General features: G+C 35.8%; 2 long non-coding RNA genes across 2 annotated transcripts; one reads left to right on the forward strand and one right to left on the reverse strand.

The window, feature by feature from the left end:
* Positions 1-243,351: 243,351 nt before the first annotated feature.
* On the reverse strand, positions 243,352-249,160 carry LOC127546701 (uncharacterized). Its single transcript, XR_007950041.1, has 3 exons — positions 249,070-249,160; positions 245,922-246,003; positions 243,352-244,092 (listed from the first exon to the last, which is right to left on the reverse strand). It is a non-coding gene; the product is annotated as an uncharacterized LOC127546701 (long non-coding RNA).
* A 35,133-nt stretch (positions 249,161-284,293) lies between these two features.
* Positions 284,294-286,119, forward strand: LOC127546704 (uncharacterized). Its single transcript, XR_007950042.1, has 2 exons — positions 284,294-284,393; positions 285,868-286,119. It is a non-coding gene; the product is annotated as an uncharacterized LOC127546704 (long non-coding RNA).
* Positions 286,120-288,358: the final 2,239 nt, after the last annotated feature.

The raw sequence follows: 288,358 nt of genomic DNA on the forward strand, positions 1-288,358 counted from the left end.
AGAATAACACTTTAACTGAATAGGTGGCTCAATTACTTTTGGAAGGACAAGGAATCTTCCTCTACCTTAAGCCTCAGGCAATAGCTGGAGTGGTATTGTGTTTTTATAGTTGGTATATTATTGTGCCCTTTCAAAAGAGAAAGGCCTTTAAAATAGGATTGACAAAAGTCTTTCTAAGTTATGCTAACCCAGGGCTTCCTGGGTTTACCACCTCCTAAGCAGAAATAGGGGTTGTATAGTTTCTCCAATTCAAAAATTTTTCCAGGTTCAGAAGTGGTTCAATCAGGGATCTCAGTCTAATTTATGATTACTATCCGGTACATTCACTAAATATCTGTAGGTCTATGCAAACAAATGACTAGAAAGGTAGTGATGCATTTGTGGCCTAGAGGCAAGTTCATTATTTCTGCAGACCTTTTTAATCTGCAATTGATCTATATATAGTCTCATCTCCCTAGCAATGTATGGAATGTTTCATTTACACCTGAAAAGAAGTTCTGGTTTTGTCCCTTGTGATCTTTAAATTGTGCTGAATTCTAAAGGAGGAATATTCATACATTGTGAATGATGTTGATCAAAGGTTATGTTATGATGAAAAAGTCTATATAGCTTCCAAATATTTGCAACTGGAGTACAAAGGATATGAAAAACTGAACGGGCAATGTATAAAATCACATGTAGGCATTGTAAGAGAACATGATAGGAAACCTATCTTTTCTCTCCCTGTTTGAGGGAAAAATATCTACTTCAGTCAGAGAAGACACTTGATCTCTTCTCATACACCAGAGGGATGATGTTATATGTCTCTTTAAATTCAAATCTCATTAGTAATATCAGGAATTTCTGTTGAGTTTGGAGAACAGCTAGCAGGCTAATTTGACTAGAATCTGAAGTGGATAAAGGGAAGTACAAAAAAAGAGAAGAAATGATCAGTAACAGAGCTTGAAGAAGAGGTAGTCAGTACCTGCTAGGTAGATCACATGGAAAGTGTGATTTGAGGGGCACTAGAACACATCCCCACATTTTTTTTCTCGTATATCTTGAAAATTATCTTATCACTTTGTCACATTGCAAGAAATTTCACTCATTAGTTTCAGATGAATTAACAATTGTTCTTTTAAAATGTAAGATGTATCTGAAGTAAGAGGGCACCAGTTATTCATACTACAGTGTGAATAAGTTTAATAAGCCTTCTTGTTTCCTAAGATTTAGCTGAGATCACTGAATTAAAGACATGGGGGTTTTGATGAAGATACAGAAGGAAAAAAAGTAACTTTGGAAAATGAGACATATCTGGGGAAGACAGGCCTGGATGGGGGTACTATATTTAGGAGATTTAACTAGTCAGTGAGAATCATGTGGGTGATATTTTCACACAGTTATAATAACAGAGATGGATGCCAGGCACTAGAAGAGGAGCACAATAAAAGAGTTGGACAATTACTAAAAACAAAACCTGCTTACCTTGGATTTTTTTTTTTTTGATAGCTAACGCTGAAATTAAGACAGGAAATAAGGCAATACCAGAAGCAGATGATTCTATTTTGCAAGATCTGTTATATAGTTAAGAGAATAGCTCTCACTTTTGAAATTTTTGACCCCTCCCAAATTACAACTTTCTGCTCCCACCTGCTATCTTAGCAGATATACCTTCTTTTGGTCTACATCTTTATCCCTTACTTTAAAGGCAGGAAGCTTCACTGAGGTCCCTGAATCTTCTTACCTAAATCTTGCTTATTCATAACTTAGTAGCTTATGGCCCTGAAGCACAACCTCCTCTTCTATTCTACAATCTGATGAGATTGTTGTGAATTAAAATAATTACAAGATTCTCTCATGATTATACCTAAGAACCCCCAAAGCCACATATTTTAGATAGGGATTCAAATCACTGTCCTGTTTAATTCTGTGTATTCCTAAGTATTCACTGTTTTCCTCCTTTGCAATTCATTTGTTCATCAAAGAAAGAGGAATTGTGACTGGTCATGGTTTTGTGTGAAACAAAGTCAGGAATTAGAAATAATGTAAAGCAATAGAAGAATTGGATAAGAAATATCTATTGAGTGAAAAAATAAGAAGAGAAAAAAGGAGAAATAAACCATCACTGTTTTCCCCTGCTATCAAGGAGTGATATAAATCAACAGCTTCTTTGCAAACCACATACTTCTGAGAAGTTAGAATACCTGGAATAGAGCAATAGAGAATTCTAGTTATATCAACACCCCTAGTCAAGTCAAAACAACAAGTATTTATTATTAAGCATTTACTATGTGCCAGGCTCTGTGCTAAGCACTGGGGATGCAAATAGACACAAAAAAGAAAGATAGACTCCCCCCTTGATGAATTTACTTTCTAGTGAGGGAATACAATACATATAAGGAAACTGAAAAGTGGGAGTGATGAGTGGGGAAATGGGAGAGAAAGAAATACAGAGAGTCAAGAATGAGGCCAGAGATGAATGAAAGATTGAGTATGGCTAACCTGGAAGCCTTTCCTTAAAAAGGAGTTTCAGGAGTAAACAATCAATCAAAGGAAAAGATTTGGAGGGTGGGGGATTTTATAGTATAAGGAGGCTGAAGGGGGGGACAGATCATCCAGGATGAGGGAGCCACTAAAGAATGGTGGTGACAGTAGCTGCCAGGATGAGGATGAGAAAGAAGTCCAGAGTTAGAATAGTGATGTAGAGAGGAATGAAATAATAAATAAAAATGTCAAATTTTGTCTCAATTTGAAGTCTCTGGAGTTTCTCTATCTTCCCAACATGATGTATTGGGAGGCCATGATCATGTTTCTGCTGCTGACTTTGCACCTTCCAACCCTGAACTCAACATTACTTACACTCAGCTACTTCAACTTTCTCTGGATACTGATGCTATCTATCTACTGGAATTACGATTTCCTGAAATTCATGCCACGAGATCTCAAAACTTTTCCATGCCCCAAAATAATATCTGAATACCCAGTTACAAATGGTGTGGAAGACAGTTTGGTAAACTTTAACAAACTCAACAACACTTATCCTAGACTAAAAACAATCATCATTCAATCCATTTGTTAAGCCAGATACTGCCAAATATATTTCAATTTCATTATACCCTTCACAAATCTCTCTCCTACTCAGGTCCCAGGGGTAGTCAAGAAATGACTTCAATTGAATTTTAAAAACAAACCAATTGCTTATTTTTTAGACATCTCTACTCTAGAACCTTGATCAATCTATCTATAACACCCAATTACACCACCTCAACATATATCTCATTGCTTTTGTCATATGTTAGTCTTCAGTTCCCTTACCATCTTGGCCATATTCTCCTATTCTTAACAGAAGTAATTTAGGTGTAGTTTTCTTCCTGTGGCAACAATTATCCCCTTCTCTCACCTTATGATTCCCCTGCTACCATGCTATAAAGTGCAACTGCTTCTGGGTAACATCTTTTCCCAGACAGAGTCCCACAACAATGATGCCTCTTTCTCAATTCCTTCCTTCTTCCTCAATCACTCTGAGGGGGAAAGTAGGACCTTGGTATCTTCCAGGGGGTGTATCCATGGTGAAACTGTTCTTTGGTAGCTACTGCCCATTGCCACTCTCTTCTACTAATTGCTCAACTGTTTTACTCCAAGTGAAAATATTCTTCCTCAGAAAAAGCAGACATAAGTGATAGCAGGAAGTGTTTTGGTTAGGTTTTAGGAAGAATTTTCTTATTCTTAAAAGTCTCCTGGGGTATGCTATCAAGAAATCTGTGGAGATGCCTTCCCTCTAGGGATTTTTGCTTTTGTGCTAGTGGCTAGTATGATAATAATGATAATAATACCTTGCATTTTATGTCATACTTTATATTTGTCAAAGCACTTTATATATATATATATATATATATATATATATATAAATATATATAAAACTTCTAATTTTATCCTTATGATCACCCTGTGAGGCAGGCAGAACAGATATATTAGATCTAATCAATTAATCAACAACTATTGATTAGTTAATTAACTATTATTAGTTAAATTAATTATTAAATAAATTAATTAAATATTAGTTAATTAAACAACAACTTGACTCTCTGTATAAGAGAGCACTTACTATGAGCTGGCCATATTGCTGGGTTCTAGGGACATAGAGATAGTCCTTACCTTCAACAGGCACATATTATATTAGGAATCATAGAAACATTATCATTTTGAACTCAAGGGGATCTTAGAGATCACATGATTTAACTCTCATTTCACAAATCTAAAAACAACCCTTTGAGAGATAAAGAGACTTCATCAAAATTAAACTATCAGTTTAATAATATATTGGGACAAAAATAAGGAATTATATAAGTAAGAAAATCAAAGAACAAGGTGGTGAAGTAACTTGCCAAATTGTTGAACTCATGAGACATATCTTTTTATTTCTTAGTATCTCTACGGTGTCTAGGATATTGTCATACATAGTAGATGTTCAAGTGTCTTCCATTCTCAAAGAGGAGTAATGGCATTCTGAGGGTGATTTCTTGACTTGCACATGCATTGAACATATGTAAGGCAGAGCTGTGCAATGCTCTCAGCCTCATTCTCTCCTCCAGAATCATCAAAGGCCAGTGGCAAGACAAAGATCAGGATGACCCGTGATGGCTTGGGATAAATAAAGGCCACACACCTAAATGTAAGCAAAATGTTAGATCTGGAATTTACAACCATTTCTTGAGTTGGTGAAGCAGAGTTTTAGATAGGAAATGTATTGTTTACTTTGTCTAGGCTGTTTCAGGGTAATATTATCATTATACATTCTCCTGGTATCAGAAGACCGATCTTTATCATTTGGGAAGTACCAAATGTGTCCATCCTACACACAGTATCAAGGGGGACAAAAACATGAACACAAACATCCTTCCTTCTCCTGGGGCTCCTTTTCCAAGTGTTGGGAGAGACAAAGAAATGTAATATACACACAACAGAGAAGGCTCTCAGGAATCAGCACTATAGAGATGTCCTTTATCTTGATGGGCACCTTGATTTGTCACCCTCTAAAAAAATCTGAAACTAAAATTTCATAATAGTGGCCTGTCCACGACTACTTTTATTTCTGCTACTCTTGTTGCACATCATCTGTACATTTCTAAAATAGGAGGGTTGGCAGCTCACTTGTGAACAGCTCAGCACTATTCCTTATAGAGTCCTGGATCAGTTGTTGCTCTCAGTTTCACCACTGTCTCTGACCAGGGTGCTGATACAGAGCTGGCTGTAGAAACAAGATCACCTGAGGCTGGTCTGGTGCCTTTCCTAGTGTTGCATCTTAAACCTATAAAGTAAGTACCTAAGCTTTTTTTTTTTTTAAATCCTGAGACATGTATTTTTGCAATCAAATTCAATAGAATATTCTGGAATTGAGAATATTTACCTATTATCTGAGATCCAGACTAGCTAAGCTTGGAAAGGATCATCATTAGAACGTTGGTCATCAGGTATCATTTCTTTCCTTAGCAACAGCAACTTATAGATCACTCAATAAAAATTGTGCTCTGCACAGATGGAGTGAGGACCTACCCTGAGAAAATCACAGATACCTGCAATATTGACATATTAACCAAGCAAACAACCATCAGTTATTAAGCACATACTGTGTTCTAGGCACTGTGGATATGAAGACATATAAAACAGTCTGCTCTCAAGGAGCTTATTGTTTATTGTGAGAAGTAACATGCACATGTATATTTAGAATAGATGTAAAATAAGGGCAAGATAGTTTAAAGAGGGAGGGTATTTGTGATTGCAGAGGATCAGAAAAAGCTTCTTGATAGTGTTTGAACTGATACTTGAAGGAAAAAAGGGATTATTTGAGATATAAGTGAAAAAAGAAAACATTTGAAGGTATAGTGAACAGCAAGTGCCAAGGCTGGGAGATGATGGAACAGAGATGAGAAATAGACTATGTGACATTATGAGTGCAGAACAGAAAGATCTGTTTGACTGGACCATAAAATGAAGAAAGGGAAGTAATTTAATAAAGGTAGAAAGATTAGTATGAATTAGAAGGAAGAAAAGACTGGCAGGCAGACATGTGGGAGCTAATATAGATGTTGGCTAGGGTAATGATAGCCATGAGACTTGTTATGAAGAAATGGCTCAGAGGGATACCTGAAAATATTTTACTTTTCTATAGAAATGAGAATAATTTTCTAAAATCATACTCTGATGAAAGTGTATGATGGTCTCAGCTTCATGGATTCTAACTTTCCCTCAGATTTTTGTGGTATTGAAGAAAGGATTGGGGAAGGTGGGCAGAGCTATTCTCTAGGGCCTCCATATTTTGATGTACTTTGCAGCAGTTTATTTCAAAATGCCTCTAGTTCTTTGGCACTATTTCAGCATTGGCTCACTGGTAGTTCAGCTTTCATCCTTTGACATGTTCAAAGTTTATTTTTGGAATGAAGGTTTGTTTTCTAGTGAAATCCTGAAGTGTGAGAGAGAAGCAATGAGCTAGGCTTTTAGGAATTGATTTTAGAACCTGGAGATAGTTTTAATATACTTGCCTTTCACCCAAGGTGATGGGTTCTATTAATATTCAAAAGCTGTCAATTTCTTATATCTTTGTTCTTTGGGAGATTAGGCTGTTGGCTGAGAGGAGCTAGTTTGTCTAGTTGGTTTATGTCACATTGTGCTTAAATATAGGGCAGAACAAAAAACATGGGGTAAATTGTTAGTCATCTTAATAGTCCAGAATTCCTGTGGGTTACTCTTAGAATCTAAATGTAATTGTGTTGACCCTTCCCTCTGCCCTTATAAGAAATCTTGTACTTACAGCAATAGTCATAGGCAGGAAGAAATGGAGATCTACAGGATGGCAGTGGGGAGCTAAAGCCGGTTCCAGATTTTAGTGAGAATAGATATTAGATAATGTTGAGAATAAGGGATACAAGGATGTTCGGAATCTGCTTGGGCATAGAGACTATCAGTAGCCTGGATACCAGTCATTTAGAATGAGGATCATCAAATGTCTTAATTTCAATTAAGGTTGAAGGACAATTTTTTTCTTCTCAATCTCCTCTTTTTTTTTCTTTTTATAGATTTCTTCCCCCTTTCTCCATAGCCTTTATTTTTTTTTCATTTACCATTCCTTTTTGTGTTTTCTTCCTATTTTCAGTCACAAAATCATGAAATCTAGAGCTAGAAAGTCCCTTATAGGTCATTTAGTCCAATCTCCTCTTTTTCCAGATGAGAAACTTGAGTCTAGGAAGGTTGAGTTGCCTTAGATCAGATAGCTAATAAATAGCATAGCTGGGGTTCAAATACAACTTCTCTGACTCCATATGCAACCTTCTTTTTTCTTCTTTACTTCATGATCTTTTCTTACCTTTCATTTCCTCACTCTGGACTTGACCATCTCATAGATGCTCTTAGAGTTATAGTCTGGGGTCATCAACTACCAAAAGTAGAAAGGATCACAGAATATAGATCATTAAATATCAAAGCTGTAAGGAACCATAGATTTGACATTTTCATCTCCCCTCTCCTCTTCTCATCTTTACCTCCATTCTGATCTTGAACTGATTGTTGTGAATTATCATCTATGGAGTACAGTTATCTTTTTAAAGATAATGTAAATCAAAAGGACTTCTCTCTAATGGTGAAGGGATGGAATAAATGGTCTTTCGGATCTAGAATTCTGTTTTCCATTTTGCTTCTGGACTTGTAGCTATCAGTTTCAGTAGCCAGGGTGGATGGAGTGGGAGATGCTAAAGTGTTACTATTGGCCTTAGAGGCAGGAGATAAGGTTTCTAATTGTGGCTTAGCTTCTACCTGGATAATTTTGGCAAGTCACTCCTCTATGTCTCATTTTGCCATCTATAAAATGAGGTTAGGCTAATTGGTGATCTCTAACATATTCTGTTCTATGTCCTAAGGTCCCTTCTCATTCTGACATTTAATTTCTATGGTTTCTTATAGATTTGTTATTTAATGATCTATATTATGGGGTCCTTTTCACTTCTAGTAGTTTATGGACCTAGATTGTAACTCTAAGTTATTCTATGTATTTTATGAGATGGTCAAATCCAGAGTGAGGAAATAGTGGTGAGATTAGCATTATATTTGCCCTTACTGCTGCCTCCTCCCCCATTGTACTCATACTAAGAATAGACAGAGACTAGCAAGTCTTCAGGGCTCTCCCTCTGGTACCTCTCATCAAAATTAAACTCACTTAATGTCTTAAAAGAAAAAAAAACTGAAAATATTCATACTCTTGATTCCAAAGCATCAGCCGTGTTTCATTTACATTTGTGTTTCATTTACATCCAGGCAGGTAGGCTAGAAACTGTCTCTATGAGCTGAGACAGACTCAACTATTAACATAATTTGGCTCTTTTTATTCTCCTTATTCGACAACCCCATTTTAATCTTCAATATTTGGTTTTCTTCCTTTCTTCTTTCAACCTTTTACATTCTTGCCTGAGTATGGGAGAGGGGGTAGAAACACAATAATCTTTGCCTTATCTCAAGTTGATATTCACCTGTTCTCCCCCCCCATCCTATCCTATCCTATCATCATCATCATCATAATCAGCATTATCATTTTTATTATTGTATTTACCACCATTTTGGCTGGTGGGCATAGGGTGGGTTTTTTTTTTTTTAACCTCTGAGAACATTGAATATCTTCAGACTTCGACATTAGACAGAAGACTGATAGGATAATGATGATGGTATGTTAAATGCTATCTATGTAAATCAACCCCATCAGTGGATACAAGATGCAGTTACATTAGACCTTTTTTTTTGACATACATTTTCATTTTTTAAGGAGAAGAATATTGGATTGTTATTAACCTACTTTAAGAGAATCTTTGCATTACCAGGCACATTAGTATTGTGCATAAAAACCATATTAAATTTTGGTATGATATACAACATCATTTTTCTCTTAAAGATTGCTTTTAACTGATGAGTACCTGTCTTGGTACTTTGGGGCAAGATGAGATTTCTGATAGCCCAGGTTGGAGATATTATGAGGGGGGAAATGAGGGAGGGGAATCCCTTAAAGCAGAGAATCCTGAAAGAGCTCCAAGATTTAAAAAAAGTCTTGTTGGCAAGGAAAAGAACTGGCACTTTTTTTTCCTCTTGGGGAGTAGAAAGTCAGCTTTGAGACGAGTGAGATGGATGGTGCTCATTTGGTGGGAATATCAGGGAAGATACCCAGGTTGGCCTCCAGGGGCAGAACTAGGCCTGTGAGAGCCAAGTCTAGAATAAGGCTTGATGAGTGAGACCTGGGATACGTGAATAGAAGTTATCCAGCCACCCTACTGTTCATTTCTGGATTGGAGCCATGTATGGGAGGGAGGCCACCTGCCTGAGCAAATTACTTTCTTCTGTGATTTTCTGGCCAGCAGATATAACCATCAATCACACAGTGGCTGTCTTACTTCTCAGGGTTTTGGACTCCCCACCCTAGAGTCACATGAGATGCATGGGCTATTATTCTAGTGCCATTTCCCCACCTTGTCACCAATACCCATAATCACCCATCTCAATGACTCTTCAGCAGTCTTGCTGACCCAAATAGAATGGATGTTAGGGATATCAATGGAGACTCTGCTTCTTTCATTGAAAGTCATCAAGTCAAGAAGCATTTATTAAATACCTACTACAGGCTAGATACTGTATTAAGCACCAGAACTCACATTCTAATGAGAGAACTCACAATTCTAATGCAATCAACTTTGTGTAAATGTAAGATACACACTCGCAGAGTAAAGGGGAAGTAATTTAAGAGGAAAGCTGTTAATATTGAAGTGGAAAAGCCTTTTGCAGAAGGTAGAATTTGAATTGAGACAGGAAGAAGAGTGAAGGAGGGACAACATCCCAGTTATGGGGACAGCCAGTGAAAAGGAATTGAAAAATCCTTTCCATTACCCCTTATACAACTGTCATGGAATCTGAATACCATCTCTTTGTGCTTTTCCTGATTTACCTGACAGGCTTAGCTTGCACCTGGAAAATTGGGGTCTCCTTTTTATAAATATCTCAGATGAGAAGGTCAGACTCAGAGCTTGGCATTTTTGATTTGATGTGCAGTTCTGTGGACCCCAACTATTGAAGAAATAGCTGAAACAGTAATTAGTGAGAGTCTGAGTTGACTGGGTTGACCGAAGACCAGAACTGATTCATGAATCTTACTATCACACCAGTGATACACATTTTGTGATAGACTGGGTTTGATTGATTCTTCTATCAGACCTCTTCTCAGCATTTATTTATTCAGTTTGATCTTGAACAATTGACATTTGAGTAGCATGTGGAAAGCAGGATGATCTAGCAGATAGTCTGCCTGGATTCAGCATCAGGCAGATGTCAATTCTAATCCCTCCTCTGACAATAGCTGTGTGACCCTGGCTGTGCAAGTGACAAGCCTAAAATGCAGATACAAATTAGTATGTAAAGAGTTTTTACAAACCTTAAAATATTTTATGAATGTCAGCTTATTATTCTACTTCAAGTCATCAATAAGCATTTATTAAATACCTGCTATATTGCTGTAATGTGGCTAAATTCTGGAGATACAAAGAAAGACAGAAAAATTCTTGCTTTCAAGGAGCTGTCTTATATGGGGATAACATACAAATCATCAGATACTAATAAGTATAGAAAGAATAAATTGGGAGATAATCTCAGAGGGAAGACACAAGCATTAAGGGGATAGGGAACAACTTCTTCTAGAAGATGAGGTTTTATCTGACACTTGAAGGGAGTCAGGGAAGCCAAGAGACAGAGGGCAGAGGGAGACTATTCAAACAGAAGGGACCATTAATGAATATGCCGAATGTCAGGAGATGGAATGCTTTGGCCAAAGCACAGCAATGAGGCCATGTGTAAGAAGACTGGAAAGGCAGGAAGGGCCAAAGTTGTGAAGAGAATTAGAAGCACAACAGAGAATTTTAAATTTGAGCCTGGAAGTAATTGGGAACTACTGAAGTTAGGGAAAGGCAAGCAGTGGTGAGAAGGTTTAACCTCCATTTTAGGAAGATAAATTTGACAGCTGGATTGGAGGATAAACTGGTGTGGTAAGAGACTTGAGTCTTGGAGATCAATCAATCAGCAAGTTATTAAAGTACTTTTGTCTGCAGTGGTCAGAGCCTGGGTCAGGGTGATGGCAGTGTCCAAGGAGAGATAGGAACATATGCATGGGATTTTGTAAAAGTAGAATTAACAAGTTAAGCATTGATTAGATATGGGAGGTTAGAGAAAGTGAGAAGTTGAGGGCAACAACTAAATTGGAAGCTTGGCTAACTGAAATTATGGTAGTTGCTTTGAAAGTGATAAGAATGTTAGAAGAGAAAGGGTTTTTTTTGGAGAAAGATAATGAGTTCAGTTTTGGACATGTTGAATTTTAGATGTGCATAAAAAGTCCTGGACAGCTAAGTGGTACAATACATAGAGTGCTGGGCCTGGAGTCAGGAAGATCTGAATTCATATTCAGCCTCAGATACTTTGTAACTGTGTAACCCTGGGCAAGTCATTTCCCAAGTAAATCCCAAGAGGTTTTCTCTGCCTACATTTATGACATCTGACTTTCTGAGGAGAAAGGGAGAGGAAATAGCTTAGGAATTGGGCTGATTGATATTTAGCTTTTAGAGCTTATCAAAACAAGTTTTCTAAAGTTCTGTGTTTACCTCAGTTTTTTCACCTGTAAAATGAACTACTAGAGAAGGAAATGGTAAACCACTTGAGTAATTTCCCAAGAAAGTCTCAAAAGGAGTTATGAAGTGCTGAATATTACCGAAGATGACCGAATAATTAACACTAAAGCTAAATGTCTACTGGATCACCTAGTTTGGGGGTATCCAACAGACAATTGAAGATTTGAGACTGTCAGTAAGGAGAAGAGGTAGGCCTGTGTATTAAATAATAATAATAAATAATGTGATAAGAAATGATATCTAAGAATAAATAAGGATATTATATATATAAAATAAATAATTTAATAATATATAAAAATATAGAATACAAAAATGAGATGTTACTATTACGCTCTAAATTTTATATTAACATTTAGGGATCCCAGACAAGTTTTAGAAGCCTTATTTTCATAAGATTCTAAGAGCTGAATACTAATCAACCCAATTCCTAGGTTATTCCCTTTCTCTGCCCTCTCAGAAAGTGAGATGTCACAAATGTAGGCAGGAGACTCTCTTGGGATTTACATGTAATGTGGGAATAAAAATGTCTCCTGTCCTTGCAGGAACTGGGAGTAAATCTTTGATTTTCCACTGCTATGTCTCAGAAGAAAGCAATAGATTTTTTTTCTTGGAATCATAGAATGGGAGAAAGGGGCACAGAAAAGGAAGTGGTACAATCCCCCAAGTCAAACTTGGCTCCTTTGCAATAGACACTTCATTATGCTTCTAATTTCCTCCTTTCAACCTGTTCCAAAATTTGAATTTAGGGGATTGTGAGAACACAACTGCAAATATATCTTTAAATGAAATGAAAGTACTTGCTTATATTTAGTTAAAAAGTAGGCACTTTGATTGAAGTAAATAAATCTCAAATAGAATCTGACCTTAATTCATTTCTCATTGACAAAAAAGAACTGGGTCAGTCATATTTGTCCATTTATCAGCAAAGATTACATTTAATAAAGTGCTTCTGAAGATGGGTCTCCTAGAACAAAAGCAGCTATTTGTTAGCACAGTGCCTTCAGCGTTTAGCATAATGTATGGCATATACTAGGTGCTTAATAAATGTTTATTGATTGATTGATGAGGGCAGTTCTATATTTCTATTCATGTAGCTAGCCACTAAGAGCATTTTTTGGTCAAAGCTTGTGGCTTGGGCTTTAGATTTTGGTTTGGCTGTCTACTTCTCCCGGTAGGTTTTGTGTCTTTACCTATTTTTGTTAAGAATATGACACATGGACTGAGCAACCAACCAGATGTCAACAGTGTAATGCGATGCTGTATGTTCAAGAGGGCAGACAAGAAAAACAGCCGATTCTTGTTTTGGGGGTGGGGGAAAGTTGAAAATGAAGGTGAATAATTGCATTCATCTATATTTTCAGTCCTCCAGGTCACAGATACTAAATTATTCTTGACATGTTTAGCTGGCCATTTATAACCAAAATTATTAAGTGTGAACTTCATTGTGTTAAGAAAGCTTATCCTTTGAATGAAAGCCAAGCCCAAGAGATGCACGCTTAATCAGCACTATTTTTTCCCCATTATTCTGTAAGAAATGACAGCATCAAAGTATTGCTTTAGTGGAAGGCTGGGCTAGCTTATCTCCTTTTCATTCTGCCCAGATGTTGTAGGTGTTTTCATGATGTCCATTCAGCCAATAGAAATTGACTCAACATCTATGCCAAACTCTGCCACTAGGGACCCAGCTACGTCACTCTCCTCAGCCGAGTCTGACTTTTAAGGCTGTCAATATGCCAAAAAACCAGTTTCCAGACTGGAAAAATGCAGTCTGGATAAATCAGTGTGCCCTGCTAACAGCATGGGCTGGCAAACTTTTAGAGACAGTTTGCCAATTATTTGATTGTTCTCTTCTTAAGAAGAGGTTGGGTTTTTTTTTTTTTTTTTTTTTTAAGTGAGAAGGTGAATTATAAACATCCTTAAACAGTACCACACCTTAGGAGTTACCAAATAATTCCTCAATTATTAGTTAAAATCTTAGCTTTATTCCCTATTAGGAATGATTTGGCAGCTAGATAAGAGCAAATTTAAAAAATTACATGGGCTAATGGCGAGGTATGTGTTAGTGTTCCAATTCAATAAAAAAAAAAAAAAACATTTATTAAGCATTTACTATTTACCAGGCACTATTTTAATTGTCAGAAGTAGAAAAGAATAAAAAGGAGTCCCTGCCTTCAAAGCACTTACAATCTATGAGAAGGAGAAAGTTGCTTCTAGGGAAAAGTTCCAGAGTTAATTTTGTCAAGTTTTAGTTTTGAGCCTCTCAAAATGGTCTCCTGTATTCCTTTTGGAAAACTGCTACCTGCTGGTCACTCATTAGGTAGGAACCTGATTTTGTGCTGGATGCAATAAATGAACCTATTCCCAGTTTCCAACCATAATTACTAATAACAGCTTGTGCTTTACATCATGTTATTTGATCTTTAAAACAACCTTGAGGAGTAGGTGTTATTATTGTCCTCCATTTTGATGTTGAGAGAAATTAATTGACTTGACTAGGGTCATGTAGCTGCTTAAGCATCAAAGATATAAGATTTGAATTCAGGTCTTCTTGACTTCAGGTCCAGTGATCACATCACCTATTCCTACAATCTATATGACCCCTATTAGGAGGTGGTAAGAAAGAGCAACATTCCTCTTGCAAAGACCCCCAGGATATTTGAATAAAAAGTGCTAGATTAGAGAAAAGAATTATGATTTCTATTTCCCCACTGCTTCTTTCACACTGTTACCTTGTTCAGAAGCTCTAGAAATTTCCCTCGCTTTCATTGGGGGCACAACAGTGAGTCAGAATGGCAAATGAAACATGCAGGAGATGTGAATTCCAGGCATAAAATATATATCAAATATACATGTATCAATTGGCTTTATGATATCTGAGCTCCCCCTAGGGTGTCAGTGTATCAGGTGAATGGATTTCTGCCACTGTGGGTAATTCCATAAGGTAATAGGATGGTGCCTAATGCAGTAGAGAGGTAATATTCTCCCAGTTATATATCATAGTTTAAGAGGGAAATTTGTATATTTTGATTTTGTGAGTCAATGAAGTTGGATCCCCAAGGCACTCTGTAGTCTTGGCCTTTCTGAGGCAGTGAGGGGAGAGCTGGCTCAGAGCCAGGAAAGCTGCCAGTGGAAATGAAGAAAGTGTTTGCCTTCACAAAGGCCATTTCTATGACCAGAAAGGGAGATGCAGGGGGAAAGGAAGATTGGGTTTAGAGGAGATAGGGGGAGATTCAGAGAGAATGTTCAGAACACACTGTGGAAAGCAAATACACAATGAAATGAAAAAAAAATCAGTCCAAATTAGTTGTCTAATTAGCAGTCCCTTTCCTTTCATAGAAATATAGCAAGGTAAAGAGTAAAAAAGAGAGAGAGGGAGAGAGGAAGGGAAAGAAGGGGAGAAGCAAAGAAGAAAGATGAGAATGAAAGAGAACAAATATAAAGTTCTTTCTAATGTGTTAAATAGTTTTTCTAGGTCCTGGAATGAAAATGATTACTTGGTTTCAGAGACATTTAACTACTGAAGGGAAAATTGGAGACAGTATTTAAAGATGAGCTGGGTAGATTCAGTATTCTGATACAGCTGGGAAATTGTTTCTCAGGACTGGAAGACTGAGGTAACCTGCTCAGGTCTAACTTTACATCCTATCATTACATTAGAAAGTCTTCATCTGGACCTGAGTTGGAGGAATTGCTAGAGGTTGCATAGGCTTAGGGGACTTTTCAATTTTGTGTTCATGCCTTTATAAAAGGTACATCAGAAAAGACTCTAAGCTTGAATCCATTAAACCTAAAGAAAACCATTGAGCTCTTTGTCTTCATGTGGAGTGGTTTTATATTAAAACTACAAGATGATTAAGCTGAAAGTTTCATTCTTGAGGAGGAAGATACCATTGGTTTCTCCAAAGGCAGAAGTTTATATCTGTACTAGCTTACATCTGTAAGTTAGTTTTTGATGTATGGAATTCTCTTTTAGGCATGCTGGGGAAACCCATGAATTTAGACTCCTTTAAATAGAACAGCCCAAAATTCAGGAAAAGCCACAGATATCATTGGTCTGACCAAACAAAAATACTACCCAGAGTTAATCTATGTGACCAATTTTTAGAAGTTGTGTCTTCAGTCACTGACAATTCATAGAGGCAACTGTGTTTTACAGCTATGATAGTATCATTCATCTGATTGGTTATTTCACTAATTGTTCCATCTCTAAACACAAAGGATAGCAAAAGGTTCATGGGATCTGTTTTCAGGAAATTAGAACTAGTGAGAAAATCACGGTGAAGTTTTAATTGTGCCATCTTGGATATGGGGTGAGGTGGCACATAGTCACATGATCTTCCTTCCTCCCTCCCTCCCTCCTCTCCCCCCCCCCTCTCTCGGAAATTCCTTCCCACTGTAATAGTTTTAATTGCAAACCAGCTTCTAAGCTGTCAGATTGGAATTCAATTAATTACCAAGAATGGTATGGAATGATGAATGATTTTGTTGCTCTTTTACTAGTATAAATCTTTGATTTAATGATTGCTTCTCTCTGATTCATACTATACTACACCCATAATCAATATGTGTGATGAATGTTTGGTTCTAAGAACCACCCACTTTACAATGCTAGTTTACATATATACTTTACATATCAGAGGCAGATTTCTTGCCTAACTTAGGAAGAGTAAGGGTGAGACCCTATTGGATCAATGAACCATAGAATTTTCCATTATACATAAAGACATAGATTTAGAGTTGGAAAGTACTTAAAAATTAATTTCAATCCTTTCATTTTACAGATGTGGAAATGGGTTTATAAAAGTCATATTGTTGGAAGAGATAGGATATAAACATGGAATCATACATAAAGGCTCTTTTGAGGAGAGTGGATGCTCACTTACAGACTTTTCATCCAGTACCCTGTTCTTGATTCTCTTCTTTATACTCTCTCTTGGAGAGCTTGTCATATAGATTAAGTATCATCTCTCAAAGATGACTCCCATATGTGCATTTCTAATCCCAGTCTTTCTGCCTTAATGTCAGGAATTCACTTACCTGCTGGATAGTTCCTCTTAGATATTCTATAGGTATCTCCAATTCAGCGTGTACAAAATGCAACTTGTTATTAACTCTATCCCAATCAGACTATTATTTCTCCAAATTTCCCTGCCTGGAAGATACTGCTGTCCTCCTAGCCACTCCCTTAACTTTTGGGTCATCTGAATCTTCTTCCTCTCTCACTCACCATAACCATTAGCTTCCTAACAGTGTAGTTTCTACCTGCACTGCTTCTCTTTCTTATATCTCTTCTTCACTCATATAACTGCCATTCTAGTTCAGCCCCTTAGCATTTCATACATGGAATATGGGGGAGCCTTCTAATTGGTCTTCCTGCTTCCAATCTGTGTCCTTTCTAATTCATCTTTCATAGAGCTGCCAAAATAATTTTTTTAAGGTTTCTCTGATCAAGTCATTCTCTTGCTCAAAAACCTTTACAGAATTATAAAACCACAGAATTTCAGAGTTGAAAAAGATCTCAATGGCTATGTAGTGCAAATCATCCCTGAGAAAGAATTCCCTTCACAACATACTTAAAAAGAGATCACCTAGACTTTGTTTGGAGACCTCTAATGAGAGAACACTCAATTCTTTTTAAGGGGAATTTTTGATCAGCTCTAATTTTAGATAAAATTTGCTCATTTGAAAAAAATTAAAAGAGAAATTTGCTTATTTGCCTTTTAAAATAATTTCATCTAGTTCTGTTCTCTCAAGTCATATGCAATAAAACTATAAATTAGTCTTTTAAGTGATAGCCCTTTAAATAATGGAAGCTAGGCATCTTTGCTTCTATAAGTCTTCTCTTCTACAGGGTGAAGACCTCTCAAGACCCTGCTTGATTTCTTTTGTACCCTCTCTATCTTACCAATGTATTTCCAAAAATATGACATGCAGAACAGAACACAGTACTCCAAATGTAATCCACTAAGGCAGATTATACTGGGACAAATAGTGACTTTACCCCTGAATTCTCTGCTTTTCAATGCATCCTCTGACTGTGTTCACGTTTTTGGCTGATATATCATTCAGTTGATTCATATTGAGCTTGCAGCCCACTCAAACCCCAAGATCTTTTTTCAGATAAACTGTTGTCTAGCCATATCTCCCCTATCTCATGCTTAATAATTTGATTTTTGAACCCAAGTGTTCAAACCCATTTATCTCCATTACATTTCATCTTATTCAATTTAGGCCAATGTTCTAGTCTCTCAATGTCATTTTGAATTCTGACTCTGTCACTCAGTATGCTGTTTCTCTCACAGGTGCATCATCAGCAAATTTGATAAGCATTCCATCTATGCTTCCAAGTAATTGATACAAATGTGAACAGTTACTCTCTAATGTTTAGGGATTTTCCATTGCTCATAGGATAGCATAGAGACTCTTTAGCCTATCATTTAAAACCCCTCACAATCTGACTCTCCAGTTATTTTTCTGATTTTATTTTAGTATACTGTATGAGAAAGAACATTGGCTTTGATATCAGAGGTGTTGGATTCAAATTCTGTCTCTGCTATTTTCTATCATTATTTTGGGTAAGACATTTAAATTACTTGAACTTATGTTACATCAGTTATAAAGTTATAAAGGAATTGGATTAGGATACTGAAATGTCCCTTTCATTTCTACTTGTATATCTTATACTCCTATTCATGAGCCCAATTTGATTGCTTGAACTCAACCTTCTATCTCTCTATTCTATCCCTTTGGAGATTTTCTTTCCTCTGTGAAATGCACTTTGTTTTGTTTTGTTTTATTTGAAATATTGTTTTTTCTTTTTTAAATTATATGCAAAGAATGCATCCTTTTTTGGGTCTTTTCTCATAATATATTTTCTTCAAGCTTTCTATTCAAAGCTTTCCCTGATCCACACCTTGCTTTTCCCCTAGGTATTAAAGGCTTTTTTTTTTTTTTGGTCTTTCTGTAAGTCTCTCCATCCTTCCTTCTCTCCAGTTTTCCTTCTTCCATACTTGTCTGTGTACAAATTGTATTTCTTCAGTAGCAAGTAAGCTTTTTGAGTACAATGCCTGCCTCATTTTGTATGTCTTTGAATTTTTCATTACTAGAGTAGTACACATATCATGCATTTCATAAATGTTTGATGAATTAAAGAGATAGAAAAGTTTTATGATAATATCAGTAGAGGAGAGTAAGTGTGGTCCAGTGGATACAGAAGACCTAGGTTCCTGCCCCTATGTTTACTGCCTGTGTGACCTTGCTGGAAACCATTTAATCTCCCTCAGCCTCAGTTAATCTAATTGTAAAATGAGGAAATTGTCCTAGGTAATCTCTAAGGTCTCTTCCAATTTTAGGTCCACGATCTCATGAATATTGTTGCTCTGTTGCATAGTTGCTTGTGCATATATCTTGTCCCCTTTAGTGATGGGACCTTTATTTCTTTCAGCTTTATAGTCCTAATGTCTACCACAGTGCCTTGGATGTAACAGTCACTTAATGAATATTTGTTGAGTTTAATTGAATTTTTTAAAAAAGCAATTCAAGTGTAAATATGACAATATATTGAAAAATATAAAGTACTATATGATTTTAAGGTTGTTAAGTATTAATCATTTCTTATTAATCATTAACATGCATTCCATGTGCTGAAGGGGTCTGGTAAAGACTCTCTTCTAGTATTTAACATTCTGAACATGTCTATGAATGAGCAAAAGACATTCTGAGCAGGGACCATGGTGGATTCCTTCAAGGCCTTAGAAGGCAAGAGCTCTGGAGAAATCTGAGAGATTCAGTTCCCTAGCACCAGGGAGCTGGTTTGCTTTGCCTCTTATGAAACCGAGGGAATCAAACATTTATTACCATCATGAGTTCCCCTCCTTCCTTCTACCCATCTCACTCAGGGCAAATTTCTTGTCTTATCTGGCACCACAGTGGAGCACAGCTGAGCTAAGGGCCTTTCTTCCCCACCTCTCCTCATCCTATTAATTGATAAAAAAAAATTCATTTTAGTGATGGGAATTGTATTCCATTTTTCAAGCTCCCTCTTCACCAGGTGTCCCCGAGATGCCTCATATAGATAAGCAGTTGAAGCAAAAGGAGGATACATTTAACAGCCGTCTTTTTAAAGGAGATTTTTTTTCTCCTTATGCATTTAACAGTAAAAGCAGATAAAAAGACTTAGAGACAACCAGAAGAAAAGACTCTTCTAAAAATCCAGAGGATTTGAAGGAGAAATGATATCTGTTTTCATAGGGCTTTTAGAATCAATGCAACCTTCTATCACTCACTCACATATCTGGGTTGTTCTGTTGCAACCCAAGTTTAATAAATGCGGTAAAAACAACACTAATTTTGACTCTACTGAAGTTTACTCTACTGATAGAAAACTAGATCTGAAGTCAGGAAGACTTATTTTTTTGACTTCAAATCTAGCCTCAGACAAATATTTACTGACTCTGTGACTCTGGACAAGTCACGTAAATCCCTTTGTCTCAGTTTCCATATCAGTAAAATGAGCAGGAGAAGGAAATAGCAAATCATTTCAGTATCTTTGCCAAGAAAACCCAAATGGGGTCGTGAATAGTCAGGACTGAAAACACCTCAACAGTAACAAAGAACAGAATAGTGTTATTTAAAAAAATAAATTAATGTCATTTTATGTAAAAAGGTTTGCTAATCAAATTAATGGTGTAAACAGGATTTCACTTGGGAATGGTCAAATGGCTTGTAACTATTTTCAAGTCCCCTTAGCTACTAGATGGACCCATTAAAATATACAAAACAACTGGCATGCTAATTATGAACTACTCCTTGCTATTCATCAATGTAAGACCTCAACTTGGCAAAACTCTATTAGCCATTTGTTTAAATTACTTTATATACTTGAAAATGAGGAAAATGCATTTGTTTAAAAATATTCTCTAATGTAGACTTTTCATTAAGTTGGATAACCTTTCTGGCTACTGAAAATTAATGAAGTACTATATAATTGAACTGGTATGATTGACAGTGTAGCCATTATTTAAATGACCTGGTTATTTGAACTGGAAGCAGCTAGTTTAATGTAGTGTAAATGCCTCTCTCCTTCCTTAAGGTGTGTGAACTTATATCCTTTTCCTCCTTTACGAAGCTGTAAGCTTTCTGAAAACAAAAGATCATATCTTATACATTTTCACATCACTGCTTCCACTATCTTTTCTTGCATTGAAGGCACTCTATTCTTAGGTAAAACTTCAGTAGCATCAAAATTAGTGCTGTTTTTACCACATTTTTGAAAATCATAGGACCATAGATTTAGAGATAGAGGAGAGATTAGTGATAACTTCATTTAATCTCTTTATTATCTAGGTGATAAAACTGAGGCCTTAGAGAAATTAAGGATTTTAGGTTCATAGATCTCATGTGGAAGGGACCATTTAATCCATCCTCCCATTTTATAGATGAAGAAACTGAGGCTCATGGACATTGAATGACTTGTCCTAAGTCATACATAACAAAAAGCAGAGTCAGAATCTGAACTCATGTCCACTGACTCTGGAGCTAGGCTCTTTCTATAGTATCTCAATAAAAACTTACAGAGATAGTCATTAGTGGAATTATAATTTGAACTCAATTCCTCTAACTGAAAATCCAACACTTTCTGAATCTATTATGAAAACACAGATGAAACATCAGAACTGATGACTGTTTACTGTTTTTTTTTTTGCTTTGTTTATCTTTATCCAAATAATTTAGCAATTGACATATCCTATTACATGCCCCAGTTATAATCATTTGTGATTCTATGAGATGTAACTTATCAGTTGGATTTTCTTCCAATGGATTAGTATCTATGAACCTGTTGTTCCAAGAAGCACTAGCAGACATATTGATCACACTTGGGGGAACCTATCTTGGTGGGTGAGACTAAATTTAGGTTTTTTTGGGGGGGCTAACTGAAAGGCTTCAGATCTGTTGGTCAGTTAGGAAGATATCTATCTGAAGCATGATGAAGGCTTCCCCGAGGGCATGGGTGGATAAAGAGCAATGAGTTCCAATGGCCAAGAAAGAGGCTGAAGCAGACATTGTGTAGTACTTAGAGCTTGGTCAGACATTGAAGATGGGGAGGTTATTCGTTGTATCCCAGGTCATCACCAGCCATCTTGATTTTTGTCCTGCCACTTCTCTCTGAAAAAGCGAGTGACGCTGATGATTTTGTCCAGCTTTATCTCACTCAAATCCATTTCATTGGAAAGTCAATACATCACCCTATGATGTCAGTGGTACTTTCAGAAACAAAAAGTGAACAACATCTATGAGCTAGTTTTCCTTGCTAAATGAACTAACTCCCAAATATTCAGCACTTCTGACCTTCTGTAGGTCTCTCAATTTGCCATGTGATCATAGATCACAGAAAAAGATTCTTTTTTTCTACTGTGTGATGAGTGACTGTGAACTCTGAAAATACTATAGGAGAAGGGAGAGATAATAAGAGGGAAGAGAAGGAGAGAGAAGGAGAGGAGGAGGGAAAAGAAATGTGAGTGACAGTGTTGGATGTGTTTTAAGTTAATGGCAAATTTGGTTTAATCAAGTGCATCAGGAGGGGAGAGTAGAGTGCACCATAAGCAGTTCTATAATTACCTAGGTACACACCTGAACTAAGAGTGGGACCTTTGTGTATCCTCTAAACTTCAAAATCATATATATTTTTAAAAAGACTGAAGGAGATGAAGAAAAAGCTTCATCTTAACGAGGAACTAATCTCAAGCCTCTTGATTCTTAATCCATTGATCTTTCCACTATGACACACTACCTCTTTATCTTCTAATAAATTTGGGTTCATTTACAGGAAAATTTATTAGGCAATTTACCCGCCTCCATCTGCAAGGAGGTGTACTAATCTCTCCAGTCCTTTACAAGGATGACTCTGCTCTGTTTAGGGTCTGCTGTAGATATGCTGTCATTTCAATTTTGCAGACAAAACTGCATCTTCACAGATCCTGCCCTGGGCTGAATGGAGCAAGCTTCACCAGCTTGTCGCACTCCTTTGACTAGTGGGCACAGCGTTATTCTAACAGCTGACAGCTCCCAGGCTGATGCTGAACATTATGATCCTTATATACTCAAGATATTCTACAAGCTCTTGCGCTAAGATTTCTTTGCCCACAAAGCAAAGCAAAACTCCTCTTTTTGATCTTCAGAGCTGGCACTTGTTATGGCAAATCCTGTTCATGATGGACACTTAATTTCCCCCCCTATCTTCCAGGGATGGGATGGCAACTCCTAAAGAGAACCCCTGAAAGATCTCAGCTGGGAGCCTGTAGCCAGTGGACTCTTTTCTGGTTGTGTATATGAGGGCAGATGATAAAAATGTTTGTGTGCTTGTGGTCTCCCCTCCAACCCCCACTCCCAAATGTTTTCTCTGTTCTATAATAGAAGCCAGACTTTTCTTGTCAGGGAAGTCCTTCCATTCATGAAAAGCAGCAGAGAGAATGAGCAGGGGAGGGGAGGGTATTTCAGAGGTCTAGCTTTTCATTTCTACACCTGGGCTAAGAGAAGAGAAGAGGCAGGTACTGTGCAGATTGTCTGAGCAGAGAAGAAGCTACTGAATTGGATTCCAGCAGCCCAGTGGAGCCTGTCTTATCTCCTGTACAAAGCATGTCAGCCATAGTAGCCGATGTTGACAACTGCAGAAGCAATGGCTGTATAAACTTTCAGGAGGGGTGAGGTGGGGGCGGGAAGGAAATGGAGTGAGAGAGAAGCTTTTGCAGTAAGAAAAACATAATAAATCCAAGAGCTACACATAGCCCAGGGGTTTTTATGACCAGAGCCAGGCATGAAGGAATGACTGAACTTAACTCAAGCCGTTAATTACCTGGGGGAGATCAAAAGTCTACGTAAGGGGCTATATTTATGATGCACCTTACAGGATATGCTTCAACTTTCTACATTTTTTTATTAATTGGTTTGATTAAATAGATTTAAAGAGCCTAGGCAGAGCCTTTTAAATCATATTCCATATTGATCTAATGAAATACTCAATAAATTTACTAATATGGCTCCTTTCCTTTGTAGGGTCTGGAGGGAAATGCTTCTCTAAATGGTTATAACTCAACTCTAAGCCCCACTGCTATTCCCAAAGTGACTCATGGAGCATGGTGGATGCTGGGAAAATCTCCTGGGCAATTTGTGGGAGTGATCAAATGGTTTAACACCTGTTTACAGACCATTGGCTACCCTCTTCCCTATGGGTTTTATGCCAAACTTTCATAACCACACTTAATCATACTGACCTATCTTGGGCAAGTTATGAACTAAATAGATTGTAGACCAGCTCACTAACATATGTGATCATCCATTATAGAACTACTTAAGGTATTTCAGATTCCAGAAATTCTTTCCTGGGTCTCCTATTCATTTATTTGTTCCATCATCTTTATAAATAATAAAACGACAGTTAACAATCAAATAAAGCTAGCCTAGGTAAATAATAAACCCCTAACCAGAATTCCTTGACCAAAGTTTATTTTCTCTTAGCACTCTCTCCCAAACAATCCCTTTAGATAAGTATACTTACTCTCATTTTACCGATAAGGAAACTGAGGTTTAGAAAGGAGCTCTTAGTTTCATGAATTAATTATAGAATATAGAATTGAACTCAAACTTCTTTATTAGTCTTTCAGTGCTTTTCCTACTCCACTAAGAGATCACTATCTTTTGATAAATCTTAGCTCATTCATAGGAAAGCCTCCTAGGAGATTTTCAATACTATCCTGCTTCACAACTGACTATAAGAATGGTAGCTACTTTTAGATCTGAGTTATAACCTCAGGATCAGCTCTTTCTTGACCTTGTTTTCTTACTCAAGGATCAATGAGGAAATAGGACAGTCTGTAAACTTGAGGAGGGCAGAGGCCATGGGATTGTTGTGAAGAAGGGGTAGATCATATTACCCTTCCTTAGCATTCCCATCACTTTTGTCTTATGAGTATAATTGCAGAAGCATGTAGACATTGAAAACCTCATTCCAAAAATAACCTTCAAACCAGGCTTGAGAAAAGATAGAATGAAATAACATGTAAAGTGCTTTGGAAACCACTAAGTGCTGTAGAAATGCTAGTTATTGTTGTTGTCATTGTTAATATGAAGGCCAGAGTAGTTTATGATAGTGTGACTAATTCGATCAGTTTGGACAAATAATAATGATACATAAGACCCCCTTCTCAATAAACTACTCTTCTTCCTTCTCTCACTCTATTTCTGGCTACCCTGCTGTACTTTTAATTATCTACAAGTTCAGTCCTTTAGGGCACAAATTCCTTTAAAACTCAAATACATTATCCAGAGAAGAGGAACCAGGAAATTGGACAAATTGAATCCCAGACATCAATGCTTTAAGGTTCTAAAGCAGATCTGGTCTTTCCCAACCCCAGTATGGTTCTCAATTTTAGACAGAAGTCCGAGTCTAGCTGTTTTCTCCCTTTTTCTTTGTTTCACTGAGAACTGTGTTCAGGAAACTTTCTCCCTAACAATTGTACGCTCTCCTAAAATCTGGGGCAGGAGATCATTTGCTTCCCTCCAGCAACCATCCCAATGTCTGCTTCACTTGGAAAGCTTAGAGAACTGCTTTCCAGACTATTGTCCATCATGAGAGCTAATGAATATGCCAACAAGAGATCTTGCTAGAGGGATTTGGGGCATATGGTTACTACTTCTCATCTTCAGGAACCAGAGACTGGGGCCACTGAGTATGTCTGAATAGCAGATCTTTTGGCAAAGGGCTGCTTTATAAGTTGCTGGTATGACAGATATCTCTTTTAGGAAGTTCATGAGCCATTTAAATTTTTGTTCACTAGGGAGTCTACTCATAGCTCCACTAATCTCGCTATGGATTTTTTTTTAGAACATTTCTATGGTGGTGTATATTTAAGATTCAAATCCAGTGGGGTATAGTGGAATAAACAAGAGAGTTTGTTCAATCAAAGCACTTAGAATTCTGGTTCTGTCACTATCTATATCAATTTGATCATTTAGCTTAACTTTGATGGGCCTCAGTTTACTTATCTGTAAAGGGAGAGCAAGAGCCTACATGGCTTTTAACTTTAGATCGAAGATCCTGTGCTCAATGCAACCTTGTGTTTAGCTTTCTAATTTAGCTGAAGTGTATGGACACCAATCTTCTCGAAATTGTCAGTTTGGTGGACTTTTTCAAGCCCAAGATATCCTCTGAAATTGCAAAACACACCCCAGAGTTGTTGGAAGGATCAAATGAAATAATATTTGTAAAATATTTAGCATAGTGCCTGATGCACCATAGATGCTTAATAAATTTTCTTTCCTCCCTCCTTCTCTTCCCTTTCTTTCTTCCCTACCTTCTTCCCTTCCTTCCCTTTTCTTCCATCTTTTCTCATTCTTCTCTTCTTTCCTTTCTTTTTTACTTTTCTCTTTCTCTTCTCTCCCTCCCTTTCTCCATTTCCTTTCTTTCTGTCTTTACTTTCTCCTACCCTTCCTTTTCTTCCCCTTTCTCTTCCCTTTATTCCCTCTCTTTCCTTTTGTTCTCTCTTCCTCCCTTATCTCCCTTCCCTTCTGTCTTCATATATCATAGAAATTTCAGATTAACTGGATGGTCAGTTAGCTGTATTGTGTTTGGCCCTGATGCATACAACTGGTACTGGATTGGAATTTCTCTTCAGCTAAATTAGATAAAGCATTTGCTAGCATTGGATTACAGCTTATCCAGGATCAAAAGTTGTCTGTATGGTGGGCTTGTTGCCATATAATAGTAAAACATATTCTTTCCATTTTTATAGTACTCTATTCATTTGAAATTGCTTTTATAACTAATTTTTCAATTGGGCTTCACAGTAAATCTACAAGGTGATCAGGATAGATTTTGTTAGTTCCATTTGGTAGGTAAGGAAACTGAGGTAAAGAGATGAGCCTAGGGTAAGACAACTAGAACGTTGTCTCTCTTCCTCAGTAGCTATACTTTCTATACTGCTCAACTCAAGTATTACTTCCTTCAAGAAGCCTTCCTTGATACCCTCTCCAACTCTTCCAACAAAAAGATATTCTTCTCTTCTTAAATTTTTGTAGTGTTTTGTTTGCACCTTTCTTTCCCTTTGTCATGATACTATTGTTACTCTTATAGCATAACCCCAAATATCATATTTGTTAATATGTATATATATCAAACTCCTCTTCTCCCCTTGACTAAATGATCTACTTTGGGTCATAGAAATATAGACTCATAACCACTAGGTAGCACAGTTGATAGTCTTTGACTTGAAGTCAGGAAAACCAAGGTTTAAATAAGACACTTGCTAGCTGTGTGACCATGGGTAAGTCACTTTACTTCTGTCTCCCTCAGTTTCCTCAGCTATAAAATGAAGATTATAATAACATCTACCTTCCAGGGTTGTTGTAAGGATTAAATGAAGCACTTTATAAACCATAAAGTTGAATATAAATGTTTGCCATTATAGTAGGGTAGAATAGAGTTAGAATGACTTCATTTTACTGATGAAAAAGCTGAGATATGAAGTGATTTGGCCATGGTCACAAAGGAAATAATATTTGAACCCAAACCTTCATGTGACCTAATTGATGTATTTTAGTTGTTTTGAATGAAATTTTGTCAATGAAAAAAAGTTTAAAATATATGTGTAATCAGTTAGCAATATCTATATCTATACTTAAGAATGTAGATATTACTAACTGATTATACATATATAGATATAGATATTACTAACAGAATCCAAAGGATTCTGATACAGCCAATGGGTATTTATTTCCCACATTAACCCATTTTAGTGAATGGAAGATCTACAATCAACATCTGCATTTTTTCTTTTTGAAAAAGAAACTTTTTCATTTCTGGCTCAGACTATAATTATCTGAAGATGTTCCTTTGCTAGCAATTTGAGACCTAATTTTTTACATCAGATAAAATAACATGCAAATTGAATGCAGATCAAAAGTAACGTACAATTTATTGTATTCCAGATGTATTCACATTTACTATTCTCAACTCCATTCCTTTCCAAAGCCACAAAGAATGATAAATTGAATGATTTTGCACTAAGGACTGGTAATGTTCTATGGAAACCTTTTCTTTTAAAAAGGTTTTTAAGCACTCTGGAAAGAGAACTTAACAAATTCATAAATTGTCAAAGTGGTGTTAGCAGAATGAAGATAAAAATACAAATATATCAATCTGTCAAGTTTTCTAAGTCACTGCAGTCATGGGGACAAGGCTATTTGAAATGTGGACTCTACAGCAACAGAAAATGAGCTTAGGGAATATGATTTTGGTAACAGGAAGGTGCTTTTTTTTTTTTTCCCATAAAATTTGTTTTGCCTCACCTCCACAGCTGGAAACATTCTTTCCCTCCTCAATTTTTCTTTGAATATTTTGTCTGGATCTTTTCTTTGCCCATATGACAAAGCCTTGATTTTACTATTATAGTTTTCTCCTATCACTGCTCCATTCTTATTAGACTTTTAAGAGTGTAATTTCTTTAAGAGTGTAGACTTCTTAAGAGTGTAAGAGTGTAATAAGAGTGTATTACAATAAGGGATAATATTGCTTTTCAGTTTTGTGCCCCAAGTATTTAGCATAGTACCTTGTATATAAAAGGCATTGTATTGGTATTTGTTGTATTGAAATGAATTCTTTCCTCAGAATTGAGTTAGCTCTTTGTTTATTTTCTTCTCAAAATCCCTGGATTAGCATTAATTGGATGTGGTTCTTTGATTTGTATGAGAACTGATAACTTCACAAGGGTGATGTTTGGACTTGAAAGTGAGTTGGATTTAAGGAAGGTAAGAAAAAAAGGCAAGATGACTGATGATAGCCTATGGATGACCTTAACCTTTCTAAATTAAAGTCCCATCAAGAAAGACAGATAAGAGGTAACTGTATTTGGGATTGGGGAGGGTAAGAAAGATTAAATAAGAAAGAGTAGTAGGTTGGTGATGTTGAGCAAAAAAATCAGAAGTAGCAATCTGGAATTATGCCCCAAAAGTTATCAAATTGTGCATACCCTTTGATCCAGCAGTGTTTCTATTGGGCTTATATCCCAAAGGAATACTAAAGAAGGGAAAGGGACCTATATGTGCCAAAATGTTTGTGGCAGCTCTGTTTGTAGTGGCTAGAAACTGGAAATTGAATGGATGCTCATCAATTGGAGAATGGCTGGGTAAATTGTGGTATATGAATGTTATGGAATATTATTGTTCTGTAAGAAATGACCAGCAGGATGAATACAGAGAGGTTTGGAGAGACTTACATGAACTGATGCTAAGTGAAATGAGCAGAACCAGGAGATCATTATACACTTCGACAACGATATTGTATGAGGATGTATTCTGATGGAAGTGGATTTCTTTGACAAAGAGACCTAACTGAGTTTCAATTGATAAATGATGGACAGAAGCAACTACACCCAAAGAAGGAACACTGGGAAACAAATGTGAACTATCTGCATTTTTGTTTTTCTTCCCGGGTTATTTTTACCTTCTGAATCCAATTCTCCTTGTGCAACAAGAGAACTGTTCAGTTCTGCAAAAATATGTTGTATCTAGGATATACTGCAACATATCTAACATATATAGAACTGCTTGCCATCTAGGGGAGGGGGTGGAGGGAGGGAGGGGAAAAATCGGAACAGAAACAAGTGCAAGGGATAATGTTGTAAAAAAATTACCCTGGCATGGATTCTGTCAATATAAAGTTATTATTAAATAAAATAAAATAAAATATTAAAAAAAATCAGAAGTAGAGAGAACCAAAATGTTACAGAGTCACCAGAACATGGGATTCATTTGTGGGAGCTGGAAAAGACATTACAGATCATCTATTCCAGAAGCTCTTAACCTTTTGAATATCATAGATTCCTTTGACACTCTTCTGAGAAAAAAAAATAGACCTCTTCTCAGAACAATAATTATAAATAATTGAAGGAAATACTAAATTTCAGTTAGACTAAATGAAAATAAAGATGTTCTTTTTATTTCTTGATCCTGTACAAGTTAGTGGATCCACTCTAGAATCTACTCAGGAGGTTGGAAGATGGATTCATGAACTCTAAGTTAAAAATGTCTGATCTAGCCCAACCCTTTTTATTTTGAAGAGGAAGAAATTAAAGTCCTGAGAGTTTTAGTTATGTAGATAATTAGTAGCAGAACTCAAGCTGGAATGTGGGAGAATACTGTCAATTGAAAGAGCAGATGTGCAAGCTGAGGTATAGATTCTTTAAATACTGCAAGAGCAGAGACCTGAGATAGGGCAAGAAATGGGAAAGAGACACTGTTATAAGACTACAAAGGCAAAAAATAAAAAGGGAGGTCCAGTATCCATCAAGATATTGATTGAAGCACTTTTTTGTTATTAAGAAAGAAGAAAAAACCAAGTAGCTTATTATTAGTTTAAGAATGACTAAGCAGTTATGATTCATGAATACAATGGGATACTCTGCTACAAGACTGATTATGAAGAATGCAGAGAAGCATGAAAAGACATGAGTTGACACAAAGTATAGTAACTAAGACTAGGAAAACAATATAGAGCACGATTTTAACAAATGCAGTGAGAAACAATAACAACAAAACAATAAAGATGAAATGCTATGAAATTAGAAAGGCCAAACTTGTTCCTGAAGAAGGCATCTTCCAACTTCTTCTGTTGGTGAGAGACTGTGGATATAGAACATTACATATGACAAGCATTCTTTTTTTTTTTCTTAGTTAAAATTTTTTATTTTTAAAAACATATACATGAGAATTCTTTAACATTAGTCCTTGCAAAACTGTGTGTTCCAAATTTTCCCCCTTCCCCCATGCTCTCCCCTAGATGGCAAATAGTCCAATGTATGTTAAACATGGTAGAAATATACATTAAATCCAATATATACATACATATTTTTACCATTTTTGTGCCGCACAAGAAAAATCAAATCAAACCAGTAAAAAAGAAAAAAAAGAAGCAAAATAAAATGTAAGCAATCAACAACAAAAAGAGTGAAAATGCTATTTTGTGAACCATATTCAGTTCCCACTGCCCTCTCTCTGAGTGTAAATGGCTTTCTTAATCACTGCACAACTGTAACTGGTTTGAATCATCTCATTGTAGAAGAGAACCACGTCCATAAGAATTGATTATCATATAGTTTTGTTGTTGCCATGTGTAATGATCTCCTGGTCCTGCTCATTTCACTCAACATCAGTTCATGTAACTCTCCAGATCTCTCTGAAATCATCCTGCTGGTCATTTCTTACAAAACAATGATATTCCATAACATTCATATACCACAATTTATTTTATTTTTTTATTATAGCTTTTTATTTACAAGATATATACATGGTTAATTTTTCAGCACTGACAATTGCAAAACCTTTTGTTCCAATTTTTCCACTCCTTCCCCCCACCTCCTCCCTCAGATGGCAGGTAGACCAATACATGTTAAATATGTTAAAGTATATTTTAATACTATATATATGTATACATGTCCATACAGTTATTTTGCTGCACAAGAGCCAGACTTTGAAATAGTGTACAATTAACCTGTGAAGGAGATAAAAAATGCAGACAGACAAAAATAGAGGAATTGGGAATTCTATGTAGTGGTTCACACTCACACTTCTCTGAGTGTAGCTGATCCTGTTCATCATTGACCAATTGGAACTGAATTGGATCTTCTCTTTGTCAAAGAAATGCTCGTCCATCAGAATTGATCTTCATGTAGTATTGTTGTTGAATTGTATAATGATCTCCTGGTTCTGCTCATTTCACTCAGCATCAGTTCCTGTAGGTCTCTCCAGGCCTTTCTGAAATCATCCTGCTGGTCATTTCTTACAGAACAATAATATTCCATAATATTCATATACCACAATTTATTCAGCCATTCTTTAATCGATGAGCATCCATATGACAGGCATTCTTAACCTAGAGTTCACAGATTTCCAAGTAGTCCATAAATAAATTTCAAGGAGTCTATGAATAGATTTCAAGGGGGTTGTGATATCTGATGGAAAAATTACATTTTACATTACCATTATATTATGTTACAATATTAGATTTATTTTCATTAGCATCTAACTGAAATTTACATTACCTTTGAGGGACCACAGTGGACAAAAGTATCGAACCTCCAAAATATATTAGGATTTCAGGACTCTCCTCATATGAGCCACTAAATGATGCAGTGTGGGGTTGAACTCCAAAAATATATTGAGGTTTGGGACTCATGTCATAAGGAGTCTGAAAAGTATTTGTAAGCTTGAACCATCTCCAAATCAAGAAACAAAGATTTTATTATGACTTGGCTAAATTCTCTAAATAGAACTGGTCATTAACAACAGGAAAGAAGAATAAAGCAGGCAAAGTTCCTAGAAAACTGGCTGCCATAAGGTAGGCAGTTCCTACTGAACCCACCATTGTGATGCTTAGTAAGAGATTTAAGTTCCTAAAAGAAGTTATTGAAAAAGTAGGGTACTAGTAGATTGTTTTATGGGAGAAAAATAACCTTGGGGGTTGACTTCTATAGCTTAGCTTTCTGCTTGAATACAGTAATTATGGGGCCTGAATAATTTTGTCTTTGTGAGTTCAACAAGGCCCATTGCAACTAAGGCCTATTTAAGGACAACAAAGGGGCCCACTTAAGGACAAGATAATTCTATCAATGTTAGTCCTGTTTGCCTCAGGGAATGAGTAGCTTTGGGAAGTGAACTAGGGCCCACTTCAACAAAGGCCCATATAAATTCCATTTAAATTCAACAAAAGCCTTCTCCTGTCAATTGCCCTTCCCTGTGACCCACTTACCTACCAAAGACCTGGGGTCTTGTTGCTGGGCTCTTCTTCACTCCATCACTTTCAGTTAAGAATTTTAAATGTACCATTATTCTGAGAAGATTTCACCAGAATGTCACATGGTTTCCCTGACACAAAGAATGATTAGCCTTTGGTATATGACATCAAACTTTTTGAACATCCTCTTATAATGATACTGGTAGATTGGGTCCCTAGAGAGGTATCTATTTCTATTTTTATTAGTCTAGGAATAAATATGTGGGTCACTATCTTCCTAATAATATTTTATAATCCCCAATTGCTATCCTTCCCCTTATTAATCAGTTATATACTCAATTCTTTAATAAAGATATTTACTCCAATAGCATAGCTTTAACAGTAATTACAAAGCATTTTCCTCAATACCAGGGGCATATTCTCCCACAAATGCATCCAGAAGCCAGTGATGGGCGAGAGTGGGTATAAACGTAGAGGATGAAGGAAATAAAGCACAAATATTACAAAGGTAACTCATGCTTTTGAATTCAAGGCCTTAAGAAATCTTTTTCATTCTGAAGCGCCCTTGAGATGCTGTGGAACAAAGTGTCAATAGTGGACAAGTAGCTCCAATGTTCAGCTGAGTTGGCTCTTCACAGGGAATGGCATCTTCATAGGATGGGTGATTCAACTGAGCTTATTGTAATAGGATATGATATTTCTGTTGGTCTGGGCCAAGTATGTCACCTTTTACTGTGTTGGTTTTTCACCAGGCTAGGCTGCTGGATGGGATGGTTGACTGGCCTCTTTAACCTTATTTCTCAATTGGCAACTATACTCTTTTTTATCTTCAGCAACTCTCTGGACTGGGTGATAGCACAGCTGCAGAGCTCTTTCACATAGGGCATTCCCTTAGCCTAGGATAGACAGAAACCTTTTCCCTTCGATTCCATCAAAGCTTGATTCTAAGGTTGTGTCACTTCTAGGCAGGAGAGGAAGAAGTCTGGCTTCTTCTATTAACAATTAATTCTTTCTCCATGTTGCCTTAGGGTGATCAATTTCAAATCAGTCAGTTCCACTTCCCAAATCCCTTTGGGAATCTTATGTAGATGAGTGGCTAGGGACAAAGGGATGAATAAAATTTGTACCCTGGGGGTAAGTTCATTGTCTTGTGGGCCTCTTCATATACAATTGAACTATTCAAGCCAAAATCCCTTTCCTTAATAGGAGAATGCCTATTTTTACATTTGAAGATCTTTTACTTTACATTTCAATATTTTTTACTTTCAGAACCTTCCAGACCTTCTGCTTTTTTTGGAAAGTTTCTCTTGAATCTTTTCCTCTTTCCTTTTTAAAAGCTTTTAAAAAAGCTTTTTTTTTTTAAAGTCATCAGGGATGACTCTCTGGGACAAGATAGGATTTTGTGGGAAATATAAGTGATATAAAAACAAAAACTATAAATTACTCCCCTTTGCCTCCCCCAAAAAAGGAAAATGAAGTTTTAAGACAAGGCCAAATAATGAGGAAAACTAGAAACATTAGATTAAAATAGGGTGGGGCTATTATTAATAACAGCTTGCTATTTCCAGTGGGTGATCTGATGAACCATTTTTGAAGGCAAATGGGCTTTTACTGCTCATATTCCTTTTTTTTTTTTTTCTGAAGGTGATGATAGTAATAAGTTTTGGGGCTTCATAGATCAGCTTACTTGTATGACAATATAGCTTTAGAATTGAAGTGTGTTCATTAAATAAAGTCTACTGAGTTACTAATTACTTGTATGACTAAACTCTCAGGACCTTAATTTCTTCCTTTTCAAAATAAAGGGGTTTGGGCTAGAACACTTTCTTAACTTGGAGTTCATGAATCTATCTTCCAAACTTCTGGGTAGATTCGAGAGGGCATCCATAAATTTATAAAGGACCAAGAAAAATTAAGAAATAATTTTCTTTTCAGGGAAATTAAGGAAATCATAATCTAAAGCTTCTGGATGTACAATGCCTTCTGGATAATCACATGAAATTGTGATTCAAAATGATGTAATATAGCAATGATTTTGAAGTTCCTTGATTTTAGGGGAGCTTCTTGTACTAATAAAAAAATAAATCAGTAATCCTAAGTCTAGTGGCTTTGGAATCTGCCTCAGAGATTTCCCATGCTCCCAATCTAAGAACAACAATCTGATTTTGAATAGACCACCCCTCAATTCATTGATGACTGATAATCTGGTTAGTGAAAATCAAAATTCAGAGATCACTTTCTGATCCTGGCCAGAATTATCTGGGCCATAGAATTAGCATGTTAATGATAAAAAAGCTGCATAAAGCTGTCTCTTCTTTCTTAGGACTTTGCTAAATTCTCTTGGAATTTAGTCTACTTGTAATGGTGTTATAATTACAAATTTGTTCCTTGACTAGGAAATGGGTTCAAGCCTGCACATTCTTTTGAGACACTTCAACACTGGTCTATATCCCCAAACTTTTGGGGTCCCTTTCCCAACCTCAACATTTGGTGGCCCATATGGGGAGAATCTAGCCTCCCCTGGCTTGATTTCCTCCTAGTCAAGGTAAGCCCCCATTATTTTTTTCTTCCACAATGCTATAGCGGGATACTCCAAGTCACTGAAAGAAGGCTTGTCTGTGTCATCATGAGCTCCATGCTCAGCAAGTTTTCCTTGATGGGGGATGCCCAGACTGGGAAATTCTTGCAATTTTTGGCAAAGTTGCCACTCTTTCTCCTTTTCTGGCAGATCAGAGAAGATGGAAGTGTTATAGGATAGCTTTTGGCAAAATTTTATGGCTTTTGGCAAAGATGGGATAGTCCTCTTTCATGTCATTTTGTCTGTGTCTGAATCTCTGTCATGTTTGTTCTGTGAGCTAGATTTTGTTACCTGGAAAGATTTAAAATGCAACAAAACAAAACAAAAACTTCTATGGTGTAGTTAGAATACTGGGAAAATTTCTTTAAAAGCCTAACTCTTTTCTGTAGACTTCAGCACTGGCCAAGCTGGAGGCTACATAAAAAGTTAGCAAATTAAAATTAAAATAACATCTTAGCAGATTCTTAAAATTTTGAAATTAGGAAGTTTGTAATTAGTCATTTAAAAATTGCAAGAAAAATTCCTGAAACATTGGGGATAATTCCAGGAATTTATGCCATTCTGGAAGAAAAGAAAAAGGAAAAACAAACTAGGCAATTAGCAACTTTTTGCTAACCCTTCCTTGACTCTTATCTTGTTCATAGTACCCGTTTACTCCTTTGGGAAAGCATCCCAGAAGGTATTAAGAGACCCTCTCCACTTCACTCCCTGCAGTGTATCTCAGTTGTGGGAATTACTAACAAGATCAATATAGCCCAAGTCCCTCTGTTTCCTAACCTCTCTCATCTCAGATCAGATTAAAACTCAAATTCTGCCTCACCTGTAGAATTATGGGAAGCAAAACCACAAGCACCCCCATAACCTTGCCCAAACATCTCCTCAACCTAGCTTGGGGAAATGGGGTGGAATGGGGATCAGGTTTCATGGTCAGCATTTCCTGAGCCCTGGCACCTGAAACTACCATCAAAGGGATATCCTGGCACCAGTTACCCCAGCTTTCAGCAAGTTCTGTCCAGGAAGTTCCTGGAAAGAATTCGAGTATCTGGCACTACCTAGCATGGCAATGTAAGGTGAGAAAACCACTCAATCTCTGCATTTGGTAAGATCACCATTCTCTGTTTCAATTATGTATATGTATTAGCTATATATATTTTATGCAACCAAATTGCAATTCAGTTTGTCAAGAGCATTTAAACAGAATTTAGGGAATTTCAACTAAAGTTAAGTCAATTTTAAATCTGCTCTATCTCAATTTTAAGGATTGTCTTGTTTTCTCCCTAAAACAAAAGGGAAATTTATTAAAGGATATAGAACTACAGGTAAGACTATTTGGCTATTAGGAAAATTCTAAAATCATTAACTAAGTTACTTGTAGTTATTGTCATTATGTTAAGCCTTATCAGTTTACCTCCCAATATGAGGTGTGTAACACCCTTTTCCCCTTTCACGGGGTAGGGTGGGGGTGGGGGGCGGGTATCAAACAACAGAGCTCCCAAAAATACTAAGAATAGTTTGGTGGGCAAGCTTAGCCCCTTCCCTAGGGTCTCTGTCAACTCCCCTTAACCATCAGGGTAAGCAAGGTCATCAGCCATGAGAACAGAGCCTATTTTGAATTTATATTTTCTAAACAAGGAATGTATTTACTAAGGAATGATTGATCCTTTGCACCAGAATAAGTTTAAACATATAAAACATATTAATCAAAATCTCTTATGAGTTTAAGTCTTGATAAACTTTTAAAATAATGTATCTAGCCCTAAGCTGCGATTAGTAGAATTTGCTATTAGAGATAAAATCTCTTAGTACTGAAACTGATAGATACTCTTTTGAGTTGTGAATTTGACTGCCTGATCATTAAGTCAGGAGCCCATTCTTCAAGAAAAGTGCTGTAAGTTTTTAGGTAGACAGCTTATCTGGGCAAGAGTTGGGAGGACAATGTTAGCCTCTGCTTAAGTTGGGATCCTTCTGACTTGGTTTCCCAGTTCTGTTTTTTTTTTTTTTTGGTTTCCCACCTGATTATTTCTGAGTCTAAGTAATTATTACTGCATGATCAGCTGTCAAATATATTTATCCTTGAAGGGGCAACCCCCGATCAGTGAACATGGAGAGTCATGTAACAGCCCCTACACATTTGGACAAATTCTTAACTTCCAGCTCCCTCCTCCCTCATCTAGAGCTATCAAGTTTCTTTGTCTAAAGGCCCACACAGTCTTATCAGTTTGTTAAGACCCTGAAAGCTAAACTAGTCTCTTGCCCCAGCCTTAGCCCTACCTAAGACCTTTTACCCTGTACATTGGTGGAGGGCAGGACCAAGTCCTAGGGATCACTAGAACCCTATCCCAGATCCTTTGCTTACTTCTCAAAAAATCTTAGTGCTTTTGGGTGACCCACCTGCCTCAGAGCTGGCTGCCACAACCCTTCTAATTGAAGAAGCCTCTGAGCTCACCATTGGGTTCAGAGCATTTTTGAAGCCAAAGGGCATCAGTGGCTTGCTAGGGGGAGGCTTACCAGATATCAGGGTCTCCTACTAGACACTCCCAAACTGACTCTCCTAGTGTCACACCCTTAACTGTGCCATTCTGATCCCTGACAATACTCATTTGGGTGACATTACAACCCAGATGGTGAATGGTTTACAGATGGGTCCAATTTTCTTGAAAATGGGAAAAGGAAGGCAGGTTATTCTGTGGTAACTCTCAATAGTACCTTGGAGGCTAAGCCATCCCACCCACCCAAGACTTCTGCCCAAAAAGCTGAACTCATTGCCTTACTACGGCTTTAGAACTGGGAAAGGGAATGAGAGTGAACATCTACAGAGACACCAAATATGCTTATCATATTTTGCAGACTCATAGAGCTATATGGAAAGAAAGGGGACTTTTGACAGCAAAATTAAATATGCAAAGGAAATTTTACAGTTATTGCAAGCTGTCCATGGACCTAAAGACATCAGTATAGGGCTTCACTTTAGGCCAAGGGAAACAACTGCCTGAGCTGCTACCTGTGTGCCCTTGAGCACAGCATCTTTAATTCCTCAGGTCCCTTATTAAGGCCTACACTTTTTCATAGCTCCCAGAACAAGCCTTTGCTAAAGAATGGGAACGCACCCTTTCTCTTTCTGGGTGGCCTCAAATACCCTCAGGCCAGCTTCTAATCCCAGAGACAAGTCAATGGGAACTTCTTTTGGCCTGCCTAGCTCTTTGCAGTGCAACAATGGCCCAGCCTTCACATCTCAAATAACTCAAAAGGTGGCTGAGGTACTAAGATTAGCTTTCTTTCTTGTTATTTTCCACTTTTTCCAGGTGTACTTTTAACAGTCCTCTGAGGATGAGAGCTTTGCTCCTAGTATTTTCTCTTCAGCCCTCTTGATGTTACTCTGTGCTCCCTGCCAGTGGGGAGATAATCCCTTAGTCTTTAGTCAGGCTAGGGAACTTCATGGATAATATCAGGATTGTTGGGTATGCTCTCAGCATCCTCAAGGCAGCCCACATATGTAACCTGATGCATTATTTGCAAAGGCCCATTCTCAAATATCATCATTCCCACGTTGGATGCACCCCATTTGTCCAAAGTACCCCCTCTCCAGGGGAATAACTGACTATCCTGTTTTCTTTCCAGAAAGGATCTCTTACCCACATAATAACTGTAGGATATCCATTCCGAAATTCTGGCAAACTCACTCATAAGGCTTCAACACCATCTTCCCTGAAGCTTCTTCATAACTTCTTGAGAACTAATATTCTGATTGTAGGTACCATTTGTGTACCTAAGGGATATGCTTTTCTTTGTTAAATGGATTTTCCATTCTACTTTGATATTTCTGAGGGACCTGTTATGGTGTTATGGTCATCTGAGTGTTCCTTTCACTGTATATAATGTCACTGCTTCAGACACTGTTCCCACCCTTCAAGGAGACAAAAGTAGGGATTTTGGGGAAAACATTCTTTGGTATTTATCTTAGGAAAAGCTGTTTGGATGAGAAACATTCGTGATAGCCTCATCATCCCCCCGAGTCTTCCTCTGGGTGGGGTTCCTGGCCATTATCTCTACTAACCCCTATTCTAACTCCATTTTAAATTACTTTTTTGGCTTATAGTTGGCCCCTGAATTTTTAACCTACTTGTGAGATTTGTTTCCTTCAGGAAGCTATGAACTTCCAATTATTTGTTCAACCTGAATACCATTGGCTAACTGTTTCTAATACCCAACACCTCTCTGAATTCTGCTGCCGCCATATTGCCTCCTCTCCTCATTCTGGACCCCCACCAGGCAGGAACAGCTCTACACTTTTTATCAGCATGAAGCAGCTTCAGAAGATGAGTTCTCTGTCCCTTTGTCCCAAATGAATTTGGGGTAAAAACTTCTTGAGAGGGGAAAATGATATAATATAGCAATGATTTTGAGATACCCTGATTTTAGGGGAGGGGGGATTCTGTTATAACAATGTCAGTAATCCTAAATCTTCTGGCTTTGGAGTCCATTTCAGGGACTTCCCACATTCCCGATCTAAGAACAACAATCTGTCTGATTCTGAACAGATCACTCCTCAATTCATTGCTGATTGATAATCTAGTCAGTGAGAACCAAAATCTAGAGACCACTCCCTGGCTCTGGACCTTCCTCTGGAATTAGCATATTAGTGATAGAAAGCTGGATAAAGCTATCTCCTCTCTCTTAGGACTTTGCTAAATTCTCTTGGAATTTAGACCAGTTGTAATGGTGTTATAATTATAATGAAACTTTGCTCCTTGACCAGAAAATGGGTTCAACCTTGCAAATTCTTTTGAGACACCTTGTGATACTTGGGATATGACCCCAAACTTTTGAGGTCCCTTTCCCAACTTCAACAAAAACACATCTTATAACAGTCTAACAAATCCTTGGGAATATCTCCTACAAATATCCTTTTAAATATACCAAACTGATCAAACCTATTTGGGTACTTTGACTTTGATGTATAAGGAACCATGGTAGGTGATGGTAAAAGTGTTTTGCAATGATGATCTACTCATTCTTGTTATTAAAGCAATCAGAATTCAAGGCTTTTGAATTAACAGGTCCTTTCATTCCTCCTGCGAAAAGGGGAATTCCTATCTTTAATGTGGCTGGTCTGAAATTTTAAAGTGGAAGAGTCAAGATATCTAAGGCCTGGAATTGAATAGTTCTATTTCCTTTCACACAATTTCAATTTGGGAAGGACATCTCTAAATCATTGCATTCAAATGCCTTTTTTGTTTTTTTACAGAAGAGAAAACCGAGGTCCAGACCAATTACACAGATAGTCTTTTACTTCTCTTTGTATCATCAGTATTTGTAATCCCATTGAGGTTTTCTTTTCTTTTCTTTTCTTTTTTTTTGCTGAGGCAATTGGGGTTAAGTGACTTTCCCAGGTCACACAGCTAGGAAGTGTTAAGTGTCTAAGATCAGATTTGAACTCAGGTTCTCCTGACTTCAGGACTGGTGCTCTATCCACGCACCATCTAGCTGTCCTGCATTTGAGGTTTTCTTGGCAAAGATACTTGAATGGTTTGCCATTTCCTTACTGAGGTAAACAGGATTTAGGTGATTTCCTCAGGGTCATATAGTTAGGAGGTGCCTGAGACCAAATTTGAATTCAGGAAGATGAGTCTTCCTTAACTTGAAACTACTGTTATCCACTGTAGCTGCTGTGTTGCTTAATAAATCTTTGTTAACTAACAATAAGAGGAGAACTGAGTTTTAAACCAAGGCTCATTACAAATCCAGTGCTCTTTCTATAATACCACTTATACCCTTGTACTTTGTATTTGTTGTTCATGGAATATTTTTATTTTCATTTCTGTGATTTTATCATCTCAAGTATATATTCCTTATGCTATTGGGGGAGAACAGTTGTAAGATATGGGATTAGTCAAGAGAGAAATATTTTTTGGGATAAGCCATTTATTATTTCATGAATGCTTGGTCAGTTGGAATGGTTGTTGATATTTGTCCTTCATTCAAAGAGCACCAATTACATCATGGAATCATGTTTTTTTTTTTTTTTTTTTTTTTTTTTTTTTTTTTTTAATTAATTTTTATTAAAGCTTTTTATTTTTAAAACATATGCATAGATAATGTTTAACATGTACCCTTGCAAAACTTTGTATTCCAATTTTTTTTCCTCCTTTCCCCACACTTTTCTCTATTTGGCAAGCAATCCAATATATGTTAACACATTCAATTCTTCCATATATATTTCCACAATTATTAGGCTGCACAAGAAAAATCTGATCAAAGGGAAAAAATGAGAAAGAAAATAAACTGCAAGCAAACATTAACCAAAAAAAAAGTGAAAATACTATGTTGTGATCCACAATCAATTCCCATAGTCCTCTCTCTGGATTTTTTTCATCCCAAGACAATTGGAACTGGCCTGAATTGCCTTGCTGTTGAAAAGATCCATGTCCATCAGAATTGATCATTCATATAATCTTGCTATTGCTTTGTACAGCATTCTCCTGCTTCTACTCACTTCACTCAGCATCAGTACATGTAAATCTCCCCAAGCCTCTCTGAAATCATCCTGCTGATTGTTTCTAATAGAACAATAATATTTCATAACATTCATGTAATATAACTTATTCAGCCATTCTCCAACTGATGGGCATCCACTCAGTTATGAAATTATATCTTGATGTGCTTATGAATTGGAGTTAGATTATACAAAGTTGTCAGCCTCACTCTTCTAGAGTCATCAAAATTCAGTGTCTGGACAAAGTGTTAATCTTTGAGTTTGGTCTAGGAAAGACAAGGCAGTATTAGATTGTATATATGCTTTAGTTGTCAAAACTGGCAAGATGAATGAGCTCCTTTGGAGTTTAGGGAGAAAGGATTATAAAGACAGAAATTGCAAGGCTGGGTGGGAATGACTGGGTTGTGGCTCAACCAAGTATTGCCTTGGTTCTTTAGGTTCAGTTTCTATTTATCAGAGAAGGAGGCCATTTTGGATATCATGAGATACTTTGGGGTATATGGAACAAGGAAATGACTCAGGATGGAAAAATCTCCAGGGAAAGTCATCTAGATCCAAGGTGTTTGTACGAGGATTTCTATCCATTCTATCCAATGTGAGCCAGTTCTGCAGAGGAAGTTCTGGCTTCATTTGATGGACATTCACCTGAAGAAATCCTTAATGTGTCTCCTGATTGGTGGATTCTGATTTCCAAGTCAGTTCAATCTTTTCTGGATAATAAAGGAGGTTAAAGAAATCAAGGTGGCTAGTAAAATCATTAACCATTCCATTTTCACAGAAGTCAAGATGGCTAGGGTTGACCTGGAATACAGTGGTTCTTCTGTGTATGACCTAGCTCTAAATATTATGGATAATGTCTGCTTCAGTTGCCTTCATGGGCACTGGAAAACTGTTCTCTTCTGCCCATTCCAATGGGAGAAGTCTTTAAACACTCCTACTTTGCTCTTCAACATTTTGTGTAAGTTTTTCCATGCCTTTCTAAGATCGAGCTCATTATTTTTTATAGCACAATAATATTCCATCACAACCATATACCACAACTTGTTCAGCCATTCCACAGTTGATGGGGATCCCTAAATTTCCAGTTCTTTGTCACCACAAAGAGAGCTGCTTTAAACATTCCATTCACATTCAAAGTTATAATTACTATTTGTGAATTTCTCTCTTCCTTATTTTTACAATTTTCTTTGTCAGCCTTTTTTTTAGTCTGAGGTCTATCAGTTGCTCTCACCTTGGTTTAGCCCTTCTGTCTAGACAGTTTTACCATGGCTATAATAGTTTCTTGGAAGTATAGATGAGAGTTGGGTGAAGATGGGATACCAGAAAATGGCTCAGCAAATCCTCACACCAGAGGTAATAGTCCTCTCTGAATACTTCACACATCCCAAAGTGGAATGTTTGGAGAGCTAGGGAATCACATATTTTCATTAATGGAGAATACCATATATTTACCACATATAAATTCCCAGTTGTGAAAAAAGTAGACTACAGCAAAATATATATCACACTAAAGCGATATTAAACAAATGTTAACCTTTCTCTGATGATTAAAAAGGTGCTTAAGATTTTCCAGAAAATAAACCTCCAGCAAAAAAATAAACTTCCTTCCAAACAGGAAAAGAATCAGCCAGCTGCATTTTGAGTTTTGTGAGGAATCAAACTTTTTAACTGAGGATATTAGTAGAAGGGAAATGCAAGGCTTTTCCTCTTGAGCTGTGATACCACTAAATGTCAGATCTTTCTGGCATATCACCAGGATCTCACTGGTGTGGTATATTAATTAAGTTTTCCCCACACTAAAACTCCTGCTTCTTCTCCAAGCAGATTGCCAATAGGGCTGGCCACTCCCCAGGGGTGTATATCTTACTTGATCCTCCCCTTCCTGTCACCCCTACCACACTTTCTATTTATCTCCAACAATTTTAAGTGATTTTATAAAGAGATACAGCTAGGTGATGTAGTGGTTAGAGTAATGGGCATGGAGTCAGGAAGATCTGAATTCAAATTTGATTTCAGATATTTGGTTCCTGGGCAAGTCACTTAATCCTGTCTTTCTCAGTTTCCTTATCTGTAAAATGAGTTGGAAAAGGAAATGACAAATCATTGCAGAATCTTTTGCCAAGAAAACCCCCCAAAGCATAATGAACATTCAGACATGACTGAAAAATAATTTAATAACAACAAGAAAGGGACTATATTTATTTTCAACTGCAGTTAAATGAAATCAGAATTAGAAATCAGTCTTTTTGTTGTTGCTGTATTATTATCTTTCTTCCCCTACTAGATATGTGTATTTACCAAAGTTTAGTTCTGGGTCTTCTTTTTTGTATCCTTCCTTTAGTGATCTCATTGGATTCCATGACTTCGATTGTCAACTGTATACAAATGAGTTCCAAGTGTATTCATTCCATCCTGTTGTCTCTTCTGATTGCTAGGCATGCATCATCAATTGTTTTTTTGGATCTGGATTATGGTTTCATCTACCTAGCATTGTATGGCATCTCAGAAGTTGTCTAAATTGAATAATGCTCTCATTTTACAGATAAGTAAACCATAGCTTTGGAGAATCTAGGTGGTGCAGTTGGTGAAATGCTGGGCTAGGAGTCAAGAACACTCATCTTCATGAGTTCAAATTTGGCCCCAGACTCTTAACACTTCCTGACTGTGTGACCCTGGGCAAGTCACTTAACTTCAATTTCCCAGGGGGGAAAAAAAAGAGTCCTTACCCTTTTAAATGTGGACTATCCAAACATGTTAAGTATCTAACAACTTGCTCTACTAAAATGAAAGTTACCCTTTTCAGTTTAATCTTCATTAACATTTTCTCTTTAACTTTCTTAAATTTAAGAATGAAATAAGCCTTGATGAATAGATTGTTGCTATCTGAGACAACATACTGACCCTGAAAATATGACACTCCACTCTTCAAAAGCTGGCTCTTGAGTCTACTCCAGTGACAGAATTAATACCAAGTCTTGACCCAAACTATTATCTTCTCAATTTTTCATGGTACATCTGCCAGGTCATCTTTCTCCCTGAGAACCCTATGGGAATTGGTGGGAAGGACTCTCCTTCACCTTCATCTAGGAATTTGAGATTTCTCCCAATTCATCTAAGGGGTCTCCTTTCTTGCAGATAGTTAAACATTCATAGTATTTGCATAAAGACTTCTCTGTGATATTCTGTTACCTGGGGCATGAGATCCTGGTGTATCATCTGGTAGACTAACTGACCACCCACTATCCATTGCAAGTGGTCCTCTAAGCAGGACTGGGTGATACTTGTTCCAAAGGCTTAATTTAAAACATAGTTATGAGGTGGGCCTTCTTCTCAAACCAATCTTGCCTTATCCTTAATAATCTTCTCCCTTTATTCTCATCTTCTCATTCTTCTCATCCCCATAAATCTTGCTTTCATCTTCTCCTCTGCTCCCCAAAGTGATCCAGTGATACTGACTTCTTTGCTCTTCATCAAACAGGCTTTTCATCTACCAACTGCAGGCATTTTCACTAGTCATTTCCAATGCCTGAAATGTTCTTCATCTCTGCCTCCCGTCTTTCCAGGGTTCCTTCAAGTCCTCGTTAAAAATCCCACCTCTTAACAAGAAGCCTTTTCCAGTTCCCCTTAATTCTGATCCCTTTCCTTTGTTCATCATTTTCAGTTTTTCCTTGTTTGTGCATAGTTATTTATATGTCTCTCTCCCCCACTCCTATTAGCACTGTCTTTTGCTTTCCTTTGTCCTAATCAGTGCTTAATAGATATTTCTAGACTAATTGATCAGTCAGTCTTTTGCCTCTGGGATGAAGTACAAAAATCCTTATTCTGGCATTTAAAGCTTTTCACAGTCAATCTACTTTTTAAATCCTATTTCATACTACTGTCCTTGATATGCTCACTATTCATTCAAAATGGTCAGCTTAGCTCATACTATTCCCCATCTTTATAACTATGGGCCTTCATTTCTAACACTTTCTTTTTTCTCTTGTGCCTGATTGCATCCCAAGATTATTTTCCCCCTTCCTACAGGAAATCATCCCTAATCTGCTCAGTTGTCAGTACTTTGCATTAGTTAACATATACTTTGGATTTATTTATTTGCCATATTTCATATCTGTCCTTTAAAAATTTTCCATTCTTTGAGGGTGATGGTTATTTTGTATTTATCTTGATATCATAAAATAATAGATTTGGAACTGGAAAAGACCATATTTCTTATGTGATGGAATTGAGGACCAAAGGGGCTAAGAAATTTATCCAGTATTATAATGATTATAACCCAGATCTTATGACATCAAATCCATCATGTTCTCTACTATGACATGCTGCCTTTTATTATATTGTATGACATCTCATCCTGCATATAGTAGGCATTTGATAAATGTTTAATTGAATTACTTTGGGGGACCATTGCTTACAAGTCTCTCTCTGCAACTTTACAGCTTTGGACTTGGTCAGAGGAATCTGTTCCATATTCTTAACATGGCTCCACTGAGCTCCATCCTCCATAAACCTTTCGGAGATTATAACTGGTTTTTATGGCAGTGCAATGAGGTTAGGGTTCTATCATATCTAAATATTCCATATTTAATAAACTTTATAGTTTACTTTTAAATTACCAGTCAGTGCTTTTTAGTCTTCCATATTTACAATGTTTTCTCATTTTTATTGTTATTTTCATATCTAATCAATATATTAGTTTGTTGTCTTTGTAAGCACATTTTAATAATTTCAGAAGAAATTTTTAAGGTTTGGGTCTTTCAAGAAAAGCAATTAATCAGTACACATTTTTACCATAGCTCCCTCTCCCCTTTTCTCTCTCATATACACACATACTCTTTCATACACACACACACACACACACACACACACACACACACACACACATATATTTTGTGCTTTTTTTTTTCAAGAAGGGATTTAACAGCCATAAGGCACTTTTTAGAATAACATTCACATCTGTGCCGACCACCTGTAAGCCAAAATTCAGCTTGATGTTAATTAAAACAGGCACGTTATAAACCTCAGGAAATGGCAGCTGACCCCTAACTATGAATGTAATGCTATAATAATACATAGTAAAAATAAGATATGGGGAGGCTGTTGCCCAAAGCACTCATGCATTGAAATTCTCACCACTGTACTCTCTCTCTAACTTTGGGTAGATTGACATGTAGAATTAACCTGACCAAAGGCCTTACTCACATTCTTATGACTTGTGAAGACTTCACTCTATAGGATTGGGGAGATTTCCAAGGCAGACCAAATCTGTTGTTTCTCTTGGTTGGCCTAATTTTCCCTTGGTCTATGTAGATCCAATCTTAGGAATTCTACACACTATTTAGTTGTTACCCTCATTCGAAACTGAATTTCGAATCATTTGTCTGATATTTCTAAGTTCTTCTATCCCTGATAATTGGTCTTCATGTACCCCATCAGCTTTCTCCTTTTTATTTTTTTTTTCCTTTCCTATCAATGGCCCTATGAAAGCATTCTTCTGTGATCTTGCTTGATACTCTAGTGGTTGAGAACTCTGCTGCTCTCAATTCTTTCTTTCTTTCTTTCTTTCTTTCTTTCTTTCTTTCTTTCTTTCTTTCTTTCTTTCTTTCTTTCTTTCTTTCTTTCTTTCTTTCTTTCTTTCTTTCTTTCTTTCTTTCTTTCTTTCTTTCTTTCTTTCTTTCTTTCTTTCTTTCTTTCCTTCCTTCCTTCTTTCTTCCTTTCTTTCTTTCCTTCCTTTCTACCTTCCTTCCTTCGTTCCCCCTTTCCTCCTTTCCTCCCTTCCTCCCTTCCTCCCTTCATTTCTTCCTTCCAATATGACTGTGGAGACCAACTCAAAGAAATGAAATGATTGATCCACAATTTGAAAGCTGGTGAGTGTCAAAATCTGTGATTCAACTTCATGTATTTTGACATCAAGTTTAAGCTTCTCTGGGCAGCTGAGTGGCTCAGGGGATAGAGCCTCAGATACTTATTTAGACACTTATATTATCCTAGGCAAAATCCCTTAACGCTGTTTACCTCAGTTTCCTCATTTGTAAAATGAGCTAGAGAAGGAAAAGGAAATGGCAAACAACTCCAGTAACTTTGCTAAGAAAACCTCAAAGAGAGTCACAAAGTGTCAGACATGACTGAAAACGACTGAACAAGTAGGGCTTTTTCTCCTCTATATCTCTGTCAAACCCTCTCATATGTAATATACAACATTTAAAAGGCCCATTTCAATTCCAGAAGCAGAAACAAGGAACATATACTAAATTATGTTTTTAATATGGATTTTCTGAATTTACACCCAAAGGTATATTTTCAAAATATACACTACTTTCTGAAATTTATTTTTTTGATTGTATCTCCAAAAAAGGCAACATAACTGTTGCACATAGATGCTCATTTCAAACAAGTTCTTTATTTCAGCTCTCTCTCCATTGCCACATGAGTTAACTAAAAGGCATTATAAAAAGAAATGCTTTGCTTAACAACCAATAACATAGGATAAAGGAAAAACGAGGTTGTGATTTGTGACAACTTTGATATTAAATGGTGAAAATGGAAGGTAAATAAAGCTGCCTGTAGGATGTTTAGTAAATAGAGCTCTGAAAAGGGACTTGTGAATCTTAAGTTATAAAGAAGCATGTTGGCAAGTGGGTGGAAGAGATCATTTAGCTGCTGTTTTCTGTTCTAACATCTCTGACTTCCCAATTTCTCAGACAGAAGGTTACACTGTATCCTGATGCATAGCGAAGGAGATAATTATATAGTAACTGCTTGCACTCAAAGTAAATTAATCAAATGTAAATTAAATAAACTGTAAATAGAACATGCTCCTGAGCTGATACTTGTAAGTGAATCACCTCCATTAAAGAGTCATTTTTGTAAAATTACATCTAATCACAGTGTTTTAAGGCTGTGTTTGGCAAAACATCTCTAAATCTGTCAACAAAGCCAGCTATTATTTCTTTGTTGTTGAAGAGCTTAGAGGATGAACTCCATTGCTGGGATGTTCTAGTTGCTGTCTCACCTGAAGGAAGGAAGAGCTAGCCAAACTCCTGTTTCCTTTAATCCTCTGATTCTGTGAGCCTATGAATATTGAGTCCAAAGATAAACTTTAATTTACTTCAATCAATAACTTTTTATGAACTGCCTACTATGTACCAGGCATGATGTTAAAAGAGAAAAGACAAAATCAAAATAATACTTTGCTGAAGGAGTTCATATTCTACTTGCAAAAACATGTAAACAGACAAATAGGTATACAAAATAAAAACAAAGTGAATTCTGGGAGAGATGTGTGTACTTTAACAAATAGGGTGATCAAAAGAGACTTGTCTAGGAAATGGCATATGAGCTGAACTTTGAAAGGGGCAAAGGGATTCCCAGAGGTAGAGGTGAGGGATGGGATATAGTTCAGGCAAAAGTATGGAGGGGTGGGAGGAGATAAAATGTGTATGGAAAGCAGTAGGTAATTTGGTTTATTTAGGATGTGGAGTATATAAGGAGAAGACACAATGAAATCACTCTAGAAAGAGAGATTGGAATCAGATGCCAAATGGCTTTAAATGCCAAATGGAAATTTTTCATCTGACATTCTACAATATCTTATCATGATATGGGAGGGAGGCCAGGATTCTAGAAGATTATGTCAAGCAAGATTATTAAACAAGAAAGATTTTGAGTTGGAAAAAAGTGATAAACTATGTGTCTTTTATCCCAAGAACCAGCCTAGCAAATGTTGGAGAGTCTGATCCATGGAAAATTAAGCACGTTAGGTAATAAAATTTTGAGTCACAGCCCTCATGAAAAAACTCTGTGTGAAGGAGGGTTATAATGAAGACCAATATAGTGAGTATCACTCTATAGCCCCTGCCATTGTGAAATCATGCATCTTTTCATGAACTGAAACAAAGCACTTTTTTAGCACGATATTCTTTATATAGAAAACTGTTCAGATAATCTCAAAAATAATAATTATAACTTGTTATTATGCCATTTTTATTGGCTATCATCATGAATCTTGTTCTTCTCACTTTTTCCCTGGACAAGGAGAAAGTGGAAAAAAATTAGATTTTTATTACAACAGTAATAGTGCTTTGCCTTTATAAAGTGTTTTTCTTTTCTTTTTTTAAAAGTGTTTTTCTTAACAATAAATTAAATTGCTTCACATATAATAGCTTATTTGATCTTCACATAAACTTGGGGTAGATAGGTGGGCATTACTACTTCCACCTTAGAGCTGAACAGAGTGAGGCTTCAGGGTGGTTAAAAGACATGTCAAAAGTTGTAAAACTGATTAATATCAGAGCCAGATCTAAAAAATAAGTCTTTAAACACCAAGTCTAAGACCTTTCTTATTTAAAGGAGCAGAAAGGAGTTTAATTTCTTTGGCTTCCACAAATTTTAAATCTAGAGGCAAAGATCTAAATTGATCTAACTGACACATTTGAATCACCTCATCATTTCAATTACAACATTTTTGTTGGGCTCTTTCCTACTTAGCAGTATTACATTTCTCAACCTAGTTCTCTTTTAGTTGTTTGGAATGGGTGAATAATTACTTGCCTCATCATTAGTGGTATCCTGCCAAAACAATAGTCCTCAGAAACTTTGTCTCCAAAAGTTATGTGACTCCATCAACGAAGAGGCAATTTTCTGTTCTTTGCAGGACAGGATCACTTTAATTTTAAACTAACTTTTCCCTTAAGAGACTTCTCCATGGAACTTCAAAACAAACGTTAGTAGCATCGAATGCAGGAGATACAACATTATCTACAATCATATTATTTGACCAGACTGGAAGTAATAAATGAGATTTTAAGACACAATTCCTATGAAGTGCCTTTTGTTTCCTTCTTCATGTTTTTCATTCCTCATGGACATTTCTTAGCTCTTTTGCTGTTCTCTAGGGGGAGCATGATAGGCTTTTCCTAGATATATACTTATGGATAATCCATTTCCATCCTCTTGGAAGATGTCTCATATTTTGCATATCTTATATATTTAGGGTTTTTGATAAGTATTATAGACTGAAATTAAAGTAGTCATTTTAATAGATTAATGTGTTTATACTAAGCAAAAAAAATTCCCTGAAAATCCATGTACTTTTTAGTAACTTTTAGATCTTTCTTTTAAACAAAATTGCTTGTTTATTTAAAAGGGTTCAACATTCCAAGTTGTTCATGGATGAAAAGTTTCCTAGGCCCTGGGCTTAAGAGGTTTGGGGTGCTTCAAGCTCATTAGCATATTGACTATGGGGGGAAATAGTAGTGTACCATGTCTCCTACTCTCTTTTTTACTCCTCCCTATTCCAGTAGGCTCTGATCCCAGCTTCTGCCTTTGGCCTACCATTTTTTTCTCAGCTATGGATCACATCTGCTTTGCTCCTAATATCTTCTTTTTCTTTAGGCATTCTTCCCAATTCCACTGCCAATATCCTTACCAGTTCCAATTTCCTTTTTTTTCCTGTGAGATATGAAACATTCAGCTCTCTGCCCCAACTGACATCAGATATTGTCTCCATTATTCCTTTATGATAACACCTTTCTGACTTTGCAATATACATATATTAATTGCATAAGAATTTCAAAAGCAATTCCTGTTTGTCTTGTGATAGATTCTTGAATATCTTGAAGGATCTGTGGTTTCCTTTGTTTCAGAGCACAAACTATCCATACTTTCTCATCTTGCATGACTCTTGTTTATGTCTTCTTATAATCCTTTATAAGAGAATATGTTGTGGAGGAATACAGACACAAAGAACTTAAGAACTGGAAGGGACTTTGAGGTGTAGTACCTTTTTCATATGGAAGAATCGAAGTCCAGTAGAAGGGAAGAGGTCAAATGATTGACTACTAAATGTTAGAGGAAGCATAGCAATTCAAATCTTCTGATTTTCAGTCCAGTGCTCTTTTCACTAAACATGCTGCTTCCTATTTACATGTATCATTCTTGCTCCTCATATTTAATTACTCCTGACATTTATCAGCATGTCAGCTAAGAATCCCTGAGGGTAATTTCCTCCACATGAGAACATTTTTGGGACTTAGGTTCTTGGAAAATGGCATGAATTTGAAACATAAACATAAAATGTGTTCAAAATTAGTATGTCTCTGTATACACTCTATAATTTACTTATTCATTGTTTTAAAATCCATTATAAATAATCCCACTTTACATTTGCATTACAATTTCAAAGCCCTTTTCATTATTTCATTTTCTCATTTGTTCTGCCTTGACTCATAGATCAATTAAATCTGGAAGGGACCTTCTAGAACATTTCATCTAACTCTCTCATTTTCAGATGAAACTGAGATTTAAAAAAAATAAATAGTATCTTTTGAGATTTTTACATGACAAAGTCAGTCATTTGTTCTTTGTACAGCATTAGGTACTTTCAGTTAGCAAGAAAATACACACACACACACACACACACACACACACACACACACACACACCACACTTACTTTGGAATGAGATAGAATGTAGCTTAGTAGTTAGTTAACTGAACTCAGAGCAGGGAAAGACTGACTTCAAGGCCTGCCTCTGTCTCCAATTGTGTGCAAGTTATTTCCCTTCCTGGTGCTTAAGGCAACTCTGATTATAAATTGCAGAGAAGATGCCCTCTACATTTGGGTGTTTTATATAACAGTGAAATAAGAGTCCACCTCCATCTTTTAATTTGAAACATTCTCTGCTAACGTAGTGCTTTGGCTAACATTGTGACATGGGCCAAACTGAGATTCAGACTCTAATGCCTTACATTATTCTACTCTTAATTCTTCTAATGTGAAAGATTATTATGAATGCATATTCACCTAGAAATTTTTTCCAAATTAATTGCTGATCATAGTCACAGATTCAGAGGATATATAATGTAATTGTCTCATTTTACAGATGAGGAAACGGAGGCCCGGGAATGTTAAGAGATTTGGCCAAGATCACACAAATGGTAAAAGTCTGAGATAAGATTTGAACAAAATTCAATTTGACTCCAAAGCCAGTAGTCTTCCCATTGTACCAAGTTACCATTCATACTAGCTATATTTTGGGGGGAGGGTTTGTGGAGTTAGTACAGCAATCTACCTCTTTTTCCTAAGAAGTAGTTAGGGTGGTATGTAGACAAGTAAATAATTTTGGATAGCTGAGAGATTATCTTATATTTAAACTGTTAACATTGGACTGAATGTTGGGTAGACTGAATCCAATCCAAGTTGAACATAGACTGAAAATTGGATAATCCTTTAGGAATCTTAGATCCTAATTTTTGTTCCTTATTCCATTGCCTCTTTATTAGGGGGTAAATCAAGCCAGAATGCTTTTGTTAGGGGGGTAGACAAGGAAGAAGGAGAGACAGGATGAAAAGGAAGGTGTGAAGCTTCATAAAGAGAAAGACATATTTTTTTTTCCTATTTCCCTTTTACTAATTAGTCCTCTACCCTTCATTCTGGAGGGAGCTCAGAGCATTTGGAATGAGAAATGCTCAATCAGCTGCTTTCACCTACAATCTTGCCTGTGTGAAGAATGGCCAGAAATCAAGAAAATGGCCCACAAAACCCAGCCATTATCTAATACTGAGAATCAAGTGTTTGAATCAGTGATGCTAATAAGTACCTGAAACCAATTCAACTCCTTGTTTCTTGGCTTGTAAGTCAATTGGCAATCCAGTGTTAAGGGTGGCTAATCTGATAAAAATTGACAGGATGACAATGCTTCACCATTAATCTCCAGGTCCCTTATATTAGTACAGATCGTCTGCCTTTTTCAGACTTCTAGGTGGGAAACTGTTGGTCCTGGCAGAACTCCTGAGAATGCAGAGGGAGAGAAACCTGCATTCGGGGAGAAAGGCCCAGCCTCTTGCCATGTTTACACCAAACAGTCAAGAATCCTCCCCTCCTAAATGGCAAAATTCATCACAACTAATTTCTATTTGCCATCTATTAGGCTACATTGTTTTGTCCTCAACGTCAGGTTAAATAATGAACCTCTCAGAATGGAGTAAATTAACCTCCACTTTATGTTCATGTCATTGTCAAATGGAAACATCACTTGTACAAATGAAAAAGATTCATTAGTAACACTAATGCATAAGCTCCTCTCTAGTAAGAGATAAGAGCGATTGAGGCCCTGTCATAATGCTGGTGTCGGCTTGTGGAAGAGCCAGCTTGTTATTTATGATCCCTGCCAACATCTTGGGGGATTATTTTCAGCAATGGTAATTAGCACACAATGCATCAAGAACAATTATGAGACAATGACTGCGACTGACAGGTGTGCCGCCCCTATAGGAAGAGCCTAGGAGCCCAGGGAGCTGCATTCAGCTTCTGCCTCTCAAGGGATGGGGATAGAAAAGGCAGCTAAGCTAGACCAGCCACACATAAAGGAACATGATCTGATGAGAATTTTTGTCCTCCATAATTGCTGCAAACTTGCTTGGGGTGTTAGGATTTTGAAGTCTGGATTTCATTCTGGGTTATCATTCATTTATTCATTCCAGAAATTCTACCTCTCAGATTTGCCAAGGTCAGATTGATTTAGTGATGGGTTGTCTGGGTTCTTTGCTTCTCCTTTCTGCTCACTCCAATTTGGAGACCATTTTCTTGATTCCCCACTGAACCCTGAATAATACTAATAAAGGCCAACAATTTAATAATCATGAGTGCATGTTTAGAGCAGGAGAGCATTCTAAGTGAGGAGGTTGGACTCAACAGACTCCCAAGGACCACGGGATCACGGATTTGGAACTAGAAGAGACCTCAGAGGCTAACTACTCCAGTCCCCTCAATTTAAAATAGAGAGATTTGAAGTCAAGAGGGATAGCATGGCTTATTCAAAGTGTTAGTTTCGTGACTAAGAACATAGGGGCCTGGGCATTTGGGATTTAGGAAAGCTGCTTGAAGAAGATATAGGGGTTTTGATGGATCATAAATTCAACACGAGTCAGTGTTGAACTCAGCACCCAAGAAAACTGCTTTGGCTTTGCTCTGCATTGAGAAGCATAACTTCCAAGAATAGAGAAGTGGGTCTCCCAGACCACTTCAGGTGTATTATGCTCACTTTCTAGTAACACTATTCAAGAAGTACATTAATAAGCTGGAAATTATCCAGAGGAAGGTCACCAGAATGACAAAGAGCCATGAGTCCCTATCATATAAGGATCTCTTAAAAGAAGTAAGAAAGTTTAGCTTAGAAAAGGCTCAGGTGGGATATAATAGTTGTCTTCAAGTATTTGAAGGCCTATCATATAAAGAGAGATTAGTCTTGTTCTATTTGGTCCCAGAGAACAGAGCAAGGAGAAAAGAGTAGGTATTACAGAATGGAAAAGGTAGGATTCATGTCAGAAAACAATTAGAGCTAGCTAAGAGTAGCTAGCCTTGGGAGGTAGTGGATTACCTTTGGATTCCTTGTTTGATAGTTTTTTTTAGCAGAGATTGGGTGGTCATTTACTTGGTATGTTATCAAGGAGTTATTGGTTGATCTAAATGGGTGCTCAGGTTCCATTTCTGAAAAGCTGTGATCCTGTGTTTCAGTCTTCCTTCAATGAATAATTAGCTGTCGAGCTTACATAAATCCATACTACATTGTACCTCAATTATCTTATCTGTAAAATTGTTTGGTAAGTTTGTATTAAACCATGAAGGGCTGGCCAGGAAATGGAATACATAAGCTAATTCTGCTACTTGCTAGCCTATGAGATAAAATGAGAGAAAAGGAGAAAAAGTAAAAATTCAATGTCTCTACAATTTTGAATTTTAATTATCCATTCTTTTTTTGGAACTTACTTCTCTTACTATGGAATAGCAGAGAAGTGATGATTTTAGTATCAGTCCTTTTCTTGCTTATACCTCAGTTTCTTAACAAATAAAATGAATTCATTTGTTCATACTGCTTACATTCATGAGGGGTGATATGAGGTTGAATAAGAAGGCAGCTAATTAAGTTCTTTGAGATCTTCGGCTGAAAACTATCTAGAGCTATAAAGTGCAATTATCACTTTACTTTTTTTTTTTTAAGTGACTTAAAAATCTTATCTTAAAGTGAATTTAAGGAGCATGAAAGTTAGAAGATTGACAGCTCTGGGAAGACAGTTGTCTCTTCTGTGAACATTTTATTGGCAGCAATGAGTTCAAATTGCCCATAGTACTTTAAATGTCCTCTCAATATGACATGCCCAGTACTAAGAGAAGGGAGAAGACTTTTTGGTGACTTTGATAATCCTAACTCTCTTGGCTATTGTTGTCAGAGGGTAACTGATGGTGTTGATTTCATGACTGAGAACATGGGGATCTGGGAGTTTAGGGCTTGTGGCATCTAGTTTGCTGAATCGAGGTAGACATGGACATTATTTTTAAAATGCAGTTTGTTTTTGATCTCTTCTGTAATAACACATACTCTATAAGCTGATTGTCTATTAATCAACAAATATTTGTTAATTGCCAATTGTTCATTACCTCTATGTTGGGGGATGGGGAACACACAAAGTTTAGATAATACATTTTCCCTTGTATGATGGATAAAAAACTGGCCATAGCACCAGCAAGACCTGTGTACAGGTTCTAGTAAGTGTCTGAGGCTGGATTAGAACTCAAGTCTTCCAGATTTAATGTCCAGTTCTCTATAAACTATGCTGCCTCTCTTCACACACACACACACACACACACACACACACACACACACACACACACACGGTATATATTTTGGGAATACAGTTAATTCCATTGAATTAGGACAATTTCATTCAATAACTGGACACATCAGTTCCTAAAATACCTATGCAAAGTCTCAGAGGAAAAAAATCACAGAACTTATGGGGAAAATGAAGTTAGGAACCAAACATTTAAAACCTTTTGTTCATTTGTTCACTCTTCTAACTCTTTGGTACCTCATAGACTAAAGTATATCAAGTCTTTCTATCCTCTACTATATCCTGAAGTCTGTCCAAGCTCAGTTTGCTGCTTTCATGATACTATCTATCCATCTCATCCCTTGCCATCTCCTTTTCTTTTGCCTTTAATCTTTCCTAACATCAGAGACTTTTCCATTGAAGTCTCATCATACATCCAAAGTATTTAAGCTTCAGCTTCATTTCTTGAATTTCAACAAATAGTCTAAGTTGATTTGTTTAAGTATTGACTTATTTAATCTTGCTGTCCAAGAAACTCTTAAAAGTCTTCTTCAACATCATAATTTAAAAGCAATGATTCTTTAATATTCAGCTTTCTTTATATTACAGCTCTTATAGCCATATATTATTACTGGAAAAACCACACTTTGACTACATGTACCTTTTTTCAGCAAAGTAATGTCTTTGCTTCTTAGTAGGCTGTTCAGATTTGCATAGTTTTCCTTCCAAGGAGCAAGCACCTTTTAATTTCATCATTATATTCACTGTCTGCAATGCTCTTTGAGCCTAAAACTTACTTAGTGACATATAAAAGAAAGGAGTCTAAAAACAGGGAAGGACTGTTTTATATATGCTAAATGGTCTAAGGCTTTGGTCTATTCAGCCTGCCTCTGCATTTCCTCTGGGCCTAGACTGGCAAAATAAAATGGCTACTTTTATTTAAAATAATAGGGTGGCCTTTGCGGGGAACAACTGCAGGATACAGGGGATAAGACTTCAGGTCAATGCCCTATCCTCTGCATCACCTAGTGAACTTAAATCAACACTAAGACTAGGGAAAACTTCCAAATCAATCTTTTTTTGTTGAAAATTTTAATTGTTTTATTGTGAAACTGATAATCACAACAAATATAACCATTTCATTAAAAAGAATAAGAAACAAGATAACATAAGAAATATTGAACTTTTGCTATATAATTTAAAAGTAGTCCTCAAAAGATAAAGATAACAGTCACAAAATTATTTTTCTACATTTTTGTTTTATTCTGTGCATTTTAAAATGTTTTGTTGATTCTCTTTCTTTTTTCTTGTTTATTATATTAAATTGTAATATTTTATCCTTCACAATTGCATGTAAACAGCTTTTAATATTCATTAAAATGTTTTTAGAGTTCTAATTCTCTTTCTCTATTCCTCTTCTCCCATATTGAGAAGGCAAATAGTTTGCTATAGATTCCACATGCACAGTCATGCAAAACATGTTTTCATGTTAGTCATGCTATGAAAGAACACACAGATAAAAAACACCAAGAAAAATAAAAAAGTAAAGGAAAAATATGTTTCAATCTACATTCAGATTCCGTCACTTCATTCTTTGAAGATGGATAGCATTTTTCATCATAAGCCTTTTCAGGATTGTTCTGGATCATTATGTCACTGAAAATACTTAAGATATTACCAGTTGATCATCACACAATATTGCTGTTACTGTATACAATGTTTTCCTGGTTCTGCTCACTTCACTTTGCATCAGTTCATGGAAGTCTTTCCAGGTTTTTCTGAAAGCATCCTGCTCATCATTTCCCATAGCACAATAGCATTCTGGATGAAAGGTATTTCCTTTAGATTGGACCACAATACTGTTTCAGTTTCCTCCCATGTTAGGGAATTTATTTTTCACTTTATTGCTTACTCCAAGCTCGCTTCTTGAAAATATATGACTGCCCCTTGATGAATTCTAGTCCTTTTTCATTTAGGCTTGGTGTAGTCACCCACACTAGTCCCTTGCAACAGTTCTCTGTATGTTTTAATTCTCTAGGTGGACTAAATCAATGTCTGTTCCTTTTTTGCTGGGTTAGAGGATGGTGGAGTGGATGTGCCAGTCAAGTTTTTGCTGCCTTAAGGTTCAATAACCTAGAGGTTGCCTTAGTCAGAAGGAAACACGTTTCCCTCCAAACCTCTTCTCTTCCTCCTCCTCCTCTGCCTCCACATCTTTGTGTGACAGAACAAAGTTAAAGTTCCCTCTTTGTTGCAAGAGGACAATGAGGGAAATGTGGGGATTGGCTATGCCAGCAAAATCTCTGTAGTAACAGAAATTTTTCAGTGCTTATGGGGAGAAGGATGCTAAAGACACCTTAAGGATTAGCATGGTCCATTATTAGCTGATAAAGCTGTTGTTACCTTACTGGATATCTTGTTTTCCTGTCCTGTAAATCCTGATGTTCTTAACTCTGGTACATAATTTGTCTTTGGGGAATTTTTTATTTTGTTTATTTATTTATTTTGTATGTTTGCGCATTTATTTATTCATTTGTTTTTGTGGAGACAACCAGAATCAAATGAGTTATCAAGGGTCACACAACTAAGTATCTGAAGTTGCATTTGAACTCAGATCCTCCTGACTCCATGCTTTTTCCATCTTGCTACCTATATATTCTGAGAGATTTTTCTAAAAAGAATTAGTGGGGACTACAGGAAATTTGTAGTACTCTATTGTGTTCATCATGTGACAGCTTTTGTTATTAGTTTATATAATAGTACCTCTATAACATTCCCTTTCTCAGAAAATGAGTGATGGGTACCACCAACCGAATATTTTCTAGTTAAAAAGTCACCATCCCTAAGAAATGCTGAGAACCTCAACTATTGTCAGGACCCAAACTTTCATGCTTTGAATTATGCATGCTGTTTCCATCTGTAGCCTCAATACAAATATCAGGGAGATTACCATGGTAGAAAACTAGGATAAACACTTCATGAACTCAAAGATGGGATTTTAGTATACTCTAGAAAAAAAAATTAAAATGCAATCTGAGTGTGCTATAATGTGCTAATAGTAAAGGCCCACTAATGCTGCTTCATTAATTAAATGTTCTAAAGCTACAGTTATGTTAACTATCCCAATAGGAATATCCAGGCACTCATGAGGCCCACATGATATCCTCTAAACATGTATCCTATAGCCTTGAACCTAAGCTCTGCATTGTTGTTTAAACTTCTTATGAAGCCTCCCAAGTTCTTTGGTGATGAAAGCTTGTTCACTCTCTGATCCATCTAGAGGAAGTCACCCTAGGGGAGTAGCAATGTGATAATTCCAAAGCTCTCTTACCAGCAGTTCCAAGGTCTCCTCTTCCCTCCTACTCCCATTCTCTTTCCTTATGGCATTGATCTCAGCAGGATTCAATATGTTTTTCACCTCAGAGTCAGAAGTGGTCCTTCCCATTCCTGCCTCCATCAACATTGCCCTTTTAACCTGTGCTTTATCAAGTTCAAAAGCTGTTCCTCTGTCTTCAAGGTATGAGCCTTAAACAATGAAAGCACATATGATAGTTATTATTAATTGCTACATTTATGTAAATAATTTATTTTTGTTTTCTTTATTCTGGGGATCTAGTTTTTCTTAAAACAATTAATTAGAGCCAGGAAATATTAGTTTTCACAATACTTTTACTGTTTCTATTAAGCTTTTTAAAGGATCCATCAGGCTAATTTTGTATAATCAGTGGGGTTTTCCTTGTCTTATTGAGAGGGGTTTTATATATTTATATATAAACTTGTAGTTTTGGTGATTGAAATGGAGGGGAGGATAATATGGAAAAAGGGGAGCTTTGAATGATTAGATGGACAGATAGATACATGATCACCAGAATCACAAGTTCATTCCTTATAATCCTGCTGGCTATCCCCTAAGGTTCTGGGAAAGCTCTAGCTTAGGATAGTCTAGTAATTCAGGCCCCAGCTAAAAATGTAGTGACATTTTTGTAGACAATAAAATTCAATAAGATATATTTATTCACAATATGGATAATTAATACAATTGACTAAAAAATAAATACTCCTCCCTTCTTTCTTCCCTTCACACTTACCAGGGCAGCAATGCTGGGTCAGAAAGATTTGTAGCAGGGAATTAGGAATTCCCTCAAACCCCAGGAACACCAACTCCACAGTTGGAAGTTTTATGATCCTGGTTTTCCAGGCTAATCAGATTCTAAAAAAGGCCTGCTTACCTTTTTAAGGAAAACTATCCTAGCCTATGGGACTGATACTATTCCTATAATAGCTCTTTCAGGTTCACGTTTGTCTTGGTGCTTTTAAAAATGTTATCTAAACCCAGTCACCATCATCATTGAAAACCTATCTCCAAAATCAACAATACCAAAACCAAACCAAACTGAATGAAAAAATAAAACCAATTTTAAGTTATGTCAACATGTAGGTAAAATAGAAATTAATTAAAAATCAACTGATTATTATAAAAAAACTCAAGCAATCCATCTTCCACTTGCTCCTCTGTCCTAGATCTAAAAGGGTTATAAACCAGGTTAGGTAGATATCTACTCCCTGAATCCTATACAAAATATCTGAAATCAATAGAAAAGAATAATGATGGTAAATGATGGATGGAATTCAGATATTGGTAGACAATATAAGAGTTCAATTTTATTCCTTTTGGGGGGAACAAAACCCACACTTTTCCTTCTGGTCATTATGAAGAATGAATAAACCCATTTTGAAATTTACCAGTATTTATTTCCATAAGCCTTGTATTTCTCATGCATTTAATGGGCAGATTTTTTTTTGTTCAGAGTAGGTGTCCCTGATAGGAGATTTATAGGGCAAAGATATTCACAGTGAGAGCCAACTGGTTGATTCACTCCTGGCAAAAGACTACCACCAACAGAGAAGTACAAGTGGAAAAGATGCCACTTTCCCAAACCTTCTCTTCTAGACTGTTGGACCTGCTTTCAGTGCAGCCCCTTTGGATGTCATCCTGGGAAGCAATTTCTGTTGAAAGGAGCTTGTTATCCCCACCAACTGCCAAACAACTGCCATTCACAATGCAGGCAAACCAGCCTAAGTAAAGCAATAGGGCATCCTCTTGGGGAAATAGGTGGCAATATGTGCCAGATTGGTCAAACTACTACCCTGACCACTATTTTCCTCAGACACTAATGGAGAAAGTCTAGGTGCTTGAACCTAAGAGCCTTGAGAATAGCAATGCTTCTAGTTTTTAATTCCCCCAGTTATTACCCTAGGATATATAGATTCAGCTTCGCAACTTCTGCTAAAAAGATCCAAGGTCCAAGAACATGAACCTTAGTCTCTTCATTTACAAAATGATGAAATTGGATTAGATGGTCTCTAAAGTTCCTTCTAGCTCCTTGTTCTGTGGGTCTATGAGCTATGTTTAGCTATGTCTAGCTGAATTGAAGAGTAAGATTTCTTATCCTCATCAGATCTATAGGAACCAAAAGAGTCATTAATTGATCCTTTCATTTTTAACTTTTTAACTTCTTTCAAGATATTTTCATTGTCATCACTGTTTCTCAATATCACGTCATAGACAACTGCTAAGCTTAAATAAATAACTACTGACCAAGACCTCCTATAAGCCTAATTTTAGCATTGCTCTGTAATGTTTCCAATGAGAATATTTAGTTAGACACCATTAAGAACCTGAGTGCTTGTGATCCTCCAATAAGGGTTTCCCTCTTCTATCATAGTGATTGCTCAAGTGAGAAAGGTTACTCCCTTTTTTGTTTTTCTTTTTGCTTATTCTGTTTCTTCAAATAAAGTAAATTTGGGAAAAAAGAAAGGTTACTCCCAATTTTACTATGAAAATGAATACCCATGCTTGTTTGTTAGGAAGGCATAAGAAAGACTGTCTTGAAAATAATTCATATTGAATCAGAAAGGCCAGTGTCTGTCTCCTCTTGTCTTTTGAATATGGCCAGTGTAATATGATAGCAAGCTTAGGCTTGTAGGGCGTCAGCTACCTATAGCTGAATGGCAGCCATGCTCTCATTGTGACATTTCCTAAGCAACGTGACCCTAAAACTTTAGCAACTGTTTCCCATGTTCATTCATTAAAAAATTCCAACTATCCTCAAAATTAATGAGGAAGAGTCTCAGAGATATAGTCGTAGGCTATCTTATGAGCATCTTTTCATTTTGAAGTGTCTACTGACAGAAGACTGACCTTCAGCAAATGAGGAGGTAATAAATGTGACTACAGCATACAATCAATTCCCATAGAGGAGGGAAAACATGAACACAATTTCCTTGGGGGAGGAGAAACACAAATATACATCTTCCTAGAAGTCAGTGTCCTGGGGTAGACATATGGTTATATGCTTTGGAGAAGTCTCCCAGTCCTGACAATATGGTAACACTCTTTCCAAACCTTGGAGGTCCTTTGAATCTAAATTGCTTTCTGAAGTACTCATAACTAACACAAAAATCCACAATTACATCCATTCTGTAGCAACTATTCTTTCTCCTCCTCATTACATTCCACAGTTTGCCCTAAAAAAAGATAACATAGTTCACCCTGTTAACAAAACTGATGTAATTTATAGCCACCCTAATGTTTTGTTTTCTCTGTCCAGGCTGCTCATACTATACTCTGAAATTGTAAGTCAATTGTCACCTTGTCCATGAAGTTTTTTTTTTTTTTTAATCTTTTAGTTCTCTTTTAGATCTCACATTGCATTCTATGTTGCACTAATTGCCGATGTATTCTGTAATGTTGAGTATTATAACTATTTGTTTTGATGTTATGTCCCTCTACTTAACTATATTCTCCTCCAGTGCAGGTGTCATATTCTGTATAAACTTTATATCTTCTCCAGTACTGAGCCCAGAGTATTGAATATAGTAGGATATTTATAAATATTTGTGTTTATAATTATTTTAAAAAGAACTCTAGAAAATCAGGGGCCATACATTCTATTCTTGGCTCTTCTGCTAAATAGCTAGATGACCTTAGTCAAGCCATTTCTTCCTTTTGGGATTCAGCTTTTTCATTATAATGGATTGCACTAGATCAGGGATTTGTGTGTTAGTATGTGTGTGTGTTGATGGATCCTTTTGACAGGCTGCTCAAGCTGATTGATCATTTCTCAGAATAATGTTTTTAAATGATTAAAATAAATGCTTAATTTGAGTTAGAAATTAGTAAAAATTAAGACTTTTTTTCTTATTAAAATTTATGGACTCCCTGAAAATCTCTTCATGGATTTTTAGGGGTGGAGGACAGTGTTTATGACTATCAAGTTAAAAATACTTTCATGACATTATCTCTAAGACACCTTACAGTTTCTTAATTCCATATCTGAATTCTTAATGCACATAAAAATAAGAAGCAAAAAGGTAGAGCAATTGAGAGAATCCAGAAAGCAAGAGAATAAAAGCATAGCTGAAAGTCCCTGGGGTGGAGGAGGGGAGAGAATGTATTGGCTAATGGAGAGTCCTATGCTATGGAAGAAAAGGAGTTATCAAATAACTTCCCCCTGGTGCTTCTCCCAAGTTGCAATAGGCAGTCCCAAATTAGAGGAAAAATAGCAAGATACTGAAAAGATGCATTATGTGTTCTCACTGGTAGCCTGTACATATTTGGGAAGGCAAAGAGAAAAAACACAGAGGGAAAACTTCAGTGCAGAAGGAAAGGTTCAAAGACAAGACTGCCTACCCATTGCCCCTTGGTGTGCTCAGCAGCAAGCTTAAGTTTTACATGACTGTATGCGAGGTTACTCAATAAAGCTGAGCCTTACTATAGCAACTGCAGCACCATGTGGTACAGTGGGACATTGGGTCACGTCCCGCATATGCTGCAGAGCTTTGCACAGAAACTGCTTTGGAATATGCAATGTGAAATTCTGTGCTTTGGCAAAGCTTTCCTGAGAGAGTAAGGAGTTGGCTAATAACCCACACCCCTATTTCTTCACTGTCTTTCAGGTTCTCTTTGCTTGCTTTTCCTCTTCTGGTGTAAGAGTTGTGGGGCCACATAGGGACTCTCTCCCCAGATAAAGTAGAAGAAAGCTACATACTGGACCCAAAAGTAAGGGGGAATTTTTCTGTTAGAGAGCTATCTGTTTGGCATTTGACAAAGGGAGGCCAGCACTGGCCCTAGGGAATCTGTACAGTAAGCTAACTTTATCTTTGGAAACTTTCTCTCTTCTACTGACTCCTATCTGTCCCCAGACATCTCTTGTGCTTGGGCGCTCATCCTTCTTACATGTCCCAGTGCAGTTCTCCATATGAGCCTTCTCTCTCTCGTAGTACCCATACTTTGGGATTGCTCTTCTTGGTGTCTCCTGTCATAAATGTGATGCTATGTCATAATGTGATACTATGTCTCACAGAATTTTAGAATTGAAAAGAAACTTTAAGATCATCTAGATCTTAAAATTTAAGGTCATCAAAGACCAGAAAGAGCAAATAAGAGAAGCAGGGAACTATATATGTGGTATGATTTTAGGGCCTCTCATCTATCTCTCATTTTTAGTTAATAAAGTAAATTAGTCTCTGCTTAAATGATCACAGAATCACAGAATTAGAATTGGAAGGGACAACAGCCTGAAAGGAACTAACTGAATAAAGTATTACAAATACTAGATAAAATATTTACTTTTTAATGGAACCTTTCAATGCCAAGGTAAGTAACTCTAGTGTGAGAATTTCAGGCATCAGAGAGCCTGATGTTAGAGTTATATTGACTTAGAAGCACCTTTAATACCTTAAGTCAAGTGAGGGGCTGGTTACTAGTGACATAGAACATTAAACTGGGGTAAAAAAGATTTGAGTTCAAATTGGGCTTCAGACACAATGGCTATATGAACTTGGGCAAATGATTTAACCTCTTCCTGCCACAGTTTACTCAACTGTAAAATAGGAATATCAATATTTACCTCAAAGAGTTATGGTGAGGACCAAATGAGATAATATTTGTAAAGCATTTAGCACAGTGCCTAGCAATTGATAAATGTTTATTCCCTTTCCCTAGTCTGCCTATAGTTTTGTTATTTATAAAGTAAGTGGATAGGTTTGATTACAATCAATGGCTTTCTTTTGGTGGTTCACAAATCTCTTGCTGGTGTGTGTGTGTGTGTGTGTGTGTGTGTGTGTGTGTGTGTGTGTGTATTTGTGGAATACTGTGTGATAATAGTCCAAGGAGTTTGCATTAAATTTTTAAATTGAACCTTGATCAGCACATAATTGTTTAATTACATTAGAATATGATTTTTCTTTGTAAGAAGCAAGTACGATTTCAAAGAAGTAGATTTGTTTCTGTAGCAATTCAAAATTGTCATGATCTTGCATGAAATGATTTTGGTGTTCATACAACAATTACATCAACTTCTGCTTCTAAATATACAATGTTTTTGAAGTTTCTCAATGTGTCATCAAATTGTTTCCAAACCACCATGAGGATTACACATTTGAACTCAAATCGATTCTCAACAGATGGTTAGGCTCATGTATATATCCTCATTTGTCTTCTACATACTACACAAGAATATCTCCTTCATTTCCGTTATCCTGTAATTATATCTCATCATCTGTAAAATAACATGATCATGATGTTATGAAAGTTTGCATTTTTATAGCACAAATGTCAGACTGATTGAAAATCATAATCACTGAGCATGCGCATTACAAGTCATCTGGAAATTATTATAAGCCATCCCAAATGTTCCAGAGAAATGAACCTTATATTGCCATTCATTGCAGTATTAAGACTGATTTCTGATTTAAACTTATTCTCCATTTATGTTACCATTCTTCTATTTGTAGGATTTTCAAAATAACTGTTTAGTAACCCTTGCCAGTTATTGTCTAGAATTTCTATGTGAATGTAGCCAGAATGCTGATGAGAATCTTTCCTTACAAAGGTTAGTTTATATATAAATATTGTTTAAAATTAAGCAAAATATCTAATTGAACTTTAAATACATTTATCATTTAATATAGCACATAATTAGGCAGTAGAGTAGTAAATATTTTATATAGTAAACTAGCAATTCATTTTTGTGTATATCCACAACAGAAATACAGTTCTCAAGAGTTCCTTTTACCTTTTTCTACTTCTCTTGAATCCTGTTGTTGGAGATCAAATTTTTTGTTTAAGTCTGGTTTTTTCTTTAGAAACAAATGGAATTCCTCTGTTTCATTAAATGTCCATCTTCTTCCATGGAAAAAAATATTCAGCTTAGCTGGGTAGTTTATTCTTGGCTGCATTCCAAGCTCTTTTGCCTTTCGGAATATCTGATTCCAGGCCCTTCGATTCTTTAATGTTGAGGCAGCCAGATCTTGTGTGACCCTTATTGTGGCATCTCAGTATTTGAACTGTTTTTTCCTGGCTGCTTGTAAAATTTTTTCTTTAGTCTGAAAATTCTTTAGTTTGGTCACAATATTCCTCAGAGTCTTTATTTTAGGGTCTTTTTCAGAAGGTGTTCGATGAATTCTTTCAATGCCTATTTTACCTTCTGGTTCTATTACTTCTGGGCAGTTCTCTTTGATGATTTCTTGTAAAATAGTATCTAGGCTCTTTTTAAATTTTTTCTTTCTTTTTTTTTTAATAACTTTTTATTGATAGAACTCATGCCAGGGAAATTTTTTACAGCATTATCCCTTCCATTCACTTCTGTTCTGATTTTTCACCTCCCTCCCTCCACTCCCTCCCCCAGATGGCAAGCAATCCTTTACATGTTGAATAGGTTACAGTATATCCTGAATACAATATATGTGTGCAGAACCGAACATAGGCTCTTTTTTTCATCATAATTTTCGGGTAGTCCAATGAGACTCAGGTTATCTCTCCCAGATCTATTTTCCAGGTCTGTTGTTTTTCCAAGTAAATATTTGACATTTCTTTCCAATCTTTCATTTTTTTGGTTTTGCTTGACTAATTCTTGATGTCTCAATGAATCAGTCATTTCTATTTGTTCAGTTCTGATTTTTAGGGACTTATTTTCTTCATTAGCTTTTTTTACTTCTTTTTGTATATGTCCAATTGAGTTGTTTTACTCTATGGAATTTTTTCCCATTTCACTAGTTTTTTTTTAGTGAGTTATTTTCTTTTTCCAATTCATAAATTCTGTTTCCCTGCACTTCTTGGGAGTTTTTTTATCTTTTCCAATTCACATTTCAGGAAGTTGTTTTCTTTTTCCACTTTATCAAATTTTTCTTTTAGTGAGTTATGTGCCTTTTCTGTACTCTCTTGCATAGCTTCTCTTTCCTTTCCCCATTTCTCTTCTAGCTCTCTTTTAAGGTTTTTAATAGTCTCCTCTAGGAGAGCCTTTTGTATTGGGGACCAATAATTGGCTGGAGACTGTCTGCTATTAGTTTCTTCAGGGTTGAAAAGCTGTTCTCTTTTTGTATAGAAACTATCAATTGTTCTTTTGATATTTTTACTCATTTTGTTAAAGCCTGTAGGGTCTGCCTTCAGAGCCAGGAAGTTACCAGCTTTCTCTGAAGAGCAGTGAAAGGTGTATGGATGGGTAGCTGTCCTGCCAGCTGGCTACAAAAAGCAGGGAGGTACTGGAGTGCTCTGGGAAAGAGTTCCCTACTCAGGAGTTAACTCAGGCTTGCAGGGCCACGCTGGGAAAGTGCCCTGCAAAGAACCCCAACTGTGTGAGATAACGACTGCCCTGGGGCTAGATGCTGAGTAGTGATCCGTTCACTACTCCAGGCCAAATCCCGCCCTGGAGTTGTGGATATTAGCAGTTGAGCAGTAAATGGATTTGCAGGGACAGGAAGTCTCTGCAGGGAAGCACAGTAGGTTGGGGAAGTTCTATCGCCCCCAGGCCGAGCCCCTCACTATGCCGATTAGAGGCTGCCCAGGCTGTGCCCCACTGTCGTGCAGATTAGTAACTGCCCCCACAAAAGCCCCAAACTGCAGGATGTGGCCCCAGGGCTGCGGTAAAGTCTGCCTGAGTCACTTCTGGGTTTGAGGGGTTATAGCTAGATCTCGTTAGGTTCTGGCGTTTTTTAGAGGACCCTCTGTTTTAGGCTTTAATTTCTCTTCCAGTTTATTGCTTTGTAGTCAAGGCAGAGCAGTTAGCCTACAGCAGAGTCATCTCTATAACTTCTCTGGCCACAGAGATCACCCCCGCCTCTGGTCTGCTCAGGACGCTAGCCTCTCGCTGCTTGTGCTAGTCTGTTCCTGGCCCCTCAGGACAAACCTTTCCTGGTGATGTTCCAGATTGACTTGGACTGGTACATTGTAGTGCTTCTAATCTTCATGAATTTAAGCACTGAAGAGCTATTTTTGAGGCTAAATTAAATAGTTGGTTATGAGGGGAATGAGAGGAGCTTAGAGAGTCGTGTGTGCCTTCTCCATCATCTTGGATCTGCCCCCTAGCTATTCATTTTTGTCAATTGTTTCATGTATAAGTTAAAGAGCTTGTAAACTTCTCCTATAGTTTTCTATCACTTATTTGTATGAGTACAAAATTTAATTTTATTTTTGCTTTAAATTGAAATACATAAATAAAATTCAAAGCAGAATCAAATTTAAGACCAAATTTTATCTTATATTGGACCTTTTGTCCAATATATAAACCTTTGTGCAAATTTTATTATTGAAATTGAGTTTATATGTGATTATTAATACTTCAAATATGTAACAATAACTTAATTTAAATGTTATTTATGTTTAACAAATTTGTAAAATATGGAAATTTAATATGAAGAACTATAGGTAATATAAGCATGTGAGGTTTTGGAATTACTTTTTTAAATTCTTATGGAATGTCTTACATAAAATATTTGTAATTATAGAGTTTTATAATTTTATAATTATATAAGAAATAAAATTTCATGTTTTAGTTATAAAACATAATTTCAAATTTGGCATTTTGGGGGGAAAGGAATAATTTTTCCCATAGTTATCATAAATATTTAATAAATGAATCTAAAAGAATATTACATGTAGCACATTAAACTTTTGGAGATTCAGAACACATTTTTGTTTTGGAGAACCACTGAAGTATATGAAATCTATGAGCCCTGCTTCTCCATTAATTTAAATTCAATTCTACTCTATCTAAATAAAGGACTACCACTGAAAAAGCCACATTTTAAAACTTATAGATCTATTCATTTTGTTTAAAAATTGTTGTTGTGTCTTTATTGTACTGGTCCATCATCTTACCATTTCTCTTTCTACTTATACAAATTTTGATTGTTGACCTGTAGGAAAATGGAAACTATTATTTTAATTTCTATGTATTGTATAACTTTGAAGGACAGAGCTTTGTTATTGTTGAGTCATTTGTGCCTGACTCTTTGTGCGCCCCTTTTGGGGTTTTCTTGGCAAAGATCTTGCAATAGCTTGCCATTTTTTCCCTCCAGCTCACTTTGCAGATGAGATACTGAGGCAAACAGGGTTAATGACTTGTTCAGGGTCACACAGCTACTAAGTGTCTGAGGCCAGATTGAACTCATGAAGATGAGCCTTCCTGGATGCCCATCAATTGGAGAATGGCTGGATAAATTGTGGTATATGAATGTTATGGAATATTATTGCTCTGTAAGGAATGACCAGCAGGATGAATACAGAGAGGCTTGGAGAGACCTACATGAACTGATGCTAAGTGAGATGAGCAGAACCAGGAGATCATTATACACTTCGACAACGATATTGTATGAGGATGTATTCTGATGGAAGTGGATTTCTCTGACAAAGAGACCTAACTGAGTTTCATTGGAGAAATGATGGACAGAAACAGCTACACCCAAAGAAGGAATACTGGGAAATGAATGTGAACTATTTGCATTTTTGATTTTCTTCCCGAGTTATTTTTACCTTCTGAATCCAATTCTCCCTGTGCAGCGGGAGAACTGTTCGGTTCTGCAAATATGTATTGTATCTAGGATATACTGCAACATATTTAACATATATAGGACTGCTTGCCATCCTGGGGGGGGGGGGGAGAAGGGAGGGAGGGGAAAAAACGAAACATAAGTGATTGCAAGGGATAATGTCGTGTAAAAATTATCCTGGCGTGGATTCTGTCAATACAAAGTTATTACTAAATAAAATAAAATTTAAAAAAAAAAAAAAGAAAGAAGATGAGCCTTCCTGATGGTAAGCCCACTGCTCTTTCTATTGCATCACCTAACTGCCTCCAAACAGAGTTTAGGTTTCACTAATACACAGAAATAAAGTCCAGAATTAGAGAAGCAATAGTACTAATATCTGATGACTATAACATATCTGACATTATATTCCAATCTTGAGTAGTATTTTATGATGGACATTGACAAGTTGGAACAGGCCAGAGAAGATTAAGAAAATAGAAAAGTTGGTCTTTAACTATCACTTGAAGGAATTTGCTTAACTGGAGGAAGAAAAGACCCAGTGGGCTTCAAATATCTGAGGGGCTGCCATGTGGGAGAAAGATAAATTTATTTGACTTGTTCTCCCAAAGCACATTTAGGAGTTTTGGGTAGAAGTTGTAGAAGAAGATTTTGGCTTCTTGCAATGAGTACTTCATATTACACTAAGTTGGTCAATAGAGATTGGATGAGCAGGTATAGAGGTGTTCCTGATCAATTCTTTGTTCAACAAAGGTTTCTAAGGTCAAATTCTAGGAATGTTTGTAACTGGTTAATTCATATCGTAAAACATAGTGCTAACTATGGCAGAATAAACAATTTAAAATCAAAGAGTATTAGAATTATAAAAAGGATGTTAGAGATCACTTAACATAATACTTTGGTTTTAAAGATTAGGAAATTGAAGACTTAGGGCAAGTCTCTTGCTTAAAGTCACTCAGGCAAGTTAGTGTCAAAATAAATCTGGTCCCTTGACTCAGATAAGTGCTATTTTTATCATACATCTCACATGTTTCTTTTTTTGTGTTGGCCAACTAGCTTTGTTTTCCAGAGTCTTGAGTTTGTTCTTTTAATTCATTTATTATGAACCTTTTGTGCTTAAGCTATTGTGATAACTCTAAACAATAATAATAGTAGCTTACATTTGTATAGTGCATACTTCTTTCCAGGCATTATGTTAAGCACTTTGCAAATATCTCATCTGATCCTCACAATAAATCCTATGAGCGTAGGTACTCTTATTATAATACCAATTTTACAATTGGGCAAATAGGCAAATTTACAAACTGAGGCAAGCAGAGGTTATGTGCCTTGCTCACACAGCTACTAAGTGACTAAGTGTCTGAGGCTCCTGTGGTATTCTCTTCTTTTTCTAAAATATAATTATTCCCTCTGGGAGCAGGTTTCTTGGGGAGGTTTTTTGGAGGCAGCCTTAGATTCAGTTCCGAGTTATAATCACCTCAAAATGCAGCTAGCTGATAAAATCCAAATGTTTGTTTTCTCCTTCCTTGGTCCCTGGTAGCTTTCTTAGAGGCCTCAGCTTTCCTTGGTTCTGAGAGTTCTCGTTGCTAGTCTTTTGCCTCTAGCTCAACTCCAACTTGTGGCTTCTTCTGAACTGATGCTTCTCCACTCTGAATCTTTTCAACTGAACTTCCGACTGAGCCTCTGTCGGCTTCTTATATGATCTCCCAAAGGTTGACTCCTCCTCTGAGAAAGTGGGATTATGGGATCTGAGAGTGGGATTATGGGTTTCTGACTTGTGAATTTTATACTGAATGCTGACTTGTGAATCTCCCAAAAGTGTGAACTCCAATGAGTACTTAAATACATTAGTGAGCTAGAGGATTTGCTAAGTACCATGCTAAGTTAGGCAACTGACTTATCACTTTGTAAGGATTCTAACAGGCTCTTGACTCCAGGTACATCTCCTATATCACTTCACTCTCAAAAGTCAAGCAACTAAGGATCTTTTCTCTGGTATTAAGAGAAAAGAATAAGCATTTATTAAATACCTATTATGTGCAAGGCACTTATACTATGCACTTTACAAATATTTCATTTGATACTCATAACTTTGAGAGATAGATATTATTATCTCCATTTTATAGCAAAAGAACTTGGGATAAATAGAGATTAAGTAACCTGCCCAAAATATTCAAGGCTGCATTTGAATTTAGGGATTCCAGATTCTGGACTGCCAGAAGCTTCACAAGAAGGCTATAGAAAGATACAGGGAGGGAATATGAAGGAGTTTCCGTAAAGTATGGAAGATTCCTTAATAGTTAGCAAAGTCCTCCTGATTTTCCAGTTTGCAGGTATATTGTTCTGAATATATCAAATTATCAAATATTACAGAGCATGAGAAATGAGATCCATAACCTTTCAAAAGAATTAGATCTAATCACATTTACAAGAAAGAAAAGGTAAATGAAAAATGACTTGTTCACACTAAGCTATTCAGCTGGAAGGATGATTCACAGAGCTGGTTCATCAGCATGTCTATCTTGGGCAAATATTACACAGAAAGAATGAAACTGGCCATGACACTCAACAAGAGAAGAGAAATTACTCATTTCTTTTAATGATTCTAAATTTTTTGTTTAAACAAAGGCTTATTTTTTTTTAAGCAATGATTTTCTTCAGTGATCCAGTATGAATGAAAGGTAATGCCATGATCTCCAAAAAATCAAAATTGAAGATCACTCAAAAGACAATAGAAAGACCCATGGAAAGTATCATTAGGCTGCAAAATACCAATAAGGAATAATTTTACAAGAATAGTGTGAAGGATGTCGCTAGTGAGATGAATGACCTTATAAGATGAGTGCAAGGAATAATTGATAGAAAGTTAATAAACTTCCATAGTATCCATGCAATGTCAAGAGAAATACAAGAAAGATCCAGCTCATTGTGTGGATCTCCTGTGGTCAAATTACAAGAGACCATAACCAGGTGCCACATAGAATGAGGAAGTATTATTGAGTTGTGATTTGCATTGCTGAAGAGAAAATTGACAGCAATGAAATCACAGGTCTGCTACAGGTAGTTAGGAAAAGAACCTTTTAATAAAAATGATAGCTTATTTTTATTAGGATAGGAGGTAAGTGCTAATCAATAGTAATCTGAGAGACCATCTTATCCTTCACTATATTTTGGGATCTTATCTATTATACATAGGAAGAGTGAATGGAAATACTTTCTGTCTTTTTGGGACATAGACTCAGATGTTTCATCCTGTTTGTGGCTTCCAAACAGGGTAGTGGAGGCAGGGATATAGATCACTGGAGATAAACATACTGTACTTTATGAAAGGGGATAATATATAATTTGGACTCCTGGGTTACTTTTTTCTTTTTTTCCCTCCTTTTTTCTCTTTTTCTTGTCAGGTCAATTATAATACCTGAATCACAGCACAACAAATTGATGATGAGTATTATGATGGTAACTAGCACTTAAAAGTTTCAAAAAAGCTTTATATATAACATTTTACATGTCTTTCAATGTTGTAAAGCAGATTCTATTACCATCTCCATTTTACAGCTGCGGAAACTGACAGGGATCAACAAACTACTGAGCCAAATACAGCTAGCTTCCTGTTTTTTGTGGCTGAATTTTTAAATAATACTTTATTTTAACATGTAGAAACCTTTCTTAGCTGGTGGGGTTTTGCAAAAACAGACTGAATACATTTGATCCTCCAGTTGGAGTTTGCTGATCCTTAGCTTCCAAAGATCAAATGTCTTGTCCAGGGTTTTATAGTAAGTGTTTGAGGCAAGTTTGAACCCAGGTCTTCCTGATTCCAGGACTAGTACTCTGACCCTTTAGCCACTGTTCTACTAAAACTAGCTTGGCCATTTTAAACAACATCACTCCACATCCATTCAATAAATCAACCATGAAATGTGTCATAAAGAACTAATTAATCAGTCACATTACAGAAGTAGAAATTATATGTCAGTGAATTAGATTCCATTTTCTATATTTGGCCTATCCATGGCACTCATAAAATGCTGGTTGATCCCTTTCCAACCCACCAACCAATTTGTGCTTTGAAAAATCTTAGTTAAGGTAGACATTGGTTCTGGAGTTGGAAGAATCTGAGTTCAAATCTGACATCAGACACTAACTAGCTGTGGGACTCTGAGCAAATCATTTTTGTCTCTCAAAAGACAAAACAAAACAAATACCTTGGTTGAAAGCACAAAACCAAGGAAATAATCTGTAAACTTATCTTAAGCATATTGTCCTAAATTTTGAGACTTTGTTCCTATCACCTATTCCTTTCTGAGAGGAAAGACAAGAATTCTTTTAGCAAGTTGAGATCCATGTGGTGATTAGAGAACCAAAATAATTTTATGTAGCTCCCCAACATTTCTCATAAGATTTATGACATGATTTTCTATTTAGAGGGATGAATTTAAAACTACCTAATAAGATGTCTACTAACATTTTATTTAAATTCCTTTGGTTTTCTCCATAGTTGTTTTTTTTTTGAAAATGCATTCCTTACGGGCTAAAATATTTTCTTTGTAAATTAAAAAAATGCATTTGGAATTTTTTACTGTTTTGTATTAATTCTTCAGAAAGCAGGCAATTTATTTCCAGAAAGCATTATGGCATAGAGAAAAGAACCTTAAGTCCGTGGTTCAAATCTTGGCTTTGCTTGCCATTGATGCTTGCCATCAATTTGAGTGATGTTGTCAAGCCATGACACATCTCTAATCTTTACTGTTATACCTGGGAAGTTTAAATATGTACAAGTGCTCATAGGGTAGAGTCTCGATTTCCTTTAACCACTGTACAGCTCAGTTTGTCTTAGCAGTGTCTTTAATTGTCTTGTCTTTAATATTATAAGTTCACCAAAATTGGGAAACTGACTCCCAACAACTGGGTACCATTAGATAAAGTATTGTATTTTGGGGAACTGATTCTTAATCATTGGATGATGTACCAACTACAAGACCCAAGTTATATTAATAAGCATTTATTATTTTTTATTATAAATTGACCACTATGGGGAAACTAATTCTCAGCCACTGGGTAACTTACTAAGCACAGTGCCCAAATCAAATTAACAAGTATTTATTATTTATTATTACAAGTTTACCCATATTGAGGAGCTGACCAATCATTTGGTGAAATACCAAGTATAATACTTAATTCAAGTTTATAAGCATTTACTATTTGTTATTACAAGTCAAGTTAATGAATATTTATTATATATTATTACAAGTTCACCTATATTGAGTAACAGATTCCCAGCTTCTGGATGATATACCAAGTATAATACCCAAGTCAAGTTGATAATCATTTATTAATTATTACGTCAAGTTAATAAGTATATATTATTTATTATTATATGTTCACCCATATTGGGAAACTGGTTCTCAACTACTGGGTGACTTACCAAATACTGTACCCAAGCCAAGTCAATAGCACTTATTGTGTGTGAGGCACTCGACTGGGAATACTAATACAAGCAAAAAGGAAGGCAGTTCAGACTCTCAAGGAGCTTACATTTTAATGGGGGAAGACAACACATAAAAGGAATCTGAAAGGGCTATAAGAGAATGGTTCCAAGTAAGGACATTGTAGAAAAAGTTTGGAGAGTGACCATGTTGGAAAGGCTAGGAAGATTTATTATATTATATTATGTATGATATATTATACATATAATATATATTATTACTCACCTGCTTGTTTTCCCATGGCTCATGGTACTGGGACAGATGAGCCAAATTCCTACACTTACCTCCTTAGTTAGTCCTTCATCATCTCCCATTTGGAGATATTATTACAGTAGCCCCCTAATTGGCTTCCCTCTCTTCTCCCTGCCTTCTATTCCATCCTATACACTGCTTCCAAGAAGAAACCTTAGTTCCTTCTTGTTATTTCTAAAATAAAATATAAGCTCTACTATTTAGCTTTTAATACCCCATATAAATTGGTTGCAACCTAAATTGAACATCAATCCTCTTACATTGTCTTTCCAGACAAACTTGTGTTGTTTGTTTTCTCACACAGAACTCTACCTCTCAATTACTTTTGCTCTAGCTATTTCACATATTTGGAATTAATTTTCTCCTTACATCTCTACTTTAGTGTCTTTTCCTTTAAAATCAGTTCTGCAAGAACTCTTTCTTTTTTTCCTCCTGAGGCAATTGGGGTTAAGTGACTTGCCTAGGGTCACACGGGAAGTGTTAGGTGTCTGAGGCCAAATTTGAACTCAGGTTCTCCTGAATTCAGGGCTGAATTCTAACCACTGTGCCATCTAGCTGCCCCTCTTTTTTAATTTAATATTTTATTTTCCCCAGTTACACGTAAAACAGTTTTTTACATGTTTTTAAAATTTTGAGTTCCAGATTCTCCCCCTTCCTTTTTTCTCTGGTCTCTTCCCTCTCCAACCTACTCCACTGAGAAAGCATATGTGAAATAATGCAGAACATTTCATAAAAGGCATTTTGCAAAAGAAAACTTAGATCTCCCCCTTCAGAAAAAAACCTCAAGAAAAATAGTTTTTTTTTTTTAAGTATGCTTCAATCTGTATTCAAACATAATCAGTTCTTTCTATGGTAGGGATAGCATTTTTTTTTGTCGTAAGCCCTTCAGAGTAGAATTGCTGAGAATAGCAAAATCTGAATGAAACTCCCCAACAATTAATACTTTTCCTTCAAAACTATCTTATACTTAGCTGCATTATATATTTGTATTTATTAACTTTATATGCATATTCTTTATGTATTTACATGTACTTGTCTCCCTCATGAAAATATAAGCTCATTGCAAGTAGGAATTGTTTTATTTTCTGTCTTTTTATTCATAGCTTCTCACATAGTACGTGGAACACAGTAGATGCTTATTAAATAAATATCTAAGGAAGTTTCCTCGAATGCCCAGATATGATTTATCCTTAATTTCCTGTGAACCCCAGGGAAGACCTAGGTCTGATTCACTCAGCAAATCACCAATTGTGCCAAAGGGTATTCTGGTTGCAATCAATGTAATTAGACATTGACGTCAGACACAATTATTACTCTTGCCTAAATCTCCCAGCTTGAGGTCACACTTACCTCTCTCCCCCACAGTAAAGATGCTGATAAAAATGAAGCTCAGCTCTGCTCTGGTCCAGATGAAGACCATTATCAGATGATCCTGGCCCCCTAGAATCTTCAGACTGACACTTTGCTCTTCATTATGGAGGAAGAGCAATGATTTATTCGATGTGAGAGTGCATTATGAAGGTAGAATAAAGGTTGCCAGCTTCAACTGAGCCTTTGTTGTTATTCTAAGTTGATTTTTATGCAATGAGGGGCATGATGGAGCTGAAAAAAAATCTTGAACCTCCAATTCCATATAATTCCTTTACAGTTTTTTTTTAAATGGAGTGAATCTCTGGCATGTTTTAAAGTATTCAGATAATAGAGGAGAATGACAGATGTTGGAGATACTGTGGAAAACAAGTAGTGCATTGTTGGTGGATCTGTGAATTGGTCCAGATGTTTTGGAAAGCAATTTGGAACTATGTCTGGAAGTTCCAAAATTATGTTTATGTCCTCAAACCTAACCCTACCACTACTAGGTTTATTCTGTAAAGAAATAGAAGGCAAAGATCTCTATGCACAAAAATATTTATTATAGCAGGTCTTTTCATGGTAGTCAAAAATTGGAAACTAAGAGGGTACCTCATCTGGGGAATGGCTAAACAAAAGGTGGTTAGGGACATAATAGAATATTATTGTGTCATAGGAAATAATAAAATGGATAATTCCCAAAGAAAACTGGAAAGACATTTATGAATCGATACAAAGTAAAATGAATAGGACTAGAACAATTTGTGGATTGTAATGACATAGAGAAAATGAATTTTGAAAACTTTGATAATGATTAATTAGAGCAATGATAAACAATGTGTCCTAAACTATTGCTGTTGGTCTTACCTCTCATTTTGGAAACCTAGAATGTTAAATATGAAAGGGCCATTATTAAAATTGCTGACACAATTTCACATTTCTGTAATAAGCTAAGTGCCTAACCCATAACTCCATGAGGCAGATAATATAGATATTATTTCCTTCATTTTGTAGATGAAGAAATGGAAGCACAGAGAAAGTACCCAGGAAATACCAGATACAGAACTTAAATGTCATACTTTTGTGCATACATCTTCTATTCCATTTTGCCATTTTCCCCTTTGAAGATATTGTACTAAAAGGGATTATAGATCCCATGAAGTGGAACCACTTCATTCAACAGATGAGAAAACAAAAGCAGAGATGTAAGGTGAATTGGTCAATGTCACATAGGTAGTTAGCAGCAAAGCTAACGAGAATGAAGGTCTTCAGATGCCCCAGTGGGATGCTCTTTCCACCATACTGCACTCTGGCCTTAGCAATGAATTTTCCAGATGAACTCACTGAACCTCAGGGCTAATTTACCTGATTCATAACAGCACAGGATAGCATATCTTTTGCCCAGTTTTTCTGTAATAACCTTCTGATCAAAAAAGTACCTTCCCACTTTCTTTACAAGTCACAGTTGATAATAAAGTCTCTCCTTTACCCCGACCACCATGTTCAGAGGTATATGTGCAGGACCAGGGCAGTAGGGAGGAAATTATGATTTGCATTGAGCTCCACTTTTCAATGAGGTCAGCCCTAAACTGTGGTATAGTAGGTTTGAAAGGTTAGATTTCAGTGTTCCCCACCCCCACCTCCATTCCCCAGAGATACCAAGTAGAAAGCTGACCTCCTGGTACCCTGACACATATTTTCTTTTATAATAAACATACACCCTTTGGCAGGACCTCAGGGGCTGTCAGATAGAAAGTGTAGTGAACCCTGGCTAATTTGGGAAGTTGGTGCTCCAGGCCCCATGTAACCATCAGCCTAGTGTTTCTGTAATTAGAGAGGCAGACCTGCAAACACTCTTCTCTCCCTTTGCCATTGCTAGTCTACCTTCCTGCTCCCCAGGAGGCTTTGAGGGTTATTCATTGCCTTTCTTTCAGTTGATAGCAATGTAGTCCTCTAGGATCTGTGCATGGAATAAAGGGAAAGATAGAGAATAATTTCTTGACCCATTTAGAATTAAAAAGCCTGTTATTGGTGTTACTAAAGCACAGAATTACATTCATCAAAGCAGGCAAATTCTCCTAATTTCATGTTCAGAATGCTTGTTATATGGTTCACTTAGGACTGACCTTAGAACACTGGAAACTAAATGGAGGATTGTCTGGAAATGTTTAAATTTTATCTCTGTTGTAAGACAAAGCCTCCAACCCAGAAGCATGTGGTTCCCGTCCCAAACTCTGAGACCCAGATGTCTTTCACCTGTTTCTGAGGAAATGCACAAAGATTTGGGAAAGAGTACTGTTAACTTTAAGAATCAGAAATAGATTTGAACTTTATACTTGTGTTCTTTCTACATTCTTCCTCAAAGCTCCAAACAGCATGAAGAAATAATAGAGAATAAAAAGGGACTTTACTTATGTCTTGACTCAAGAAATTAGGGAAATTAGAAGTTGGAAGTTAGACTCTAGCTTGGCATCAATCCACAATCCCTACTCTCCCTGAAAATGAAAGGACATAGTTGAGATATAAAGTGCAAATATTGCCACTTTCCCTATTAGTTTCAATAAAATCCCAAGAACAGGGTAAGGGGACAGGAGAGAAGACTGAAAAAGATGTGGTCATAGGCCTTCTTTTCAGTAATTCTTATCCTGCTATTGAGTTATCTTTGTATAGCATTTCATTTACAAGGGCAGTATCCAATCCAGTTAAGTAAAATCAAGCGTTTGTTATTATATTCCAAGCACTGGGATACTAAGAAAGGCAAAAAGATAGCCCCTGTACACATGGAGTTCATATTCTGATAATGGAGACATAACAACATGATGATATTTTCACGTTAATTTTTAGAATAATTCTGGCTTGTTAAAAACTATCTTTACTTGTATTTGGAAAAATAAAATACTATTGAAAAGAAAAAGAATAGTTCAGGCCACAGAGAAAAGATAATTTAAGAATCCTAAAGAATCACTATGAAGATATGTTTCCCCAACTAATTGTTTTGTTTTCCCATCTTCTTTTCTTGAATAAAATATAATATGTAAAATTATAGAAATAATAATATATACTCATAATATATAATAAATACTCATGGAATATAGAAACACACATATACAGACATATTTACATATAGAGATACATATAATATAATCTACAATATACATTTATGTGTATTCACATACTATATATATGTACACACATAATCATACACATATATAGATCTATTTTTTCATACCAAGGTAAAATTTAGAAATTATTTGAGGATAAAGTAAAGTTTGGACAGAAATCCTTTCACAATATCAATGACAATTCTTTTAAGAAGTCCTACACATTAGCCATGCTGTATGTTGGGGGTGGGAGTAGGGACTTGGAGAAGAATAGCAAAGTAGTGGAATGTTAACCAGGATGATGTACAATGGAGTTTTTTTATGTTCTGACACTGTGGTGGCTATGAAAGCCTGGCGAGAACCATGCAATACGGGTAAGTTGGGCTCTGATGATCCCACTGATTTTTAATTCTCTTGCCATTGTGACACAATTGTTCCTGAGAATTAAAGAAACAAATAGAGATCCATCCCGACTTGACAACATTGTGATGATTATGTTCTATTAGCACAAAAATGTAAGACAAACTGAAACAAATCAGATATACCAATACTTGATGTGCTTGCAATAGATAATGCTGGCCACAAAAGAGGCAAACCATTAGCATGTATAAAATGGACTGAAGAAATGAAAAATTTCATTGAAACCAGTGCTGTAGCATAATCCAATTAGAAATAGAGAAATAGATCTTACTAGTCATACACCAGGGCTTCAGACTACTTTTTGCCAAAAGCACTCCTGGTTCCAATTCAAAATGACATATTATCAGCTAGTGGAGAGCAGGTGCAACTTCATCCCTAAAGTTTAGAAAAGATGAGGAGTGAAAGAGTTTCTAATATTTGAAGAAATGGAAGAGTTGTTAAATTTGAAGACAGGTTAAAGAATCATAGTTCCTTGAACATCTTCATTTAATGTGAACTTCAGAAATAGTATGTAAAAATGAAATCAATGGCAGTTTCAATGCTAGTATTTCAATTGATTTTGAAAAGAAAATGGACATACTGGATTTTTTGGGAAGCTTTAAAAATAATTAGTTATATGAATCCAATAAATAGACAATTATTCCAATTATTCTCCAACATTTTGTTCTCAGAGCTAATCCTTTTTACACTTAAAAATATTGAGAACTTCAAAAAGAACTTCTGTTAAAATGAGTTATAACTCATGTAGTCAAATATATTATTTGAAATGAATGCTAATACATTAACATTTTTAAATTAAATTCAAATTATCAACAGTAAACCCTGTAGCATGTCAACATAAGCAACATTTTTATGAATAGTAACTATGTGTTTAAAAATTAGTAAGAAGAATGACATTGTCATATTTTTGCAAATCTCTTTAATGTCTCTTTTAATATAAGATAGATGAATTTTTTTATTTGTTTCTGCATTCAGTCTGATGAGATGTGTTTTTTTGGAAGTATATGTATAAAGAAAATCCAGCCTTGCATAGATAAATAGTTGGAAAAGTGAGGAGTATTTTAATAGGCAAATAATATCTTTGTATGATTATGAAAATAGTTTTAACCTGATGAATGATGGATTCCAGAAAGGTCTCAGGGACACCAAACTGTCCTTATATTACATTCTGAGAACCATTAAATTATACCAAGATTTAAAAAAAAGTTTACATTTGCTGCAATCATAATGAATGAACACAATCTCCAATATATAACAATATAAAAACACAATAGTATATGTGGAAGCAGCTGTAATGGTATAAAGCCATTCAACTCAAAAGAGTTGAACATAGTATGGAATATTTCTAAGGATAGATGTCAAAATGCCATGACTTAAGTGATATTGAAGGTCTGAAGAAAGGCACTGGAAGAGGATTTTAATGTCATCTACCTGGTATATTTAGTAGAAAACTTGAATATTCTATTGCCAATAAAAAGCAACAGAAAAAAAAAACATATAGAAGAGAATCTGGAAAACCAGACTATTAGAAATTTATATTTCCTTAATTAAAATTCCCTAATTACAAAACAAAAGTAAAAAGTCAAAGGAGGCCAAAAAACAAAATTAATAATTGAACATGAATCAAATCTTTTCACAGAGACTTGAGAAGTAAAGACATTAGGGAAGAGAGAGAACCTTTGAAGAAAGAAGATGTGAAAATTTTGGAGCTTTCTCTGTCACTGGTTGCAAGAATTCCATCCAACACAATAAAATTCAAGCTGACTTTTAAGAAGAACCAGAAATTTGATACTATTAATATGTCATGATAGAATAATTACTTCAAAGGAGATGACTGAAATTCTTGCTTTTTTTTTTTTGAAAGTTAACAGAACTGGATACAATCCATAAATTTCAATCAAATCAAAATTTCACAGTGGTATATAATTACTGGTAAAGCATCTAACCAACTTCCTTTCAAATGTAAACCTGTTTTCATCTTACTTAACAAAAGGCATGGCACACATATTTATCAAAAGTTGAGAACACCATTAACTTCTTTTAACATGACATTTACATATTTATATACTTTTTGAAACATTCCCAGCTTGTATCACAAAAACATTTAAGTGTGTATGTTTGTAAACACAACACATAAACACATTTTCTTTAAAAGAAAGCAATAGATTGCCTTACAAAAAGGGTGTGCCTGAAAGTCTCAGGGGTATAAAGAAAAGCATTAATGATTGGATAATTATAGAATAAGATGTTTGAAAGTGTTTTAATACTTGCACTGCGTTTATTGATTTACATAGCTTTTGATTCACTTTATACTTGTTCATGTACTCTAAACATGTAAAACATTTGAATACAGTGAGAACACTATATAACATGTTTTCATCTAACCCCTTCTTTCCATTTACATAGGCACCATCTTGCTTACATCAGGCCCTTATCACCTCTTATAATTTTATACTGCATATTACCTACAGTAGGCAATAATGTGCTAATTGGTCTCCTTGCTGAAACTCTCTTTCTATTCCATAGTACCAAAGTAATTTCCTTTTAACATAGTTTTGATCATGTGACTCTTCTATTCAACCAATTCCCAAGGTTTCCTATTTCCTCCAGAATTAAACATAAACTGTTCTGTTTAGGTATACAAAAGGAGCTTAATAATTTTGTCTTCTGGATCCCTTTGGTCAGCTGGTGAAATCTATCAATTCTTTCTCAGAAAAAAGTTTTTAAATGCATAAAATTAAATACATTGGATTAAAAAGAAAGCCAATTATATTGAAACATAGTTAACAGCATATACACACACATATACATGCATACATGTATATGTATATATATATATATATATGTGTGTGTGTATAATCTGTGGATGTCTTCTCAGAAAAAAATGTTTTTAAATGAATAAAAATATATTGAAATACAAAGAAAGCTAATTATATTAAATATAATTATCAGAATATGTATACATATATGGGTGTCTATGTATGTATATATGTGTACACATATATAAATATATATACACACATATATACTTACACTTATACATACACATTTAAGAGACATACAGAGAGTTAGAGAGATAGTTAATTCATTGACCCCAGGCTAAGAATACTTCTTACCCTAAACAACTTTAGTTGTACCTATCTTTCCAGACTCATTGGACATTACTCTCTATGCCACGCTTTACAATCTGGCTAAATTGGCTCTCTCTTTCTGCTCCCTTTATGCTGAAATGTAATCTCTTTCCTGTCTTCTTACCTTTGCATTGTTCATCATGCAAGCTTGGAATGCAGTCCCTCTTTACTTTTGCTGTATCACATCCCTTTCTTTCTTTATGAAAGAACTCATGTATCAACTTCTACATAAAACTTTTTTTTCTAGTTTCCCGTTTGTTACTACTTTTCCTCCAAAACCACTTTGTTTTTTAGCTACTTTGTATAGATTTATATTTAATCACTTTGTATTTTTCTGCATATATACACATACATATATACATATATATACACTTGTCTCCTCTACTTAAATGTAAATTCCTTAGAAGCAAAGATTGTTTCATTCTATATGTTTGTATCCCAGCTGCTATCACAGTGCCTCCCACATAGTACTACTTAACAAATCTTTGTTGATTGATCAGACAGTAGAGTATTTGATATCCACATGGAAAAACTGTTCTCTATTTAAAATATGGCACTAATACAATTACGTCAAGAACAATTGATATAAAATGTTACATTTTTCAGGGAAACATTTTAAGCCCATCTTGTTTATATGTAGCTTTAAATCCATTATCATCTCTCCTAAATGTGGCTTCCACATTAAAAAGAGGAGGCAGATCAAAACATCATACTAATCATTTAATGTATTTGTTTAAGTTATCATTCCTTTAAGGCTCTGTCCTTTTTATTTGGAGCAGTTATTGCCAAAAAATGTAGAGATAAAGTACCTTTTCATAAAGAAAAGTAGTTCTTGATGAAAGATATAAGAAATTACTTTTGTCATAGATTAACATTTTGATGTCAGACAGGAATAGGAAAAGTATTTTGCTTTAATAAAAAATGCTAAAATATGTATACAGTTTTCATATGGGATTTCAGCAGTTTGGGACAAAAAAGATGAACTATGGAATAAATATAAAGACTTATGTCACTTTGGAAGAGATGTAGAATGATGCTTCCATTGTATGTGAAGAGTTTAATGGTTCAGTAAAGCAGAAAAATGACTTATTTATTAAAAAATTGTAAAGATGTGGGAATAAAGAAATAGATTCAAGGACAAAAGAAGAGATAGTGTACTCTGTTTAAAACTTAAATCTTCAGAGCATCCTCCATCAGCATACAACTGATTTAAGTTATAAGAAAGTAAAAACCTTAAAAAGAGAGAAATCAAATATTAAGAGACTGGGGTTTTTCTTTAAAAAATCTCTGCTGATTTCATAGGAGAAATTAGGTGAGTTGTTACCTTTCCAATAAGAAGTGAGTCTCTGAGTGCTAGGAAACTGATTTAAGTCATTGAGGAAACAGAGGCTGAGGCTGCTGTCATAGAGATTAAAGAACTTGACAGATGAGGATAGAAACAACAGGGGGTTAGAAAAGTAGCTCTGTGGCAGTTATATTTGTGAAGAAACCACCAGCAGGAATACCCTGCTAACCGAAGACTTTAGCTGTGTGATTCCTGACTAGTTAGAGGAAGGTTCAACATCATTAGAAAAGAGCTTCAGTTCCAGATATTGTTCTGTAGTTCCCTGTAGTGCTGAAGAGAGGTGCCTTTTTCTGCTTTCTCCAAGAAGAAAATGCAAAAAGGGGAAAGACAGGTTTTGCAGCTGCTGTATGGGAAAAGATACTGAAATTTAATCAGCACAGAGCTCAAGTGACTAAAGTCCTAGCTAGATTGCTTTGCCTTGTAGGGACAATCAATCTGAGATTTTTCTTTTTATATAAAACATTTCTATATTAATTATTTTGCATAAGAACACTCAAACAAAAGAAAAAAGGAGTGAAAAACAACATATTTCAGTCTGCATTCAGGCAATATCTTTTTCGGAGATGGATAGTATGCTTCATCATGAGTCCTTTGGAATTGTCTTGGAACACCATATTGTTGGAAATAACTAAGTCATTCACAGTTGTTCATTGAACAGTACTGCAGTTACCATGTTCAAGGTTCCCTGGTTCTGTTCACTTCATTATGAATTCATTCATGTAAGTCTTTTTAGGTTTTTCTGAAATTATTCTGTGCCATTTTTTATGGCCCAATGGCATTCCATTATAATCATATACCATAACTTGTTTGGCCATTCCCCAATTTATGGGCCTTTGTTCCATTTTGAATTCTCAGTCACCACAAAACAAACAAACAAACAAAACTGTTATAATCATATTTGTACAAAGAACTCCTTCCCTCTCCCCCCCTTTTTTTTGGATGTCTTTGGGATATAGTTCTATTAGTGATATTGCTGGATCAAAAGATATGCACAGTTCAAATAAATCTGTGGGCATAGTACCAAATTGTTCTCCAGAATGTTTGGATCAATCCAGCACTCCACCACAGGGAATTAGTGAATTCCCAGTTTTCCCACATCTTCTCCAACATCCAACAGTTTCTTTCTTTTATTTATTTTTTGTCACATTAGCTATCCTGGTAAATGTGAGATAGTATCTCAGAGTTATTTTAATTTGCATTCTCTGATCAATAGTGATTTAGAGCATTTTTTCATATGAGATAGTTTAATTTCTTTGTCTAAAATTACTTGTTGATTATTTATCAATTGAGGTATAACTTGCATTTTTATACATTTAACTCTGCATATTTTCTGAATATTTGAGAAATGAGGCCTTTATCAGAGATATTTTTGTAAAAAAAAACTTCTGTTTTCTGCTCTCCTAATTTTGATTGCATTGGTTTTATTGTATACAAATTTTTAAAATTTTAAATAATCAAAATTATCTATTTTACATTTTGTAATGTCCTCTTCAGTCCTAAATTCTTCCCTTATCCATAAATCTGAGAGATAAACTATTCCGAGCTCTCTTAATCTATTTATGGTAATATCTTTTATCTGTAAATCAAGTGTTTTTTAATTGTATTCATATAATTCTTGACTTTGCCTTGGCAGGTAGACTTTCAAGCATTTTATATTGTTTACAATTACTTAAATGGAATTTTTCTTTCCATTTCTTGCTGTTGTACTTTGTTGCTAATACATAGAAATGTTGATGATTTATGTGGTTTTATTTTGTATCTTGCAACTTTGCTGAAGTTGTTCATAATAACAAAGTTTTTTATTTGATTCTTTAGGATTTTTTCTAAGTATAGCATCATATCGTCTGCAAAGAATGATAGTTTTGTTTCCTCATTGCCTATTCTAATTAATTTCTTTTTCTTTTCTTATTGCTATAACTAACATTTCTAGTACAATATTTAATAACAGAGATGATAATGGGCATCCTTGCATCACTCTTGGGTATAATGGGGAAACTTCTAGCTTTTTCCCATTACAGCTAATGTTTGCTGATAGGTTTAGGTAGATGCTACTTATCATTTTAAAGTAAGCTTCATTTATTCCTATGCTTACTAGTGTTTTTAATAGGAATGGATGCTGTAGTCTTTCAGAGGTCTTTCCTACATTTATTGCCATAGTCTATGATTTCTGTTGGTTTTGTTATTGATAAGATCAATTATGCTAATAGTGTACCTAATATTAAACCAGCCCTACATTACTGGTATAAACCCACTTGATCATGGTATATGATCCTTGTGATATATTGTTGCAATCTCTTTGCTAGCATTTTATTTAAATTTTGTATCAATATTCATTAGAGAAATTGATCTGTAATTTTCTTTTTCTGTTTTGGCTTTTCTTGGTTTGGGCATCACCACTGTATTTTGTAATAAAAGGAATCTGAGAGGACTCCACCTATTTTCCCAAATAATTTGTATAGTAGTGAAATTTATTGTTCTTTAAATGTTTGATAGAATTTACTTTTCTTTTCTTTACTTCATCTGGTCCTCAGAATTTTTCTTAAGAAGTTCATCAACAAAAATAAGATTAAAAGGGAAATACAAAACTGGGAAAGATCTTTACAGCCAATGTTTCTGATAAAGATCTTGTTTTTAAAATATATTAAGCAGTGTGTCAAATTGATAAATGGTCAAAGACATTTAACTTCAGATGATGAAGTTAAAGCCATCTATAGTCATATGAGAAAACACTCTAAATTATTATTAAAGAAATGCAAATTAGAACAACTTTGAGGTACCACCTCACAACTCTCAGATTGTCTAAGATGAAAGGAAAAGATAATGATAAATATTGGAGAGGATGTGACAAAACTGAGACACTAATGCATTGTTGGTGGAGTTGTGAACTGATTCAACCATTCTGAAGAATAATCTGGAACTATGTCAAAGAGCAATCAAACTGTGAATATCCTTTGACCCAGCAGAATCATTTCTGAGTCTGTATTCCAAGGAAATCATAAATAAAGGAAAAGAACCCACATGTGCAAAAATGTTTGTAGCAGCTCTTTTTGTGGTACCTAAGAATTGGAAAATGAGTAGATGCCCATCAGTTGGGGAATGGCTGAATAAGTTGTGGTATATGAAGATTATCGGATATTATTGATCTTTAAAAAATGATGAACAAGCTGATTTTAGAAAGATCTGGAAAGATTTACATGAACTGATGCTGAGTGAAACACAATTACCCAACATACATTCTACACAATAACAACAAAAATATGCAATGATGAACTAACTATGAAAGTCTTAATTCTTCTCAGTGGTGCAGTGATCCAAGGTAATCCCAATAGACTTTGGATAAAAAATGCCATCTGCATCCAGAAAAAGAATTATGGAGATTGAATATAAATCAACACATTCTATGTTCACTTTTTTTTTTCTGTTTTTGTTCCCATCTCCAATAGTTTTTCCCTTTTGTTCTAATTTTTCTTTTCCAAACATGATTCACAAAGCAATGTGTATTAAAAACAAATTAACTAAAAAAAGAAATTCATCAATGGCTTGTTCAAATTCTTTTTAAATATTGAGCTATTTAAGAATTTTGTTTCTTTTTCTGTTAATCTGGATAATTTGTATTTTTGTAGATATTCATCCATCTCACTTAGATTGTTAAATTTGTTTGCATTTAATTGGGCAAAATAGCTCCTAACTAACAGTTTTAGTTTCCTTTTCACTAGTGGTGAATGCATATCTTTTGGTTTTAATACTAGTAATTTGTTTTATTTTTCTTTTTAAAAATGAAATCAACCAATGGTTTATCTATTTTTTTCCACAAATCCAACTTTTAATTTTATTTATTAGTTCAATGATTTTCTAACTTTTAATTTTAACAATTTCTTCTTCCTTTTTCAGGATTTCCAATATTGTGTTTAATTGGGGATATTTAATTTGTTCTTTTTCTAATGGTGTTTTTTAATGCTCAATTTATTGATCTATTTTTTTCTCTATCTTATTATTATTATTTTGCTAAGGCAATTGGGGTTAAGTGACTTGCCCAGAGTCACACAACTAGGAAGTGTTAAGTATCTGAGGCCAAATTTGAACTTGGGACCTCCTGAGTTTAGGGCTGGTGCTCTAACCACTGCATCACTTAGCTGCTCCCTTCTCTATTTTATTGATGCAAACAATTAGAAATATTAAATTTCCTGTAAGTACTGCTTTGGCTGTATCCCATAAATTTTAGTATGCTATCTCATTGTTGTAATTTTCTTTGTTCTTTTAACTACTTGTTTTTTAAGACTAGGTTATTTAATTTCCAATTAATTTTTAAACCTTCTTTCCTTTGTCCATTACTGAATATAATTTTTATTGTATTATATATTAAAAGTATGCATTTAGTATTTCTGCTTTTCTGCATTTGGTTATGAGATTTCTATTTCCTAATATGTGGTCAATTTTTGTCTAGGTGCCATTTACTGCTGACAAAAAGGTAAATACCTTTCTAGTCCTATTCAGTCTCCAAATATCTATCATATCTAACTTCCAGTATTTTATTCACCTTATTAACTTCTTTTTTATTTATTTTTGTGGTCAAATTTATCTAGTTAAAGATAAGGAGGGAGAAAATTTGAGAACCCTTACTAATAAAAGTTTTACTTTTTCTTCCTATAACTCATTTAACTTCTTCAAAAATTGATGCTATACCATTTGGTGAAAATATATTTAATATTGATATGGTTTCATCATGTATGGTGCCTTTCAGCAAGATATGGGTTCTTTCTTTATCTTTTTAAATTAGGTCTTTTTTTTCTTTTTTCTTTTCTTTTTCTAAGATCATGATTGCTACCTATTTTTTGCTTTATCTGAAGTATAATAGATTCTTCTCCATCTCCTTACCTTTTACTCAGTATGTATCTCTCTGTGTTTCTTGTAAGTAACATACTGTAAGATTCTGACTTTAAATTAATTCTGCTGTCTGCATCTATTTTAGGGGTGAATTCATGCCATTCACATTTATAGTTATAATTAATTGTATATTTCCCTTAATGCTATTTCTTGATTGTTTATCACTTTATTTCTCTTATACACCACCCTCTTCCTCTTCAGAAGTGTTTTACTTCTTATCATCACTTTCCCCAGGTATCTCTCTTTTATTAGTTTCCCTCCTATTATTCCTGTCCCTTTTCCCTTCCTTACAGGGTAAGGAAGAGTTCTGTGACCAACTAAGTATGTACATTATTCACTCTCTGAGCCAATTTTGATGAGAAGTTTAAGCTTCGCCCATTACCTTCCTAGCTTACCCTCTGTTGTAGTAATTTTTTCATGCCTCTTTTAAGTGCGCTAATTTGCTCCGTTAAATCTCTCCCCTTTGTCTTCAAATACAATTTTCTTTCTCACTCCTTTATTTAAAAAAAAAATTGGCTATCATTCCATCAGTCACCTTATGTCTATACCATCTGTCTACATATATACCTTCTAATTGCTCTTATAGTAATTTAGTTGTCAAGAGTTACAGTTATCTTGCCATATAGAAACATAAAGTTTACCTTATTTAATTCCTTATGTTTTCTTTTTTGTTTCTTTTTTTTAAACTTTTAAATGTTTTCCTTGAATCATATATTTGGAAGTTGAATTTTTTATGTAGCTCTGATCTTTTAATTAGAAATATTTGCAAGTCTCTAGTTTGCCAAATATCCATTTTTCTCCTTAAAATTATATTGTTTTTTGTTGACTTGTGTAAATAAAAATCAGTTAGTAGGGGCTCAGTATCTAAGGTGGTGAGTAGCAGGATACATTCCTCCACAACAGGATTACCTCTAAAAGTCTGCGAGAATTTGATTAACCTCATAATCACCTTTCTTTGGACCTGCCAGTGTGAGGGTAGACTGGAGAGAATGAGCCAATTCAGAGTAGGTAGGTTTCCATACAAGTTGTGGGTATAGATGTTTCAGATACCATCCCATTACATATTGATAATAACAAGCTAGAAAACTCTACTAAAACTTATTCATCTTTATGTCACTCATCTTATAAATTTTATATCATTGAATTTTTTTCAATGATGTCAAACTGTTAGTTTTATATAGTCAATAAATATATAAAAATCAGGACCATATCTTAGTCAATGCTATTTATGCTGATTAGTGAGTAACTGAATATAAAATCCCCAGACTATATTTCATATGCTACCACTTCTGATGTCTTGCCTTTTGTAATATTGCTTACTCCATCTAAAACTGCAACCTTTGGACCAGACATCTAGAAAATATGCCCCATTCCCTCCTCCTGTCATCACTCACCCAACACACTCATCTTTGGGATTCTCTTCAACTTTCAAAGTTGTCTTGCTTTTCTGTAATTTCTTCTGGTTTTCCTTCTGTTCATGCAACCTACCTTTCCAGTCCTTACATATTCTAGCCAAATTAGACCACAGGTTCTTTCCCAAACTTGATCTGCCGTCACAAAATGCATTGACACATTTGTGCAGACTGTTTCTGGTGTCTGACGTATACTTCATTGCTCAGACATAATGATATGATGTAGCCATACTAAACTTGAAGTTAAGAAATACCTAGATTTGAAACTTATCGTTGACACATAGGAGCTATGTGGTCTTAAACAAGACCCTTGACCTCTCCTATGTCCTGTAATAACAAATGAGATTAAAGAGAGTAAGATACAATTGAAACAACTCAACAACAACAACTAAGAGCACTTTTATTAAGAGCCATGCAAATCTGCATAGGAAGTGTTCCCTGAACTGATTCATGAAAAAAGAGGATTCTGAAAGGAAGATAATCAATTAAATGCTAAGATTAACATAGCACTCTAAAGTGAACAAAAGATTTTATATTCATTCTTCCTCATAACAGCCAGTAAAAGGTAGTTGACACAATCTTTTTTCTTTTCTTTTTTAAACATATTAATTACTTGTCATCAAAGAGGTCAAGAATCTCCTTCTCCAGTTCATTTTACAGATGAGGAACTAAGGCAAAGAGGGTTATATGATTTGCCAAATGTCACATATATAATAAGTATCTGAAACTAGAGCTGAATTTTCTGACTCCAGGCCCAGCACTCTCTCCACTGCACCAGAAACTTTGTAAATATTTTAAACACTAAATTGAAGATAATACTATATAATACAACTACTGCTATTGTTATTCGGGACTCTGTGACATCAGGTACCTCTCTGTGGGGTTTTCTTGGCAAAGATACTACAATGATTTGTCATTTCCTTCTCCATCATACACTCATTTTACAGTAGAGGAACTGAGACCAACACAGGCAAATGACAGGGTCACACAGCTAGTAAGTGCTTGAGGCCAGATTTGAATTCAAGAAGATGAACTTTCCTAATTCCTGATCTGACATTCTCTCCAATCTGCCACCTAGCTGCCCATACTACATAATACTGCTGCAAAATAGAAAATGTTTAGATGAAGGGTGTTGTATTTATGAAACAGATGAAAAGCTTAACAGTTTCACATTTTTCAAAGATTCTAATAGTTAATTTTAGTCCTTAATTTCAGGACAATCCTTTATTCTCCTTAGTTCCTTCCTGCCTGACATTTCCCCCTCTAGTCTTAGCCTTGATTTTCCACAATTTCTTTGGAAATAAGTAACCAGGGATGCTTAAGCAACCATCCAGAATTTGCTTCTTCAGCTTCTGATTTCTTAGGCAAAGATTTTCCTAAAAAATGTCAACTTGATCACCTAGGGAGATATTATCTTGTATTCTTTAGCCACGGCCTAGAAAAATCCTCCTTCATTTATGACAACCAGCAAAATTCAGCACTTTCCAAGAAGGCACTAAATCTGCTTTTTAAAAATTTTAGCTTTTTGCTATCTTTTCCCTGTGGTCTTGTCCTTCCTGAATGGTTTTTTTTTTCCCCAAAAAGCTCCATTTTGATGAAGAGCCCAGACCTACCATGATGCCTTCTCCAAGACTTTTCAACTCCTTTTTATGTATTATCTTCTACCATTTAGATATAAACTCCCTGAGGGCAAAATTTTGCTTGTGGTTTATATCCTTAGCACTTAGCACAATACCTGGTAAGTAGTAAGCACTTATTGAATTATTATTAACTTGACTTCTAATTTCCTTTCAAGAGAAAGCCCAAGAAGACTCCATATTCTGATCCTATCAGAATCTGTTCATATGCTTATGTTCTCACTGCTATTTGAATTGGTCCTCTGAAATTTATGTCATAAACTAAATCTTTATTTTATTTTCTGGCAAGGCAATCAGAGTTAAGTAATTTACCTGAGTAAATATAGCTAATAAGTGTTAAGTATCTGAATCAAAATTTGTACTCAGGTCCTCCTGATTCCAGACCTGAGCTCTATCCATTGTGCCACTGAGTTGCCTGGATTTTCATCTGAAAGATCTAATTATCTTGTTCACCCATGTCATATGGCTGCAGCCACAAAGCTCTAGATTCTTCCTCTGAAGGTGTTCTTCATCCATTTTGTGGGCCTGCCCCCATGTTTCCCCATGATTGGTCAAACTAAGCTGAAGAAAAACCTGTGACACAATGGATACTATATAATCCAGACTTACAAATCTAGAGGCATAGATACATATTTTTATTTATCTTATTCCCAGTTAAGGATTGAATTACTTCCCTCAGGGTCAATGTTATTTGCTGTCACTCTCATCCTGAACACAATATAGTAATATGATAATTATAATAACCTCCATTTCAGTGATGTACAGAATTACAAAAGTAATCTTTACCTTCCTACCCCCATCCCCTATAACCCCATTTCAGCATTCTCAATAAAAAGTTTCCCTCTTAAATACAAATTAAAACAATTTTGAGGTTATATCTCATATCTATGAGAGCAACTAATATGACAAAAAAGTAAAGTGATAATGTTGAAGGGGATGTTGAAAAACTGGAAAATGAATGCACTGTTATAAACTGATCTAACCATTCTAGGGGAGCAATTTGGAGTTATGTCCACAGAGATATAAAACTCCGCATACCCTTTGATCCAGTGGTCTGTATCACAAAAATATATAAAAATGGAGGGAGATGGACCTATTTAAACAAAAAACTATTTATAGTAGCTCTTTTTGTGATGGCTAAGAATTAGAAATAGAAGGGATGCTCATCAATTGGGGATTGATTAAACAGACTATGGTATATAATTATATTGGAATAACATTGTGCTATACAAAATAACAGGATGATTTCAGAAAAACCGGAAAGATTTATATTAACTGATACAAAATAAAGTGAATATTGTACACAGTAACAGCAATATTGATGAAGAACTGTGAATTAATAAGCTATTCTTAGTAATACAGTGATCCAAACAATTCCAAAGGACTCATGATGAAGCATCCTATCTACCTCCAGAGGGGGAAAAAACAAACTGATATTGTCTGAATACAGACTGAAGCATTATATTTTTCACTTTCTCTCTCTCTCTCTTTTTGTCTTTTTGTATCAAACAGTTAATAGGGAAATGTTTTACATGACTGTAAATGTATAAACTCTATCTGATTGCTTACAGGCTCAGGGAGAGAGAAGAGGAGAGAGAGAAGGAGGGATAGAATTTGGAACTCAAAACTTAAAATGTTATTGTTTTAAAATGTAATTGGAGAAAAAACAGAACATAATATATAGAAAAAATCTCTCTTGTCCAATATTAGTTCAACTACAGGTATATATTATCTTTTTCTTTAAAATCAGACTAAGGTTTTTTTTTTTTTTTTCCTAACACACTCAGACATTGAATAGACATTGAATACTGTGATATAAGGTGAACTTCCTCTCTGAAATATGGTTTTCAAACATTTCAAAGGCACAGTGTAAACTTCCAAAGCCTCTTAAACACATATTTCTGTTCTGAAATTGTTTTTGCAGACAGAATATCTGCAACTTAAATTACATGCAGTCATCAGTTTGGAAAGTCAATTAACAACAATCACCATAGCAAACAGGATCGTAGATTTAAATCTGGAAGGGTGCTTAGAGGTCATCAAATAGTCTATTCCTCATATTTTACATTGCCAAGGTCACAGAAAGAAATGGCAGAGCCAAAATTTGATTTAAACTTAGTTTCTTTGACTTCAAACTCAGATTTCTTTCTATTAGAGAATACAACATATTGGGGGAAAGATGGGAGTGGGGAAAGAAATGAGAGAATTAAGAGAGAAATGAGAGAAATGACATACCACAGCTGTAACTATAAGCAGCCAGTTATCCAGGATAAATTAACAACTCATTAATCACACAAAGGACTCAATGATCTCATAGATCTCTTATAACTTTGAGATTCTGTGATTACGTGCCTACTATGTAAATAACATTGTTTTAGGTACTGAAAGGAAGTAAGATGTTAAATATGACATGATCTGTGATTACAGGCAACTTACAATGTAATAGAGAAGAGAAAGCAAGACATGTCTAGAAATTAGCATATAAACAAGATACAATAGGAAAAATGAGGCTGTGGGAAAATCTGAAAACCCCAAAAGAATGACTAGCACAAAGGGAAATCATGAGTTCCTCTTTGTTAGAGATCTTCTCTAGCTCAAAGACTGCAGTTGGGTGTGTCACACGAAGATTCCTTATTCATTACTGGTGTAGCTTGAACCATATGGTCTCCATCTCCAAAGTCCCTTCCACCTTTGAGATTTTGTGATTTGACTTGACCAAGTAAATTATTCATACTTTATATAAGGGAGGGAGGCAATTTGTATTTTTATAGACAAAGCTGATAGGAGCTCTCCCAGAGGGAATTTCTGGGTAAATGAAGGTCAGAGTAATAAGGAGGCACTACCAAGGATTGTTGAGTATTTATTGCTCTTCTAATTTTTCTGGTCTGTTCTGTCAATCTGTTTAAACCCAGATTTCTTTATCCTAGCTGCTAATACTGCAGAAATAGCTGTATGTGTTAGGGTATTCCTGGTTGAAAATCCTATACATGCCATACTTCATTTTATAGGTGCTTTGCTTTATCATTGCAGATACACATACATATTTTACAAATTGAAAGTTTGTGGCAATTCTGTATCAAGCAAGTCTATTGAAACCATTTCCCCAATATCATGTACCCACACTGTGTCTGTGTCACATTTTGGCAATTTTCATATTATCTCAAACGTTCTCATATTTTCATATTAGTTATTGGAATCTTTAATATTACTAATTGTAATTGTTTTGGGATGCCATGAACTGCACCTATATAAAATGGTAAAATTAATTGATAAATGTTGTGTGTTCTGATTGTTCCTGTCTTTCTCTCATTTCCATATTCTCTGAAACACAATAATATTGAAATTAGGCTAATTAATAATCCTGTAATGGCACATAAGTGCTCAAGAGAAAGGAAGATTAAATATACAATGGAAATTTTATTGTCTTATTTTAAGAAATTGGCCAATACTTCCCTGATTGGTCAGCAGTCATCAACATCAAGGCAAGACCCTTCATCAGCAAAAAATATTATGACTTGCTGAAGGCTCAAATGATGGTTAGCATTTTTAAAGCAATAAAGTATAATTAAAATATGTACATTTTAAGATATAATTCTATAGTATATTATATATTTAATAGACTCTAATATAGTGTAAACATAGCTTTCATATGTACTAGAAAACCAAAAATTTAATATGATTGACTTTATTGAGATATTCATTTTGTTGTGGTGGTTTGAAATTTGAACCTGCAATATCTTCAGGGTATTCCTATAATCATACTTCCCCATAGCAGAGACAATGAAGAGCCAATTTCATTTTCTGCAATGACTTAGTAACAGTGATACCTGTTTTCCCGTTTACTTGATAGACGTGGTTTACCTTAGCAGTGAGGTCATAGAAACGAAGGAAATCACCATTTTTAAAGCCACCATTATGTGCCAGGCATTGTGCTAAATACTTCATAAATATTCTCTCATTTTATCTTCACAACAACCTTGAGAGATAGGTTCCATTTTGTAGATGAGGAAACTAATATTGTGATACTCCCAGGGGCACACAGTAAGTGTCTGAGATTAGATTGAACTCAGGTCTTGTTGAGAGCAAGTCTGGTACCCTGTCTATTGTGCATCTAACTACCTCCTCTTCTGATGTGTCATTCTCTGCGTTGTACAGGCTTTAGGTTACCACTGCATGGGATGGTTTCTTTGGCAATATACTGTGAGAGAGGCAGGTTCCTTTCAAGGACCTCACTTGTTTATATCAGAACAAATTAGGGAATCTAATCAGTTCAACTGATTAGTATAGATAGCCTGGCTGGTCTGAGAGGCTGACCACTTATGATTGACTGTAGAGGGCCACACTATCCTCCCTTCAGGCTCAGAAACCTAGAAATTATCCTCAACTTCTCACTCTCTTTCATCCCCAGATCCAAGCTGTTGCCACAATTTGTCATTTTTACCTTTTTAACATCTCTCAGATATGGTGCCTTTTCTTCTCTGACACTGCTACCATTCTGGGGTAAGCTATTTTATCCTCCCAAACCTGGATTATTGTGGTAGCCTGCTAGTGGATCTACCTGTCTCAAGTCCTTCCTAACTTCCATTCCTCTGAAGTACAGGTTCAACCATGTCACCCTCCTCCTCAACAAAATCCTCTGGCTCTCTATCTTTTCTCTGCACCATCAAATGCCAAATGCTCTATTTGGCATTAGAAGTCTTTCATAACCTCCCTTTCCAGACTTCTTACTTCTCACTCTCCCCATATAGTCTTTGATCCAATGACAATGGCCTTCTCTAGATGTTCAGTGAATAAGAAACTTTATGTCTTGGCTCTAAGAAATTTTCTCCTGCTATCAGCCATGCCTAAAATGTCCTTCCTTCTTATCTTCAAATACCAGCGTCTCTGTATTCCTTTAAGTCCCAATTAAAATCCCATTTTCTACAGAAAGCCTTTTGCAGCCTCTCAATTCTAGTGCCTTCCCTCTCTCTCTTTTTTTCTTTTATATAGTTTATTTATAAATATGTGTTTGCTTGTTCTCTTCCCCATTAGTAAGCTCCTTGAAGGCAAGAACTGCCTTGACTCTTTTTGTATTCTGCAACATTTAGCACAGTCCCTGTCCCAGAATAGGATCTTAATGAATTTATTGACTGAGTGATCTGCTGACTTGCCAATGCCCACATTGGAGAGAAGAGGAAGTTTTATACATATGTATGTGGTCCACAAATGATAATTCTATGTCAATAATGACCAGATCAATTGTCTTTGCTTCCTATTTGTACTGCTGCTTTATTTTAAGAGTTTGACTTAGACCTATATGTCTTCAATCTGACTTGTTCTTGCCTTCTACCTGACAATTTATGTTTAATATTTCAGATTAAATCTGCCTAGTCTAGATTTTTAATTGTAACCTAACTGTAATTAACCCCAGTCTAGCTAATCAAAAGGAAAAGACAGAGTCACTTCTCTGATTAACATAAGCCTCCTATTAAGCAGTAGGTTAAACATAGAACACTATGTCTAACCTGGTTATAATGCAAAACTGATAGCATATATGTATGCCTATGTTTCTTCCTCCATATTTGATGAGTGGATATCTCTGCCAGTTAGAGCTAATAAGTAAACAGTAATTGTTGAGTTTGCAGGTTAACCTTCATGGAAGTAGGAACAATTGAGGAGTCCTGGAGGACTCCAGGACTAATAATAATAATTATAGGAATTGTTCTCCTGTTATATATGATTGTGCATGTGTGTATATATATGAGTATGATATGTGTACACTTGTATATGTCTATGTGTGTCTTTGTATGTATATGTGAATGCTTGTGAATGACCAGTTGATATTGGATGACTTCCTATATTAGGCTTTTATAAGCCCCCAGAGATCAAGAGGAAGTAACCAGATAATAACACCCAGGAATCAGAGAAATGTCTGTCTGGCTGACATTCTATTTTATATTGTGAAAGGAGAAACGCACACTAACATAAGAATTAGGTCTTAGCTCTTCCATTAAATTAGCTATATAACTTTGGGTCAATCATTTAACTTTCACAGTCATAACTAAAATGGGGCAACTAGGATGTGCTCTTCAGTGAGAAATTTTATGGGCAATGACAGCTTTGCTTTGGTTGTATTTCCTTCTCTGCTGACCCTGTAGTGATGGTGTCTATGGAATTAGCAACTGGGAATTCTTCTTCTATCTGTGTCCTTTATGAGGTGACAGAGCTCTACAATCCAAACTAGTCCCCTTCTTCAGATTAGTCCAACTGATAAAACTCTGTTTTAAATTAAATTAAATCAATCAAACTTGCATTATACATGCAGTGCAACATAATGTAATATGTTGCTGGTAATACAAAACAAATCCCCCATCACCCCCCCCCCCCCAAAAAAAAAAAAAATTCTAGCCTACTTTCAGTCCTCAAGAAACTTACATTGTTTTAGGGAAGGAGAATCTACTCAGTGAAAAAGGCCATAGCATGTAAACAGATAAGCAGCTCAAGGTACTTTGAAGAGGAAGAGAGTATTGAGAAGATCACAGAAAGCCTCATGGGGGAGCCCACAACTGAGCTAAGCCTTGACAAATGAGTAAAACTCTGAAAAGGGAAGAGTTAAGGAGGGAATATGTTTCAGACTTAGGAGAATGGCCTGCCTGCATTACTTTGGGAGGTAATAGGATTATAGGGCAATAGAATCATAGATTTAGAATTGGAATGTATCAGTTCACTCCCCACCCCCCCATTTTGCAGGTGAAAAATCTGTTCAGAGAAGTTAGAGACTTGTACAAAGTCATGCAGCTAGTTAAGTGTGAAAGGGGTGAGCTCTGGAAATAGTAATTTTCAAAAACTTGTCCTATCTATCTCATAGGATTGTTGTGAGAAAACACGTAGGCATTATATATGTAAATATGTTTTGAAAGGCACATAATAATCTGTTGAGACAGGAGGATGTTACTTCACCTAATTATTCAGTTAGAGCTCTGGGACAGAGGTAGGGAACATGGGGGAATAGCCCACAAACTTGATGAATATCAGTGACAAAGAGTAATACAAAGTTCTCTGGCTAAGTCTGTTCTTTGCCCCTCCCTAGTGGCACCCTTTAGGGTCTCCCTATAGGAGGTACAAATTGCACCCATCTGTTACAACAGACCCTACTTCCCAATGATTTTGTGACTGTTGCCTGCCTCTGCATTTCTTACAATGAAATTGTTCCTGGACAGCTGGATTATCTGTGAAGATCTATGTTGGAAGTGCCCTGCCCAATTAATCAGATGTCATTATGCCTGGATTTCCCTCCCTTCTCAGCACATCACTCTATAGTAAACAGTAGGGGTATTAACAAACTGGAGGGAGGGAATAGGGGGAAAAGGCATCATTTTTATGTGTACTTGTCCTAAGGCATATTTTTCTATGTTGAAAGTTGAAAAAAATAACCATCTGGAAAGAATCATATTATGGACAAGGCATGTCATGACATTTACAGCAAATATTTTTGCTGTGAGGATCAGTATCCTCCAGTTGCCTCATCAAATGCTATATATTCAGATACTCATAAAGAATTCAATAAATAAAGAGTTCCTGCAATAAATCAATAGTTAGGGTAATATGTTTTAAGTGTTCACATTTCTCTTTGTTTATTCTTCTTTTCAAACACATATTTTTGCATCAAATCCTTCTCCCACATTTGCCTTTGTTTCTTTGCCTCTCAGTCACCCAGCCCAGTCTCAGGCTCATGACATTAAACTGTACCACCACAGGAAAGATCTCTGGTATAAATAAAAGTATCTATGGGTCAAGAGGTCAAGAGCATAAATGAGGCAAAGATTTCAAAGAAATCACCGACCAAATGATTTATAAATCATGGAAAACACAGTTCCAGCCATAAAAGAGAAATTAAATTTATATATCATGAGCTTCAGAATGCTTTGGGTTGTGGTGGGTAACTGGGTTAGAAATGGAAGAGCTTATGTCATCCTCTTGTTGGTCGGAGCCTCATTATAGTGCCATTTACCCCTGGACTCTAAATCAGACAGGGCTGAGATGAACTACCCCATGCTCCTATTCCCCCTCCCTTTCCATTCTGTCTCAAGAAACATTCACTTTTCCCTCTGACCTGGAATTCCCACCACACCAAGTCAGGCCCCAGAAAAGAGGGAGATAAGTGTCATCTGATGACTATGACAGCCTGCACATAACAGTGAGTGGAAATGGGGATGCCTGGGAGATTCAGGGCTACATATCTGGAGGGGGCAAACCTCCCATCTGTTGGAAAAAGCAAAAAGCACTCCTAGGTCTGCCTATAGGGAGAGCAACAAAGAATTATAGCCCGTCCGCCCTGCCGGGCCAAGGAAGCTGTGAAACTGGACTTGACTTCTGGAACATAAAAGCCAAACTATCTATCGGAGAGAATAAAAATGAGCCAGGCTCTGTAAAGAGAAAGATAATACTTTATGTGCTATAATGATCTGTAAAGGGACTCTGTCCAGAACTTTTATGGCTTTTTTTTAAGAAGAAAAATCTCTCCATTTTTACCATATTTTTTTGAAAGACCCAATATTCAACAATACCTTCTCTCCATCTCCATTCCTTTTTTTCCCCTGGATTTGGAAAATATTTCAAGTTTCAGATGGAAAAGAAGACCTTGAAGATTTCTGCAGGATCCCATATATAATTATTCATATGATGAATTTTACTAATTTCATAGGGGAATTTGCAGAAAACACACAAAATGTAAATGTGGTGTCTGAACTAAACAGATGTGAAGCAGGAAACCACACCATGAAAATTCATCAAGCTTTGGAAATGATTATTGTTCCTTATGACTATAGGTTTAACTTGGGGGAACTTTTGATATATCGATGGACACACAACTTGCTAATATTGATCACTAGAAACAATATGCTGGACTTAAATTTGAAACAGGGGTCCATATTGATTACTAAGAAAAGCACTGCACTTTGTCACCTATTGCTGACTTACCTAAACCACAGTAGGATTTTAATATGATTCTAGGATTTCTTTTTTATTTTACTTTTTCTCTCTTCTCATTCCCAAATTTCCCTATTTAGCTTTCAGATATTGCAAAGAGCAGGTTCTATAAGTGTTGGTAAGTGTTGACTATATATTTTACTGTTAAATGTCTCAAGACATTTCCTCCTAGGATTTGAGGGCTTGAAAATTCAAAGTTCATTTTTTTTTTAAACCTTGAACTTCCTCTTCATTTCAAAATCTAGGTATATATTAAAGATAATTGAATCCACAGATTTCTGGGCCATCTACACTTGTCCTATCAATATGAGATTTTTTTTTTAAGGCGCACCCTAAGCCTTTTAAATCCCCTTTTCTTTACAAATAGGAAGTTGGGCTTGCCCAATGTATTTAACCATAAATCTCATAGCTTTTTTTGGTTTGCAGTTCAGGTTTTCAAGGTTTCTCAAAGAGTCTGTCCTTGGACTTCCTCTATTTTTTTTCTTATTCACAGAAGGACAGCCCTATCTTAGTGTCCCCAAACTTCCCTTTGTGTCTGGTGAATCTCAGAGAAGTCCAATTCCAAAAACTTACTTTGGTACATTAACGACTGTTTTCTCTCAATATATCTATCGCTCACTCTCCAGTGATAGGCAATGTATCCCATCCAAATCTTCCCATCCATGTCCTCCTATAGAACCTCCACAGGGTGCTGGGGACTTCTCCCTAGATTTTTATCTAACTTGACTGCTATCAATGCTTCCAGGGTTCCTTGACTTCTTTCAGTGCCTGTTAAAATTCTACCTTCTATAAAAAGTTTTTCTTGATTCTCTCTTAATTAAGTACTAATTACAGTATCTTCCCTCTGTTGATTCTTTCCATTTAGTCCTGTATATAGTTTGTTAGTACGTAGATATTTGATGGTTATCTTCTCTTTTCTTCTGTAAACTCTTTGAGAAGGATTCTATTTTGCCTTTCTTTGTACCTCTAGTGATTAGCTTACTGTTGGCATAGAGAAAGTATTTATTAAATGACTATTCATTGACTGACTGGCTGAAAACAACTTCCCATAATTTATAATTAGTTCTCAGTACACAGCCATCCCACCTTCCTCATTTTCCCTTCATGCATTTCTCTTATGATATTCTTTATGCTACTTTTCCTGCACAATTCTTCATCTCTAATATATTGCAGCCTGCTCACACCCACCATATGCCTTTTCCCTGCCCTTTCAGTGACTTTAATTCCTTAGAGACCATGTGTTCCATGACTCATAGCATAGAATATCATTAGAGAAATGTTGATGTTAAAAGTCACTAAACTGTTTATAGTCCTTCACCTAACAATCCCATGACTGGGCATACAATCCTAAGAAGGTCAAAGTCAGAAAAAAAAGGCCCTATATATACCAAAATATTTTCAGATTTCTCTCTCTGTTTCTCACTTTGTCTCTCTGTTTCTGTCTCTTTCTCTTTCTCTCTTTTTTCCTCTCCCCATTTCTCTACTTTCTCTCCCTTTCTTTCTGTCTCTCTGTCTTTGTCTCTATCTCTGTCTGTCTGTCTCTCTTTCTCTATGTGTGTGTATTAGCAAAAAAGTTAGAAAAAACAGTGGGGAATGGCTGAACACATTGTAGTATATGAACATAGTATAATATGATTATACTATAAAAATTCACAGATATAATAAATTCAGAGACACACAGGAATACTTAAATGAATTGATGCTAGCAAAGAAAACAGAACCAAAAGAAAAATACAATATATGCAGGCAGTGCAATAATGTGAACAAATGAAATATCAAAAAGTGGCTTCTCTCAGATCAATTGTAGTGACCAGTCTTTACCAGAGAATGGTTGATGAAATTAACTTCCCACATCCTGGTGGAGGGATTATGTAATAATGATAATTTATTTAATGTCATATATAGCTGCTCAGTTGATTAGTTTTGCTCTATTGTTTTTCTTTTATAATCAGAAGTCAATGAAAGATTTATTCATTTTTTTCACCTTAATTTTATTTTTGTTTTCAGTTCCACATCCTCTCCTTATTAACCCTCTCCCACACATTCAGAAAGTCAGATATATGATATCCATTAAACACATACATTCATATTAAAACATATTTTTGTATCAGTCATGTTCTCAAAAAAGGCAAAAAAAGAAAGGCAAAAACATGCTTTAACCTGTACTTTCAGTCTACCTAGCATTATGGATAGCATTATGAGTCCTTTGGAATTTTGGTGGATCATGGTATTGATCAGTAGTTACTACATTTTTTGTGAGTGAATTTCTTTACAATATTGCTATTACTTTGTAAATTTTTCTCTTTTCACTTTGCATCAATTTATATAGATCTTCCTGAGTTTGTCTGAAGCAATATGTTTTGAAATTTTCTTTATAGCACAACCGTATTCTATCATATTCACATATCATAACTTATTCATACATTTCTCAATTGATAGGTATATGTATGTGAGAGAGGGAAGTATATTCTTGGGAAATCACTGTGATTTGATGCCTAAAGATATCAAAAATATTTTATGAAAGAAAGAAAATTGATGATAAAAATATGGGATTTTGTTTTTGTGAGAAGCTTTGAGTCAATCAATCAAAAAACATTTATTAAATACTTTCTGTTTAGGTTTATTCAATTATGCTATTCAATTTATATGCCATATTCCATTTAGGATTTTCTCAGCAAAGATACTGGAATGTTTGCCATTTTCTTCTCTAGCTCATTTTACAGATGAGGAAACTGAGATAAACAGGGTTAAATGACTTGTCCAGGTTCACCCAGTCAGTAAGTATCTGAAGACACTTTTGAACTCAGGAAGGTGAGTCTTCCTAACTCCAAGCCCAGTATTCTATCCACTGTGCTACTTAGCTGTTGTATAATGGTATGGAGCTTTGCTTATATACAAAATTGTGAGGAAGGGATTTGGTAAAATAGTCAATACTACATTAAAAATATTTGTAATTACTGAGTAGTATATTTGTCATTTTAAAATTTAGCTAACGGGGAAAGGTTTATCAATGTTAAACTCCAGGTCTGTTCATCTTTTAACTCTCCTATTATATACATATGTGCTAAGGAAACTTATACATATTTCTATCTATTCTATTTATATCTAGGAGTATCAATGACTTCCATGACTGCTGGTGTTCTGGTTATTTTTTTGTCTTTTGTTCTCAAAAAGGACCATGACATTAGGAAGGTGATACCATGACATGCAAGTGAATTAGATTTAAGTGAGGGAGGACTGTGCAAAGTCACCTGCCTCACTTTCCCCTCCAGAGCCATTTGGGTCCAGTGGCAAGATATAGATTAGGAGGACTGGAGATTTTATTTGGTGTTCTAGTACATTAAGATCAGATACAAGTAGATAGATAGATGGTCTTGACCCAGAAAGACCCTCTCTCTCCATTGAATTTTATTCCTTGAAGACACTCAAAAACTATCTTCTTAATGTCCCAAAGAGCAATAAATGCAGATAATAACAGTAAAAAAAATGTCTTCCAAGCAGCAACTCCTTTACAATTCAAGTGATATTTTAGCTGTTCAAGGATTAGTTTAGCCTATTAGAAAATGAGAGACCTAGGTTTAAATACTGCCTCAGACAAACTGTGAGCAAATCATTTAACTTCTTAACCTGAGACTCCTTATCTATAAAATGGACTTTAAGCATATCTATAGTATTTCCCTTAAAGTTTTTTTTTTTCTTTTGAGATTCAAGTGATGTTTCAAATGACTTATTTTCACTAGTAAGTTTCTTAGTAGTCATCCTTAAGCATTGATATGGACAATGATTAAAAAAAGTGACAGAGAGGGAATGAATTAAAGAAAGGTACAGTATAATAGTTACACTAATTGTTTGCTTTTGATTAGATCTGTGCCTTCTTTGGGTTAGAGGACAGCTTAGGGAAGGACTTCCTTCTATCTATACATTTATACCCAGTATTTTATGACTCCCTCTCCCACTTAGAGCTTCATTTGCCCTACCTAGTTCCACATCTAGCACTGGGATCTAGAGAGTTAGGGTTAGAACAACAACATATGCCAAAAGAAGGATTTGAATTCAAGTCTTTCTTATTTCAAAATCATTTCTCTAAACACTCAGCTATAAAGGTCTAGAAAAAATAGTTATGGAAGTCTGAAGATCACCAAACAGTACAAAGTATACAGTTAGGAATTAGAAGACTAACTCTCTAGATCCCAGTGCTGCTTCTTCGTGTATTGTTTTGTAAATCATTTTTCTCTGGTCCTCAGTTTCCTTAACTGTAAAATGATGAAGCTAGACTAAATGACTCTGTGATCTCTTCCAATTCTAAATCTATGAGCTTAGCAAACCATGGGATCATTTTCAATGACATAGAAGTGAAGAGTACAGAGAAGGACTAGACATACCACCTTGGTTACCAACCTAGGACCAGGAATATCATCTCAGTTACCAATCTAGATGTGGAACTAGGTAAGGCAAATGAAGCTCTAAGTGTGAGGGGGAGTCATAAAATTTGCATCAAGGATTTGGTTACCATCTCTCCACCTTTGCAGAAGTTTGTACTAGAACCAGTAGGGTCATGTATAGAACTGTGAAATCCTGGGTTTGTACCCCTCAACAGATGGCACTATAAATCTGTAATATTCCACAAGAGAAAGAAAGACTGATGGAAATCAGCTGAGAAACCTCTGAGTCTGGCATACGGAGATGAATAAATAGAGACTGCAACATTCATCTCGAGCTGATTCTTCCTCCTGTTCTTGAATATCACACTTCTGAAGTCATCTTCTTCTGAAAATTTCCAGGCAGCAGGGGACATTCACATATACTGTTCTCCCCTGGCTGAGTGAAATAGAGAATTGAAACAGCTACCTGAGATCAACCTAGACAGAGTGTTTGGAAGTGATGCTGTTGCCTTTTTTACCTGGATCTCTGCCTCTATTCCCCGCTCCTTGCTTGATCCCTTACCAGAGAATTCATCCATGCTGTCCTGAACTCAAAGGTTACTTGTATGACCTTAGACAGGCCTTTCTATTTCTCTATGTCTCAGATCTTTTGCCTGAAAAAATGAGAGGATTGGACTCGATGCTTCTAAAAATCCTTCTTGTAGCCTCTAAATCTCTTATCCTCTTCTTCCTCATGCAGGTGAACATCATCATTCATTTATTCACTCAATAAATATTTATTGAATACAAGGTACAATGTATACACAATGTTCATACTTATTATGCCTGATGAAAATCATTACCATATTTTATTATGATAATCTGCAGCCTCATCAATGTAGGTATTCCTTCCATTAATACAGATTGGGTCCTATTCATGCCTTCTCATTCTGCATAATTTCCAACACTTAACAGCTATGTGATCCTAGACAAGTCACTTTAACTCTCCCTGCCTTAGTCTCCTCACCTGTAAAATAGAGATACCCACAGCACCTACTTTGCAGAGCTGTTATGAGAATCAAATGACTTAACGTTTGTAAAGCACTTAGCACAGTGCTCAGCACATAGTAGGTACTATATAAATGTTTATTCCCCAGCCCTTTTCTATCTATCACAGAATTGTTATGAAGAGCAAGTGAGATAATAGGAGTCTTAACAGGTCTTTGATTATAAATTAATGCAAATACTTCAGTTCCTGGGGTCATGCCCAGATCACCTAATTGAATCACTCATGGGGAAGATGTTTCTAGAAGTCATTCTGTTATCCCCTAACAGGTAATGGGTGGGAACAGCTTCTTTCTATTGATTGGGTAGCTGCAACAGCTACTTCTTTAAATTTGTCTTCTGGGTATGGTCACACTCTTTTTTTGGTAGCCGGGGTAAAGTTCATGAGAAATGCATCTGGGGATTGGTATTGTTTCATTTATCCATTTCGGTTTAAGGTACACAGAATAGAGTCTCCAGACCTGGGGCCTAAGTCATGGTGAGCCAGGATCCTAGGATGGCTGTGACCAGCAGAGAGGCCCTGAAAAGCCACACTATCTGGACACAAGCCCAGGGGATCTTTGGACTGGCAATTCAGTGGAATTGATGCTAAATATGGACTAGGCTAAATTGTGACCCTAATTGATCTCCCCTCTGCAGAGACTAAAGGAGATTTAGGGGCATTTTGCCTAGAGGGGAATGTGTTTGCTTGTTTTTGTTATACCTTTGAAGTACATAATCCTTTATAAAAGCTAATCTATTAAATTGTTAAGACTCTGCCCTAAAATCGGAGGAACACAATTAGTGGGAACTTGAGCCAATGACTCAACCCTCAAAAGCTACCAAAGAACTCTTGGAGAAGAGGTAGAAATATATGTCACCTGCTCTTCGGTCTGTGGGGGAGCAGAATAGTTACTATTATACAAACAAAGTGCCTTATAAAGATTAATTATTGCAGTTAATCTGTGGATACTACTGGATACCAGAGTAGTAGCTGTTGTTGCCTGCAATCCCTTCTTTATCCTACATGACCAGCTTAATTTCCTTTTCTGTTCAAATATTTCCTGGATGAGATCTCTTATGTATTCTGATAGAGTATTTCCTTTTGGCCAAGGGCTCTCTACCATTATCTCATTGAATATTCCCAATAATCCTGTGAAGTAGAAATATTTGTCTATGTTAATAGACTCACAATTTCCATCACCCTAGGTACCAACAATGCAGCCTATCCATCCATTTTCATCCTGAGTGATTTTTCTCCAATCACACTGAGAATGCTGAGCTAATTTAATATTTGTAAGTGTTCTAGAAACTGATTTTTTTAGTATGTTTTCTTTGTTTTTTTTTTTTTTTTTTTTTTTTTGACCCGTCAGCAGCAAGAGAAATGGGATACATAGGACTAAGGATTCTTTGAGGAGTTCTACCTAGAGCCAAGCTAGAGCTGGTTTGAGCCTTCTCATAGGATTGTTAAATGTTCGGTGTGAACATTTATACCTCAGAAATGAGCAAACCTTACAGATCCAGGCTTGGTTTATTGTTTTGTTGGTTGTTTAGACTTAAGATGATGAAAAAAAATGTTAATAATGCAGAACAATTCTTCCAAGCTGATAGCTGTAAATCTTTCTCAGCACACCCTTGCTTTTATCTATTTTATTGGGCAATATAGTGAAAATTCCAACATGTAGGGACCAATTTCTCACTTTTGTTTAAGCTAATCCTTAGTCAGTAGACACAATCTAGAGACATTGTTTTACTCACAGCTTTTCCAGATTGATAGAATCTGAAATAACTGGTTGCATAAGAGGAGTCAAGGAGCAATCGTAAAGGATCCAATGTCAATTCAGCCTTCTCCCTCTCTCCCCTTCCCCCCCCCCCCAATGATCTTCATTGCCAAAGAAATCTATGACTGGCTCTATGCTGTGTATAATTTCATTGATGAATTGGATAAACATATAGATGGAATCTCATCAAATTTTTATAGAAGCCACAAAGTTGAGAGAAGTAGCTAACATGCTAGATCAGAAAGTCAGAATCCAAGATGATACTGACAGGCTAGAAATATAAGGCTGAATATAATAAGATAAAGTTCAATAGAGGTAAATGTAAAGTCTTACTTTTGGGTTTGCAAAGTCAAATTCAAATGTACAGGATATTTGAGGAATGGTGAGAGGTAATTTTGACTGAAGAGAATCTGGATGGGATGGAGTGGATTGTAAGTTTAAGATGAATCAGCAATGGCAGTGTGATATCACAGCCATAAAAAGTCAAGGCAATCTTAGGTTACATTAGGAATGACATAATGTGCATAACTTCCAGGAATAAATAGGTGCTGGACCCTCTGTCTTTTACCTTAGTCAGGCTCCATATGGAGCAGTATCTATAGTTCTGGGCGCTACATTTTAAGAAAGACAGTAATACGCTGGAATATATTCAAAAGAGTAAAAATCATGTTGGCAAAGGGCCTTAAATCCAAGTCATAGGAAGATTGGATGCTGGAACCGAGGGGTGTTGAGCTGGAAGAAAAGAGATCCACAAAGAACCCACAAAAAAAGATATCTTTGAATTCTTTTGAAAAGGTTTTCATGAGTGGATTTGTTTTATTTTGTCCTTGAAAGGTAGAATCAGGAACAATAGGTAGAAACTGCAGAGGCAAAGAGTTTTGATATCAGAAAAAAATTTGCTAATTAATTAGAACCATCTCTCTGTAATATGGACTATCTCAGGAAGTAGTAGTTTCCCCTTTATTGAAGGTCAGTTTAGGATCATAATTCTAAAAAAGGAATCCCAGAAGAAATATCCTACCCTCTCATTTTACAGATGGAGAAATTGAGACTGAGGGAGATTAAGTGATTGCATAAAATCAGACAGGTAATAAATGGCAGAGGAAGGATTGATAACCAATTACTCTTTTCACTGTACTTTAAAATATTATAGTCAGAGATTAGATGAAGGACTGTCTAGCTAGTACAGTGGATAAAGCACCTGAAGGCAGTAGGACTTGAGTTCAAATTTGATCTCAGATACTTCCTAGCTGTGTGACCCTTGGCAAGTCACTTAATCCAGATTGCCTCTCTCCCATCCTGCAAAGCACTTACCAGGAATATTAGAATGAGGATTTCTTTGGGAAGTGGGTTGGACTAGATGATAGTTTCTTTCAACTCTCAAATCTCATGGTTTTCTCAACTTGTAGTGTTTCCTTTGCCCAGTCACCTCTATGCTATGATGAGCTATTCACACCAGTCAGTTGTGCAAGCATCTTCATTTCAATTTGATAAAAAATAGGGAAAAGTGAAGTTTAAAGAAATTAACGAATCTGGGAAGATCACTCAAATAACAAGGCAGAATGCAAACTAAAACTCAGCTCTCCTGGTTCCAAACCAGTTTTCCAGAGTTTGATTTTTTTTGTTGAAAAACAAAATAGAATTCAAGAAAAAAACAGAATCTTTCCATTTAACAGAATAAAGGACAAAGATTGTAATAACATTGGGAAAAAGGACTTCCCAGTTGAGGAAACCACTTCTTTGAAGATGGATCAATATCTTCACTATAAAGTATACCCTTAGAGGGTTGCTGAGCATATTGAGAAATTCAGTGACTTGTCCAACATCATACAACTTGCATATGTCTGAAGTTGGCTCTCTACTCAGTATATCACAGTCACTTCTTAAATAAGTATAAACTATTGCATATGGACCATTTGTGTGAGTGTGCATTTAAGATGTCTGCAAACATGGATTATAGCAGAATTAAAAAAAAAAACTTCTAATAGTTCTATATTCACCATAATCCTAGAGCTTGAGGGGAAAGGGTTGTATCAGAATGAATTCAATTGATTCAATGAATTCAATTTTGCCAGGTGTTGTGCTAACTTTTCATTTTGCATTGGTTCATACAGGTCTTTCCAAGTTTATCTGAAAGCATCCTGCTCATCATTTCTTGTAGCACATGGTACTCTTTCACAATCATATACCATAACTTGTTCAACCATTTTCCAACCGATGGGCTTTCCCTCAGTTTCCAATTCTTTGCCACCACAAAAAGAGCTGCTATAAATATTATTGTACATATAGGTCCTTTTCATTTTTTTCCTTAAAACTTTTTGGATGCAGACATAGCAGCAGCAGCAGCAGCAATAGTAATAGTGGTAGTATTGCTGGCTCAAAAGTTATGCACAGTTTTATAGCCCTTTGCATAGTGTTTTAAATTGCTCGCTAGAATAGTAAAATCAGTTCACAACTTCAATAGCAGTTCATTTGTGTCCCTATTTTCCATATCACCTCCAACATCTGTAATTTTCCCTTTTTTGTCATAATAGCCAATCTGATAGATGTGAGTTGATACTTCAAAGTTATTTTGATTTGCTTTCTCTAATCAATAGTTATATAGAATATTTTTTTCATATGATTATAGATAGTTTTGATTTCTTCATCTGAAAGTTGCCTGTCATGTTCTTTGGTCATTTATCAATTGGGGAATGACTCTTATAAATTTGCCTCATTTCTATATATATTTGAGAAATTAGGCTTTTATCAAATAAACTTGCTATAACTTCTTTCCCTAATCCCACCCCTCAGTTTTCATAGCATTCTGGTTTTTAATTTACTCTGATCTCCATTTTCATTTCATGGGTAAGTTCATCTCATTCATATTTATAGTTATTAACTGTATTCTCTCTATCCATTTTCCATCTTTATCCTTCTCTCTTTCTCTCCTCCTTTATTTCTCTTTTCCTTCCTCTCTTTCTCCCTCCCTTTATGCCTCCCTAGCTCTCCATCTCTCTGTCTTTTCATTCCAACCTTTCACAAAAGTATTTTGCTTTTGATCACCACATCCCTCAATTAAGTTTCTCTTCTCTCAGTCTCACCCCCTTCTTTTATCTCCTTCCCCTCTTACTTTCTGGTAGGGTAAGAGAAATTAATTTATCCAACTGAATATATATGCCATTCCCAAGTTGTGCAATTCTGATGAGATTTGAGGTTCAAACATTACCCCTTCCAACCTTCCCCTTTTTTATGCCTTTTTTTGCCTCTTTTATTTGAGATAATTTATTTTATTCTATTTCTTCCTTCTCCCTTCTCTCAGAGCATCCCTCTTTAACTTTTTTATATCATCCTATCATAGTCAATTCAAATCCATGTCCTCTATGTATTCTCCCAACTGTCCTAATAATGATAACATTCTTAGGAGGTAGATGTATCATCTTCCATGGAAAATTGTAAATACCTTAACCTTTTTATATCCCTTTTGATTGCTCTTTCCCATTTACCTTTTTATGCGTCTCTTGATTCTTTTATTTGAAAGAATATTTTTTTACTTAACTCTGGTCTTTTCATCAAGAATACTTGAAAGTTCTCTATTTCATTGTATGTCCATGTTTTCCTCTGAAGGATTATACTCAGTTTTGATGGATGGATGATTCTTGGTTATAGTTCTAGCTTTTAGCTCTCTGGAATATCATATTTCAAGCCCTCAAAATCTTTAATGTAGACTCTTTTGTTACCCATCTATGGCTCCATGATATTTGAACTATTTCTTCTTGGATCTTTGTAGTATTTTCTCCTTCATCTGAGAACTCTGGAATTTGACTGTAATAATTTTGGGAATTTTCATTTTGGGACCTCTTTCAAGTGATGTTTGAATTCTTTCAATTTCTATTTTACTCTCTGGTTTTAGGATATCAGGGTAATTTTTCTTGCTAATTTCTTGAAATATAATGTCTAGGTTCTATTCTTAATCATGGCTTTTTGGTAGTTCAATAATGTTAAAATTATCTCTCCTTGATCTATTTTTGAGGTCAGTTTTTTTCTGATAAATTCATTCCTTTGATTTTGTTTTATTGTTTTCTTGCTGTCTCAATTATTAGCTCCCCCTTATTTTTAGGAGTTATTTTCTTCAGGGAATTTTTGCATATTCTTTCCCATGTGGCCAATTCTATCTTTTTTTTTTTTTTAATGAGTCCTTCATTTCATTGTAGTTTTGTGTCTCTTTTACCATTTGGCCTATTTTATCTTTTAAAGTATTTCCTTCAGGTTTTTTTTTTTTTTTGCCTCTTTTACTAATTTGTTGGCTTTTTTCATGATTTTTTTTTGCATTATTCTCATTTCTTGTCCCTAATTTCTCTCTCTTCCTCTTTTACTTGATTTAAAAAATTCTTTTTGAGTGCTTCCAGAAATTCTTTATGGGCCTGAGACTATTTTTCTCTGATACTTTGGATATAGTTGTTTTGACTTTGTTAAATTCTTTTGAGTTTGTGTTTTGACCTATCTTGTCACCATGATAACTTTCAAGTTTTTGTTGTGATTGTTAGCTAATTCTTCTGGCATTTTTCATGCCAGAATTTGATATTAAAATTGGACTCTGCTTTCAGGTAGTGGGAACATTATTTCAAGCTTCACATTTTTTTTTTTTGTGCTGCTATTTTCAGAGCTAATTCTTGGGGTATTCTGAGGTTTGTAAGTTTTCAGTTCTTTCAAGGTGTTATGATCTAAGGAAAGAAGTGGTAACTGCTTTCCTTGTCTGTGCTCTGGTCTGTGAATGATTTGCCCCATCCTTTTTTGATTTTGCTGCTCTCAAATTCATTTTGAGCCATTATTTTAAGGTTGTTTAGAGAGGTATTTAGGAAAGCTCAGGTAAGTTCATACTTTTACTCTGCTGTATTGGCTCTACCTTCTCTAGTTTATGAATCTAAACTCTATATAAGGAACATTACTATTTAGAATGAAATTTTGCTGTATATTATAGGGATTAGAAGCCTTTAATGCACTGTAGAAAATCTACTGGATTCAGAGTCAAAAATCCTGGATCAGAAGCCCAACTTTGCCACTTATCATACTAGATAGGACAATGAATAGAGCTTTGGGACTAGAGTTAGGAAGAAGTAAGTTCAAATAGAGCCTTAGACACTTAACTAGCTATGTGATGCTGGGCAAGTCATTTAACTTCTGTTTTTATATATTATCATCCTCATTTTACCAGTAAGAAAAAAAAATGGATTGTTGTGATGATCAAGTGAGACAACATTTGTAAAGTGCTTAGCACAGTGCCTGGCATGTAGTAGTTGGCATATAAATGCATATAACTTCTTCTATCCCTTAATTTCACTTAAAATAACTTAATTTCTTTAAACCTCCGTTTCCTTTTTTTGGAGAGGTATTAAGTGGAGACAATGCTATAAATATAGATAGCAACATTATAAAAGCAATTGTGAAGATGCTACTTTGAAGACTTGTAAAGGGTAACAACAAAGTGAATTATTTATTTAGAATGGCATAGGGCTTTTGGGCAATAGATTATAAATATCCACATATCCACATGTTGATTGAAAAGTGCTTTTGGAAGCAATGAGTTGGGTAATTTTGAATCACAGTGTCTTCTCATTTAGTCATAAAAGGGAAAGGACTTCTACTGGATGTGAGGTGCTTGGAATAAATCTCCCTAATAAAAATGAACAGGCTAAAATTTGAAATTAGTTGATGCAACTAAGTAGTCAATCTCACTTGCAGATTCACCCAATCTTCTGACTTGGCTCCCATTGCTGAGTTGTTTCAATAAACAAATTGATTAATTGATTTTTTTTTGAGGCTCTTTAGTATATATTGATCAAGTAGCTATGATGTCATGTGGGTGCTTCTAGTTAGAGCTGGCAGCACAATTTGTAACTGAATTCTCATGTTACAAGTTGGCACAGGGTATTTCAAAATGCATATCATATTTGAGGAGAAGCGATAATTCACTGCTTTGTTTCTAAAGGTTTTACTGTAACATTTTTCCCAGGAAAAAATAAGGTCATGGGGTCCTCGAAAAAAAGCAAATGCTTATGAATTTTCTTCAGGCATATGTAATCATGGAATTTTAAAGCTGGAAAGGACTTGGTGGCATAGATCAAAGCTTCTTAAACTGTGGGTTGCAACCCCATATGGAGTTGCTTAACTGAATGTGGATGATAATGAAATTATCATTTATTTTCAGTAAATATGTATTATAATTAAAATTTTTATACACCTATATGCTAGAGATTACATAAAAATTCCTCAGGTAAAAAGGGATCATGAGTGGAAAAAATTTAAGAAACTCTAACATAGAACATGAAATGTCATTCCTGGAAAAAATCTTAGAAGACGATATCAGAGACAGAATGAATCGTGGGAAGAGTCCCACAATTACATTGTATTTACTTTGAATATATTTATATGTAGACATATTGGCTCCTCTGATAGATTATAAATTCCTCAGAGTAGGGACTATTTCTTTTCTCGGTGCCTAATATGGGTCTGGCATATAGCTGGATAAATGTTTATTGATTGAAAGGTCCTTAGAACATAGATAATGGAATATTAGGGTGGGATGGGACCTTGGAATATAGAATCTTAGAACTGGGAGGGGTTTTGATATTCCTTGCAAAGTTATTTGAAAGCAAAGCATTCCTATCTTCAGATAGAGTGATGATAACCTTTTAGGTATATTAGAATAGAGATTATTTTAGTTGACTGCTAAGGTCCCTTCCAACTTTTAAATTCTGTGATTCTATGATTTAGAGTTGAAAAGGACCCTGTCTCCATATTCCTGAGCCTCTCATTTTTTCAAACAAATCAAATCAAGGCCACAACTATTTAAAAAATACTTAATATTGCCAGGCACTGATACCCTGCTCCTGCCAAAAGACAAAGACAATTCCTGCCCTCAAAGAACTGACAATCAAATGGGAAAGACCACACACAAATAACATGGACAAACAAGGTATATCCAAGATAAATTAGAAATAGTCTCAGAGAGAAGGTGCTAGAATTAAGAAGGGTTGAGGAAAGCTGCTTTCAGATGAAGAAATAGGTCTAGAAGAATTGAAATGTGTTTCCTAAGGTACAAAGAAGCTCACCTATTATCTCACAATGCAAAGGATTTGAGCCATTGTCCTTTATATTAAAAATCAGGGCTTTTCCTATGGCACCATACTAAGTCCTGCCTCCCCCATTAACAAATAATAATGAGTAATAATAATAAAACATTAACAAAATAGTATCCTGAACATAGAAAATGTAGAGAGACTTGAAACTAAGCATTCTTCTCAGACTAGATGTAAATTTTAGGAAATTAAGAGTTGGACTTTTCTCTGTTCTTTGCAGAGATCAGGGGTAATGAGTATGTAATATTGCATATACTGTAGATGTGGGAGATGAATTGGTCATGTTTGCTGAAATGCCTTTTTCTTCTTTTTGAAAGAAAAAATTTACTATAAGAGATGGTTTACTGGATATGGAATGAGAAAAAGGATAATAAAGGTAATATAAACAACCCAAAGATACAAAGAAATAAAAAAAAAGATTTATGTAAAAAAAGAACTAGACAGGATCTTAGAGAAATCTTTACCCATTTTTATAGAGGAATAAACTAAAGCTTTTGCATTCAGCTGATTGAAGGTAGTTGCCCACTGTCACATAGCTATTAAACGGTAAATTCTAGGATTTAAACTTAGCTCTCTTGATTTTAAGTCTTCATCCTGTTTCTACTCTACCAGACTGCCTCTAATAAAATAAAACCCTAATACTTACATGGTGTTCTTAACTTTACACTTTTCAAAGAACTTTTACCACTCTTGTTTATTCTGATCCTTATTACTTAGACGTTTTGTTTTTTTGTTAAGAAAGGTATTGACTGTTAACAGTCTGTTTCCTGCCATTTGATTTGATCTTCATAAAGACTCTTTGTGGTAGTTAGGGAAGGTATCATTGCCAGCATTCACACTTGAGAATGCAGCTACTCTGTAAAAAGGTTGGAACTTGAATGTAGATCTCTTGGTATACAGGTCTACCCTTTTTTAGTACCATTTAGTAATGGAAGTTTTTCCTATTAAATCCAACATGGTCTTCCCTTCATAACTAAAAAGGCATCCTTTACCAGTGATTTCTCATGTATAGCCTGACAAATGCACACATATTTTCACATACACCCAAGCATTTTATTGCTGACCAAAGACTGTGCACAGATCCACATTCTGGGTTTTTGGCTTCTCCCTGGATGATCTCTCACCCTGTGAAGAGATAACCCTCAGTTGCTTCTGAGCCTGGGAGTTTAGAACTTTAGCACTTAACAGGATTCCCTCATCAGAGCTTCCAAAAATTAATTTTGCTCTGCAGGGGAATCAGCAGTAAGATTACATAATTTCTCTAATTAGTTACATAAGCAGGGCCTTTGTCTTATCCTTGAACACCATCCCTCTTGTACCTACAATGGAAGATTTACTTCCTTATTCTAAGCAGAGAGGCAAGCATGGGACATTTTTTTCCCTCTACACTCAGTCCCTAATATTTTAATATTAATCTTGTGCACTCAATAACTTTTCCATATTTCTGCCCTAGAACTGGATCTTGCATGTCAACCTTGATCAATTGCAGTATAGATTTTTTTTTAGAGATTAAGGAATAATTCAAGTTTTTGGCTCATCTTCCATATTGTCTGCATCTCCATTCGTTCCTCTCACCATATCAAGTTCAGAAACCCAACACTTTGTTGACCACTATTAACTTTTTTAGGTTTGATTTTTTTGATCTTTTAGTATTAAATGATTAAAATTCTTCTAGCCTAAAATTCTTCTCCTCTGCCTCTCAAAGCCCATCCAGAAGCTAACGGAATGTAATATTCAAGTGCATTCAATTTTCTCTGATTTTCTAGATTTGTGGATAAATGGGAGTGGGTGGGAGCTTTAGTATGGGCTGTATTCATATGGTGTCCAGCTTTCTTCTATTCAGGGAATTCCAACTCTTTCCTGTTCAGGTGATCTGCCAAAACAGCCAGCCATGGGTAGCATCATCGTTAATCTTCTAACTTGTCCTTTTCATAATATGTCATTGAAGCAACCTATTTTCTTATAACACCCCACCCCCACCCCTTTGATTTACTGGACATGTGTCAAAAAAGTAGAAACCATCCATATCTTATCTCACATTAAGAAGAGTCATGTAGAAATGTCCCTTCATTACCAGGACAGTTATGTCAAAAAGAATCGACTTATTGTCAACGTTTCTAACCTAACAATGTTAATGGAGCCTTTAGACATCCTTTCTTCTCATTTGTTTCTTAGATGCCTATCAAGGAGACAGTTACAAGAGAGTTACCAAGCTCTAGGGAGTAGTGTGTGTGTGTGTGTGTGTGTGTGTGTGTGTGTGTGTGTGTGTTAATGACAGCACTCTACGTTGCTTATTATAAAGGAATGTGTTCGAGGATTGAGATGAGGGTGTGGAAATTATGCCTTTGGCACATTGCCATAGTGTTCAAGACTCCAAGCAAGACCCTGGGCTCCAACATAGGTATTGTTTCCTTTCCCCACTCCTCTAACTCATCATCTTTCCAACGCTACACAATGAATGTATTTATTGAGTATCAGCATCTTGTCATAAGACAGTTCCCAGCAGTCTTTAAAACAAATCTCCCCAATCCATCCACAGGTCCTCGGTCCTCTGAAGCTAAAACAACGGAGATGAAGGCAGAAATCATTGTCTGGAGGATTTTCTGGGACCATCAAAAACTGTCTAGTATGGAGTAGTCATATTTTCGAATCAAGGCCACCCTTAAAGAAACCAGCTTTCTGCCAGCGTGCTATCAGACATCCAGGTTGATCAATAGTAACAAGATGACAGGTTGATATTAGTGAATAGAGCAATAAGGCTTTTCCCCTGCAGAAGCTTCACAAATGCCTTGTTTAACAGCATGATACTATTTGAATTTTTCTAGGAAATGCCCACGGGCTCTTACAGTAAATCTCTTTCACATATGGATAATTCATCCTCCTTTCTTTTAAAGCACAGGCACACTGAACTCTTTTTTTGGTCCTTAGTCCTAATCAGCACTATTCAATAGGCAAATGGGGTCTATTCATCAGCTTGAAACCAAGGGAATTCTGGTTTAAGTGGACCCTAAGGATCTAGAGAAAATATCTTTTGAGGTTATACTTGTACATCACAGGGGTTCTTTTCACACTAAGACTTTCATCATTGATCAGAGCAGTGGCTCTTGAAAATCTGTATATTTATTATTCTTAATTTCTTTCTTTTTTTGAAATGAGGTAGAAGATGGGAAAGAGAAGCAGTGGGGTACAGAGAAAAATATACTACATTTGGAATCAGAAGACCTACATTTAAATCACTTAACCTCTTTACATTTCAGTTTTGTCATCATCTGTAAAGTGAGAGGATGGATTAGATGACCTTCAGCTCTGAATCTATGATCCTTTTTATTTAAGCTATGCTACTCATTATCTATGTGACATGAGTGACAATTTAAATAATCTCTAAGGGCCTCAGTTTTTTCCACCTATAAGATGATGATTGGGAGGTTGGGCTAAACATTTTTCTAAGGTTCCTTCCATCTATAAATCTATGATTTTAATCCCACTTTCACTGGTTTTATTTCCTATTGAATAAATTTGAGCACTTTATGCTGATCTAAAAGTCTAAACTGATGTTATAGTCTGATCTTTCTCCTCCTCTGCAGTATTAGGAATCTTTGAAACTTTAGTCTACAATAAGTCTTTCTTAGTTCTTCCTAATCTCATTGTACTTCCTCTAAAATTATCTCCAATTTATCTTGTACATACATACAGAATGTGTATCTGTATCATAGCGATTTGCATGTTGAATTCCCCATTAGACTATGAATTCCTTGAGGGCTGGAACTGTTTTTATCTTTCTTTGTATGCTCAGTGTCAGAGCCTGGCACATAGTAAGCACTTCATAAATGCTCCTTGACTTGAGCTAAGTTCTTGGCAGAGAGGTGAGGAAAGGGCACATCCGATTTTAAAGGAAACAGTTTACTGAAACATTTTAGGAAAGAAAGAAAATAACATTTAAAATGAAATTAGAGAGCATGAGGAGAATCTCCATTCTTCAAGGTGTTTGCTGGAGTTTAAGTTTGGGTTAGATGTATGTCATATGACAAATCTTGAGCACACTGCATTTTCTTTTATTATCAAATTGCTTTTGGTTATTTTGAACAAACTTTTTTCCATCATTTTTGTGGGAAAAGGCTGGGACCTGGAGGAGTTGGCCAAAAGTGTATTAATGTGTCAACATCAAATGAATTCCATGAGTTTTCTAGTCATTAAAGCTGGATTCCCTGCCCATAATTCACCTTTGCTCAGTTATGCTACTCCAGGGTGTTCTAGCAAATGGGGAAAAGAGGTTTTCTTGGCTCTCAAAATCAAATTACACCTACCAAGAAAGAAAAAGAGAAATTCTTTAGCAAATAGTAAAGCTTGGTACTGAATGCTGCCCAGGAAAATGACCTAAGTCTACTTAGAGTTACCTTTCACTGTTCCATTCTTTTGGCATTCCATGGCTGGGATGATATATGTATTTTTAGGACAGTGATTCAGTGGATTCAGATCCTAGTCATTCTGGACAACTTTGGCTCAGTGTGACAGGGAAGACATGGTCTGTGCTCTTGGTGGTCATCAACAAGAAGAAGAAGATACATGGTTGTTAAAGATGTAAGGTTTGAGCAGAAACATGTCATATATGATTGATTTTTGTCACTTTTCTTCTTAGAATCTTTGAATAGTTTCTTGTTCATTAAGTTTTTTTTAATTTATGGAATAAAACAAGCAATTCCATAACAATATAAAAATGGATGATTGAATATGAAACTATAAATTTATTGTATACAACTTGCTGTTCCTTTTAAATATGTAATAGTTATTGTATAAATTTCTTTATTTCCTCCCTTTTTTCTTCCCTTTCCCTGCCCTAGAGAGGGCTATCATTAGATATATATATATGAAATTATTTTAAAACATATTTCTATTTTTCAGATTTTTGGATACAGATAGTGCTTTCCTTCTTCCTTCCTTCCTTCCTTCCTTCCTTCCTTCCTTCTTTCCTTCCTTCTTTCCTCCCTTCCTTCCTTCCTTCCTTCCTTCTTTCCTTCCTTCTTTCTTATTTGCTCAGAGTTGTTCTTTGATTCTTTAATGGATTAATTTATATATAGTCACAGAATGTCATGGCTAGAGGATATTTTAAAGATAATTTAATCCCAAAATATCATTTTACATTGAGGAAATTTAGTCTTATAGAGGGGAACTGACCTATTCAAAATAATACATTGACAAAGCATGGACAAAAACAATGAAGTGATTTCATAGCCCAGCATTCCCAGATCTCCATGACCTAGTTTAATGGTTGTAAAGTCAAAATACTTTTGTTGAAAGGTTGTTTTTGTCATTTATTTTCTGTATGATTTTGGAAAAGACACTAAACTATCCCCAAGCTTTAGTTTTCTCATCTTTTAAAATGATCAGTTTGGATTAGCTTATTTCTAATGCCCTTTGCAATTCTAAACCTATTTTATTAATCTATTGAAGCAGTGTGCCATAGAGAACAAAGTACTGTACTTAGAGAATGGACAATATGGGTTCAAATTTTACTTCAGATACCTATTAGTTCTTTGGTCAAATCCCTTAACCTTTCAATATATAATTTGTTTAGCTCTAAAATGGTATAGTAAGAGCACTTGATGAACATGGTTTTTAGGGATGATATGCTGCATGTAAAATACATTACAAACTATAAAACACTATATAAATGTCAACAATTATTATTATCCTCTTTTCCAGTCTGACCTCATATAATTACTCCTTTATTCTCACCCAAACTCTATGCTCCAAAAAATTAGAGTACTTACTATTCCCCATATATGCCCTGTGCATTCTCACCCCTATACCATGACTCACATCATTTTCTGTCATCCTCTTCTGTTTCTGCTTCTCAAAATTATATACATCCTTTAAGACCCAGCTGAAATATCATTTCCTCTTTGGAACCTTCTTTTTTTATTGGTGAGGTGTCAGGTTCTCCTGACTTCAGGGCCAGTACTTTGATCCACTGCACCATCTAGTTGCCCCTGGAACTTTCTACGATTGGCCCAAGTAGTTTTCCCATCCACAAACTTCACCCTCTCTCCTGTCATATCTGTCTTCTTCCATAAATTTCATATTATGGGTATGTGTTGGTAGGTACATGTGCCATCTCTTCTCTCTTAACTGTAAGCTCTACTGTGGCTAAAATATCTTATTCACATCTGTATTCCTTAGAATCTAGCACATAGTAGGAACTTTGGCAAATTGAAATATTTCAGGTGATTAAGTAGAAATCTAACCTTGGAAAATGAAGTGTGGAAAAGTATCAGGGAGATGGATTGACTATATATATGACAATAACCTAGAACAAACATAATAGACACATGGGAAATTTTGGAGCCCAGAACAACTTGATATAAAACCACGTGTAGATTATTAGCTATCTTTTATTAATATTTTTGAATTGGTTTTATGTGGCTAGAAGTTGTCTTTCTGGTTCTTTCTAAAAAATGACCTAATATTTCAGATTTGGGGCTTTGTTCTCATGAAGAACAGGAAAAGACCAGACTGGACACGACAATGCTCTGTGAAAGTACATTGGACTGGGAGGCAGACATCCTTGCCTGCCTCCTCATGTAATCTTGGATAAGTCAACTCCCCTTCCTGAGACTGTTTCCTCAATGTAAAATGAAATTTTTGGGTTAAATCATATTTAAAGTAAGCTGCTTTCTAGTGTCACTTACTCATGAAATGGAGCAGGATACTTGATTTTATAAAACATATATATGTATATATATACACAGACAGACAGAACAGACAGAGACAGAGAGACAAAGAGAGAGAGAATCCTGCTTTGTAAGCTTTAAGTAGTTAACAAGATCTGGGTTATTTCACATCTGGATTATTCAGACTTGTTTGTTTTATTGCTTTAAAACAAAGAATGACAGCGTGTGGAGATCATACTCCCAAGGACGTATGGGAGTTTAAGTCCCCTCGGATATTAAATCATAAAAGAAAAGTCCATTTGAATGGGAACTTCTATTGTCTTTGGACCCAAACAACTAGAAAGAGGATGAAATCAGATGCCTGCATTCATCCTATTTGCTGTACCTATAGCATGGCATGGAATTTAAAGGATACTTATTGACAATAACTCCCTTATTGAGATAGATTTATTATTAGAAGTTATAGATGCCTTTCAGAGAAACCACAAAGTTAATTTTTTTAACCTTCTATAATGTAGTTACATGGAAGTCTGATTGCAATAATACTTTGCAATTGTGCTGTAACTGAAGCCACAGAAAACTGCTCACCAGGGATTGAAAGCCTTGCAAACAAGTCTCTCTAAGCCTGCATGAAAAATGCAGGCTTATCCCTTGGTTTTCTTGTTAAGCTTTTCTGGTACTTTAATATACGTCTCCTGCTACCCCTCAGACTCAGCACCCAGGCCCAGACCCCTCACCAAAGCTGCCACTGGGGCCCCATGGTCTTCTTAAAAGCTCTGCTGTGGGGCTTGAGAACATTTTTATGGAGGTGGCTTTATTGGAAAGGATTGGATTACAGGGTATGGTGAGTTGGACCCAGTCCTCCCATTAATGATACTCAGAAGAGTCCTGATAGATGCCTTTTGGCATGTCCTATGAACATAGATCCTTTCCTATCTTAACAGGAAAGGATCAAGACATAGGAAGAAGCCTTTGAGATAGCTCCTGCTGCAAGGGCCCTTTTAAACGGATCCCAAGGCTGGGCCAGCTAATTTCAGGCTTCTTCAGGAGTTCAGATATAATTTCTAGGTAAGAGAATTCATGATTTCTTAAGAAACTTGGGTTTAAATTTAACAGGAAGGATTTCAACACAACTTGATTAGACTGAGAAACATATAGAGCTGTTACTAGCAATTTTGGTACTGAGACAATTCAATTAACTTTGTGGTAGAATTGAAGGAAGAAGACACTTTTAGGCCACTGCTAAGAATTCAGGGGCTCAGGAGGAAGTTTAGAAAAGCCTAGGCAAAATATGGCTCATGTTAGATACTTTTTTTTCAGTAATTGCTAATGCTAAGTTTCTGTGCTCCTTAAAGAGTACTGGTGATATAAGCACTCTAAATTTTGGTTAGCTTGCCTTAGTTTTATCTTTGCCCACATGGGCCTCTTTTTTGGGAAATTACTCTCAATACCTAAGCAAGATGGGTTTAAGTGAATCCACCTACTGTTGATTAGTTCCAAAATCATAGATCTTAGATCTAGAGCTTAGATGCTCTAGACCAGCATTATCGTTTTTGTTTTTTTTTTTTTCTTATGAGGAAACTCAGTCTCAGAGGGTTTAAATTTTCTGCTCAAAGTCAGACAAATACTAAGTAGAAGAAGCAGAATTTTAGCTCAGATCCTGTAGACATTATGTCTAGCACTCTTTTAAAGAATATTAGGGGGCAGCTAGTTGGTGTAGTGGATAGAGCACTAGCCCTGTAGTCAGGAGGACCTGAGTTCAAATTTGACCTCAAACACTTAATGCTTCCTAGCTGTGTGATCCTGGGCAAGTCACTTAACTCTAATTGCCTCAAGGGAAAAAAAAGTATTAGGTCTTTGACTTCTTCATGGCTAGGAGAAGGAGGGGGAAAAAAGGGGACACATATATAATATAGATATTATATATAATAAATGATAAATGACTATATATAATAAATGACTATATATGGAGTGTTTTCTATTTGGTGCACAATCTACACGTGATGTTGGAGAATGAAATTCAATTAAATTCAAGAGACAATTATTATGGGCATGCTGCATGTAAGAGACTTTGCTCGAGATTAGTCTATTCATACTCAAGCCCAGGCTCCCATTAAATTATAAGCTCTAACTCCAACTATGCCCAATTACTGAATAAATATTCCTGAAGCTCTATTTTCATCACTTAGCATCCACATATTTATCTTAACCTCTCCTTTGTCTCAGCCCAAGTTATCTTATATGGGTATTTATCTTTTTTAGGTAAATAACTTGCTTCTGAGATTTCTGAGGACAGGGCCTATATGTAACATAGCCTTACATCTCCTTACCACCTCACATGAAACTTAACAATCATTAAGAAATCACTGAATAAATGTGAGCTATTGAATAAATGTGAGCTAATATTACAAGGAAAGTGTGTGATACCAGATATATACACTGTTGCTATTTCTTGAAAGTTTATCATTAATATTCTTTTACCACTGGGGAATACTCCTGACAAATACAGGGAAACTAAAGATAAATACATCTCATTTCTCTCTTCCTTTCCTCTCCTGTCCTTTTCTCTCATTTAAATTTTTTTCTGTGCCTGGCTAAAGTCAGTCTTTGTCTGTGTCTGTCTGTTTCTTTCTCTGTCTCTGTCTGTCTTCCATCCCCCTTCACTTCGCTTTTCTTTCCCCTTCTCTGCTCCCCCTCTCTCCTCCCTTTTCTTTCTCCCTCTCTTTCTCTCCCTTTTTTCTTTCTTCCTCCTCTCCTCTATCTCTCCCCTTCCCCCTCTCTCTACTCTTTTCCCCCCCCTTTCCCCTTCCTTTTTAAAATACTCTTTTTCCCTGTAGGTTTTCATATCTTTTATTCAGGGACAAGAACAGCAGCATAACAAGAAACCAGCTGTTCCTAGCCTTCCTGAGGTTTGGAATCTTACCTGGGGATGAGGAAACAGCACACTATCTAGCTTAGGTGATTATGAAAGATGTTCCACCCAGGAACACTAAGCAACCCCTAGTCAGAGCTTTCATTGATGCACAGAATAAAAGGCACTGCTAGGAGAGGCAAGCTGGATCAAAAGCATCTCAGATTCCTGTATTTGGGGGCTGTCAGAGACCCTTTCTTTAGGCAAAGAGAACATCTCTCTGCATAGGTGGAGAAATAGGATCCCTTTTTTTCCTTTGAGGGGCTTGGAAGCTGCTATGCTGATTCAATTGTATAAGAGAAGATGATAAGAGGAAGCTTTCTAATTACGTTAAAGACAGCACCTGTTTTGCCCAAGAAGGGCAGAACAGTACAGAAGTACTGCGTGACTAATTCAGCTGAGTGGTCAAAGGGTTGAATGGATGAAGGAGTCCATCCAGTATGTGAAAGTACAAAGTGACTCGTACACTGAAAAACAGAGAAAAGAAAATGAGTGTGGGTGAGGATGAGATGATCCAGGGTGACAAAAGACGTCTTTGGAAATTAAATTTGCTTAATATGGTTTAAAAGAATTAAAGACAATAAAATAACAATGCAGTTTCTACAGGCCAACTCTCCTGCTAAACAAACACCAGCCATCATTAAATTTTCCAGATGCAGGGAATAGTTTCCAAAAGATGGATTCCTGTTCCCCTGGAAAGCTCCCAAGCAAATTATGCCTCTTTATTGGAAGCAAATGAAGAAAAAAGAGAATCATAGAGGAGTGGGGAGCAACCTAATTGAATTAAGAAACTAAATAGTGCAGTCAGGGATTCCAGAGAGCCTTATAGCATTGAGTTTTTGATGGACACAGGCTAAAGTTTGGCACTACCAGAGGGGTGGACAGTTTGGCAGATGGACTTGGGTGGGTGAAAGACTAATATTTCTCTTATGAACTTGTGCAATCTTTTATATTGTAGTTATTTGTTGCATGTGTTTGAAAAAAGAGCTATCTTCCTATTGGACTCCAAGTTCCCCAGAAGTAGAGACAGTATGTTTTCTAAATTTTTTATTTCCCCTGAGATAATAAGTTCCACCCAGGTGCTTAATTAGTGATGAAATAAAATGAAGGGAGAGGTCTCACTTTAGTCTTTGCTCTTTGGGGATATAGTAGTTCTGTCATGGGATCCACAATTAGATACTGACAGGATTTATTGGGAGCCTCCTTGTATCTTTTTTGCACATCACTGTATATATCCCTGTTATCTCTTCCAGCTAGATTGTAAGCTCCTTGAGGGCAAGAACTATTTTGTCTTCATCTTTGTATTTCCCAAGCCTTATATAAATACTTGTTGAATTGAATCCTTTATCAAATTTCATTACTGTGCCTGAAATTCATAAATGTAGTAGTTCTAAACTTGGTTCCAAGCAAAGTATTCACTTTTCCTCAAGTGGATTTAAGAATTAGTGATCCATGATTAAATGCATCTACTAGGGTCAATCATGCATTCTTGATCTCTTGGCAAGTGAGTCTCTAAAATTTATTTCCTTTATACTACTCTTCTTCTCCTTCATTTTTATTAATAAGACTCAGCAATAAGGGAAAATCTGAAATGGTTGGGATAAAATAGCAGTTATAACCATGGCAACAAAATACTTTATTTTTGTGGAGTGCATTACATTTTTCAAAACATTTTAATACTCATTATATCATTTGACCACAATAATAGCCCTATGTAATACAATTATATTATTATCTCCATTTGACAGATGGGCGGGGAGGAAGACCAAAGTAATCTTGGGTGAATAACAGTGACATTTGGTGTTTAGTCATGTCCTATTCTTTGTGATCCTATTTGGGTGGATTTACCATTTCCTTCTTCAGTTCTTTTTGCAGATGAGGAAACGGAGGAAAACAGGGGTAAATGACTTGCCCAGGGTCACACAGCTGGTAAGTGTCTGAAGCCAGATTTCAATTCAGGAAGATGAGCCTTCTATGCATTATGGTGCTATCTAGCTTCCTATAACATAATCTCATATTTACATAGTGTCTTTCTTACAAAATAATTTACTCACATAGTTGTATTTGATCCTTACAATGGCCCTGATTATTCAGGCAGTGCCAGTGTTATTTTTAAAGCAGTATCTTCATTAATGGCAGGAGTTCTTTCCCCTGATACAGATTTGGATCCATTATAACTTAAGGTCTTAGATGGTGCCTCGTAGCTCTAAGATCAGATTTGATCAGAATCATACATCTAGGATGTATGAGGGGAAATATTTAAATCCAGGTTTTCCTGACTCTGAGAATAGGTCTGTTATGCCAAGTTGCCAAGAGGTCAAATAATATCCTCTCCATTTGAAAAATAAGAAAATAATAGGTTAGAGAGGTTAGGGATCTTTCCCAATATACAAGCTTAGTTTTGGGAATTTGGGGAGAATTTAGGAAAGGAATAAATGTATAAATTCCCAGATATAGGGAATTCATAATGAGGAAATTCTGTCTGTGCAGATTAGTATAGGCATTTCTGCTATAATGTGACATGCATTCCCCCAAAGTACCATGCTATGCAAAATCATATAATAAAAACACAGGATTCATGGGGAAATGGGATTAGGAGTATGCTATTCAAAGATTTCATCAGTGTCACATAAAAAAGAAAGGAACATAATAAAATAATGACATAATTTCATACATGTTAAATCATAAAATCATTTTCTTTGGCCAAAAACCTTGAGGGTCTTTCCCTCCCAGATTCATTCATTCATTCATTCATTCATTCATCCATTCATTCATTTACATTTTTTAAGAATAGGTGAAAGAGGAGATTCTTTATCACAGTTCTTTACCTATCCTTAATCACTGAATAGGTGCAGCCTCAGTCAAACTGAGACCTGTTAATGATCTTAACTTAAAAAGGCCATGTCCCATTTCATCCACAGCCATCTCCAATCATCCTGATCTACATCTGGCCACTGGATCCAGATGACTCTGGAGGAGAAAGTGAAGCAGGTGATCTTGCACAACCCCCCCTCATTTAAGCCAAATTCACTTGTATGAAAGCCATTATCTCCCTAATATCATGGTTCTCTTGGAAAAGGAAGGACAAAACAGCAACAAATACTACAATAAATAATGGTAATGTCCAAGGTCTTGGGCTGCTTTTTAATATACAGCCTGGTTCTCACAGGCCTGACTGGCAAAGTCTCCCCAAAATTGAGCAGGCCACTATATTAGGCCTTGGGGGTGTCATGACACCCCTCTCCCCCTTCTACAACTCTTACTTCATCAGAAAATAAACAATAAATGTGTCACTTTACCTTGAGAAAACAAAACAAAACATAACCTTGTTTGCTTGTGGAAACAGACATAAGGAGAGTTGTGAAGTGATAGTTTTCTGCATTCTTGCTGTTTCTTACAAAAGAAATTGTGCTTAAGTAAACTTAGATGTATGGTATGCTTAAAGCATTCCCTAACATATCAGTTGTGATAGAATAAATTCTTGATTTCAAAACTAGCATTATAGCATAACTAACTGCAATTTCTCTACAACTTAGAGTGCTGAAGAGCTAAATCCAAATCAGGACTTGAACCCAGGTCCTCGGGATGATGATGCTCTCTATCCATGACTTCACACTGCTGTCTAGTAAGATACCATCTATGAGTTCAAGAATAAATGTTTGTGGTTGAAGCAATTCATCTATATCTACACAGAGGCAAAGCACTTTTTGAATCCATTCTTGAACCTTTCCAACTTTCAGGCTTGTCCTGCTTTATCATCTTGGCTTTCTAAAAAGGGATACAAAATATTTTACTTTTTATTTCTGCAGTTTTCTTTCCATCTTTTCCCAGGTTTTATTCCTCTTTAATGTTAATTGGAATTACAGAAATAAAAGGCTGAATGAATCATGGAATACCTGGCCCTCACTTCCCACTTTTAATACTCTGGCTGGAGCTGCTCTCCTTGAAACCCATTGAGGAAACAGTGTGAAGCTCTCTCCTCAATTCCCTCAAACCTTTTTTTGTTGGCACTGGGATACTGCAACAATGAGTAGGGACTTGAAAAAGGTCCAAGAGCAGCAGCTGCATCGATCATAGATATCAAAGCGGCTCCAGAAACCCAGAGAGAGCAAACAATATTTAATCAGAGTGAGATTCATGGGTCTCAACAGGCCAGGGTTACCATACAAAAAACAAATCTCATGGTCCAGGAGCTTCTGGAACCTGTGTGACTGACTGGCTTTCTTCGACCCAGCTGATAGCATCTTTCTCTTTCTTTGAAGTTCTCTCTATTTTGTTTTCAATCCTTCTGAGAAGAGGCTCCCCTTGGTCTCATCACCTTTTACTTTCCTGGATTTTATAAACAAAAATACAGCCTAGGCAACTCAGAAGAAAAACTCTTCTCCAGAATATTGACAAGTGGTTAGCCCTGTTGTGTGAATGAGAATAGTATAGGGAAACTCATTTCTTTCTCTTTCTCTCTCTCTCTCTCTCTCTCTCTCTCTCTCTCTCTCTCTCTCTCTCTCTCTCTCTCCTCTCTTCTCTTTTCCTCTCCTCTCCTCTTCTCTCCTCTCCTCTCCTCTCCCTTTCCTTCCTTCTTTCCTTCCTTCCTTTTTGATAGGAAGATCTTAAATTCTGAACACAGGGAAGTCTGAGCCAGATGAATCACTAAGGCAAGAACCCTCAGAGGAGACAAGAAAGGGCTTATTTTGGATTTGGACTGGATTTTGGAGGGAATTTCATTCCCATCTCCCTCCTCCTTTTCTTCCTATCCCCCATTTTTAAAATTCTGAAATTTCACAGGATAGTGTTGCCAGTACGAAAGGGACCATCATCAGAAGGTATGAGCTCAATGGGAAAGTAGTGATGTGCATACCTAATAATTGCCTAGTGTTTTTGGTCATGATTACTGAATGGCCCCATAGAAAAAACCACTAATCTAAGAAACCTTGGCAGTGGAAAGAGAAAGAGCCCATTCTTGGGGACAATCCACCCTTTTCTTACACCATATAATTCTCTCCCTGGAATATCATGGAGGATCTTGTAGAACAAAGTTTTTTAAACTGTGAGTTGTGACCCCATATGGAATCATGTAACTGAATGTGTGTGTGGGGTATGACATTATCAGGAAGTGTTTGATTTGTATACCTATTTCATATACTTATGTATCTAGGATTACATAAAAATTTCTTGGGAGAAAAGGAATTACAAATGGAAAAAAGTTTAAAAAGCCCTTGTAGAGTAGGCATTTTTAATTGGGGGTCTATGAGTTTAGGTTTTTATTTTTTGTTTAATATTTTGACAACTTTAAGTTACTTTGGTTTCATTTGTATTTTAATCATTTTAAAAACATTATTTTGGGAAAGGGTCCATAGGCTTTACCATAATACCAAGAAAATCCATGATAAAAAAAAAAACAAAATAAAGGAAGATTAAAAAAAATAGTTAAGAATCTTCACACACCTATTCTAGGCCCTTATCATGGCAGAGGAATTTTTCTGAATTAAATATTTGTGATGATTTAGGCTACTTCTACACAATGTTATAGAACAGATAAAACTTTGCTATCTCCCACTTTTTCTTTTGCTTCATTTCTACTCTCTTTCAAGCATATATCCTATGTTCATTCTTTCCCCTCAAAACTTAGTTACCCGGTTTCTTTTTCCTTAGGCTCATGTTCTCATCCATTCTTCCATGCAACTTATAGTATCTACTAACCACCATGTATTGTCATATTTTGTGGAGGAAACACATAGATGAATTCTTGTCCTCAAGAACCTTATAATTTACTAAAGGAATTGCACAAAACCATAGATTTAGAATAGGAAAAGACTTTCAAAATGATCAAAATCTGAGCTTCATCATTTTACAGATTATGAAAAGGTCATGTAGACATCAAATAGCAGGGCTAAGATTTAATCATACATCTTCTGACTTTTTGTTGCATCCATTATACCATGTCTCTTCTCTTGAATAGTTTCATAACATATAAATAATATAGAAAATGCCATATTATGTCCCATGGAAATAAAGATAAGGTCTTGAAGTAGATCTGTGATTTCGTTGTTACAGAGAACTCTTAAATGAGGGAAATCCTTCTACAAATACAAGTCAGAACCTTCTTTGTAAAGTATAGTCTTAGAGCTTTGCTTAAACCATAGATAAGTTATGTGACTTATCCTGAGACCTGTGTTAGAGATAAGACTTGGTCTCATTCTTCCTGGCTCCTTCAAAGTCAGATTTCTAACAACTATGTCATGCATTATGTATATATGACCATATGTGAATTAATATGGGTACCTTTCTCTCCTTTACCTTTGATGTATATAAATCTCCCTTCCTGGATACAACTTGGAAACTTGGGAAGTGCTAGAGCAGTTTTATGATCCTGTATGATTCCTTGGGTTTTCTAGTAGACTGGAGAACCTGAACTCCATGAATATTGTAATGGGGCCATCCACTTCTCATCTGCCCATCTTCTTTCTGGCTTCAAATATAAAGATAACTTTCCCAGTTGTGTGGAAGGGTATGTATGTAGAGTCTTTCCACCCCTCTATCCTCACACAATGTCCTGCCTAGGTAAGCCTATGCTTGGAATGTGATATCTTCCTTTTTTAGGTTCTCCTTTCCTTGATATAGAGCCTTGTGCCAAATCAAAAGGCACTTGAATGGGAGAAACTCCTGCAAAAAAGATTGCAGTACTGTGATTTCTGTGGTGACAGTAGTGGAAATAGACTGACAGCAAGGAAAGGTTCTATATCAAGAGGTGAGAGGCCACCAGAAAATAAATCCCACTTAGCATTTGACTCTATTATGCTCAGTCAAAATGGTATGTAAAATAGCTAATTAGAAGCCCTGCAAAAATTATTTCTCCCTCCAAATAGACTTGAATATTAACTTCCCTTCTGAATATTTGTCTTTGGGCAAGCTACCCCAGTGATGGTTCTGAATCCTTAAAAGCCTCAGGAGATGAAGAAGAAAGACATAATTTTCTGTAATAATTTAGGTGCCTATATATGCCTAGGCATTATGCTAGATGCTGGTGATTCAAAGACAAAAATAAAGACTACCTCTTCTCTTGCTTTGTAGCTTCTTCTTTCTGTATCTTTCTATGCCCTCCCTCCCCAAATGTAGTAGCTGTCATTGCTTTCCTCCTTTTTGCCAATTCTGAAGTTAAGCCACATGTCCAGAAAGTGACACTTGCCCCTGGCTACCCCCAAACACTTTTCTGTAGTCATACAACTAGTTCTTTGTTTCTTGAATAAATGGTGTAGCTAATCCTGACAGAATCTATGACCTGACCTAGGGAGCTTCTTTGCTGTGTGCTACGATGTCCCTACCTCTCCTTGGTGTATGTCAAGTTTACAGTGATACTGCCCCTCCACCTCTTCTTTCATGTGTTTACAGAGAATTTTTCCTATTGGTATAGTTTGATTAGTATTCTCAGAGGAGGGAACAGAGAGAGTCTTCTGGATCCTGTCCAATCTACCATAAACATCTTGGTAGAGTCCACTGGGGCTTCTTGGAGACAAGGAGAGAGAGCACAGAAAGTACCCTTTGCCCTTACTAAAATTCTTTAGATACTGCTCTCAATTAAGCCAAGCAATAGATTAAAAGAAAGGAAATTCATTCTGATGAAAAACACAGCACCTTCTCAGCAGAACGAGTACCTAATTCTGGGCATGGTACCAGACTAGTATTAGGGCATTCTACAAAAAGCTTTTGATAGCATTCACAAATCCTCTGTGTCACAAGCCCTATGGTCCTGACCTCTATTCTTCAAATATTGGGAAGCAGGAAAAAGGAAGAGTATGTAAGAACAGCAGTTCTCTGGAGCTGTGTAAATAGGGGCAATGGCAGTAATGACCAACCTGTCTTAGTACACATGCCTTATTGCCAACCTTTGCTCTATTACCCAGTCAATCTCCTCTGTTCCTAGCTAAAGCTTGCATCCTAGTTTCATAAGATTGGATCTGAAAGGGAGCTTGGAGATAATTTACTCTAATTCTTCTTGATCTATATCTATGAGACTTAGATTGATTGAGTCAAGACCACACATGTAGTAAGCTAGAATTTGAACCTAGGTCACCTACCTCATAGAATATAAGGTCCTGGAAAGGAAGGACTATTTCATTTTTATCTTTACATCTTTAGCACTTAACACAGTTGTTGTACCACAGTGAGTACTTAATAAATGCTTGTGGATGATTTATTGCCTCCCCTGTACCACAGAGCTTCCATGAAACTTTTGTACACAAAACAGGCTTTCTCCCCCCTTTCAATAAAGGAACACCTGACTGTGTAAAAAGGAAAGCCAAGAAACTTCATGATTAGCTCATTTCGAGAAAAAAATAATGATAAGAAATGAGTCAATATTATGGCACATTGCTTGCATGAATACTTCTATAGAATTAACAATGTGGTAAGAGAGAGCCAACAGGTGCTCAGAGGAGACAATACCTTTTGTGCCCAAGAGCTGGTTCAGAACACTATGACCAGATGACTTATAGCTAAAACGTTAGTTAAATGCTGGCTCTGGGGAGCAGTTAGATAGTATAGGCACCAACCTTGGAGTCAGGAGGATCTAAGTTCAAATCCACTTAACACTTACTATCTGTGTGACCCTGGATAAGTCACTTAACTGCAATTGCCTTGTAATAAATGAATGAATGAATGAACAAATAAATAAATAAATAAATGCTGGCTCTATCACTTACTACCTGTGTGTCCTTGAGCTGAGCACGTTATCATCCTGGCTCTCAGTTTCCTCAGTCATAGAATAAAGACATTGGCCCCTAAGATTCCTTCAAGTTCCATATCAATGATCCTATGATTGATTTTTCTCAAGTGGCTGGCAGAACAATATCATATACAGTAGATTTTCATGATGGTATGGTGGAGTTTGCTCATTCATACATTAGTGATGTTATTTATGGATTAGGGCACTGTTATGTGGGAGTATATCTGAGTCATATATATTGGTGAGGACATTGTGTTAAATGGAACATCTTGCTATTGGGATGACTTTTTTGAAGGAAAAAAATTCTCTTTTAAATTGCTCGTCTCTTATTGGGTTGAAATATAACTCCAGTGAAGGATTGCACTGCTCAATTAGAAATAAAGAAATAGACTAGTTTTTCTAATTGGGTGAAGATCTGAATCAATATGAAAATAACCAAATGGCAATTATAAAGAAGAATAAGCAATTATTAGTTCATAGACACTTTAAAAGAATGTCCCAGATCCTATTAAAATATTTTAAGTATTTATTTCTCCATATTATCATCTGTGAATTGAAAAAGTTTTATCTACTGTCTGAGTGGTTTTGTCTAAGGACTTATTCTTCCTCTTCCTCATTCTTCTTCACCCTCCCAAAAAAGGGGGGCAAAAAAGACAAAGTAGGAAATTTAATGCCAAAAATGTCCTACTTTTGTTTAGACACATTAAGGTAGTAGAAGAATTATGCAAAAGTGATATAAAGGAAGTAATCAAAGAAGCACAGACATCTAGGTGGCACAATGGATAGAGCACTGTACTTGGAATCAGAAAGACTCAACCTCATGAATTCAAATCTCATCTCAAATATTTACTAACTATGTGATCCTAGACAAGTCACTTGATCCTGTTTGTCTCAGTTCTTCATCTATAAAATGTGCTGGACAAAGAAGTGACAAACCACATCTTTGCCAAGAAAACCCCAGATAGAGTCACAAAGATTCAGACATGATTGAAATGACTCAATAGCAACAAATCAAAGAAGCATATGATTAAAAAAGAAGATGGTGAATCATTTATGTTATATAAGCAAGGAATGGACATGTCACATGTCCACTTGAAAGCATAGAGATGTCAAGAGAAGGTGAGGAAAGCTTTTGCCAAGAAGGAAAGAGAAGGAAGAGGAAATCTTCTGGTGAGAGATTATGGGAGATGATTGACAAAAGTCACACAGGATGATCAGCCTTAGGAAAATTACCATATGTATCATTAGCTGGAATTCTCATATTGATGAGATCAGAGATCCATTAGAGTAAGATATCTAAACTGATTTGACTGGGAATGTGTATATGGGTATGTGCCTTTGTTTAGGGTTCTATCTTTGCCACTTCACTGGCTAGATACTAGAACCAGTTTAAACCAGCAAAGTGAAGTTAAATGGCTCTCGAAAATGGATAGCTATTAGGGCTGAAGGTAGCAATTTCTTTAAGTTCAAAGGTTCTGAGCTGCTAAACCTGCTTGGGTGTCCCTACTAAGTCTTCTACCAATATGGAGAGGCTGCAGAAGTGGAGAGCCTAAGGAGTGTGCCCGAGGAGAACAACCTGACTCAGATCAGAAAAACAAAGCACATTAAAGCTTCTCTGTTGATCACTTTGGGGATCAGACCTGTGAATGGCCTCTGTACCTCTAGCCTGATAAAGACAGAGGAACAGAGTCTCACCCAAAATGCAAATAAACTAAAAGCATCTTTGAGTTAATTTGTCAAGTCTCACAAAGTATTCAAACTCCCTGAAAAGACTGATGACATAACCCTTTCTACCTGGATAGAGTCATAAAAATTTATTTCTCTTTTATTTTTGCAAAGATGAGCATGAAGTCAACTTGACTATTTGAATATTTGTATCCTTGAGTTCTTATAAATGGTTTGTGGTAGGGAAAATAAATAAGGAAGCTTAGGGTGAGATAGGAAAGAGGAAGTACCAGGAATCTTTGTCCGGAGGAGAGAGAACAAAGGCATTGAAACAAAGAGGAATTTGATGGCCCATATGTGAGTTGCCTCGGTTATTTGGTGGAATCTTAGTGTGCCTAGTGGTGCCATAAGGTATAGGATATATACTATAAGATGTTGTCTTTTTAATACTCAGCAAACAGAGCAGGACAATTTGGCATTCACTGTGGAGCTTTGTCTTTAAGAACTGGAAAATGTGTGTATTTCTGCCAGTGTATGTGTGTGTGTGTGTGTGTGTGTGTTTTTTCCCCATTTCGTACCTCATTTGCAACCTGCAGGAGCAATTTCCCTAAATTAGCACCTACTGTTAATTGGCAGGAAGTAAAGAAGAAATAGAAATACAGGTTCATTATTCTATGCTTTGGAAAAAAAAAAAAAAGCTTTTCTTTCAAAAGGGAATCCATGAACAGAAACGTTTAATATCTGTGTGGAATTGACTCTATGAGGATCTCTAAAGATTTTGTAAATAGAATTCTCTTAGTCTGAGCATTAGCCTTTCTGTTATCTTCTGGAATGCTCACCCATTCAGGGGAAAAGACCAGATAGGGCCAACTGAATGGTAAAGAATGGCAATTTAATTTATTTTGCTATTTATTTCTTTTCCTAGGCATAACTGACAGTAATAATTCCTTACATTTTGTACACAGCTTCATATATTGCAAAATGTTTTCTATCTATGATCTCATTTCATCCTTTACACAACTCTGTAAGGTAACAATTATAATAATAACTTATATTTATCTATATAAATTTTAAAATGTGCAAAGTACCTTACATAAATTATTTCAAATGAACTTTGCAATAATTGCTTGAAGTTGTTTACACAGTGCTTCCTCCTCTAGGACTTACAAGATCATTGATTTAATGCTAATGGGGACTTCAGAGTTTATCTAGCCTAAATCCCTCTTTTTACAGTGATGCCCAGAGAAGTCATACAATTAATTCAAGGTCATGTAGTAACAGAATTGGGATTTGAACTCAGATCTTGGGACTCAAATATAAAACCTTTTCCATTAAACTATGCTACTTCTCTCTGTTTTGATAATGTATAGTTCAGATTTGTATAAAAAAACCAGATTTTTTTTTTTTATAGAACCAGAAGAGATCTTATTAAAAAAAAAACAAAACATAATGTCAATGAGATCTCAGAGGCCATCTAATCCTTCTTACTTCAGAAGAAGAATCTCCTCTTCAATTTTCCAAAGAAATGATCATCTATGGAACTTATCAATGTCCAAAGAATTAAATGGCCATTTGTGTGTCTCAGCAATAGGATTACAAAAGACATGTACATAGGAAAACTTTTTGGTACTGGTTGATCTTGATATTGGCAGGAAACACTTCAATTCCATTCCTGTTCTTTTCTCTCTGTCTCACCCAACATCCTTATTATTTACATTTTATTGGATAGAAAAGCTAAGACATTTAAAGGACTGTCTACATAAGTAGCTTCAGGAATCAGTTGAAGAAATGAAAAAAATAAGGAAATTTTATGAAATAAGTAGATAACTTAATATAGGTGTGATTTTAGTTTCAAGAACATCTCCCATTGATGCTGATTGTAACACACCTATGCCTGCATATCTTATGTGATTCTAATCTATGTTCTTTCAAAAGTTCACTGTAAGGAGCCCACCCAAAGTGTAGGAGACCTTTCTTGCTTTTGCGATTAGCCAAAATACGTGGCTAATGGTTATCCAAGGCTTCAGGTCAAAGTTCATATCTACTGGAGCGCACACCTCTAATGGAGAAAAGTTAATCTGATACCTCTTGTCCAAATTCTGCTCTCTAGGGATTATTGAACCTTAGGAGAAGTCAATAAGAATCCACTGTTTTTCTCTGAATGAAATTTAGCCCTCAAAAAGGATCTCCCTTTCTCCATTTCCATAAAATGGAAAACAGACAATGTACTGCAAAGATACTCAAATTCCTCCCTAAATATTCAACTGATAATCTGCTAAATTAAGTCCTTTTTTCATTGAAAATTCACTGGAGTGAAGGAAAGCAACTGCAGATTGTCCAATTTCATGTGCATACCAAAGACCTTAATTATGAACAGTTCAGTGCTGTGTTGGCAAAGAGAGAATCCTGAATCCTTCTAATAGGCAAGAGTACAGGCATCCGGAGCTGATCATTGTCAACAATGCAGCAGGAAGAGTTCCCTGCCTCCTCCCCATTGTCGAGGCTCATTATTAAATTACATGATTTTCATTTTTTCCATCCCTAACCTTACCACTTTAAACGCTCCATCCTTTGCAATCAAATGTGATTCTTGAGCTTCATTTAGGAGTAACAATAGCAGTTTTGTGGAATGGAAAAAGAAAAGGAAGAAAATATAGAGGAGAGATCTAATTTACTCGAACACATCTTAAGAAACTGGAAGAAGATAAATCTGTCCTCAGAAATACATGTTATGGCACAGAATCTAGTGTGGGCTCATAGGGTTATTGTGTTTACAGACACATTTCTGGGAAAAGGGATATTTATTGGAAAGAGTGAGCATGAATTGGAGGCCATGTCTACAGGGAAACACTGACCAGTGAATTCCTGTCAACAAGATGTTTTGATGGGGAGGACCCATCTATAAGATAGCAATATAAAATATTTTCTACTACAAAAATGCTGAGAAAATTACAGTTGGATGTTGATTTCTCCCTGGCTTCTGGTTAAGTTCTTGAGTCTAGAGGCATTTAAGATTAAATAATGAAAGGTACTCAGGTTTAAACAAAATAATCAGTTTTCTTTGTAAAGTCAAACTTGCCACTTAAGAGTAATACAGATATGGGATGTAAAGCCACTTATTTAGAGTCATACAACTGATAAATCTCTAAGAGGTCTATTTTATTCTAATTTCAGCATTGTATCCTCTGGACCACCTAGTTACCCATCAAGGAATGATAGATGAATTCTAGTACATAAGATCCTCAGTTTAGAACTAAAAGGGAGACCATCCAGTCTAACCTCCTCATTTATAGATGGAGAAATAAGGGAAAAAAAGAGATGTTAGGTCACTTGTCTTAGATTTTTCTAACCCTTAACCCAGAGCTCTATTCTTTCCTTTGTTAATTGTCTCACTGTTTCAAATGTCCAGATTCTCTATATTTAACACACACACACACACACACACACACGTGTTGGACTTTAAAAAAACACTATTAATTTTTTCTCTCCTGGTTATTTCTGGATTTTTGTTTAAACATTAAAATTCTAAGATACTTGTGATTTGAGCAGTAAAAGGGAACTCCCAGTGAGAAAATTCCCTCTACCAAAACAAATCTGCAGCTGCTCCACAGCTTGGGGAGTTGTCTAAGACACTGAATGGCGAAGTAACTTTGCCAGGATCACATAGTTAATATGGTGTTTGTGAGCAGAGGTTAATTTTCAACACATTACCCTGAGCTCTAATTATTGAAAGATGCAGGTGTAAAGGTAGAGGAACTGTTTCTAGTGCAAAATCCAAGCTTTTTTTTTTTTTTTTTTTAAACTTCCTTAAGAAATTAGAGATGCTTATGGACACTAAACATTAGAATATTAAAAATGACAGGAGACTCACAAGATAGTCAAAAGATACACAATGCTTAAAAGCAGGTTTGCAACTCATTACTAATGAGGACTTTCTAGTATTGTGGTGTAAGAGACATCATCAAGTACATAGATTAACTGGAAAAGGAATTGGGCCAGTCATGTGGTGAAAGCCAAGAATAACAGAACAGCCTGGATATTATTGCGTTGGTGTCCATGAAATATTAAAAGAACAAGAGGAAGGTCTCTGGTGCATTGGGTAAATCATTTTATACAGAAGATTTATGGAAGAGCATAGATCGGAAGTGGGCAGAATAAGTCTGAATAGAGTACCTTGTACACTGATGGAAAAAAAGTCCATATCATTTGGGCAGGCAAGCAAGTAAGTAAGCATTTATTAAGCACTTGTTATATGCTAGGCTTTATGGGAAGTGCCAATGTTACAAAGACAAAAGCAAAGAAGTAAGGTTACTTACTAACATTATCAATGAGCTAATAATTCTTTGAAGTATTAAAGAATCATTAAACTGACAAGTATTTATTGCTACTATGTTAGGCACAGTGTTGGGCACTGGGATACACAAACAAAAATGAAACAATCTCTAATTGGCTGTTTTAAACTCAGGGCAAGAGTATCCTTATCTTTGCTCCCATACACACTAACAAGTTGGGTCCTTAGAACTTGAGGCTGGCTGTTTCTCCCCCTCAGTGTTCTAGGAATAACCCTAAGGAGTTATGGGTTCTTTTTTTAATGCTATTGGTTCAATCCCTCTATTCTCATCGTGTTCACTCTAATATTAGTCAGCCAGTTGCCTCTGTAGTATTATATGACTGGTATAAGTTCATATCTCCTCAATAATGATTAACATTCTACTATCATTTTTTAGACACTTAACATCAATTATCTTTTTTCAAAGGTATATATACTAAGAAGATAAAGTAAGAACAGTGATACAAAAAGATGTTCTCCCAAACCCAAGGAAATATTTTTTCCTATATTACCTAGAAGCCTGGGGAAAATGGACTCAAACTTAAAAGAGATGACTACATAGCATTTGCTCCTACTAAGTTCACTTCCCAGTGGCATAACTAATGGAATAATTGGCTCTTTCTTTTAACCCACTGTTATCCTGGATCAAGCAAGTCACTCTTTAAGGCTCAAAAAAAACCTCATATAGCTCAGCTACAAATATATTTTGACATAAACTCTAGATCCTTGACTTCTGGTGCTCTCCTGATCTTTAAAAGGTCACAAACATACAGTCTTGTCTGTTCTGTGTCCAGCATTCCTTCACCTTACTCAGGGAAAGGTAGATAGAACAGGGGCAGAACAATAGGCCATACTTGGGAAGAGATATAATAGTTTGAGGTTTCTTCTCATTCACATGTTTACATTTTGTCTTTCTTTGATCACTACTGGATAAAGTAGACTAAGTCACCCCTGTGTGTGCACTCTCAGTTCTAGCTTAGTAGTCAATCAAGAGATGCAATATGTGGACTGGCATAGAATGCCTACATATTCTCCAATATGGAGGATTAATTACATCAGGCTGACTACACAACTCATGAGAGCAGTGTTCCTATTGGTCAGTCCCTCATTATATTCTCCCTCTGTTTCCACAACCATAACATCTGACATTTCTATGTTTTCCAGCTTATAAAGCACTTTTTGCTTATGTCATTAGAAATTAAATACTATGGTGAGCCAGGTAGATCTGGTATTATTATACCCATTACAGAGATGAAGTTCAGTGAAGTTGTGACTTGTATAAAGTCCTATAACTACTAAATGAAAGAAGCAGAACTTGAAATTGTCTTACAAGTCCCAATGTTCTTCCATCAGACTACATTGCCTCTTACAAGTCTTGCTGAAGTAGCATCAATAGAAGAGTTCTGTGTACTTACTTACCTTTCCTGGCCTTTCTTATGAGCTCTTCCATGTTTCTTTCTCTATTTGCCTTGCAGAATTGTCAACGACATACAGCTATTTCCTTTTTAATTTGTGTAGTTGCACACAATTTTTTTAAAAAAATACTTTTTCCAATGAAGCAGCACATCACAATTTTTTGTTTTATATAATAAATGTTCTTGCTGCTTATTAACCTTCAGAATAGGTAGCCCCTGCCGTTAGGGCTTATGGTCTGTAAGAGACAACATAAAAACAAGACATATTCTCCCCCATGCACATTTGAAATGAAATGTAACAGAAGGAAATAAAATAAAATAAATACTTTAAATGGTTTATGTTGGAAAATGGTATATGGGCAATAGCAGTACGTCAATGGGCTTTGGGCAGAGACTTGGATAATGAAGGTTAAATGAGGGAATGGTACCAAAAAAAAAATTGCTGTCCATAAAAATAAATCTCAGGTATGAGTCTGAATGAAATGAACGAGCTTGTAGAAGCTTGGAGCAGCCAGGGTGACCTCAGTCTCAGATTGGTAATAGTCAGACTTGCTGGAACCACACATTTCCATCTTAGCAGGGTCCACTTAGTTTTCTATTGAAGATACATTGAATTTCTGAGCCCTTGGTGCGGCTGGGTGTCTCTTCAACTACGCCACTAAAAAATGAAACAACATTTTCCCTAGCATTTTCTTTCTACTAGGCCTGGCCCACTTATCTCATGGCATCCATGTTCTTGGGAAAGATATTCTTTCTAGGTGAATGTGGGTACACTATTATCCACCCTGAAAGCCAGCCCTGAGTAACAAGAGGCAATAGTAGGTGCTTGTGGTTCATTGTGGTGGGAGGACTTTATCAGTGAAGGGTCACTTTTCACTCAAACTGGCCTTCTATCTAGTTAAATAAGTATGTTTTGAAGATGGACAGAACATTCCTCTCTGCCCAGAAATAGCTCACCTTTGGTCAAAGTGACAGAAATTTCATCTTCAAAAATGAATCATCATAATCAATTTGATAACAATTCAACAAATGTTTTTAAATGTGCCTACTATGTGTCAGGCACTGTATTAAGCACTCAAGGAAGAAGAGATCAAAACTAAACAAACAAGGTCTAGCTCAAAGAACTTGCATTTCTACTAAAATGAGAGGTAGATAATTATAATTGCACACCAGCACTTTTTAATTTTAATTTTAGTATTTAATTTTTTTAAAAATTACCTTAACCTGGTCTCTAGAGGTAGATTTCAGAGGGGGTACATTGGGTTATACATTTGGATGGGGGGGGGGAGGATGCTATTTTTATTTTCACTGATTTTAAATTGAAATTTAGCATTTCCCTCAATTGTTTAAAAACATGATTTTCAGAAGGGGTTCTGTCTATAAGCATCACCAAACTGCTTAATGGGTCCAGGACAACACAATAATAACCTTTGCATTCACACAACAGGGAAATAAAAGGTGAGTTGAGGAAAAAAAGAGAATTTTCAGATGATGGGAAAGGAGAGGGCCAGTAAGAGGAAGGATCATTTATCCAAGCTGAGTCTAGAAGGAAGGTTAAGATTCTGAAAGGCAAAAATGAGAAGGGACCACATTCCTGGCATGGAAGTCTGTGGGAAAAACAAACCAAAAAACCCAAAAAAAACAAAGATGCTGGAGGTAGAATGTTGAATCTGTGAAAGAGCTGGCTATCCATTTTGACTGGAACATAGAATGTCTACAGAAAAGTAATATAGAATGAGACTGGAAAGGTAGTCTGGGAGCAAAATGGGGAGAATCTTAAATACCAAATTGGGGAATTTATATTTGATCCTAGAATCAATAGAGAGTAAAAGAAATTTTTTAGCTGGGAAATGATATGGGCAAATCTATGCTTAAATAATATTTTGGCAGCTTCATGGAGGAGGAATTAGAGAAGAGCTAATCTAGAAACAATGAGGTATATAAAGGCCTGAAGCAGGATGTTGGCTCAATGAGCAGAGATAGGAGAAAAACACAGAAGATGTTGGAGAGGTAGAATTGATAGCTTTACCAATTAATATCATATTTGGGGCTGAGGGAGAAGGAAGAAAGAGAACCTGAATGACTAGGAAGGATGGCAGTAAAACCTTACCAAAGACAGGGAAATTTATGACCCACTATCAAAATGCAAACAAATGTAGTGAGGTTGCAATTTAAACTCTTATGTCAAAGGGAAAATTCCTTTAAAGATTAGTTCTAGTTTGGCAGCTAACAGAAGGCAAAAGTTAAAAAAACAAAACAAAACAAACACAAAAATACCCCCCAAACATGGGATATCTAGATAATGGAGTAGATGGAGCAATGGACCTGGAGTAAGGTCTGAGTCCTGGCCTTAAACACTTTCAAACTGTGGGACTCTGGGTAAGTCACTTAAGTCTGATCGCCTCAAAAAAAAAAAAAAGCAGAAATTGATAGGAGAAAGTATATCTCCAGAATTGAAGGTTGCTTAAATTTTTGAAATTAGGCAGCATATTTGTTGAAATAAGATCCTCTGACACCATGGAAGTCTCAAGTACCTATTAAATTCAGAAATGTTTTTCAAAAACCAATTTGATCTACTTCCTAGTCTGGTCAAAGATTGGTACTAATCTTGAAGGTCCCACAGAGCTTTTCAATGGGCTTTTCCTCAGTTTGATTTTTTCCTTTCTCTCAAGCCATGAACCTTTACCATCACTTGTCAAGAGAAGCTAATTCACTGGAAAAGGGCTAGGAATGTTTAAAGGGAGATTCCCTTTGTTTTCTTAGGCCAGGTTTTTTTTTTTTTTTTTAACTAAGTTAAAAAAAATTTAAGAACAAAAAACAAATTTTTTCTTACCCCTTCTCTCTTCAGGGGAGAAAAAAAAAAAGAAAAGCAAAATCTTTGAGACACATATGCACATTAAGCAAAATGAATTCAAGTCAGAAGTTCTTATGCTTTATGTTTTTAGATCCCTTTGGCAGTCTGGTGGTTTACAGACTGCTTCTAATTAGAATTTTTTAACTAATTGAAAAAAATGTTTAATTTCAGATAGATGTTAGTAAAAATAAAGATGTAAGGTTTTTTTTTTTTTTCCATCAATATTTATAAATCCTCTGAACTCTATCTATGAACCCAAGCTATTTAAGAATCCTTCATCCTATGCCTCTTGTTTTTGCAACCATGTCCATTGAACCTGCCAGGATTGGGACAAACAAAGGATTTTGGGAATGAAGGAAGAGCTCTTCCCTCATCTTTTCCTTGTATTCTATAGGTATATACAGTGTAAAGGAGGAAGATAGTTTTGAAAATAATGTAATATAAATAAATTTTCCCAGAAGCCATATTTAATGAAATGATAACGAGAAACCAAATTAATTATCTTGCTAGTCAGATAGTATCTGAATATTATGTAGAAGAGTTTAAAAAGATAATCCTCTTATCAGAGAGTACATAGAACCTGGATTTTTCTTGGTAGAAAACCAATGGGTTCCTAACTGCATTTCTATTGGCCTTGATGATTAGTTGACTATTTTAGCAGTTCATTGTCTCAGCTCTTAGTCAGACCTCCCCCTAAATGGAAGTCACTATGTCATAACTGCATAAAATATTCATCGAGATAGTGCCTTTAATGGACTTGCTTGGAATTAAGTCAAGCATATTGAGTAGAGCACAGAACTGAGGACTACTAGGGCATTATCTCAACAAACCTTATGAGCTAAAGAGGTATCATCTACTGATCTTTTATCTAGAAGACATAGTCCTGTACCCAAATAAAGGTCAGGGAAAGGATGCTGCTACCTAAGAGTCACATAGGTCTATTCAGAGCTGAACCCTTTCCCTTTAAAATATAACTCAGGGTTTTTAAACATTTTAACTTCTAAAATATAGTACAACTCCTTTAAGTTTTTGGAAACAACACTAACATCCTATTTCTAGATCATTTGCTTTGTGGAGCTACCAATGTTTCTAGAAATAATAATACCTTTCATTTACATAATGCTAAAAACTAATACAGTGGAAAAAACATTATGGTTCAATTCAATTCAGTAAATATTTATTAATTGCCTACTATGTACCAGGCACTGTGCTAAGGGTTGGTGATAAATAAAAAATAAATAAATAGAATTAAACAATAAAAAAAATAAGAACATTTCCTATCCTTAAGGAGCTTACAACAAAAGGAAATTGAAAGAAGCAAGAAGGAGGGACCACCAAGTGCTACTCAACTCTGAGGAATGATGTTTCATGAAAATCAGCTACAGCTGTTGATAAGAAATGGAGAGCTACCAGCAAGTTCTGAGTCCTCTATAAAAGAAGACTTTGGGAATGTTTACTCCAGCCCTCCAATCAGAGAGGAGAGGTAACTAAGGGAGTTAAGGAGGTGTTGAATATCAAAAATGGAAGGAGTCTGCATGATGTTGAGGTTTTAGGCGATCAGTTTATCCTGGAGGAAGTATGATCCTGGAGTTCAATGAAAAAAAAATCCATTCAAAGTTGCTGGTAGAAAATGGACTGTGGTTCTGCCACTTAGAACCTCTGAGACTTTGGGCAAAGTTGCTTTCATGACTTGAAGTTCCCTATCTGTCATTTGGACTTGCAAGGTTCCTTTCAGATCTAAATCTGTTATCCTACTCCAAATATTTCTTGATGAGCTTTTACACATGTTGATTTTCACACACACAACCCTCTAAGGTAGGGTAGGGAAGGTATTATAGTCCCCATATTACAGATGAAAAAAAGAAGGAACAGAGATGATAATTGTCTAAAGTCACTCAGCCTCATTAGTGTTGGTCTCTTGACTCTGAGTTAAGGAGTAATTTTGATAGAAGTTTACCAATGGCATTTTCAATTTTACATAGGATCTTGTTACATTCACATTATGCTATGTCTTGATAATAGCAGGCAGATATCTTTTCTGTCTAGAATGTGTTTTTCCTGTCCTTTTCATGCCCTTTCTATTATTCCCTCCATCTTTGGAGAGCTTTGAATAGTTGCTTTAAAAAAGGTAGCAGGATTCTCTCTGCCCCAATCTTAATACATGGATGAGGTCAGTTTACCCCCTGCCCTTTCTTTTCATTTCATGCAGCATGGTACTAGGGTCAAAGGATAGGAGTTCAAATCCTGCCTCTGATATTGGTTATGTATCATTGGGGAAGTTATTTATCATTTTTCTGGATCTCCCTTTTTTCCTCATGTATAAAATAAGGGGGTTGAGTTAGGTGGTCTCTGGATCTTTTATCCATCTTCTTTCATTCCTGCTGAGGGCTATCTATCTATTGTAGACACACATCCCTGCTGTATGTTACTGGGGACATTACATTACTTTTCTCCATATTCTAATGGGGGAAATGCTATATATTTTTTAAAGGAAAGAGAATGATTCTCCTTCCCTAGAATGGTATGGAAGAAATTTACCTATTAGCTTTCTTGGCCTTTTGTCCTCTGAGGCTGGGTGTGGCTGGGATTTTATTTTCACAATTATTCCACTGAAGTAACAAGCAATTATTGAAAAATCTCTAGGATAATGCTGAAGCGGTTTTATGGGTCGGGGCTCAGTGAAACTGTGGAGATGTAATGACCACCTGGGAATGGACCCTGTGCTGCCTGGCAGAGGATGTTACTGTTTCCTTGGTGCCTAAGTCCTTAGAGGGACTGTATACTCATCAAGATACTGATTAATCAGGGTATTGCCAGGGGCGCTCTCTCTAGCCCTGCAAACAAGGATTTTTTTTCTCTTAAAATAAAATCTATCAAGATTTAATCACACTGCTTAATCTCTAGGTCCCAACCTTGAACATTTGCATGTGCATTTTCCTTTGTCTCCCAGCCCAGGGGGCAGAACCTCCATGGAAGCTGTGATCCCTTTAGGGTTTTATTTGAGTGGAAGAGCCAAAGATTCCTCTTCTGGAGGAATTGCCCTGAAATTTAGGATGTCAGCTGCAGGAAAAGGGGGAGGTACTTTTGTTGGGGAGGGAAGAATCGATGTGCAAATGTTATATTCTGGATTTGGAAGAAAGCAGCATCAGAGCCCAGATCTGGTCCATCAGTGAGAATGAGGCTATCCCACTCAGCCAAAGGAACATCTTTTCTTCTAGGATCCCTTTTGGGCCCTTCTCCAGGGAGTGCGCATTGGCGTATGTGCTGCTCTAAGTCTATTATCCTGCCTAGAAAGCAGATGGCCCCTTCCTTTTGTCCCCTTTCCCATCTGCATTCCTAACCGGACTCTGCAACCAAATTTATGCCAGCAAGGACAGGGTGGATGGATGTAGCTGACTGTGTAATTGAGAAACAACACGGACACTTATGGCCTCGGTATTAATTAATGGAATTTGATGTTTATTGCTGTCATGTCAACTAATCATTCCTTGCACAAAATTAATTAAATCTTCAGTGGGGGCTGGGAGGCTCTCTAAACAAAGCCCAAGCTGGTTAGTGGGCCTTTTGGGATCAGGGGCTGGAGCTAGACCTTTGCCTTTAGAATGAGTCACATCCAGGACCATAGAGTTATACTAGAGTTTAGTGATTGGAGAGAAATGTGAAGAAATACTTTTCATTATGGTATCTTGCCTCCCTAGTTTGTCTTTACTTTCTTTTTCTAATGATTTACCACCCTTCCTCTGCAATTCTGGGATTGGTTCTACTAATATGAGATGTGGGGTGGGCTATACATTAAGCATTTATCATGAAAAACTCTCCCTGGGAGATCTATTTAGGATAAGGTGAACAGATGGCCTATATTAGGCAGGACAGGCCTTGATTTAAACTTCCTGTCTGTCCTGAAATGTTCCCCCTCCCCCCTACTATGTCCCACATTGCCACATTTTATCCTTTATTTATTGAACCCATGTCCTTTTTCTGTCTCTGTCTGTCTTTCTGTCTATGTCTATGTCTTTCAGTCTCTGATTCTGTCTCTCTCCTACCCCCTCCATCCCGTTTCCTTCTCTTTTTTCAATCAATCATGTACAAATAAGAAATTTCATCTTTATTTATAAACCACAGGTCCCATATTTCTAATTTATAGGAGATTTTATAGTTTGCTTTATTTTCTTGTCATGATTAGTTCTCTGTCTGGATCCACTGATACCTTATTTCTAATTCCCTAACCCCATTGGTTTCCTCCTCATAGATCAACTTATCAAACTCTTTATTTGTGTCCTTTCTTTTCATATATAAAATCTGGTAATCTAGCAGGGATAACCTATAAACTTTATGGAAAGTAACATTCTGATTAGAATGTCAGTCTCTACACAACCCCAACAACTGGTGGTCAATCCAGTTAAACAGATCAGCCAAACTGCCTGCTTGGTGTCAATGAATTAATTGAAACAAACAATCTGTAAGAAAATCTCTTTGGAATATAAGTTAGGAAATAGTTTCTTCATTTTGAACATAGCAGACAGGATAATACAATGAATGTTGCAATTGTCATTATTATTCAGTACCCAAATGTTTAGATGGATCTGTGATTGCATCAATGTTTGTGTTCCCTTTAAAAGCACAAATCATAGCCTATTCACATGTGGCTATCTATAAGTCCTTCCCATTCCTCCTATTGATTTGCCACGGAAGGTCCATTCATTGTGCTAGGAACCTTCCACATCAAGGATACCAGAGGAACAAATAAACCTTCCATTTGTTTTGCCACCTTTGAACCAAATGTGCCTGGGCCATTTTTTTAGTGATATATTTACCTGTCAACATTTTGATTTGACTCTTTGTATTTCCTTAATTGTTATAGGTTGTAGTCTGCTCACATGCACCATGGACTTTTCTACTATCTTCTATATGATGCTCTTTTGAAAAAAAAATTTAGACATCATAGTATTCTAAGACTTGCAACTACAGGATAACAACTATAGAATATCTGTGATAGGAGATGGGTTTTTGTTTCTGGTAGAAGTTTGGAGTTATTAATGGAGCTTTACAACTTTCCCCAGGCAAGGCTGCTCTCCTTTATTTAATTCTAGTTGTAGATCAGTATTCATTAATATATACATTAGAATTCATACAAGACACAAACATATAATATGTATATAATATGTAACAGCCCTGTGATACTTTTAGTACTTCCATTTCACAGATGAGAATAATGGATCTGTCTGAGAAAAAGTTAAATGACTTGTCTTGAGTCATATAATTTGTATTGTATTTTCCTTGGTATAGTGTCATAATTGATCAGGCTAATCTTTCCATAATATAGCTATTCAATGCCAGGGCTAGATGCTTCAAACTTGTTCTATTTACAACTGGAATCTATTCTATTAGATACTTGAAGGTGGGATGAAGAAATCTCCTCCTTTTGAAACTGTTAAAAACACTTCAAGAACTGAGTGATTAGATTAATTTTTTAGAGAATATGTGTCTGTAGCAAAGTTTTTAAGACCACCAGGGATGAGACATCCTTCAGTAGGTAATAACTAGCTACTCTACAATTCCATCAAATCAATGAAGAAAAATCTTCATACTTCCTAAAAGAGCAACAAAGTGTGAAACACTTCTTAACACTTCTTTTACAAGCTGTGAATAGGCCATTCCCATTTTCTCTCCATTTTTAATCAATGAATAGGTCACTCAGGTTATGAGCCACTACCAGTTATAAAATGATGGGGTCAAAATATGAAAGAGACAGACACTTTACAAGGTGCAAATTTGACTACTTTAACAACTCTTTGTCTATGTTATCTGCCTCTTGCATCCTTTGATTTCATCAGTGTGGGCTGGGAGAACTGGTCAATCCTTCTGCTATTTATTAATCAAAGAGATAAGGAGTCTAACATTTTGATACATAGGGGAAACATTTTTTTGGAAGGAAACATTTTAAGGATAAGCATTTTGATTTATCATATCAGATCATAGCCCTCACCCTCACCCTACCCCTAAAATAGGTTGATTTATTATATCAGGGTTTTAAACAAACAATAAATTCATCAGAATCTTACATTCTCTGAATCTTTTATTCAATTTATAATGACAAAGATGTGTACTATATAATATCATATATAATATCAATATAATATCAACTGTAAAAACCTTCCTCTTCCTTGCTTATATCTTCATTGAGGATGTCTTTGATATGTGTGCATTTGATTTTCATTAAAAAGACCTGTGTTTCCTTCTTTGTTAAATTAGGGGGTTAATCTAAATTATCTCCTTTCCAACTTTATATATATGAAAAAGAAGCTATTCATTTTTTCTATCTTCTGTATATGTATGTGTGTGCATGTGTCTGAACATACATATGAAAGTGTGTAGGGATAGTACCATTATTTTGAAGGATTTTTCTGTAGTTATGTCCCTCTTTTTAAGATACTCTATTAATTGATTCTTCAACATTCTCAAATTTTTGTCACCTTTACCACAGATTTCCTTTATGTACATATGATTCAATATAGTTGCTTTCCCTGTCCTTATTCTCTTTAAAGCCATTTCTACCTTCTCTTTAGACACAATTATAACTATGTGGTTATGCTTTCTCTGTTGTCCTTGTTGTTGAATAAAACTGGGGATAAAAACCTTTGCAAATCTTTTCCATTTTTTTGTTTGTCATATTACTTCTTTTTTTAATCAAATGTCTTTGGGCTGACTTTAAATGGATTTCTTTCTAATCTAAATGAATCCCACCTCCCTTCCCCCCATTAATCTTATTTTCCACTGTTTTTCTGTTTTACATGATATCATTAGTAATCATTTTCTATCACCTTTCTTTGTAAGATTTTATAAATAAGTTTATATTCTAAATTAGTACTTGTAATATTCTCTCTAAAATATAATATTCTCTATTGAGATTTTCCTGGGGTCTCTGGAGGTAGGTAGCCTTCGTTTCAGTTCAGTAATCAACACAAATGCAGCCAGGGGTTAGAGTCCAAATCCTTTATTGTCTCCTTCAAAGTCTTATCTCCTTCACTTGGGGGTCAGCTAGTTATCTGGAGGTCTTCTGGATGGGATCCTGGTTTCAGTGGAGAAGCGAAGGAGGAGAGCCTGCCACCACTATCTTCCCTAGTTCTGATTCTGGATGAGTTTGTCTGAACTTATATGCTCTCTTATCAAAGGTGTGAATCTTGTAGAACTGTAGTAAGTTCTAAGTACATGTACTGAACTAGAGAACTGTTAAGCACCATGCTAAATAACCGTTGTCTATCAATTCCACGGACTTAGCACCTTGTAAGAATCCTTTGTTTCAAGTTCAGAGTTCTGGCCCATAACAAGTACTATCTTTAGTTCCTATATCTATTCACTTGGCATGCAGTCACATTGTTATCAACTAAGATAATTTTTAGGATCTTTGATTATCTTTGTTATGGCAATTCATTTTTATGTAAACTTCTACATGAAATGATTATAGTTTGTGTCTATATATCCTGATTTCCATTCATATCTCATTTTCTTTATCAATATTTGTTTGAATAGGTCAAAATTGAATTTCCATTATATGCCACATATTTTTCTTGCTTTCATTCTTTTTTCTGTGTGCTAATTTTGATATTTGCTCTCACAAATTAGTGATATAACTACATAACTAATTGAGAAATGTCTCATATACCAGTAATAAGTTATTTCCCATCTGTAAAAATATAATTAATTTCTTTCTTTTTTTTTTTTGGTGAAGTTATTCAGAGCTCACGATGCCTAGGACCTAAACAATTCTTTTCTTGAAGGAAATACTCAGGATATAAATGTAAGAAAGTGTAGAGGGCTGAAACTATTGGGTTGATGCACTGAGGTCGGGACTGCTGAGCGCTTGAGGCTAACTACTGATTGGACAATACTCTATGGGCATATGCTTGGAATATGGTCCTTTTCACTATTCATACTGGCTCAAATATTAGTATATAGAGGATTGTAGGAGGGACTAGGGGGGTGGTAAGATGAGCCATTGAGGGAGAAGGCGGTTGCGGAGAATCTGCTTCCATCCCGTTCAATCCTGCATCTGGGGACCAAGAATAAAGATTAAGGACCTTTGCTTATCCTGACTTGTTTAATATATTTCTCTCTATCCTTGCCTTTTTGTTGAAATCACCATGTCAATAGAGCTTTAATTAGGCCTAGAACTAGAAGAGATCTGAGAGCACATACAGTAAAACTTGATTTTATAGGTAAGGAGACCTTGAGACTCAAGAGGTAAAGATAGTTCTTTATAGAATTTTTCTGTCTTTAGGACAAAATTTGGAATTATTTTACTGGTTGTCTTAGCAAATAATTATAAAAAATACTGAAATGTAAGTTGATCAGATATTCCAAGAAGTTCTGTTTCTTCTTGTCTTTAGGCATATGATTAATCTAGTTCTGCCAACTCTTTTGTTTGCTACTCTAAGAACCAATGAACCAGCCTTTCATTTAGTTCTAAGTTTTTTTCTCCTGATTTTCACTTATAACAAGAATTTCAAGATTACTTTTCCATTCCTCCAGTAGTATATGCATTTAGTGATTATTGAGAAAAATCATTGCAGAAACAAGAGGAAGTTATCCAGAATTCAAGGATGTTTTTCTTCATTTCACGAGTTGCCATAATTCAAGAATTCATCTCAAAGTATATTGGCTACTGATAAAGAGCCTCCATCTTTAGCTCATCTAGTTTTAGGAGAGAAAAAGCTGTTATCCAATTTCCTATTCAAAGCCTTTTTAGCAGGGTGAAACCTGCCACAATTTGTACTCTTCTCTCATAGCCTTCAAAAACATAGGTTCACTTTTGCCAAAAGAGGGAACTTTGTCATTTAATTAATCAAGTTGAATAGGATGGATATTTCATATGTGTTTTAAAACAACCCTATGGGTAATAATCTGAAAGGTTGATGTCTGGAAATGAGTGTGATATTTGAAGAAGTTAAAACACCTTCTGTACTCTTCTTACCTGAAGGATTTAAAAAAAAAATTAGCTTTGTACTAGTAAGGCAGAAATTTGAGTGAGGTGGAAGCACTTCAAGAAGCCATGTTGCTTGAAATAACTTTCCTCTGCTCAGAAAATCTTAAAAAAGAAAGGAAGGAAAGAAAGAGGAAGAGAAAGAAAGGAAGGAAGGGAAGGAGGAAGGGAGAGAGGGAGGGGCAGAGAGAAGAAGGAAGAAAGGAAGGAAAGAAGGAAGGAAGGAAGGAAGGAAAAGAATAGAAGGAAGAAATTAAAAAACAGCTGAAGAAAAACTTGCCCATTTACCATGGAACCAAAAGAGACGAGCTGTGAAGAAAGTAGCAGATTCCTCTTAAAGATTAGCTTACTTCAGTCTCTTTAGAGAATTCTTTCCCCTCTTAAAGATTAGCTTACTTCATTCTCTTTAGGAAACTCTTTCTCCTCTGTCTATAAAGAGCTGGTATTGATTTGATGGTAGTATAGGAAGGATACTTATAATTCCAGGATTCTGGGATGATAGGTTTTAGATAATTGATGAACTTGAGGCTTGTAGATATAAAATAATTTTCCAGAAGTCTCAAAAGTACTGAGAAATAGGGCCTTTTCCTTAATCCCTTCACATTATAATACAGTATTACAGTAGAAAGAGTCCTACATTTAGAAATAGAAGACCTAGGTTAGAATCCTAGCTTTGGTTCTTGCTCTTCCCATAATCTGTAGTCCAGTCAAACCTTCTCCCATCTCCTGTGTCTTAGCATTGACTATCCCTCCTTCCTGAAATCTAAAATGCATGCTCACCTTGGTTCTGCTTTCAAAAGCTAACCCTTTCTTCAGAGCTCTGGTTATGTTAACACTCTATATTTCTGACATCCCCAGCTCTTGGTGTCCTTCTGGGCTCCATCCCTCTCATAAATTCCATTTATTTTATATATATTTATGTAACTCAGGTTTCAAATCTAGAACATTTGCACAAGATTTCTCATTGGTGGAGACAATGATGAAATGATACTACACAAGCCTATGTGAGGAGTGGAGTTAATCTGAGAGCTTTCAAGATGAGAGACATTTTCTTTCTTTTTGTTTTTACAAAGACACATGTGTGTGATTCCAGACTCCCTCTGAGAAGATCACTCCCAGAGAGAAAAAATAGACTTGGTAAGGCAGACATGAGGGGAGGGCAGGCTCTTCCACATGTCCCCAATTTTTAGCTTGCCTCTCTAGAGACATTAGGGAATTTCCCTTGAGGGACTTTCTCTTGTTTGAGCTGAGAAAATATCTCATTCCCAGTGGAAGAGTTGAATCACTCTGTGTATTTTTTGGTATATTCTAATCTTTATAACTCCTCTGATTTGTTTCTGCTTAGATAAATACTTGCTTTTCACTAATTGTGATGGTCTTTTATGTAAATGGTATTTAGTGGAAAGGAATCAAGCCTTAAGACATAAACTGAGGGTATCTCCTTTCTCTTTGAAGGTTAGAAGTCAGGACAGAAGTCAAAACTAAAAAAATAAAAATTTTCCTATACCAATCGTATTGAGGGGCAGTGGAGAAGATTCTTATTCTTTCTTTCAGAGGAAAACAAAGAGGGCAATCTTTAGACCTCTTTTCATGCTCCCTTCAAGGCAGTAATAAAATTTTCTTTGAAACAGAGTAGGCAGTGTTCCAGAGATATAACTATTGATGCCTTCTTATAAGCTGAATTTAGAAAACTCAAATGAACCTATACATCTTACATAGGCAACATACCTTACATTTACTTATGTATATATTGTCTTCTCCCAAAACATATAAGCTCCATGAAGGGAGAGACTGTTTAATTTTTTTTTTTTTTATCCCAGAACCTAGCATCATGTCTGGTATATTGTAGGTGCTTCTAATATGATACGATATATAATTACTGACTTACATAAACATAATTTAATTTTTCTGAGTCTCAGTTTCCTTATTTGTTAAATTAGAGAGATGATCTAAATGATCTCCTTTCCAACTTAAAATCTCTGCTGCTGTAAACTTGTTCTGGGCCACAGAATCATTTATATCCTCTTTCTAGACTGCAACCCATGAGTTGGTTTGAGCTTGGTCCATAGTGCCAAAGATCAGATCAGAGAGAGCTGTGCATGTAAGGAGATTGTTGAAGGTGATAAATGATTTCTCATCTTTGGGTGGCAGCCCTTCCAAAGAAAGGAGAAGGGAGCAAACATTTATTAAGTACCTACTATGTGTCAGGCATTGTGTTACTTTACAAATATTATCTCTTATGTTCCTCACAAAAACCTTGGGAAGTAGATGCTATTATTAGGCCCATTTTACAGTTGGGGATAACTGATGCACATGGAGGTTAAGTGACATGCCCAGAGTAACAGAGTTAATAAGTGTTGAGATTAGATTTGACTTCAGGTCTTCTTGATTGCCCCTAGCAGTGCAATATCTGCACTGCTCCCCCTAGCTGCTTCTACCTGCTAGGTGAAAAAAAGAAGCTGTATCACCCTGGGACTTCAGTGTTTATTAAGGAGCCAAACAATGGAATAATATTAGAAGAGGTAATATGATGCATTGGGGAAAAGCTCTGGGTTTCGGGAAAGAGGTCCCAAGTGGCTGTGCTATCTACTCTCTGAGAGAATTTTTGTAAACCATTTAACTGCTCCTCCTCACCAAGGTTCCATCTCTGCAAAATTAGGGCATTGGACTAGGTGATTTCTAAGTTCCTTTCCAACTCTAAATGTATGGTCCCGAATGTAAAGGAACTGGGAGGGGAAAAGAAATGACTGAACCAAAGCTTTTTAAACTATGGGTCACGACCTCATATGGAGTTGTATAACTGAATGTGGGAATCCTGAAAAATTGGGCAATTGTAAAAGTTACAAATGTTCTGCCAAGATTGAATTCTTTATGTAAAAATAAACAAACACATCCATCTCATGAGTATGCAAATTTGCTTTCATCTTTAATAAATAGTAAAATTATATGTATACCAAAGAGTTGTTTTAAAATAAATTTCTTTATGAATTATTATCAGTAAATGTTTAATTTGCACACCTATTTTACATACCTATATATCCAGGTTGCATAAAAATTTCTCAGGTGAAAAGAGTCATGAATGAAAAAAGTTTAAGAAGCCCTGCTCTAGACAAAGAAAGGGCAGTCAAAATGGTGTTCAGAAAGTAGTACTCAGAAAAAGAAAGTCACTTATGGTTCTCCAGCAGAGGGCTTGTAATGGAAATGAAGTGTTTCAGTAATATTGGCTCAATACTTCATCATAGCTTATTTTCAGCCAGTACATTCTATTCATCTTTTTCATATAGCTCTTGCAAAAATTTTAAATCTAGAGCCATATCCATATCTAAGACTTTATCTATAACTATATTCATATCTCTATTTCATCTATAACAAATATCAGTGTCTCTATCTGTACTTACACTTTATTTGTATCTATATATCATCTATATCTTTATAGATAAATCCATATAGACACATATATTAAACATGTATTCACATTCAGTATATATTACACTATACATATGTATTTCTAACTAGAACTACTTTTGATTCAGTCTCTATAGCTATTTTCTAGTCAGTAGCCCAGCGATGGGTGGTTCTAGAAAGAAAAAAAGCTGAAAAGCTCACACAGAGGAAGCATTTTTGAAGAGAAGCTTCCAGTTCTCAGATACACGGGATCATTTGCACTCAATACAAAATACCTTCAGGAGCAAGGTCTGTGACTGTCTGGCTCCAGAACTGGTTAACCTGTGGGGATATTTAGTAGATGAATTCTGTTTCACGATCTCTCCTTTACTATTCCCCGTGACAATGCTGTGGCAGCTGCTGTTCATGGTCCCCTCCAGACAGAGAGCCAATCTCATAGTACCAGGGGAGACAATAAAAAAATGCAAATTACCCAACACTGATTAATTTCACCAGCTGCTCTTCTTCCTCCTTAGTCAAAGGGTTGACCACTTGAGCTGCAAGGCAGCTGGACAGACTGGGGCTTTTCATAGGAATAGTCCTCTAGAACTAAAGACCTTTTTCCAGGTCAAATCCTTTGAAGGAGCTAGCAGAGTAGATGGGGGCTTAAATGAAAAGAAGGAAGAGGAGGCGGGGTGGCTCTGGCCTAATCCTGGGTTTATGATTGGGCTTGAAGCAGAATTCACAGCTCCTTTAGATTTCAGTTTGTCTGCCTAACAGAGTTTTCCAATAGACAGAAGAGTGTGAAAAAACTGAATGGAGAGTGTCAGAAATGATAATTCAACATTAAACATTAGCAAAGCATTTTATATATAATATTCTTGTGAAGGAGATTGTTCTAATGTTATTTCCTCCATTTTAGAAATGAGAAAACTGAGATTTAAAGAGGGGAAGGGGCAAATCCTAACACAATACCTACAGATAAAAAGTGTCAGAGCCAAGATGCCAGGTTCAGTTGAATTTAACATTTTTTGAAGTGCTCTATAAGGTATCATGACATAAATAGCTAGAATAGAGATTTGGCCTTAATCACACACCCCAACAAATAGAAAAAAGGGAACAGTTAGGTGGCACAATAGAAAGAACACTGGCCCAGAAGTCAGGACAATCTAAGTTCAAATACAACTTCAGAAATTTTCTAGCTTTGTGATCCTGGGCAAGTCACTTTACCCCAGTTACTTTCAGGGGTGTTGGGAGTGAGAGAAAGAGAGTGAGGGAGAGGGAGGAGAGAGGGAGAGGAAGAAGGAAACAGAGAAAGAGAGAGAGAGAGAAAGAGAGAGAGAGAGAGAGAGAGAGAGAGAGAGAGAGAGAGAGAGAGAGAGAGAGAGAGAGAGAGAGAGAGAGAGAGAGAGAGAACTAGGGAAAGACAGAGATAGAGAGAAAGAAAGACAGAGAGAGGTAGAGGGAGAGAGACAAGAAATAGTAAGAGATAAAGAGAAACAGAGACAGAGATAGAGAGACAGACATACACACAGAGATGAAGACAGAGAGATAAAAACAGAGAAAGAGACACACACTACAGAGAGATGGAGAAACAGAGAATGATACCCTTCTAGAATTAGGAAGACCAAGTCTAGCCTGTCTCTTATTTTGGCTGCATAATGCTGGGAAAAGCTCTGAACCTTTCAGGCAAACTCTTTAAAACATTTTGTTGGATAACAGTGGCTGATGAACATTACTAGTCTTTTTTGGGGGACTTAACTTATGCCAAAGTTATAAGTACAACAAAAAGGAGGACACAGTGTCAAACATGGTACTAAATACTGGGAATTCAAAGGAAAAAAAAGAAAATGGCCCTTGCCCTCTAAGTAGCAAAGGAAAGAAGCAACATACATCAAGATAGATAAACACCAAATAGATATCCCTCCTCCTGAAAAAACAAAGTTACAAAGTCATTTGGAGAATAGAAGGAAGGGCTAACAAGTGAAAAGTGAGCACATGTCAGAACAGTCCTCATTTGGAATCAGGACAGCTGGATGGCAGTGGATAGAAACACCCAGCCTGGAATCAGGAAGATCTGAGTTCAAATCTAGATTTGCTAGCTGTGTGACCTTGGATAAGTCACTTAACCTTGTTTGTTTCAGTTTCCCAACCAGCAAATTGAACATTTCAAAGGAAATGGCAAACTGTTCCAGTATCTTTGCCAAGTAAAGGCCAAAAAGTGTCATGAAGTATCATGACTGAAAATGGCTAAATAACCACAACATTTGAAATCAAGCACTTAAACTGAGCCTTGATTGTAGTTAAGGATTCCTAGATGCAACGGCGAAGGCAGAGGGCATTCCAGGCATAAGGTAGTTTACGCAAAGCATAGAGGTGGGAGATGCTGTCCTTTCTTAGGAACAGCAAATATACCAATTTTTGAATTTAATATTTTTTGAAATGCTCTATAAGGTATTATGGCATAAATAGCTAGAATAGAGACTTGGCCTTAATCACACACCCCAACAAATGAAAAAGAAAAAAGGGAGCAAATTCCAAATTTGCTTTGGAATTCCAAATTCACTTTCCCCTCCCTCTACCAGTGTTAAGAAACTCAAATAGAAATAGAGAGAGTACTAATCTATACATAAAGATCTCTGGGGAGTACATATTGCCTTAGTTTTAAAATGTAATGTTATCTGTGTTTTATTGTATTTTTATTTGTTTTATTAAATATTTCCCAATTACATTTTAATCTGGTTCAGCATGTGCTGCAAGACCGTGTATTTGCCATCTTTGTACTATACCATGCTACTCCATTCCTTAAGAACCCTACAAACATTGTTTGCATTTGTTTGTTCGGCTAAACAAACAAACAAAAAATTGTTTCTGAATTTCTGCATCAGGCATAGCTAAGAAAATAAGACAGTGAGAAAGGTAGCCTGAGTTGAGATGGAATCAGCCATGTGAAGATCCAATACAAATTTGTGCCAGGAGGTTAAGGCACATCACTGTGGCCATGAATAAGCTGGACATCTTGAATACAGAAGGCTAGTAAAATTAGCTGGAATTAACCATATATGAGAAGTCATATCAGCAGTTAAAGTTTTTTGAAGGTACAGTGCCAAATATAAAGTAAGCCTGATTCTAGAAAAAGATTGTCTGCCCCTTGTTCTTCTGTCTCTCTCAATTTTATTTTATTTTTAATTTATGGAATAAAACGAGCTGCTCCTTCTCTTTTAAATTAATATCTCTTGGGGTAGCTAGGGGTACGGTGGATAGAGCACCAGCCCTGAAGTCAGGAAGACCTGAGTTCAAATCATTTCCTAGATGTGACCCTAGGCAAGTCACTTAACCCCAATTGCCTCAGCTATATGTGTGTGTGTGTGTGTGTGTATCTTATTTTTACAACACTTTAATTTTCAAAAACATCATTTCTCCCTCTCTACATGGAGAGTTATCTCTTATAATAAAGAATGAAAAAAGAAAGAGAAAACTTTAGTTTTGTGGCAAGCCCCAACACATCAACTGATTCTGACATTTTTTGTCACAGTCCCTCTCTTCTGAAAAGAAGATAAGGAGTTATATTTACTCAATTTCTTTCCAAGGACAAGTTTCTTGGTTATTATAATTATACAGTGCTCTGATTTTTTTGTTTGTTCTTTTTCACTTGCAATACTCTTTTTGTGTAGTTTTCCCGATTTTGCTGTACTCTGCATTAATTCATAACAATCTTTCTCTTCCCTGTTATCTTTTCTATTAGCTGCCAAAGTAGGAAGTATTTTCAGGTTCTAGATCTTTGGGTGAGGGAGTGGGTGCTGGCTGGGGTGCAGTCAGGGAAGGGAGCAGCCACTGGAGAGGGAGGCCAGTCTTGAAGCCTGCTTAGAGATGGGGTTGTCATGGCCATTGTTAGAATTAGAGGCTAAATAGCTATGAATTGAAAAATCATGTAGATGTTAGGAAAGATGAAAATGCCCATTAAATGGGGAAACCCTGGGGATATGGGCATTTTAAAGAATTTATGTGATGGTTCTAGACACGCTGTGGCTGATAGACTTCAACCACCTGAAAAACTCAATTATCTCTCTAAAAGCCTTGCCTGGGGAAGACCTCAGGATGAGGTAGGAAGCAGTCATAAAAATAGGCAAAACAAGTGTTTACCTGTGCACAGGCCTAATCCCTCCTTCCTATCCTTCTGAGGGCCGATCTGCCGACTCAGTTTGCCCAGGATTCCTTCCAGCTTCTTCTCCTCCCTCTTGCTTCAACACCGCTTGCAGTCCAGACCATGCTCTGCCGCTTCATAAATGATTAATGTCCATTTTCCCTCCCCTCCTCCATTCCCCATCTTAAATGCAGCTGCACCAGTGAGCATCTAACCCTGACAGAAAAAAAAAATACAGCCCTGTCACCATCTTGTGGCAAGTCGGATCTCTTAGCATTAAATCACCACCAAGGGTCATGGAAGCTTTGGGGTTTTTATCCCGTTTACAAATCAATGAGAGCCCCATGTTATCTCTAGCAGGAAGGCTTGTGAGGACGCTGCAGTAGCAAGTCATCCGCTGCCTCTTCTTCTGTATGTGGACTTACACGTGCCCATTTGGGAGCATGATAGATGTAAGAGAGGCTCTTTCATAATCCAGATCCAGGATGCTGGATTGGGGTCAGTGGGGTGGACAGGGAGGCGGCCTGGGAGAGGTGAATGGATCCAAATCCAAATCTGCTGCATTTGGAATCAGGAGACAAAGATTTATATGACCCTGGGAAAATTATTTCACATCTCAAGAGTTTCAGTTTTCTTATCCTTGAAACAGAATGAGAGTAAATTAAGCATATTAAGACAAACAGCCAGCATTTATATAGCTCTTTAAGGTGCAAAAACCTTTATAACTATAATCTCATTAAATGATCTTGGGATAAAGTTATTATTAGCTCCATTTTACAGACAAAGAAACTGAGGCAGAGAGCAGTTAAGCACCTTGTTGAGGTAAAATTTGAATTCAGATCTTCCTGATTTCAGATATAGTGCTCTATTTATTGTCATCTAGTTGTTTAGTATAGTATATATATAATATAGAAAGTATAATAATATTTAGTCTTTTTCACAGGGTTGTAGTGAAGAAAGTACTTTATGATCTGAAAACATCATGAAATGCAAGTTGCTATTAGAGTGGAACCCTCCCCAATTATTAAATGTAGTGCACAATCTTTGACCAGGCACAGTTTGCCCAAACATGAAGGCTGAACACGAGTAGGGATAGCCTTTGTAATTAGCTGCATCCATTTTTAAAACTGAAAAAAAAACTGAGCCTTTTCCTTCTGTTCCTACAAACCTGCCCCTTGTCCTTTTGCCTTTGCTTTTTTTTTTTTTTTTTTTTTTTTTGCTTTTTTTCACTTTTTCACATTTACCACAAACTGAAACAAAGAACTTAAGATTTGAGAGCATGTTAAACCTCCTTCTTCAAGTGATTTCACATTAACCATCTCATATGATCCATACATGAACTCTATTGGGAAGTTTAATTTTAATTTTTCTGTTTGTTTAATTTTAATTTTAGGTCCAGACTTGGGATTCCATTGGTGAAGACAAATTCCTAAGTAGAAATTTCCTTCACTGATGAAGATAAACAACTCATTTGTAAACTATAGACTTAGAGAAATACTAGAGGAACTGAGAGATTGAGTGATTTGCCCTGTGACAGAAAACTAAAATGCATCTGAAGCATGGACTCAATTTCCAGACTAGTCCCAGATGCTATCCATGATACAAGAGTACCTTGTTCTATTGTGCTTTGCTTTATTGCATTTTGAAGTTACTGTACTTTTTTAAAATGAAAACTTATGGTAAACGTGTGTCAAGCAGGTCTGTCAGTGACATTTTTCCAATAGCACATGCTCACAAAATTCTCATACTACACACACACACACATATATACACACTTTTTTTTTTTTTTCTTTTTTTTTTGGTGAGGTGATTTGCCCTTGGTAACATGGCTAATAAGTGTTAGGTATATGAGGATGAATTTGAATTCGGATCCATTTGACTTCAGGTGCTGATGTTCTATCTACTGTCTCATCTAGCTGCTCCAAATCTCTTAATATTTCAAACTTTTTCATTATTATATCTGTTATGGTTATCTTTGATATTATTATTGTAATTGTTTTGAAGCACCACAAACCAAGCCCATATAAGACTGTAAACTTACTGTTAAATGCTATTTGTATCACTGCTCAGCCAACTGATTGTTCCCCCTGTTTGTCTGTCTAACTCTCTCCCACCCTGCCTCCATTCCCTGTGACACAATAGTATTGAAATTAGAATCATACAATGTAATCATAACCATGCAATTATTTCTTAATTCAAATGAAAGGAAGAGTCAATTAATGCAAAAACTTCATTGTTGTCTAATTTTTTTAAAATTGCCGTAGCTGCCCCAACCTTCAGCAACCCTCACCCTGATCACTCAGTAGCCATCAATACTGAGGCAAGACCCTCAATTACCACAAAGATCTGAGATGAAGGCTCAGATGATGGTTAACATTTTTTTCAATATTTTAAAATTAAGGAATGTCCATTTTAAAAGACAAATTACTATTGTACTGTTAATACTATAGTATAATGTAAATATAACTTTTATATGCACTGGAAAAACAAAATATTTGTGTGACTCACTTTATTGTGATATTTTACTTTATCTAGAACCGAATCTACAGAATTTCTCATATGTCTATACTATATTGCCTTTCTTGAGCATTATTATGCCTGTTTAATGTATGAATAAATGCAAACCCAGAGGATTAAAGGATGTAGACAAGATCATATAATGTTTCAATGAAAGAATTAGACATTGATCATAGGTATCTTGCTTCTAATGCAGACTTTTTTCATTCTTGCACAACATCATAAAATTTGTCCCTATAAAAGAGACAGCATGGCATGGCACTTTGGTGTTGGAGGACCTATGTTCAAATCCTGTCTCTAATGCTATTTATCTTTATATTAATCACTTATTCCTGTTGGCCTCAGTTTCCTCATCTATAAAATGAGCAGGAAAAGAAATATCAAACCATTCCAGTGTCTCTGCCAAGAAAACCTCAAGAGGGATCACAAAGAGTCAGATATGACTGAAAATGATTAAATAACAACATGTATATCCTGAATGCCACCAAAAATATTTAGTGGTTAAATGACCAAAGGACTTCCTGATAAAGAAAACCCCCTTTCTAAGTTGATTCCCTTAGACAGACTCTGGTCTATTCTACTATCGATTTTCATTTTTTGTTTCATTCTTTTATTCTGTGGTCCACAGGCGCTAGCTACAGTGAATTGGAAAACATCCCGGCTTGGTCATTAGGGGACCTTTGTTCTAATTCCGGCTCTTCCACTGGGCGATCTCATGCAGGTCTCTTACCGTTTTTGGTCCATTTGTAAAATGAAGGGATTGATCTGGCTGATATTGGAGAAGGTCCCTGCTAGCTCTGAAATTCTCTAGTCTCTGGTCTTTCAGCACTGACATTCTATGATCTGTGCAGGTAGGTATGCTCCCTTGTCAGTGTCATCTGTTTTCCCTTGTCAGTGCTTAATGGGCAGGCGTGATGTCTGAGCACTTCTCTTTGACAGTGCTTGGCACAGTAACCCCATGTGAAATCTGGCACTTAATAAGTGCTTTTTTTGATGACAAGTGATGGAAAGGATAGTACACAGTATGTAGAGAAGAGAGGATATTTTTGTTCCTAGCTGGGGTGTGGAAGAAGAAAAAAAATCAATGTATCTCAGCCTTTCTATTTTGTGTGTTCATTCAACAGGGTTTTATGGTACACCCATGATGTTCAAGGCTCTGAGTTAGGTGCTATGAAAGACTCAAAGAGAAGTATGCACAGAGTCATAGTGGAAAGAGCACTGAATTTGGATTCAATTGACCCATGTTTGAAGCCTGGCTTCACTACTTTTTAGTTTCTTGACTTACCAGTGAGTTCCAACCTTTCTGATCTGCAATTTACTATATTTGTAAAGTAGTGATCATAATAATTCTACTATAAATAAAGATTTTTGTGAGGATTTTCTAAATTGGAAAAGGCTTTGTTTAGTGTCATACAAATGTAAGAATTTTGCGTGTTCTCATTGTCAGTGGTCCCTCTGTTAAATTGTAATTATTGGCAGAATGGATAGAACAATAGGTCATGAAGATGAGTCTTCCTGAGTTCTAATCCAGACCTCAGATACTAGCTGGATGATCATAGGTAAATCACTTATCCCGTTTACCTAGTTACTCATCTGTAAAATGAGCTGAAGAAGGAAATGGCATCCCATTTTATTATCTTTGCCAAGAAAATTGTACATAGAGATAAGTCACAATTGGGCATGATTGAAAATGACTGAACAATAAAAAAATGATTATAATCCCAAAATTCAAAACCCAGGACCCACTCTGATGATAATGATCTCCAGATTGGAGGACAAATGCATTGTTCATCATTAAGAATTATAATAATAGTAAGAAAAAATGGTAACACACACGCTCCCCTTTCTGAGATCATTGTCACCACAAAGCATTATGACTCAGGATATTAGTGATCCCATATTGATCCCCCATGAAGCCTACAGTTTTCTTAGAGAGATAAGAAATTGGCAAAACTAGCTACTATGTAGGCTATTTGTAGTTTTGTATATCACTTACATTTATATTGCCCTTTAAAGCTTACAAAACATTTTCCTCATAGAAGCCCTGTGAGTTAGGTTGTATAGATATGACTCTCCAATTTAATCAGTAACATATGGCCCCAAACCACTGTACTGTGCTTATTCCACCAAGTACAATCTTGGGGGCTTTTCTCTAAATTTCTTTTGCTTGTGACTTTACCCTGGATTTTCCCTTTAGACACATAACAATTAGGCTCATATTTAGATCACTCCTTCTCCATCTCCTCACCCCACAAATGAAAAAGGTCCCTAGCTCCTTTGCAAATATTTGGGCTAGAAGAAGAACATCAACCATAGGGTAAATTTTATTTTACTTGACAATATCAATACAAAGGGCTTATTCATAAGTTTATGAGCTCTGGGTTCAAGTCAATTCTCCTTCCCTTTCCTGTGAACCTCTACTTTCTCTACACACCTGTGCAGTCCTCTTAGTCATTCTGGCTCTCACTGATAGTTCCTGCCCATGCCTCACTGACTCATTAGGTTCACAGTGCAATGGGATCAAATTTCTGGACAGAAACTCTGAGGTTTTTCCCCTCCTACACTGATTATCTTGTGAAGGTAATCTAAGCCATTTTTTTTTTTTTTTGCCTCAATTCTTACTTAACCTGTAACTACAGAATGGGTATTGTTCCAGACAAATTGAAATCTGAGAAAGACCTTAGCTTAAAAAGGCCAAGGTCTTCCACTGCATCTGGGGCCATTGCCAGTCACCCTGACCTATGTCTTCCCATTGGACTCCAGGGACTTTGGAGGAGAAAGTGAGACTGACGATTTTGCACAAATCTAATACACTTGCATGTCAAGACATCTTCCTCATGATTGCACCAGTCCTCTTTGAAAATGAAGGAAGAACCACAACAACAATGAAGTTTTCCAGATTTATAATGCTACTCTGAGTAGATATTCTCTATAGCTAGGGGGAAACATTCACGGTTAAACTCAAACAATTCATATCTCTGTTGAACCCCATTTTCTTAAGAGCCTTTATAGTCACTCCATAATTACAATTCAACCTTGAGTTTGAAATTCCCAAATGAAAAGAATTTGCAGTACCACTTTCTTTGCCTCTGGACCTATTTAATTCACACAATTCATGAAAACAGTAAGAATCATGGTCCAGCTTTCTTTGTTCTCATCATAGATTTGCTCCTTGTTATTCCTCAGTTCTGGCTCATATAGCTCCCTGACTTGAACCAGGTCCTTAGATTGACTAGAAACTCCTCTATCATTTTCTGTCTCTTTTTGGTTTCTGTTCTTCCTTACCTGAGAATTGTGGATATATGATTTCCTGGAAAGGTCAGCTCAGACCTCCTCCAGGAAATCAAGTTTATGTTTTTTCTGTGTCCCTTCTCTTCCTTCAATCTAACTTCTTTTTCCAGCATTTTAGCTTCTCAAATATCTATCTCCCTTTGATAATAATAATTACTATAATAATACATTTATGGAGGTTTTAAGATGTATAAAATGCTTTACATATATCATATCATTTGACCTTCACAATAACCCCATAATATAATTGCTTTTATTGGCTCCCTTTTATATAAAGGACCTGAAGACCATTTGCCCAACATCAAACAGCCAGGAAGCATCTGAGGCAGGGCTTGAACCCATGCCTTCCTGATATCAAATCCAGTGCTTTTCACACTCTGCCAGGCTGTTTCTTCTTTACATTCAGCCTCTGCTCTTTCCCTACCATGAAACTGCAGGTAAAGTATCAGTTGCTGTAGTAAAAGGCAGAAGTTTAAAAATCACCAACCATCTGTGTTGGTCTCCCCAGTACATTGTGACCACTGACCTGTTTCTCACAGTGTTGAAACTGAGGTAAGCTTCCTTGTGAGGGGGTCACCAGGAAACAAGGCAGGACAATTTTATCTAGACTAGTAGATGAGTTGCAAGAACTGGCCAGTGTACCCTGGGTTCACATACCCAGTGGAAGCCAAAAGCAATGTCAGAAGCTGAGGAAGGAGCTCCAGAGATAAGTTTTGAAAAGAATCATTTAAAGCCCATGTCATTCCCAAGCTTAATAAATTCCTGTGGTTCCCTATTGCCTTTAAAAGCTAATCCAAAGTCCTCTCTTTGCCATTTAAAATCCTTCATGACTTGTCTCCATGCTACTTTTTCAGGCTTATTACATATTACGCTCCATGGTATACTCAATGTTCAAGTTAAATTTGCCTTCTGCTTATTCCTCACACATGATATTGTATCTCTAGTGTTCTTTCTTTTCCATAATCTTCCCTCTTTCTTCATTTTTGTGTCTTCAATCCATTGTTTCCTTTGAAGTTCAGCCCCAGTGTCACTGGGTACTTCTTTACAAATGTGTAAAGTACTTACTAATACTGATAATAAAGTGTCATTATATGTCAGATGGTCAAATATCATACATAGTAGTGAGATATCCCACAGAAGAATGAATTGGCTATAATGCTTTTATTCATTTTCATCATATAATGACATACTGGAGGAAACCAGATGACAAAGTGGGTAGAGTACCAGAATTGGAAATGAGAAAATCTGCATTTGAATTCTGCCTCAGTTACTAAGTAGCTGTGTGACCCTAGATAATTCATTTAGTTTTTTTTTTCTATTTTAGTATTCTCATCTGTAAAATGGGATAATTTTACCATCTTATGAGATAACATATGTAAAATATCTTGCAAAACTACCTTAAAAAATAAAATTGTGCATACCCTTTAATGCATCAGTGTCACTACTGGGTCTGTATCCGAAAGAAATCATAAAAGGGAAAAGACCCACATGTAGAAAAATGTAGCAGCTCTTTTTGTGGTAGCAAAGAATTGGGGAATAGTTGAATAAGTTATGATATAAGAATGCAATGGAACACTATTGTTCTATAAGAAATAATGAGCCTATTGCTTTCAGAAAATGCTGGAAAGACGTAAAGTGATACTGAGAGAAGTGAACAGAACTAGAAGAATATTGTACACAGACAATAACAGCAAGATTATTTGATGATTCAAAAACATTTGGATTTTTGCCAAGAAACAGAGTAGTAGATGAGTGCATTATGTTAGGTTCACAAGACACAATAGTTAATGTCTATAGTAACCTAGTGTTTGATAAACCCAAAGACCCCAGCTTCTGGAGTAAAAAACATAATATTTGACAAAAAATTACTGAGAAAATTGAAAAATAGTATGGCAAAAACTAGGCATTGACTAACACCTAATATCCTATACCATAAGGTCAAAATAGGTTCATGCTTTAGACATAAAGAGTGACACTATAAACAAATTAAAAGATCAAAGGATAGTCTACCTCTCAGATCTATGGAGAAGGAAGGCATTTTTGGCCAAAGAAGAATTAGACTATATTACGAAATGCAAAATGGGTAATTTTGATTATATTAAGTTAAAATGTTTTTGTATAAACAAACCCAATGCAGACAAGATTAGAAGGGAAGCAGAAAACTGGAAAAAAAATTTATATCCAAGGCTTCTGATAAAGGCCTCATTTCTGAAATATATAGAGAATTGAGTCAAATTTATAAAAATATAAGCCATTCTCCAATTGATAACTGGTCAAAGGGTATAAACAGATAATTTTCAGATGAAGAAATAATTGAAATAATTTCTAATCATATGAAAAAATTCTCTGAATCACTATTGAGTAGAGAAATGCAAATTAAAACAACTCTGAGATATCATTACATACCTCTCAGATTCGCTAAAATGACAGGAAAAGATAATGATAAATACTGGAGGGTATGTGGGAAAACTGGGACACTAATACATTGTTGGTAGAATGTGATCCAATCATCCTAGAGAACAATTTGGAACTCTGCCTAAATGGTTATCAAACTGTGTATACCCTTTGATTCAGCAGTGTTTCTAGTGGGCCTATATTCCAAAGAGATCATTAAAAAGGGAAAAGGACCTACATGTGCAAAAATGTTTGCGGCAGCCCTTTTTGTAGTGGCGAGAAACTGAAAATTGAGTGAATGCCCATCAATTGGAGAAGGGCTGAAAAAGTTATGGCATATGAATGTAATGGAATATTATTGTTTTATAAGAAATGACCAGCAGGATGATCTCACAGAGGTCTGGAGAGACTTACATGAATTGATGCTAAGTGAAGTGAATAGAAAAAAGAGAACATTGTACACAGCAATAGCAAGATTATGCAATCATCAATTCTGATGGAAGTGGCTCTTTTCAACAATGAGATGATTCAGACCAATTCCAGTGAATATCTATATCCAGAAAGAGAACTATGGGGACTGAATCTGGATCCTAACATAGCATTTTCACCTTTCTTGTTGTTTGTTCACTTTTTGTTTACTTTCTCATTTTTTCCTTTTTTTGATGTGATTTTTCTTGTGTCACATGATAAATGTGGAAATATGAATAGAAGAATTGCATATAGTGAACATATATTGGATGACTTGCTGTCCAGGGGAAAGGGTGGAAAGATGGGAGGGAGAGAAAATTTAGAACACAAATTTTTTGCAAGGATGAATGTTGAAAACTTGCATATATTTTGAAAATAAAAAAGCTAATAAAAAAGATTATATGGTATTATACTATGATAGACTTCTCAACTATTCAGTTATTCAAGAAAATTCCAATAGAGTTGGGAAAGACAGTACCATCCTCATGCAGAGAAAGAACTATGGAGGCTAAATGTGGATCAAAGCATCCTATTTTCACTTTTTAAATTTTGTTTTTTTTTTCTTTCTTGGGGTTTTTCCTTTTTGTTCTGATCTTTCTATGCCAACATGACTAATATAGAAGTATGTTTTTTCAAAAAAAAAAGATTGTATGTGTATAACCTATATCAGATTGTTTGCTGTCTTAGGGAGACGGGAGGTAAAGGAGAGAAAGAAAAAAATTTGAAACTCAAAATCTTACAAAAGTGAATGGTGAAAATGATCTTTACATGTAATTGAAAAATAAAATACTAATAAAATAGAAAACTACCTATTTTTATTATTGCAGTTTATATGAATTCAGTTAAATTAATTTATATTATCTAATTTTCACTAAATGGACCTTCACAAACTAAACAAGTAGCTTAAAAATTACTTCTACAAAGAAACCACAGATTGAAAATAGTAGTAATTTGAGTACAATCAAACAACCAGAAAACTGCATACATAGCTATTACTTCTCCCACCCCAGTATAATCTCTTCATTAATCACAGTATAAAGGAAAGGCAATGATGAAATGATAATAGCTGACAAGACATCAGACAAAAATATGTGAAATTATCGAGATCGTTTAAAGTGTGGAATTATACTCACTCTCATCAATGATGAACCTCACCCTAAGTGTATATTGTGTCTTGAAATATTACTAATGATAATATGAAGTCATTGTGATTAAGAAGAATTTTTAAAAATAAGCTTTTGTGACCAAAATGATGTGTGTCACTTCTAAAACTCTTTATATCTGCAAACTTGAAAAATTTAGAAAAAGATTTTTTCTTACCCATTTTAAAAATCTTGCAATTAATGGGATTTAATGGGTTTAGAGCCCATTTGTCAATGTGTGTGTGTCTAAATTTGATAGTTGATTAGTTTGCAACAACTGATAGATGTCAGGGAAAATGGAAATTATCACTTGAATTAAAAAAACAAAACAAAAAACAACTCTTTACATATTTGGTGGAGGAGATTGAAAAATGAGTGTCATTATTTAGTAAGCAGTCAATGAGGCAGTTTGTCCATATGGATTTACATATGTTTGTGAGGTATCTTTTTCAATTATAACAGATATTAAAACAAAGTTTTTAAATAAATAGAATTAAAACCAGACCTTTGAATCACTCTTAGAAAGTGCTAAATCAAATGTTTAAATAAATAAAATTTAGAACCAGACCTTTAAATCCCTGTTAGAAAGTATTAAACCAAGATTTCCAAAAACCATGAAGTATTTTCAATTTCATTGCTTTCACACACATAAAAATACATATATCTTTTTTTTTTCAAGTTGGAACCCAGTTTTTTTGAGTCCCAATCCCACCATTCTTTCTATCACTTCACCATTGGAGACATTCTTGCCCAGTTTCCTATTCCAAGCCTGCAAATTGCTTCTGTCTTATTTTAAAGCATATGCCTGACATTAGAACAGTGACTCATTGCAACACCTTGTTTCCACCCACATCAGTTCCAGATGTATTTTGCAAATTGCATTTGCTTGTCGTTTAAAGACACGCTAGGTCAGCGCTGCCCTGCCAGAAAGAACTGGATTCTCCCTTGCCTCATGTATCATTGACACATTTGCCAGTCCAGTCTAGGCTCCTGGATCTTTGCTATTGGTGATAGTTGATGATGATGTAAGGCACATACAACCTGATTTTCAGAGAGCCAACTAAGCTTTCAGGGAAGTCAATAAGAAAAATCTTATTTTGACCCCTACAAAATTAGGCTCATTTGATTTGGAAGCTATTGTTGGGGAAAGAAATATGGGATACCAGAATGTCATCCTTAAGTTCCTTCCTTGACTATAATCACCCTTAAGCATCAGCTCTCTCACTTTCAATCCCTCCTTTTTCCCTCCCCTTCAATTGCATCTGTATGGTATTAAAATAGAGAGCCATGACTTTCAGGTTCTCTGGGTGACCCTTTCACCTCATCATTCATAGAAAAAGGGTTGAAACAACTGGGCATATGTTCCATTTTTTTCCATAGGACCCAGTCCACTGACTTCAGAATACTTAAAGAATGAACCGTGACTGTTTACTACTGCTTGCAGAGATTCATGAAGCTAGAGCTTTCTTATTCTAAATTTCAATTTTTCCATCTGTAAGACTCAATTTCTCCATTTGTAAAATGAATGTGTTGGGCTATTTGATTTCAAAGTTCCTTTCCAAAGTTTATATGGGACAAGAATCTGATGATATTAAACTTAGGGATATATAAGAACAAATCTCTGTCCTAATAAAAAGCATTAGTTAGTGGGATTTTGCTAAAATGCTAATGAATGATAATAATTTCTTTTTACACTGACAACAGCTACAGAGAGAAATACAAAAAAAAATCACAAATAATAAAATCATAAAAAGGAATCAAACTCCTCCAGTCCATCCACTTCTGATTTTTCCTTAAACTCCCTTATTAGAAAGAAGAAACTGAGATAGAGAGAATTTTTATTCCTTCTAACACCATATTTTCCTCCTCCTCATGACTTTATCCTGTCACAAAGTTTAACATTAGAAGCATCAGGACATAGGACTCTTAATAGTAGCAGTTGAGATTCATATAGCATTCAAGGTTTTCAAAATGACACAAATAGATTATCTAATTTCTTACATTTCTGCCATACATAGCATTCCATCTCCTACCTCTGTACCTTGCCTAGGCTATTTCCCAAACCTAAAACACTCTTCTTCCTTGCTTCTGCATCTTAGAGTCTTCTTTCCTTCAAGGCTCAATGCCATCTTCTTCTAAATGTCATCTTTTCCCAATTCCTCTAGGTCAGAGGTCAGTAAAATACATCCTGTCAAGGCTGCTGCCTGTTTTTGTACACCTAAAAGCCAAGAATGGTATTTATATTTTACAACATTGTATTTTGAAATGTAAAAAACATTCTTAGCTTATAAGTTGATACAAAATAGGTGAAAGGCTGGATTTGACCCTGGGATGTCATTTGCCCACTCTGTTTTTCACTTACATAAAATAAAAATTATTATATGTTTATTTTATTTCTTGTTTTTAAAATGAAATTAATCAAGTTAGATTTATTGTGATAATAAATTATCATCCTGTGCATTGAAAGTGATGGAAAATAAACCACTTGGGAATGATGCTCTTAAGCTGGCATTATTGCAGGCAGTCTTAAAGTTGGTTAGCAATTTGGCTCCTAGCTTCTCACAGGGAATGATCTTCAGCAGAGCCTGAATTGTGTCTCTATGTCTCTGTCAGTGACCTATTATTTTTATAGTTTACTGTGTCCATTAGAAGTGAGCTTAGTTTTGCCTAGAGTTCCTTCACACACACACACACACACACACACACACACACACACACACACACATACACACACACACAAGATGCTTATGGTCAGAGACAGCTATTCCCATACATATTATAATCCCCTGGAAAAATGGTCATGAGATCAACTATTGTTACTGGTATAGGAACCTAGGATAGAAAAGAGCCCTAGCAGGATCTCTGAGTGACATATTTTAAATTCCATAGATGAGGGAGGGTCTGATAGCATTACAAAAGAGATAACTTCTATCAATATAATCTGCCAATTATGTGCACAGAAACTTTCATTTGCAGGCAAATTAAACTAATCCTTGTTGGGTTTCCAGGTAGAAGTTAATTCCCAGTTTTTTCAAAGAGAAGTACATTCAGATATCCAAATGGGTACTGGGTTGTTTTCCTCTTACAGCTATATTATTTATTTATTTATTTATTTTATTAAAGCTTTTTATTTTTCAAAACATATGCGTGTTTTGAACATTAGCCCTTGCAAACCCTTGTGTTCCAATTTCCCTCTCTTTCCCCACGCCTTCCCCTAGATAGCAAGTGGTCCAATAGATGTTAAACATGGTAGAAATATATGTTAACTCCAATATATGCATACAGATTTATACAATTATTATATTGCACAAGAAATATAAAAACAAACCAGTGAAAAAAAGAGAAGCAAAATGAAATGCAAGCAAACAACAACAAAAAGAGTGAAAATGCTATGTTGTGAACATACTGAATTCCTGCAGTCTTCTCTCTGGGGGTAGAGGGCTCTCTTCATCACTGAACAATTGAAACTGGTTTCAATCATCTCATTGTTGAAAAGAGCCACGTCTATTACTGATGTATTTTTTAAATAAAGATTTGTTTTTGGAGGCAATTTGAGGGTAAGTACCTTTCCCAGGAAAAACTAATAAATATCAGAGGCTGGATTTGAACTTGGGTCCTCTTGACTCCAGAGCTGGTGCTCTATCCACCTTTATTTTCTGCTCTTATTTTGTTCATGAGGTACTTGCCAGTGGTCATTGAGATTGCTTACTGACATCCACCTCCCAGTAATATCTGCAGAAGCTGAAGTCTTGTTGACCAAGGACAAAATAATGAGATTTTTCAGTGCTGTTAGATTGATTTGGACAGTCATCTCCATGTTTATATTCTTCACATCATCAGATACAATGACATAGGATCTGGCTGTTATAGGGTGCATAGTGATATTCACTCTGAATTTCTTTAGCATGTCCTTCATCGCAGTGACAAGATATTTTCTTAATTCTGAGGTGAAAGACTTGGACTTTTCACAAAACCATGACTTACTTCTGGCAGTAGCTCTGCCTTCCTGAAGGCGCTTCAAATCAAATGGGCATCTTATTTCATCCATCACTCAAATGCTATCTTCCATGTTTGCAAAATGCTGATGCATTCTATTTTGATAGTTATCCATCAGCTAGAAAGTCACGGAGTCATCTAGGTATCTGCATTCTTCATACAGGAACTGGTACATTCTCCACCAATAGGCTTTCTCTACTTAACTTGTCTATTTATCTTTGAAGCATTAAGTTCCTTCAGTTCCTTAATCTTCTTTCTCAAATGAGGCACAGTGTCATGGAATTTTTCTATGCATGTCTAAGTGTGAGAGAAAGGGTGTGAGCCATATGCTCCTGAGCTTTAGTACAGCTTATAAAGAGGGACGTCTGAGCCTTCTTGCAGATCAGCTTGGAGACTTGCCTGATACTTCTGACAGCAGTTTTGTGGTTCTGAAAGTTCCAGAGATTGAGCTTCTTGCAGATGGTGACCAGCTTTGAAAGCCTCACATTGAGAAAAGAGAAGTGCTGAGAGACTGCATTCAGGCAAGAGAAATAGGAAGGGAGGGGAGGAAATGGAAGGGAAAGGGAGGAGAAGGGGAAAAAGGAAAGGGGAGGAGAAGAGGAAGGGTGGAAGGAGAAAGGAGAAGAGGAATGGGAAGGGGAAGAGGAAGCTCTGCTGCCCAAATGGCCAGTTAGACTTGAGTCCCTAAGGAGCAGCTCCTGATATTACTCACAGAAGTTGTAGTTTGTCTTTCATTCTAGAAGAGGACCATGTCATCGGAGAGATGATGTCATGACATGAAAGTAAATTGGAGTTATGTAAGGGAGGGCTGTGCAAAATCACCAGCCTCACTTTCTCCTCCAGAGTCATCTGAGTCCAGAGGCAAGATGTTGATCAGAATTAACCGGAGATGGCCCTGGATGCAATAAGAGACAGCCTTTTAAAGCTAAAGTCTTTAATGGGTATAAAGTCAGACAGATGCTGTGGGTGGTCTCCTGCTAGAGACTTTGGACCAGTGTGACAGCATCCATACTCCTTTCCTTAAGTCTTTTCTTCATCCTGGATCCCTCCCTCCCCACTTAGAGCCAAGGCAATGGCAATTCTTTGGCAATGGCTTATTCCTTTGGAGATATCAAAGTACTTTCTTGACTCCTAATTTGCTTCAATGTCTGAAGTACAGAAACTCAGAATGTTTTCTTCTATTTCATTTCTACTTAAGTATGCACATGTTGACATCCCTCTTTATAAGCCGTACTAAAGCTCAGGAGCATATGGTTCATACCCTTTCTCTCACACTTAGACCTGCACAGAAAAATTCCATGACACTGTGCCTCATTTGAGAAAGAAGATTATATAGAATATAAGCTTCTTAAGGACAGGGACTGTTTTCTTTTTGTTTTTATTTCCCTAGACCATAGACCATTTTTTGGTTAAATGACTAATGTTTTACCTGATTGCACACATCTAACTTATATCTGATTTCTTATGGTCTGAAGGAGGAGAGAGGTGAGAAAGAGCAGAAGGCTTAGAATTTAGAACTCAGAGCTTTAAAAAAATGTCAAAAATTGTTTTAACATTTAATTGGGGGAAAATAGGATATATATCTTTAGAAATAACATGTTATTATTTTTGAGTCATTTCAGTCATGTCTGACTCTTTGTAACCCCATTTAGGATTTTCTTGGCAAAGGTACTGTAGTAGTGTGCTGTTTCTTTCTCTAGCTCATTTTAAGATGAGGAAACTGAGGCGAACAAAATTGAATGACTTGCCCAGTGTTAGTCAGCTAGGAAGTTTCTGAGGCTGGATTTAAATTCAGGTCCTCTTGACTTTAGGGCTAGCACGTTATCCACTGCACCATCCAGCTTGCCCTATAGAACATAGCAGCTACAATATAAGCTTGTTGATTGATTGACTTAATGCCAAAAACAGCCTGGGGGGCTGGATAGGTGGGGAGATCCTATAGATACCCCCATTTTACAGATGAGGAAACTGGATTTCAGAGAAATTAAGCAACTTTGAGTGGTAGAACCAGAAGAACAGATATTCCTGACTGTGTGTATCACTCTATTCCCTAGACCAGAATATCTCAGGACTTACACTCCCTTACTCATTAGCAGTAGTAATGTCTAACTCTATGCATTGTAAAATAATAAGGGAGTAAAAAGCTGCCTATAAAATCACCTTCATAAAATATATTAAAAATATTATAAACAGCAGACCATTTTGAAGGATTTTACTCATTATTTCACTGTTGGTTATAAAGAAAGTGCTAACTTTCCATGTCCCTCCTCCAGTTAGCTACAATAGAGCAAAGCAGGTAGGATACTGAGCTTGAAACATTTGTCAGCTGAACAATTTCTCTTCCCCAGACATGTATTTGCTTGCCTTTTTTGTTCCTGTGACTATCAGATAAGTTGAGAAGTAGAGAAAAGAAAAGAAATGATACCACCAAGGAGATGCATGCTCAGTATAAATAGAACAGAGATATTGGTAAGACTCAGAGCTTCAGTTGACCATAGAGAAATTGACTGCTTAGAATTTAACCAAAAAGCTATTTTTTGAGATTTTGTAGAATCATTCCTTCTACTGATAGGTATATAAATAGCACAAATTAAATAGGATGATTTTTATATATGTTGTCAAGTAAGGGAGTGTACAATAGTTCAGTGAGGTAGGGCTGTATTCCAGACATGGAGATATAATGTCACATATGGGGAACAACAAGCAGGTCGATTTGACTGGGATGATATGTGAAGGGGAGTAAAAGGAAATGACTGAAAAATGAGATTGGAGGTAGACTAGGTGATGCTAAAGTCCATTTTAAAGCTAAAGTCCTATTACAGGAGTTATATCCCCAGGCATTATTGTAAGGCAGTTAAGTAGTATCATGGATAGGATGTTTGACTTGAAACAAGAAAAAACATGTTCAAATTCTCTCAGAGACTTACTCGCATGTGATCCTGAGAAAGTCACTAAAATGCTCATCCTCAGTCTCCATTATCCTTATTATCCCCAAATAGAGATCTCTTAATGTTCAAGTTCAAATTATATAGTATACGTAAAACACATTGAAAACAATAAAAAGCTACATAAATGTTGCTCATTATTGTCATGTATTCTTGTTACCACCGACCAAGAAGGACTGTGTTATGGCATTGAATATAGTTCCCTATGCAAGGAGGACATGTCATTATTAATGCTGTGTTTGAAAAATAATTGATTGTGTCATGGATTGTCAGACACCTCATCCACATCCATGGACTCATTCTTTACATAGTAGAGTAGTTGGAGGTAAAGATGGAGGGAACCATGTTTTGTGGCTCCTGAGAAGCCACTTGTATATACAGCGACTCCAGTTTGAGAGATTACTATGGATCAGGAAACCCATGTAACCCTCAGAAAGAAGGCTATCATATGATCTCCTCTCCTCCATCAATTAGTAATTACCATTAGTAATGCAAAAATGGAGTTCAGAAGAGAGATCTAAAGATTTGGGATTTATCTGCATAAAGATGGTAATTTAGAACATGAGAGTTGTTGAGATTACCTAAAGAGGGATTGAATAGAAAGAAAGAAGAGCACAGGTCAGAGCTTTGGGGGTTCATCCACAATAAAGGGGCAACGGATGAGCTCTGAGGAATTTGTAGGAAATCTTCAGTTTAGGAAATGTGAGCTGCCAGCAATGAAAGGTAGCTGTAGCATGATGGAGAAATAAGCAAGAATTATTCCTCTACTAAGAGTCTTGAAAGAAGAAAAGTTGTTAGACATTGCTGTGCTACCAAGGGCAGTTAATAGAGAATGAAATAGAAAAACATGACATGGGTCCTATAGGATCAGGAGCAGTAAAACTCAAAATGGGCTGACAAAGAGCAATAAAAGAAGGGAGGAGGATTTTTTTTTTTCTGTGATATATTGGGGAATGGAGAGGGATACAATAGGAAAGTACAGGAGAAAATAAGATAGGCGAATATAGACTAGCACAAGATAGTAGAGGATAGCATATAATAAGATATGACTGCTTTTGAGGGTAGTTGATAATGATGGCTGTCAAAAAAGAAAAGGCTCAATTCTTTTTAAAATTTTATTTTATTTTTAATATGTGGAATGAAATAAATGCTTCCATAACATATTACAATAAAAAAAGATGATTGCATATGAAATTGAAAATCTACTATACACATCTTGCATATACAACAAAATTATGTAACTTTTTTCTTTTTTCCTTCCCCTCTCCACTGTAGAGATGGCTGTCATCAGACACAAATAGGTGTACATATACATATATGTATGTGTAAAATTATTCTATACATACTTTATTAATTCTTTCTCTGGATGGAGATAGTTGGGTATTCATAATAGACAAAATAACTCAGTTCTTATTCTGCTTCTGGTTTTTGTATTCATTGTTTGTTGTTATTTTTGTAATGAGGGTGGACTGACCAATGAGGTCCCAATCCTTGGAAGCATGATCAATGTCCTCTTCCTGGGTACAATCTAAGCAATTTATGGAAGCTTCATGTGAGCTTCCAGCTTTGTTGATCCAGGATTTGTACTGTCTGATGAAAAAAAGTTCTTTAAATGATTTTAATAATATTAAGAATGAAGGACTCAGTGAAATGAGTGGAACTAAGTACATTAAAAAAAGTTGATTAGTCTCTCTCTCTCTCTCTCTCTCTCTCTCTCTCTTTCTTTGTGTGTGTCTTTCCCTTCTTCCTTCTGTCTCTGTCTTTCTCTGTTTCTGACTGTATCTTTCTCTGTCTCCCTCTCCCCTCTTATATCTCAATATCTGTGTCTTTTTTGTCTCTGTCTCTCCCCAGTCTCCTTTTTTCATTCCCTCCCTTTCCTCCCTGCCTCCCTCTTTGCTTTGAAGCTTTGAAGCAGACAGGCTGCTTTTAGCTACCTAGTTGGTTGCCAGGTAAGGGCAGGATGACTGCTTATACCTTCACCTGACCAATGATATACACGAATACATGGTTATCTCTATCTCTTTTGTGTTTGTTTCTCAAAATAAGTAAAAACTGGGGAAAGTATAACTAGATAACAGTTTTCCTGAAAAAAATCTGGAGCAGGGGTGGATGGTGGGTGGGGAAGAATGGTTAGGAAACTGTAAGCACAATATAAATCAACAATATGACATGGAAGCCAAAAAACTGACTGAATTATTAGATTGCCTTAAAAGAGGCATAACTTCCAGGAATAGAAAGATGTTTGTTTTGCTTTACTCTCCCTGGCCAGAACATATGTTCAGTTCTTGGCACTAAAATTAGAAATCAATTGACAAGTATTTATGAAGAGCCTACTATGTGGTAGACAGCTAGATGTGTGATGAAGTGTTGAGCCTGAGTCAGGAAGACTCCTCCTCCTGAGTTCAAATCTGGTTGTTTTATCTTAATAAGAAAAGACTTTGGAGGGAAATGACAGCTATCTTCAAGTCTTTGAAGTGTCATCATCTGGAAGAAGTAAAAACAATAGGTGGAAGTTAGAAAAAGGCAATTTTAGGTTTCATGTCATCAAAAAATTCCTAAAATCCATAAATGGAATAGGCTTCCTTAGATGATCAAAAAGGACTCTTGGTCCAGAGAGTTTTTGTTTGTTTGTTTATTTTAGTTTTGAGTGATGCTGGAAGAATACTCATTTGGTAAGTTGTAGAGGAAATTCTGTTTGGGGTACTACTTATAAATATATAGCTGCAGAAATCCCTTTCAGCTCTGGAATTCTGAGTCTGATTCTGCTTGTGTACATCTAAAGTTGAGTGTGAGAAACTATGAGTGCACTCATACAATTTCAAGTGCTTTCCTTGTGCAGTTGTATGAATGTGGATGGTTGTTAACTTTAGGTCATTACTATGTGTCTAAAGGACTAAGTAGGTCCCTATGAAAGAATACCCCCAGAAAGAGAAAGAGAGTTGTCTTAATTCTTTATGGAGTCTATTATAGGTTCTTTCTATTTTTGCAATTTTTTTGTCATTAAATAAAATCTCTCCATATAAATCCATGATAAATAAGTAAATGGATGGATGGATAAATACATAGAGATAGATATATAGATGATATTACATATAGATATATATATGTAGATGGTCTGTATACCTAGATATATAGGACAAATAGATATGTAAATAGTTATGAGGCTAGATGGAGAGGTAGAGAAATAAAGCATTTATTAAGTATTTATTAAATCACTCTTCATGGAATTAAGCAATGAGGGAGGTTTTAGGTACAGGCAAGTGAAATAATACTTCCCTTTGGGAAGCTTATAGTCTATTACAGGAAAACAACACAAAAAGCCAAGTTAGAAAGTGGATGGTGGTGTGAGGGGCAGAATGTGGGCTGCAGCATGGGATGGAGTTGGCCTGGAAGTGTCAAGGGAATCTGTTTCCAGACAAAATAAGGAGGAGCTCATCCAAACTCAGTGTCACAGGAATGGAGTTCAAGAGTGGGAGATAGGGAGTGGATGGGGAAGATAGCAAAGATTAATAGAATATAAGCAGCATGGTGCATAGGTAGTTGGGAAGTAATATATTATTTGAATGTTTGTTTATATGAGAGATGGAGTTCTTTTTATTTTTATGTAGAAATATAGGTAAAAGCAATAATCTGATGTTTCCAGGGGGGAAACTTGAGTGAGACAAAACTAGATTTATTCTGATGTTCCCAGGGGAACTCCTGCTTAAGAGTATGAACCAAAGAGTGTGAATTGTGAAAAGGCCTCCAGATAGAACCTGGCCAGAGTAAACACTGAATTGCTGCTCTGTGCCACTGGGTAGATTAGGATCTATAAGATCTATGATCTCATTTTGGTGATGAGGGAAGTCAGGTCTGAAAAAGCCAAATAACTCAATGCAACAGGAACCAGTTATTAATTCCCTATACTTGCCTGTTAATCCAGCTGTTGATGTAAGACACTCTAATGTGTGAAATATAAATAAGAACCATAAAGGAACATTAATATCTATACCACCAATAGAACATGCTTGGAGACTGGCTTAGGAGAGTTAAGAGTTAAGTCATGTATTTAGACCATGGACAGACTTAATGGCACCCTTGCCTTTTTTTTTTTTTTTTTCCTATCAGCTTAGTCCTTACATTCCTGAGCTGAAAAGCTTTTCTGCCCAGGCTTACCACTCCAAAAGAGTTATGGGTTTATAGATAAGTTCCTCATCTCAAGGCCATAAGAGCAGTCCCCATCTGATTGCAGTATATGATAAATTTGCAAGGTCAGCCACCGATCGAGCTAACTCCTCCCCCCACCCTTTCTTTTTCTTTTCTTCCTTCACCATCTCAACTAACTGTAATGCTTAAATATCCCAAAGCGTACATTTGGGATAAAGGCAATAGATAATCCTATGTTTCCCTACTAATCAAATCATGGAAAATATAATATAAACTAGACAAGTAAGTAAACAAATAACTCCAAAAAGTGGACATCTTTGGTTTTAAGAACCCGGGAGCTAAACTCTCATGTGTATTGCCTACCCTCCAGTTGTAATACTTTATTCTTAGTGTGGAAATCTGAAGACTGTCACATGTCTAGAAGGGAAATTGGAGGCAAAAGTTTTCCAGCACCTTTGAAAGTATGGAATCAGTTGACTCCTTTATTGCTCAAGAAATCACTTGGAAGTTTTGTGTACAGATACTGTTTTTTTCTCTAATTTGAAAATATGAGAGACAAAAAAATCACTCATCAATAAAATATTTGATGCTAAATGGCAGGGGAATGAGCATAAGAGGTTTTTTTTTTGTTTTGTTTTTCTTGGTAATGGGGAGAGATATGCCATCAGTCATGTAGCTGAAGACATACTATTTTCTTGTGGTCCTATTATAATTAATTAAAACCAGTTTTTGTATATATGTGGGAGAACTTTATTTGCTAATTCTACTTGTTCTATATCTAGATCTTGTAAAGAAGTGTTCACATCAATAAAATATTTAAAGTGTTGTTTGTTGTCCTATAGACTAAGCAATCTGTTAAAAAAATTTTTTTTAACCTTTTACCTGGTTCATAGGATCATACAAATAGAGTTGGAAAGGACTTGGAAGGTAATAAAATACATTTTTTCAGATGTTGAAACTAAGACATAGAATAGTTAAATGACTTGCCCAAGTGACAGAGCTTGGATTTAAACCAAGATCATCTAATTGCAGAACTAGATTCTTTCTACCACCCCCACATTGCTTATCTTGGTTGTCATGGAACCGTGTATATGCTACACAAATGAACTAGTCCAGTTAATAATTGCAAGACTAACCTTCTTGTTTGCTATAAGGAATCTATTTGGTTGATTACAGGGAAAGGTTTTTCAAGATGGCAGCCATCTTGACTAGCTTTACTCTAGGATGGTTGGTAGCCTTTTAGATAAAGAATTGAGGAACATCCCTGGCTACACAAAGATAGATGCTAAAATGCAACCCTTTACCTCTCATATCCTATTACCTTTCTAATGAATTTCACAGGAATCCCCTGGTAAGTGATTCTGTCCCTGCAAATTTTTTCTTCAAAGGAGAAAAACCATGACCCAAGCAAACAGTACTCCTAAATTATTGACACATTAAAATTTAAAATGTTAATTAACAGAGCCTCTTATCTGAGAGCAGCTGATTTACCACTATTCACCAAACTCGCTGATTCGAGACTCTCTCCTGAGGTAGATCTTTTGTTTGACCTGAGTTGTTTGGAAGTTTTCCCTGATGGCCTTTGGATTTAGAATCAAAAGGGCTTCTCAAGACACTAGGGAAGTAAAGCTTTAGAGTGCTGCACAAAATGAACCAAATAATTTTCCTGTGAAAGTTGGGAAAAAACCAGAAACATACTTTATTATGTAAAAATTGAAACATAGAAAAGGAAAAGATCCCTCTGTACTCAAATGATTTCTATTCAATGAATTTAAAACACTTAATTAGATCATACACTACTCAAAAGTCGGGTTGGTATAGTTTAGTAGCAAAAGTGCTTTCTAAGCTACAGGGATCAAGTTTGAGGAAATCAAGGAATACAGGTAGGGCTCCTTATCATCTCTATCAAACTTCAGAGATTATTACTAATATGGAACTCTCTATTAATGCTGGGGGTGCTTAACCTTTTTTATGTTTTGGATTCCTTTGTCAATCTGGTGAAGCCTATGAACCCCTTCTCAGAATAATATTTTTAAATGTAGAACATAAAATGCGTAGGATTATAAAGGAAACCAACTGTATCAAATTACAGCTATCAAAATATTAAAAGAACAAGTCCATGGGTCCTCCCTTCACTGAAAACCTCTGAATTTGGGAAATACATACTCATACTTTTTTGCTCTTGACAAACCCTCCTTCTCATTTCTCAGTCCCCTATATTTCCCTCTTTTCATCTGCCACACTCTCACCATTTCCTCCTTTAAACCAAGCTCTGATGAAGAGGAAACACTCCTTTCTAATGTCAACCCCTGTATATTCACCTTTGATCCCACTCCTTCTTTCTTCTCTGATAGATTACTCTCCCTGCCATCCCTCTATCTCTCTAATCTTCACTTTTGCTTAGTTACTGATTTCTTCCTTGCTTCCTATAAATACACTTATGGCCCTACTTTCATCAAAACAAAACAAAAACATTACTAAATCCTATTATCCCTACTCACCACTCTCCTATAGTTTTCCATCTTTTTTCATCCAAACTCCTTAAAAATTTGTGCCCCAATTTCTTCTCTATTCATTCACTTCTAAATTTTCTTCTGTCTTCCAGCCTCATCCCTCAGCTGAAACTGCTCTTCCTAAAGTTGTCAATCATCTCTTACCCTCTGAATCCAATGATCTTTCCCCAGGCTCTATTGACTAATCACCCTTTTCTCTTCATTCTTCTCTGTTACTTCTTTCTTCCTAATATTTCCTTCCCAATCTACTCAGTGAACTCAAACTCTCATTCATTGACTCCATTATTGTCCCTTCAATTGAATATAACTCCTCTATTTGATATTTAAAGTTCTTTATCACCTGGCCCCTTTCTACCTTTCTTGTCTTGTCCCCTCTTTACATTTTGTATTCTAGGCCTTTGGGTCTGCTGCACATGTAGTGGCTTTGTACAATTGTTCCCCATTCCTGTAACATACTTTGCTTTGGAATTCTTGGTGTTCTTCGAGATTCAGCAAAAATGCCATTTTATTTCTCAAGCTTGTCTTGCTTCCTCCAACTGATAGGGCAGCCCAAATTATTTTGTACTCATTATCTGCCAGTTTTCTAAATATTCCTTTCTTCTTGTTCCTGTCACCACCAGGGAGCTGTGGCTAGAGCACTAGTCCTAATGTCAAGAATATTTTAAATTTATATCCAGCATCTTCCTAGCTGTATGACACTGTACAAGTCATTTTACCTCTCTCAGGTTCTCCGTTCTAAAATAGGAATAATAATAATAGCACTTACCTAGCTTACAAGGCTATTGTGAAAATCAAATGCCATAAAATTTGTAAAAAATGCTTAGCACAGTGCCTTAAACATAGCAGATACCATACAAATGCTTAGTCCCTCCTTTCCTTTTTTTTATCTCCTCAAGAGCAAAGTCTATTTCATTTATGTCTTTGCATTCCCAGTGCTAAGTATAGTGCTTCAGATAGTAAGTCCCTAATAAATACTTGCTGATTGATCAATGGATCGATACAGAAAGTGGGGTGTATGGGGTTTTCAAGGAGGACTAGGACTTCTGGTGTGAGGGCTACCAAATCCTTTTCAGGGCTGTTCATCGACCTTTGTCGTCACTTTCACTCAACTCTCACCTCTGGTTCCAAGAATATGTAGCATGTACAGTGGCTATGCCCTAGTCAAACTGTCTTGGCAGATGAGCTAGCTAAACCAGGGATAACTGATGGACCTCAAACCCATCAGTGAGGTAGGGGAGGTCTGCCCCAGGTGTGTGAAGACTTTTTCCAGTGCTATCGGCAGACAAGAATAATTTCTTCCAATAGTCACAAAGATAGTTGAGGTAAGTGCTGTGGAGCCCTTAGAGTTTGGTCAAATATCAAGGACCCAGGTCATCCTAGATCAACACCAATCATTCTGACTTTTGTCTTGCCCTTGGGCTTTTATGATTCTGGAAGAGAGAGTGAGACTGATGTTTTTGTGCAAGTCTGTCTCACTTAAATCCGATTCATGAGCAAGTTAAGACTTTACCCTCTGATGTCATTGATCCTCTTCAAAATGAAGGACATACAACAATACAGAAAATATATAGGAGGTGCACACTCTGCATCTCAGTATTATCCCTGTGTATCTGGGACAAGGGAATGAATGGGAAATAAAGTCACACACCTGCACTGAAGGATCCCAGGCAACCAATTTAGTCCAAATACCTGGTTCTAGATGACTCTCAAGACATTATTGAGCTAAAAGGTTTTATACTGAGGTAGGCAAAAAGGAACTAAATGGTCCAGTAGAGGGTAAACAAACAACAACTACCTTTTAATGCTCTTATTAATAATTCTGAAAATACTAAACCAGAAGTGAGTGGGATTCTTTTGTAGTCTAAGTCTATCTTCATGGCATTTACTAATTACTTTATCCATTGCTATCTACATGTCTCTCTTCTTCTGGAAGAAAAGGCTAATTTAACCAGCTTGAATAAAAATTCACTATTTGATTTGATCCTCACCACAATCCTGTGAAGTATATAATATGAGTTTTACTTCAGAATGTTGTTATTTTTGTAATTATTATTTATCCTTCATTTTCAAAGAGGACCATTAATATCACAGGCTGATGTCTTGACTCACTAGTGAATTGGCTGTTGGAACAAATTATTCTCATTATCCCACTCTGACAGGAAAACTTCTGATAGGCAGTATATATCCCTATAGCTTATCAATAGGTTTGAGCTTTGTCTGTTACCCTTAACCTGGTTAATCCCATATGTTGAGACAGTTTATAGGGGTGTAGCCACTGCATATGCTACAGTTGGAACTTGGAGTTACAGTTGAGACTTAGGTGAGTCAGGTGAATACCAAAAATTAATGAGCAGTCCTGAAAAGAACTTGCCAAACCAGAACAATGATTGTAATAATAGCCAGATTTTATATGGTTGCTTTAAAGTTTGCTAAATGCTTTACAAATATTATTTCATTTGATGATCCTCACAACAACCCTCTGATAAAGATTCTATTTTTGTCCCCATTTTATAGATGAACTAAGCTGAATGAGGTTAACTTACTTATCCAGGGATAAATAACTATATGCCTGAGTCAGAATTTGTACTCAGGTCTTCCAAATTCCAACTGCAATAATCTATCCACTGTGCCACCTGGTTGTCTCCAACATTTGATTATATCCATTTGGCTGTTTCCTTTACCAATGATAACTAGCAGTTCTTCTATATCTTAGCACTTGATCTTATGAGTTGCTGTGGGAAGAAACTCATCAGTTGGTGGCCAATCATCCAGTGGTGACACACAATGAATTTAGCAAGGTTAGTTGTCTAAAGATAGACATAAAGTTTGATGTTGGAACAAAATTTGAAACCTTTCCAACCCACGTATCTCTAATATAGCAATTCTCAAAGTATGGTTCAAGAACCCCTTAAGGTCCTTGAGTCACTTTCAGGAGGTCTACAAAATCAAAATTATTTTAATAGTAGTAACACTAAATCATTTTTATGTCTAATATGACAAATATAAATAAGTATAACCCACATAAACAAAAACTCTTTGAGGTCCTTGGTAATTTTTAAAAGAATAAATGTCCTTTGAGATTAAAATGTTTTGAGAACTTCTGATCTAATATATCTACTGAAAACTTTTGGTCACTTCCATTCCACAACATAACACTGAAGCAGAACTTTGGATCTCAGAACTCTAGCTTCCTCCAAGCCTCAGCTCAAGTGCCACTTCCTATATAAAGTCTTTTATTATTCTCCTCCCTCCCCTAGTTGTTAGGTCCCCAGTAATATTTGGCATTTATTTGGTATGTATTTTTTATTGACATGTTTATATATGTGTCATCTCCTCCATAAATAATGGAAACTTTTTGGAAGGTACTTAACGGATGCTTTTTGAATAAATGAATGAATGTCAGTTATTTCTCCCATTGTACAGATGAAGAAACTGAATCACAGAGAGGTTAGGATCATACTCAAGGCTATACAATGTGTAAGTAATGGAATTAGGAATTCAAGACATGACTCAAGGTCTAGCTCTCTTTTCACTAAACTATGTTGCTTCTTTCATACAGCTCCAGTTTTGGTATCCTGGCTAGTGTTTATTAAAATTCTGGCTACCCAATGAAAAGCAGACTAGAAAAAATTGTGGAAAAAAATTAAAAATAAGTGATTCCAAATATTAAAAGTTCTCAAGTAGTTCAAGTCCCAATTCTAGTGCTACTTAGTTATGTGACCAGAGACAGCTTCTCAGTATTAACATCTGTGGAACTGAGTGGATAAGAATGGATGCTTTCTAAGGTCCCTTTCAAAACTATCAGTATATAATAACTCAATGATTCTCATATTATGTAGAAATCATGAAGTAGTAGAGAAAGCAACAAGTCAATAGTAAATAGTCAGTAAGCATTTATTAAGCTTTCACTATGTCTCAAGCATGGTGCTGTGTACTAGGAACACATTAAAAAAAAAAGCAATACATCCCTAGTGCTTGAGAAATTTGCAGTCTATAAGCTTGGTTCAAGAAGTATGGATTCTAGTTTTTATTCTGTTACGAAATAAGCCCAAGTGAATTCAATTTTATTTTATTATCAATTTCAAATTCTCTCCCTTCCCCTTCTCTTTTTTCCATGCATTAAAACGATAAGAACCATTACAGATTTGTATAGACATGCAAAACATTTTCTCAATAAATAGCCAAGTGAATAGCCATGGTAGGTAAAGGATGGACTTGGATCTAGGTCTTTGGTCTTGATGGAGAGCAGTTCTCTTAGTCAAAAGAGATAGGTCTTATGAGGGAACATGGGCTTTCAAAGTTGTCTTTCTGGGAGACTGCCAAGTCCCTGAATCCCTAATCAAGAGACTTTTATAGGAAAAAAAAAAAAACATTTTGGGATCATTTGGCTATAATTATCTACATATCCTCCATTCAGCAAAATCCTGGTATGCCCTGTTTTCCCTTACACAAATACTCTGGGAGACTCATTTAAAGTCAGCCCCATATATACAATGGACACTTGTCAGTTATGTACCTGAAGGGTGTGCATACGTTGAGCAGTGTCAGCTAAAAAGAGCCTGACTTCTTGCATTTAAAATGAATATTGACCAAAAAAAAGGGGAGGGGGAAGGTACAAATCAAAAATTAGAAAATGGCTGACTCAGACCAACCCCAATGCATATGGCAAGAAACAATGTCATTAACAGAGCCAGCCAAGGTTGGAATTGTACAAGAGCTTCTTTCAGCAAAACTTAAAATGTTTGGGAAAATAGTCTTGGAGATTTCTGTGAGATAAGGTCAGGAAGAACTGGAAGATCACCCTAGAAGTTTTGTAGGGGCTGCTTTTGGAATTCTTAAAGTTGGGAATCCCACTGACAGAGAATGATATTGTTTTCTTTGCAGACAGGAAAGGAGAAACTGATTCTGATGAAGTTTATATTAACACTTAGTACTAAAAGCAAAAGAGTAACCCAGTTCAGCTTAATAAGTGATGGGCTCATGGCCCAGAGTATTATATGAACATCAGATTTCTAGAAAGGAAATTGTGGGAATCTATTTTTAAGACTGATGAGTGATACACTCTGGAGGCATCTTAAAATCCCAAAGTGTGGGAAAAGGGTCGAGAATTTGAGGAGAGGATGCCTAAAGAATGATAATTTATATTTGTCCAGCACTTTATACTTTTCAAAGTGTTTTCACATCCATTTTTCCATTTTTTCCCCAGGGAACTTGAATGTTCTACTTTGGAATACATACACACATACATGTGTATATGTGCCCCAAATATAAACCTGGATGTATCTGTGTATTCCTTATCCCCATCAACACTTAACATAGTACTTTTTTTCTCTTATAGTTAGAAGTAAATACATTTTGTTGAATTGGAACTGTTTCACAACAACTTTGTGAAGTAGAGAAATTATTATCACTCCCATCAGAAAAATTAGGAAGCTACTGCCCAAGGAAATTAAGTGATTCCCTAATTGATATAAGAAGAATCTGGGCTAGAAAACAAATTTCCTGTGGACTAGTGGAAAGAACTTTTCACTAGGTGATAGACTACTTTAACCATGGATTTATGAAAGAAAAAAAAAAGGTTAGTATCATAAGTAGGAAATAAAAGTGCTCCATAGTTTACATTGTTGAAGATTAAGCTTGTGTCTAAATTATTGTAAAATGACTAGTAAATTCAGACAAACCATTGATCAAGTCAGTCAAAAAATGCTTCTATTTTTTAAACTGCTTGATTACTCAAGTTATTCAAAACTAAAAAGCCAATTTGTATTATGCAAATATACCCTTAATTATGGGAAGGTGGCAAGGGAAACAACAAATTCAAAAGTCAAACCGACTACTTCTGTATGACACTGACAACTCAGACACATTGACTACTCAGACACTTTCCATTAAAATAGTCATTTTTATAAAGACTGAACCTCGGAGGAAAGAATTCAGGACAGGGAGAGACAGAGTGAATGAACAGCTTTAAAAGAGATGTAAATGAAGAATAAGTGACCTTGCAAATCTCTCAGAGGCAAACCAAAAAAGATGAAAAAGAATAAAGGCCTTCCAATGGATGAGGATGGACCTGAAACTAATGATGACTCTGGAAAAAAAAAAAAAAGAGGTTAAAGTTACTTCTAAATCTGTCTTCAACAAGAGAGGTATGAAGAAAATAAATTTGGTCAATTAGGAAGTAATGAAGACCTTGCAAAAATAGCTATTGACAAAAAGCAGGTAGGGGAATTCTTAAGCAATTTGAACATAGCACATACTAACGAATCAGCAGGTCAGGATGATGTGCTTCCTAAGAGATTAAAGGAGTTGATAACATACCTATTAAACCTCTGGCATTTGTTTATTTTTCTAAATAGAATAGAGGCCAGGGACAGTCCCACAAACCCCATTGATGGAGCATCTGTCTTTAGAATGGTTGGAGAGTCAGCCTCCTAGGGCTATGCAGTTCAGGTATGGGTGATCAAAGCTAATGAGACTAACCCTCAAGTGGAAAATCTTGAAAAGCAAACACTGTAAAGAAAAGGCAAGGGATAGATAATGTAGACTGGCCAGAGAGAAAATCCTATTAAGGAAATTATATGGAAACCTCCTATGTAAACAGTGTAAGATTTGGAATCAGGATATCTAGTTTTGAATACCAGCTTTTCTTTTTACTATTTTTCTTACTTGTGTAAAATTGCTATCCCCAGGCGAGACCTCAGTTTATTCATCTATAGAAAGAAGGGATCGGACAGTTCTCAAAGGTCCTTTCTGAGCAATAACTTAGAGTAGATATCACAAAAAACCCATGGGACAAACAGAATAAGGGCATCCTCCTTTAAGTGGAAAAAGTAAGAGCAGAGTTGGGTGGGGTAGAAGGCTCACCAGCAATCTAGCAGCTTCCTCTTTTAACTAATTCAGTAGATTATAAATGAAAGCTGAAAACTCTTTTTTTTTCTCTCTTTTTGTTCCTCTGGCTCATAGTGTAGGTATTAAACAAAATAGGTGCATAATAAATGTTCAATCCAACTGCTTAATTAGGTGCTAAATTCTGTTATTTGTATCTTGCTGAAGAACTAACAGAACTGCCATTTCCCCCAGATTTCCTTGGGTCAAAGCCATGATTGCCCCATCCCAATAATGGCTCTGAATACTTTCCAGCTCTAGACCCAAGAAATCATAAGAAGATGAAAAATCCCAAAAATAAAAATAAAGTTATTATTCAGACCTCAGGAATAACACTAATATAAAACTAGCTAATCATTATATAATTGAGGTTTTCATTGCACTTTACAAATATTACCTCATTTTATCTCCTCAAGAAGCCTGGGAAGTAGGTATTATTATTATCTCCATTTTATATATGAAGAAACTGAAACAGAGTTTAGATGACTTGCCCATGATCACAAAGCTAGGAAGTATTTGAGGCCATAATTGAGCTCAGCTTCTCCTAACTTCCTGATTCCAGGTTCAACCCTCTATTTGGTGGGTCACCTACCTTTGTAGCATTTTAATGCTCACAAAACTCCTTCCTTCTATGGTGACCAACCTTTCCCCCCACATGCCCCAAAAGGAAAAAACTCAATTCCAAACAAAAAACTGACAAAAAATGTATACTTATTTCTGGTATAGCCAGAAGGAAAACTTTGTTGGTCTGAAATCTTGTAAAATTAAACACAACTAAATCTTAACATCAGAATATTTTTTTCCGTTTTATAAGGGATTTTAAATCTATGACCTCATAATTTTAAATATTTATTGGTTTGAAATAGCAACCATAATCCATAGATAGTCACTTCATCAATATGTCTAGTACCTGGGCTGTGGTGAAGGGAAATGATTCTGTTTGAAAAATTAGAGGTATTGTAGATATTTATTTTAAATTCCTGGTTTTTGAATTGAAACATTAACCAGGCCACTAATGAAATGTCCCCCGAATGCCAAATTGAGGGCATGTGTTGCCAACTCTAATGAGGCCAAAGAAATAATTCGGGAGGTAGAAAGTAACAAAATGAAACTCAAGTCAGGAAAAAATGCAAAACCATATCCCAAGGCAAGGAAAATCTTAACTGCAAACATTCAGTGGGTAGAGAAGCCCTGAAAAGCAGTTTTACTGAGGAGGGAACAACACAAATTATAAATTAATTATATCCAGGATGTCCTATGGTAGTTTTATTGGAACTGCATATCAAGAATTATCATATCAGAAATGGGACATATTTTTGCCCATCTCATATTTTCTCTGGTTCAGGGAAACTTCAAAATCAGAACAATGTATCAGCATTGGAGTGAGTTCAGGAAAAAAAAATAACCTTTAATTAAAGGGATGAGAAACTGCTTTATTAAGAAAGATTGAAGCAATTAATTTTATAGCTTTGTCATAAAAAGGGAGGGGAGGAGGAGATATCTCCTTGACATTCAATGGGGACTTTAATTTGGAATAATGAGCCAATTCAGGAAGAAACTATTTAAATTGGATATAAACAAACAAACAAAACCCAGTGCCACTGTAAAGACTAGCAAATTGGTTACTGAAGTGGTGAGATGCTTTTTAGATTGATAACAAAACCATAATGGAAGATATCCCAGAGCCATCCTGACACATTGGAGAGTGACTGGGATAGAGTGTGGCTAAGTGTTAAGTAGTTAATAGCTAATAGTCTTTCACAAATCAAGTATTATTTAAATAGAGGACTATCAATAAATGGGCAGGAAGTAAGGAGTTAAAGGGATTGTTATAGACAAAGCATAATTTACCATTGGCAAATTGTTGAAGTAATCTTGTGGATAAATTATCCTATGGAATTGTAAACTCCTTAAAGGAAGAGACTATGTTTCATCCTTTTGTACCCCACACACCATCCAGAACACATTCATGTAAAGAATGCTCAAAGAATTTTGAGTGAATGTGTAGTTTAGTGGCAAATCCAGGATTAGAATATTGGAATGGGGACCCCTTGCATGCCAAAAGATAGGCCAAATCCTCACTCTTCTGTTTCCTCACTAAACTTTAAAAAACACAAGAAACAGTAATTCTTGCTCATATAGGGGGCTAATCAAAAAAGTCCTTTGATGAACTTAATGAACCTTTGAGAATGAGTGCATATTTCTGTGGAAATTCTGGCATGGCCACAGACTACTTCCTTGAGAGGACTGGAAACATCTATTCAAGATGCTTGATGAAATTAGGATTCCTGGTGGTCAGGGAGTCAGATGATGAGGCTAGTGGCAGGTTGGAGGTTCAGGGAACCAAATGAAGAGGTTTGGCTCCCCTAAATCTCCTTAGGATTTGACACATGGGTAGGGAGTTGTGGAAACCCCTTTCTAGTGATGCAGAGGTTCCTTGTGAAGGAATTTATGAACCTGAAAAGCTAGACTGATAAAAAGAAGTTTATTATTGGCATTGGGAAGTTAGTCTTTGCTATGCATGAATAGAAAGGCTGAATTCCTTAAGGACAAGGTCCTGACAGAGAAGTAAAGTTTCTAGTAGAGAAATCCCAACAGAGAGATATAAAATCTTGTTAAGAAATAGACGAGGAAGATAAAGAGAGGGTAACGCTGAAAGAATATTATTTCAGCAGGCAGAGATTGCTGCTAAGCGTGGCATGGCATGTTAGGTCCTCTGCAAGGACTGAGCTTAAAATTGGCTCTTTTAAAAATAGAAGCCTTGGCTACAAGCTAGGGTTTGCTCTTGATGGGAGCTGGGTTCGGCTTGAGCTGGAATTTGAATAGAATTAAATGAGTGTCTCTAAGTTTGATCTTTAATTCAATAGATTGGAATTCTCCAACTAGCCTCACCTAAATAAGCCACTTTTATCTTGATTCCCTGGGGTGGGTCTCCCAGAGGCAGGTTCAAGGAGAATTTCTCCTTCAAGGAGCTTCTCAAGTGCTCTACTTCATGGCTCATTCCCAAGTCAGAGAGAGAGAAAGAGAAAGAGTTTCGGGGTTCCCCTCATCATGCTCAATAGCACCTTTCTGAGGAGCAAGACATGTCCTAAGCCAGTTTGGTTATTGAATAGAAATGAGTTGATTAGGGAGGGCTGGGTTGAGGATCATCCCTTTTTGAGACAGTATATAAAAGGGATTCTTTAGTTTCAGGTGTGTTTTTTTCCTTCTTTTTCAAAACTTTCTAAATTGTAGAACTAAGGTATTGGGGAAAGGAACTACTTTTATAACTTGAAACATAGGTCCATAGAGCCTACTGGTTTTCTTGCTTATATGAGACCTACATTTCTGGCCCCAACCTTGGAAATAAGAAGCCACTTACTCTGTTAGCCTGAGAGATGTCAGCTCTGTGGAGAAGGTGGTTTGAGCATGGGAATATCTGAAACCAAGCTTTCTAGAGTAGTGTTGAGAGTTCTTGAACCTAGTACATCTCCCCCATACTCTTTAAGAAGAGGTTGGGAGATTATGATTGATATTAGCTTTAGGATTGGTGAAGTAACAACTTCAAGTTTGAAAGTTCTGGGTTTCTGTTTTCTAACGAGAAAAAAAGAGCTTTTTGATTGACAAGATTTTTTGAAGATTCAAAAGGATTGTACATATAGCTACTTAAGCTGGAGAAAGAGAAGGGAAGTGGTATATGGAAGACAACATGGAAGAAAAAAAAAGGCTTTAAGTTTTTCTTGTGCTATTATCATGAGCTCGTTTGAAAGTATGGGTCCAAAGAGAAAGGAAATGGCCTTTCTAACAATTCTACTTACATTTCCTTCTAAGGAGAGTCAAAGATCCTTAGAGAACTACAATAAATTTAAATGTCTGGTTAGATTTCCAGTGGGAAAAGTGGGATTTACTGGAATGAAAAAGGGTCACCTGTTCATCATTCTTAAAGGTGCTTCCATGAGGCTGGATACTTACTTGGTTCTATGGAGTAAAGAAGGATTCACCATGGAAGGTTTTGTCTCCCTAGTAATCTTGATTGTTTTCCTTCTAAGAAGTTCAAACCACAGGGTGGTGCTATGAGTCTGTAATATTTTAGGACCCTGGGGAATGATGGAATTCAGCTGAAAGGAAAAAAATAATTGTTTTGATTGATTATGTTACTAAAATTCTTTTCTATATTTTTCTCCACTTATTTGCAAAGCTGTCCTATACTGATAGATACATTTGTTACCTTGGGTGCCTGTACAGGATCTGAATTCTCTTACATATATTCTATGATTCTACCCTTAGGATTTAAAGTACCTTTTTAGAATGGTTTAGATTCTTTTCTACCGTAGGAGCAAAGAGTGAAGTATTGAATATAGATAGATCAGAGGCTATATTAAAGAAAAATTTCACAAAATTGTAATTTAGGCGAGGCAGCACCAGCTGGGGGTATTTGACCTTAAGTTTTGCACTAATAATTGGATTCACTCTATTTCTATTTCTATTAGTATCCTTGTCTTCCATTAATGTGGGAGACTATAAGTTGGCTGATAATATAGTTTATCAATGACTCTTATCAACTTCTTATCAACTATCAACTCATAAAACAATATGGGAAAAAATTGGTTTATTACATAAGGTTATATGTATTCCCTATCATGTTCAGACTGATGGATCACACATAATGTCACAGTTCCTGGAACATTGTAAACGCTTGTTGATTGCCTGACTGATCATTTCAAAGATTCAATATTTGACATTTCCATGTGATTGATTTAGCTTAGCTACCTACCTAGTTATGCTGCATTTTAGTCTAAGGACCTTTGGAGACACAAGACCAAGCTCAGTATATGATTATTATAGTCTTTTTCTTTTACATCAATCTGTGTTTGTTTTTTTCATCCCCATAAACTCCAGCCCATGTGGTAGTTATTTTGATAACCTGCCACTGAGATCTCTGAAAATCTTATTTTCTGTTGTGAATTGCTATGGCTTCTTCCATTGTTGCTTCATAAGCAAACTCCTTGGCTTTTTGGTGTGCTTTCAGCCTTCATGCATTTTTAATGATTTACAGGGAAAAGATAGTTTTTTCTCCTTTTAAAAAAATAATAAATTTAATGACTTAATACACATCAAGTGGAATTGTTGGTTTGTGGTGACGGTTTTATAATTCCAGGTTCAAGTTTTTTCTATTTAATTATGCGCAATAACTCTCATGGAATATAATGCAATAACAAAAACATGCACTGATGCTGGCATAAGAGCCTGTTGTTTATTAGTATTGGTTCTGTGCTTTATGTTTGAAATAAAATATTTGGAACTAATGTTGGCCATGTTTCCTCCAAACTAGACAAAAAAAACTTCCTCTCTGAAAATATGGAGCTACAATCTTTGGTGTGAAAAGCCAGCAGCTCCAGAGATAGCAAATTAAATTGTATTTGTAGCAAGCCTTGTGGTATATTTTGTTGCTTGCTCAGAGTTCTTTTAATACTAATAATTTAATAAAGTGGAGGACTGATACATTGACCCAAAGATCTCCAAAGCATCATGGAATTTCCTGAGGTTAAGAGGCACAGTTTGCTGAAAGGTTGTTTATTTTAAACTCTCACATTCATTATTTTTCACTTTTCTTCCCTCCTTTTCTCCCTCCCTCCCTCCCTCCATCTCCAGGACTCAGCTATTGTCTTTGTTGGATATCAGAATCTGGAAGCAAGTCTATGAATTCTATAAGATAAGGCTTGTCATTCTTCAGATACTGGGGAATGAATTTTTCTAGTGCTGCACGGTATAAAGCTCCTCTCTTGTAGTTTCATGTTCTTGGGATGATTTGGAGTTCCTTAATAGAAAGGAAACAGATGTCTAGTTCTATAAAACTGAATCTGCAAGGTGGCTTGGTTTTCCCTTTCCATGTAGGGAGAACAAGTGGAAATGGGATTTAACTTAGAGATAAAGAAATACAATGGTGCCTCTGCACAAATAGGATCCCATGACTGAAATTTGCTTCCTCCTTACCTCCATTTCACAGAATCCCCACCTTCTTTCAGAATAAAATAGAGATACTACCTCCTACCTAGGCCTGATCCTACAATTATTAGTATTCTCTCCCTTCTAAATTTCATTTTTGTATCACCCATAATTAGATTCCACCACAATGATTAATTAACAGCTTGAACACCTTTCATTTTTGTCTTCTCCCTTCCCCTCTTCCCCCACCTGATTTTGGGAAATTCCAATGAAGAAACTACAATTAAAATCAACAACTGCTCAGCAAATTCAGAGTTACTGAAGTCAGGTCAAAAAATCTGGTTCTAAGATTGTCTTCTCTCTATTCTTCCACTGGGCTATCTGCTTTACATATAATAGATATTGAATATTTATTTTAAATTAAACTAAATTCAACAAGCATTTATTAAGTACCTATTCTATATCAGACATTGAAATAAGTTCTAGGGGATTCAAATACAAAAATAACTCTAGTCTCATAGAGTTTATAGTTTATTTGAGGAAAGTAAAATATATACAGATAATATAATAAATCCTTCCATATCATGAGAGTTAAGAGTATAGTGCCCCTGTGAACAGGAGAATCCAAGTAAAAATTTTTGGCACTTCCTTCATATAAGCCTTGATTTTTTTTTTCCTTTTTAATGGGGTGTTCTCAGAGTCTTATTGGAAAATTTAGGTTAAGTATTGGGTCATAGGCTCTGTGGTTTGCTGGCTTTCACATGTCTTCTGTGGCTTCTGAAAAACCTCCCAAATTCCCATTTAATTTCTTACACTGACCCGTCATATATCAAACCTACAATGGGGAAAGTCATAATGTGGAAGGGATAACTATAATTATTTTCAGTCAGCAGCAGTCGGTCAAAAAGCATTTATTAATTATTCACTATGTTCTAGTCACTGTTTTATGGGGTTGGGATACAAGGAAATGCAAAAACGTTGTCAGTGTTCTCAAGGAGCTCACCCTCTAATAAATAGGCCAAAATACAAATAACTAAATACATGTAATTATATATAGTGTAAATGGAAGAGGAAAGGAAAGGAAAATACTAGAGGCAGAGTGTGGAGGGTTGTAGATTAGGAGGAAATGTGGAAAAACTAACTTCAGAAATTGTAAGTTGAGCTCAGGCTTGAAAGAAGCCAAAGGCAGAGATGAGAAGGGAGAGCATTTTCAGGAATAGAGGTAAAGTCAATGAAAAGGCAGAGTAGGGAAATGTAGGGCCTAGATGGGAGGCAAAGCAAGGAAGCCAATGCAATTAGATCACAGAATACAGGAGGAGGGGAATTGTAAAAAAGAGTGAAAAGATAAGGAGCCAGGTGGTGAAGGGCTTTAAATGCTAAACAGATGATTTTACATTTAATTCTGGAAGTAAAAGGAGCCACCAGGGCTTATTGATTGGGGGGAGGGGAAAGAAGGTGAAATGGTTATCCTTTCACTTTAGGAAACTCATTTGGTAAATGATTGGAGTAAGAATTAGAATGAGGCGAGACTTGAGTCAGAGAGCAATTACAATAGTCCATGAATAAGGGATTATACTAGGGAAGCCCTGTTGGGTGAGAAGGGACCATATTCAAGAAAAGATATGAAGATAGAAATGGTAAGACTTGATAACAGATCAGATTGTGGGGTCAGTGTGAGTGAGAAGCTGAGTATGATACTGTGGTTTCCAATCTGGCTACTTGGAATGTTTGTAGTGCCTTCATCAGTAATTGGAAGATTGGGGAAGGGGAAAATCTTTGTGGGAGAAAGATAATAAGTTCTGTTTTGGACATATTGAATTTGAGATACCCAAAAGGCATTGATAAGTACTTGGAGCTAAAGAGAGAGATTAGGGCTGGGTATGTTGATATGAGAATCATTTGCTAATAATAATTGAGAATTTATATAAAAATTGGTGATTATTGAACCCATGGGGATTGAGGGAAACATTAACATCTGGGAAGTCAGGAAAAGCATTATGTAAAGGGTGGCTTTTAAACTTGAGACTTGCATAGAGCTGGGAATTCTAAGTAGCAGAGGTTTAGGGGAAATGAATTCTAGTTTGGGGCTTCACCTCAGACAGTGCCTCCTAGACAATGACCCAGAAGGAAGATGTACATAGGTGTAGGTGAGCAGTTTGGCTGGAATTGGTAAGAGAAAGAGCAATGTGAAATCAGTCTTCTAAGATAGATTGAAGTAGGTTTGTTAAGGCCTTTAAATACCAAATACAAGGACAGGAGGGAGCTACTGAAATTTCTTGAGCAACAGAGTGGTATGGTCAGAACTATACTTTACAAATTTTGGGATGAAATTACAGGGGAAAGAGATTGGAGGCAGAAAGATCAATTAAAAGTCTGTTGTGGCAATCCAAGGGAAGCTGTACATGGGTGCTAGCTTTGTTGAAGTGAATTGCATGGTTCTTTAGCCATGTAATAACCAAGCAAGGCACTTTATAAAATATTTTCTGACAAGAAGATAAGGTTATATTTCTCCAAAGCTAACTGGCTGGATATGGGAGATATGTTTGATAATCTTATGCTTTTGGGCATCTAAGTGATGTAGTAGATAAAATGTTGGGCCTGGAGTCAGGAAGACTGATCCAGCCTCAGACACTTCCTAGCTGTGTGACCCTCAGCAAGTCACTTAACCCTGTTTACCTCAGTTTATTTATCTATAAAATGAGTTGGAGAAAGAAATGGCAAACCACTCTAGTATCTTTGACAAGAAAACCCCAAATAAGATCATGAAGAGTCAAATGCAATTCAACAGTAACAAGAACAGTAACAACAAGTCATGCTTCAGGCAAGGACTAGATTAATTCCTGCTCTCTGCCCTTGTGATAATATATTGCAGAGAGTCATCATCCACAGACCAGACAAGCCAGCCAAGGTAAAGCAGTAAGAGACTCTGAGGGAAAGACAGAAATATGTGGCAAGAAACCACCACTATCTTGACTCCTTTCAAACCTCAGTAGACAGCCTAGAACCAGTGTCTTCAATCTACTGCATTTAGCGATTATACTGAAAAGTAACACTGGTAGAGATACTCCTGGTCTTTCCATCTGATTCGCAACTGAAACCTTCCATATGTATTGTTCTCCTTAGATTGTATACTCTTCCAAAGCAGAGATTGTCTTTTTTATTTGTAGTGCATTGCACATGGTGCCTGCTGAATAATTTTTTTTCTTTCTATCCATTCATTTATTTATCCATTGAATAGAGGGTTGGATTCAAAGACATCTTGATTCATTGCAAGGATTTCTTCAAGTACCATCTTTTTATGATGTTTTACAACTTTAAGATTCTGTAAAATTCAGAGTATTTGGTTAATACATATGGTAATAGGGGTCACAACCCACCTGAAGGATCAGAATGATTAAGGTACAATCTCCTCGATCCCCTTTAAAAGCTCTGTCACAGTGACATGGAGGGTAGCTTTTGTTTGTTCCTGCAATCCTAAACCATATATGTTCACAAAACTGATTATTGTCCTTTGGAGGCTTTAGTAAGATGGAAGTGCTTTGCAGTCTGTCTTTTTCATCCTTCTAATATTTGCTAGCACTACTCTCAACAAATAGCAGACTTCCCAAAGAGAAAATGTTAAGGATTATTAAACCTTCATTTCTTAATTTCCATCTTGATTCAAAAAATCACAGGAGGCTGTGATCTTATTTTATGATTTCTTTTTTTTTTCATGCAGTTGGAATGGATAATCTGACATTTATTAGCTGGTGAAGGTAGGCTTTTTCTTTATAGCATTAAATATTCTTTTTCATGATGGTGTTTTACTTTACAAATGGCAAATAGATCATGATGTGACCTGCCTAGAAATGCTTTCCTCAAGTGTTTGAGAATTCCAAAAACCTCTCCTTGTAGCATTGGCATTTGGAGCCCTGCTATCATGCCTGACACACTTTATACCAGCCATCATTCATGGAGTGGTAAGAAAAAGTTAACTGCAAATGAGAAAAGACTTGATTTTTTTTTATCCTTGTATGTAGCAAAGCTCTTCCTGTAATGAATCCCCCAAACTTAGAGAGCTTACCAATATTATTGAGATTTTGCTGTGTTCAGACTGTGTGTTGTCAATCTTATGCCAGATTGTAGCTAGCTTGAAGTGTTTTTCATGCCCAGAGGAGAATGAATAGTCAAGTCAACTCAACATGCATTCTGTAAGTAGCTACTTTATGCAGGCATTTCACTAAGGACACAAGGAAAAAACAAAACTATTCTCTACTCTCAAGGAATTCATAATTTAATGCAAGAGGCAATATGCAAATAACTCTATATGTGCAGGATATATCTATCTCTGCTTCTAAATGACAATTTGAAGACAATTTTAGAGATAATGCTTTAACATTAAGCAGGATTAGGAAAGTCTTGAGATTTTAACTGAAATTTGAAGGAAACTTAAAGAAACCAGGAGGTGGAGACTAGGAAGGAAAATTTATGAATTCTCACAGAGCTGAAAGAGACCATAAGGCTCCTCCAATTAAATCTCCTCCTATAGACAAGGATACTGAGAACCAAAGATAGGTCAGACAATTAATGACAGAGCTAGATTTTAAACTCAAGTCTCCAGATTTCCAGTCCAATAATTTTAATACTACACCATCCTAGGTCAGATGTTAGAATTTGGATACCTAATAGTATTAGAACTTTCTGTTCTACTTAGTGGAGTTTGACTAAGAATTTTTGTGTTTTGTATAGGACTGCTTGCCATCTTGGGGAGGGGGTGGAGGGAGGGAGGGAAAAATCGGAACAGAAGAGAGTGCAAGGGATAATGTTGTAAAAAATTACCCTGGCAGGGGTTCTGTCAATAAAAAGTTATTTAAAAAAAAAAAAAGAAATAACATAAATGAAAAAAAAAAAAGAATTTTTATGTTTTTGTTAAAGTGGAAGTGAGGTAGAGCCACAAACTGTGAATTTATTTTATTCACATGCCTTGCCTCTACCTTTTTATTGGGCATCTGTTGTTCCCCATCTTTCCCATCAATTGTAATGCTGCTTTGGCTTTCATGTTCTCTGTCTGTCTCTGTGTCTGTCTGTGTCTGTTTCTCTCTGTCTGTCTCTCTCTTTTTGTCTCTGTCTCTCTTTCTGAATCTCTTTCTGTATCTGTGTCTGTTTCTCTCTGTCTCTCTTTGTCTTTGTCTGTGTCTGTTTCTCTGTCTTGTCTGTCTGTCTCCTTATTGCAGGTAGTGTCATATTGTACAATTGATTAAAGTTAGAGATCAGGAAATATTCTTTGACTGCCAATTTCCATGGATACTAGATATCACCACCAAAACATTTTTGATATGAAGTTCTCTCGGAAATTGTAGATTCTATCTGAAGACATGTAAACCTGCAAGCTGTGTGACCTTGGACAAGTAATTTTTAAAATCTTTTTTTATTTGTAAAATAAAAGTATTAGGCTAGATGATTTATAATTCTGTTCCAGTGCTGACATTCTAATTTTTTTCAATCCAAATTTATTTAATTTAATTTTTTTTTTGATGCACATAAATTTTGTCATTTTATTTTGCAGTTGACCATAAGGTAGGACAGTTATTTGTAATACCTAAAAATGTCTAGATTTAGGTATGACTTTAGGTTTTAGACTATTTTGTATGTTTAATTCCTCCTGTTATCTTAGATAATGTTTCATAAAACAACTAGGAAAATCTCAAAATATTTGATTCATTTTAGGACTTAGGGAATTTTCTTATTTTTAATGTATTTTTTTATTAAAGCTTTTTATGTTCTGAACATATGAATGGATAATTTTTCAACAAGGACCCTTGCATAGGCTTCCAAATTTTCCCCTCCTTCCCACTATCCCCTCCTCTAGATAGCAAGTAGTCCAATATATGTTATACATGACATTCTATTTCTCATGTTCTAAGGTTTCTGCCAATTCTATCTTTAGAACACTGGGTTCTCTCAGTATCAGGTTCCTAACATATAAAGTAAAGATAATATTAGCACTGACTTCATTAGATTGTTATAAGGACATATATACATGTATGCATATGTACGGCATTTTGCAAACTTTAAGGCACTGTATAAATCTTAGGTATTATTATTATATATCTTGTTTATATATAGCTATTGCCTTCATATTACATAGGAGGATATAACTGTGAGTTACTTGAAAATAGGACCTGTTTTTCTTTTTCTTTTTTTCTTTTTTTTGTTTTTGTTTGTATCCCCAGTGCTTAGTATAGCACTTGACACAAGATAGGTACTTTAACAAATACTTGTTGACTTGATTTGTTAAGAAATGCTTCTTGACTTTCTAATTTATCTACTCCTTCAACTTACATATCGTTTGTGTTCATTTTGAATTTTTTAATCTGTTGGTTTATTGGTTTTTTAAAAACCTCTCCTTTTCTATTTTGTTCATATTTATTTTCAGGGAAATAATTTTTTCCTCTGAGGACTGCTTTAGTTTCATCTGGAAATTTTGGAATTTTTCATCATTATAATTTTCTTTGACATAATTATTAATTAACTTTATGATTTGTACTTTTATTTACTCATTATTTAAGATTTCATTATTAAGTCTCCATTTGGGTCTGTATCTTTTCTTTGTGCTTCTTAATCTCACAACCATTTTTAACCTTGTAGTCCATAAAGAATACATTTTTTATTTTTGACTTTTTACATTTATTTGCAATATCCTTGCATACCAACACACACCAATTTTTGTAAAAGTTTCATATGGTATTGAGAAACATGTATAATTTTAAGCATTCCCATTTAGAAGATGCCATAAATCTATATTCTAGTTCCTTTAGGAATTTGTTTAATCCTCTCTTTCCCTTTTTGCTCACTTTTCTGTTATATATATCTGAAACTGAGAGAGGGAAATTAAAGTTTGATTCTAGTGTATTATTGTCTATGTTTTATAATTCAGTTAATTTTTCCTTTATGGATTTAATGCTAAGAATTTTAATGTTGATGTTGATCTGTTATCTATGGTTCTTTTTGACATGATGCAGTTTGGTTATTTATGTCTTTTTACGTTGTAATTTTTTTTTTTTTTACTTTGTCTGATAGCATCATTGCAACTCCTGCTTTTTTATTCTATCTTATGTGCAATAAATATTTTTTCAGTCCTTTATTTTTCTTCATGTATAACTTTGCCTTTTATTTATGTTTCCTGTAGGCAACAAATTGTTGTTTTTTTTCTTATCCAATCTATCACTTTCTTTTGCTTTATTAGAATTATTTAATTTATTCATATTTAAAATTATGAGAGTTAGATGCATATTTTCCTCCATTTGTTTCTCATAAGTGTATATATATATATATATATATATATATATATATATACACACAAATATATGTAAGAATTTTTTGAGAGGACTCTTCTTTCACTTTAAAAAACAATTCAATCTATATTGAAACAACCCTATTCTGAAGGCTTTCTGCCCCTCATCCTCAAAACTTTCTTTCTGATTAGTATACCCCTTTCCCTACGTTTTGCTTAACTTATCAATATCTAATTCTTATAAGAAAAGTTTTACTATGAATCTCCCTTATCTTCCTTTCAAAATCTTTTCTTTGTTAGTTTTTTTCATTTTCTATACCTTTTTTTTTCCTAAAAAAGGATTTCTTTCCCTCATTCTCTTCATGTGCTATTCCAAAGCAAATTCTCTTTGCTTTCTATCTATTTTAAGTTCTTATTCTGGGATTCATGGTCCTTATAATTATTTATTCCTTTTTTAGTCTCTATTTATTTCTCAAGACATTAAAGCTTTTAAAGTATTTTGAGTTTCTTCTTTTAACCAATTTGTTATATTTTACAGCACTCCAACTTTTTTTCTACTATGCCTTACTCCCCCCCACTGTTCTTTTACTTGTATATATTTATGTTTCCAATTCCTTGTTTTCTTTCCTTTTTTTGTGAGAGTTCCCATTGTAGATTCAAGCTTTTTCTATCCTGCCAATTATTTCTGTTGTTCAGGCCATAAATTCTGCTTTCAAAGTTCTTGTTTCTCTCTTGAACCACTTGGGAACATCCCTCCTCCCCTCCCCTTCCATGCTTCTATGCTTTCTTGATAACCTGCTTCATCAGATGTTGATTCAATTTCCCTGGTCTTACAATAGTTTTTAAGAGATGTTTGTACTTCCTTAAAATGTCCGGTGATCGTTTTCTTTTCTTTTTTAATATCTTGCCTGCTGATTTATCTGCTTGTGCTCAAGATTTTTAACTGATTATTTTACTCCTGAAATCTTTGGTAATTTCAGTCTTTTTACCCTTTATATTCCCATATCAATCATTTTTTTTTGACACTTTTCCTTTCATGAGGATCCCCTAGGAGATGGACCTTAAAGCTGTTTTATCTTCCTCCCATATTAGGGAATTTGCTTTTTAATGGCCTCAATCCCTAACCCAAGTGACTTCTGGGGGGACAAAACTGGCTCCAAATGAACACCAATCCCCATGCTTTCAGGCCTGGTGAAGGTCCCCGCACAGCTGATACCCTGTCCCAGTTTTCTCTATTCTCTGTTCTTTGTCTGAGTGCTATCATAGGAGCATGCCTTAACGCCAGGCCAACCATACTTCTGCTTTCTGACTTTTTAACTTCCACTTCCTTTGCACAGGGAAGAAGAAGGCAGGGTTCAATTCTGCATATTACAGAATTGTGAGGTAAGGACAGGGCTAAGGTGTGCCAGCTACTGTACCAATTGCATCAAAAAGTAAATTTCTGATTGGATCTCAGAGTATACATCTCTCATGAAGGTAGAAGATTTGAATTTCAGCCCTGACTCTGCTACAAATATCTGTGAGGCATGGGAGAAGCCGTTTAACTATTATGAACTTCAAGTTTCTGTATCTATTAAATAATGATGTTTTATTAGAGATTTCTAAGGTCTCCTCCAGTTCTAAATCTTTAATGATATGATTAATTTTTTTCTTATTAAAGCTTTTTATTTTTCAAAACATATGCATGGACAATTCTTTAACATTAGCCCTTGCAAAACCCTGTGTACCAATTTTTCCTCTTTTTCCCCCAATGCCTTCCCCTAGATGGCAAGTAGTATAATATATGTTAAACATGGTAGAAATATATGTTAAATCTAATGCATGCATACATATTTATACAATTATCATGCCAAACAAGAAAAATCAAATCAAACCAGTTAAAAAAAAAAAAAGAGAAGCAAAATAAAATGCAAACAAACAATAACAAAAAGAGTAAAAATGCTATATTGTGAACCAGACTCACTCTTTCTGGGTATAGATGGCTTTCTCTATCACTGAACAATTGGATCTGGTTTGAATCATCTCATTGTTGAAGAGAGCTCCATCCATCAGAATTGATCACGATATAGTCTTGTGGTTGCCGTGTACAATGATCTCCTGGTTCTGCTCATTTCATTCAGCATCAATTCATGTAAGTCTCTCCAGACCTCTTTCTTTCTTTTTCATTCATTTATTTATTTATTTATTTATTTTTAAAATAGCTTTTTATTTACAAGTTACATTCATAGGTAATTTTTTTTTATTTTAATTTTTTAAAACTTTTTATTGACAAAACCCATGCCAAGGTAATTTTTTACAGCATGATCCCTTGCACTCACTTCTGTTCCGATTTTTCCCCTCCCTCTCTCTATCCCCTCCCCCAGATGGCAAGCAGTCCTTTAGATGTTAAATAGGTTATAGTATATCCTAGATACAATATATATGTGCAGAACCGAACAGTTCTCTTGTTGCACAGGGAGAATTAGATTCAGAAGGTATAAATAACCCGAGAAGAAAAACAGAAATGCAAGCAGTTTATATTCATTTCCCAGTGTTCTTTCTTTGAGTGTAGCTGCTTCTGTCCATCCTTGATCAATTGAAACTGAATTGGCTCTCTTTATCGAAGAGATCCACTTCTATCAGAATACATCCTCAAACAGTATCGTTGTTGAGGTATATAATGATCTCCTAGTTCTGCTCATTTCACTTAGCATCAGTTCATGTAATCTCGCCAGTCCTCTCTGTATTCATCCTGCTGGTCATTTCTTACAGAACAATAATATTCCATAACATTCATATACCACAATTTACCCAACCATTCTCCAATTGATGGGCACCCATTCATTTTCCAGCTTCTAGCCACTACAAACAGGGCTGCCACAAACATTTTGGCACATACAGGTGCCTTTCCCTTCTTTAGTATCTCTTTGGGGTATAAGTCCAGTAGAAACACTGCTGGATCAAAGGGTATGCACAGTTTGATAACTTTTTGAACATAGTTCCAAATTGTTCTCCAGAATGGCTGGATGTGTTCACAATTCCATCAACAATGTATCAGTGTCCCTGTTTTCTCACATCCCCTCCAACATCTCCAGACCTCTTTTAAATCATCCTGCTGGTCATTTCTTACAGAACAATAATATTCCATAACATTCATATACCACAATTTATCCAGCCATTCTCCAATTGATGGACATCTACTCAGTTTCCATTTTTTTGCCACTACAAAAAGGGCTGCCACAAACATTTTTGCACATGTAGGTCCCTTCCTCTCCTTTAAGATCTCTTTGACATCAATTCTGATGGAACCAAATCAGTTCCAATGGAGCAGTAATGAACTGAACCAGCTACGCCCAGCGAATGAACTCTGGGAGATGACTAAGAACCATTACTTTGAATTCCCAATCCCTATATTTTTGCCTGCCTGCATTTTGATTTCCTTCACAGGCTAATTGTACAATATTTCAGAGTCCGATTCTTTTTGTACAGCAAAATAACAGCTTGGTCATGTATACTTATAGTGTATCTAATTTATACTTTAATATATTTAACATCTACTGGTCATCCTGCCATCTAGGGGAAGGGGTGAGGGGAAGGAGGGGAAAAATTGGAACAAAAGGTTTGGCAATTGTCAATGCTGTAAAATTACCCATACATATAACTTGTAAATAAAAAGCTATTATTAAAATTTTTTTTAAAAAAAGATCTTTTTTAATAGTAGAAATACTGTTGGATCAAAGGGTATGCAGTTTGATAACTTTTTGAGCATAGTTCCAAACTGCTCTCCAGAATGGTTGGATCTGTTCACAGTTCCACCAACAATGTATCCCAGTCTTCCCACATCCCCTCCAACATTTGTCATTATCTTTTCCTGTCATCTTAGCCAATCTGACAGGTGTGTAGTGAATTTCAGAGTTATCTTATTTTGTGTTTCTCTGATCTATAGTGATTTAGAGTACCATTTCATATGACTAGAAATAGTTTCAATTTCTTCATCTGAAAATTGTATGTTCATATCCTTTGACCATTTATCAATTGTAGAATGGCTTGAATTCTTTTAAAGTTGAGTCAATTCTCTATATATTTCAGAAATGAGGCTTTTCACAGAACTTTGAATGTAAAAAATGTTTTCCCAATTTATTACTTAACTTCTGATCTTGTCTGCATTCATTTTGTTTATACAAAAACTTTTCAACTTAATATAATCAAAATTATCTATTTTTGTGATCAGTAATGATCAGTAATGATCTCCAATTCTTCTTTGGTCACAAATCCCTTCCTCCTCCACAGATTGAGAAAACTAAACTATCCTGTGTTCTTCTAATTTGTTTATAATATCATATTTTATGCCTAAATCATGATCGCATTTTGACCTTATCTTGATATACAGTATGAGGTATGGATCTATGCTTACTTTCTGCCATATTAGTTTCCAATTTTCCAAGCAGTTTTTGTCAAATAGTGAATTCTTATCCCAAAAGCTGAGGTCTTTGGGTTTGTCAAACACTAGATTAGTATAGTCATTAACTATTTTATCCTGTGAACCTAACCTATTCCACTGATTGATTACTCTATTTCTTAGCCATACCAAATGGTTTTAATGACTGCTGTTTTATAATATAGTTTTAATCTGGTACACTTAGGCCACCTTCATTTGCAATTTTTTCATTAATTCTCTTGAAATTCTTGACCTTTTGTTCTTCCAAATGAATTTTGCTATTATTTTTTCTAGGTCAGTAAAATAGTTTCTTGGATGTTTGATTAGTATAGCAGTAAATAAATACATTAGTTTTGGTTGTATTGTCATCTTTATTATATTCAGTCAATCTATCCAAGGGCACTTGATATTTTTTCAGTTGTTTAAATCTGCCTTTATTTGTGTGGAAAATATTTTGTAGTTTTGCTTATATAGTTCCTGGCTTTCCTTGGCAGATAAATTCCCAAATATTTTATACTATCAACAATTATTTTAAATGGGATTTCTCTTTGTATCTCTTGCTATTGGATTTTTCATGATGTATAAAAATACTGATAATTTATGTGGATTTATTTTGTATCCTGCAACTTTGCTAAAGTTGTGAATTATTTCTAATAGGTTTTTTTTTAGTTGATCCTCTAGGATTCTCTAAATATACCATCATATCATCTGCAAAGAGTGATAATTTGGTTTTATCATTACCTACTCTGATTCCTTTAATCTCTTTTTCTTCTCTTATTTTCAAAGATTGCATTTCTATTACAATACTGAATAGCAGTGGTGATAGTGAGCAACCTTGTTTCACCCCTGAGCTTATTGGGAATGGTTCTAGTTTATCTTTATTACATAAATGCTTGCTGATGGTTTTAAATAGATACAACTGACTATTTTAAGGAAAAGTCCACTTATTCCTATACTCTCCAGTGTTTTTAATAGAAATGGGTGTTGGATTTTATCAAATGCCTTTTCTGCATGTAGTGAGATAAGCATATGGTTTTTGTTGGTTATTGATATAGTCAATTATGCCAGTAGTTTTACTAATACTAAGCCAGTCCTGCATTCCTGGCATAAATTCTACTTGATCATGGTGTATTATCCTGGGGATGATTTTCTGTAATCTCTTTGCTAATATTTTATTTAAGATTTTTGCATCAATATTCATTAGGGAAATTAGTCTATAATTTTCTTTCTCTGTTTTCATCCTACCTGGTTTAGGTATCAGTACCATGTCTATGTCATAAAAGGAATTTGGTAGAACTCCTTCTATCCCTAATTTTTCAAATAGTTTACATAGTATTGGAGTTAATTGTTCTTTAAATGTTTGGTAGAATTCACATGTAAGTCCATCTGGCCTTGGAGATTTTTTCTTAGGAAGTTCCTTAATAGCTTGTTCTATATCTTTTTCTAAAATGGGACTGTATAAGTAATTTATTTCTTCTTCTGTTAATCTGAGCAATCTATATTTTTGTAGCTATTTTTTTTTTACTAACTTTTTACTAAAGTTGTCAAATTTATTGGCATAAAGTTGGGCTAATTATCAGAGCAATTATCAGTTGCTCTAGTTTCCTCTTCATTGGTAGAAACTCTTCCTTTTCATTTTTGAGACTAACAATTTGATTTTCCTCTTTTCTTTTTCTAATCAAATTAACTAAAAGTTTATCTATTTTGTTGTTTCTTTTCATAAAACCAACTCTTAGTTTTATTTATTGATTCAATAGTTTTTTACTTTCAATTTTATTAATCTCTCCTTTTATTTTTAGAATTTCAAGTTTGGTATTTGGGGTGGTTTCAATTTGTTCTTTTTCTAGCTTTTTTAGTTGCAAGCTAATTTATTGATCTTCTCTTTCTCCATTTTAATGCAAGTCAGCATCTAGAGTTATAAAATTTCCCCTTATTACCACTTTGGTATGTTGTCTCTAATGATATGATTCTAAAATAGAGAAGATATAAGGAAATCTTGATTATCCATTTTATGAATTATATGTAGTGCATTTCAAATAACAATCCAGGTTCCCCCTCCTCGCTGTCCCCAAATCCCTCAATGTTAAACTTAAAGCACCAAGGGTGACATAGTAATTACTTTCCAAGATCCCAACCTGATATCCCAAATGCAGTTAAGTAAATGCTTCTGAGTATGTATTATACAACAAATGATAAGGAACAAGATATTGGCAATGAATGTTATATAGAAACAAAAGCTATCAATTTAGAAAATCAAGAAATTAAAAAAAAGATAATCCATACTTTGGTTTTTTTTAATAATTTTCCCCAAGTAGACTTTAATTGATAACTCTACAGCATATAACGACCATCTTCAGATCCTTCAGCTTTGAAAATTTATGTACTGAGAAATCTCTCTATAATATGGCATGACTGGAGTTGTCTTATTTGTTTGATAGTAGTAGTTTAATGCTGGATGTCTCTTCAGACACAAAATGGCTAGATATTTTTGATATTTGGACCAATCATGTTAGCCCTCTACCACTCTACTCTTTCTAAAAAAACATTTGGGATAGGTACTGAATCTGGAACTAGACCAGCCTTTCATTGATATTGAGAACTCCTTTGAGTTGTTTGAAACACTGAGGAGTTTAACAATTTGCCAGAGCTATCTAGCTGGTGCATGCCAGATGAGACCTGAACCCAAGTGTTCTTGGCTTCAAGACTATTTTTCAAAAATAAAAACAAAAACAAAAAACCAAACAAAATTATTGTATATGGAGGGGTAATTACCTGGAGAGAAGGAAGAATAAACCTTATTCTTCAGTACCTTCATTGCTATGCGCTTAATGAGGTATTCAGTAAATATCATGGAATTTATTTAAATTAATTTTTTTCATGGAAAAATCAGTATTTCAAGTCAAATCAAATTATACAAGAAGATACAATGTTATACAAGAAAACATATCCCACAAAATAAGATAAAAATCGCTAACTACCAATGTACTCTGAACTAAAATACCTTGGGAAGAGCCAGACCTCTGTGCTAGGATATATCCTTGTCTAGATTTGTGGTTTTCTTATCCTCCTTTATTCCCTTTCCACTTTCCTACTCAGGCATATTTGTTAGGGGAGAGAAAATCAAACTACTTTTAGTTTTCATTTAAGATACTGAGCCAGAAGGAACAAGTTAATGTAAGAAGTTCCTGTAATCACTGATTTTTCCATGTCACCATGGAAAAAAATGAGAGAGCAAATCATGTAAAATTACTCTTCTTTTAAATATGTGCCATTCATACTTGGGCAAGTCTGAATTTTAATAACCATTCAGTTGCAGGATCTGTCACTTTAGCTGGATAATATTATAAAGGAAAATCAATGATTTTTTTTTTTGCATTTTCCAATCCATTACATTTGTATAATTGTACAAAATGAGCTGATGGTTTTTTAAACTATATTTAAATAGAATTTTAAAAATTTGGAAGACTAGTATTTTTTGATGATTGAGTAAAGATATCTAATGAATGGCCACAGAGCATCTGGGTTTGAGGGCATGAAGAAAGAAAGTACAGAGGCTTGCTTTGTATTATTGAAGCCTTATTGAGCTATCTCTAGATCTAGGGACTGGATTTTTGACAATCTTATGAAATAGTAATAAAGCTCATTTCAGGCTTCGACTAGTATACACACAACCTGCCTGGATTAACCCAGAACCAGGATTATACATTAGCAGAGACACATCCATAATATATGATTCTAGGGCAACAAAGACCTGCCTGACCCAGTGCCTCTCATTCTTTTACCAGTCTTCCCTTGTCAGCTAAAATTCTACTTTTACCTGCTCAATGATTCTTAGAAATTTTGAGCGGGAAGGAATTTGGAAAACAACCTAGAGTCATTGAAAGTTCTTCAGTAAACAAAGAATAGTCTATGTCTCAGATCTGTGGAGAAGGAAGGAATCTGTGGCCAAAGAAGAACATTATGAAAAGCAAAATGGATAATTTTGAATATGTTAAGTTAAAAAGTTTTTGTACAAACAATACCAATGCAGACAAGATTAGAAGGGAAACAATAAACTGGGAAAATTTTTACATCCAAGGGTTCTGATAAAGGCCTCATTTCTTTTCTTTTCTTTTCTTTTTTTATTATTTTTTTTTTAAGTTTTTTTGGTCTTTTATTTTTTTATTTTATTTTTTAAAATAACTTTTTATTGACAGAACCCATGCCAGGGTAACTTTTTACAACATTATCCCTTGCACTCACTTCTGTTCCGATTTTTCCCCTCCCTCCCTCCACCCCCTCCCCCAGGTGGCAAGCAGTCCTGTACATGTTAAATAGGTTACAGTATATCCTAGATATAATACATGTGTGCAGAACCAAACAGTTCTCTTGTTGCACAGGGAGAATTGGATTCAGAAGGTATAAATAACCTGGGAAGAAAAACAAAAATGCAAACAGTTTACATTCATTTCCCAGTGTTCTTTCTTTGGATGTAGCTACTTCTGTCCATCCTTGATCAATTGAAACTGAGTTAGATCTTCTCTTTATCGAAGAAATCCACTTCCATCAGAATACATCCTCAAAAAGTATCGTTGTTGAAGTATATAATGTTCTCCTAGTTCTGCTCATTTCACTTAGCATCAGTTCATGTAAGTCTCGCCAGTCCTCTCTGTATTCATCCTGCTGGTCATTCCTTACAGAACAATAATATTCCATAACATTCATATACCACAATTTACCCAACCATTCTCCAATTGATAGGCATCCATTCATTTTCCAGTTTCTAGCCACTACAAACAGGGCTGCCACAAACATTTTGGCACATACAGGTGCCTTTCCCTTCTTTAGTATCTCTTTGGGGTACAAGCCCAGTAGTAGCATTGCTGGATCAAAGGGGATGCACAGTTTGATAACTTTTTGGGCATAATTCCAGATTGCTTTCCAGAATGGTTGGATCCGTTCACACCTCCACCAACAATGCATCAGTGTTCCAGTTTTCCCTCATCCCCTCCAACAGTCATTATTATTTTTTCCTGTCATCTTAGCCAATCTGACAGGTGTGCAGTAGTATCTCAGAGTTGTCTTAATTTGCATTTCTTTGCTCAATAGTGATTTGGAAAACTCTTTCATATGAGTGGAAATAGTTTCAATTTCATCATCTGAAAATTGTTCATATCCTTTGACCATTTATCAGTTGGCGAATAGCTTGAATTCTTATAAATTTGAGTCAATTCTCTATATTTTTAGAAATGAGGCCTTTAGCCTCATGAGGCCTGGAGAGATTTACGTGAACTGATGCTAAGTGAAGTGAATGGAACCAGGGGAACATTGTACACAGCAAAAAGATTATGCAATGATCAAATCTGATGGACATGGCTCTTTTCAACAGTGTGATGAATCAGGCCAATTCCCAGACAGAGAACTATGGACTGAGTATGGATCACAACATAGTATTTTCACATTTTTTCCCTGTTGTTTGCTTGCATTTTTTTTCTAATTTTTTTCTTTTTGGATCTGATTTTTCTTGTGCAGCATGATAATTGTGGAAATATGTATAGAAGAATTCCACATATTTAACATATATTAAATTACTTGCTGTCTAGCGAGGGAATGAAGAGAAGAGAGGGAGAAAAAAATTTTGGAACACAAGGTTTTGCAAGGGTGAATGTTGAAAATTACCTATGCATATGTTTTAAAAATAAATCTTTAAAAAATGAAAGTTCTTCAGTAAACTAATATAGAAGGAAAATTTGGAGACTCAGTGTCCAGGCAAAGGTTGAATTGTGAAAAAATAAAACAATTTTCATGAATATTTAATTCATTGAATGAGAAATCTCAGGGACTTTTCATTATTCTAACCAAGTATTATTTCACATCTTAGTGATATTTTGAACTTGTTGGCTTTATCTTTTTAACTAGTCCATTAAGGACGTGGTAAATCTGGGAAAGTATGGGGAATAAAAGGCCAGTTGGGAATGGTTTGAGGGTATTTAGAAGGAAGGTGTGTGGAGCATAGGTCCCAGATAAAATTGTAAAGTAAGTGAAGTTCTTCTGTAGGGTCTTTAACCATTTACCTTTCATCTTGGTATAGTGAAAAGAAAGCATCAGACACTGGGACTTGGATATCTTGGTTCTGATGCTTATTAGCTGAGTAATGGTGGAGAAATTGATTAAACCTCAGTCTTCTCATCTAGAAAATGGAAATAAGACTATTCCTACATTGTAAGGTACTTGTGAGGGAAGTCTTTTCTAAGCTTTAAAATGTAAATGTGAATTATTATTTAATATTTATTGTTATTTTATGATGGGGCAGTAGAACCTAATGGAGAGTGTTGGACTTTCAGTAAGGAAAGGGCTGGCTTCAACATCTGCTTCTGACAAATCATCTTCCCTTTATTTAGCTCTGAAAACTCCTTAAGACTCACCTACTAAGTCATAGATAGAACATAATCAGTAATATATTGGTAGGAGTTCTCCACTATGTTTTTGTTTTGACCAAACCTTTCATTTCATTGAGTTTGAGAGTCCCTTTGGAGAATCTTCCTTTCCATATGCAGATCAGCTCCAGTTCCAGCTCTAAGACCAGCTGTGATTCCATGCCAGCTGTGATAATGACTAAATCATAGATCCTTTGAGCATTTGTGTAGTATTATAACAAAGCTCTATTCTCCTCCCCTGAATTTTATTATCTTAAATGACAGTTCACTATATTAGTGTAGAAAAGGCTCTAAGCTGGTTATCAGAAGGCCTAGGTTTAACTTCAAATTCCATGTATTAGTTTTAGGCCTTGGACCAGTTTCCTCATCTCTAAAACGGAGAGAGGCAACAAGCATTTATTAAAAATCTACTTTGTACCAATTACTGTGCTAAGCACTTTATAAATATTATTTATAAATGTAATAATAATACTACTTACCTTGTAGGATTGTTGTGACACAGGAACTAACTCATGTTTATATAGTGCTTTAAGATTTGCAAAATGCATTACAAATATTATTTCAATTGATCCTCACATCAATCCTGGGAAGTAGGTGCTCCTATTATTTTTATAGATGAGGAGATTGAGAGAGACAGATTAAGCAACAGTCCAGTAAATGTCTGAGGCTGGATTTAAACTTGGATCATCCTGACTCCACATCCTATGCTCTAGCCACAATACTACTTGGTTGCTCCTATGAAAGTTCTTAAACACTGAAGCTCTCAAAAATGGGAATTTTTATCGTTGTTATTCTCAACATTGTGAAATTGTTGTGAGGTAATCAATTAAATGAGATAATCTATCTAAAATGCTTTAAATCCTTAAAGTTGTATAATATATTAAGTTATCCTTTTTATCCTATGGTTTTCATTTTTTTTTGGATAAGGTTTTTATAAAAACTATCCCGGGACAAACCACAGCCTGCCATTTACTCTTTAATATTCGGTGTTTTATGGATTATTGCACAGGTAGATGAATAAATGTTTTTCATAGTTGAATAAAAAAAATTAGCTCTAGAGTATCTGAAAGTATTTTGACTGCAATTCCAGTAGGAAGTAGAACACCAGGAATGATATTTCATTTATCTTTTCCCACATGATTTTGATCTCCTCTTCTAGGTCTTTATATTTTGAAGGATTTTCATTTCATGTAGCTTGCTAATCATGAGTGTTCAGAATGGTGACATCTACTAAACAGGTTACTTTAAAATTTTTATTGAGGAAGCCACAGTAGTTCATACAGGAAACTTTATTGTGAAGTATTTTCTTATGTTGAGTCTGAATCTGATGCTTCTGATCATTCTCTTAGAGAGTGATAGCAGGTATGTGAGGCAGAAAGAATCTGATCTCTGTTCCAAATAATAGTTCTTTAAATACTCAAAAAATTCCATCTTGTTCCCATAAGTCTTTCCTTCTAAGCAAGCCCAGTTCTTTCAACCTTCCAGCATGCTTTTTAATTCTTTTGCTATCCTTGCTACCTTCTTCTGTATGCACTCAATTTGTTTCTGCTTTATAAAATTGATGTTCAGAACAGAACCAAATATTCTAGGTGTGATCCTATTATGGCAGAGAACTATTACCTTTATTCTGAATACTAATGCCTATTTTAATGCTAATCATAATAGCATGAGAATTTTTCCCCCTCCTAGAATGAATCTCTAGAATTCCCAGGTTTTTTCTTCCACAGGACCTGTTTTTTAGTCATTCCTCCCTTATTTTGAATATGTGAAATTTATTTTTGAATCCCTAAAATAAAACTTTACATTTGTCTCTATTAAATTTCATCTAATTTAATTCAGTTCATCATTCTAGTCAGTGAAATAGTTTTATATCCAGTGTTAGTTGTGTTTCTCAGTTTCTGGATATCAGAAATTTGAAAAGGGTAATTTCGATATCTTCATCTGTTTTAGATAAAAATGGTGAACAAAGCCATGAGGCACTCGTTTAGAAATTTCTAAATTGATGTCAATCTATTAATGATTTCTCTTTGGATCTGGTTATTCAAGTACTTTTGAGCCAACATAACTGTACTATAGTCAAATACACATTTTTCATCTTGTTTATGAAGTTATCATGAAAGACTTTCACAAATGTTTTTAGGAATCTAAGTTTAGCATGTCTCTAAGATTTTAATCTAATTGAAACTGCTTAATTGCAAGGTCAAAGAACGATATAAGGTTAATCTGGCAAGCTTTATGATGAATATGAAAATATGTTAAGAAGATTGCTTTATTTCTTGGGAATGGGGAAGGAGGGAGACAGAGAGAAAAATTAAGAAAAAAAGGTTTTGCAAAGATGAATGTTGAAAACTATTTTCACATGTATTTGGAAAAATAAAATGCTGTTAAAAATAAAATAGAATTTTTAAAATCTGGCAAGCTATATTCCTGCTAAGCCCATGATGGTTTTTCAGGCTTAATGCTGCCTTTCTCAATATTCACAAAACAATCTTTTATTAAATTTTGAGAATTTTTCCAGTAATAGAAGTCAAGTTTACTGACTTCAGTTCTCAGATTCCATTCTCTTCCATTTTATGAAAGTTGAAACATTTGCCTTTCTCCAGTCCTTTAAGCACTTCTCCTCTTTTCCACAGTCTTTCAAAAATCAATGATAGTGTCTCAAAGGTCACATCCTTTGACAAGCCTAAATATTCTTCCAGTACCTTACAATGGAGTTCATATTTGTTTCTGGTGACTTGAATTCTTTGAGGATAGCTAAAGGTGATTTTCTCTCATCACATTTTGGGTTACCTATTCCATCTCAATTATTTTTTGTCTTGTCCTACTCAAGTCAAAGATCTTACTCTTTGGAAAAGGCAATAGAAAGAAAAACAGAGTTGACTAATTCTGCCTTTGAACCATTATCCTTTATTTCTATCTCATTTATAACCAACAATAGTCCCCTTTTTGAACTTATACTTTTACCAAATATAGTAAAAAAAAATCTCTCATTTTTCTTAGCATTTGAAAGCTTCAATTCACTCTCTGACTTATTCATTGGCCACTTTGCTAACCAGACTACAAAACATGTCATGGAGAACTTAATTTTTCTGATAAATTTTTATTTTTTAAAATAACTTTTTATTTTCAAAATATACGCAAAAAATTTTTAACATTTAGCCTTGTAAAACCTTGTATTTCAATTTTTTTCTCCCTCCCTTCCCTACACTGCTGCCCTAGATAGCAAATAATTCAATATATGTTAAACATGTGCCATTCTTCTATATATATATATATTTTTTTTCACAATGATCCTGCTGCATCAAAAAGGGAAAAAATGAGAAAGAAAATAAAAAAAGCAAGTAAAAACAATGAAAAGGATGAAAATACTAATTTGGGATCTATATTCAGTACCCACAATTCTCTTTCTGGTTGCAGATGGCTCTCTCCATTACCAAGTCTATTGGAATTGGCCTGATTCACCTCGTTATTGAAAAGAGCCACATCCTTCAGAATTGATCATCACACAATCTTCTTGTACAATGTTTTCTTGATTTTACTCACTTCACTTAGCATCAGTTCATGTAAGTCTCTCCAAGTCTTTCTGACATCATCTTGCTGATTATTTCTTATAGGACAATAATATTCCATAACATCCATATGCCATAACTTATTGAGCCATTCTCCAACTGATGAGCATCCATTCAGTTTCCAGTTTCTAGTCACTACAAAAAGGGCTACCACAAACATTTTTCACATGTGGGTCGTTTTCTCTCTGAAATGATCTCTTTGGGATACAGATTCAATAGTATGGATCAAAAGGTATGCACAGTTTGATAGACCTTTGAAAACAGTTCCAAAATGCTCTCCAGAATGGTTGGCTCAGTTCATAACTACACCAACAATTCATTGGTGCTCCAGTTTTCCCACATCACCTCCAACATTAATCATTTTAGTCAATCTGAGAGGTGTGAAGTGGTACCTCAGAGCTGTCTTAATTTACATTTCTGTAGTTAATAATGATTTAGAGCTTTTTAAAATATGATTTGAATGACTTTAATTTCTTCATTTGAAAATTGTTCAATTCCTTTGATCATTTATCAATTGGGAAATTACTTGCATTCTTATAAATATCAGTCAGTTCTCTCTATGTTTTAGAAATGAGACCTTTATCTGAAACACTGGCTGTAAAAATTATTTCCCAGGTTTCTACTTTCCTTATAATCTTGGCTGCACTAGTTTTATTTGTGCAAACCCTTTTTAATTTAATATAATCAAAATCATTTTACATTTCATAATGCCCTCTACTTCTTCTTTGGCCATAATTTTTCCCCTTACCCATGATCTGACAGGTAGACTATCCCTTGTTCTCCTAATTTGCTTATGGTATCACCCTTTATGTCTAAATCATGAATCCACTTTGGCCCTGTCTTGGTATAGGGTATGCAATGTTGACAGTGCCTAATTTTTGCCATATTATTTTCCAGTTTTCCTAGAAATTTTTGCAAATTAATGAGTTCTTGTCCCAGAAGCCAAAATCTTTGTGTTTGTCAAACAGTAGGTTACTATAATTATTGACTATTGTCAATCTATTCCACTGATCTACCACTTAGCCAATATCAAATGGGATTAATAAATGCTGCTTTATAATATAATGTCAGGTCTGATACAGCTCTCTTCTTTTTTCCCATTAATTCCCTTGACATTCTTGACCTTTTGGAGAATTTAATTTGGTCATACTCAAAACTCTCATCTTGGAATCACATTGTCCTGATTGATGGACACTTCACTTTGTTCCCTTCATGTAAGAAAGATAGGACCATACCTCACTTTACTTGGGACCTAATTTGCTGTTATGAACACATCATCTCCTCTGCCAATTCCTGTTTCATTTCTAGATCCATAAACAAATCAATTCTGCCATTGTTCTTTGAGAGGGTATGAGGATCTATTTCCTTATGGCTGGTGATACAATGGATAAAGTGCTGGATCTCAAATCAGGAAAACTTGAGTTAAAATGGGACTTCAGATACTTACTACACAAGCAAATCATTTAACTCTGTTTGCTTCAGCTTTTCAACTATAAAATGGAAATAATAATAGGATCTATCTCACAAGATTGTCATGAAAATCAAATGAGATAATTGTTGAAGGTATTTAGCATAGTGATACATAATAGGAGCTTATAAATACTTGCTCCTTTCCTTCTTTTCCTAAAGCCAAAATGCCCCATAGGTTTAGAGTCTTCCAAATAGAATATAGCTCCTTGAGGTCAGTAACTTTCTTTACTTTTGTATTTGTATCTCTAGCACTTAGCTCAATGATTTGTATATGGTAAATGCTTAATAAATACTTTTCTTTCATTCTGGATTTTAGAATTCTTGAAAATATTCTCATTGTAATGTGTAATTTTTTTGTAATCATCTTCAGGGACCTGTCCTTCTTTTAAATTTTTGCATAGTTCTTTCTGAGTTTGGTAAAAGCTCCCTCTCCACTTAGGCTCTTAATTGAATCAAATTGCTTATGTCTTTATAATTTTATTTTTGAGAGCCTTCTTTTCGTTTTGGTTCAATTTCTCCAGCAATTGACCAATAGACCTTATATTTGCTTTCTTTGAATCTTTTGATTTCTGCCTTTCAAACAATCTACAGTGGCTATCAGACATATTTCCTCGGTCATGTACTCTTTAGAGAATTTCAGTTGCCCTCATGATTCTTACCATTTCGATTTCAGTAACAAGTCCCTAGTGGTTAGAACCCTGTTCAGAAGGACAGTTATCTTGTTGGTTTCTTTACCTTTTGAAGAAAATTTGAATATGTATCAATTGTTTAAGAAAATTGGTAACTTATTAGCAACTCTGCTTTGGTCAAGAGAGAAAGCTCTAGCAAATATGTGAGAGCTGAAGTCCTATACAACTATGGCATCATGTTCCTGGGCCAGGTTTATAGTCTGTTTCTTGAACTCCCTTCCTAATTTTACCTTCTATTCAGATGTTTTCTATGAAAGCTCCATGATAGTAGTATTTCCATCAGTCTTCAACCAAATACTCTCCATTATGTTTTCCTTTCATGTCTTTATCTTTTCTCCTTTAATATGCAGTGGTATTTTAATTATTCTGTTTATTTGAGACAGTTACATTTTAGTCTTGTATTCTCTTTCTACCAAGTGTCAGTGATGTCTATGACATCAAATTCATCTCCTTGATTTACAATCTCTAAATCACCCTATTTATTACTATTTATGATACCTGTTTTGTGCATTCATACATAAACATATGAAATCATGTATTTTTGTGAAGGCTTTTCTTCATTTATGATATTTTATAGCATAACTCAGTATTTTGAGCATAGAATGAACATATTAAATGTTCATTTCTTTATGAAATTATGTCAGGTTTTCAAATAGTTGCTTTAGTACCTCTCATCAAGGTAGTCACAGACTTACAATTTGTTTCTTCTGCTGCTGATTATTCTTGAATAGCACCTATGGATCCACATTATCTTGAACTACAAAAAGCTGCCTCCTCTTAAGATTATCCAGATTCCCCTAGTCCCATTTCATTACACAGAACTTCACATATATTATATAGCTTCAGAGTTATGGTGGTATTGTTGACTAACTAGCTCTCTGGAGAGAGAGGTATATTCTCCACACACTTTAATGTTTAATCTTCATTGTTATTTTCTTCATCATCCCTTTCTAAAGTCTAGAAACCAATACAATAATCAAAGTCTGAACTGTGGCATTTACCGATTTGTAAAATGCAAATGCTCATAATGAAAATTTAACAATAGGCTTTATTTTGAGCTAGCTCTAGCACACTCCAGCTTAGATGCCTTTTTTTTTTTTTTTAATCTTCCAACTCCTGATACAGGTTAGAATTACTGAGTTCCTCCTCACATCCCTTTTCAGCTTTGTTTCTTCCCTGATGCGCTTTCTTATTCTTTCCAAGGAGATTTGATTTTCTTTCCCAGAGACTAGAGAGGTATTTCTCCAGCCATTTACAAAGACTTTATATTCCCTTCCGTACAACATAAAATTTTTGAGTTGAGGTTCTTTTGTCTTTGTTTCTGTATCTTCAGTGGTGCCCAGCAGTAAATCACATCTGAAGAGCATTTAATGACAATAGAATTAAATTGAGTTGAAACCAACTTATTATTTGGCATTGGTTCAGATACAAATATAGCACATTTTTTGCAGGTCACTCCAAAATTTTCCTCGACTTCTATATTTACTTAAAACTAGACCTTTAGTACTTTTCTTATATATTTAAAAGGTCTTTTGGCTAGATCTTGTGGCTGATTGCTTGTGAGAAATATCTGATTTTCCAGTCAACAAATATTTGTCAAGTTATTCTAAGTTTAAGTATTTTAGAACTATGGCAAAGCAGACTACCTTCAAGGAGTTTACATTCTGAAGGGGAAAATGACATGTTAAGATAGGTAAAACAAGATTATTCTTACTATTTATCTATGTAGATGAAAGGTAAACAAGGATACTTCAGAAGCTCTGGACCCTGGAAAATGTCCCTTTGAAGAAAGTGGTATTTAAGCTGAGTATTAAAGAAAACCACAGGCAGAATGGGACCCAGGTAGAACAAAGGCACAGAGATGGTATGACATGTGTTGAACAGCTAGTGGATGAAAATAGCTGGATTGAACAAAACATGGAGGAGAGTAAAACATATGAAGATTGGAAAAGTAAGGAGGTTTTAAGCTCCTTAAAAGGCCAAACCACGGAATTTATATTTAATCCTGAAGGTAATATGAAATAACTGGAGTTCACTGAACATAGTTAGACCTGCACTTTAGGAAAATCACATCAGCAGTTGAGCGTAGGATGGATTGGAGTGGATAAATACTTGAGGCAAGGGATTCAGTTAGGAATTTATTCCAATATTCCAGGTTTGGGATGATGAAGGCTTGAATTAGGTATTGCCTGTGAGTGGAGAGAAAGAGACACATACAAAAAATATTGGGAGGGTAGAAATGATATGATTTGGCAACAGAATATATGGATGAGTGAGAGTGAAGAATTAAGGATTACACTGATGTCAAGAGCTTGGGTGAATGTGAGGTCAGTGGTGTCCTTGATAGTAACAGGAAATTTTGGAAGAGGGGAAGGTTTGGGGAAAAGATAATGAGTAGTTTGGACATGTTGAGTTTAAGATACCCATGGGATATGTTGTTTGAAATATCCCATAGTCAATTGGTACTGTGGGACTGGAATTCAGGAGAGAAACTTGGAAGATATAATATATTGAAGGAAAAGAGAAGCAGTCCAAAGACAAAAGTCCTGGGAAAAGCAATAGTTGATGAGGATGACATAGATGACCTGAGAAAGAGAGGCCAGACATGTAGGAGTAGAAGCAAAAATGAAGTGTCAAAAAATGATGAGGTCAGAAGCCAGAATGCAAAGGATTTAGAAAAGAGTGAGAAAAATGGAAGCAATGGATTTTGATGACATTTTAAGGAGTTTTGTTGAAAGATGAGGGAGAGATATAAAATGATAGCTAGTGTGGATGATTGGAACACAAGTAATTTTCTTATGGATGGGAGAAGTGAGCATGTTTTAGTGATAGAGAAGAAGTCAGTAGTGAGGAGAGAGAGAGGGAGGGAACGAGGAAGGGAGAGGGGAAGGAAAGGAGAGAGGAACAAGGAGACAATAAACTGGAGAAATTTGGGGAAGAATTGGACAAAGAGAGGATGTAGAAAGGTTGTCTTCTTCATTTCGAATAAGACTGAAGGAAAATATAGTAGATGAGTATATCTGAGTAATGTGAAATAAGAAGTAGGAGACATAAGAGAAAGGTCTACTTTTTTCAGTGAAGTACAAAATAAAGTCCTGAGCTGAGAGGGTGGGAAAGAGACTTCCCTGAGAAAAGATCAAATAGTCTGGAAAAAGTACTGTGGAGAATATAATGGAGAGCTGATTAAGGAGTAGTAGAATTTGTCTTGTTTCAGTGAAGATTCTATTGAGAATGGATAATATAAATGTATAGTGGATTTAATCAACATAGTTGTGTGGCTTCCTCCAACTTCATTTAGCAGCATGTGAATAGGAATGAAAGAATGGGGACCAATCTAGATCTCTATTTTGTCAAAGAATGAGAGGATTTGAGAGTATAGTGTAGAGTTGAATTGGATCACTAAGGAGTCAAAATTAGGAAGGTTAGAGAATAAAGCCATTGATTGGGTGGCCTGGAAAGAACTGAAGATAGGGAGGGTATTAGAGATCATTGTAAAGATGAATGGGAGTGGGGCAGAGACATAGAGAAAGATGGAATAATAAAAGGTTATCATTAGATAAAGGAACTTCATTGTTTATGAACATGGAACTGGTACATATGCCAAGATCAAGAACAAGGGTATCTCTGTGAATAGCTAAAGTAGAAAGAAGGAGTAGATTACAAGAAGTAAACAGATTAAGAAGGAAATTAGGGAATTTATGGAAGCAACACTTAGCATGCATTTGCAATGATTACTGAAAATCTTGTGTTTAGAGCTCAGTCTTTGGTGGCTCCTCAGGGAAGCTTTATTATTTAGAGCAGAATGTGTCCATCTTTTTGGTAAGAGAACTGCATATAATCAGCAGTGCTGCTCTAATTGGTAGCATGGACATTTCTGTACTGAACTAATCAAGAGAAGCCAACTCACAAGGTGAAATCTATCAAATTAGATATACAACCCAGTCCTGCTTCTCTTTCTTTGATGTCTAAATAGATATCGCCTTCTACTTTCCTAATCACTGGACTTTAGTCACCACTAGGAGAGAGAAGCGGGGAGCAAAGTGATGCAATAGAGCACAGAAAGTCTTCAGTTCAAATGTAGCCGTGGACATTTACCGTCTATGTGACTATGGGCAAGTCACTTAACTCTCCCAGTTTCCTCATCTGTAAAGTGAGCTGCAGAAGGAAATGGCAAACCACACCAGCATCTTAGCAAAAATAAGCAAACAAAAAACTAAAAACTCAAATGGGATGAAGAGTCAGACGAAACTGAAAAATTACTGAGCAAAAAAGGATTGGGGGAGAAGGGAGCAAAGTTTAATTTACATAGTAGATGAAAACACAAAACAGAAAAATACAGATTCAAAACAATTCAACCTATAAGAATAGATCCATCGGAACAGAAGAGAGTGCAAGGGATAATGTTGTAAAAAAAAAAAAATTACCCATGCATATGTTCTGTCAAGAAAAGGTTATAATTTAAAAAAAAAAGAAAAAATGGGGGAAAAAAAAAGAATAGATCCAAATGTTTAATTACTGGCCTCATTTCTCCATAGTGCTTAAGTGATCTTTTTAAATAAAAAAAAATGCTGTTTTGAATGTTCTGAAAACACTCGCTATTCTTTTTGCAAAAGACAAAGGTTCCCAACAGCAGTCCACTGATACAAGGTATCCACTGACAGATTCATGGTGAAAACTATTGTCAGACAGATGTCTCAATCTAAGGAAGAATTTTCTGATTATAGCTTTCCAGCAGTGAAGGATAGCCTTGTGTTGTAATGAGCTCCTTGTTGGAGGTATTCAGTTAAAAGCTGGATGATGACCTCTCAGTGTTGCTCTAGATGGGATTCTTGCCTAGCAAGGGAAGTTAGGTTAGATAACCTTTAAATTTCTTTCCAATTCTAACTCTTCCAAACCATCAATAAATTCTTTTCCTGTATTAGAGAGTTACTTAAGTGTGAGTGAGATTTATGTGCCTTCCCTTTGAGATTTCTCCCATTTCTACTGTATATATCATGGATATATATATATATATATATATATACATACATGTTTTCTCTTCCATAATTATGTGTTTTTTAGTTTCTTTGTATCTGCAATATTTCACAGAGTAAGTACATAGTAAGCACATAGTTAAGTGCTTAATAAATGTTTGTTGATTGATTAATCACGAATCTTTTATTTGAAGCTTATGTGACTCAGTGAAAAGAAGTACATGAGAAAAATAGAATTTAGCTAACAGAACAAGCCTTAGAAGTCTGAATTTTAGATGTAATGAAACCATCATACCTTGGAACTCTGCCCAGGGCCATATTTTCTCCATTTCTTAGTGGTGTTTGGTGGTCTTTCAAATCCTTGGTGGATAAATGGCAAATCAGCAAAATAATCGCTTGGATTCCTAATAAGTGAGCCACAGCATTGTTTTCCCCAAAGAAATAACTTATGGAAGTTTCTATGAAGTAAAGTTGAACACCCATGACTGAGGGGGGAAAATGTGTCCTCCTAGAGAAAAAAAAAGTATTTCCTTGTTCTTATGGAAGATGTGACTTGCTTTCTAGACCACATGGGCATTCAATAATTATTCTCAAGAAACTTTGAGAATTTTGACATGGAAACAAGTTATATATTACACATTAAATGGGTCAAATTTCAAGAAAACCCAAAAAACATCTTGAAAATAGCATGAATGTAATTTACAAAGAAAACAATCCAAGGATTACTGCCAAAGGGTTTTTCTTCCAGCAGGAAAGAAAAAGGAATTTCATTTTGCCCCTTCACAGATTGATTGTACATTGAATTTGTGGTCTGTAATGGAAATCTCCTTGGAATTGCCTGAATTCAAGAGATGAGAAAAGTAAAAGTGAATGTTGAGTTGAGTGTAGAATATAGGGATAATCCTTATTTTAATTGAGTTCTACCTGGTTTAGTGAATCCCACATTTTGCTACAGATAACTTTCCATTTAGGAGAATGTCAGCATTTTCAGTTTAATATTTATTTATTGAGCACTTCCCCTGTATCCTACAATGTTCCAGAAGTATATCCTTCAAAGTAGATAATATAATCCTGTTCCACAATGACCTTAGAAATTTGTTAAGAAGACAACATTATTCGTTTAATACAATAGGAGAATAATAGAATTCAACATATGGACAAGTGCTAACAATGGCTGCAATCAAGTGACAAAATGTATGGGACAAATTATAAGGGTAGTAGGTGGTCTTGAATAATAGTGGACCAAATGTAGAATACTCTAAAGTGCTTTCCATACTATAACTCTATGAGACTGGGAGTCAGCATAGTACAGTGGAAAGAATAATGGATTTGGAGCTAGAAAAACTGGATTCAAATCTTATTCTGCTAATTGCTTATTACATATATAATTTGGGGGAGCAATCAGTCACACAAAGTCTCTTAATTCCTGATTTCTGAAAAATTGGATAATTGAATGGAATGTTTTCTAAGATCTCTTCTAGTTCTAAATCTATAATTCTATGAGGTAGGCAGATGATGATAACACTAACAATGCGATATTATAGGTATATCTATGATATATCCAACTATAGATGAGAAAAATGAGTCTCATAATTTGCACTCAAATGAGTCTCAAATGATCTTGCAAAAGAGGGGACAGAACTGAGAAGGAAATCCCAGGAGATGTAATATAATAAATATATCAATAATTATATATATAATTAAATATAAATATTATAATATAACTTTCATTTTTATATCTCCTAGATTTCCTCCTTAATCCCTCCACTCTTAGACTTATCCCTTGTAATATTTTTTTTTAAGAAAAGGAAAAAAGGAGGGAGAGAAAAATATTCATCAAATAAATCAATGCACTGAAAAAAAAATCTAATATTATATGCAATGTTCCATACCTACAGATCCTCTACAAAGGAATTATCTTCTTGGATCTCTTATTTGGTAACAACTTCATTTTTTTATAATTTCTCAGCAATCATTTTAAATTTCTTTTTTGTAGGTGGCTATTATTTTTACTTATTGTTATAGCATTTATTGTATTGTTAAATTATTACTATTTATTATTAATTATTATATTATAATTATATATTGATAATTATTAAATATTATATTATTAAAGTCATTGTATATATTGTTTTCCTAGCTCCGTTCACTTCACTTTGCATTAGTTCGTTCAAGTCTTTCAATGTTTCTCTGTATACAGGTTCATTATTTTTTAGAGGACAATAATATTCCATCACAGACATGTATCACAAGTTCAATAAGAATTAATAAGTTCCATATACCATTAGAGACTGGCAAAAAATGAAAGATTTCTGCTCTCAAGGGATCTTACATTCAACCAGAGGAGACAACATATATCTATGTCAATGTATATGAAACATTTGCTGAATAAATTCTAGATACTGGAAAGAATAATAGATTTAGAATAAAGGAAACTAGATTTCCTTATATGAAAATGACATAAAATGACATTGATATCAAGTAATGAGAGCCTAGATTCTATTCCTTAACTTCATCCCTGAACTTTTCACTAACAGTATCTCTGTCTTTTAAAGATGCAGTTGAAAATACCTCTGCATGCTTAATAATAGAAAACATTTTTGGCTCCTAGCATAATATGATTTCTTTTGGAAAAGCAGTCCTGGTAGAGTGGCTGTTTCCATTAAAATTTTCATTAGCAATTTTGAGCCCTTTAGCACCATACTTTCTATTTTTTTCAAGAATAACTATTCCATAGTAATAATAATAAAACCCCAGTACCTCCAGTTTCTGGGCCAGAAAAAATGTATTGTTTAATTTCACATGTAGAAAAACATATCTTACTGTTTAGTTAGTATTTGGTTAGGAAAAGAAAATCTATTTTGGGTCTCCAACATCAATGGTCCAACAGCAGAGGTATCTTTCTGAAATCAAGACTAGCAGCCTGTATCTAAAAAAACCAATGTTAAAATAACAGTACACAGGTAAAGAGAAATTCTATGGCTGAGGTATATTCACTTACAATCCCCTATGCTGCAGTTTGATGAGTGAAAATCAGAGGGAATGTTGTCAATTAATAAACAGTATTGATTTTGCCTCTGCCATGATTTTAAGAAGATGCCTAGGGGGATGTCCTCTCTCCCAACTCCTCCTTGAAGCCACTTTCTAAGGGAAACACACAAAAATCCAGTCCTCCTGGATGTCCATTTCCTTCATATGAAATCTCAAGCAAACACATAGAACATTCATAAAATATGAAAAAAGATCCTAGATTTCCTAAGGTACTATGGCCACTTTCATGCTATAAAAAAAGTCCAAAACTTCTTCTCTCTTATGTTTAGCTCTTTGGGACTTAGACTTTTCTGCTATAGACTTTCTGTCTCTGTTAGGTCTCCCAGTATGCCCTGTATCCAAATCCATGAATTTGAACAGTACATCAAATCCTATATCAGCTCTCTACTGGTGTGTTTGGCTATAAAACAACTTAGGCCTTTGGAGGTCAGACACACAGAAGGATTCATTTTGCAGTTTGCTTGAGGCGAATTTGGTCTCCAAAACTCTGAGCCATCTTGGAATATCATAGTCTCTGAAAAATTAAAATGCTGGTTATCCAAAGTCACATGGTGGGAATGCTTAGGCTGCAACATATTCCCACTGATAAATTGAATTGGAGAAGCAGTAGAAAATATGTCTTTAGAGAAGATAAAAGAAAATGATTCAGTCAAGCAGCGAAAACAAGGGATGACTTATGAATAGTCTATTTGCTGCATTGCTAATCATGGAATTTCAAGATCTCCTATATATTGAGTGGACCTCCTGGTAAGGGTTTAAGGGAAAAAATGATAAGATTTATATGGGATGGAAAGCATGGGTGAATTTTGCTCTGTATACTGGTTTTAAGATTACAAATTCTTCAAAATATAAAAAACATTTATTCTCTTGGGCTTTCAGATTGAAGTTCAAATTATACACCATAATAACAATAACTAATAAATATAGCACTTCAAAGTGAGAAAGTGTTTTCACATCCCTTGGTTCACTTGATTTTTAAAAATAATAATGTGGGAGCAGCTAAGTGGAACAGTGCTGAGCCTAGAATCAGGAGGACCTCAGTTCAACTATGATCTCAGACATTTGTTGTGTGACCCTCGACTAATCACTTAACTCTGATTACTTCAAAAAATTAGTGTAGAAAAATAATGCAAGTAGAAGTATCCTCATTTTTTATTTTTATTTTTTTAATTATAGCTTTTTATTTTCAATTTTTGACACTCACTCCTACAAAACCGGTGTTCTTATTTTTTCCTTTCCTTTCCTCCACCCTCTCCCCCAGTCGACAAGTGATCCATTGTATGTTCCTCTATATATATATTTCCACAAATATCATGCTGCATGAGAAAAATCAGATAAAAAGGAAAAAAAATGAGAAAGAAAACAAATGCAAGCAAACAATAACAGAGTGAAAATACTATATTGTGGTCCACATTCAGTTCCCACTATGCTTTCTTTGGGTACAGATGACTTTATTTATCACAAGACCATTGAAACTGGTTTGAATCATCTCAATATTGAAGAGAGCCATATCCATCAGAATTGGTCATTGTATAATCTTGCTGTTGCCATGTATATGATCACCTGATTTTGCTCATTTCACTTAGCATCAGTTCATGTAAGTCTCTCCAGGCCTCTCTGAAATCATCGTGCTGTTTGTTTCTTTTATTTTTTTTATTTTAATAGTTTTTTTATATACAAGTTATATGTATGGGTAATTTTAGTGCTTATTGTTTCTTATAGAACAACAATATTTCATACCATTCATATACCATAACTTATTCAGCCATTCTCCAACTGATGGGCATCCACTCAGTTTCCAGTTTCTTGCCACCACAAAAAGGGTTGCCACAAACATTTTTGCACATATGATCTCTTTCCCTTCTTTTAAGATTTCTTTAGGATACATGTCCAGTAGAAACATTGCTGGATCAAAGGGTATGCACAGTTTGATAGCCTTTTGGGCATAGTTCCAAATTGCTCTCTAGAATGGTTAAATCAAACTATCCTCATTTTATGAAATTAATAAACTGAGTCTCAGAGAGAATAAACTACTTACCCGTGGTTGCACAATCAACCAAGGAATACAGAATCAATCAACAAACATTTATTCAGGGCCACATACTCTGCCTTCAAGGACTTTATGATCTATATCTTTGCTAGATGGCAAAGGTCTAGAATCAGGAAAATCTAAGTTCAAATTTAGCTTTAAATATTTCCTACCTGTGTGATCCTGGACAAGACACTATTTGCTTGTTTCCTTATCTATAAAATAGAGAAAAATAATAGCATCAAGGGCATCGAGGTGGTACAGTGGATAGATCATTGGCCCTGTAGTCAGGAGAACATGAATTCAAATCTGGCTTCGATATTAACTTGCTGTATAACCCTAAGCAAGTCAATTAACCCCAATTACCTCCAAAAGAAAAAAGAAGGGGGGAAGGGGGAAAGAGGAGGGAAGATAATATCAGCTACCTCCCACTGTTATTGTGAAATCAAATGAAATAATAATAGTAAAGTGTTTAGCACAGTGCTGGAGAATAGTAAGCAGTATCCAAATGTTAGTGATGATGAAAATGAAGGTGATCTAGCTAGGAGAAATATCACATACAAATATAAGGATTCACAAAATATGGAGAGAAAGGATAGGGACTAGACCTATGATTTCATTTGTCTAGGAAACTCTCTGATGAGGAAACTTTCTCTATCAGTGTAGACCAGCATCCTCTCTGCAATTTAATATCAAAAAAACTTTAATAATCTTAGGAAGCTGCCTAGAGCAGTGAGAAGGTTGTGACTTGCCAGGTTCATAGAACCAGCAGATATATACACAAACTGGAATCTGTATTAGAAAAGGCTTAGTGTAGAAAGAGGCAGAACATTGATGAAAATTAGGGAGGCTAAAAGATTGAGACCAGAAAGGAGTCAATTCCAGACTTAGGGTGATCGCATATGAAGGATAGTTATAAGGACCAGATTTGCTGGATCATAATAAATAACAGATGGGAATAATGTACAATCAAGTGAGAAAAATAGGTTGCACCCAAAATGGGAAGAGCTTTAAATGACACACAGATTTCATATTTGACTTGGAGGTAATAGAGACCAAAGGGAGATTATAGAGTACAGACATGGCCAGAGTTGTACTTTTGAACAATGGAAGGAGAGCTGAGATATGGGTCTTATGACTTCTCTTCCAGACTTTTTTGTACAATCCTACTCTACCTCTCTGTTTTATCTGCTTGAGTTAGGAATGATTTACTGTGTCCAGAAATACTCTATGGAGACCAAGAGAAATTATTATGAATCACACTACTTGAAATATCTGTATCTTCCTCCGTCTCTTTCAGGAATCTTTGTAATATTTTGGAGCTTGAGTCACAACAGTGTCTGATGAATGAAAAATGAGTGTCACATGGAGGACAATGGGGAGAGTCATGGTGGGTGGGAACAGGCTGCAGTAGAGAATTTTGAAGAGGAATTGACGTCAAAAATGTCTTTAGAGACACACAAGCTCAAAAAAGAAGATAGATTGACTGTGTAATGAGAGAAAGAGATCAGAGATATTCAACTTGAATGGTATACCTGCATCCTTGGGATGGAAGACCCTCAGCACTTTGGCTGAATAAACCTTAATAAACTTAAGGGCATGGAGACAGGTGAGAGTTTCGTTGGACGGCAGACATGGATGGGTTGCCATCTGCATCACTGGAGTGAACTTTTGAATTGATGAGATCACAGCAAAATCTAACAGTGTTTTAACTGTCTGATGGTGCATGCAGTGATTCCCATTCATGATACCCCAGCTCTAAAACAGGAAGGGAGGTGTATTTTTTTTAACTCTTTCAAATCAAGGCTTCATTTCTTTATGAAGTAAGGTAGGAAGTTTTGCTCATAAGAATTTGAAAATTTAAAAAAAATCTAATCAAATCAATATTTCCTATAATAAGGAGGTTATAGATGTTGAAATACTAAACCCAGGGAGTAGAAATTCAGAACCAAATTAGCCACTCATTTATTAAATTAATTAATTTTTAAATGTACTAAGCATTTTTTAAAAGTCTACAACCAGATGTGCAAAAACAGCACAAACTTCAAACTGAATCCAAATAGTTTAAAACAATGTACTTGACAAATATTTGTTACATCAAGATATAAATTCAGCCCACACAAAAAAGAAACTTTTTTTACTCAGGGTTTCCCAGCATTGGTTCAATGACAGGTCAGGAAAGCTATGATTATGTCAAACTGAGTAAGGATGGTATGGTTATAAGATTTTTCAAGTGCTTCTCCAAAAAAATTTGGTTCTTATTAACTTTAATTTTAAAAATACAGATGTACTTTATAGCAATTTTATGAGGAAGAAGAATGGAATATTGTGAAATAAAAATAACAATGGGAATTTACAATTTCACAAAGGTAGAGATTTTTAATTATATTGAATTATATTTCTGTAGTCATACATATTGTTTTCCTTGTTCTAGTTACTTAATTCTGAATCAGTTCATATAAACCCTCCCATACTTCTCTAAATAATTCAGTCATCTAACAGTTAAGAGAATTTCATTAAATTCATGCACTATAACTTGGTTAGCCATTTTGGACACTTATTTCAAATTCTTATCTATCACAAAAAAAGTGTAAATAATTTTCTTGGAATTCTACCTCGCCTCTGAAATTTGCATTGGACTGAACTCCACCATTAGAAAATTCAGCATCCACTACTATCTCTGATATTTTGATAGCCATATGACCAGAGGCAAGCCATTGGATTTTTCTTAGCCTCAGTTTTTTTACCTGCAAAATGGAAATAACTTTTTTGCCTTCCTTTTGTGATGTTGTGAAATTGGAAACTTCAGAGAGTAGCTAGTTCAACTCCTTCATTTTACAGATGAGGAAACCATGACCTAAAGATATTCAATGATTGCCCCAAATCACATGGATAGTAAGCATCAAAAATGAGATTTTAACGCCATACTTCTACCTTCACCACCAATGCTTTTTCTGCCTAGCATACATATTCTCTTAATTGAGCATTACATGATAATTTGTGTAAATATGTTTTATTTACTTTAAAATCCCATGGACAATAAGAATTTATTAAGATGATAGGATACTAGAGATAACAGTATCTGGCACATAGTAGGCACTTAATAATCAAATGAAGGATTGGCAGAGGTCAGCTCTGTTTAAGAATTAATCCAGCAATAGCTATTTTTGGAAGGATTCCAGAAAACTCAGAAGAAGTTTTGTGGAAAGGATTCTATTTTGAGTGGAAAACTAGGTGAGTTCTAAAGTTCTTTCCAAGGCTTTGGCTGATGATTCCCAACCATTGTGGAGTTGCAATATCCTACTGTGGTTAGTTTGATTTCACAATATTCCATTTCCTTTTCTCCTATAATTGCTGTGAGCACATATGTATTTTTAAAATAAAGTTAATGAGAACTATGTTTTTTTTTTTTTTTGAGATGTGCTTGGGAATCTCATAACCCTTCTATCCTCAGCCAAATAAGATAATTGGAACCTTCCTGGCATATTATCAAACTGGCTATGGGAATCCTTTCTTGAGGTGTTTCTAGAGCCTGAGTTCATGCCTTGATATAGTTTAGCTTTGTTGAATCATTGCATTTAAACTATTTGGATTTGCTTTCTGCACATCTGGTTGTAGAGTCTTTAAAAATGCTGGATACATTTTAAATTAATTAATCTGATAAATGAGCAGCTAATTTGGTCTTGAAATACCATTCCCTCCTTCCGGTTTTGTTTTCAATATCCACATCTTCCTATGTTATGGAATATTAAATGAATTTATTTTCCTTCTTTGTTTTCCATCTTTCTTCCTCTCTTCCTCCCTCCCTTCTTTCCTTCCTTTCTTCTTTTTTCTCGGAAATTTCATTAACATTGCTTCCTATCTTTGCAGTCTTCTCCCATATTATTCCCCTCCATGCACACTACAGTGTGGTCATTTGCTATCCCCCACACAAGATGTTCCTCACCGCTGCCTCTTTTATGTCCTGAATTCCTTTGGAATCCTTTGGATTACTTTAGATGGAGCTCAAAATCACCATCCATAAAGTTTTTCTCCATTTTACCCCCAATTCTACAGCTTTTCCTTTCCCGATCACAGTTCCCCAGGCTAGAATGTCTTCTCCTTAAACTAGTCTATATTAATTTTGTATACTTTGTGCATATATTCATATGTATACATACACACACATATATGTAGGTATGTATGCTTTCTTTTGTTTCATCTCTCTCTCTGTATATCCAGTCTTTAGCAGAGAGCTTTTCACTCATAATAGATCCTTAATAAATTCTTGTTGATTAGTTTGTATATAGTATGTGAATAAAAATATTCAACTCAAAGACAGTTTCTAAGATGGTTGGCTATTATATGATTTCTAATGCCAAATTTAGTAGATGTTCTTGTGTGATCATCATTAGGAGGGAAGACTTCATACATATACTCTCAATAACTATGTTTCCAATGATCTCTCTCCAGGGAGGTCTTTTCCAGACATGGAATCTTTTCTAAAGATAGGGTCTAAGAATGTTATGGAATATTATTGTTCTGTAAGGAATGACCAGCAGGATGAATGCAGAGAGGACTGGCGAGACTTACGTGAACTGATGCTAAGTGAAACGAGCAGAACCAGGAGATCATTATATACCTCAACAACGATACTGTTTGAGGATGTATTCTGATAGAAGTGGATCTCTTCGATAAAGAGAGCTTTAATTGCTCAAAGATGGACAGAAACAGCTACACCCAAAGAAAGAACACTGGGAGATGAATATAAACTGCTTGCATTTTTGTTTTTCTTCCTGGGTTATTTATACCTTCTGAATTCAATTCTCCCTGTGCAACAAGAAAACTGTTCAGTTCTGCACACATATATTGTATCTAGGATATACTGTAACCTATTCAACACGTAAAGGACTGCTTGCCATCTGGGGGAGGGGGTGGAGAGAGGGAGGGGAAAAATCAGAACAGAAGTGAGTGCAAGGGATAATGCTGTAAAAAATTACCCTGGCATGGGTTCTATCAATAAAAAGTTATTTTAAAAAAAGATAGGGTTTAAGAAAGAAAATAAGGCAACACTACAAAACCAACCAACACCCCTGAAGATACCTAGAAAATACATTCTCAATAATGTCATGTCTTTATCTCCTTTGCTCCAAAGAGAGATGTGACTAGTCTGGCTAACAGGTCAAATTGCTGTTTCTTTAGTAAATTAGTGACCTAAACTTTGTGATTTCTTCCACTGTCATTTCTATTTTCTCTAACCACACAGACAATGGGTATATGAGAGGCAGGTAGGGAGTTTGATATGTGTGTGTGTGTGTGTGTGTGTGTGTGTGTGTGTGTGTGTGTGTGCTTCTTAAGAATCTGTATTTCACTGCCACTCAAGTCCCAGTCTTCTGTGTTCACTTGTCTCCTACTTTTCCAAATATTTAAATAAGCACTGAAACTTGTCATTCAGATATATGGAGCAATGGAGAAACCAAGAAGGCTGTTCACCATGGCTCATCAAGACTTGTATCATTTTAGGGGTAGTACTAGGATCTAGAATTTCATCAACCTTCTTCTCCATCTCCATTCCTAAGTCACTCTGTGACTTTCAAAAAATGAATTGCCAGATGCAAAATTGTTTTCTTGAATACATTTTGACTCTTTTGCAAATCTGCCAAAGATCTAGAGCTCCCTTATTCATGTTGATAATTTTTTAATTTACTCTCTCCCATCTACAAACTCATTCCTTCTCCATCATATACTTTCTGAACTTGTTCTCTACTGAACACAGTGTTTCCTTGAACATATTTTGAGTCCATTCTGAGTCTCAGTGCCAGCTTTCCTCTAAATAATCCACACATTAAATCTTCTATACACCCAGAGGCTAGTTTTTCCCACCAGTCTAACACCAGAGATGAGGGTGTATCCCAGGGCTTCTTAAATGGGCCTAGGGAATAACTGGCAAGTACTGGCAGCTGTGTGGCCCAACAGCCTCAGGCACACAGCTGCGCCTCCTGGACCCGCATCCTCAGCATCTGACAGTATACTTGATCATATGTGTGTTTAACAGAGAGAGGGAAAAGTCACAGTAGGGTTAAGACAAACATAAAGTATGTTTAGTTCATGTCTACAGTTTAAATAAATTGCTTACTTTTTGTATTTTATTTCAAAGAAGGTAGATGGGTATGCTAGAATGAGCACCAGATTGAAAGACAGGAGATTAAGTATCAATTATCCCTTCTGTCACTCACTATATGATCTTGAGAGTACTTCATATGGTACAATCTCCTTACTTTATTTCTTTAAATCTCATTTTCCCCATTTGTAAATGGAAAGCGGAAACATAGTAAGTAGATTGGTGGCTAGGTTTGGAGTTAGGAAACCTGGGTTCACTTCTCAAACTTGCTAGTTGTGTGGCCCTGGATAAGTATATAATCTCATGCTTTAGTTTTCTCATACATGAATTGCAAGAATTGGACTCGATGGCTCCTAGTTCTTTTCTAGATCTAAATTAATGATCCTATAATCCTCTGATTATACTGAATAGTCCCCAAGATCCCTTTTGGTCCTTTGATTTCATTATAATTTATTTTATACTATTCAAACAGCATAACTATACAGTGACTTTTTCCTCATTCTGTATGAGTGTGTGTAACAGACTAATCAGCAGGTATATGTAGTACTAAAACATATTTACTTTGCAATAATTAGTTCCCTTTCAGGCCACTAAAGAAAGATATAGAGGTTCAGGAATGATGTAGAAGTTAACTTATGTTTGAATAATAACCCTCTATTTTATGTAATGCATAAAAATAACTATAAATAATTCTTCTTACTATCTTTGCTAATTGTTAATGACATTAAGTGGCCAGAGCATGCTGGATATTATTTAATACTATGTGATATACCTGCATTAGTCATAGACTTTTCTACCACTAACCTAATCTTTATTCTAGCCTGACCTTAGGGACAAACTGTTTTCAGTCTGTTTTGTACAGTTTTAAGGATTAGAATCAAAGAAAGTTGGTCTCAAAAATGACCTTAATATCATAGATGCTAGAACATAGATCATTTAACATGTCAGGGCTAGACGAAGCCTTTGAGATTATATAGTCCAGTTCTTTAATCTTAGATGAGGAAGTATTTGAAGCCCAGGAAAGGATCACTTGTCTTAGGTCTCATAGCATGTTAGGGTTAGGAATTAGATTATATCTCCATTATACTGAAATCCAATGTTTCTGCTTCTCATTGGACACATAGTTTACATTCTAAACTATAAGAAAACATTCTTTAATCTTACATATTTTTCCTGTTTAATATTTTTCCTTCATGATTTCAAGGGAAGACTTTTATCCGATATTACTCAACCAACATTGTGGTTGGTGAGCAATTAGCTCAGTGTTTTATAGCTTTAAACCAATGATCATGCAATTTGTATATAGTCCCTGGCAGTTTAGTTTGGCCCAGTTCTTTAGATTAAACACTGGACCCAAGGAAGCCATCTTGTCCGTGTGTGTGTGTGTGTGTGTGTGTGCGCGTGTGTATGTGTGTTGTTCGGTCAGCAGAGCAATCTGGTAAGAATATAAAGATTTTTCAGTTCATCAGGATTTCTTGACTCTCATTTCTTATTTTCATTTCGAAAGTACTTGTAATAGTTGGCCTTTAGGATCTGGTATGCCCATCTTAATAATTAAAGTCCATGAATCCTTCACTTCGATTCATAAAAGTTTTACCGATTCTCTTTACTATCAATTCACTTTATTTAATATTTTCACTTTCTCCAATTACATGCTAACAATTTTTACATGTTTTTAAAACTTTGAATTCTCTCTCTTCCTCTTCCCTCACCTCACTGAGAAGTCACATGTGAAGCTATACAAAATATTTCCATAAAAGTGATATTTGTAAAAGAAAACAAAAAAAAATCAAGAAAAATAAAGTTTAAAAAAGTATGTTTTAATCTGTGTTCAGACACAATCTATTTTTTTCTGGGTATGGATAGTATTTTTCATCCTAAATTTCTCAGAATAGTCTTGGATCATTGTATTGCTAAGAATATCCAAGTCAGCTAAACATCCTATAACATTGCTATTACTTTGTACACAATACATTTTACTTTGCTTGAGTTCACAGAAGACTTTCCAGGGCTTTTTTTTTTTTTTTTGAGAGCATCCTACTCATCATTTCTTATAGAATAACATTCCATCATAGTCACATACCATAATTTATTCAGCCATTCCCTGATTGATGGGCATCCCCTCAATTTCCAATTCTTTGTTCTGAGAAAAGAGCTGCTATAAATGCTTTTTTTTTTTTTTACATCCAGGTCTTTTCCCTTTTTATTTTAAGTCTCTTTTGAGATTTATGCCTAGTAGAGGTATTGTTAGGTCAAATGATATACATAATTTTATAGCCTTTGGGCACAGTTCATATCTTTTAATCATTTATCAGTTGAGGAATGGCTCTTATTTTTTATAAATTTGATTCAGTTCCCTAGACATTTGAGAAATGAGGTTTTGAAAAGAGAAACTTCCTTCAAAATTCTTTTCACAATTACTAATGCTCACTGTGTTTCTCCTCACCCCCCTCCATTTATTCTATTCTCTCTCTCTCCTTTTACTCTATCCTTCAAGGGTATCACATTCATTTTCCAGGATATCACTCCTTTATTTGGGTGGAGAAGAGAATAATATTCCTACTGTGTCCTTCTGCATCTTCCCATTAAAAAGAGAAATACTAAACCCTTGTAACAAATATGCATAATCAAACAAAATAAATTCCCTCATTATGTCCAAAAATGTATGTTTCACTGTTTTTTGGTTCAACAAGACTTCCACTTCCATAACAGTCATACTTCATCTTCTTGCAGTTTGGTTTCTGATCCCATCAATCAGTTCTATGATTCATGTTTCAAAGATTACTTGTGGTATTTTAACTGCTAAATCTAATGGCCTTTCCTCAGACCTTATACTTCTTGACATCTCTGCAGTTTTTACACCATTGCCAAATCTTTCCTCCTAAACATTCTCTTTATTTGTTTCTGTGACATTACTCTCTGTGGGTTCTCCTCCTATGTGTCTGGATTCTAAAATCATTAATTTAAAGCCACTAAATACAAAAGACAATATTCTGTCTTTTAAATGTGGGTATGCCTCAAAGTTTTGAAGTAAGTCATCTTCACTTCTTTTCCCTTATACTTTCTTCCTTGGTGATTTCATTTATCTCTAAGGGCTCATTACTAATCTCAAAATTTCTCTCCCTCCCTCCCTATCTCTTTCCCTTCCTCCCTTCCTATCTCTATCTCTATGTCTATATGGGCATAGCTTTGAATAGATCAATTTGATTTCATTTGTATGGGTAACTCCAAGTAAGGAAATTTCCTTTCCCAATGAAGATAGGCATTTGCTACACAGTTTAAAGAATTTTAGTTGCTTAAGTAACTGAGATGTTAAATGACTTGTTTAAAGTTATGCAATTTATGTGTATTATTGCCTTTGGTTTCTCTTTTGCCAAATTTTCTTCCACATTACTATTTTTCTGTTTTGGATCTGTTAATTTTTTCTACACATTCTTATTCTTTAGAGTAGTTCATCAAATATTTATTTTTTCTTAATTATGCTTTAAATTCTACATTAAGTATCCTATTTTATTCATTGAGAATTCTAATTTCTGAACTAAATTCATCCCTGATGTCTTGTTTATGAGTTTGATTTCTTTATTCCAGTATTCGTGGATTCTACCTTCCACCAGGAACTATTATTTAATTCTCCTCCATATTAAAAATTTTGTTAATTGTACTTTGGTTTCTTTGTGGTTTTACTAATTTTCCTTCTATTTTTAGGATCTTCTGTGTTGTTTTATCTATTTTCTGAATTTTTACTAAGACCCCTTTTCTTTGTATCTTTGAGCTTTAGATTTCTTTTTAAAATATGTCCTTGTTATCTATTTTCTCACCTTTTCCTCGTCCCTTGCAGGGCTGCCTCAGCTTTGGGGGGATATGGGGTTCATTGGCCTGGGTCTATGCCATGAGAAATTTTTGTGAGATTAAATTGATTCCATTCAGGTTTTCAATCATTTTTCCCTCAGATCCAGGTCAGCTTTGCCCTCACCAAACATTTTGAATATGACTGATTTCTCCCTCTACACTCCTCCTTTCTTCCATATTCCTGAAAAGAATCTGAGTTATTATGTCTTAGTAGTGAGAAGAGAAGAAGAGATTAAAACATTTACTTGTAAAAACATCTAACCCTGGAGATTTTCCCTTAGGAATAGCTTATTCAATTTTTTTTTTCTAAAATGGGATTATTTAAGTAATTTATTTTCTCTTGTATTAATCCGAGAAATTTACATTAAATAAAAATAAAAAAGGAAAGGTAGACTAAAACCAATTGGAAATTAAATAATCTAATTCTAAAGAACAAGTGGGTCAAAAAACAAATCATAGAAACAATAATTTCATCCAAAAGAATGATAAAAATAAGGCAATACCAAAACCTAAGGGCAGCCAAAGCAGAAAAAAACAAGCAAACAACAAAAAGGTGAAAATACTATGCTTCTATCCACATTCAATCTCCAAAATCTGGATTGAATGGCATTTTCCATCTCAAGTCTATTAGAATTACCATGAATCACCTCAATGTTGAGAAGAGTCACTTCTATCAGAGTTGATTGTCACATAATCTTATTTTGTACAATGTTCTCTTGTTTCTGTCCACTTTACTTAGCATCAGTTTATATATGTCTTTCCAGACTTTTCTGTTCATCATTTCTTATGGAACAATAATATTCTATCATAATCACATCCCATAACTTATTCAGGCATTCCCCAACTGATGGGTATACACTCAATTTCCAATTCCTTGCCACAACAAAAAAAGAATTGCTACAAACATTTTTAAACATGTAGGTCCTTTTTCCTCTTTTATGATCTCCTTGGGAAACAGACCCAGCAGAGACATTTGATTCAAAGAGTATGCACAATTTGATAGAACTTTGGGTATAGTTCTTTTTTACTCTCTAGAATGGTTTGATCATTTCACAAATCCACTAATAATCCTTTAGTATCCCAGTTTTTCCACATCCTCTCCAATATTTATCATTATCTTTTCTTGTTACCTTAACCAATCTGAGAAGTATATAGTGATACCTCAGAATTGTCTTAATTTGCATTTCTTTGATCAATAGTGATTTAGAGCATTTTTTCATATCACTAGAAAAGTCTTTAATTTCTTCATCTGAAAATTGTGCATTTCTTTAAACCATTTATCAACTGGGGAATGGCTTCCACAGAACATTCTTTCTATCTGCTCCCTTCTCATTTCACTTTCTCAGAATCTTTATCTTTCTTTAAGATCCAAAACAGGTATCACTTCTTCCAAGGAGTCTTTGGTGATTTTTTTACAATTGTTAGCACAAATTAGCATTTTTAAATTATCTTGAATTCCCTTTTCTGGCTACATGTTGTGTCCATACCTCTTCTACCCCAAGTAGAATGTAAGCACCTGAACAGGATGGACAATGTTTTTTATTTTGTCTCTGGGACCTAATATAATGCTTAACACTTAGTTTTGGGCCCAGACCTTGATTTCATTTATAGACAAATGCTTGATGAAGACTTGCTCCTGATCATATTGTATATGTCAGAGATAGGGTTTGCCCTCTGACTTTACTCCAAGCTTTGTTTTATATCCACTTACTATGCAACATTGCTACTCATGTGTTTATTGAACTGAGTGCAAAGTTAAATCTTCCACATCTTAGCTTTCCCAAGCATATGGGGATTTCAATATTTCACAGGTCAGCATAAGAAATTAAATGGGAATTTTTTTGAGTTTTGTGGAAGCTGCAGATTATAAACAAAGGCCAGCAGACAACACAGAAAAAGTTTAGAAATTCAGAAAAAGTATAAAATATATGTATGATACTGTATAATATCGTTTAATATAATAATTCGACTTCTTCTCTGGTATGAAGAGAGGGCCAAAAAATTTTACATGGATTTTCCAGATTGCGGGGGCCCTTTGCTTCAGATCTTTTGATGGAAGCAATAACTGTAGGGTTAGAGCAGGAGGCAGAACAATAAGGAGTCAGTCTCTTTTCCACCACTGACTTTGCGCACTTGGGGAGACAGTTCTAGTAGTGGGATGAGGGTCTCCCTTGCTTCATGAATATAATGGGCATAATAACCCACCTACCTAAGGCTATTTCCTTAAACTTTTCTAAGTCTGAAGCCTATTTTTCTACCGTCTATGAATCAGAGACACAATCAGAGGCATTTCCTTGGCACCAGAACATAATTATATAAACTCTAGGGTGAAATAGCCAGCAATAGGCCATATGGTAAAGGGACAAGAAGCAGCTTCAAACGCTTGAGCGGCTTGCTTCTTCCAAAGTTAGCTGAACTTTGGGAATTTGGCTGGGATTCACATCAAAATTTTCTTCCAGTAAATCTTGGTTTGGACTCCCCTGGAAGTATTAGGAGAGTGATTTGCTCATGTTCCTTTCAAATATAGAGTTCCTATCCCTCAATCAAAAAATGAGTAAAATGTAAAAATGAAAAGCAACCTGCCCTGCTTTTTTGGTGACTATAGAATTGTTTAGTTGAAGGGTTCTCTCTGAAGTTTTTCTCTCTCTGAAGCAGCAGCTCTCTTTATTGTTCTTGTCTCCCGGGATTGCAGTTGGATTACAGTAGAAGCTTCTGAAAGACAGGAAACCTTTTACTGACCACTCTGGCCCAATGATCTATCCCTTATTTGAGCTCAGAGCATTTATTGCTGGTTTACTCACTTGGCATTTGATTAATTAACAGACTGTCTTATGACATCTATTGCTCTTAACTGGTTCCTAGTTAAAGTTTCAATTTGGCCTTGCCTCTTCAATTAAATGTTAATCCTTTGACTCTTAGGATCCATCATTTCTACCTGCCCTTCCCCAGCTACCTTCAACTTTATCCACCTAAGATCCATGACTTCTGGGATTTAAAATGATAGAAAAATAACTATTCAGCTCACCATGCTCAATCCTATTAGAATCTCTTTTTCATTCATTAAAAAAAAAATCACTATGCCCAGATGAAGAAAGTCATAATCTCAAATAAAATGTCAAGATCTTAGGAGAGAAAAACTTCCTCATTTTCAAACTTGGGCATCTGAGGTTCCAAAATCAAAAACCTCACCCACAGTCAAATCATTAGTCAAAAGAAGGTTAAGGACTAGAATGTAGACATCCTTTCTCAATCTAGTAATTTCTCTACTAAACTTTGTCATCTTTCTCAGTTGAAAAACACCTCTGCCTCTTCTCCCTATATTGCAATTGATGCTTGAAATTCCATTTATATCCTTAGTCTCTTGTGGCTACACAATTTTAAGTAGCTTTTCCATATTAAAGTGCATTGAAAGTAATGATAATAATGCTCATTTCAATTTTGGATGTTTCCATGTAGATACTTCCTTCCCTGAAAGGTAAACAAACAGAGACAGAAGATTTTTATTGTCATTTTTCAGTTGTATCTAACTCTTCGTGACCCCTTTTGAGGTTTTATTGATACAGATACTGGTGTGGTTTGCTAATTCCTTCTAAAGCTCATTTTACAGATGAGGAAACAGGGTTAAATGAGTTACCCAGAGTTACATAGTTATTTGATTTCTGAGTTCAGATTTGAACTCAGGAAGATGAGTCTTCCAGACCCTAGGCTTGATACTCTATCCATTTCACTACCTAACTCTTTACATATAGTGATGGTCTGAAAAGGATCTTTACTAAGTGGAAAAGGGGCAAACTTCTCATTTTGAAACTTTTGCTTTTGATGTTGATTGAAAGATGGATAGATAAATAGATATGAAGTATTTACTATTTACTAGCCTTTGTGCTAAGTTCTAGGGATACAAATGCAAAGAAAAACTCAGTCCCTACTTTCAAACAGGTTCTAATAAGGGAAGATAATACTCAAAAGGGAGCTGATAAGCATGACTAGAGGTAGATACCCATATGCTGAGACTGGAGCAAGGATATAAGTAGACATGTTCACCTTGGCACTTTCTCAAATGGAGAAGAACCCACTAATCAGAGGAAGGAGCTTTAGGGATAGAGGAAACTCCAGGTTGAGAAAGCTGCTAAAAAGCAGATAGAAAAAATAATATAGTAAATAATAGAATTGGGAGAAAATGTACATTATAATCCATTTACTCAACCTTACCCAAAGCAGTTCTAATCATTGTCTCTTGAAATTATCCACAATACACCAGAGGCCTTTTTCTGATTCTTCTTGTATGTTATAAATAATACAGCACTACTATGGGGTATACAAAATATCTGTCTCTCATTGTCTCTATAGGACCATCCCACTCTAGTTTTCAGTTTAAAAAATTGTGATAGTAATGATATCTTGTTTTGATAAAAAGAGTTCCATGATTACCTAATGTTCTTCAGATGTTTTACTTTTTGATCCTCTCAATAATCCTCTGAGATGGGTAGTATAATTCTCATTCTCATTTACCAAATGGAAAAACAGCAGGTTAAATGACATACCTAAAATCATGGTGTCAAAGCACTACTGATCCAGGGCTCTGGACTCCAAATTCAGTTCTCATTTCAGTATCCCACAAACTTTCTATTAGGAATTTACAGATACACATAGGTTAACTTTTCGGAAACAAAAACAAAACAAAACAAAAAACTCCATGCCAACTGGCTCCGTGCCAACAAACATGGGCTTTTAGACTGCTTATAATTCCATCCAAAGCAAACAGAATTCTATTTGAGGTCTGAGACATTGAAAAGGTTCATTTTTTTCATGGTGTTTGTATTACTATTATTAATAATGATAGAATAACACTAGCTATAAGGCTTCATAGTTCTTGGTTACAATTACCACAAGGAAAAAGGAGGCCTGTGAACAAATATTTCCAGTTTGGGAAATGTACAAAATTTCTTCCAGAAACAGGAGGAATCTGGAATTTTCAAAAAATTGCTATCATGATCAAAATATTTTTTGCCAACTTTAGAAGTTCAAACAATTTTACCAACTTATTGAAATTAAATTGAACTTCTGAGTCATTGAGGTTTCATCTTCTGGGATGCCAGTTCTGGCCGGGAGTGGGGGGGGGGGAGTGAGAAGGGAAGGGGAAGGGAAGAGGACAGGGTGAGACTAGGATTTATTTTAAATATGGCAAATAGAATCTAGGTTTCTTAAAGGAAAGGATTTTTTTTTTTTAGTTTGGTTCATTAGTTTTTGTTTTCTAGGCATTTAGTATAGTGCTTGGCACATAGTAGGTACTTAATAAATACTTGTTGCATAGCAGTTAAATCCCACAAAATCAAAAAGAATTATCAAACATTGGGAGTCTGTTCATGAGTGGTTAATTTTAGGTATGTTTTACTGTATTCTTTACTGATTCCAGATTTACCTTGATTCCAGGCCATTCACCTTACTGATTCTAAATAATATGTTTTTTTTTTCCTTTGGCACTTTTCATTTGCTTATTTATCTTTACTGTATTCTTTACTCCTGGTTCATGGATAAAAGGGGACTTAGAAGCTATGCAGTCTAATCCTCCTCATTTTAGAAATGGGGAGATAGGAGTTGCTCAGGACCTCAGTGTTGAGCTGGAATTCAAACCCAGTGCTTTCTCTGCAATTCCACCATAATGCTCTTTGCTCCTTTTCTGTTTCCTGCCTGAATTCTTGCATATGTACTCAAATTTAGCATCTTGTTAACATAACATAACATAACATCCTTGTGCTAGACACTTGACTAGAATTGTATTTTCATATGATAGCCTTCTCTATATTTGAAAGAAACAATCCGATATCTACTAGGTCTTTTCCCCCTCAGGTTAAACATATGGAATATCCTTTAGCCAAATCTCAAATGGGATGTTTTCAAGTCCCTTTTGGAAGTGATACAAAGAAAAAGTACTGAATCTGGAATCATAGGACTTGGGTTCAAATCTACCAGACTCTGCTACTTATTCCTTGTATGACAAATTACTTAAATTCTCTGAATTTCAGTGTCTTGATCTATATAATGAGGGGATTATTGGACATGATGATCTTTAAATTCCCTTCAGATTTTAAATCTGTGATTTTGTTATCTCTCCTGGTTGCCTTTCTTTGAATGCACCATTTTACCAATGTCTCTCCCAAAATGTACTTTTACCTTACAGAATTATTACTTTTTCAGGTCAACTTTGAAAAAGTAATAATTCTGGAAGGTAAAAGTACATTTTTTTAAATATATAGAGAAATTTCATCTAACACATTAATTGGGAGCAAGAGCAAACTGACAGTACAAATTTTGATTTAAAGCATGTGTTCATAGAAAGGTAACTTTATTATTCCAAGTACATTCAGTAACTAACTAGGCCAGCAATGTTTTTTCCCACTAGAGGTCCTTAAGGTGCTGACTTTAAAAAGGTCATAGAAGGATAGATAATGTGTAATTAAGATATGTTATTCTCAGGAAAATGACTATTGTCTGAAGTGTTGGAAAAGTTAAAATTTTTAGTAGGTTCCCTCTTGATCCTCTTCCCTCTGAAATAATCTTCCTGTTATTCCTACTTCCTTAAGAATCTCTCTTTCTACCAAGGGAAAGTTCAACTCAGATGCTGTCTAAATAATCACAAATTCTGAGTTATTGAAGTACAAATTGATGGGGTTTTTCCTGTTTTCAGTTAACTGCTGTACTCAACTTAGAGAACATATCACCTTCCAACCAAAGAGATGATGAATTTGAAAGTATTGGCCAGTTTGGTCTGATAAAGGCAGCCCTTCACTATCCCAACCTCTCTGCAAGAAGGATGAGGGTGTGTCCTCTCTTGGACCCATCTCTAAATCACCAGCAACCCTCAAGTAACAGTCTGTCCCCAGGCGAGAGAGGGGGCTCATCTTATCTCTGCTGACTGATATACAGAGTTAATGGCACGATGCTGTCTTGGCAGCCCCGAATGGAAGAAACAGAACACCAATTTAAATCACGAAAAAGTCAGTGAATCTATCATCATTAATCTTGCTGTCAGTTTTAATTTTGGGGACATTACCTCACTCAACACTAGTTGAAAAGAGCTGCCAAAAACGGTGATGTCATCATCACTAGCCGCATCTGACCCTGCCTGCTGATTTTTCAGAGCCCAGAGCAAGTTAATAAATCCCTGGGTACTCGGACACACATTGGAGTTTTATTACAATGAAGGTATAACCGGAGATGCTGTTTTAATTAAATGGCCTGAGAAAAATATTTTCCTGTGTTTCGCCAAACTGTAAAATATAACTATCTCTAAGCAATCCGGTTCTGTTGCTTTCTCTCTCTGAACGTTTGCTTGCTTTTTGTTCCCCTTCCCTTCCCACTTTTCTCTGGGGAGGAGTGAAAGACATTCCAAACATGGGCACAGAGAGAACTGACAAATCCCCACAAACACCTTTTCTGGGTCACCAGCCCCATCCCCCTCGAGTGGGAAAGCTACGTAGCTACTACCTACTCCCAGGTAACTAGATGCTTTTTGTGTGACAAAGCAATGGAAGCAAGAGTAGGCTTTCTCGTTTGAAGTCTGAACCTCGGAGCTGCGTGATTTTAAAGAGGGAACTGCCTCACTGGGGAAAACTTTGAGCACGGCAGCAGTTTACTTGCAACTTACACCTAGTCCCTCGTCAAATATTTATAAATAATCTCCCTCGACACCTTTGCGAACTGTTAAGGAGATTGGTTGATGCCTGTTCTCACTCATGGTTCATCTTAACTCCTTCAGCTTGATCCTCTTGTGAAGTCATCCCTCTCAAGAGAGGAGAGAAGGGGCCGGTGCCAGCCACTGGGTCAGAGGCATTGCCATGGCACCGGCACACGAGGCCATAAACACGGGCGGGAGGCTGGGGGGAGGGAGGGAAGAGGAACCGCTGTCGGCACAGCTGGAAGGAGAGGCCCTGCAGTAAGCGAGAAGGCTGCGTTTCCAACCCAAACGTCTCCTTGCTCAGCAAGGGGGAATAGGAGAACTTATTGGCAGAGGAAACAGAAGTGGGGTGGGCTGGGCTGGACCGGGGGGGTAGACTTGGATTAACACGATCCTTGGCCCCACTGCAAAAATCCTGGCTTCCAAAGTCACATGGATGTTGTGCGTCTTGCGAAGTGGCAAGTGTTAGTTAACAATCCACACCTGGACACAAGTCTCCACAAATCTTTTCTTTCAGATTTTTTTAGTGATCTCCCCGACTCTAAACACTTTTAGAGTGTAAAGAGGGATGACTCTGAAGTCAGTGACCCTAGTTTGATGCTACTAGTGTCTCAGTTCTCATCTGTTAGACGAAGACCTTGGACCAGACAGCCTCTGAGATCCCTTCTAACGCTAGATGGATCTTCCTGCTATCACTCCTTTCCCTCTCCAAGGTCTCTGCCTCCAGCTGCATTCTTATCAATCATAGCAAGTGGCAGAGGTTGGCTTTACCCCAGCGCGAAAAGCAGTGGAGGAGGAAGAGGGGAGACCTCCAACCTCATTTTTCATGAGTATCCAAGGCAGGGACTGATCCTAGGTCTCCAGGGTGGAACTAGCAGTACACAAATTCAATGCCCAACCTCACCCTCCTGGCCAAAGTCCCTCTGAGTCTTTTTATGGGAGAATATTAAGTGTATCCATGCACAAGATACATTGCATGATGTAAGAATCAATAACTGCATCCTGTTAACAGTTCCTGCTGTTTATAGAGTATTGTCTTGACATAGTTGTTAAACCTCAATAAATATGTTTTTTAATAACCATATGGTATTTAACATACAATAACTGTCTTATTAGTTCTAAATTAAATCCTTGCTCAAGACACTTAATTTAAAGTGTGACCAATCTTTTTCCTGGCTGAGAAACGGATACTAAATAACTGGGTTGAGGGCACTTCTAAATAAGACTATTAGGTGGGGAGATTTAAAAACATGTGCTTTGATGATATGTTTAAATGAGAATCACATCATTTTATTCATGGGTGAGGATCAGAATTATGGGAGTTGTCTAGTTTAGTGCTGTATTCAGAGGATAATGGTTTTAAATGAAGCTCACAGAATCTGCATGAATCAGTGTCCTTTCTCTTTTTTTCCTTTTGGCATTATCCAAGGAGGCTTCTAGAAACTTCCTATTTTTCTTTCCTTGATCCCATCCCCAGATGACCATAGCTTCTCATTAGGACTTTCTGAATCAATTTTTACCTTTCTCTGGCAGTGTTCCATATAGCAGATCTTTTGTCTACCAAAAGTTTTATTCAATGGGGACACTACTTTCCACTATGATACTGAAAACTTAGCATGTGTGTTAATGATCCTGATTTCTCATTCTCTTCCTCTCTCTCTCTATATATGTGTCTCTCTGTCTTTTTCTCTCTCTTTACAGACTTCTCTCCTTTGGCAGTTTGGTGAAGCCTTTGGAACCCTTCTTAGAATAATATTTTAAATATGTAAAGTTAAGCACAAAGGATTTTTAAAAGGTTTGAGAGACATAATTTCTGGGTAATTTAGTCATTTTATTAATAAAAGCAGCATTTTATTAATAAAAGGATAGTCATTTTGTTGTCTCTCTTAGACCAAAGTTCCATCATGGCAGTAGGCTTACAGTTTATGTGCTCTTGGAAAAGTAGGTATTCCTGGTACTCAACTCTGATTGTTTAACAAATAATGAAAAAATGAATGTTACAATGAGAGACTGGTATATTACAATGAGTATCTTGGAAAATGACTTTGGCCAGCCAAATCTTGTTCAAAGAAACTTATCAGTTTCCATATCACTTGTCTTATAAAAGGGAAGATCCACATTTTCCCCCACACCTGTCTGAACAAACACAATTAGCCCAAAGTTAGACTTTCTTTTATAGATTTTATATTTTTGAGAGAGATTTCCCACACTGGTTGATTTCTGGGTGAGCAAATAGAAAAGAGGGAAAAACTTTTGGTCCTCACACAATAATTAGTTATTAAATCAGTGAAAAATAATTTCCCACAAGGGGTAAAATAACCTGGATTTTGCCCCAAGAAACCAAACTTGGAGTACCTTAAAAAAAAAAAAAAGCCAAGTCCCCTGCAGCTCTCTACCCTGCATAAGTTGGTAGAATAGTTATAGTTTGCCTCATCCATAGGGATGATGACAAAAGGTGTGATAACATATGTCATCTCCCCAAATGCAGATAACCATAATTTCACTTCTATCCTTTGTTTATCCATTCTTTAAGGATCTGCCACAACCCGTCTAGCAGTCTGGGGAAATCTGTTTAACTCTTTGTAGGATCTGTGCTGGGTACCTGGATGACATCAAGGAGAATATGAATTTGACTTATCACTAAACTCTGGGTTGAAGAGCAAAAATATAGTCATCCATGCCTCTGCCCACTTTTGTCAGGCCCCATTTGAGACATCCTTTTAAGAGGAAAGCAGATTTATACCTGGCAGTAAAAGAAGGGTGACCAGGAAAAGAGGCTAATGGAGCAATAGCATCATCATGCTTGATGACCCATAAATACTTTGGGTTTCCCTAATAAACAGGATGAGAAAGTTATTATTTGGGACCACATAAGTTCATGCAGTGCTTCTGGGCATAGGGGCAGCTTAACCTGTCCAGGCTTCATGTGGCATAGCATTACTCCATTCTACTATTTCCTCCATCCAGATGGTGGGTTTTTAGTGGGGAAAAGTCTCACCTACTATTGTGTGCAGTGAGAGAGAAAGTGGTGAGAATTGAGGATATAGAGTGGGAAGTTTACAGAGAGGAAGATGTGTAGATGTGTAGAAAAGTGTGTCATACCTCTGCTGTATCCAATATCCTTTGTGCCTTTCAACAAGTCTTGCATGACCTAACTAGTACCTGGTTAGGAAGAATAATTAAAAGAAGAAGATATTACTTGGCCCATTGTAAAAGCTTCTGCTCACTATAGTGATCTTCCAGCAATAGTTGTACATCTGTATCCTCAGGATTTCTGTTTTACCCAATAAGGAGTAGTCCCAATCACTCTCCTCCTAATCCACCTGAGGATGCCCTTTCTTGGCTAGGTGAAATTTTTGACCTGGCTCTGACATTAAAATTCAACATTGTCTTTTAATTTGTCTTCTGCTGTCTTATTCTCTGTAAGTATAACTGCTACTCCTCTTGAGTTGGCCGATCCTTAGTCTACAGTGATGGCTCCATACCAGCACAGGCCTGCCCCCTGCATCCTTAGCAGTATCGTCCATACCTGGGCCTTGGTTTCTACACTTTGAAGTCTTCATATGGCTTCTTTTCCTGGGCTAATACATTAGTTTTCATGATTAGTTGAACTTTCTCTGTCCCTGATCTCCAGCTGGCCTTGCAGGGGCCACTTGGCACCTACCTATGCCACAATAAGCCCCATATGCTTTGTCCTCAGCTGCCACAGGATAACATATTTCACTCCCAAAGGATTGGATATAATATTGGGCATTTTAAGCTCTGAGGCAGGCCCCCAAGGAAGATAATATTTCAGTGCAGGGAGAAAAGAGAAATGATAATTTTCAAAACATATTGGATAATGTTCAACACATAGTAGTTTATTAATTGTTTATTAATTGATTTTCTGATTAACTTTGTCCACTCAGAGGTGGAGTTTAGTGGTAGGATTATGAAGCTTATCTTGCCAAAAAAATCCAAAAAACCCATATATTTTGGCAATTATCTTCACGAGAAAGCATAATATAGTAGTACAATGAAATTTTGAATCTGAAGACTGGAGTTTGAATTTTGGCCCTGCAAATGAATACATGTATTACCTTGGGTAAATAACTTAAATTTGGGGTTTACTTCCTGATCTATGAAATGAAGAGGGTTGGATTAATTGACCTCTAAAGCCTCTCTCACTTCTAAACCTATAATCTTTTGATTTATGGTCTCTGTAATGGTGCCACACATCTAGGAGGACAAAAGTATCTTTTATCAGTGTGTCCCCCTCAGGACCTAACATAGCATATTTCATGAAGTAGGTGCTTAATACCTACAAATGGAATTAAACTGAATTGAAAAAAAAAAACAGTTCATGTGGGTATTTGTAGATATATAATGAATGTCTTGAAAATGATCACTTTAATAGAGGAATGACTCAAAACCTAGAGAATCTGTATTAGGAGGCAGCCATGAGGCTGTGTCCACTGGATTTGGAACCAGAGGTACTTGTTTTGAATACTAAGTTTAGTTACCAGCTTAGCACAGCACCAGCTGACTCATGGTAAGCAATTGATATAAGCTTTTTTATTCTTTCATTTATATGAATGAACTATGTGAATTTGAGCAAATGATCTCTTTGGGCCTTGGTTTCACCATCTAAACAATGAAAAGCACCTTCAAGTTCCCTTCCAACCCTAATTCCTATGAGGTCTGAATGCTAGCCAAATAAGAAAGAATAGTCCTAAGAGGGGCTCCCAGTGTTTAGTTTCTTTGTTTGAAAGGAAGGGCAAGGAGAGCTACTTGTTCCAAAAGGGTTGATGTTGAGCAGAACCAGGAGATCATTATACACTTCGACAACGATATTGTATGAGGACATATTTTGATGGAAGAGGATTTCTTTGACAAAGAGACCTGAGTTTCAATTGATAAATGACGGACAAAAGCAGCTACACCCAAAGAAAGAACACTGGGAAACGAATGTGAACTATCTGCATTTTTGTTTTTCTTCCCGGGTTATTTATACCTTCTGAATCCAATTCTCCCTATGCAACAAGAGAACTGTTCGGTTCTGCAAACATATATTGTATCTAGGATATACTGCAACATATTCAACATATAAAGGACTGCTTGCCATCTAGGGGAGGGGGTGGAGGGAGGGAGGGGAAAAAAAATCGGAACAGAAACGAGTGTCAATATAAAGTAATTATTAAATAAAAAATTTAAAAAAAAAAGGAAAAAAAAAGGGTTGATGTTGGTGATAATGGTGATGATGATGATGATGATGGTGGCAATACTCACTAAAACAAGCATCATCCTTCCAATGACCTGGTGCCCAGCTTCTTGCATCATCATTTATACCTTATTGCAGTAATCTGCAAAATACTCACATATAGAAGAAACAAGATTGATTTTTATTTGCCTGTCAGGAGACTTGACTTTTGAGAATTTCTTTCCAGAACCTTTCAGTCCTAGATTTTCTTCAGCTGTAGCTTTGGCCCTTAGTCATTAGAATTGCAAGACTTTATTCCCTAGCCCTTCCCTTCAAACACAGGCATCAACATGTGAGCTTCCCATTAGCACAGGGCTCCAGTGAAACTCCCAAGGCACAAACTAGATAATTTCTGGTAATACACAGTTGGAAGGGGAATCCTTTGCAAAAATCACACTTGCAAACTCAGAAATTAAATGTATGCTCTGATTATGATTACTAATTAATATTTTCAGTATGTATTCTATTTTTATTATGGGTAACAGGAGTGGATCAAAGATCTATCCATTTATTTAGATTTTCTAAACCAAGGGTTTTAAACTTTTTGTTTGTTTTCTGGGTCCCTTTGGCATTTTTGGAAAAAACTTATAGACCCCTTCTCAGAACAAGGGTTTTAAATGCACAAAATAAAATACATAAAATTACAAAGGAAACTAATTATATATGAATACATTTAAGAAGATGCTTTTTAAAAAATTCACAGATTCCAAATTAAAGGCCCCTAATCTCCTGGATTATTAAAAACAAAAATAGCCATGAGAGTGGATAGAATGTGAGGAAACATAATGGGGGAGTTAGAAGCACAATGCTTGAATAGACTTTCAGATCTGTACACACACACACACACACACACACACACACACACAAAATCTTCTAAAACCTTATATCCTTCAAGATTTGTTATTCCTAAAGACCAAAGTTGGGCTTAGTGCCTAATCAACAGGAACTCAAGAAACTTTTTAGTTAGAGTCATCTTTATACTTCTGATGTCAACTATAACCATTTGTTTGTTTAAAGGTGTACCTCTTGAGTTTATCATAATCCTTCTTTCCTAGCCCTTCTTAGTTTCCTTTTTAGGTTCTTTCTCCATATCATACCCACTAACATAAAGGTCCTTTCCAAGGGTCTACCTCTTCTCTTTTCCCTCTATACCATTTTACTTGATGATTTCATCATTTCCCATGTATTTGATTATTCTCTCTATGCAGATGATTCTCAGATTTACCTAATTTACCTTAGTTTTTTTTCCCCCCTTTCTGAATTACAATCACATATTTTCATCTGCTTCTTGGACTAACACCACTCTCTTTAAGTTGTAAAAAAGGAACCAAATTGCTCTACTGAATGTAATTTTCTCACATGAGAATTCCCCAAACCAAAGAAATCATAATCCCCTAAAAATTCCCCCATGGTGGCAAAATACAAATATCCTTAAAGTATAGTGTATATATGTGTGTGTGGCATTGGACCGATAGTCAAGAAGATGGGTCCTGGCTGCCATTTTTTTCCTATATGACAATGGGCTAGTCACTTCAGTTTCTCTAACTATAAATGATTGGGTCTGGATGAGTGGAACACTGTTAACCTAGAGATAGTTTCTTTTTTTTTTTAATTTAAATTTTATTTTATTTAATAATAACTTTGTATTGACAGAATCCATGCCAGGATAATTTTTTTACAACATTATCCCTTGCACTCGCTTATGTTTCGTTTTTTCCCCTCCCTCCCTCCACCCCCCCCCCCAGATGGCAAGCAGTCCTATATATGTTAAATATGTTGCAGTATATCCTAGATACAATACATATTTGCAGAACCGAACAGTTCTCCTGTTGCACAGGGAGAATTGGATTCAGAAGGTAAAAATAACTCGGGAAGAAAATCAAAAATGCAAATAGTTCACATTTATTTCCCAGTGTTCCTTCTTTGGGTGTAGCTGTTTCTGTCCATCATTTATCCATTGAAACTCAGGTCTCTTTGTCATAGAAATCCACTTCCATCTAGAGATAGTTTCTTGAATTATTCCCAAAAGACTCTGTACTGGGCTATTTCATGTTCGTTATTTTATCAGTTTCTTGGGTAAAGATATAGAAGGAAACATCTTTATCTCATTTGCAAAATTGTTAGGAGTAGTTAACATGTCAGATGACACAGTCAAGATAAAAAATGAAATTTAATAATGGTCTATGTAGAGTTCTGATTTTTGAAAGTGAAGGAATACAGGATGGAAGAGGATTAAACTGACAGAATTCATGTGAAAAATACCTGGGAATTTTAGCTATGCACAAGGTTTGGATGAACCAACAGGGTGACCCAAGCTTCTAGAAGAACAAATAATTTTTTTTTACTCCATTAATGAATGCCAGAAATGGTCTTAAATACAAGTACAATGCTTAGATCATGCAAAGTCATAATCCCATATATTCTGCACTGGGCAGATCATTTCTGGATTAGTGTGACCTTAACCTTAACACTAAACATAACTGGATTAGGCCTAAGTTTAAGTGTTTACATTTTAAGAAGGCTATTAAAGAACAAGATTTTGTCTAAAGGAGGATTATGACCATAGTGAGTAGTTATGTCATTTGAGGAATACTTGAAGGAAATAGAAATCAAGAGGTATTGCTTCTCTCCAGGGGAGACATGCTAACTCTATTGGGATAGTTGTTGAATTGCCATATGCTAGAAGGGAAATTACAGAAAGGAAGAAAGAAAGGAAGAAGAAAAGAAAAAAAGAAAGAAAAGAAAGGAAGGAAGAAAAGGAAGAGAGAAAGAAAGAAGGAAGAAAGAAAGGAAGAAGAAAGGAAGAAGAAAGGAAGAAGAAAGGAAGAAGAAAGGAAGAAGAAAGGAAGAAGAAAGGAAGAAAAGGAAGAGAGAAAGAAAGAAGGAAGAAAGAAAAGGAAGAGAAAGAGAAAGAAAAAAAGAAGAGAGGGAAAAGGAAGGAAGGTAGGCAGAGAAAAAGGAATGAAAGAAGGAATGAAGGAAGGAAGAAAATGAAGTAAGTTTGAACTTAAAATAATTAAAAACTTAGAACCATTCCACAATGGAATGGATACTTTTGTGAAGTAGTGAATTCCTCATCCCTAAAGATGTTCAAGCCTTAACCCTAAATCAGAACCTCTTAACCTAGAATCCATAAACTTTTTAAAAAGTATTTTAAGAATTGTATTTCAACTCAATTTTTAAAAGAAATTTTATTTTTTGCATTTAAAACATTATTTTGAGATGGCATTATCCTTAGGCTTCACCAGACTTCTCTAAGAGGTCTATGCTAGAAAAAAGTTAAGAATGCTTGTACTTGACAGGACAAGAGTCAAGATTGTCTGCCTGAACATTTTCCCTCTGGGTTGTGTTTGAAGCAAAAACCATTGGGACTTTCTTCAGCTGAACATTTTTTTTTTTTTTTTAAATTCCAACATAGCAAAGTGAAGAAGATAGTAGGTGCAGCAGTTTGTGGAGAAACAAATCTAGTGACCCATATAGTATTTTTGTTAACCCAACACAGTTTTTTGAACACTCTTCTAAATACCTAGTGGTTGCCATAATACTGCTCCATTCTTACAAAGAGCCAATACCACGTTAAATAAAGTTAAACACTGGGAATTTGGGTGGGCCCCCAGAGTGCCTTTAGTATTACTATTATAATTCAAAACATCCAAATTATTATTTTCTTTATAAGACTAAGCCAGGAAAAGGCTGTTAAGTGAAAAGAAAAGTGTTTGCTACGCTACATGTTCCAGCAAAATGTCCTCCTATGTCATTAAATCATAGCATTTGTAAATGAAATGATATTTTGCAAACTTTGGCGGTGCCTTACATTTGGATGTTATTCAGGATTTTTTTTTCCTTCTCTCCCTCTTTTCATTCTTTTCTCCATGTGGTCATTAGAGCTACTATTTTCTGGATTTGCTTTCCCTATTATTTTGCTTATGTCCTGAATTGTACCAGCAAATATGGATGCAGTTTCCCTTGAAGACCTCAGATAACTCATTTTTCCTCTCATAAATAAGTAATTAAATAAATAAGTCAGGGAATAAATAAAGGACAGAGAGTGCTGTCACTTATGTTCATAGCTATTTTGTCAACTACTCCTTTGTTCAGGGTTAAGCATGAAGGGTTTCACTGGATAAAACAAGCTTACTGTTGGGAGGCTCTCACGTGGCAAATTAAAAAAAGGGCGTATCGATGTGGCTGATCCTCTTAGCCTGAAGCCAATCAATACAATACGAAAAATTACTCTGGTCATATTAAACTCTTTAATAAACAAATGTAGTTCTGTATTCTCTTTAAACAAGAACACCACACTCACCAAGTTTCTATTCTCTTAGCTTTCATGGGGCAGCCTTAGCTGACTTTTGATTTCTTTAACTTCCTATTTCTTAGCTTCCTTTATTACCATCTTTTTTGGGGGGAAGCGGGGTAAAAAGGACAAAGGTGTCTGTTTAAATTTTCCCCACTGAATGAATCTGAAGAATCTAGGTTGATTTTTTTAAGTGCTCAGGGGCACTCAGTAACCAGATTTATTTAAAACAATGAATTGAACATATCTGAGGTGTAACTGGACCTAACAGCTAGGCTATACACAGCTGAAGTGGGATGCTTATGTTAGGGGACAATTCCCTTGAAAACACTATGTTGGGATTTGCTCACATTCTATTGGAAAAAACACTAGACTTAGGGTCTGAAATCTGTGTTCAAAGCAAATTTCCACTACATTCTAATTACTGCAACAAGCAAGCAATTCATCTTCTTCAATTCTCAATTTCTAAGTATAGGTGAAATTTATACAATACATTAAAATTTTCAAAATGTTCTTCCAAGTATTATCTCTTTAGCAACTCTCTGAGATATTATTGTTAAGATTATTGTTTTGTACATGACAAAATGGAAACATCGATTTGCTCAGTGTTACATAGCTAGTGATATATTAGGTAGAATTTGAATGCAGCACTACTTCACTCCAAGCCCCAAGCTCAATTCATTATGAAATACTGCCTGGAATAGTAATAGCTACACTGCCTACTTCACTGAATTGGCAGTGAGGGACAGAGGGAATAAGATGAGAAAATTTTTAGTTGGAAATTAGTGTAAATGGAAATGCTTTGAAATCATTATTATCTACCCCAAGGAAGTTAGGAAGCACAGCGTATAGAGCATCAAGCATGGAGAATGGGACTCCTAAGTTCAGACAATCACTAGCTGTATAACCTTGGGCAAATAATTTAACCCTATTTCCTCAGTTTCCTCACCTATAAAATGATCTGGAGAAGGAAATGGTAAACCATTTTTTGTTTGCCATGAAGAATCAGACATGACTGAAATGACTAAACATTATCTACATGTGATTATTACTAAGCTATCAATTTTCTGCTACCTGCCCTCTTCTCCCAGCATTTCTACCCCTCTTTTACATATTTTGTACATTATTTTTACTGCCTGTTGGCTGTGTCTTCATTACCTCCCCTCATTCCTTCCAATCTTCTTTCTCTTACTGCTTGCTTCATTTATACACTTATTTTGATCTGCAGCTTGTGGCATTTTCTGAAGGGAACTCTAGATTCAAAGAATCTCAATATTGAAAGGGACCTTAGAGGTCATTCAATCTACCCCCTACCTGAAGCATGAATCCCTTCTACAATATCCCAACCTGTCACAAAACACTCATGGCCTAACAGCTCACTGAAACAAGTCACCTCATTGCTCTTGACTTTTACAACTGAGTGATTTGAGTTCAGGAAATAGAAGTGACTTATTGAAGGTGATTCTGAAAAGACAAGTTAAAAAAAAATCTACTGGCTCCCTCATTCCCAGGCCATACATCCTGTTCATTGAATATTAGAGTTTGGAGAGACCTTAAATGTTGTCTTGTCTAACTGGTACCAGAAAAATATATTACTTTTGTATTTCCAACAAGTGGGCATTCAACATAAGCTTCCACAGTTTACTCTCTAAGATTTTTTCCAGGAATTTAAAGCTTGGGAATCAGAAATGACGCACTGGAGAAATCGGAGCACAGTAAATTTCTGTTCTTTGATGTTGATCACCAAAGCTTCTGGTTAAGGTAATCTTTTGTTTGATGGAAAGTGAAATGTACCACATTTGGGTGATTACTTTGGAAAAAATATAGAAAGCAGTAAAATTCAGTTCACCCCAAAATGAATGTAATGAAATATTTTCTTCCCTAAAAACATCAGTGAAATTATTAGTGTAAAGGAGAGTAGTTCTCTGCACACGTTAGCTTCAAATGATGTAGTCATAAGGTATGATCACTGAAATGAGATTTTACTGTGTTAACAGGGTGATGATACCCTGTTATCCCATTATGAAGTGTGACTATGTCTCAGAATCAGAATGAAGAACTTTCATTGGATGAATAATGACTAAGCACACTCCTAAAGAGTCCAATCAGTTTAAAATAATCTTTCTAGGACAGAGACCAGCAGTCAGGGATGAACACAGCTTTTTACCTGTTATGGAAAGAGGGTATTTTCTCTCCTCCTTCCCATTGGAAGCAATCCATTCTTCTAGCAGTAAAGCTACTCTCCCAGGAGATACCCTACCCAAAAGCTGATGAATCAGCTTGAGAGAATTTGAGGCACAGCTGAGGGATAAGGTACACAGACACAAATAATGGAGAAACAGTCACTTGAAACTGGGAACTTAAGAATCATTAGTCTAGGAAAGAAATAAGAAAGACACCCATATGAGCAAGAGAACTGTCTGGTAAATTGAGACTTGGGTTTCAGAGGGAACATCATAAGAAGGAAAAAGGGCTCTAAGGCCTACCAGTATCAGAAGCATGATTAGCCTTGGCATATATGTCCCTTACATATATACTTTACAACTATTGTACCATTTATGTCCACTTTAATATGTGAAGTAAATTTATGGGAGATTGTATCCCATGTTTGGGGGAAGGATTATAGCTAATGTTCTTATTTATGTATGCCATCTGAGAAAATGATTTTACTAAGAACTAATTGCATCTGCTGACTATTGTTGGAAAACACATTAATGGGGACTTGAGTTATACTTGGAGACAATAAAGGAATATTAAAATACTTCAGTTACTTTATCAGCATGGACATTCCCTCCACTGATGAAGTTTACAACATACTTACATCTATTTATCCTGTACAATTTTTGTCTAGAGGATCCATTTTACATTTTAATGGTTATGTTCTAGTTCTTATAATATTTTTGGGTATTTTGGTATCTCCAAAAACATCAAAATATCTGGAAGTAGGTCCTCACCATAATGTGTAAATCCTTTGTTTTTGAGGATTTACATGATTTTACATGTCATGAAAAGATCTGGATAAGAACCGAGGAAATTCACAGAGGCATGAGATCACTCATATCTCTCTGTCTCCTCTCACTGTTTCTATTTCTGGTGCATTTCTATTTCTAGTCTCATTCACAAGTATTGTTCAAATACTGTAATTTATACCCCCATAGGAATAATAATCTCATAATCCTAGAATTTCTTTGAAGAGAAATGAATAAACAGGTACTTTTACTTCTCTTGCCTCTTCCAGAACAATATGGAAAAGCATATTTGTCACCATTAAGACAATTATTATGAGTGTGTAAGACCCATTTTAAGAGTCCAAACCCATGAATAGATTAAATAGGGTCATACTAAAATAAATCATCCTAAATTTTGAAAGCAGTTTGCATGTATTGTCTATGAATTCATATTTTGAATGTAGCTTAAAAAAACAGAACTCTTGAATTTCATCTGAGGAGGTTTAAAGAGCCCTGACCTTGAGACCCAAGATACCTGGATTCTAGTTCTGGCATCTTCTCTGACTTTCTCTGTCAGACCTCAGTGTCCTTATCTGTAAAGTGATAGAATTGGACAATATAATCTTTATATTCAATTCCAACTTGAAGATTTTACAATTCTGTTTTTTCTAATACCTTCTCCCTCCCTCTTTTCATTTTTTCCCCCATAAAAATAACAAGCAAAAAAAGTTGGGATTTTGGCAAGTAAATTCACTGGAATGTACACAGAGAAAACAGTTCTCCATTCTAAATTATCAAATAGATGGGGAGGGAAACTTTAGAATGTTTACTGACTGACAAACACATTGTCATGAGATCCTAGATTTAAACTGGAAGGGACTTTAGAAACCCTCTAACTCCCTTAATTTTATAGAAGAAGCATTGAGGTTTAGAGGAGGTACATTCAAAGACCAAGGTCATATAGTGAGGGAAGGAGCAGAACCAGAAATTTAAACTCAGGTTTCCTGACTCTGAATGGAATCTTATTTTTGCTATACCTTTATATATACCTACCTTAAAGATTTATACAAATTAAATTTTTTTATGTTTATATGTGAAAAGTGTTAAATTTGATCTGATTTTTTTTTTTTTTGTTCTTGAAAGCCATATAAATAAAAAGGCCACTGGCCTATGGGTTAGGAGGCCACAAACTCTAGTCCCAAATTTCTACTTCTTAGGCATGGGAAGGGAGAAAAAGACATTTGGGTGCTGCTGAAGACCCATTTAGGCAACTAATCTAAGATTATATTGGAATCTAGGAAGTATTGCTTACTAGTAGACATTTTTATTTTCTATGGATTTTGATATGTTGTTTGTTTTCCTTAATCTATAACTAAATAAAGCTTCTTATATATCAAGAAATCAGAAAATCTTAGAGCTGTATGGGAACTTACTTGCTACTTGTTTCTATTCATAACTGGCCAGGAATCTCCATTATAAATATGCCAAAAAATGGGCATGCTCATTTGCTTAAAGACCTTAAGTGGAGGGGAATCACTGCATCCAGAGGTAGCTCATTTGACTTTTGGGTAGTTTTGAACTTGGTGTGCTTTTGAGGAGAATTGGTGATTATATCTGAGAGCAGGTGGTATGAGGGTGGGCAATACTAAATAAACTAAAATTCCCATATTATCTGGATGGAGGCAATGAGCCAGAGAAGTGAAAACCAAACTTATCACCAACAAAGCATATCTGGGGCCTATTCTATCTACTATATATGTACAGGACATCTCTAGTCGTGATTCACTTTGTCACCTGGTCATTGCTTTGATGGTACCTTCCATACTTTCCTTCTCTTCCCAATCTACTCCCTTTCTTCCCTACTCCCCACTCCCCATCACTGCTACCATTGCTTCTACTTTCTAGTTCAGGAGACATACTCTAGACAACACTGCCATTACTACTGGAAAAGGTGAGTCAATCTACTTTACTTTATGCTCCATTCAATATCTGTGCAACTTTCCACATCAAAATATACCCTCCTGATATAAGAGTTATATAATAATTTTAGTGCAGGATGAGGATACCTTAGACTTAATGGGTTTTTAAGACTCACAGAAGATGGGATATAGAATTATAATGGATATAAGAAAATACATCTAACAAAGAGATAAATAAGACAATATATATTATTGATCTTCCTAGACTATTTGTAGAAACCTTAATGTTAAGAATCATATTGCAAGGTAGTGCTCAATGATTAGTTGGCACATGCATTTTTAGAAAGGAATTTGGATTCATAAAGAAACTGGATTTAATCTGGGATGTAAAAGAGAGGAAGGTAAGTGGCTAATGGGGTGTCTGTATGAGCTTGGAGTGGTGGCTACAATGGTGTCCCAAAAGTCTTAGTGAAATTTTATGCTTTAATAATACTTAAAACAGTACTAAGACTTTTGGGACACACTGTATAAGTTTTTGCAAAGATGACAGAGTTTAGTTGGATCCAAGGCATAAACTGATTCTCCTCCTTCATAAACCAAACATAGAGCAAAGCATAAAGCTTTGCCAAATGCAGAGGCATCCAAATTGCTCAGTAACTCTAGGGAGGTTGAGACTTCAGGGTCATTAGATTTGTCAATTAGAAGATCATTGATAACTTTGAAAAGAGCATTTTTAGTTGATTTATGAAGTTGGAAACCAGACTGCAGAAATTTTAGAAGAGACTAAAAGGAGAAGAAATGGAGACACCAGCGGCATACCCCAGCTTTCTCAAGGAGTTTAACTGATGTAGGATAACTAGCAGAAAAAAGTTACATCAAAGAGGAGTTTTGTGGGTTTTTTAAGAATGTGGGAGTGTTTGTGGGTAACAAGGAAAGAGTCAGTAGATAGAGAGATCCTGGGGGGCAAAAGAGGACAGGGGTAAAGGAGTAATCTGTTGGAGAAAACTGAAGATGGTGGAATGATCTTGTTACTTGTTTCTATTCATAACTGGCCAGGAATCTCCATTATAAATTTGCCAAAAAAATGGGCATGCTCCTTTGCTTAAAGACCTTAAGTGGAGGGGAATCACTGCATCCAGAGGTAGCTCATTTGACTTTTGGGTAGTTTTGAACTTGGTGTGCTTTTGAGGAGAATTGGTGATTATATCTGAGAGCAGGTGGTATGGGGCAGTTTTGATAAGGAGGAGAGCCACATCTTCATGAGATGAAAAGATAATAGCAAATGTACCTAACTAAGAGTGTAAAAAGAAAAAGAGGAGTTAGAGGACAGCTCTCAGTGAGTAGTCTTGTAGTCTAGCTAAAACACAAGATACTTATATGCCAAAGAGTGAAGTATAAAGCAGGGCAATATCTGACTAAATATAAAACTTCACTTTGCTCCCAAGTCATCCCCTCACCAAGCTGCCTTGTTGCTGGACCAAAGAGCATGTCCTTGAAGATTTAACTTTTTCATCTTTTGAATTTTCATTGTAGGATCCTATTCTCTTGATTGCTAAGTCCCTTGTGAACTATATATATGTACAGGACATCTCTAGTCATGATTCACTTTGTCACCTGGTCATTGCTTTGATAGTACCTTCCATACTTTCCTTCTCTTCCCAATCTACTCCCTTTCTTCCCTACTCCCCACTCCCCATCACTGCTACCATTGCTTCCACTTTCTAGTTCAGGAGACATACTCTAGACAACACTGCCATTACTACTGGAAAAAGGTGAATTAATCTACTTTACTCTATGGCTCCATTCAATATCTGTACAACTTTCCACATCAAAATATACTCTCCTATTTATTGAAATGTGAGCTTCTTAAGCTCACTATCTTTTTTCTATTTTTTCTTTTAATGTATTTAAGCTATTAGTTAATTAACAATATTTTTGTCTTTTAGATTTGCATCCCCAATGCTTGACATATAGTAAGTTCAATGATTTTTCATTCATGAATTGTACAGACAATTAAGTTTGACAGAGATCCAAAGATGAAAAGAAACAACTGTGAAAATAAGCAATTGAGAAAAGACTTTACAGAGGGAGAATCACAGTGTCTCAGAACTGGAAGAGACCTCAGGAACCATGGGGTCCAACTCATACCCTAAAATGCCTCCTTACCTTCTTACAATTTAAGCCTTGGTAGCTATTGGGAAAGAACACGTACTGAATGGACCATGGACCTGCTAATTAGGTTCCAGGTTTGAAGACCATATTCTTCCTCATGATGCTAGACACTCTAGTTAACCTTGGCTTCTCCTTTGGAAAAATATGTGTGAAAATGTTCTTTAGGCTGAAAAAAAAATATTTGCTGCATCTCCCACTTCATTTTCTGGCTGATATTCACATGGGGTTTTTTAATGATGGAAAATGAATGCCCACATCAGTGAACCCAGGGCCAACACCCCTTTAGCACCGGGTGTGCTGGCTAGCTTACAAAGCCATGAGCCAGAGAAGTGAATGCCAGTCACCTCCCCCAGAGCAATAGAACATGCCTCAGGCACCATGGAAGGGAAGAAGGGCATTTTAGTTAGCAAATTGGGTATACAGAGTGGCAGTGACACAGTTAATTTTCCAAGGCAGAAAAGCTGAGGCAGCTTGGAGAGGAAACATTTCCTGATTTCTCCTGAGAAGGAAAATGGGCGGAAAAGTAGCACCTTGCACTAACCAGTTCACAGGGAAGAGCCTGCAAATCATATGCAAGGAGATGTGAGATGGATAAACAGAGCCGTGAGCTCCTCTGAGAAACTCTGAAGCTCAGTGGCAGCTGGAAAACCCTGTTTTTTCCTCAGGTTCTCAAACCTCCTACAATGAGCCTCACTGCCAGTCTCCGTATGGCGTGAAAGCATCCGTTTCAGGGAACTGATACCAAAAGCCACAGAGATGGTACATTGTTTCATTTCATTTTAAATCAAAACAGCAAACTATGTTTTCAGCCTCTTTGTGGTTGATCCTTTCATCAACCATTTCTAAACATCTTCATGCCATAAATATTCGTGCCATTGTTCAAATAGGGCAAATGATGCCATGTTAATTGGACTCAAGCTCAGTTGGATCTTAGAACCTGGATCTTAGTTACAACCTCTCTTGGACATATTGCCTTACTGATTCACAGAGTGACAAATGTAATAGGGAAGAGGGACTGGGCATAGAATTGTAGGACTTGGGTTCAAGTCCCAGCTTTTTCACTTATTTCTTATGTGACCTGCGGACCTAAGTTTCCTCGTCTTTACAATGAGAGAAGTTGGACCAAATGGCTTCTAAAATTCCTTACTACATTTATCATTCTATGATGAAGGTTTTATCCTGCCTTTTTTACTTGCTACTCATGTGACTTCTGTCAAGATACTGAACTTTCCTAGGATTCAGGTTATCAGTAAATGCAGGGATTGGACTTGATCAGGGCTTTTTAATCTGTTATCCATGGACTTTAAAAAAACATTTTGATAATTTCAATTATTTTATCATTTCAATAATTTCAATGTTTTGATTATTTCAATATAATTTTTTTTTATAAACTGCTATGTGTTTTACTTTAGATTTTAAGGATTTTAAGGATCCTAAGGCATCTCTGAAGTCCTGTCTAGTTTTAAATTTATGATACAAAAATTTCCATTTTGGTGAATTAATGACTCTTAACAGGGTACACATAGGTACTTTAAGTACCTGGGAGATTGAACCAGGAAGCTAAAAGGACATTCAGAAAGAGTTCTCCTAATTTACAGATTGGGTTTCTGAGAAATGTGTTGAGGTTGACTGGTTCTGATCTGGCCATTGGCACTTCTTCATTCCTTAGAAAAACAATTTTGAGGCTCTACTTAGGTGAGGAGGTTAGTGCTTGCCAAACTATCCGCCTTTCTTATCTTAGAAAATAGAATCTTATAATTGGAAGAGGTTTTTTTTTGTGTGTGTGTGTGTATGTGATTGTTTACTACAATCTTTTCATTTAACCAAAGACAGAATGCCCAAAGTCATATAAGTGTTATTAGTGTTAAAACCCAGCTAACCTGATTCAAAAGTTAGTATGTTACAGATCAAGATCCATAATACTATAGTAGTTCCTAAGATATTCTTGACAATATTGTTACCATGTCTCATAATTACTGCAAGAATACTGAAATGAAAAAGATGGATGTTTCTTAGATATTATTTCAGGGAACAGGTAGGGGGATAATAAAAGAATGCTACAATTTCTGAAAGATACTTCAACCCACTTTCTTCCTTTTATATACAAATATAGCCTCAACTCTGTTTTCAGTGACTGTTCAAGGTGAATATTCAGACAAATATGGGTTGTCCATCCAATAGGAGGAAAGAAGGAAAGAAGGAAGGAAAGAAGGGAGGAAGAAAGGAAAGGAGGAAGGGAGAAAGAAAGGAAAGGAGGAAGGGAGGAAGAAAGGAAGGGAGGGAGGAAGGAAAGGAAGAAGGAAGGAAGGGAGGAAAAAAGAGAGGAAGGAAGGAAGAAAGGAAGGGAGGGAGGAGGAAGGGAGGAAGGAAGAAAGGAAGGGAGAGAGGAAGGAAGGAAGAAAGGAAGGGAGAGAGGAAGGAAGGAAAAAGGGAGGAAGGAAGAAAGGAAGGGAGGAAATAAGGAAGGGAGGAAGGAAGGAGGGAAGAAAAGGAGGGAGGAAGGAAGAAAGGAAAAAGGGTGAAAAAAGGAAAGATAGGAAGGAAAAAAGAAAACAAGTATTTATTATGTATTTACTATATGCCAGACACTGCTAAGTTCTTTACAAAAATTATATCATTTGATACTTAATAAGTAAAGTAAGTTCTATTATTTATTATCCTCATTTTACAATAAAGGAAACTGAGAAAGGCAGAGGTTAAATGACTTAACAAAGATCATACAGCAGACACTTACTAGTGCTGAGGCCAGATTTGAATTGGGCTTCCTAACTTTAAGATCAATGCTTTTATCCACTGTACCTACAAGCTGCCTCTCCTTGGTTATCCCTGCCATAACCTTCAAGGTTTCATAAACTAATGTAGAGTCTTGGCAATCATAATTCAAAAGAACAAATACACGTACAAATACACATACACATTTCTGAAGGTGAAATGATACTTCACAAATTTAATTCCCTTAGAATTCAGCTTGTCTCCTCTGCAAGTTTACAGACTCCTACTGGGACAACACTTGCTTACACTATTTTGACACTTCTGTTTGCATCCTTTCCTGCTCTTCTCCCAACTTCACAAGCCAAGTCTCATCAATAGGAGTGCCAGGGAAATTCTTTCCCCTAAATATCTGCCATCAGCCCACAAACAAAAAGACAAGCAGCCAAGAGACAAAAAGAAACAAGGACACATGTGGTCACCTCCTTCTCGTGACCCTGCAGTTTGCTGTGATGTCTTTGTGTCTTGGAGCTCTCATTTACCTTGTTTAGGTGCATGGTATATTGAAGACATTTGGGACTCTACTCCATCTGGCTGCCAAAGCAAGGTCACAGCATGACAGCAGGGCTCTTGTTGGTTTTGTTTTGTTGTATTTTCCCTGATACAGGGCACGATGCCAGAATGTCAAGGAAGTTTAAGATATTCTACCTTGCAAAAGAGAGAGAGAGAAGTGGGAATAAGAAGCTTGTTTTGCCCTTTGACATTAGGTAAAAAGGGGCAAGTGAGACACACAAATGCCACTCTGTATGCCACCTAAAATCTAGGGGATTTAAAAAGAAAAATCATAAAAACCGAGAATGCTGAAGTCTAGTTGACATCCAAGTTCAGTAGGTGAATTCGCTAACCATTCTGGGAATGTTCAAGGATGTCTAGTTAAAGGGATATGGCCATGACTTGATCTCTAAAATGAGTGCCACTGACCTCTAGAGTAGCTACATATGTCGGCCAGGGGCACCATCTGACATGCTCTCAAATTGCAAGAATTGAAATAAATTCTGACAATTTCAATCCAATCTAAAATCATTATTAGGCACATATGTAGAAGGCATTACATTAGCTACTGATGCTATTAAGATAAAACAAAAGAACATTTCTACCATCAAAGAACTTATGTTCTACTAGGAGACACAACTTGTAAACAAATGATTAAGCAAACAATGATTGTTGAGAAAGGAGAAAACATTTACAACTAAGGGTATTATGAAAGACTTCTTATAGAAAATGATATATTATCTTACTCTTACAGGAAACTATGGATTATAGAACATGGTAGGGAAGGTGGGAAACTATAAAAGACATGAAAGCAAGAAAGGAAATGCCAACTTTGAGGAAATGCAAGTAGGCTAATTTTGTTGTAATGTCAAGTGTGGAAAAAGGAGTGAAATGCAATAAGTTTGAGAAAATAGGCTGAAATTGTATTTGAAATGGCATTGTGTTCAATATTTGAAGGCAACAAGAGACCATTGAAGAATCTTGAGCAGCAGAATAAGAAGTTCAGACGTGTCCTTTGGGTATATTATTTTGGGCACTGTGTGTAGGATAGATTAAATTCAATCAGGAGACTGCAGATATGCAAAGATGCAATAATATAAGGAAGAGATGATGAGGGTCTAAATTAGAGAGGTGGCTATGTGATCGGGAAAAAAAGAGAATATTTTCAAGACATGATGTTGCAAGCCATGTTGACTATAGAACTGGGCAGTTGATTGGAAACAAAGATGAAGAAATGGGAAAGTCTACTTAAACATTTACTGGTTGTGTAATCCTGAGCAAGTCATTTAACCCTAATTGCCTCATAAAAAAAGGAAGAAGAAAAGAAAAGAAATGGGAATAAAGGAAAGTTTGAGTTTACAAACCTAAGTGACTTCAAGAATTGTGCTTTTCTTTAAAAAACAGAAGGAAAAGTTTGAAGGAGGGAGGGTTTGGGGATAAAGATAACTGAGTTCTACTTTGGACATGTTGAGGAGCTCAGGAGAGAAACTAGGGCTGGATAAATTTATCCTGGAGTCATTTGTGAAAAGGATAGAATTGAACCTATGAGAACTGATGAAATCACCAAGAAAAGGGGAGTAAGAGAGAAAAGAGGTAATTAGGTGTAGAGAACCAGAACTCTGGTGAAGTATACTTGAAAAAAGGTGTTAACTGAGTAGAATTGATGAGATAACAATTCTCCAGGTCACATAAATACTTAGTACTTAGTATGATGATATAATGGTTCTCTAGTTCACACATATTCAGCATACTGTAATGATGTAATTATAATAGGGTGTTTAAACTGGGGACAAAGTGAGACTCAAGGAGAAACTGTATGAGACTGGCAGACTGGCAGACCACTGGAGGAGACTGGATCAGACTGAGATTGGGTCAGACTATGACAGACACAAACTGTATGAGACAATAAAGAATCTAGACTCTATTCTTGTCCATTTTCTCTTGTGGTATCTATCCTACTGAGATTAAGGCCCTTCTGGAGGACCTGCAGAAAGCTAGCCCAAACATTATAGTTAGGTGATACAATGAAAAGAGGGCTGGGCATAAATCAAGGAAGATGCCTTTAAATGTGGCTTCAGATACTTACTGGCTATATAGCTTTGGTCAAGTCACTAAAAAATCTGTTTGCCTCAGTGTCCCAAACTGTAATAGTACTTACTTCCTAGGATTGTTGTGCAGATCAAATGAAATAATATTTGTAAAGTGTTTATCACAATGCCTGGCACATAGTAGGCATTATAAAAATGCTTCTTGTTGTTATTGTTGTTGTTATAGGGCCTGTGCCATGGAGGTAAAATAATATGAGTTAATAGTGTGACATTGCTGCTAAAAAATGAGAATGCAGATGCAATCTTAGGTTGCATTAGAGGATCATGCATTTCACAGTATAGATTTACTAAGTATCTACTATGTGTTGGGTAGGGTACACACGAACATACAAAGATAAAAATGAAATAATACTGGCTCTCAAGAAGCTTAAATTCTGATATTAGGACCAGTTGAGTTGGCTGAGTCTGGAAAAGAAAAGATTTAGGGAGGTCATAGTTCAAAGTTCATAGACACAGAGTTTCAAGAGACCTCAAAGTAATTGAGTTCAATACCATTTTTTGTTTTCAGATGGGGAGACTGAGGCCCAAAGAGGTAAAAAGGCTTTCCAAGTGTCTCAGGATATCTCATGGGCAATAATTAGAAGAGCCAGAAAGAATTCAAAGCAAATTCTCCAGGTTGAAAATGCAGGACTTCATCCTTCCCTTAACTCCTACCATCACCATTACCATAAGTATCTACTATATTTCTGGTACTATGGAAAGATCTTGGCCTATAAAGGCAAAACAAAACAAAACAAAACAAACCCACAGTCTTTGTCCTCCAATGGGGAAGATACAAGAGTGTGCTGCTAGTTTTCTAAAAACACATGACATAGCTTTAAGTTAGATATGCATTATTAACATTTTCTCCATTATTTTCTTTAGTCTCAACAATCAATAAAACAATCATTCAAGTTCTGATTTGCAGCATTTGCCCATTTCTTTTTAAATTTTTTTTTATTTTTTAATAATTATAACTTTTTATTGACAGAACCCATGCCTGGGTAATTTTTTACAACATTACACCTTGCATTCACTTCTGTTCCGACTTTTCCCCTCCCTCCGTCCACCCCTTCCCCCAGATAGCAAGCAGTCCTATACATATCAAATATGTCACAGTATATCCTAGATACAATATATGTGTGCAGAACCAAACAGTTCTCTTGTTGCACAGGAAGAATTGGATTCAGAAGGTAAAAATAACCCTGGAAGAAAAACAAAAAGCATTTGCCCATTTCAAAAGTGAAAATTTAGCAATCATTTCTCTTGAGCTGATCTTAATTGGCTCTAGCACATCCCTAGGAGAACTGTTTAAATAACTAGGTATATATCAGATATATACCATATAAACAGAAGATGACTTTAGAAGCAAAGAACTGTGTTAGACCCTAGACATAGAAAGACAAAGGGGAAAAATGTTCCCTCCTCTCAAAGACTAGTTGGGAAGATATAGATTTTCCCTCTCAAAAGATTTTTAAGTAGAGGATGAATGACTACTTGTTGGAGCTGACTTCAAATTTTTGAAAAGCTATCATGCAGAAGATATATTAAATTCCTTATGCTTGGCCCAAGATGGCAAAACTAGGAGAAATGGGCAGAAGTGCCAAAAATGCATTTGTTGGCTGAATGTATATCAAAATTTCCAAAATTAGAGCTATACAAAAGTGGAATAGGCAATGCAGGAACAGGTTGGATAAAATTATCTTCCAAATTCCTTTTATCTCTCTGTCATGTTTCCCTAAAAGCAGAGAGAATAGTGGCATGTTGAAGGGGTTAAAGCCATGAAAAGAAGGCAGTAATACTATATGGCATACACTTCAGAAAACATTAAAATGACTTGTCATTTTATTTTATTATCATTCCACAGTACCTACTTCATGTCCGATTTTCCTGGGGGCAGATTAAAAAGGGAGAATCAATTAATTTGAATCTCATGTTACCACAAACAGTTGGAGGTCTTAATTGGACCAGAGAAGAGCAGGTGTCCTCTCCACACAGGATCTCCTTTCACCCGTCAGTCAGGCAAGGGGCAGGAGTCCATTTCTCATTAGTGGCCATTTGTCACCTTGAACCCAGCTTTGAAAGTGTCTCTTTGAACTTTATTTGGGATTGATTTTCTGCATATGCTGAGCTGTTCCTGACAATCTATGAGCACCTGTTCCTCTGAAACAAACGCATTAAAAGGATGGGTGAGTAGAATTTAATAGCCTCCAAATTATATAGCATATAACTAGAGGATTTCCTCCCTTTCCTCAGTATCCTTTCCTTCAATTTCTGTGTCATGGCAGCTAAAACATGTTTTCTTGATAAATGAATAAAAGCATATTTATGAATGCTTACTATGTGCCAAATTATCTTGACATTATCATTATTTTGAATACCACTGCTATTCTCAAGACTGAAATGTATTCATAAATGAAGTTTTAACAGTAATGGACCTTGAGCTTTGTCCTTCTCCTTGTTTTCTATAGTAAACATTCATGAGCTGGACAGAGCTTGTTAGTGAGGGTTTGCAGTTCTAAGAGTTGGCTTAGAAAGCCACCCCCCAATGTCCTGGAAACGCCTCTGCATCTGCCTCACATCCTCTGCCTTTCTTTCTCACTCCAGTCCTGCCAGCATTATGGATCCAACCTGAGACGTGATAAATAGGGGCATCATTCCCAGTTCTTCAGCTTGATGTTGCCTGTGGTGAGACCTAAAGAAGTCTCCTTCCTTCTCTAGTGAGTTCTACCTGGGAAGCATTTTCTCAAAGAAGATTTTGCTCATGCAATAGAAGGAAGACGACTTTCAGCCTTTTTACATAAGATTGAGGTTCCGTAGGTGTTACTTGGTATTTGGTTCTATCTTTATGACTGCTATATTACACTCTCTGGTTTGGACCCAGTTATGTCCGAAATGACAGTCTTAAAAAACTGTGGGCCAAGTAGAAGTCATGTCAACTTCCCTCAAAATAGGATGTTCTCCAAATTTCCTGGGCAACATCTTTCTCCAGAACCTGACAGCCTTGGGTCTTAAACCAAATAGAACAACAGCCAAGTCAGACCTTCATGTCCCTTGATAGTTGTTGACCAGTAATCTGGAGGCTTTTTAAAAACACTTTTTTAAATGGGACTTTTTACCATTTCCTTTAGCAAAATGAGAGGCAGCATAATAAAGTGGATAAAGAGCTGACCTTGGATGAGCAAGGCCTGATTTCAAGCCCAACCTATGACACACAGCATTAGTGCTCTTGGCAAATATTTAAAACTAAGATTGGAGAGAACTTTACAGTTGTCCTGAATTAGGACAGGAAGTTTTCTTATCCAGGAATTCCACAAAGGAGATATGTGATCACAAGTTTAATTTTTATCTCTATCTTCTGGCTAAAAGGATACTTCATCAATTGGGAAATGGTTAAACAAAATGTGGTATATAATAGAATATTACTGTTTCATAAGATAACCATTAACATGGTGAATGCAGAGAAGCACAGAAAGATTCATAAGATTTGAAGCAAAATAAAATGAACAGAGTCAGGAAAACAATGTATAAAATGCTGCAACAATGTAAATGGAAAGAATATCACCATTGCCCCTACCAACAAAACAGATGTTTTGCAAGACTAGGTCAAGATTCATGAATGATGAATACGGCATAAAACCCCATTTTTAAAAAAGTGTGTTAATTGATTTTGACTTTTTTTTCTTCTTACTTTACAATTTTTTTCCCTGTAAGAGAGAATTCTCTAGGAGGGGAGAAGACAGGGGGGAGGGAACAATACCAAGGAAAATGTAGTTAATATAAAAATAAGAGATACTAAAAAAATTTATTTATGTATATAAATATACATGATGTTGTCGGTGAACATCAAATTGACACATCTACTAAAATTTTACATATCACTTTTTTACTTCCGTCTTGATCCCTACTTTCTATCCTCTGAAAAATTACTAGAAGTATGCTGTGGGTTATCTTATTTTATTTTTGCAAAACCAATTTTATTGGTTTAGTTCAGTCTATCAGACTTTTATATTTTGTTCTTTCAGAGTTGTGGAATGTCCATAAACTACACTGATCTTTGGCAAGAGATGTGGCCTCTGATTCCAACATATAGATATATACATACATACACACATAAAAATAAATAAATAAAAATGAAATACTGGTCAGAGGTGAACATCATCTTTCAGACACCAACATTCTTCTTCTGTACAGCTCGGGAAGCTCTTGCGAGGGCTTATTTAGAGGGATGGTAAACAAATAGTTATCTGAGGGAAAATCTGACCTTTTTTGGCACATCAGATCTCCTTAACAATAACTTGCTGGCTGCAGAGGACTCTCTATGGGAGGGGCTCCTTTATGAGTCATCTTCTGATCCCATGGGAAAGGCTGGGCCTGCACCAAAAGGCCATGGTGTTGGGTTCTGGCCAGTATCATGTTTCTTAGATCATCTGCAAATGCATCTTAAATTTTTTTTCTATTTCCTCCCTTTTTCCCCCCTGAACTAAGTTATCAGGGGAGCAACTTAATACAATAAAAACAGTACAAGATGAGGACACAGGAGATCTGAGTTCTGGTCTCACTTCTGCTTATTTTATGACTTTAAGACAATTTCCCTCTCAAGGCCTCAGTTTTCTCTTCTGTAAAATTAAAAGATTAGACTAAATAATTATTAAGGTTCCTTTTGGAGATTACCAATTCAAGGACAAATTTAAATTCATAGGAATTATACCATGTCCAGACTGATCCTGATTCCTTTAAAATCAAAGCCGTTTACTGAATCTCATCAATATAGTGGTTTGTCATCAACTAACACCATTTTAAGGGATCTCATTCACCATCAAATTCCTGAGCTTTTTCATATCTGCTCCTTCATTTAATTTTCATAACTGTATTATTTGGTAGAACAATAGCCAAGTTTATATCAATCTTAATCACATTCTTTAGCCAAATATAGGCTTCTATTGCCATCCTGAATACTGTTTCTCTGTGTGTTTTTTATCTATCAAAAATGTGTTTGATCTTTCACTTTCTTCATTCCAATTGCCCCCAAACTCCCTTTTATCTAACTTTTTTTTCCTAAAGTACCAGCTTTGTCCTTGAGTCCTCAGCATCTCTGCTTAGCAGATGTCCAAGAAATCAATATTTCTGGGTAACTCATTGGTAGACTTGGACATTCTATAATTTTTGCTTTGCTCAGGTCACTTCAGTTCTCTACACCTTCATTTCTGCATTTATAAAATGAAAAGACTGAAATCTGATGATCAGCACTGACATTTTATAATTTTCTTCTTTCTGGGAGGAGGCTATGAAGTATCCTGAGTTTCCTTCTAAAGGTGACCATCCTGTCACTGAATGAATTAATAGCAAGGAAGAAATGAATGTGGAAAATGGGACTGAGACTGTGACGATGACATTAATAAGTGATCGGATTTGATTGTATGCAGGACAGGTGTGAATGGGACAGTCGGTGTCCAATGGCTGTCTCATCTCGGATGTGTCATAATTCTTTGACACTAAACATGGACAAACCAGAGGTTTTGTTAATTGGGAATGACAGTCTGTATTCTACCTCTGCTCACATTCTGTTGGAGTTGACACAACGTGACTAAGTTAGGTACCTCGTGCTGGGAATTGGGCATTGTTTTTGACACTGACCTATCCATTTCTACTAATATTAGCTCTTTAATGAGGTCATGCTGCTATCAATTTTTAATATATAAAAATTCATAACTATCTGACCTTTTTAGCTGTTAAGAAGGCATCCATGATCTTGTCATCATTTGTACAGATATTCTGTTTGTTTTCTTGGGCTCCTTGGACTTCCCCCTGCTTTAAAAAAATTGTATATATATGTGTAACATACACATGCACACACATGCACAAAATCAAATAAATTTAGAATTGTAAGGTACATTAGACAACCTCTAATTTAACCATTCCTCTAAACTCTAATTTAACCACTTATAGAAGAATATGACTAGTCCAAGGTCACACAGTTAGTTGTGGCTGAGCCTAGATTAGAACAATAGTTTCTTCTCATTATCATGTTGACTCAAAAGGCTAAAGGCAGGCCTTATATTTCTGTAGATCTGTCAGCAGTTTCATTAAGCTTTTATTAAATGCTTAATGTATGAAGAGCATTATGCTGGGAAACAGGAAAGATATAAAAATGAAGTAAGACAGAGTCCCTGCCCTCGTGGAATTCACAAATAAGTAAGAGGAATATGATAATACACAATTCAGTATATTGAATGACACATGATAAATACAGCAATAAATGCTAAGTAAAGTCAATATAAGGATGAAGATATTAACTGAGGGAGCAGAAAAGGTTTTGTGGACAAGGTAGCATTTGTATTATGCTTTAAAGAATGGATAGGATTTCAAAAAATAGAGGTGAAGACTCACAGTGGGAAAGAGAGTAGAGCACTGTTGGCATAGGGACTGAACTTGGGAACATGTCTGGAGCTGGGCCAGCTCAGGACACAAACAGGATGCATGTAGGGTTCTGCTATTTTAAAAGTGGGACTATTTGCCAGGTTGCCTAAACAGTTTGCCCTCAGGTCTTTCTACCCATATTCTTCCATGTATTTTGATATTAGCTCTGTCTTTTGGACTCTGGCATTGGTAGGATATTTGGATTATTGATCTTGGCAGAATATTTGTCCTTATTATGCCCTGTACCATGATCTTCTTAAGGAATCTCCAACCTCCTTCCAAAAAGTCAATCAAAATATAGTACTGATGTAAACCCCTTATTTTAACTTTTCAAAGGGAGTCTACTTTTGGGAACAGCTAATCCAGCCTTAATATCTAGTGTAGAGCCTAGTCAGTTGGCTGTTTGTCTGATTTAGTCAATTCCAGTTTATACTTCCTTTGTAGAGAGAACATTTTTTTCAAATTGTCAGTGAAATGGTCACTGTGGGCCACTGTAACATCTTCATTTCAAAATCCTTCCATAATCTTGAAATCTCTTTCATTATCTTCAATGTATTCTCCTCAGAACTCATTCATTCAACCATTTTTATTAAACAAGGACCTACTATATGGATTTGCCTTGGGAATACAAAGACAAAAGCAAAAAAAAAATCTCTGACCTCAAAGAAGTTCCAATTTCTTGAGGGTAGAGAAAGAACAATCATGAAGAAAAATAAATATAAAATATAAGCAATTTAATTTCCAGGGGAAAGGAGTAGCTAGGATGGGGTGGGGCAAATAGATCAGGATAGGCTCCCCATAAATTATGAAGTGTCCTTTGAAATGAACTTTGAAAATTAGGGCTTCAAGATGATAAAACAGAAGAAAGGCATTCTGCCTGTGGGGGAAAGACCCTACAAAGGCATAGAAATGAGAGATGGCATATCATTTACAGGTATGAGCAAGGAGACCCATTTGACTGAAATGTAGGATGTATAAAGGAAAATAATATGCAATAATAATGGAACGAGAGGTGGGAGGCACATTGTGCAGTTCTTTAAATGCTCATCAGAAGAGCTTGTATTTTATCTTAAACCAAGATGGAGTGACTATAACTTTTTGGCATAAGACTATTAAAATGAGATGACTTTGACAGCTTTTAGAAGGGTGGATTGGGGAGAGGAGAGAGTGAAGGTAGAGAGACCAATTAGGAATCTATTCCAATAGACAACAGTTAAGGAATGGAGAGGTATGATGGTAGTTGTAATTGAAATGAAAATCCAGGAAGCCTGATTGAGTCTACACTTGGAAAACAATTTTGATGGATCAATTTAATGTGAATTATGCTATTATTTTTCATTTGTTTGATTATTTGCTATTTTGACTGTGTATGGTTAGTCTTCCCAACTGACATAAGCTCATGAGGATTTTTCTCCCATATCATCAGCATGGCTGGTACAGAGTAAAGATATTGTAAAAATGTCTACTGATTGAGTAACTTCTCATATCTCTTCAAAGGCTCTACTGGATTGTTGAAGGAATTATAGGATTTATTGTTGTTCTTCTTGTTGTTTTTGCAATGTACTTACCTTCTGTCTCAACTACTTCCACATTTGTTCTTTGAAAAAAAATGTTAACTAGTCCAGTTACCAGCTCTTAGGGAAATAGTAAAACTGTTTAAATAGATTTTCCTCTATTTCTTTTTTTCAGGAAATTTCTTCTTATATCCCCTTGGTATTTTAGATTTCACTTTTTTTTTTTTTTTGTCCCTTCACTCCCGCAAAGGTTTATCTGGATTTTTTAGCTAACTGTTAACTTAACCCTCAAATCAGGTCAAAATCTCCAAAGACATAAATCTGAAAGGGAATTTGAAGGGCATCTAATCACTTCCCTCTTCTCCTCTCCAATAACATTATAGAAATGGACATCAAGTCTTGGAAAATCACATAGACAAGGACAAAACTGAAATTTGAATCTAGGTTCTCAGGATCCAAATTTAGCAAATACAACCCTCAGTTGAAACAGTACTTTTTTCATGACCCCCTAAGCTTAAATATATGTGAAGGAAGAGTTTAGGTCCCAGTCAGGTATCAGTAGACATTCTGGATTAATAAAGGTAACAGAAAGGATTTTAGAACCAAGCAATTGACTAAATCCAGTGAAAGGGAAACTGGGCAGAGTCAAAACCAATGTCCAAACTCCTTGGAAATGGAACTTCTATATTTTAGGAATTAGCAAGCAGCAAAGCAAGTGTACACAGGGCTTCTCTGTGTCTTAATTAGAGGCAATAGTCCTCCCATCATTATTTACTATGGGACAAAGTAGTTTACCAAGCTCAAGAGGCATCTCATGGGGAAAAATTGAATATTATCATCTCTAATTACATAAATAAGTTGAAACTTCAAATGAAGTCTTATTCTGTTCACCTTATGTTGTTGGAGGGGAAAGATAGAGGCAAAAGAAAAGTTGAGGAATTACATCCAGATGTAATTACAAATTACATCTAGAATGAGAGACAGTACCAGACATATGAGAAAGTAAGGCAAAAAGAGCAGTGAGCTTCAGAGAAAGACAGCCCCATATAACACCAAATGTTGCATCAGCTTTTGAATGGTTATGCTTTCTTGCCTGGAGAAAATCTGAACTATCCTGAGATTCTGATTAGAGGGAAAAAGTTCTGTGAATCCAAAACAAGAAAACAACTTTAGGCCAGGTTCCCTTTTGGGGGAGGAACCAGATGTGAGCCATATTTGCAGGTGCTCTAAGGAAAACCAGGTTTCAAGATATCACCAGGACAACTCTCACTAAGTATAGGAATAATAGGAAGGGAGAGGTAGGGTATACCAAAAAAAAAAAATTTCCTTGCCTTCAATTTTATAGTCAAGGAAGAGAAAATAGCTCAGATGTCTATAGTGCTCTTTTGTTTATACAATTCTTCCTTGAGAACAACTTTATGAGGTAGGCATGCAAGTATTATTATCCCCATTTCTACAGATGAGGAAGCAAGCAATAGAGCTTGAGATCACACCAGAAATATTTGCATTTAAAGGGGAATTCTGAATATCAAGACTATACTAGTGATAGCTTGATGCCCCCCAAAGAGAGTTATATTTAGAGTCAAAGAATCTGGGTTAGAATGGGTTAGACTAATGACTTATGTGATTTTGATCAAGTCACTTAACCAATCTGGGACTTAATGTCCTCATCTGCAACATGAGAGGGTTGAAGTAGCTAGTCCTTTTACAATTCAAAATCTATGATCCTTCTTACTTCCTATGTGGGATTAGGCAATCCAATTCAGTTCCTCATATATTAATTAAGCACCTAGAAGTAGAAATGCAAAGACCTCCCCCAAAAAATCACTGCCTCAAGGAGCTTCCGTTCTAAGAAAATTCAAACCTCTCTCTCTCTCTCTCTCTCTCTCTCTCTGTCTCTCTGTCTCTCTCTCTCTCTCTCTGTCTGTCTCTCTTTCTGTCTCTCCCCCCTCCCCCAGAGAGAAAAGTAAATGCAAAGTTTATGCAGAAGTACTAAAAATCATTTCAAGCAGAGTGCATTAACAAGCAAAATGAAAAGATGAAGAAAGGTCTTGTATAGAAAATTGCCTCTGGGCGAGATAAGGAGAAGGTGTTTTTCAGGCTCTCCTGGGGAACACTTTATACAAAAGTATAGAGGCAGGAGACAGGCTATGTTAAAAACAACCAGCAGGCCAATTTGACTGGAATGGAGAGCATGGGAAGGGAAGTAATATGAAATGAGACTAAAAGCAGAGGCAGATTTTTATCCTAGAGCAAGGATTCTTCATAGGGCAAATCTGTGAATTTGAATGGTAAGAATTTACATCTTTGTTTCAACTTAATTAGTTTTCCTTGTAATCCTGTGTATATATATATTTTTTCATTTGAGATGTTTATAAGATTTTATGGAAGCCTGACAAAAGAGTCTATGACAAAAAGGTGTGAGAATATAAAAACTTCTATTCTAGAGGCAGTGGGGAACTTTTAAGGATGTTTTAGTAAGGGAGTGACATATGAGAAGGATTAGAAGGAAGAAAGCTTGAAAACAGGAAGACTCTTCTTCTTCCCTCATCCTGAATTTGTATATATGTTCTTCCACTTAAATTATAATCTCATATATGATTTTGAGGTGGTGGTCACCTTGAGGTGATTTTTATTTATTTATTCTTTTAAAAATACTGGCATAGGAAAGCTAAACAGCACAGTGAATAGAACACTGGCCCTAATCAGGAAGACCTGAGTTCAAATCTAGTCCCAGATACTTCATACTCATTAGCTATGTGACATTAGGAAAGTCATTTAACCCCAATTGCCTCACCAAAAACAAAACAAAATCTGATATATTTTGTTTGTAATAGAAACAAACTGTGAAGTTGTGCAACTTGTAAGGATTACACAACTAATATCTGAGGCTCAATTCAGACTCAAATCTTCTTGACTTTAAATCCAATATTCTATCTACTGCCCTTCCTCCTACCCATTTATCCTTATAACAGAGAATAAAAAAAGAAAGGGAGAAAAAGCAGTTCAGAAAAACCAGCTAACACATCAATTGATTTTGACAGAATATGTAATATTTCACACTTATAAGTCCTCCCCTTTGCAAAGAAGGAAGGGAATGCCTTGGGTTCTTGAAATTTGTGCCATGGGAGCCCAAGTTCTGCCAGATCCCATCAAGGTGAAAATATTTTGAGTACAAGGAAATCACCACAAGAAGGTTTTTCCCCGGGTGTTGAAAATGCTACTGGTTTTCTTCCTCCTTATCTTCCTCTTCTTCTTATTTTTCATTCTCCTCCTTTCCCTCCTCTATTTCTTCATCTTCTCCTCAACTTTCAAGTTACTGAAAAGAAAACTTAGACATGAGAATGTTTGCATTAATGAACAGACTTATTCTCACAGATGAAATCACAGATTCTTAAGGTATTGATATGAAAAATCTGTTTAAACTGGAGCTCAAGAGCAGCCTTGGCTAGTGAACTCTAGAGCTTAGTGTCACTCTATAGAAGAGATTAAGGAAGAGGGAATGTGTGCATATGTGTGTGTGGTGGTGGTTGGAAAGGGTGGAATTGAGAAATGTAGCTCACAAAGGACAATAAGCAGCCCAAGGAAATCACAAAGATTTTGGGTGTTGTGGTAATATGTGTTGTTATTGCTTGTATTTCATTTTCAAAGAGGAGCAATGATATCCCAGGGTGATGTCTTGTGAATTTGATTTAAGTAAGGCAGAGTTCCACAAAATCATCAGTCTCATTCTCTTTTCCCGAGTCGTCAAAGTTGAGTGGCAAGTCAAAAGTCAAAATGACTGGCAATTACCCAGAATGGACTTGGCAATGTCTGACCAAACTCTAAGCCCTCCACTGGGACTACTTTAGCTCCTAACTCACTGATGAGTTTGAGATTCATCAGTTCTCCTCAACTTGGTTTAGCCACTCTATAGAGTTGTTTTTCTAGGGTGTAGTCTTTGTACATGGTAAAGCTTCTTGTAGTCACAGGTTAGAATTGTGTGCCAGGTAGACTCCAAAAGTGGATGAGGAGGCCTAAAAAGGGTTTAGAAAGCTCTCACATCAGAAGTGCTAGTCTTCTTTAAATTCTCTATATACTGCAGTAATATGCATAGTTCTGGTTTTCAGGGAATTTATCTCATTTGCCAAATCTTAAAGGGAACTCTGGAGAGGAGTCTAAAATGGCTTCTTATGCTTAATTCCACTTTTTATTTAAACATTTTATTTAACCATATTTAGGGATATTTTATTCCATATTAACTTAGAACAATAGCATGTTAAAGGCAGAAGTCCTCCTAAACCAATTTGCTACTTTTACTTATGAGGACATTGAAACACAAAGAAATTGTGTTGTCATCAAAGAGATAGACTGAGGCTTAGAGCCAGAAGGGAAAAGGTCATCTAATCTGAAGGTTCTTAATCAAGGAGGTCAGATTTCAGGAGAACTGTGAATCAGAAGGACAAAAAAAATGAACAATTTAAGTTTGATTTTCTTAGTAATCTTAAAGTATTTCTTTTTATGTTTTAAATATTACTCTGAAAGGGGTGCCATAGGTTCCTTCAAACTGCCAGAGGGATCTATGACACACACAAAAAAATTAAGAACATCTGATCTAGCCTGACTCCATTATTTTTCAAATGAGGAAGTTTAGTAGATTGCTTACCAAAGGCCAGGTTCAAATTCATCAGAGTTCAAATTCTAGTTATTTGTTCCCAAATCCAATCCTTTTTTTTTTTTTTTTTGGCCATTATGTCATATGAACCAATAGAAAATGGGCTTTTTTAGGTAGTAACTGAGGCTCCTCCTCCTTTGCCTTTTCTTGTGCTTCTATCCCCCATCAAGATGATCCTGTTGTGTTTTTCACCTTTTTACTTTGAGGAACTTTATTAGGTCCAATGATCAATCAATTTTCCTTTTATACTAGAAGTAAAAAGTTGAATAACACATTCTCATAATGTATTTGAGTAAGTTGCCTGGAATTCACAAACTCTAATTTAGTTTAGTTGACTAAAATTACACTATGAAAATGTCCTGAACAATTAAAAGTTGAAGAAAATACTGGGTTACTAACACTCCCCACAAACTGCAGAAAATTTGGAGAATTTGAAACATCAAGGAGGAAGTTGGAACAAATACACACACACACACACACACACACACACACACACACATCCTGACATATACATACATACATACACAAATGCACCACACTCAATGATAATCAAAAAAAGGGACCAAATTAATCTTATGAGTTTGACAACTCTTTTTCTACACAGTGTTCTTTATTCTAAACAGGGAAAATAAAATCAAGCTTTGTTCCTGAGCATATGTTTTTGACATTTTTTTCCCTTCTTGAAGACTGTGAATTATTAATAAACTAATTTCTCTTTATAGTTCAATCTTTGGAGATTTAAAGTGTTCACTCAGATGCACACAGATGAAGCAGTGCTTCAGCTCCAATCAGTTCCTATCCTCTCTGGAGATCCTGCTGGCCTTGAGGTATCTCAGAGTCTTTGAAATCAATCTTTGATTCAACCAGGAATTTCTAATGGCTTCTCAGTCTACTCCATTAATATAGTTTAATGTCCTGTTTAAGTATGGTTATTTCTGTCAGCTAAAATGGTATCCTTATTTGGCTCAGCTTAGAGCAAAAGAACAAATCCTACTACCTATGTGATCTTGTGCAAGAAATGCATGCCTTTCTAGGCCTCAGTTTCCTTATCTATACAACTTAGCAGGAACCCTCATAACTGCTTTTATATGTCATGAGCCCTTTTGGCAACCTGATGAAGTCTATGTACCACTTTTCATGTTTTTAACCATAAAATACATAGCATAACCGAAAGAAACTAGTTTTCCTGAAATATAGTTATTGAAATATTTTTAAAAGTTAATAGATCTGTTTTGGTGGGAAGAATAACTATGAAATTAAGAATTTTTCAAGGTATTAAATTAATATGTAAACAAAAATGTATATATATGTGTATCCCTAGGTGTATATATATTCTATTTAATGCGTTCTTTCCTATTCAGTTGATTTAGGAAGTGAGATTTTTGGCCAAAAGTCAAAAATTTGGAGAAAATAGAAGGTAGTCATGCTTCCTGTTAGAATTAGGACTACTGAGATTCCCTTCCAACCCTAACATTCTGTGACTCCACAAAATGCCTTTCTTCAAAGACCATCTTCCCAATTGCTGTGAGGAAGTCACAAAGTGTTAGATTTCAGCTCAACATATGACCTCAACCAGAGACTGGGTCACCATCTGTCAGGGATGTTATAGAAAGGAATCTTGTGATGAGTGGGAGGCTGAACTAGAGGATCTTTTCTGGCCCTAAAATTCTATAATTCTAATAGCTTCTATATCCTCAATAAAACCCTGTGAGATATAGAATATTAGAATTCTCTTATATTACAGATGGAGAAATCAAGGTATGGTGAGACTAATTGACATGGTAAGTTTGTGTTTACTGAGAGGCTAAGTCAAGACTAGAGATGAGCTCTCTGAAAGCAAAATATCCTTTGAAAGAATCCACCGATAGCTTCCTGAAAGAGATCCCAAAATGAAAACTCCAAGAAATGTCATAGCTAAATTTCAGAATTATCAAATCAAGGAGAAAATACTGCAAGCAGCCAGAAAGAAATAATTCAAATATTGAGGAGCTTCAATCAGGATTACCTAGGACCTAGAAGCTCCCACTTTAAAGGATCAAAGGGCCTGAAATGTGATATTCTAGACGGTAGAGATGAGATCTTCCAGTTTCTAGACTCATGCTTTTTCAAGAAGAGATTATCCTGTCTTTTACATATGGAAACCTAATAACAGGAAAAAATGCAAAGGTCTTATCTTCTTCAACCTTGGACGCTGATTCTTTGTTCAATTACCTCCCCTCTCCCTTTTCTTTCCTTACATCATCACTTCAAAAAAGAAAATCACTTCTTCACTTCTCATATTCTTCTTTTTCTCATATGTAGGACCTCAGGCATCAGCAAGACAACATGATCAAGTCAGATACAAACGGGTCCATTTGAGGAAAAATCAAACAACATGCCAACTGTGAGCTCCAGAGAATTGAACTACAAACCAACAGAATTCTCTCAATCATGCCAACAGAATACACAAAAAAAGACATGTTTCTTTTGCCTAAGCTACTGAGGGGGAAGCAAAAAGGGAGGCAAAGAAAAAAAGAAGGGGAAAAATAAAACTTTTCCTTGTTATTTTTAAAACAGTTCTATTTTGGGGTTTTATTTACTTATGTTTGGCTTGCAGAGGTTAAGGGGCTAACAGTAATGGAAACTGAAATCTTCTGATTTTTCCCTCCCTGGGCTAAGTATGCTTAGATGGTTATAGTATGAGCTTCCTCAGCCTATCCAACCCAGGACCTTGGTCTTGACCTGGCAGCAGCTTCCTCTCCTGGGATATGGAAAGATATTTGGGCTCCAGGGCATTTACAGACCTTGAATAGCCAATGTCAGCTGTACATATGATAGGCCATGTTCCTTTTTCAGATGAGGGTTACTAACTCATTTAGAACTAAGGAAAATTAGAATCAAGCCATACAGTCAGAATCTCAGAGCTTGCAAAGATTTTAGAGATGATTTATTTTATTCTCCTTATTTTACAGATGGAGAAACTGAGGCTCAGAGAAGGAAAGTGAGCATACAGCTGAACTAGTTGAAGAAATAGGCATTCAATCTAGGCAGGGAAAATGTAGGTTAGAAAATATTTAACAACTGGATATCCTGAAAAAAAAGTATACTGAGTTCCAATTGTCAAATATGATGTATGTATATATATACACATATATATATACATATATATGCGTGTATATATATATTCCTATATATGTATAAATATATACAAATGTGGGTATATAAACACACACATATATAATTTCAATGTGAGGATTTACAATCATCAAAGACTACAACTCAGGGCTCAATTTATATTTTTTTGTTGATTGTCTAGCTTAAGAAAATGTTAATAATTCAGATTAAACTTAAAAGTGTGCAGTATAGTGCCTCTTTGAGGTTCCATTATCTCATCAGAAAAATGAGGATGCTCGGAGAAGCTACTTTACAGCTTTGTTTTGAATTCAAATAAGGTGTGTGTAAAGTGTTTGCAAACATTGACTGTTATTATTGCTAATATCATTCTTTTGAATATTGTAGTTTTTTGTTTGTTTAAAGAGGTAATTCTTTGTTCCTCACTTTTCAGCCTTTTCCTTTTGAGCTCCTCAGAAAGAGGTACAAGTTTGTGTCATGTTATTCTGAGCAATGTCACATAGGAATAATATACTAGACCTTGTTATTAAACTAGTCCCTATGGATGGGGTTTGGTATGAAGATTTAGAACGCCACTCAATTAAGTAATTGTTTATTGAAAAACTACAGTGAAAACTTTGGGAAGTGAAGACTAAGGGTTTTAATGGGGGTTGGGAAGGGGGAGGTGGGGACATGTAATAGTCTTCAAGTACTGTTAAAAAAAAAAAAGAGGTGGGAGGGGTAGTCCAGATGTGAACTGTTTCATAAACTTTCAGATGAAGTCACTATATTATTAGTTTTACTTAACTGTTTTTCTTTGTTACCAGAGATCTCTCATGAAGTGGGAATAATCTGTAAGTGTATGTAATATAAAAACAAAATACATCAATAAAAATGAAAGTTAAAAAGTAAAATAAAAATAAAAAGCTGTCATATGGAAGAGAGATTAAACTTGTTTGATCCCACCCCAATACAAAGAAGTAGAAACAATGGATGAAAATTTCAAAGATGAAAATTTAGGTCAGTTGTTCTAATACTAGTCACTAGAATTCTCCAGAAATCAAATGGACTTCTGGAGAATTTAGTTCTTTCTCACTGGAGACTAGCAAGCAAAGACTCAATGACCACTGAATGCTAAAATGGGAGTTTTTTAAATGGATGTTAATTGGACTAGACAGTATCTGAGGCCTTTTCTGCCTCTGAAATTTTGTGATTCTGTATTTTTTTTTTTTGAGATCTCCAAAGATGGTATTAGTGGAAGGTTTAATTGTAAGTGCTTGGCCAATATTACAAAATTATGTAATTGATGGTTTCAAAAAAATTCTGATTGAGATCCTGCTCCTTCTCCAAGTTCAACCTCTTTCTCCTACATGCAAAATTCTTCTTCTTCTTCTTTTTTTAATAGCTTTTTATTTACAAGATATGTGCATGGGCAATTTTTCAGCATTGAGAATAATTTTTTTGTTCCAACTTTTCCCCACCCCTTCCCCCAGATGGCAGGTTGACCAATATGTTAATATGTTAAAGTATAAATTAAATACAATATATGTATACATGTCCATACAATTATTTTGCTGTACAAAAAGAATTGGACTTTGAAATAGTGTACAATTAGCCTGTGAAGGAAATCAAAAATGCAGGTGGACAAAAATAGAGGGATTGGGAATTCTATGTAGTGGTTTATAGTCATCTCCCAGTTTTT

The sequence above is a fragment of the Antechinus flavipes genome, chromosome 2 (genome assembly GCF_016432865.1).
Source record: "Antechinus flavipes isolate AdamAnt ecotype Samford, QLD, Australia chromosome 2, AdamAnt_v2, whole genome shotgun sequence".
Lineage (NCBI taxonomy): Eukaryota > Metazoa > Chordata > Mammalia > Dasyuromorphia > Dasyuridae > Antechinus > Antechinus flavipes.